General features: G+C 42.8%; 2 protein-coding genes across 5 annotated transcripts; one reads left to right on the plus strand and one right to left on the minus strand.

The window, feature by feature from the left end:
- Positions 1-16,259: 16,259 nt before the first annotated feature.
- SYNE2 (spectrin repeat containing nuclear envelope protein 2) lies at positions 16,260-194,108 on the plus strand. Its single transcript, XM_027895343.1, has 118 exons — positions 16,260-16,281; positions 35,039-35,154; positions 45,428-45,489; positions 46,453-46,548; positions 46,809-46,886; positions 46,979-47,071; positions 48,086-48,267; positions 49,917-50,113; positions 50,587-50,687; positions 51,435-51,536; positions 52,282-52,419; positions 53,247-53,411; positions 55,283-55,395; positions 56,066-56,222; positions 57,653-57,749; positions 57,909-58,096; positions 58,251-58,415; positions 59,617-59,790; positions 61,536-61,694; positions 61,966-62,139; positions 63,054-63,179; positions 63,337-63,492; positions 64,149-64,360; positions 64,639-64,714; positions 65,316-65,434; positions 66,026-66,149; positions 67,023-67,180; positions 67,616-67,763; positions 68,912-69,510; positions 70,147-70,326; positions 70,985-71,135; positions 72,860-73,018; positions 73,719-73,880; positions 76,463-76,564; positions 77,728-77,928; positions 78,908-79,073; positions 79,836-79,948; positions 80,699-80,901; positions 81,268-81,387; positions 81,501-81,789; positions 82,547-82,716; positions 84,070-84,382; positions 85,111-85,275; positions 85,888-86,244; positions 86,723-86,857; positions 87,822-87,983; positions 88,972-89,118; positions 91,916-92,071; positions 92,433-92,698; positions 93,802-95,908; positions 97,389-97,711; positions 98,705-98,849; positions 99,573-99,788; positions 100,154-100,419; positions 101,228-101,384; positions 103,561-103,716; positions 106,517-106,657; positions 106,995-107,177; positions 107,460-107,597; positions 107,837-108,022; positions 108,985-109,107; positions 110,384-110,566; positions 113,707-113,832; positions 116,184-116,378; positions 116,936-117,010; positions 118,018-118,137; positions 118,868-118,975; positions 121,779-121,994; positions 123,809-123,976; positions 124,968-125,093; positions 125,959-126,071; positions 126,717-126,858; positions 127,795-127,926; positions 128,356-128,508; positions 128,761-128,970; positions 130,095-130,196; positions 131,166-131,285; positions 131,455-131,655; positions 132,895-133,068; positions 133,667-133,798; positions 135,618-135,814; positions 136,020-136,152; positions 136,911-137,093; positions 137,530-137,676; positions 139,226-139,402; positions 141,147-141,302; positions 142,179-142,325; positions 144,587-144,763; positions 145,603-145,736; positions 146,208-146,412; positions 148,305-148,484; positions 149,930-150,058; positions 150,580-150,734; positions 151,074-151,221; positions 152,346-152,440; positions 153,713-153,947; positions 155,374-155,568; positions 156,321-156,446; positions 158,250-158,405; positions 162,027-162,185; positions 163,138-163,304; positions 175,014-175,176; positions 178,681-178,868; positions 179,019-179,169; positions 179,647-179,829; positions 181,101-181,238; positions 182,125-182,319; positions 183,155-183,437; positions 183,794-183,862; positions 184,673-184,809; positions 185,734-185,857; positions 187,143-187,354; positions 189,811-190,011; positions 190,375-190,503; positions 190,997-191,185; positions 191,841-191,930; positions 192,149-192,195; positions 192,979-194,108. The coding sequence occupies exons 2-118, from the start codon at positions 35,076-35,078 to the stop codon at positions 193,202-193,204; spliced, it is 21,018 nt and encodes a 7,005-aa protein (XP_027751144.1). The 5' UTR covers positions 16,260-16,281; positions 35,039-35,075; the 3' UTR covers positions 193,205-194,108.
- A 1,901-nt stretch (positions 194,109-196,009) lies between these two features.
- On the minus strand, positions 196,010-237,816 carry ESR2 (estrogen receptor 2). 4 transcript variants are annotated; one of them, XM_027895338.1, is made up of 11 exons: positions 237,602-237,816; positions 232,552-232,644; positions 231,556-231,646; positions 227,789-228,261; positions 223,299-223,474; positions 220,463-220,579; positions 210,670-210,969; positions 204,995-205,133; positions 202,319-202,452; positions 200,381-200,555; positions 196,010-198,485 (listed from the first exon to the last, which is right to left on the minus strand). In XM_027895338.1, exons 3-11 carry the CDS (start codon positions 231,556-231,558, stop codon positions 198,296-198,298), a joined length of 1,707 nt encoding a protein of 568 aa, XP_027751139.1. In that variant the 5' UTR covers positions 231,559-231,646; positions 232,552-232,644; positions 237,602-237,816; the 3' UTR covers positions 196,010-198,295. The 4 variants fall into 4 exon arrangements, with proteins under 4 accessions (XP_027751139.1, XP_027751142.1, XP_027751141.1 ...); XM_027895341.1 differs by lacking the exon at positions 232,552-232,644 and having other exon boundaries at positions 197,033-198,485; XM_027895340.1 differs by lacking the exons at positions 232,552-232,644; positions 237,602-237,816 and having other exon boundaries at positions 197,033-198,485; positions 231,556-231,696.
- Between the last annotated feature and the right edge of the window lie 26,217 nt (positions 237,817-264,033).

A 264,033-nucleotide genomic window follows, 5' to 3' on the forward strand; every position in this document is an offset into this window, starting at 1 on the left:
CCTATGTAATTCAAGGTAACCATGTACTTCAACCCAAAACCTCTTACATCAAGCTGTTACAACCTCACTGTCTGGCTTTTCAGGGAAGTTTCTTTGCTGCCCTTCCACAATCCAAGTTCTCTGACCATTGTTTAATGAATGAGTTAGTTTTAATTTTTTAAAAAAGTGTAAGTTCTGTGTATCAGCAAATTGCACCTGGTACTTCTGCATCATATCCCTCGTGTTTTGGGGGGAGTTTCAAAAGGTCACAAATGAGTCAGTTCAATTAAACTGAACCACGGTGGCAGAGTCACCACTGCTGGCAGTGTTCAAAAAAATGTGTGGATGTGGCATTTGAGGACATGGTGGTGGTGCTGGGTTGACAACTGGACTTACTGATCTTAAAGGTCTCTTCCAACCTTAACCATTCTATGATTCTAATCTTGTAGTAAAGTGCTGCTTCACCAGGATAGCAAGAAAACAAATACAGGCATAACCTGTATTTCCCTGCTTGAGCGGAGAGCCTGGACCAGGTGACCCACTGTAGTCCCTTCTAACCTTACCCATTCTGGGATTCTGTGAACCTGTGAGTTACTGATCCGTAAAAAACTACTGCAAACCTTGAGCAAGGATAGATTAAAGGGGGGCTTGTATTTTGGGAGCTGTGTGTCGGCCCTTCTCTGTATGGCCCTGGACACACCCCTGGGAAATGAACCCTTCTGCTTCCATTGCCTTCTGCTTCCTGGGCACTGACCTGTGCATTATGGGCACACGTTGGGGATGAAAACAAGCCACTGTTGGTAAATAAGTAAAAAAGGAGCACTGCTGCTCAGTCACCTTGAGTGGAGAGTAGAGATTTCCTGAGTCGTGGCAGTGAGTTCAGATGTCTGTGTGGGCGATAACCTTAATGGGAAAGAGTTAATGGGACTGGGAGGTGTTTGATCAGTAACATTCAAGGTTGCCTTCCAGCTACAGGGACCCGTGACGTGAGCTGGCACACGTAAGGTGGCAGCAGCTTTACCACCTCCATAGTGATGGTAGGCAGTGTTGTTGTCCATAGGTCCTAAGGTGGGTGCTGGTGTGCCTTGTCTGGGTGTCTGGAAAGAGAAAATAAATACATAAGCATGTATGGCGAGTCTGTGATACTGATACTGTTCTGGCCAAAGAGGCAATGCTGGGAATTGGTTTTCAGCCTCTAGATCTGGCGCTGCGGACTGGAAGGGAACACCAGCAGGCAGCCAAGTGCAGATGTGATTGCCTGTTCAATGCACATCGCTGTTTCCACATAGCCCACTTTACTGAGCAAACACAGCTCGGTGCTGGCAGGGATCACTGCTTGTCTTCTCCCAGCAGCTGCAGCTTTGCTTTGTCTGTGAGTAGCTTTGCCGAGTTTCAATTTAGGGTCCCAATAAGGCTTTAACAAAGATCCAAACTGCGAAGGCAAACAAAAGAGAGAAAAAAAATATAATGAAATGTAATGAGTAAAATACTGTTGTATGGCTGCAATAACTTGGGATTCTGGGAACTGCTCGTGAAGACAGTTTGCTTTAACAGAAGCTGCCACAGTGGAAACCACAGTGGAAATCACTTCGTAAAAGCAGTCCTGCTTTCCAGGTTTTCCACGGGCATCTACAGTGTGTTGAGAGGATTCAGCATCCCTCTTGCCATTCTTGCCAAGTCAGGCAGGGAGCCTTGCAGGGTCTGCAAGCTTTCTGCAGCAGCTGCAAGGGATACTGTGAGACACAAGACCCTTTATCTGGGGAGAAGCTTTGTTGTCTATTTAATACACTCCCAGAGCAGAAAACATGAGTCAAGTATTTACCTTGAGGTTTAGGCTGAGCACTACAGCAATCCTGAACAATAGGGAGTTCTCTATTAGAGTTAGGTTTTAATGAACAAGCCTAAACTGAGGAATGCTTTGGCTCTCTCTGTAACCAAACTCATTGTTTAAGGTTTTGATTAAATTTTTTCTTTGTGAAAAGGCAGGGTGTGTTTTGTAAATTTTGTTTGCAGCCATAGAAATCCCTTCATTTTAAGGAATTTCCGTAAATCAGTGAAAAGCAGGCATTCTTTTCTACATATTCCCTGAGAATATGCCCTGCTTGATTACAGGTCTTATAATTCAAGACTGTAAAAGTAGATTTTTTTCATAGGTTTCTCATCCATGCTCAAAACTAGTTTGTGGGCCCAGGCAGCCCTGCCAATACTGCCTTGCTGTCCTTCCCCTGGGGAAGCCCCTGCCTCCATGTTTCCTGTAGGAAAATTAGCTCTTGGAGGAATTTAACCTTTACAGTCTAAAGGCTTTGTCCTGACATGCAATAGCATATGGATAGACCTCATCCACTTTGAGCTGAGAAAGCAAAATAAACCTTAAATGCACAGCTCTCTCCTGGTTTTTCAGCCTCTCCTTGCTGGCTCTGGTGGTAGCAGGTTTTCCTGGTGGGCTCTCTCACCTTGGTCTCACAGTCGAGGCTTATCATTCCCTTCCATATCTTTCTTCTTATCAATCAGGACCATAAAACTGGCTATTGCCTTTTCAGGTTCCCAGGGAAACACCTCCTCCCTTAACTTCTCCTCTAATCCGGCTTGTTGGCACATTGTCCTTTGAAAGCACAGAGAGGCACGGACTGCAGGCAGAACAATTCTGATTTCTCAGGCTTTCACAGCTACTGTCAGACACGATTGCAGGGGAGCAATATCCAGCATCTGCCTCTGCTCAGTGTTTATGTAAGCATTCACCATTAATCTCTGTGGTACAAAACATAGAGTTAAGCTCAACAGCGAGATCCGATCCTTCTGCTGTTTCAACCCTTTGGTTTTAAGGCTGAAATGGGAAGATTTGATGCCGTGATGCTTAAAAAACAGAGTGAAAACCAGCAGGGCTGGCCTCAGTGCCGGGTAGCAGCTCTCCCCCAGACACTCGAGGTTACATAAGTCATTGATACAGAGTTTCAAAATGTTTGTTATTGATGCCTTTTCCAACCGTTCCCGACAGCGGTGGTAATTCCTCCTTGGAAAAATCCCTCCCCGCTCCTCGCTCGTTGCCCGCTGCCCGAGCAATGCGTTTCCCCACTAGATGTCAGCGTTGCTTCTGCGAATCACGGGGGGGGGGTTGATGAAAACCCTTTAATGCAGGTCCTTCATTTTTCCAGGCCTTCATCAGGCTGGTGGGAGACCCCCCTGCCAGCCCGCACCGAACCAAACGCTTTCTGGGGGAGATTTGCGCCAAAATCGGCTTTTGGCTTCATTAGGAGGATCTGTCCTGTTTCTGGGAACCCACCTACTAACCCAGTGCCTGGCACCACCCTCCAAACGGCCACTGAGATGTTTGGAGATGTTTAATTGCATTTACTCCGTTGGAAATAAGGCTGTTTATGATGAAATATGACCCACAGCAGTTTAACGTGGCTGTGAAGTCACTGGAGGTTGTGGTGTGATCTCCCCACGAAGTGCTCTGTCGGGTCGGAGGGTCCAGCAGCCAGGGCTGGCACGAGAGCCTGATCCGGCAGAAGATACTTCTTATTTCCAGTTTATGCAGCTACCTGGCTGAGGACAGCCCAAGAAACTAACTGGCAATAGAAAAAGTAGGAAAACTTGGTTTCTTCCTTTTACCTAAGAAAGGGAGACAGCTGAGGATGAGAGCTAGCACTTCTGACACCTTGAAATTCAGAAAAATCCCTCCCAGTCCAATTACAGAGAATGCTTGTTTATTTAATGAACCGGTTAACTTTAATCTTTTTTAAAAGAATAAGTTCTGTGTCATTTCCTTTGTGTATTTAGGATAGTTAAGATATTTTATAGGCTAAAATTAAGTTTTAAAGCACTTGTTTACTCATTTTTAATTGCAACCCAACTCCCATCCAGTTTGACCTAAGTGAAAAATAATTAAAAAAAAAACAAAGCATCATTCAAAGCACTTCTAATAGTTTTATTAAAATATAATTAGGAATCTGAATAAATGCATATAAGATACAGACTCACTTGAATAAGTACAAGCCACAGGTGCCCTCCTGGTTAGTCACGTCTAATTAATTCCAACAGTCACTTAACTTAATCTTTCTTTAAAAATTGAAATAACTGTGGAGAACCATAGTAAAATGAAATTTAAAATACCAGATGGATTTTTTTTTTAAATTAAGATTTCCTGATTGTTGAACTTTGTCGTTGTTAAAATTCATCATTCCAATCCATCCCTGGAATGTACAGTTAATCACCTCTTCTAAATACAAAGCACAGGAGGCGATTACCCTTCTGCAGCTGCATCTCTAGATTCAGCTTTTTCATTACATTATAATTAAAATGGATCTTCAAAGTTGTCACGAAAATAAAGGATTAGTGGCACAGAAAATGAAAGTGTAACGGAAGGAACTAAACATGAGCTATGAGCAACTTCAGCTCTGGCCTCTTACCCGATTCCCATTTCATTTTTGGACTTGTCTGAAGTGAATAAAGAGCACGGAGCCAAATTACACAGTGAACTTTGTTATTAAAACAGCATGGAGTAAGACTTTGAACTTCAGAGAGATTTACATCTTGTTTTGGTCCATGGTGGCAGTGGAATAACAGCATCTCTATGTCATGCAGGGCCTTCTTGGGGGCCCATCTGGCACTTGGAGATGAGTTGTTTCATTGCTGCAGCAAGCACGTGCTCTCCCACACCCAGCTTACCTTCCCTTGCACTAGCAAGAGTTGAGTTCTGTCCTGAAAGTTGTGTTCTTTTGTAGAAATGCAGTTTGCTCAGACACATCTGCCTGCAGTTTGTTTTACATTGCTGGAGAGACCTTGACCTGGCTCATTCTTGGGGGTTGGTGGAACATCTGGAGCCCTGTGCTGCATCTCGCTGCAGAGAGGTGTGCTGGGACAGTTCACCGAACATCTGCCTGGGAGCAGCCGTGTCTGCCTTCTGCTGGCACTGCAGCTCTTGCTGTGCTCTGACTCTGCTCCGAGGTCACACTGGAGGGGTGGCTCTGGGGCACAGTCCTGCGCATCAAACCAACAGCGCATCCACCTCCTCTCATCCCCCGCTTCGGTGCTCGCAGGCACAGCCTGCCAGGGTGCTCAGCCAGCCCAGACTGAGGCTATTTTTATTTCTTGCAGTGAGCTGTTGGTTGTTTCAGGTCCCTGAAGGGCAAGGTGGCTGCATGGTCAGGGGGTACCAGTGCCAGTGCCACAGCCCTGACCAGCCACAAGTGTGATGGGGAGGGAACAGGGACAGACTATGCCCCTCAGGGGCTGGGGGCAGGTGAACAGGCTCAGCCACATCACAAAACAACACATTTGAGATGATTCCCTTTGCATTGCATCTAGTGGTGACATATCCGTGGGACAAATTTGTTCAGTAAGCTGATCTGATCGACTGGAAGCATCCCAGGAAGTAACTCCATAACGGAGGAGAATAGAATAGAATCTTTCAGTTGGAAGGGACCTACAACAAACATCTCATCCAACTGCCTGACCACTTCAGGGCTGACCAAAAGTTACAGCATATTATTAAAGGCATTGTCCAAATGCCTCTTAAACACTGACAGGCTTGGGGTATCAACCACCCCTCTAGGAAGCCTGTTCCAGTGTTTGACCACGCTTGCTGTTAAAGGCTTCCTAGTTTTCTCTTGGACCTGATAGTTGAGCTGACTCATTCTGGAAACCTCTCATCACTGAACCTGGTGCAGGGCAGAAGGAGAGGGCACAGCTGGGGCAGCTCAGGATGGGATCACCCTACTGTGACTGCTCCACTTAGATCAGCTCAGACAAAATGCTGGCTCATGCTCACCCACATGGGCAGAGCTGCCAGAAGGTGGAGGGTCTGCCCTTCCTGCTCTCCCTTTCTTTGATCCATCAACCATGGCTCCCAGCACTGGCTCCAGCCAGACAGCTGAAAAACAACTACACACCTTTTTCCAGACTGTTTTGCAGCTCCATCAGCTCATTTAAACTGGGATTTATGGCTCTCACAAGAGCCAGTCCGATGGGAAGGAGATGTGAAGGCCACCTGGCTAGAGGTGGCGGGAAGGACAAAAATGCCTTCTGGAGCAGCAGCGAAGTCTTGCATCACCCTCCACCCGAGCCAGGACTTTGTCTCTCTTCACATCCCTGTTTTCTCCCTTTTTGGCCTTGTCCTCATCTGCATGAATGTCTGCCCTGCTGGGGCCTCTTGCTCCAGTCTTCCTCCAGATGCTCACTGGGACCATTTTGCTCCCTGCCTGACAACGCCTGAGGAGGCTCAAGCACCAGTTTGGCCAACTCGGGCTTGAACAGGTCCAACCTCCGCCTGCCTTCGTCAGGAAAAAGTTCCTGCACAGGTGCCCACAATGACTCCATTACCTCTGACACTGCAGGGCCGTGCACAGGCTCTCCTTATCCTTTTGCTGCTGGTGGCAGTGATGTGTCCCTTTGCCACATGAGAGTCCTGGACTGTATGCACTGCAAACCCTAGTAAGAACAACCCCTGGAAGAACTGCAACCACCACAAAATTCCTGCTGTGCCTGCAAGGTGTACTCATTTGACCTTGCTTTTTCCAAGACAAGCAGTGTGTGATACATGATAATGTATTGCACTAGTCTATGCATCAGTGGATGTTCTCTAGAAATTAAAATTTGGGAAAAGCTCTTAGTTTATTTCTGCAGAACAAGGGCCAGGGACTCACTGTACACCAACCAGGAGATGTCCAGCAGCTTCCTCTGGTGCTCAGGGCTGGAGGGAACAGCTCAACTCCTCGCTGCACCCAAACCGCCTGTCTTGGTAGGATATATCTGAGTAAGAGGTGTGGGGCTTGCACGGGACAAGCCCGTGTCAGAGGCATTTAGAAGTGATAATGAGAGGAGTAGCCCTGATCGGCAGAGGGGACGAGGGGTTATCGCTGCCCTGCGAGGTTGAGGAAGCCCAAATCCAGCTCAGGAGCTGTGAGTGGCTGCCTCTGAGCTGGGCTTGTCTCCAGGACTGGCAGCCAGGGCGGTGGGTGAACCCACCCTGACAGGTCAGCCGTGGGGTGTGACATTCCCAGGGTGGGGATGGAAGTTTGCAAAGTTGTGGAAAGATGTGGGGAGACTGGGCGTCTTGGGGTCCCACCTGTGGGGCCCTGCAGGGGCTGGGGGGGGGAGGTGACAGCAGCGTTGCCCTGGTCCTCATGATTTAAACCCATCTTTGTGCTGGTACAGGCTCTTCCTGTTGTCATTTTCCTTCCTTTTCTTTGAGATGTGAGGGTGACTGCTGATGTTTGGGCTAAACACAAAATAACATGTTTGGTTTTCCCACTGCAAATTGCAAGCAAGGTCTTGCTCTGTGGTGAGCCCCAGGCAGGGGATGAGCCAGCAAACCTGTGACTGGCACTAATGCTTGGCTGGTGGCTCCCTGCATGGAATGGGATTGTTGTTCCACGTGCTCCTGCAGAGCAGAAGGTCCCCCAGTGGCTGACACCGGCGCCTCGATGGCCAAAAATAGCTGGGCCTGTCACAGGAAGGATGATACCTCTGGGAGGCTGAGGCCACACTGGAAGGGACAGTTTGTCACACGGTCAGAAACACAGCAGTGTCTCATTTCACATGCATTTCCCTTGGTTTCAGGAAAACTGTTTACAAATAAATATCAAATTGTTTGCTCGGGAGAAGAGGACTTGGCTAAAACCCTGCACAAGCGTTTGGGAGCTCAAGATCCTCACGGTCGGTTTAAAGGAGAGGATGCGTCCACTCACACTGCTTTTAAAATAGACCAGTGTGTAAATGACAGAGCAATTTACGGACTCTGGGCAATGCAGGACAGCAAACGGCTCTCAAAATACGGGAGCTGTCCCCACACAAGTCGTAACAGATGACAGTTTACTAAATATATCCCCAGTGCCAAAACAAACAGCACTACATACCAAAACAAGAGGTCACTGCAGATTGCCTTCATGCCCAGATTGCCTTCATGCCCTGCTTTTCTGGCTGATCTGCAAGAGACTTTCACCAGGAGGACTGAGAGCTGAGGCTGAGTATATGTGAGTGTCTGCCAGGGAGATGGATTCCCATTTTGCCAAATGCTGTCAATTGTGCCTCTGAGGGTCGGTGCAGTATCTCATTACAGTCCCTACCTATCCCCTGTGACCAAAGATGTCTCAGTCACTCAGGAACTCCTACACTGAAGGCAACAGCAACTTTACAGGGCTGAGGACTGAATGAATGAGACTTTCAAGCTGGAGACCGGGATAAGTAATAAAGGTAATGAAAAATTAATTGTATCTCCTGCCCCGAAGTACATTTGAAATATCATCTGCTTTTCAGGCTTGTGCATAAATATGCATAATTCTGCATCTTTAATTGAAATATGTATTCAGCTTGGCTGTTTTTCTGCTGACAGCTCAATGGAGTTACACTGTTAATAATCATTACAATTATTTAGTGGTACTCAGATCCTGCTAAGAGGTCTGAACCATGCTATAAGATTATAGAAACCTGGAATGAAGATATATTCCCAGCCTAAGAGCTGAAATCCAATAATAAATTTTATAGTAAAAAAACCCTTTATAAAAAGAAACCCTTTTGTATGAAAATATCAATGTAAGGGAGTCAGGAATCCACATCAAACTGAAATTTTTAGAAACCATAAATATAATTCCCTCAGTCCTCCTTGAAAATCTCAGCCAACTGAGTCATCAGTGAAGGAATAATCATTTTAGTGGGATTCCTACATAACCCCCTGCATAGGTCTCATCCCAAGTGAGAGCTGTGCATGGAGCAGGGCAGTATCCAGGCAGGCTCATGTTTGCCTGAGCTTTAATCCCCTTGCAGGCAAAATCCCGAACTTGAATGCATGGAAAATTGCTGTTGATAATCTTATTTTGAGGGGGAAAATTATGTACTCCAACCAGCATCTGGCAAGGTAAAGGCTTTTAGCTTCTGACTTGGAAGAAACCTTGTACACATATGCACTTCAGTGGCTGCTAAAGTTTCTGGAATTATATTTTTGTCCTTTAAAATTCTGAAGACACAATAGCAGCCTGAATTCCCCTTTTCTGTGTTATGTATCACTGCACAGTGGCAGCAGGGCAGGAGACATTTCATAGGCCATAAAACCAGAATGGGCCTAATCCTCTTCTCACAGTAGATTTACATTTGTGTGACTGTTAGTAAAGTTGGCAGTAAAGATGTTGACAGAGCTGAGGGCTGGCTGGGGCCCAAGGGCACTGATTTTTAAAGGTGGCAATCGGGATTACTAAATCCTGCTTCCAAAGAAGCCTTAGCCCCACTTCCTACCCTCGAGAGTGTTTTTGTTCTCCACTGAATTATGGTTGAAAATGGGCTGTAGCCACCCAAGACATGTCAGGAGTGCCGGGGAAGCAGAGGCAAAGCAAAGTGCTGGTGCCTGAGAGCTGCCCAAGGGAGCCTTACCCTGACAAAGGAGGGGTCAGAAGGGTGCCTGGGATGTGCTGATATGATTCCTGCAGTCCTCAGCCCAGCTGTGTCCTAGAACCATCAATACCTACAACACAGAGGTTGCTGGTTTTTCTCTTGGTTTCCTTTTCATTGTTGGAGATGGCAAGGAAGGGAAATGCTCTCAAGAGATTAAAACAGTCACCATTTAAAGTGAAACTATTGCAGCTCTTGCCTGAGGCTCAGTGAAAGGGCTTCAGGGGTCAGAGGAGGCCAGCAAAAGGAAAATGCATAAGCCCTTGGGAACCTTCTGCTGCCCAGTTTTGCTCTACAATCACCTGGGCTTACAGGTGGCCTGTTGGACTGTTTTACAAAACAGCTGCTTGCCCAGCTGTTGTTATTTCCTTGTAAATCCTGCAGGTTCCTGAATCCAGACCCAGCATTTGACCTCCACGCTGTGTTTCTCCAGTTTCTGCTGTGGCCAGCTGAAATACAGTGTTTCTTGGCAGGTTCCTCTCACATTCTTCTCACAATCCTCTCTATTTCTTCTGAGAAACAGAGCCAAAACTGAGATGCCAAACTGCTGGTGTGGTGCAGCGTGTGTGGGAGGCACCAGCCAGCCTTGGAGCTGAGGGTGAAGATGACAGGACCCGTGGGGTCATCACAAACACTCTGCAGCACAAGGGTTGCAGCAGGGACAGTCCAAGGATAAAAGAGGCAATATTTTTTATTAGACTGACTAATACCATTGAAAAAAGTGGATAAACGTTTGGGTTTAAGATAAGGGGATTCTGAGCCCAAAACCTTGCCTGAGTTTATTGGTAAGATTGGGTCAAGGTCTTACAGGCTCCCAGAGGTCTGTAAGACCTTGACCAGATCTTATCAGGAGTTTAACACACTCCTAAAACACGGTCTGCTAAGCCCAGTAAGCCCATCAGTAATGCAAAGTTTCAAGTGGGATCCAATACCTGAAGCAGGACTTGGACAGGTCAGAAGTACCTCAGTAAAAAACCTGTGATCCAGGAGACTCCACTCAGCTGATATTGAGGGCTGGGGGTGCTCACCTTTGAATTTTAATTTTCATGGAGAAACCTGAAGTTACGTTTCCTTGTGTGAACAAAAAACCTTCCTACCCTGTAACTGAGGAGCTGGTGCACTTTGGGAGGTGGGAAGATGTAGAGTGGAAACCTTTATTTGTGCACAGAGCCTGCATTATAAACAGAGCAGAATGAACCCTGCTCAGTTCAGATGGCAGGTGCCTCTCCTCAGGAGACTAACCTGGGGTGTGCCTCTGCTATGAAAAAATGGGAGTTTGTACCAACCTGTGTGTTCAGCGTTGGTTACCACGAGACAGCCACCCCCTTGGAACACCTCCCTCATGCAGTGCTGTAGAGGAAGATGGAAGTGCATGGTACCAGCTCCTGGATGCTGCTATAAGGGTCAGGTACTACTTTCTAAGTGTAGAAGTCTTCAGTTTGTCCTGCTTTCAGCCAGGAACCACAGTCCCCAGGCAAAATCAGGGAGAAAAGAGAATTGAAAAAAAGCGGAGGATATCCTCTTAGAGCAGTGTTTTACTAATTATGGACCTGTTCCAGGAGATTTCCTACAGATTTGTTGCGACTTCAGTGTTATTAACCTATTTTTCTCCTCTGGAGCTGTGCTCCTCCATACTTAAATTAGCTTGTGACCTAACAAAGCATTTAAGCATGTGAAACTTTATCCATGGAAGGGTTTCCACTGACTTCAGCAGAACCACTCGGGTGTTGGAGGCAGCGCTGGTGCCTCAGTGATCTGCTGGAGCCGCCTTACACACCGGGGACGGTGTCATACATAACACTTGGATTGAATGGGAGGGGAAGAGGGAGCATTTCTAACATGATTACAGTCAGATTTCCTTTTATGTTCTGCAAAGGAAAATAGTATGCAAATGCTCCACGTGCCTACACAGATTCAAAATTCCTTTCCTCTTTTTTTTTTTTGATCTCCCTAATTCTGACAAACAAGTTGCCCACGGTTTCTGAAGAGAAACTCTCCCCGAGGCGCTGGGCCACAGGCATTTTTTGAGGGGCACAGTTGATTTAGGCAGACCCCTGTTTGCCTGCTTCAGGCTACACTTTCCCACTCCAGCACTCTTTCTCCCCTTGCACCTCGGTGGAGATGAGGTGAATTGTGTCTGGGAACTGAGCCAGGATAAAAATAACTGAGGTGGGGAGGGTGCTGGTTTTTTAAGCAGTTTCCTGGTCTGTTTGTCAACACAGCTGCACAAAGAGCTGCACCAGCACAGCAGAGGGAGAATAACCTGACTGGCCCATCAAAGTGGTGCCACCAAAAAGGATGTCTGCAGAACGCAGCTGTATCTCCTCGGTGTTGCTGCATCAGCACAGTGGAAGGTCCTTTGGGAAGTCCATAGGTGAGTTTCTATTCTCACCCCTTCCTCCCCTTTCCCTGTTCTTCTCTCTCCTGCAAGGGATGGAGTGAGCAGAGAGCAGCTGGGCACAGAGGCAGATGTTTCTGGCATGGTGCTGATTCCTTGTTTTCTTGCTGTTCCCAGCTCCAGCTTGTGCTGTGCGTTCCTGTTTCTGTGCTGGATCCTGCTGCCCCCTCTGCTGTGCTGACAATACCTCTTTGTGTGTTCCACATCTCAGGCAAATCCTGGGAGCAATCCAGACTGAGCCAAGGTGTTCTTCTTCTGGGCTAACTTTCACCTTGTTCCCAGCTCCAGCTCCAGCACACACAGACGTGCCAGCCTGGCACAGGGAGTTGCACACAAGGGAAAGAGGAGGGTCACCAGGCCAAACTTGTTCTGGCAGACTACAGAGCAGACATAACTGGGAGTATCCAAACAAAATTAGTTTGCACAGCCCTCACTACCCATCAGAGTTAACACTTTATCCAGCTTGGGTGTTACTGAGCGAGTTATGTTTCTTTAAAAAGGAGCCTGAGCAGCAGTGGGGTAAAATGTTAGGACTTAATCAACAAGAGAGGAGATTTAATCCATGAAATAGATAGCAGTTAACTAGCAAGCTCTAAGCTCTAAGCTTTCTAACACATGTCCATGTGTTAGAAAAAAACAAATTAAAGTTTAGGGCTCTCAGACGTGGGGGAGGAAGTATGGCTTGGGATGTACCATTGATAATGAACACGAAAGAATGCAGAATTTATGGCCAACCAGGACATTTGGCAGGACTCCCAAGACAAGGAGAAACTAATAAAACCAACTAAGTAATCGTGCTCAAATCAGCTCCAAGGAGGTAAAAGGTAATTCTGGTAGGGGGATCCACGACCACTGACTCAAGAAACCCCCCTGACCCAAAAGAAGAGATAAACTGAGCATGTGGACTAATTAGCATGAGAAGCAAGAGAATCATTAACTAATAGAAGACTAATTAATAAGAGAACTATGTAACTTGTAACCAGTGAACACTTAATTCCTTTGTTTACCAAAATGTATCAACAGTAAAAAGTTTTGATAACTGATGTACACATTTTGTGGAGCGATCCTCCTGTACCTCAGTGTTAAATAAAGTAATGCTAACTTTCTAATCTAACAAACTGGTTAGGGAGTTTATTTCCTGGTTTTTGATGACATGGGGGTAGGACTTGGGACACTCAATCTCCCTCCAGTGCTGGGATCTAAGACACACAAACTCTGAATTATACCATGAAGCTCATGCTGTTCATCCATGCGGGACCTGTGAGTGCCAGATCACAGACTCGTAGAATCATTAGGTTGGAAAAGAAGATCTTTGCAACCACTGAGTCCAACTGTTCAACCAGCATCACCACGTTCACCACTAAACCATGTCCCCATGTGCCACATCCACATGCCTTTTGATCACTTCCAGGGATGGTGATTCCACCACATCCCTATGGCAGTCTGTTGCAATGCCTGACGACCGTTTCAGTGAAGACATTTTCCCCTAAATCCAATCTAAATCTCCCCTGGTACAACTAAAGGCCATCTCCTCTTATCCTATTGCTGGTTGCCTGGGAGTAGAGACCGACCTCCACCTGGCCACAACCTCCTTTCAGGGAGTTGTAGAGAGCGAGAAGGTTCATCCAAGCCTTCTCTTCCCCAGGCCAAACACCCCCAGCTCCCTCAGCTGCTCCTCGTCAGACTTGTGTTCCAGCCACTTCCCCAGCTCCACTGCCCTTCTCTGCACATGCTCCAGCAGCTCAATGTCTTTCTTGAACTGAGGGGCCAAAACTGAACTGAGGGTTCGAGGTGTGGCCTCACCAGCGCCCAGCACAGGGCGCAGTCACTGCCCTGGTCCTGCTGGCCACACTGTTGCTGATACCAGCCGGGATGCCACTGGCCTTCTTGGTAACCTGGGCACACTCTGGCTCTTTTTCTGCCAGGCAGCTTCCCAGCCACTCTTCCAAGCCCGTAGCATTGCATGAGATATCTGGGTGCCTTGTACAAAAGACATCCAGCTCTCTGAGGGCTTCCCGTCCCCACTGCACTTACCTGCACCCCTGCCAGCTGTAGCCTGCAGTGCTGCTCTGCAGGTCTTTTCCCCAGTGCCCCATGGATCCCTCCATCATTTTGGACACCCAAAGGCAGCAGGAGAGAGCTGTGCTCACAGAGCTTCCACCTCTTCACCTTCCACAAAGGCTGATTAATGGCAGCCCCTTGCCCAGCTTGCTGGCAGCACCCTTATACCTGTCAAAGCAGGTGCAGTCTGAGCACAGGGCATTAGCAGTTCCTGGCTGCAAGGCTGTGTGGAAAAAGAGATGAAAGCTGAATTTCAGAGTATCAGTCTGTACTAAGTAATCAAAAGCCTGGAGATTTGTATACAACGTAGCCATATATGACTTCATTCTACCTTTGTGTCTCGGATCTGTTTTTTTATGGTATTACTATTTAATTGCTCGCATTAAGCCTGTCAAAAAATACCATTTAGCGTTAGTAACACTTAGTGTCGTGTCTTCAAAGTGCTTTACAAGCTAATTATGACATGTGTAATTTAAGTGGAAGGCAGCACCTTGGGCTGGGACCTGTGCTGTGTTTGACACAGCCTGGCAGGTGCCTGCAGTGCTGTGCACGCTGGGATGAGGAGCCGTGGGATTCATGGCAGGGTAAAACCAGTGAGAACACGGAGAGAATAATGAGGGATGGTGTTCTCTGAGGTACAAAAGATCAAGGCTCCATGAGAGGACTTCTGCTGAATTTGATGGCACGTGGAAGAGCCTCAAGTGATCAAGAGGGGAGTTGAAATAATTCTTTAAGTAGCAGAGTTTAGCTTTGATATTTATCTTCTTGTCTCCTTGCTTTAATGCAAGGCTGAAAACTGAGAGTCAAAAATCATAATTCAGTCAGAAATGCTTGTTCCACTCTGAGGATATGCATTACAGTAGCCATAACACAGGAATTAGGAAACTACAGCACATCCCCAAGGCAGCCCTTTGCCTTCAGCTGTGTCTGTGGAGTACCAGACAACTGTGTGACTATACAAACACTCATTAATCCTCATTAAAACAAGTAAAAAAAGTACACCAAGAGCATTCACAGGTTGATTTGTTGCCAGGATGGCATGAATTGGAGCAGGTGTTTGCCAAGGCAGGGCAGTCAAGTTGTAACCAGCTTTGACTGACACTTCTGCAAGTCACTGTGTTCTCAGGCTCCAGCTGAAACGACACTCAAAAAGATCTGGGGTTCACTTTTGTCTGGAAAAGAAAAATTTCCTTACAGACAATAAGGGCTCCAAATCTGGCATGGTTTCTCTAGACACACCTGTTGGTATAAAGAGAAGCTTTGAATAAGTAGGTCCATTTAGATTTCTAGCCTTCAAATATAAGACCTCACTTGCTTCCCCGTTTTAAGTTGGTTGATGTTTTATCAGCACAGATTGAGAAGCAACCCAATGTATCAGCACTGGCAGGAAGTGGCTTTTGGAAAGTTACATTTCACTCTGCATAGCTGGCTGACCTCTGGGTGTGTAAAGCCATGCTCAGTCTCAATATTTATATCTTCTCACTTTGTGAACTCTGCAGGCAAAAGCTATCCAGTATCAAATGGGAAAAATCTAAGGAATTCCTTCCTCTCTCCCCTTCCAAAAACCCTCTTCTGAAGTTTTAGGAGACCCCCAACTTGTCCCGCGTTCACATAACTGACCCCCATCTGCGCTTCCAGAGTTCTGGCTGAGCAAGGCCAGGTGATGCTGATATTAAAGCTGAGGACAGTCTGCATCTGGAAGAGAGGGTTCAAGCCTGGGATCTGTGCCTGAGGTGAGGGGAGCTTAACTTGAGGAGGGATATGGAGGCTGTGCAGAAACTGGAGAGGTCTCCGATGACCTAAGTTTGATTTGGGGGTGCTGCAATCTGCGACAACAATGAAGTATTTTAATTTTTTTGTATCACCTGTGACCCCAAATCCTCCCAGGCCAGAAAACGCTTCTTGGAACACGCAGGTTCTCTTACTTCCAGCACAATTCCTTCCTCAAAGCACATGGACGTACAGCGCCCAGTGGCCCTGACTGGCTGTCCGCGAGGGGCGGGACGAACAGCGCGGTCCCGGTAAGCGCTGGGAGGGAAAACACCGGGAAACCCCACGCGCGGCTGGTGAGGACAGGCGGGCGGGCGGGCGCGGGGAGCCGGGGACCGTCCCCTTCCTCTCTCCGGGGCATCCGCCAGGCGCGGCCGTGCCGGGGGTGTCCCGGCGGGGCGGGAGCGGCGGTGAGGACAGGGAGCAGCTGCCGGCGCGGGGGGCGGAGGCCGCCCCGGGAGCGCTCCCGGCGCGGCGGGGGAGGCGGGGCTGGGCCGGGCCGGGCCGGGCTGGGCTGCGGGGGCCGCGCCGCCCTCCGGCCCCGGGCGGGGAGCGCGCTGGCTCGCTCGCTGGCAGCGGCCGGGGCGGGGAGCGCCCGGTCCCTCCTCCTCCTCATCCTCCTCCCCCTCCTCCTCCCCCCTCCCTCGCCGCCGCCACCCGCGCCCGCCGCCGATGCCGGGACTGCGCCCGCGGTGAGTCTGCCCCGCCGGGACCCGCCCGCGGGAAGTTGCGGCGCGGCCCGGCTGCGCCTTTGTGCGGGGAGCGGCGGCGCTGCCGCCCCGGCCCGGCCCCATCCCATCCTATCGCCATCCCCGGCCCCTGCCCCGGCCCGCCGGTGCCGCCGCCCCGCCCGGCCCCGCTCCGGTACCTGCCGCTCTTTGTTCCCCGCCGCCGCCGCCTTTGTTCCCTCGGTGCCGGCGGCACCTTCGGCACCGCCCGCGCCCCCCGCGGGACTCCGGGGAGTGCGGGTGGGGACACCCCGCTCCCGCAATGGATCCCTCCTCTCCCAGCCCGGCAAAAGCCGGGAAAGGGAGGAAAACAGCGCGGCGGGAGTTCGCCGGGCGGCGCGGGGGGGAGCGCGGCGGGCTCGGCCGGCGGCGGGAGCTCGTTTGGAGCTCGCTTGGAGCTCTCTAGGAGCTCTCTCGGAGCTCTCTCGGAGCTCGCTCCCGCCCCCGCGGTCCTGCCCTGCCCTCCCCGGGGCTGCGCTGCCGGCGGAGCTCCGGCCGGAGCCGGCTCGTCCCGGGGCGGGGGAGCTCGCAGGGGACGCGGGCAGGTGACCGGCACTTCCCGCGGGAGCCGTGGGTACCACTTGGAACGGCGTTATCGCTCTGGCTGTGTGTTTGGGAACTGATGGTGGATACTTAGGCAAAGTTCCCGGGTAAAGGAGCAACTACTTTTCTGGGAGGGACGCGGGAGGCACTGGCATGCTCCCGGCGCTGTTTTAGTGCCGGGGCGCTGCTGCTGCCCTGGATGAAGCGCTGCCCGCTGAGGGCTCCCGCTCTCTGTGTTTCCCGCTGCACATGGGCTTCTTTCTCTTCTCCGCTACCAGCCTTCCTCCTGCCTTCCCTCCCTCCCTTCCATCTTTCCAGGGCTCCAGGCAGCCGCCTGTTTCCTCTCGGAGCAGTTGTTACGGATCTGTGTTAGTGCGGCCCAAGGGATGCCGCACGTGGAGATCCCGGTCTGTAACTTGACTTTGTGTCAGGCGCTGTGTGTGCGTGGATTTAAGAGAAGGCTCCTCGTCCTCCTTTCACCTCCACAACTAAAGCTGGGCTCAGTCCTACCCCTGTTCCCCCCAAAACAGAGTAGTGCTTATTCTCCGTTTTCCCTGCGATTTGCTGGAGGCATCGGGAAGCAGAGCAGGTGCACCTTCCTCAAGTTACTCGGAATCTACAGGGAGAAAACTTTGAGCAAGTGTTTTAGAGTTTCTCACAGCCCTTGTCGGGTCTGTGACTGTGCGTGCCTCGTGCCTCTGCTCCCCCCTTTCCGGGTGCCTCCTGTCCCGCCTGTCCTCTCCCGCCTCTTTCCATCATTCCCGCGTTTTCCTCCCTCTCGGCTCGCAGGGCGATCTCCCCTCTCGGGACAGGCGAGACAAAGACGTGAGTGCCACGTGCAGGGTCTTGGCTCGTTGCTGTCACTGCTGGCCAAGCGATCGCAGCCGTAGCTTGGCGGGCACGTCTGTTTATGTCTCTGTGTGAAGTGCAGTAGCTGCAGGAGGGACACACAGTGCCGCTGGCGCCTGCTGGGCTGTGTCATGGGCTTCGGCCGCTTCTGGGGAGGCTTCACAGCTCCGAGGAGGAGCCCGGTGGCGGCTGTTCGCGCTGCCCACAATAAGGGTATCCGCACACACGCTGCCACCTCTCGCTGAAATCAGGGCAGCCTAAATAATTGATTTCCAAAGGCAGAAGGCAGCGTGTCATAAGCCAGAGGAGATGGGGTGGTGTGCAGTGAGCTGGAGGTGGCAGGGGAGAGGAAGCCCTGGCATCTATCTTGAAGCAGTGGCAGTGGGGTTGAGTTGAGGCAGAGAGGGATGGGCAGTGACAGTGGAGTTTGGAGGGGTGGTGAAAAGCCAGCAGTGACCACAATAATATATTGCCCTGTACTGATAGGTACAGTGGCAATGTTTGGGCCCCCCTTGTGTGAGATGCTGTACAAACACGTATGCAGATGTGTATAAGTTATGTTTGTTCTTTCCTTCTTCATAATGAATGGTAATGAATGATAATTGCTTTTTTACCCTAGTTATCTTTAGGAACATATATTAAAGTTCCTTTATTAAAAAAGTTCTTTACAAATAACCTCAGGGAACTATTTGGAAGTGCTGCTGCTATCATACAGTGTTAAGATTTAAGCGTGGTGGTTTGAAGAGGGGCAAAGGAGCTGGACTTTGATGATCCTTGTGGATTCCTTCCAGCTCAGGATGTTCTATGATTCAGGATATTCTAAGAAAGGAACTAATTTAAATATGACTGAAAGTTCTTTAAAGTAACTGAGAACTTTGTTGGTGTCAGTAGCACTCAGCCAGTCCTGTAGTGTGCCAGCTATTTTTTATTTATTTGTCAGGCAAAGATTTTAAGCGCAGACACAATGAAGTAATTCAAGGAGCGGCATGCACTGCTGGCTAGTGATCTAATAGCTTGAAAATGCTTTATCTCCCTAGCTGTTAATTTTAAGTTTCATGGTATAAGGGGAAGTAACAAAAGAAAAAAAATGTTACTGTTTGTTCCTTTGAAGTTTTTGTTGGTGGGTCATATTTCTTCTGATATGTTTTTGGGAAAAGTTGCTTCATGTTTCAGGAAAAAATTGCTTTGTTTCGGGGGAAAAATGGGCCACTGTTTAGCCCTTTTTCTGGATTCGTTATACACACTGTAAAACCCCTTTACTGGTAATTATTCCATAGAGAGTGAGCTCAGCTCCACTTGGTTTTCTCAACATCTGAATGTAGAAAGGAAGTAAAGAGAAAGTCCCAAGGAGGGTATGAAGAAGCACAGCTTGGGAGATCAGGTATAAAGAGCCTCATTCATTTTGGTTTATCTGTAGTACAGGGATATGCCCTTACTCCATGAATCATCTCCTGACATCTGTTTGCAGCGCTGTTTTCTTAGCAACTGCAGCTCTGTTTCGGATCTAGACTCTCAATGGCCGGGTTTGTGCCGCAAGATGTGAAGGGACAATCCTAACCCTTCCTAGCGAAGCTGTGCCTTTCAGCCCATTTACCCAATTTATATTCTTCCCTGAGGCACATTAAATACAGGCTTTAAAATCTACCAGCTGAGATGCTTTTTCTGTGTGTGTGTGCAGAGATGCTTATCTGTTGCTTACCACAACTGAAGTGTTTCCCCAGCATGATGTGGCAGCGTGGGAGAGGATGGCCATGGGCTGTGTCCTTGCTCCTGTCGAAGGGATGAGCTGTGTGTGCTCCGCCTTTCCCGCAGTTTATTCTGGAGTATCGTGGCTCTCCTGGATGTGGGAGAGGACGTGGTCTTGGAGGAACGCTGACAATGTAGCCGGTGGTGGCAAGGACCCACTCTTAGCAACGTACCTGTTTGAACAAGTAGTTGGATTAGGCAGTGGGATTATACGTGTGGAGTGTGGAGCACTGTGTGAGTAACACTTCGGGACCGGATCCCTAAGCTGTGATTAAGGGGAAGGTGACATTTCATACACCTCTCACCTAATCTTTCTTTGCTGGAATTTCATCCCTGGCCAGTGTGGGTGGGAGACTCCTGTGGCTGAGACAGAGGTGGCCGTGGAGCCGCTGGGAGATCAGGTTGGTCTGATTTTTGCCATCTGTGCCCCCTGGACTTGGGTCAGGGGCAGGTTTTTACTTCAGCTGATGTGGATGAATTGGTTGGGAGTGTAAATATATGTCAGGGAGTACACGTGTATATCCATATTAAGGGACAGGTGATGTTTACCCCACTCCCTCCTATGCTGACATGCAGTTTCTGCAGAAGGAGCAGGAGATTATACCTGCAGTAGAACCTACAACTACTGGACTGTGAATCTAAAAATATAGTGTATGTTAGCCCACAGGACATGGATCTGACTGCTTTACCCTTCCTGGACTGACTTGCATTCTGTGGAGCATGAAGGGTGCCAGAAACAAGTAGTCAGCTGTGAAGGATGGACTGTATTTTGGCTTGGTATAATGCTGAGAGGGGAGAGACCCCTGGTGTTTGGAGCATTTTGATTGCAAAAAGATTAGAGAGTGGAGATGGGAAGAGTAAACAGTGTTGCTGAGTACTGGCCAGCTTCCCGTGACCTTCATGGATTGCACACGAGTCCCGGTGTTGGTGAGGGTACAGAGAAGACAACCTCTGTAGATCACTTAAATCACAGAGTTCTCAGCAGGAGGTGAAACAAGCTGCTGCTGTGGAGGTGTGTGGGGGCCGTGACAGGGACAGAAGAAAGGAGTGGGGATAACACTTCTGTTCAGCCCAGCTACGTGCGCAGGAGGGGCTCAGAAAGCTGTGTGGGGGAAAGGGCTGGAGCTGAACAGGCTGTTATCTCCCCACAGGAGGGGAAATGGGGCAGAGCTTTCACTCTGGGCACAACTTTGGTCTCTCATAGGGGAGGCATGTTTGCTTTCTAACCTTCCTGCAGCCTGCTGATAACTCCCTACACAATGCAGCTGCACAGATTGGCTCGAGAGGTTTTTAAGGAATTGCCAACCCTGATACAAGCAGTAAGGTTTGTGTCCGGGGAGGAGGAAGAAGAGAAAAGAATAGTGCTTAGTTATGTGAGCTTTAAGACTCAGGCTGCAAGTTCTATCAAAGGAAATGACAATTAAGATGCAAAACAAAACACTTGTAATTACTTTCATGGAAATGTAGGGAGGAGGCAGAAATGTGGGGTTTGCAGGGAAAAGTTTTGCTTTCTGGATCTTTTGGCCTGTTTGTTGCCAGGAGAAAGACCAGAAGTTGGTGAATGGTGGAGTGAAAGGGTGAAGCAGAGATGGATTAGAATACAGTGGATGTTCCTTGCTCTGAGGGACATAGGCTGTGCACAACTGGCCATGAAGCGGTTGCAAAGACACTTCAGAAATGGGTTCAGTTCAGTCTGCATTAGAGACACCTCTTTTTTATGTTGGGTTGTTCGTTGCTGTTAATAATCACCTAAATGATGCAGGGAGAGAAATAAAACCTGCTCCAAAAGCAGCATGCCCAGCTTTTTGGAGACTTTTGTATCGTGAACAACGTGCAGCTTTGCTTGCAGGAATATTTGGTGAAATATTCAAGTCCAATGACTGAATGAAAACTCTTCTAGCAAAGCCAAGCCCAAGGGTGAAGGTGGTTGTGTATCGTCTGGTTACAAGGTGTTTTTGGGGGAGGGAAGCACAGAGCACTTGCACAGTGTGTCTCTGCTGGAGATGCTCTTTCTCACTTCAGTGTAACTCGAGGGGATGCTGCTTTGTTTACCTCCTTTCCCCCATCTTAAAAAGGGTGAGATTCGTCTTGCCAGACCATATAACATAACTATCTGCACGAGAGAAAGTTCTCCAGACTCCTTTCATAGTCACTGCAGAGGAGCAGACACTTCTGAGCCGTGATTCATCCCCACTGAGCTGGACATCTAAAAATACATCGGCCAAACTGCCCTAAAAGTGCCTGTTTCTCTCCATTGTTTCTGCAGAGCTCAAACAATGAGCGCACACGGAGGCACCGCTCCTGGAGCTGCTCAGTGTCAGGAGAGCTGAATCTCGGCCAGAGTGTCTCATGTCCCAGCAGAGCACCGAGGAGGGCTCCTGGTGTCCTCATTTCCACCAGGCTCACTGTGGGTTGAGCAGTGTAAGGCTGGGGGGCTGACAGCGGTGTCCAGTTTAAATCCATCCTCCTCCTCAGGTCAGTCACTGCACTCTGACAAGCTTGGGGCTGGACCCGCAGGCCCAGATGATCTGCTGTAAATAAGAGGCCGGAGGGGATTTGCAGAGTGGCTTTTTCAAGGTCGCACATCAGGTTAGTGGCAGAGGTGGAAGCAGTGAGGGCACTGTGGGCTGCCAGGGTTGTGCTCCTTCCCCTGCTTGAGCTCCTTGCAGCTGCCTTGCAATCTGCTGCACTCCTGGGGGCGAGACTGGCTGCCTGGCTCTCGGTGGCAGACAGCACCTGGTAGGTACTCACTTCCTTCTGCAAAATTATACAGGCTCATCCTTTTTTCCCCTGTCCTTTCCCTCGCAAAAATCCATACAGCTGAATTGTTGTGCATCCACGAGACTGGCATGGACGACTGTGTGTGTGCTCCCAGTCACAAGCAGCTAAACTTTGGAGGGAATGGGTGGCAGTTCAGGCTTGTGGTGACCCAGGACAGCACGTGTGGTTATTCCGTGGTGGTCAAGTGGTGTGTGGAAGCTCTTTAAACAGACATGTCCAAACCATGCTTACTATCTATCTATCTATCTATCTATCTATTGGTCTATCTATCTATAAATGCAAAGCTTAGGCAGCCACATAGGAAGCTGTGCCCAGGTCTCCTCTGAAGTGTTGCTGCCATCGCTGTGTTATTCAGCAGCCTGGAAAAGGAATCACCATTTCTTCTGGAAAAAGCCTAACTTTTATCTGTGCACATAACCCAGGTAGGCTAAGGATAAAATTCCTCCTCCTGTGCAGAGAACTAGTTTACAGCAGAAAGACTTCTTTTGCTAAATGTGCTGAGTGTCTAGGGAGAAACTTTGCTGAAGGAATTTGCTTGTGTTAGCAGAGATATGAAGCACAGGCAGGTACCGAGTGTTAAATGGATCCTGTGCAAGTCTGATTTCAGACAAATGCCAGAACATTCTCCTGTCTTTCTTGATACATGAGGAAGAATGTGATAGCCATGAAATAGAAAGAAGGTGTTGTCTGAGCCAGGATTTGATTCCTGAAGTGCTTCTTAGGGGGTCTGTGGGTGAACTCCAGGAGGTGAAACATTGCAATTTGATCCCAGAGCGAACAACTGGGGAGAGGAGGGAAAGAGCAAACTATTAAATAAGAGCTGGGAGAAAAGCCAGTCTCCAAAAATAAACGTTGAAGATCAATTCCAGGTATTTCCTGGCATTGTCATTCTGCTTCATCCACCACTTGGACTGTAACAAACGGTTTCACAGTTAGCAGGCTGACAGGTTTAGGGTTGTTTGGTGGATTTTTTAATAGGAAAAAAGTGTGTGATAGACTGTTTGCAGCATTGTTTCTTACGCAGAACTGGGTGGGAAGTTGATGATGAAATACCCCTGGGATGGAGAAACCAGAGCTTGTTATTGTAAAAGGCAATCAAGAGCAGAGCTGGCTTCACTTTGGAAAAGTGAAAAATCTGGATTTTCTTCCCAGTTATATGCCCAGGGCACCTCAGGAGTTCCTAAATGGGAGGAAGTGGATATCTGTGCAATGTAGCGTGAGCAAACACGGTTCCTGCAGAGCAGTTGTGCATTAATAGTGCTGTAGGTAACCTCGGAATGGCTTTACAGATAATGCTGGTGAGTGAAGGCATCACCTTCGCAAAGCTTGGAGGTGACTGTGAACGTGTTTCTTCTTACAAAAATTCTGCAGAAAGCCCATCCAGGAGTTTACTGTACCGGGGTTGTGAGGAAATTGAAGCACATCCTGTTCCAAGGGCTTGCATGGGTGATCACACACCATCTCCCTGCCGGGCTTTCGTTCTGGACGGTGGCTCCGGGAGCTGCGTCCCTGCAAACTGTACAGGAACACCCCTCAGTGGGCTGGAGTTGGCTCGGGCAGGAGCTGTGGCTCGTGTCTTACCTCACCTGCTTGGCCCCGGCCCGGGAGAGGATGGTAGGGCAGCTCTGCTTACGCATGTTGCTTGACTGAACTTGTCTATAAGTAGCTTTTGTGTTAGTAATGCCGGTGCCTTTCAGCGAGGGAGATGCACGGGGCTCACGGGCATTCATCCTGCTTTGTCTCCGTTGTAAGAAATCCCGATTCTCAGAGAAAGCAGCCTGGACACTCCATGATTCAGACTCGGATGAGGAGACTCTGTCATCTGGCCCGTGCAGAAGGGGAATGAACGCGTGATACGAGTAAGGCGTCCTTTAGTTTAGGCTCTCTGATTTGGAGTACTCGGCTTTGCAATTGCAACTGTATTTTACTTTTTAAAATTTTATATAGCAAGATCAGTTTAATCTAGCAGGTTACTGCGTAGCACCGAGTTCTTTCTCTTGTGCTGTTTGGCTGTTTGGTCCTTTCTGGCATCAGCACTGGTAGAGAATAACAGCGTTTGGCCTGGTTTTCACCACACACAAAAAGTTACTCTACAGGCTTGAAACTGCGCTATAAATCAGAGATTTAGGTTTGTAGCTTGTGTTTCTTTTCTTTCCCCTAAAGGAACTAATTCTTTAAAAGCAAAAGGAAAGGCATTTTATTTGTCTGAAGAAAGTAAAGAAAGTGTTTTCCTTGGTGGAGAGGGTCCTGCACTGTCAGCGTGGGAGATGCCACTGTCGAGGGGCCCCTTTCATGTGTGCGAAACCAGCCCAGGCGCAGGAACGTGCAGGCTGTGCTTGTAGCAAGGCTGCTCTGCCCACAAACCTTGAAGTACGTGGGACAGAAGGCGTAAAACAAACAAACTAGACCCTGACTAGGGGAATTTTCAGCTGGAAGAATTACAGGGACATGAAAAACTTACTCCTGGGAGAGGCGGCCCCTCCGAATCAGAGCAGAGGTGTGCTGGGGGAAGAGCAGTATTTTGCATTGCTGTAGCCTCGACTGGACATGCTTGAGAGAGAAGCTGATGAATTCACAGCTGCCAGGATAGGACCTATCATTTAAATTGTAATTTGCCCTTCAAATTTGGCAAGCTGCACTTGCCGTTTGCTTGACAGATCTCTCTTTTGTGTTCTCCTCAGCCCGCGCAAAACAGCGAGCGGTGCCGGAGAGAGCTGCTTGCAGTGGATTCCATTTCTCTGCTATATTTAGTGATCAAAACATGTTCGTGATCTTTGCAGGAATACTGCCAAAGCAGATAGGTTTAGCATGAGACATGCCCTTTCTCTTTTGGCTCCCAGATCCACGTTTCATTTTGCTTTCCTCCCGTTTCCCGACGCCGTCAATGGCTCTGTCTGCTGCTCTGTTGTGCAAACATTGTGCTGCTGCTTCCAGGGAAAACTCCCGTGTTGAGATTGCCACTATCCCTAGCTTTCCCTTTTCTAAATTTCCTGAAAGAGCAGATTACTGCTCTTCAGGAGGATCTTTCTGAGCAGCCTTATGATTTAATTGAGAAACTCCAGGCTTTTTATTGCTTAGGTGAGCTTCACTCAACAGGGTAATGTTTGTTAATCGTCTGACTCTTTCATTTACTTGGGGGAAAAAGGGAAATGGGAAGCCAGTGGAAAGGAAACATTTGTATCCCTTCAAAGGCAGAATATTACTAGGAGCCTTATTCTTACTAATATAATGTCATTAATGCAAAGCAGGTGTAATTATTATATATTGCTGTTTTAAATTCCTTTTAAATACCTTTACCATGTAAAGTGGCTCCAGTGTTAATGGGAAGCTGGCTGTGAATCTCTTTTAAAACACTTACCGAAGAATTTCAGTCGCAATCCAGGGGAAGGAGAGAAACATTTGTAAATAAAAAGAACTTCTTGCAGTGCCTTTTGCTTGGTTAAAGCAGGCAGTGCTGTCCAGTTCATTCCGATGGGGCGTGAGAGCTAAACTTGCTCTGATTGCAGGCATTTCCCACCCCCTTCCCTTCCTGTCCCAACTGTAAAACCTGACTGAGGGCCAAGCAGGCCGAGGAAGGACCGTGACGAGCCGTGTGTGGCTTTTGTGATGGGAGCTGCCCGGCTGAAGGTCAGAGGTCTGTCTGTGCCCTGCGGCGCCGGCACTGCCGCGGCCACGCTGCCCCCCTCCCCCTGCCCAAAGGAGACCTGGCAGAGCGTGGCTACTCAGAGCTGTGCGTGGCTACAGGCCTTGCCTGAGCCCAGGTAGCCAGGGCAGGGGGTCAGGTAGGGGTGTCTGTCGTGTGAACACGGAGAAAGGCTTCCAGGACTGAAATGACAGCAATGACCACCTTGTTGCCCGCACTCCTGCTTAACCGAGTGTGTAGGAAGAGGTCGTGTTTATGCACTGGATGTGCTTCCGAGGTAGGGCACGGCTCTGGGGCCAGCCTGTGTTCCTCATGTTGTTTTTGTGATAACCCTTCCCCACAGCCCTGTTATCTGCGGGAAGCGGCCTTGGGGCTGCGGCGGCCGGCGCCGGGCGGCAGGGACTGTGGGACCGACCCCTGCTCTGGAAAAGCTTTTCCATCCTGGCCTCATCCTGGCAAACTTGGGGCTTTTTGCACATAATTGGAGGCTTCTGAGCATTGCACAGGTAGATTTGGGCTGGGATGTGCTCATGGGCTTTGTATTTTGGCAGTTGAATCGCTGCCCAAACCCTTGGTTTTGATGGAATTGTGAAGTTATTACAGTATTTTGGCTTCCTGCACACAGTGGACCTTGGGGTGATAGAGGGGCATGGCACCAGTTTCCCAAGCCTCCAGGCATTCATCATTCCCTTTTTACATTAACTGTGATTTTAAGTCCTGAGCAGTTCTTGTTTTTATTAACAATGTGGAAACTTTTGGAAGCCAGTTGAAAACTGAATGTTTTCTGCAACTTCAGTAAGTGTGCTTTGGCACTGCCTTTCCATTTGGGAACAGATAAATGTGAGATGGGCTCTTATTCTGAGGGCAAGTAAATGCATCATGCACCTCCTTCGTGGTTGTGTGAACAAGGCTTAGCTCTGTTAATAAAAGCATTTCTGTGTGTGTGTTAACAGCAACATGGAGTTAGTGCAGTTTTCAAACTGTGTAATTGTACCAGGATGACTGATATATTGTCACCCCCCCCAAAAAAAAAAAGAGAAAATGTCAAGAAAGACACTTTCCTAACTGTGTTTTTAAATTGATTAATGCAATGAGAAGATCCATTGTGCTTCTGTAACAGGAAGCATTACTGATGTGTAAATCAAAGACAAACCAGAAACTTCTGCTGGCCTTAAAAAGTGGCGTGGCTTTTGTATACTCATGTGCTTGTCCTGGCGGGTTTTCAGAAACTATAAATAGATCACTGGGAAGTCCCTGCATAACAAAAATGTACTGCTTCTGATTGTCATAAATAAACTAATAGGAGATGTCTTGGTCTTGCAGCTCTTGTTCTTTGGAGGAGTCCTTACTTGTCCATATGGTTCAAGAGCATCAGTTCCCATGAGACAAGACTATTTCTGTGGCAGTGGGTGCAGCTTTGTGTCCAGCACTGAATCTCCTGAAGATCTAATGCTCTCTGGGCTTGGTCTCTTGCAGGTCTGTCTGATGCTCTCTGGGCTTGGTTCTATCTCAGTAGAGTTATTCAGTCTTTTCCAAGCTTTTCTCTTTTCAATTCCTTCATCTCCAGCTACTGAGAGCATGGGAATACCCAAGGCCAGGCTTGTTTCAGCATCATCCCAGGCAGTGCAGAGTCTCTCTGATGCCACATGCACTAATACTACTTATTAGGAGACTGGCTGATACCCATCTGACTGCTGTGGGGTATTATGTAGGATCAGAAGGCTATAGCCTCTTTTCTGTATCACCTTCAAAGGGATGGAAACCTAATGGGAGCACTTTTCTTCCTCCAGGGAAGCACTGAGAATATGTCATTACTGCTTAGTGGATGGTGGCAAATAATTTTCTTTCTGCCAGACAGAGAGAAGGTGTCAGTTCCTCGAGTGGGGAAGTCAAGGTGGATCTGTCAGTGGTGCCGTCCTGATTTCTGCTTCCTGAGAATGTGGCTCTGAAGGGAAGGGGATCAGTGTGTTTGCTGTGTGATCCTGTTCCAGCTGTGGACATGATACAATCTGAGTTGGCCCACAAGAACGATGTTGGCAAGCACTTTAAATGTGGAAGGGATGAGCTTCGGTCTGGAGTAGGGCCTTAAGAAAAAAAAAAGAGTATTTAAATGCAAAGATCTTGGAAAGTGCATGCTTTAAGCAGACCTTTCTCCCCACCACTGACACTGGGTGAAAAAGTGGTGAAAACCTTGTAAATGAAGTGTTGAGGAGAAAGCAGGACCATCAAACTGAAGTGCTGTGTGAATTTGTCAGGCTTAACAGAGGTGTGAGTCCATTGGAAGTGAGGGGAGAAGAAAATGTTATAGAAAAAGCGAAACCCAAGCCAACTTGATGTAAGGGGTTTTCTGTGGTTTTTTTTTTAGGTCATACTGTTATGATTTGGATGCCAGCAATTTGCCTTTAGGGAGGCTATGACAGACTTACAGAAAGATCGTTTACCAAAAGGTGGCGGCTCAGCAGCACTTTGCAAGGCTCAAGACTTGCACCTCTGAATGTTACTGCTTCCTTCTCGGTGTAAAATAAATGGAGATCTTTGTTAATAGCCAAAAAGGAAAGGGTCTTCAGTCCATCAGCATTGTGGAGCTCCACTTCCTTTGGACTGGCTCACCAAAGATAAAAATCTGCCGTTTCTGTTCATGACGTTGTCTTGGCTGAGCACACGAGTAATAATAATCTGTTGCTAGGAACAGACTTCAGTTTACATGGAGAGGCCTCTCTGGAGGGAAAGTCTTTGAGTCCCCTAGTGGGTCATAAATAATCAGTGGCACTTCAAAGGAGGAAAAGTAAAAACAAGCGGTTGGAGATGCCATGCGAAGATGTCTGCAGTGCCTGTTGCAACACCAGTGGAAAGCATGTAGTGAACATAACTGGGAAAATATGGGGCATGTGTCTGCAGAGGCAAAACCAGTGGAGCCAGGATTTACTAACAGTGGGCTGTAATATTCAGCTCCCTCTAGCTGGGCTGGTTTGCGAGGTATCTGCTGCTTTCAGCTTTAAGGAGTGCATAACTGAGCTAATTTCATGCCGTGTGATTTTGCAGGATTGGCTCACGGGGAGGGCCGTGAGGGTCCATCTGTGCAGGGACATGCAAGAGTTACCTGTAAACTCCAGGGCTAAAAATGCTCTTACCGCATGGGACAGTACAGGAATCACATCAGCTAGTTTACCTTGCTTCCTAAATACTGTGCACACCTGTTTTGTGCAAGTAACTTTAAATAATTAATAAAATAATTTTTTTCCAATTTTAACTGTAGTTATGTACGTTTTAATTGTAGTTACATTGTTTTGAAAATGGCAGTGGTTTCACCCTAAGGAGTGTACTGTGTAACTGCTGGGATTTTTCATACAATGAAATCTTACCATCTGCAGTACTTGGAACAGCTGAAAGCCAAGGCTTGCAAACCACCCTGATCTGAACTGATGTTAAGGCTATGAAATCCTTTCTAATGAATCCTCTAAATCCATCTGAAACTTTTTTCCTCCCCTTTCTTCTGAGACAAGAATGTCCTTATAGAGACCATGCTTAAGGAGAGCATCTCTTAGGTCTCATTAGGACTTAAGCCTCACTGGAGACAAGGTATTTAAATCAGTGTTGTTGTCTATTCTTATGATAATGGAATGTAAAGCCTGGGTATGATTATTTTCAGGTTAATTCCTTGAGATTTCCAGTCCACTACCTGCTCTTAGGTTTCTCTCTTATCAATGTGCCTATTTGTATGTTAATGCCTGGGATTTTTGCCACTCTGCCAGCTGATTTCAGCTGAATTTGGGAAAGGAAGATAAATTCAAGTTGAACCAGTGTGATGCAACGGTGCTGATACAATTTCCACCGATGTTTTTAGGTGCCCATTGTGGAAACAGCTGGGGAGGTAAGGGAAGAAGGGGTTGAGTCTTACGAGTGCCTTTATCACAGGGAAAAGCTTTTGTTGATGGTTGAGCCATTAGAGCTGCAAGTTGAGCCCTGGTGGACAAGAATGTGCTCCTTTGGAGAACACAGTGGAAAGCTTTCCTCTCGAGGAGGAGATTTCTGATGCACCTTTCTTGTGTGATTTCACCTGTGCTGAGGAAAAGATGAGCTTGCACAGGAGCTCTGGTGCAATTCATATAAGTTAATCCACAGGAAACAAAGCCCCTGGAAATAAGGTCCCATTGTTCTTGCAACTGTCTTTGACCCTTTGATACTTCACAGGTTATCCCAAGGTGTAAGCAGTTAATGCTTTCCTGTGTTAATGCCAGACTCTCCAGAGAGGGAGAAAGACAAGGTCATTCTCTCCACCTTCCCTTTTATCCCCACTGGAAAGGTTGTCATTTGAAAGCCTTTGATTTATTTTCAGCACCAGGTGTGTTTGTTTCCTCGTTGTCCAGCATTTCGTGGAAGTGAAGGGTTTGGTTTAGCTCTGCAGTCCATTGCGTCGTTATGAAACAAAACAATTGACTTAAATATGAAGCAAAGAAGATGAACATTTCCTACTGCCTGTGAAAAGCATTGCTGAGCTGTCTTACCCATAGCTTGATGCTTTTAGACTCTTCAGAGGCTGCAGTGATACAGTGGTACTTCATATGCTTTATTTGAACGAAATTTGGGGCAGGGAGGAGGACAAAGTGACTGCCATACAAAGTGACTGCCATATTGTCCCTGTATAATCCCTTCTCAGACAATCTGTACTTTTAAAGACGATTAATCCTTGCAGGTGTGTCCTCCAAGGGGGGGTGTGTGTGTGTCCCTTTCAAAGCAGCTGTGGAGTCTTCTGTTGGGGCAGGGCAAAATGTATGTGCTGTGTTGGATGGTGAATTGAGGGTTTCAGGGACATGAAAGCTTTAGCATAAAATTTACCTGCTATTAGCTGTGTCTTTTCATAACCTGCGCTGTGGACTTGTTGAGGGGATGTCTGTGTTTAAAGAAAAAAGTTTTAAAATTCCCATCCTTTCGGGAAGGAGGCCATAAATTGACTTTAAAAGAAAATGGGAGCGTATGCATTTCTTCATTTATATGTGTTCTATGATCATGTGCTGTAATTTAAGTTAATTAATTAATAAATTAAGCACCTTAAGTTAATTCATGCTTTAGAACTCAACATCCTTTCTGCATTGAAATGCTGGAAGTTTTGTTGGCTTCACCCACTTTAATGCTTAGAGATGTGAGCTGAGATTGGGGTTCCATCACATGAAGTGCAGTGCAAGCACATGAAAGGAGACACTCTGTGCTCTGTGGTTGCTGGAGCTGGCACAGGATGGGGACAGAGGAAGAACAGGCACGGAAAGGTTAAAAATACACTTTATGTTGTTCATGAAACATCCATTGGTGTTGTTCGTGGCTCTTGCATATTTTTTAAAAGTGGAATTGTAATGCCAAATCCTGCTCCCTTTCTCTGATCTGTGGCACCAGTGACTTTAGCATCATGCAAGTTGGGTGAACGTGACTTGGCTCTGCCTGTGCCATCATCCCAAATTTGGATGCTTTGAAGTTGAACAGATACTTGTGTGTCTACTGTTTTAGAGTTCTGTGCTGCATTTGTGCCTTTAAAAGAAAATCCTTAAATAGTGCTTAGTTTAAAATAAAAATGAAAAAAACCCAGAATAAACACGTTAAAGAGGAAAAGAGCAAGCATTGCCACTGGTATTGAGTGTGTGCCCCAGAACCACAGGAACATACAAATGCACATGGTTTTGGGGATGTCCTGCCTGTGGGTTATGCCAGTGTGGCAGTGGTGGGTGCTTCTGGTCCTGCCACTCTTCCTTTACATGGATACCCAATTTGAGTTGTAACCTTAGGTCCGAATTCAGGCAGGTCCATTTATTTCATCTGCAGATTCACTGTTGCCCGCGATTTACTATTTCTTCAATATCTCTGAGGGTCTACAGTTGGCCACTGGAAAATTCAAGGTGGAGGGAATGCATCCCTGCATCCCAATTATCCCTGTGTCCTGGGAGAAAACAGCAACAGACCTAACGAGGTGATTTGGATTTTGCTTACACACTTCCCATTTGGGTTATTTGTCATCGCCTTCAAGGTGGTGATCAGAAAACAAAATTCAAGACTTAATGATACCCAAAAGACATTAAAGCCACCTGACATCTTGCATTTTCAGACTTTAGGTTTGTATTGCTTTATCTTGAGAGGAATTTAAAAAAAAAAAAAAGAGTTTCCCAGGAAAGATTGCATCGCCTTGGGCATGGGCAGCACTGCTGGGTTCTTGCTCAGTTCCTGTAAGAGCCCAGTGTTTATCACAGAATCATAGAAGGCCAGGTTGGAAGGGACCTCAAGGATTCTCTGGCCCAATGTTTTGTGATAAAAGCACAGTCCAGACAAGATGGCAGAGTACCTTGTCCATCCAAATCATAACAGTGCCAACGCTGGGGAATCCACCACTTCCCTGGGGAGATTAATCCGGTGGCTGATTGTTCTCACTGTGGAAAATTTTCCTCTTGCGTCTAATCGAAATCTCCACAGCAGTAACTTGTACTCATTACCCCTCATCTTTTCATTGTGACTCCTTGTAAAAAGGGAATCTCCATCCTCTTTGTGGGCACTCTTTTAAGTACTGGAACATGGTAATAAGGTCTCCTCTCGGCTTTCTTTCCTCAGGGCTGAACAAACCCAGTTTTCTCAGCCTTTCTTCACACACCAGGCCTCCCTGTCCTGGTCATTTTTGTGGCTCTTCTCTCTCCAGCCTGTCCACATAGTTTTTTGTACATTGGAGTCCCAAACTGAACCCAGTATTTCAGGTGTGGTCTGACAAGTTGTGATGGTTTGGATTTGGCTCCCTGCCAAATGCCTGAAAGCTAGGACAGCAGCCCCCTTCCCCCCTCTTTTTTTTCTTTAGGTTAAAGGAGAAAGAAATTATAAAAATTAAAGAACTTACAGTCAAGTTGTTTATATAAAAATATATTTATATTTACGTAAATTACAGTTATATACAGTTAAGATGTTATATACACTGTAAAAAGGGGGTCTACTCCCCGCAGGGATAGGGAAAGGGAAAAAGGGGATAAAAGGGAACAAAAGGGACACTGAACAGGTATATTAGATTAAATTATACTAATAATTAATAAAACAAATCTCACCACGTCTCTTAGAACAGCAGGATTGGCAGTCACAGTTAGTACTCTCTAAACTTCCACGTGGTAGGACGGTGGATTTTGTAGGCCTCAGCCTTAGATAAGCGAGACTAACGCAGGGACTCATTGTTTTTAAACTTCGTCGGAAGAGAAGAGAGAGAGGTTTCTAATTTTCGACTTATTTATACTCTGGTTTACGTAAAAATTGTGTGGAATACTGGGTACTTGGCTCCTTCCTTGGTTACAAATTGGTCACCAAGGAAGGCCTAGATTAAAACTATCACACAAGTGCTGAGCAGAGAGGGATAAGGACTTCTTTATCTCTGCTGCTGATGCCCCTGTTGATGCTGCCCAGCATCTTGTTGGCTTTCCTGGCTTTTTAGAAATCTTACCATTTCCATCCTAACCTCAGGGCTTGGCTTGTTTCTCCATCATGTTCTCGTGCCTGCCAAAGATCAAATTAGTCCTTTTCCTCCTATTTTTGCCAGGATAAGCAAGCCAAACTCTTATAAAATATGTTTTTCATTTTCTCTGATCACCTTGACAGGTCTCACCTTTACCTGTCCCAGCTAGAACTCTCGTTTCTTGAATCTGGTGCCTTGAGCTGTAGTTGTAAGTTGGTGGTGACTCGCAGAAGCGCTGCAATGCTCACTGCAGCAGTTGGAATCAGTGCTTCAGTCATGTGAGCTAATATGTATTTCTCTGGAAACCCAGGAACTTTTTTCCCCCCTTTATTCTCTCTGTGCCTTTGCTTGTCATCAGTGAAGGGATGCCCCGTGGTGGGGGGTTGGACTAGATGGGCCCTTCCAACTCAAACTGCTCCGTGAATTTAAACGTGGGCAACAACCCCTGGTCTCATGTAGGTGCTGCAGATGTGAATTGATTGATGTTTGTGAAGTGTTCAGAGTGCCATAGAAGAATCTTGTGAGGAACTCAATAATCCTGTCATCACAGCGGCTCTTGGATAAAGCACAAGGGCACACACTGTTCAGGGTGAGGAAAGCAAAATGTTGAATAGCTCCTCAAGAAATGCACATTGTCCTTTCAGTGCAGTGAAGGAGACAGGGAGTGAGGAAAAATAGTATAGAGTGGAGTAAACAAAGGCTGCCTCGTGATTCATGTGCACAAGGGAATGAATGTAAGAATTTCTCTGGCGTTCTTTAATGTTGTATTTCCTGACTCATCTATTCACGCCCTTTATTTTGACATATACTTGGTGGATGAGTTATTAATATATGGTGTGGAAATCCCTGTACTTCTGGTGAAAAGGTTACAGTTGTTTAGGTAACAAAGCTTGTTGAAGGGTGAGCCCTTACTTAATTTTCAGCTTAATTTCATTTTGAATTTGTTTAACTTTAAAATTCTTGATAAAAATGAGTCTGTATCTTAAATATCCAGTTTTTCCTACAGTGGCGAATTGAACAATGTAGCTCCTACACTACCAGGAACACTGTTAGGTTTTTAGGAAAGGTAAAGCATGTAATTTTCTAAAGTTGCAGTAGTGATTGGGGAGGTATCCATGGAGGAGAAAATGGAGGAGCTGGGAAAAGAAATTCCTTCATGGGTGTTGAGAAGTAGCAAAGGTATCAGACAGGGACAGCAGTTGTGTTGATTCTCACGTGACAACCGCTGCTTTTTCATTTCACCTCAGTCTTTGCAGATTCTGCCTAAATTGTCTCCAGTCTGCAACAATTATGCAGGCAGGCAGGGGGATCTGAAAAGTTCAAAGATTAAAAAGATGAGGTTTGGCAGCTAGTCTGTGGAAGGCACTGTGAGCCTTTGTCATCTTGGCTTTCTGAAAGAAAGCAACTCTGTTTGAAATTTTCCTAATCCTACTGCTTTTGTTTCATGGCAAGATCCAGTGGGATCCATGGTTTGTACTGGCTACTATTAAAAAGGAGTCAAAGGAGCAATGCTTGGATTCCTGCAGTAGGAAAAGTTGCTTTATTCTGTATAAACTGAGGAGACAGCTGACCAAGGGAAGAAAACCCCAAACAAAACACGTGTCTCGGTGCCACATCATCATTGAGCATCATCAATTTTTATGTAACACTGTACTGATTTTTGTTTTTTCTTTTTTTTTTTAATATAATTTCAGTTTAGAAATCGACTAAAGAATCTGCATAGAATTCAATATGGCATCAACACAGTCATCTGCCTCCACAGAGGAGCCGGCTTCCTCTGAGATAGATGATCTCCATCTGTCGCTGCAAGGTGAGTGACCGTAGTTTTCTGTGCCTTTGTAATTTAGATTTTTGTCAGAAATCTGTAACCATGTGTACAAGTTGAAGGAAATCCTGAGAAACCCGTATAAACTGGTGTTATGATGGGTATAGTTAGTCTTTGCAGATGTTTCTGTGTTTCATGAGAGATGCTTCAGCAGTGAAATGAAAGATGACACCTCTCCCAGTACTTCCTCGTGGTGTTTTCAGATCTGTTGCCTGGTTTTGGTACAGATGTGCTCGCTGGTTCTTATGATTCGTTACTTGGAATACGTGTTGCTGTGAACTTTTTTCAAAGGAACCAGCAGCATGAAAACAGTTAAGCCATTTCATTGGTTTCCTTGTTTTCAATTTGCTGACAATTGGCTGGTTGCATTAAGCTGTCTTAATGAAGCCATGAACTACAGTACTATTTTATTTTATTTGTTTTTCTGTTTTTACTGCTATATCCCCTGCAAGTGGAGATAATTTTTGTGGTATCTTATGGATCAGAGTCTTTCATCCTTTCTTGCCATGAGTTATAACTCGTTAAGGAAGTTCTCACTGGCTGTTTTTTAATTGTTCCAGTTTAATGGCCTCTACCTGGACAGTTTAGTGATGATGAGTGCATCCAAGCTGGCCTTTCAGATAGGCTTTTTGGGTTTTCCTTAATCACATGTTGAATTTCCTTCTATAAGAATTTTATAGGAAGGTTGACTTTCCTCTGAACATATTGAGGCTGTCAAGAAGGCTAGTCCAGGCAGCAGAGGACTAGCCCTGCTGGAAGGCAGGTTTTTAACGTGCTTAGAACCCGGTTATTCTACAGTGGATGGGCTAACTCATGTTTCCACAGAGATACTTCCTCTTAACTCACATGCAGTGAAATTTCTACGCTGCTTAGTTGAGGGAAAATATGTTTTAAAACAGATGGTGCAAAAGAATATTCTGCCAAGTCACTTCCAGGATCCGTATTTGCACTGATGTTGTCACTGGAGCCATGTGTTGTGACGAGTGGGTGTTAATGGTGGTCTAAAGCCAAGCCTCTTTAATGGTGAATTATCTCCCGTTTTGCCTTACTGTTACATTTTCAGAACAAGCAAAAACTCGTAGCAGACAGGAGCCAGTCCGACTGTTGCACCAAGCACAGCTTGTCAGACACACATTTGTTGTGCCAGTCAAACTCAGCCTTGGGTAGAAAGACTGAGGCGGCTGTTGTCGGGAAACAGATACGGAAAACACGCTGTAGCTTTAAGGCAGAATTAAAGTTACGTGCAATTTTAGGATAGGGGTTTGCTTTGAAATCCATGTGTGTTTCTGGAAAGTCAAACTGGTGTTTGTGTTGAATAAACAGTTGAGTTTTTTGGTCAATATCTCATTGAAGGAGCCCCGCTTAGTAGAACTGAAATGGCTATTTCTTTGCTGTAATAATTTCAGATGAACACACCTCAAATCTGGGGCCAAGATGTCTGTGCCTGGCTGTTGTAAAGCATCCAGAGACACCCCTTAGATGTGACATAAGCAGTTTCTGTGATGATTAAAGATACAGCAAATGGTACTGACACGTTTTTGTCGCTGGAGAGGTGGCTCTGCAGCATCTGCTCAGGGTCAAACCAGCAAATGGCGACACAGCCGTGAGGAAGCAGCAAAGACACACTGCCTGACATGACATGTAGGAACCATTAGCAGCTCTGCTCTCAGCTCTGTGGTAGCAAAGGTCAACTAAGAATAATAGGGTCACTCAGGGAAACAGGTTCTTCCATTAATAGGAATCTTGGGATGAGATTTGCAAAGCAGCCGGAGACTTTGATTGATTTAAATCTTCAGGTTCACCTGGAGAAATTTCAAGGAATAGCTGCTTATAATTTTCTGGAAAGCAGCTTACATTTGGTGTGACTGAAGATGGATGCAAAACTTGTTATGATCTGCTTTTCACAGTGCTAAGAAATAGCTTCAAAGAATATGCTCAGCCATGTATAGCAGTGTAACAGAAGACACACATAAATAGGGAAAAGCAGGAGTGAGATCTAGTCTGGATATAGTTTAGGTCTTGCTCATATTTCAATCTGCTTTTTAATTCTTTGTGATCCAATCTTCCATTATTCCTGAAAGGCATCCAGTGGGGATAGAGCAATTGTCTAGTCTGGTTAATTAGGACAAGATCAACTTAATGTGTCAATTTGTTTGGTTATATAACTGTGGAGTTCATTCCTAAAAATGTAAGAAAATGGTGAGCTTTCTTTTTTTTTCCCTTCTCTACCATGGGTAGGTCTATTATTTTAAGTATGTTTGACTTTGATTTTAGTTACAGTCTTGTGTGAGGAGGACAGCACTTTTGGGAAGAAAAAGAAGGAAAGGGGGAAAAACAACCTCCTTTACGTAATTAGTGAAGAGGTTACTTCTTAGTATCTCTCATTATTATAGAATTCCTATTAAATTATTGGTAGTGGCTTAATAGTATAAAAACTTCATTTAGTGGAATTTATGTTAGTGTATTTTTAGGTAGAAGAGTGTTTTAGGGTGAGCATTCATTTTCTTTAGTAGTGTTTGTCCTAGAAGATGCCATAAAGATATTCATTAGAAAATAAATAAAAATGTAACTTTGTCCTCAGTGCATCTTTCTTGTCAACTAATTATTTTAGGGATATTTAATGAAGCTTGGAAAACATGAAGAAAACAGGTAAAGAAATGAAAGCAATGTGTTTTCTAATGCTCCCATGTCCAGACATTTTCAAATGATGAAGCTAGTCACAAAATCATGAGGCTGAAGTAAAAAGCTGCCAGAATATAAACCCTCATATGTGTATCTTTTCAGATTTGTGTATTGCTCTTTAACCTTTACCAGTTTTCAAGCTGATCTGCAGCTCAGAGTAATAGTTACCTGCTCCCTCCAGCCAAGAAATGGGAATTGCTGTGAAAATGCGTCATGTCAGGACTTGAGAGGCTTCTTTTCTTTTCCTTTTTCGTTTCCTCTGCCCTAGATGTTATAATAAAATTAAATCAGATTATCCCTGCCCTTTCCTTCAGCACCTCTCTGCTTTCTCCCAGTTTTCTGACGCAGCACAACTTAAGAGCGGCTGCAAAGCTGCTTGTGTCCTTGCACAGCCAGGTAAAAGTGCAGGTGAAAAGCCTGGAGCTGGACTGGTTATGGATATATCCAGTCAGGAATACTAAAGACAAGGGTTTCTCTTGCCAGCCAGGCTGCAAACATTTTGGTGAAGAGAGGATGCTTGCCAGGGAGATGCTCTGTTGTGCCCCAGACCATCTTTGAAACCTGAAGTCACTTTGTGCAGGAAGGGGTAGGCAGGAGCTCAGGGCTTGGCTGGCACTGAGCATGGCAGGAATAAAGCAGATCCCTGTCCTGTGTCTCCTCCTCCCGTATTTCCCTCCCAGCACTGCGTTACAGGCTGGCCCCAGAGAGGGATCCAGCCTGGTGCTCAGTCTTCTGAAAACTGAACAGGCACAGTCAACATCCAAAATTGGTGTTGGCTATTTGAGATGAGGAGGCAGGTTGTCTCCTTGGTAAGAGAAGGGCTTCGTGGCAGTGCTTTAAGAGCTGTTGGAGATGGAAGTCCTCTTTGCTGATGAGCAGGAGTGCGGGATTGCAGCGAGGGGAATGCGCAGCTGCTCGTGGATGGATGGCAACAGCAGGAATTGAACGGGGTTTGTGGCACTCTGGAGCAGGATCATGCTTTGCTTTCAGAATGTAAATGTCTTTACCTGTGGAAGGATCCAGCCTTCACTTTCCCTTCCATGCACAATTCCTTCCTCTGTCTTCCCTAGAGTAGCAAACAGACCCTATGTGTGGCGCTTCCCACCAAGCCTGTGCAGAACTCTTTTCCCTTTTGCTTTTCATGCTTGCTGAGCTAATTCAAACACAAGAGTGTGTTTTAGCTCTTGGAGTTTGGGGCATGTACTTACTCTTTCACTGTTTAATTAACTGCAGGGATCCTAATTTTTGGCTCCGCTTATTAATCCTTGTGTGTGTTACCGTTTATTATTTTAACCCAAAGGATGATCGTATAGGAATGTGGCTGCTAAAACTGAAGAGAGTTTTTGAAGAAAACTGTTTTTTGAAGAGTTTAATGATATAAATGAATGATGCTATTTTCGTGCAGATAGGTCTAATCCTTTATGAATGATTTCTCCTCAAGTGAAATTGCAAATATGGAGATATGTATGGATAGGTTTTGTTGTGCAGCTTGTAGTAGATTGTACTCATCTCTGAACAAAGACAGATATATTTTTGAGACCCTCTTATTTCATCCAAAGGTCAGATAGACTACTAATTCTTACCCAGCATTTTTTTGTTCTAACTGTTTCTCTCATCTGTTGGGGCCACTCGCTTTTTCCCCTTTAACCAGAATGATCAAAAAAGTCCATTAAATGTTTAGGATGATTTTTCAAGGGTGACTTTTACAAATTGAAAAGCTCCCATAGGAGCTGCACAGAAATCTGTGCCTGGTTTATGCTGCCCGGAAGAGGGGCTGGTCTGCAGTTCCTGTAACTGCTCGGCCTCGTGGCATGTGATGGGGCTGATGGCACTGGGGAGGCAACTGACACATCACACTGCCTTAAAAGAAAATCAGTCATTGTTATTTTTGTCTGTTTCTCGTGCCAAATGTAAAAAATAGAGTTGCATAAATGCGTTCCCTGCTGGATAACTTTCAGTTTGTTAAAGGCATTATCGGGTGCATAGCTGGTTAAAAACTGGCATTAAAATGCCTGAGGAGTGGACAGCTTCTGAGGCACCTGCACTGGAGGCCCCTGCACTCAGGTCCCTGATCACTGTGGATTTAAAATCTTACAGAATCTTACAGACCCTTATCTTTAAAAAATTATGTTGATATCTAAATGGTGTGACTTAGTACCTTTAAGAATCTGACCTGCAGTCTCTGTCAGTGCCCCCAGTACTGCAGTGCTTCACTTCATGGGCTGTTGTGGAGTAAAGAGAGTGGTGATTCAAAGCAGAGCTGCTCCAGCATCCTGACAATAAGAAAAGCAAAAGGGTTGAAGAAAGCCAGGAGGGTAAAACTTGGTATGAACATGCAGCACTTTTGGTAAATTGGACAATTTGCTTTCAAAAGAAAAAAGAGGTTGAAAGGAATAGTGTAGAAAAGGAAGTTTCCACTTGCTGCACAGATGTGGTAATAGTGATTTAGTTAATATTTATACAATATTTGGATTTGAAAAGACCTATTCCTGTAGAAATACTTTCATCACCTTCACTGAGCTTTAGATAAACTTCTCAATCTCTACAAAAAATACTTGGTTTTTTAATTGCTTAACACGATGTTGCTGAACATAAATACTGGAAATAACTCTTTTGCCAGCTTTCTTGTCTGCAGAAAATTAAACTCTGTCGTTGGATGGAAGGGAAGGGACTACACAAAGGTCTCAAGGGTGAATTGCTCACTCTTTCCCTGGGGTTGGCAAGTAGTGAAGGTTTCTTCTGATAGTTCTGATCATTTACAGAACCTGCTTGGTGTGTTAGTTCAGATCAGCAGTGATGTCTTGAAGGAACTTTCGCAGTTATCCCTGCTGACCACGCTTCAGTTCATTTTTCTGAATTGTCAAGGAGTGTAAGAAAGGTTATTTTGGATGAAATTTAAATAAATGCCCCAGGAGGGTGCTGTGACTGTCCGTGGGCATTGAGGCTCGAGTTAGTCCAACACAACCTTTCTTTCCCACACACATGGTGGACACACTGCGTGGTGAGCACCGGCTCTTTTGATCTGTTGATCTGTTCCTGATGAGCTCCCCTGCTTGCTGCTGCAGACGTAGCCTCAGCTGACCCCGGTGGTGAAAGGAAGATATAAAAATATCGTACACAAGAGATAATTCCTTCTGGTGAAACAGAGATCGGAAGATGACAGAAAGGCTTGTGCTCATTAATTTCAAATAATTGGTTATATATATTTTTTTTTATTTTTTTTTTAAAGAAAAAAAGCCATACAGTTGTAAATTGATCACTGGCAGTGATGCACCAGTCCTTGTGATAGAAGAAAAACCTCTTTGCTCTTTGGTGACAGTGTTTGATGAGCGTGGACAGACGGCTACATCTGTTCTGTCATGATTTGCTTGCCTCAGCTCACTGCCAAGGGAGGAGGCGGTGCCTTCCCTGGAGCTGCCCTTCTCCTACCTCAGGAAGGGAGGCACAAAAGGCAACAGAGGAGAGGAGACTAATTTTTAAAGTCTGTTTTTTCTGTATCACTGTTAAAGGAAGGCTAAGAGTAAAACAGTGGCTGGCAATGCTTCTGCTGTCCTCTTCCTTCTGGGAGAGTTCAGCACTGACATGGTCCCTGCCGTTCCCTGTGCTCTTAATGATCAGTCTGGTTTGCAGCACTTGTTGATAGCTCATTACTGAATAAAACAGTCATTGTCCAGCAGTGCGTATTGATTTTTGAATAGCCTGCGTGACACGTTGCTTGTATGTGTTATTCCTCCCTGAAGAGCTGTTAACGCAGGGTGAAATATGATAGATTTTGGGTGCTTTCAGATTAATGGGTTCTTATTTTATTCTCTCAGATCCACTTTTTTGGGCTGGTGAGTTTTGACCCTAAGTGAAGGAATGATAAGAGTTTTTTTTTGTTAGCTTTCCTATTCTGGGTCAGTGACATTTTGAAAACTAGGGCAAGAGAAAAACCAAGGTCACTTCGAGTCCTACGAAAAGGCCTGACAAAGAATCCATTCACCCTCATAAAAATAAAAATCCGTATTAATTAACCACGTGGTAGAGATAAGAATTGGAGAGCTTGATTAAATCATTAGTGCCTCTGAGCAGTAGCATCAGAGGGGGAGCTGGGAGGGAAAACACACTCAGCCTGAAAATTGCAATACGACTGCCTGCCACGGTGCCAGAAGCACATCTGTATCGAGCTGTGTGTGGTGTGGCCTGCCTGGAAACAGTGACTGCTGCACTACAATCTGGGGAAATACTGGCGAGCGTGGAGTTTTGTTATTAATTCAGGGGGGAAAGTCTATTATTATTATTATTTATTTGGGTAGGAAAATAAGGCACATTGCAGCTGAGGCGGCAGCTGCTTGGAAGGCAGCCTGGTGGATTGCGTTAGGCAGTGGCTGTTGGGGAGGGTTTAAAGTGTTGGTAGGTGTGTCCGGTGAACTGACTGCCTTCTACTTTCACCTGGTGAGACAATTGCCTGAGAGCTGCCCATGTGAATCGACACTTGCAGTATCTGGCCCATATTGCATAATGAAGCATGTTAATATGGATGTCAACCAAAACAAGACCAAGTGTCTCATCCTAACCATCCTTGTGTCACTGATCCCAAATGCAAGTTCTCCAAAGCAGCAGCAGTAGTGTGTGTTTGGCGAGAGCTGTAGCTGCAAAAGTCACTGGCGTCAGGGACAGTAGTCAATATTTGCTTTCTGTCCCTTTTTAAGTGCCAGAGCAATGCCAGCCTTGCCTTGCTGCCTGATAAAATTGAGTGCAGCTACCCAATAATTGCTTGTTGAGTAATTGGAATGGCTCCCACATGGTGTTCAACCAAAGGGTGTGGTTGGGTCCTGTGCTAACATGAAGCCAGTATCTCCATGCTATTTTTGTCCTCCTCGTGAGCATGTTTGCACTTACGCTCTGTTTCCCGAACAAAACATGATTTTGTCATTGCATTTTTGTCTGCATCTTCAAGATTGCCCTTATCTTTCTGTTCAGCATGATCTCTGATGCTTATGAAGAATTGTAAAACAATGCAGTAAGCATTGAAATGAACTGCTTCATGCTCCAGCAGGATCATAGTGTTGCACATCAGAGGAGGACTGTTGAAAGACGCCTTAGCTACAGGATGCAAAACAGTCCTCGATGCACATGATGCATGAATGTTTTTGTTGCCACTCACCCTCCCAGTGAGGCAGGAGGACGCCTGTGGTGTTGGGAGCAGCAGGCTGGGTTATCCTCAAGAGGATTGCTGTGCTTCGTGAGCTGATGAAGCTCCTTCAGGCCATCTTGGATGATGAAAAGACAGTTACGACTGGGGTTTGTGTTTGCAAATTCCCAGAGTGTAGTAAAGTGTTTTTCCTTTTCCTCTGAGTGGCATTTTCATTTTCATGGGCAGAGGAGTCAACATTTTTTTTTTTTTTTTAATCCCCAAGGGCTTGATATTTTTTGTATCCTTCATCCTGCCCAGCCTACCAAAACATACATATGTATTGCTGAGTAGTCTTTCACTTGCCTTATGATGTCAAACTTGCATTGAGTTAATCTTTGGTGCAAGAGCTTGCTTTCAGAGGCAGTCGAGATGGTCTGTTCCCACCTAGGTGTGGTACTTTATGCAAGCCGATGGCCTGGGCAGTGTCCAGATACCTCTCCCATGCACTGGGAGGATTTATCCCAGCTGGGAAGGGTACAGGGAGTACCCTCAGCTGCCTTGCCCCCCCATCTCCCTCCATGGGCCATTGACCCTGCCGGACCACCCACAGCCCCTCAGGGAGCTGCCCTGAGGCCATGGAGCAGGACATGCACAGACCTCTCCTGTGCTCCCCTCAGGGCGCTGGATGGACATTCCCTGATCCATCTGCCTCTCTGTCCGTGGGAACTCCGATCCTCTCTCTGTTGCCATGGCCCCCCTGCTCCTGACGCAGCCCCTCCGGCCGCCCGGCACAGCGGGGAGAGGAGCTTGTTCTTGCTCTCCACCTTGCAGCTCTCCTGCCTCTCAGGCTTTGCTTCCCTGCTGCCTGCCATGAGCGTTGCAGGATGTCTCTCCCTGGGGCTCTGCCCTCAGCCCTCAGAGGGAAGGACGGGAAGGGCCCTGCAGCTGGCACAGGCCAAAGGTGATGGTTTGGGCGACCAAAACATCAGCTCTCCCAACTGTGTAGTCTCGCCCTCCTCAGCTAATAGTCCATTTGACCTGCTTTGTAATGCCTGGGCTGTTTACAGCCAGTGTAGCCTTTTGGGTGTTTATTCCAATGGGGAAGAAGGCAGGGATGACCACCTTCCCTCAGCTCCAGGCAGGCCGCTTTTGGGCGTGCTATTGCTTTTTGATCTGTTTTGGGAAGCTGGTCCCAACACTTGCAGTCAAGGCTGCTGTGGAAAGAGAGAGAAGAAGGAGTTTGTGTCCAGGCTGGTCCCCACGAGGCTTTGGAATGGCTGCTGGTGGAATGGGAGTCTGTATAATCTCAGGGGCCAACACCTCCGGCCGTCACCTCCGACTTGTGTACAGACATCCAACCTCTAGGGATGTATGGTTGGTTTTTGTGGTGCTTCTTGGGAGTGGGGTGGTTTTTTGGGAGGGAGCATGAGCTCTGGGGAGTCACAATCCACTGGCCATGACCAGGGCCAGGGAGCTGGTCTGGTCTGACCCTGCTGCTCACCCTCTGCTTCACCTTTCGGGGGAACTTGTCGTTTTTTCATCTCTGCTGCCTGCAGGCCATGGAGAAAGGCCTTCCCCTCTCTTGAGCTCTGCTCTGGTGAGAGAAACAGTTTAAATACTCTGATTTTTGAAACATGGGCTTAACTGACTCCCTGTCTCCCCTCACAGCTGGTGGTAGTTGCTCACCCTGTGCCACCGTGAGGGACCTGGGTGCAGAGCGGGATCTCTGTGTGTCCCTGGCTCACACTTTGAGTTCTGTTTCACTGGTTTTTTTGCTGTGATGCAACTTCAAACACTTCCTTCCACCTATTTTAAAACCCTACGAGCTCCTTTTTGGCTGGATTAATAATCTGTATACCTTGGGGAGGGCCCAGCTCTGAAGAGGTTGCTGTTAGAGGTTGTATTTGCCCCATGACAGCCAAATAACTCTCCAGTTGGCAGCCAAGACGTCTCAGTGTGTGGCTTCACCTACAGGTTTGCATTTATCACAGTCTGCATCCTGGTCCCATCACCCAATTAAGTGGGTGGCTTTTCCTGAATTTTGAGATGTGTCTTGTACTGATGATGGCCCAGAGTCTTTCAAGGAACATTAGGAATGAACAGAGTTATTGTAGACGTATTTCTTTATAGAGTTATGTGTTCACACCACTGTTTGTATTTGCTGAGCTGCTGAGAAAACCTTCATTAGTTGCTTTTTGCTGCATCCTGTAGAGCATGCTTGGTGGTTGTATAGGACTTTGCAGAATCAACTCTGCAAGCAAGAAAATACCATCTCTAAAATAAGACTTGGGAAAAACCAACATTAAATAATAGTTAATAGTAACGTAATATCTGGAAGAATGGACCTTAGGTTTGGGATGAATGCCATGTAACTTTTAAGAAAGAGAAATTAAACCAGATAATTTTTTCCATTAAAAGCTTTTTCTTTTTTTTTTCTTTTTTTTTTTTTTAATTTCCCAGTGCAGCGAGAGTTCACACAGAAGAAAACCTTCACTACTTGGATAAATTCAATATTGGCAAAGGTAGGAAGGGGATTCTTCGGCAAAGACATGCCTTCTACCTTTTTGATTTGGATGTGCTGTGTGGAGATTGATTTTTTAGGAATAAGCAAAATTAGTACCAGTTTTTTTCATCACTGGATAGAAGAAGTAGCACCTGGAAAGCATTTATTTAAGAAGTGCAACAGCATTGTACTGGTGAATGTCCAAGAACATTTGTGAGGGATGGTTTCTAAGTAGATGACACTCTTCCTTGCTCGTGGTAAATCTTGTGGTGAATTGTGGCATGTCTCAGGGTTTTATGGGTTTCTGTGTTTACAGTTAGATTTACTGTGATTAGGTAAGTGTTATTCTATTATGCAATCCAAGAACACGAGTTTAATGAGATGACCTGAGTGACTGGTAAGTATTAAGACAAACCACATAGTAGTGTAGTAAGTAAGTAAGCACTCCTTAAGCTTTCACAAAACAGCTCCAGCAGTTGTGCTGGGGCTCTGACTTGCTCAGGTAAGAAAAAATAATCCTATTTTGGTCCCTCCTTGAGCAGAAGCTGCTGAGCTCGTGATAAATTTGTGTTATGTTCGCTACAAGTAGGTGAAAAGAGGTTTAGTTATGCAGCTTTATATTCAAATTTGTACTTGGGGCATATTGATTAAGGTCTCAAAATATGAATTAACTGCTTTGTGTAGCTTTCCTTTTCTCAAAATTTTGGGGTCTTTTACAACATGCTTCCTTGAAACATGTAAATACTTAAAAGTGAGGCCTAAAATAACCCTTATAAAACACAAAGGCAGGGCAGAGGGGAATAAGACACAAACATAATAATGGGATAGAAGAAGCAGGATATGGCTGATTAGATGCAGGATTTTTATTCCAGCTTAAGGAAAAAATAAAGGATGCTAAACATTTTTTAACAGAGTAATCAGGGTGTGATGTTTTGTAGTGTGATGAATTCAAAATGACAAAAGATAAAAATTTCTTTTGCAGCATACGCCTCCTTCTGTTATCTCAGACCTGTATACAGACATACAGCAAGGACATTTGCTTCTTGATCTGTTGGAAGTGCTTTCAGGTCAACATCTGGTAAGACAGAGTAATAAAAATATTACCTCAATCCTTTGTCAAATCCAGCAAAGACTTCTGGATATGCTTAATTGTAACCATATGAATGATCCTTCTGCAGTCATAGAGCTAGTTGCGAGTTTACACCACTGACTCTGAATCACACCGAAATAAGTTGTTCCAAAGCAATTTGTGAATTTTTGCAGGACTTCCCTTATCAAAATGTAGAATAAAATTAATTTGTACCCTTGAGGATGTAACATGTTCTTTTTGCTTCGCAGCCACGGGAAAAAGGATTTAATACCTTCCAGTGTAGAAGTAATATAGAAAATGCTTTGACATTTTTAAAGAGCAGATCAGTGAGTATTAACTTCAAAATTCCCAACTAAAGCCAGTTTAACTGGTGGAACATTTTCTTTGTTAACAATGATCCCTTTTTTTTCCCTCTTAGCTGAAGCTCATAAATATTCATGTTGCTGACATTATCGAAGGAAAACCTTCCATTGTGCTTGGCCTAATCTGGACCATTATATTCCATTTTCATGTAAGTATTTCAGCCATGTAAGAGAGTTTTAGTAGGGGGGGAAAAAAAGCACAAAAATGTGTTATGTGATTGCCAAATGAGATGAATTAGAACAAAGCAAAAGATGATCTGCTGACATCTGGAAGTGACAGCTCAAGAGGAGATGCACCAGTGCTGCTTCACCGGTGTGGTGATGGCAGTGATGAGCAGTATGTGCTGCAAATGGTAGGAAGGAAAGACAGAGATTTTTCTTGAAGTAACAAATTAAAAAGTAGGCTGAACTTTGCCTGTCTAAGACCTGTATTGATTAAGCTCCAAATGGAGCAAATAGTGTGAAGTGTCTCATGTCCACCTCCCTCAGAGGCAGCCCTGCTCTTCCGTGATGACTGTGCTTACAATGTCCATTCTTGCTATTATTTTTTTCAGTACCAGGTGCCTGAAATAGCATGAAGGCTGCCATAGTAATGTTTCTTATACAATAAGAAGCTCAGAAGTAAAGGTTTTTAACAGTATTTAGCCCATATTTTTCACGGTAGAGGCACTTTGGTGCTGAAGATTGTTGTGCTGCACAAATCCTGTGTTACCTTTCTACCTAAACCAAGCTCCTCTAACCAAATACAGATCTCTGAGGTCTATCAAGTAGGTTTTCCTGCACCCTGAGTGAGCAGGCAAGCTCTGAGCCTGTTTAATACATGTCATTATTGACAGCAGAAAACACAGGTACCACAGGCTGCTGTCACTGGTAGAAGGAGAAACTGAGCGAGAAGAACCCTTGATGTCATTGCTGGTACCCACAGTATAACGTGCAAGTCTTTGGGTGAATATACCCTGCCAAAAAAAATTGCCTAAAGATGGCAATTCAGCATGAAATAGTTTGGATTGTACAGATTAAAAAACCTCATCTGATTTTGGGTGGGAGGGAAACTGCTATTACAGCTGTGATTGAGTCCTGTCTGATTCTCTGTGGTGTTCTGCCGTTGATGTCTTGGTAATTTTTCAGTGAAGCCTGATTAAGTCTCCCATCATCTCTGATAGATTGAAGAACTTGCCAGGACACTTGCTTGTACTTACAATCAGCCTTCACTTGATTGTTCAAGTGCTGTTGACTCCTCTGCAAAGCCAAGCAGATCAGCTAAAAAAAGTGCTAAAATTAAGGAGCGCTGGAAGATGTCTGCTACAAAGGCTCTTTTGTTGTGGGCTAAAGAACAGTGTTCACTGTAAGTTCCATCCAAGACCTATAAATAGTATGCTGCATTTTGTATTACTGCTTTTCTCTAAACGTGGTGATGTTTCCCCCTGTTTTTTAATATTGCTTTGTGACAGCTTAGCAGAAATTCCTGTAAGATGTGGCTCCCTGTCCTTTTAGCATCAATCAGGCCCTAAATGTTTTGACAAGAGTGAAGTGAAGCTCACCTAATTAATAAAATACAGCAATGTAATTTGAGTTGCTTTGCTGTTCCTTTTTGGGGCTTCTGTGTGATAGGTCTAGAGGAATATTTACATGATTTGCTAGGTTTAATCCTCATGTTTGGCACTGGTTCACAAAATTTCAATAATTAACTTTTTTTTTTTTTAAATGGAAAATGTAGGATTTCTGTGATTCCCACATCTCGTGTCTTTCTGTCAAAACAGTGCATGATCCCCAAGGAGGATCCTGATCCTGGAGGTCCCAGTCCCTAATTCTATTAAGATGTTTCCTTATGCTCGATGCACAGACAGCACTGTGGCTTTCAGTGGGAGTGTTCACAGCACACAGTCGACAGCAGATACAGATATTCCTTTCAAGGAGCAGACTTTCTGCCACTTACACTTTTTTCAAGGGCTGCTGCTTCACTCCAGCATCTTCCAAATATGTTTTACAGTAATGTCAGTCCTTTCTCTCCATCTCTTTGGTTGCTTTACGTTGTAATAACATCCTAATAATATTCCTTGTTATTAGTGGGAGATAAAGGCCTTCATCAGCACATCAGACACTTTCTTCTGGGAGAATGGCACTGAAGTTTGCCTTTTAGCTGTGTTTTATCAGAACAAGATTAACTGGCATGTAAAAACCATCTCTTTGTCCATTTAATCTTCCTCTTTCTTTTACTTGTTTTTCAGCAATATTGCTGTCTGGTTTGTAGTATCCTTTCTGAACTGTCATTATATTGAATTTTTCTGTTATCAGTGAATCCTGTAGTTTTTGATAAAGGAACAAATCTTGTCAATCCTGGCCAGTTGTTTTGTAACTAATCACCTGAAATCCCACATCTTTTCCATGCTGTAACATATAATATATAGGCTGGTTTTGGAAAGTTGTCCCAGAATTCACTGTGGCCTGGGCATCAGCACTGTCCAGGCACTGCTTAATAGAAGATGTTTTAAAGACACTAAACTAAATAAGAGAAAAATAAATATTTTTCTTTCAGTAATACATCACTTTTAAGGTCTGGACTGTGTAAAATGGCAGAGTTGGTTCCAATTCTCAGTGCCCTTACAGACAAATATTTCATGTTCTGCAGTGCTTTGCTTGTTGTTTTTCCATCCCATAGAATGCATAAATACTGAGCACAAAGGTGATGTTCAGAAAGGATACTGGATCAGCAAGGCTTCATCTTCAGAATGCAACATGAGACCAGAAAAAAAAAAAAAGTCATTTTTCAAGAATAATATAAAAATATGTAATTGTAGAAAAATACATAATTGAAGCAATTAGTGGTATTGGCTGTATTGTCTGTCTCAACTTCTGTAGGAGTTCAGTGATAGGGTTCTCTTGGCTTTGGTTCATACTCCATTTTACTCAATTTATATTCTCCTTCCCAATTTGTACTTCCAGCCTGTTTCCTCAGCAAGCCTAATATTTTGTTTCTGATAATTCCTGGGGTAGGCACGGCTCTATCAGCGTGACTGATTTCAAGTCCAGCTGGAGGAGCGGCCTGGCTTTTTTAGCCATCATCCAAACCTTACGGCCAGGGCTGGTTGATCTGGAGAAGGCAAAAGCCAGAAGCAATAAAGAAAACCTGAAAGAGGCTTTCAGAATTGCAGAACTGGAGCTGAATATCCCACGGCTTCTTGAGCCTGAAGGTAAATGATCAGCTTTTTTTTTTTTTTTTAATCTTCGTTATCAGGAGTAAGATGAATATAATCCTGTAGACCTTGAACACAGGGAAAAGTAAGACTGTGCTTAAGTCTGAAATGGAACATTGATCTGTACTGTAATGCTCAAACCTCAAGTTTTTTATAGAATCAGCTGTACTTAGGAATTGTATGATTTTTGATTTTGCAACAGTTGCAGGAACAATATGCATAAGAAAGGATATGAAACATTCCTGTTCATGGGAGAAACTTTTTCGTTAGTTAATCACGTTATATTAAAATATTCCCAAGGAAAAAAATGTTCATTACATATTAATTTCTGTCAATGGTATGTTAAGTGGGCTGTTGCAAAATAAACATGTTTATGGTAATGTGTTTTAATAACTGCAACATAGTGTGTAATTATGTGATCAGGCCTAGAAGGCTGCATAATTATGTAAATGCTGTATTGGCTCTTGTAGATGTTGACATTGTGAATCCAGATGAAAAATCAATCATGACTTATGTGGCTCAGTTTTTGCAATACTCCAGGAATTTGCCTGAGTCTGAGGAAGACATGCAGGTATGTCATGGGGCTTGTCACTGGGACATTTTTAAATGAATGTTCATCATGAATGCCAAGACTATCAGTTCTTCTTTGCCCAGTTTATAATTTGAGTCAGTGACAAATAGTGGAGCCTCTGATTCTGCTGCTGACAGGACTCACTTGGCTTGAACCCTGTGATGTTCCTGTGTGGTAGAAAAGACTCCATGTTACAGGTTTTTAGTGGAATTGCTGTGCAGGTTATCTTTTTTTTCATTGAACTGTTACAGAGGGCATTTTCAAGCTTGGCTGTCTTCCTCTGTGCTCTGAAGTCTTTGTAAATGTTGGGGTAGAGATGAACAGATTTGCCAATACACAGAACAACCAGCTTTGCATTTAATAGCTGACATGTAAAGTGGACAGAACTTGTCACTCACAGATGACACTGACTTGAAAACCACATTTTTCATTCTTTGTATTGTCCTACGAGAGGTTATGTATTAATTGGTTATTCACATATCCCCATACCAATAATCTCCTTTTAGGAGGACTGCAGTCAAGCACTTCTTTTGATGCATTCACATATCCAGTGGCAGGTTTAAAACTTTGGCCTTGCTGTCTTAGAATGCCTCACCCAAAAGTCATCAGAGTCCCCAGCAATTTGTTTTTCAGTAGCTCTGAACGGACTTTATCGTATGCTCCATGAGTGTTGCTTTATGGCACGATGTAAATTAAAAACAAGGCTTGCAAAATGGGAAAAATGAAGTTTTCTGCTCTAATTACCAGGAAAAAGTAAGAGAGGCCATGGGCTGGTTGGCTGCACAGGAGGAGAAGTTAGCAAAGCTGCTGATTGACACTGAGAATGAAACGTATTACCAGAAGTGCAAAGTAAGTGGCATTTCATATTTAACTGCTTCTGTGAAACAAAGCTGTTCCTGGGAATATTTTTAGTACTTTTCATCTTCATTGCCTAAACTGAAGTGCGATAAGCTTTCCAACAAAAGTTGGGAATCTGACGATGAATTTGGTAAATGCCCTCATGTAATTGAAGGAAAGGTAGGATAAAGTCCTTGCTATTACGGAAAAGATATATATTGTTTGGTTTCTGAGCAGAGCTCGTTTCTTTTGGAGAGAGTAAAGTAGTGTCTTAGTTGACGTAGTTGAAGGCTTGGACAAGATTCAAGCACGTAGGCCCTTTGCAGGGCCTTCACTGTTCTGTCATAATTACAACAGTGGGTTTTACCCAACTAATGGTGTAGAGGAGTAGTTGAAATGTTGGCTGTGGGTTGTGCTGATGTAAAATTTCCTTGAGTTTATATTGTTGCCAGAGTTTGTAATAAAATGGCCCACGGGGAACTGTGAGGAGAGGAATTTCCCCTTTCCCTTGCTGGGAGGGGAGAACCACGTTCTGACTGCACTGACATTATATTAAATACAGACTTAGGGAATGGCACCTGTAATTTCAGACCCAAATACTGCCTGGAGATAAGTGTGCCTCTTGCTATCTTGCCTTTGCATGCATCACAGCCTTTGAAGTTAATGGAAGTCATACCAGGGTGTTCAAAGGCAGTACTTGGCTCCATGAGCTTCCATCTGAAGATTTCTGTGAATTAATCTTCTGTTTTATCCCTAGGAAATGATGTCATTTATGGAAACATTTAACCAAGAAAAGAACGCCTTTCTGCCTGTGTTGTCATCAAAAAGAAGTGAAGCTGAGCCGAGTGAAGACCAGAAGCAGATGAGGGAAGAGTGGGATAAAGTGATCTCTCAGGTCAGAGGCATTTCTCGCTCACGTCGGTACCAGTGTGACCGTGTTTGGTGAAGAAGCCCAAGTCTGCCCAGGAATTCACACTGGGCAAAGTGGGGAGGTGACACTTTATTTGGAGTGATAAAAGAGATATTGACCCTGAACCTGAGGTCCAGACACTCTGTGTTACCCTTTTGCCTCCTGAGCCTCAGGACTGTGAGATGTCTGCAGAAAATGCCCTGCATCTGGTTATCTTCAAGCCCCCTTCTGATGGAAGTTTTTGGCCTATTTATGCTTAAAAGGTTATTTTGGGACGCAGTCACGGCTCAGACAGTGATGCAGCTGGGAAAAGTGTGTTAATATATTCTTTCCCATGGCACAGATCCTGATAGAGTGAGACCTGGTTGGTCAGTGCTTTGTGGTGAGGTTGGCTGTGTTAGATCCCTCTGCCACAAATAGGGCTGTGTTGGGCCATGCTACTAATTGCTCTTTTTGGAAGAGCTGTTTTGTCAACCCCCTGACAGAAAGCTGTTCATTTCTGTTTCCCCTCTATTTTTGCAAGTAGTTAACTGTAAAATTTCCAGTTGTTGGGCCTTGAGATGGTCACCAGGGAAGGATCAGTAACACCAAATCCTCTGTGGTGTTACAGAGGTGACAGGCTGGGAGCAAACTTGGCCTTCAGGTAAACATAACTGATTTGCAGCTGGAAGCTCCTTTCCTGAATGGTGACAGGCATGGGAAGTGGGGTTCTGGAATGTCTGGAGTGTCAGTTTATGCAGCTTTTATCAGTGTCTTGGGGATGGGGAAGAAAATAATAGTGAGAAATTTAATCACTTGTTTTCCTCTGAAAGATTAACGAGTGGAAAGCGAAGCTGGACCAGCTGTTGCCCTCCCCTCTGGGCAGCATTGAGGCTTGGCTTCAGGAGGTGGAACATCTGCAGGCGGAAGATTTGCCTGATTTGCAGGACCCGTTTAAAGCGATGTTTCTCTTCAGAGAAAAGATTGTAATATTTAAGGTATGCTGATCACAGAGGAACATTCTGCTTCAGTTTGACCCCACAGAGCACTTGCTGTGGAATTGCTGTTTGACATTTTGGGAAATGGGGTGCGTATGTTTATCTTCTGAAGATGAAAAGCTCTTCTGAACATACCTTTGAAGAGTGATGAGTTTAATTAAATAACTGCATGGGTCTATAAGGAAGGTTTCTGACTTCACTGGGGTGAGATTAAATTTGAGTACTACCTGAATGAGTAAATTATGATATTCTTTTTTATGTGGTTCCTGCAACTTATTTGTTAAGTAATAACACAGGGTAATTGCATCCTTATCTTTAAATCTGTGCTCAATGCATACCTATTCAGAAAAGCACTTGAGCTCAAGGTTACATTCCAATGAGTTCAACAAGTTTGTTGAAATATTTGCTGAATCACTGCAGTTCCGCTCAGGGCAGTGGGAGATACTTTGATACCTCGGTACTGTGCAAGTTATTTATTCTGATCTTGAAATCATTACACTGATAATAATTGAAACACCTTTTTGGGTTTGAAAACTCTGAAAGAGCGGATGTGGTGATGCCTGTTGGTCATCATAATGCCAATCTTTGGTTTTTTATGAACAAGTTCACTTTTTTTTTTTTTTTTTTGGCAAGTCCTTAAAGAGAATTGAAAGAATGGGCAGTGGAGGTTCTTGCAAGTGGCTTCATAACACCCCTTTTTTGTACTGTTGCTAGTCACTTCCTGATGAGAGATGGATTTTTAACTCCTAACAGCTTTGCCAGCCTTTAGCCATTTGATCCAAGATTTTTGTTGTGCAGCCTAAGAGTTAAAAGTGTTTTTAAGAATGAGATAAAGACAGATGTAATGTGTTAAGGGGTTTTATTTTGCCCATTGAGTATGTAGATAAAGATCATTACATTCCTTGAGAAGAAGAAACCCATAATGCTTGATTTCTGTCAAATCCACTCTTTCTGATGGGAAGACCATCTGCTGAGAATTTTTTCTCCTTCCTTCCTCTAGTCAGTCCTTTTAGTACACCTCATGTAGGGCTCATATTGCCAAGGTGGTGCCTTCTAATGGAAATTTTACTTTCTGTTAAGGTCTAGGGAAATACCCACCAGTGCTCCTAACTGTGTGACTTGTACAGTGTTATGGTTACAAAATCAAATATTTAAGATCTGTGCACTATTTTTGTGGTTGAGGGATGTCCCTGGATTTGGCCATTTCCATTAGCATGCTTTGTAGCAAATTTTATTACATAAAAATGAACTTTTAGCGTATTTCTTTATATGCCACTTACAAATATGCTCATATTCTGTGCAAAGCATTTCATGCTTTTTTTTTTTTTGTACACAGGGAATTCGGTGCTGAGACTGTAAAATATTCCCCAGTCATGTGATACTGGCCATCAAATGGTTAATTTGATGTGTTGTCATCATGGTGTTGGACAGAAATTTATTGAGCAGTCAGATGAGCTGTTAAGGGAGTGACATGACCGGTTCATTCAACAGGTTTTGCTGTCAGTCTTTGCTGACACATAACTAAGAACAGCTTAATGTCCTGAAACTGTTACAATGACACTTTTATGTCCTAAAAGTGATAGTGCAGAAAAAACTGATAGTAGGAGGAGTAGTGTAGGCTCATGTTCCTTTTATTTAACTAGATGCACAGTGATAAGAGAAATGCAGTGGTCCTGCACTAAATATGCACTTCAGAAGGTGAGGAGGTCAAATACTTTTATTGCCCTTTAATGAGTAAAGAAGATTGGAAGATTGTCTTGTGCTCACTGGTTCTTAATGGCTTTCACCCTAATGGTAGGTGCCTTGCAGGTTCCCAGATGAAATGCTTCTATACTAAAAAAAATTGCCTTACTATGTCTTTTTCTCCCCAGGGTTTGATGGATTGTTTTGATGCTCACTTGGACACCCTTCAGTCATTTAAGAACGAAGATGAGAGGAATATGCCACTGGTCTTGCCTGAAAAATTAGAGGAAATGAAAAGAAGGTGGTGATGCTCATATTTCCTCTATTTTGACTATGTTGTATTCTAGCTCTGCTGTTGACTTGTGCTGTTCCAAAAAGAGCACATAATTTATCCACACCTCGCAGAAAAAGAGCATTTTCCATTTAAACACAAACTGTCAGCTGGGGCAGGCAGGGATCTCATTGGTCCAAAGAGTGTTAATTATGTGTACAGAGTGGAGCTCATTAACAGGACCTTTTCAGATGCCCTTTGCTAGAGGGGATAGGAAACACCCACTAGGGATCGGAAACTTGAATATTTTGAATGTAAACATTTCCCTGGTGGGGGGGATTTCCGCCTTTTAAAATCACTGAGATTACAGCTTGTACAGTCCCAAAATATCTGTTGGGAGGATGTTTTCAAATATGTCCAGTGAATCTGTATCTATAACCTGAGATACTTTGACATTCAGGTGGCAGGTGCCCCTTTTCTGGGCATTTAAGGTTTTTCGTACATTTAACAGACAATATTGACTAAAATTATTGCTGCTTAAAAAAGTGAATGGTTGTTATCTTAAGATGTTATTCTTGTCGTAGCAAAATAATATTTACATGTATGTAATTCTGATTTTTTAGGGTTAAAACCTTGTACGTTAATGCCTTATGTATCTGATGGTTATGAGAAATCTTTTGGAACGTTTTTCTGTTTGTAGGTTCAGCAACATTCATTTCACAAACTGCAGCACTTTTCTTGAATACCACTATGGACTGTGCTCAGCTATTGCCAATGAGGTGACGTTAAAGCTGAATATCTGGGACATGAAATATGGATCAAAGGAGTCTGTGGAATCACTGCTGGAAAATTGGAATGTAAGTTGAAGATACATGTATCACACCCTGGCAGTAATTCTTCTGTGCCAGCTCTCTTTGATTCAGGCTTCTCTCTTCCTCATGAGAAGATACTGTGGTAGTTGGTAGAAGCACAGTGGACTGGTGAGATCTGGGATTTATGCAAAGAGGGGCAGATAGACTTCCACAGAAAGTTACTTCACCCCTTGCATCTTCTCATTTTGCTCTGGATGAGAGTTATTTCTTCAGTTTGGAGAAGTAATGCAAGCCGCAGCTGTAATTTTCTCTCTACCCTTTTTTATTTGTATTGTGAAGATTTCTTTCTTTCTAGACAATTTTTGACTTGGCAGTAGAGGCTCTTCCCTGTCTCCAATCCACAGAAACCTCTCTGGGGTAGTTTCAGGAATTGCTATCTTCAAAACTTCACTTTGCTGCCTAACACTGCCTTTTGCTGTTGCCTCTTCCTGTTCCTGCTGCTTTACCTCCTTGTGCTTAATGGTGAATATGAATCGTCCTGTTCTGTTAAATTTTGTGTTAGTTCAGCTTCTGGAGGCAAATCACTAAAATGAAGCCACAAGTATTTTTCTAGGAGGGGATGGATTACCTGACCCCAAATACTGACACAGAATACTGCATCAGGAATAAAGGCAGAGGTGAAAATGCTGAAGCCATCAGTTTTTCCCCATCTTCCAGTTAATGGGAATGTGAATTCCATCTTACTGGAGTTTCTAAAGAGTTTCTCAGAAGCTTTTCAGAGTGGCAAATCCCTAGTTGAATTAGTGGGAATTTCACCAGCCTGAGAACTGTGAAAGGAGGCAACAAGTTGTATAAAATAGTGGTTTACCTGAGCAGTGTCAACCTTACCCTGTGGTGACGTGGGAGTGCAGAGTTAATCTGAGCACAGTTTGTTGATTCAGTTGGTTTCATAAATACTTGTTATTTCTACAGTTGTGGTCCATGGTCTTGCTCAAGCTGATAGAATATAGTTTTTCTTCTCTCACCCTTTTCTTGCCCACTTTGGATCTTACTTCATCTGTGGCAGGAACTAAGCACATCAGTATTTCTGTGCACCTTTCACTTTCAGCACTTCTTTGACTTACATATGACTAAGTTGTGCCTGACTTGATCACCTGACCGATGTTATTTCTCAGTATTGCCCTAGGGCTGTAACTTTTTGAAACAAGCAGTCCTGACTCATGCAGGGCTGTGGCTCAGGCAGTGGCATTCAGGAATTAATATTCCCATTAACGTTACTCTCTGCACAAGGAAAACAAAAGAAACAGGTTTGTTTCAGACTGAAGGGGCAGCTGAGTTGCTGGATGGGCTTTGCTCAGTTAATGTTTAACCTGCAGGTTGTAGGCTCACGTTTGAAAACTGTCCCAAGCTGTATTTCTTACCCAGTTTTATGTGCTTCAGTGTCAGTTATACCAATTACTTTTCCCTTTGGGCAGAACTTCCTTGAAGAAAAGAAACTTGAAGCACAACTAGAAACTGCTACTCAAATCTGCGAAGATCTGAAAACCAAAAACATGTGCGGTCCTGATCTAGGTAAGCTTGTGCACATAAGTTGGTATGAAGACCTCTGTTTTGAGCTGATGTGCTGTCACCAGTTTTAATTCCATCTGCTGTTCTGTGTATATAGTGTTTCTGTTTAATTAACCTCTCTGTTTCCAAATTTATAACGATGACCCCTGTTTGATGTCCTAGGCGGAGACCCTCAAGAAATCAGCAGACTTTTTAAGATGGTGGAGTCCAAGATTTCCACGTGCAAAGACTATATTTCCAATGTAACTGCCACCCTGCAGAAAGTCCTGTCCTCCTGGAGTCATTACACAGAAAACAACCACTTGTTAAAGACGTGGCTGGAAGAAAACAGAAATGAGCACCCGAAAGAGGTACGTGGTTGGATTTCTGTCTGTGATGACAGATAGAGGTACTTGGAAAAGCCTCCTGGAAGGAAAGGGACAGTGGCTGTTTTTTGTTGCTTTTCTGTTCCTCATTTTGGAAATTTAGCTTTCTGCTTTAAATGATTTCAATGCCTCTGCCTAGATCCCTGCTGAGGTCCTGGCAAAGAGGAATTCAATTCACGGTTCCTTAAATGAAGCTGGAAATTATCTCATCGAAGTCAGCAAAGAGCAGGTTGGATCAAATATTGCCAAAGAGCTGAAGAAACTGAATAGGAGATGGGCAAAGTTCATCAAGAGGACACACTTTGTGAGTTACTGGTTTCGTATGACTCTTTTGCCATGCAGCCTTCAAAGTCATATTTTCTAGACTTATCAGCTTTCTAATCAGAGATTCATCAGTCTTTCAGTCAACTGAATATTCCTAGTTTTAAAACAGGAGGAGCAGAGAACACACAGAGACATCCCAAGCCTTTGTGACTCAGTTATTATGTGCTCTTTATAATACGATGGAAAATGTTCATTTCTAAATTGAAATCTTAAAACCTCTCACGAAGGGAAATCCTATTGCAGAATTTGATTGTCCTGTGGGCTTTTGCTAAATTTTACAATCTCTGTCTCAGATAGTAGAAAGTAATTATTGATGCACAGGTATTTCTGAGGTTGTACAACTTTTCACCAACTGGCTTGATAGGTTTTTAGGCTGCTATAAATTCCTAAACTACCTGCCTAATGCTTACATATATTACATTTCCTAGAATGCTTTCACAAGAATGACATTTTCACTCTGCCTGGGAATGCTAGAGCTCTTAATTTACTAAATTGAGCCTTTCATTGACATTTGTTAAAGGTACCGCTGTGACAGTAAACTGTGTTTTTATAGGAGATGAGCTTAGTGAGAATGCAATAAAATCAGAGGAAACACATTCCCAAGGGTGAGGGATGCTAAAAAAACCCTTAATAAGAGATGCTTTTAGGAAATACATTGAGGAATGAGTGAGAGAGAGGCTTCTTACACCTTAAAAGGTCTTAAGGACTTCAGAAGTTATTTTTCTGGCATTGCTTTGGACGTTATGCTCATCATATATATTACATTTTTTTTGTATATCAAAAGGCAAGGCTTGAGCTCTGGCTTGTAACTGCCAGAACCATAAAACTGTTAGCACAGTTCCTGGTCTTTATTTGGCCAACATCAGCTGTTGTTCTCTTGGACAATTCCCTGTTGTGACCTGGGAGATGCTGCAGCCCAGGAGTTTATTCTCCTCTGTAGTGTGGCTGTGGCTGCTTAGAGGGGAGGGGACAAATGGGTTCAAGTTGTACCGTCCCACCTGCCCTCAGGGTTGAGGAACTGAGCCTCACATTGTTAATTAACAATAAGTTTGGCATTTATCTCTCCTTTGATCCCTGCTGGGTGCTAAAGCTGGAAAGTGGTGACTGTGCTGGAGGAGGGTAATGGAGAGACCCATGAACTGGGATGGGAATGAACATCTTGTTTTGCTCTTCATTTATAGCTTGGAGAAGAGAGTATGAATGCTGCTGAGAAAAACAAGGAACTTCCAGGGAGCCTGGAGAAAATTGAGGAGCTCCTCGGAGAGGTGGAGAGGTGGGCAGCAGAGACTGGATGTCTGCTTGGCAAGATCAGTCACGAGGGGCCTGTGGAACCTGAGACAGAGGAACATTTGCAGGTGAAAAAATACTGCTTAAAATACTCTCTCATATTTCAGCACAGGTTTGTGGCTGGGGTGGAATGAGCCATCATCGGTGATGCAGGAATTGATGTGGTTTCTGTGCTGTAAGACTGGTGAAAAGTCAAGACAGTGCCAGTGCTTTGATGTTATTTCTCAGGACTGCTCCTAGATGAGCTGTAAATGAATCTTCCAATGTCAGCTTGTCCAGATGACAAACAGGTGCCAATGAAGTGCTTTAGGTGCCACTGATCAGCAGCTTGTTCTTCAGTGATATTAATTACTCCTGTCCAGCACAGCACTCGGGGCAGTTGACAATTTGAGAATTTCTCCTGGTCATACAGTGCTTTTATCATCTACCCTCCAGTGCAAGGAGGAGGTTTGGGACAACTTGGCTTTATTCAAGGCTTACCTGTCAAAACCTGGGATACTTGAAGTATTTTCAGCAGCATGTGGGGTAATTTGGGAATATCAGCTTATGGGCAATTGCTCTAAATATCCACAGCAAGCACAAATTAACTTCTAACAAGAAATTCCACTAGTCTCTTTTCCATATCTCTCTGCCAGGGATTACTCTCCCCAGCAGGTGGCAGGGGAAAATATGTGTATGTAACTCAGCAACTTCAATACAAAGTCTGATTTATTTTCTTCACCTGCCAGTGAAGGTGAGACTGAACAAAGACGCCAAGCTTTGCACTGGAGAAGCTGAAGCACTGTCTTATATTGTGTCTTATGTTGCCTTTAGAGTTTCTGCAGCAGGGCCTGTATAACCCAGTGGTGTGAAGGTGACCACCAGAAGGTGTTTCATTGAAGCTCCTTTGTCCAACTGCTCTGATTAAACAGAAATACTCTTCAGTTCACTAAATCTACCTACAATACCTGTGAACCAGAATCAGTGTTAGTTTACTGTTGGTTTGTGCCTTCTAGAACTGTGTTTAGTTGACAGATCTGGGTGTGTGAGGTGGTGAAAAGAATCTACTCATCTTTTTTGTAATCATGGGCATAGGTTTATAAAACAAGCCTCACTTTGCACTGTGACACTAGTCTGATAAAAACCACGAAGCAACAAAAAGACACCATGAAATAAAGCCTCCAAAAATGTGGCTGGTGTTGGATCTCCATGTCTGGGAGCAGGAGAGATCGTGTTGCTTGTTACCTGCAGTGCCAATAGGTCAGGAACCAGAATAAAGCACTGATTATCATTAGACGAATGCTAATTGACAACTTCAAACAGGAAAATGTGTTGAATATTCATAGATCAGAACAGCTCTAATAAGGACATTTCATGATAAATATTCAAACGTGGCACACTGCTCCTGCATGCAAAATACCCAGCTGCTTCCTGCCTTTTAGGACTGAATAGCACAAGAAAGGCTGAGCCTTGATATGTGCTTACTTTTGGATGACTTCATGATCAGACAATGCATATCCAAATGTGTGGTTTGTACACTCATTTGGAAAGCTGTTTGGATGGGAGGATGTTGGCTCTGAGGCAGAGACATGGGAGGTATCACACTGACAGAAAGAAATGGTTTCAGCAAACAGAATCCCCTGTGGATGGCAGCAGATTTCTTTCTCTCCTCACAGAGATTTTGCAGTGCAATACACTGACCATAATTGGAATATAAAGCTTTTCCTTGACCAAATATTTACCATCCATGATCAAGGCTGGCTTTGTCATTCAGTGCATTTAAACAAAGAGACATAAACACTCTAAAGGCTTCTGATGCTTTTTGTTCAACCAGAGCTTGGCTGCAAGAGGAGCCTTGTGCCAAGAACAAGTTGTGGCAGCAGAAGAGAGATTGCAATCCCTGATGCAAAACGTTCCAAGTCAGGTGTTTCAGCAGCACTCTCACACCACTGAGCTGGAGGCACGAATTAAAGAAGCCAGAGACAAACTAGAGGTACTCCTTTTTTGTTGTTACTGCACCTTGTACACGTGGAGATATCTCTGATTTTAGCATTATGTGATAAAGAACACTCCTTATCAGTCACATAAAATAGAAGAGGTTTTGTTCTGTTGGTATCAGTCTCCCAGACTTCTGCCAGGGCAAAATCTAGAACATTTCAAAGATCATATCTCAACTTGAAAAACTTGAGTGATGAGATGAAGCAATAACTTTATGTAATTACTGACACTCAGGCATGCTCTGAAAAGAGTCTCTTTCTTCCAAGGCTGTCATGGGTGACATGAACAACATCCTGTGCAAATCTGGGAACAGACCCTCAGAAAAGGAGGCTTTGCTCAATTTTGAAGAATCCCAGAAAGAGCTCGAGGCCTCCATTTCAAAGGCTGTGCAACTTGTCAGTCAAAAATTAAGCCCTGAAGAATGTATTTCAAGATATGAGGTGGGTTTGTTTTCTGAACCTGCTGAATTTGAGTGTTTCTGCAGTGCTATGTGGTTTCTAAAAGTCTTAAGGTACCACAGTGAGGAAAAGATGAGATTTTTTTTTTTTTTGGTAGCTATAAAGGCTTTTCTCAGCTTTCTGGTTTAGCACTGTCAGTGTTTATTAACTTGGCAGACAACTCGAATGAAGAAACATAAATCTGTGTGGCAGTTTATTTGGTGCCCTGTCTTAAATTACTCCGTCATTCTATCAGAACTCATCATATTCTGAACTACAACCATTTTTTTTTCCTTGATCAATAATTAAGATTCCCATCAAGAATCCCATGCCTGAATTCTTGGACAGGCCTTTAAAGCGTGATAATAAATACCGAATCTCCTCTTTTTCCCAGAAGGATAACTGGTAAATAAAGTGTCCAGTCTCAAAACATGGAACTCTAAAAGGGACATCAAAAATGGGAGTGCCCAAAATCTGTGTTGTCTCGTCTTGCAGAGCGAGGCCTGGGTGTGCTCAGAGCCTCACTCAGGCCACCTTGCAGAGTCCCGTCCTGCTGATGGAGACCTTTCACCCTCTTGCTGACGTGGGACGTGGCCACTTAGATTCCCTAGAGAAGAGGCAGAGTTCAGGGATCTTCATCTTCCTTCTTTTATGCCAAATTTGCCCCTAAAAGAGGAATTGCAAGATCAGCACCTGCTTTTCTCCATGAAGCACACACTGAAACTGTCTGCAGCCTTTTGCAGATGTGCAGGGGTGGAAAATGCTCTTGCAGTCACCCACACAAGGGCCACCACAGCCCATACATGCGATGTATACAGTCATTATGCATGGCCTTTGTATGCTGCTGATGTCATTTTGTTAGGTAAATAAGTTACATTTAGTTCTGGTTATTTTTCATTATGATGCCTTTTTTGCAGGAAGCTTTTAATGCTCTGGACAACAAAGTCCTTGAGAAATTTTTGAAAGCAGCTGAACGGCTAAAAAATGTTTCATCTGATCATGCAAAGCTGGTAGTGGAAGAAGATGTTCGTAGGAGATGGGAGGTGAGATAATCCAGGAAGAGGAATCCACTGTCTGTTCTCATTAGGCCTGTTATCTTAGAAAAAACACTTTTTTTGTCACATTATGTTCTGAGGTTTTTATTTGCTGTGTAATACTGTCTCACCATCTCACAGGAACAGTGTGTTTCGAATTTTGCAGGCTGTTCGTCAGGAAATTATATCCTCTGTCCAGCTCATGGTAGAAAGGGAGAAAAAGAAATTTAATGCAACTTTAAAAAAAATCAATAAGCAGTTAGGCAAAGAGAAGAAACTCCTAAGCATGGATAAAACCAAAGGGCTCATCAAGGAACATGAGGTACCTGCTACATTCCTTTTTTGCTCACTTCCCTCCCTTTGTGGATGCTTTGCTGTCCTTCTTCCTCCTTTTTAGGTACATTATGGCAGCCTGTTCTCGTGAAACGGGGCTCTTGTGCTCTATGTTATGTAGACCCAGAACAAAGAGGCCACCCAAATTATTTCTTTACCTTTTTTGACTGCACATATTAGTGTTCTTGCATATTTTTAGAATCAACTCCTCGTTAAGTAGATGGTATCTTTTTTCCATTTTTTTCCAGATTTTTACATATCTTGATTTTACCCTCGTAAGTATAGTTATTGATGAGGAATATTTTTTTAAAATTCTGATTTTTTTTCTGCTGTCATATCTGCAGCCTATCTGATGTCAGTCAGGGTGAAGAAGGCTTGGGACCAAAGTAGTTAAAATTGTAGTAACATAATGAATTTCAAAATCAAGCAGCAGTCAGTGTAGTCTTGTGAATACAGCTGGGAAAGATGTGGCCAGAAATCCTGATTTCTGTCCTGACTCTGTTTGAGAAAGAATTGAGGGAAAATAAGTGTTTCTTTCTTGGTTTGACAGCTTGCACTTTCAAGTGTAGGAAAAAAAATGTGTGTGAATAATTGCATATCCTCATGAATTAACATGAGTTTATTATATCATTATTCTTTGTTTAGGCCTTTTTTTCACATGAAGGTAGCCTGAGGGAACTTCAGAAGTCATTAGAAGACCTCAAAATCCTGGGAAGACTCTCAGAAGGAACTGTCCCAGGGCTACAGACACTCACTGCAGACTGTGAACAGAAGCTGGAGAAGGTTCAGCAGATTGTGGCAGATACTTCCACAGCACTGCTGGCTCGTGGTGGGAAAGGACAGGCACCTCACAAAGGGTGGGTGGCTGAGGGCATGATGTGCTGTGGCTTCAGAAAAATCATTTATACAGCTGGATTTTGTGATATTATAAATGTGCTACCAAGTACATTACTATGGACATTACTGTGGACAAACTGTACATTTAAATATTTAGTATTAAGTTTCATGAACTGGCAAGTACAGTGTTTGATTACCCTTCTTCACAGCTGCAATGTTTTTAATCTTTGGCTAGGGTTTCTTTTTTCCCTTTGTGTTTCTATTTTGTTCTTAAGCCGAAATTCCTTTTAAACTGTAGGAGCTCCATTATTGCTTCTGAGAATGGAGAAGAGCCTGGTTCTTCTCATGAAATCGATAACCTTTCGGTACAGGAGGTAAGAAATCCAGACTTATTGTTGAAAAACAGTGCTGGCGTCAAAGGGAGATGATTGCCAAAAGGAAAAAGTGGTTCTCCTACTGTTTTCATTGTGATGGGACCTCAGGCCCATCACAGAAATCAAAACCCCCCTATACTTGTGAATGTGGACTAGCTAAATATTAAAAATTAAAATGCAAGGGACAGCACTTGGCATCCCAAGGAGATTTGAGTCCCCAGCCTTGCACTATGTTGTGCTAAAAATGGTTTTCAGGTGAGAGCCACGTGAGAAGCTGAGTTCATTTTGCCGTCCCCCATAGTGTCCCAGTAATTTGAACAAGTTTCAGAGGATAGAAGGAGGAAAAATAATGAAGACTTAGAGGTATTTGTCTGTATCTGTGGAAAGAGTGAATGAGCTGGCTGCAAGGATTCAGAAATTTGGTCTTTGGGGTCATGATTGAGTTTAAACACATCTTCTATTCATGAATGGCATCTCCCATCTCCTTTGGGACACATCAAGCAATTCCTTCCTTCAGGAGTTCACAGATGGCTGTTGGGGTGCCCTGTGTTATTGCACAGCATGATGTGGAGGTCACCGTTAACCTTTTTATTTTCCTTAGCCCTCAAGAGCTACTGCAGATCTAGTTTTGGAACCAGATGTGAAACATCACAATGGAGAAAGCTGTGCAGAGAAATTTGAGGAAGACAGTGATTTGGCCATACCAGCTTTATTAGAGAGGTAATTTTTAGAAAATAAAATACAGGTATATCAGGAGACGATACTATGCTAGACATTCACATTTAATTAAATATACCAAACATATGGTGCACTTTTGCTGTGCAGAATTCTGTTCTCTTTCTACAGTTTACTTAATATTGCTCTGTAATTGATAAGGAAGCACTGCAGCAGCTAAATGCTTCAAACATCAGGATTTTATAGTAAAAACAGTTATAGCTGTAGAAGTTTTACTTCTGTTCTTTTCTTGGAGCCAGACAAATCTGTGCCCACCTTACTAATAACCTCAAATATTGCAAGGTAAAAAAAAAATGTGACAAGTTTTTAGAGAAACGACATTTTACCTTCACAAAACTGAATTTAGAGAATGCAGGCAGGCATTCATACTTTAAAATTAGCCAGGTGAGCAATATCTCATCTCTTTAATGTGGCCTCATCTGTGCCCATTCATTTGGGACTTAGTCAAAATATATATTTGCAACAGACTGTGCTTATTTTGCATGGTAATTTATTGGTCAGCAAGTCTCGTAGCCTGCCATGTTCCATTCAGTTAGAAGTAATGTTCTCTCTGAAAGTGATTGCCTCTTCCTTTAGCTATAACACACAAAGAAGTCACCTGGAGGAGCTTATTCAAATCAGCAGAGATAAAGTAGCATCTGGCTTTGCTGAAGAAATAAAGGGCACTTCATGCCTTCAGAATAAGCTGCTTGAACTACAGGTAAGTATTTGTCTTCTAAAAATGTAGTTGGTGCCTAAATTGTGACTTGCTCATGTGGAGTTCTCACCCCTCTGTGTTACACACAGTGCCAAGGGAAAAGGAGCATCCTTGTAACCAGGTTTAGTAGAAGTATAAGGGAAATCAAGGGTTTGGGTTTCAGCAGAACTGCATTCCTGCTTAGCAGTGCAGTTTTTCAAGTGTGGCTGCAAGAAGAAACTGGTGGCTCTTGGGTTGTTACCTGCAAGCTAAAATAGGTGTAATGGGGAAAAAAAGCAGCTTTTTCTGTGGGCAGGAATGGTAAGTGATGGAGATGGTCAGGCCTGGAGGAACTGGCACAGTTGAACCATCAAGTGGCAGTGGTGTATGTGTGGAATGGAACTTTTCCAGGACTTACAACTCGATTAGATTTGTGAGGTCCTTAAGGGGGTGACAAAAGGCACAGTATTGATGTTGGAGGGCTTATTACTGCAGTTTTTCAAGGCCTTGCTTGAAAGGAGTACAAAGCTTAACTGGCATCTCAGAACTTGGTTCAGTTCTACATTTGGTTGGGTTTTTTTTCTTTTGAACGTGGCTAAGTGGAGATATTTTCATTCTTGAGGTAAGAATGGCTGACCCACATTTATTGAACCCTTTATAAAATATAGCCAAGGCATACATCTGACATGGAAAATTTCATCTTAAGAAGTTGCTAGAGATTTGCATGCAGCTGAAAATGGAGTCTTAAAGGCAAAAAGAGACAATAGATAATCCTACTTTCAGGTGGTATTTTCACTGTTTTTGTAAGAGCCTCTTGTGACTGTAGTTTTATGAACTGTCCAGTCCACTGAGAAAGACAAGATCATATTAATGCAGTTAACACTGCTTATCTCTTAGGTGATAGAGAGTGAAATCAGTTCTGGTTGGACACAGTTGGAAAACATCTCATCTACCTTAGAAAATGTTGTGATTGAAGTGCAGCAGGCTGCTGTCTCTGAGACAAGAAACAAGCTACAAGGAGAGTGGAAGGAGCTTCAGGATATTATAAGTACCAGGTATAAAATAACACTTTATGATATTAGCTAAGGAATACTTCATTGTAACTAGTGTGTGTTCCAGAAAATACCTGCAAGATTTTAACCTTTTTTTAATTGCATAAAATTAGGCTTTTCTTGATTTGTCTTGGTTCATGTGCACGTGGCAGATAATGTGAATCTCCCTAAAAAGCACAGAGCCAGATCTTTCTAACATCACTCTGCAGTATTCCCATATATTGCTGTTATTTCCTTTCATCTTCTGGTTAAATTCACAGCAATTCACACTGCTCTTCTCATTAATGAAAGAAAAACTCCTTTGACCTCAGGAGGAGGAGGAGGATTAGATCTGTTAGACAGTCAATTACATTATTTTTGTGGCTTTTTGTGCTTTAAAACGTAGAGTGACTTTTCTTGCTTGCCTTCCCAGTCCATGCTTTGTTACCTTTCTTGCAGAATGAACTCTTTGAGGACTGCTTTGGAAATTGTTTTGCCAATAGAAAATGAATCCATTCTTCTCCGTGAATTGGATCAGCGGCTGAAGAAAAAGGACATCCAGCAGTTGAATCTGCTGAACAGTGATCTTGCTTACAGGGAACTGAAGGTAAGGGAGGATGCAGAGACCACACCCTAGCCAGAATAGGTTTTCATGTCTAGGAAGTAGAGAGCTTCGTGGGATTTTCATTCAGGAGTTTGGGACTGTTGACAAGACTTCCTAAACCTTCTAAAATCTGTAACAGCATTTTACTCCCTTTGCTTTAAATGTCATTGTTCCTGTAGAGGCAGCCAGGGACTCTCAGTAGGTTCTGCTGTAAAAACCAGCATTTTGTCTGATATTAGGACTTCCCTTTGATGCAGATTTACAGTGTTCCCACCTGCCTTATATCACTTTGTGGAACCATCTACGTAATGTGGTGTTAATTTGTGAGCTGATCTGAACCGTCTGTGTCACATCTGGTGCAGTGTCTGAGCACACCTTGGGATGGATTTGGAAGTTGTGCATGGATGCAGTAATTGTCCATTTGCTGTCAATACCTAATGCCGAGGCCCTGGTCCATTAGGCAGGGTGAATGTTGTTTTGTTCTTGGCTGAGCACACTGACAGCTCCACAGGACTGAAAGTTCGTGTTTGTGTGCCCTTGGCTCTCCAGTGCAGTAGGGTTTAGGTCTCTCAAGCTGTAGGGCAGAGTGCACTCTCTGCCTGACCATTTTAGGCTGGAAGGACACAGACTTTTTGCCCAGCTCACTGCACAGCTGGAGTTTCACAACACTGACACCCTGCTCTTTGAGGGCTGTAACCAGAGACCATGCAGACTGCACCAGGAGATTTTTAAACACATGGAAGTCTCCTGCAGAAGCAAAACACGAAGAACTGAAAAGATGGCAGAGTAACAAATATCACGTGCTTGCCTGTGCTCTGACTGATGTCCTGCTGTGAGAGCCTGCTGCTTTCAGTGCCAGGACTCTCATCATCTTTCTCTCCTTCATGTCTGATTACTGCAGAGATTGCTGGGCTTTCAGTAGCTCTGATCAAATTCCCTGTATGTGGAATACCATTTTATTTGCTTTTTTTTTGTTTTTCTTTTTCCTTCCCTCCACAGAAGTCCAGAATAGGTTTTATTTCTTAACCACCCTGTTTATGACACTTGTTTTGCTGCTACTGTAATTTGGTTTTCAGTCATAGGTTCATTTGAATGCAGAATATATATTTTCTTTCACTTGCTAACACTGTCGGTCATTCTCTGGATTTTAGGAGCTACAGAGATCCATATTAAATCAGATTGAAGTGTGCAAACAGTTGGAGCACCTGGATAGCTCAGCAAGGGATGAATTTAATCCAATTGACCTGCAAGCCGCAAGTAAAATTATGATTTACTATCAAAACCAGCTTGAAGAAATGAGCAATAAAATGCAGATCCGCGAGACAGTCCTTAAAGATCTGGAAGCTTTTATGGCCTCACTGAGGAAGATTCAGTCTTCCATCAAATGTCTCACAGATCCCCCAGGACATCCTGGAACACAGGGAAAAGCTTTGAGTGAGGCTGCACGAGAAGTTTCTCACATGGCAGGAGAGGCCAAACGTTTGGATGAACGCCTGAAAACTGTTGATATCTGTTTGGAAGATGCTGAATGTGGGACAAAGACTTGCTGTGAAAACCTTGTCCTGAGTTTGTCTGAAAAGCTAAATACGGTTTGCAATCCCCCAAGTGAGCAGGTGCTCACAGAAGAAAAAGACTTGTGTGAGATTTTTTCCAGAAAAAACTGTGAACTCCTTAAAAACATTCAGGATCTACGTGACAGAATTAACAAAATAGGCTTGAAGGATCCAACCATTCCAGCTATTCAGAAAAGGTGATTTCTTTTTTAAAGCTCTTTTAATTTCATAATTTCAGTCCAGCCTTTGGCCCCTTCTAGGGTTCCTTCAGAGCACTGAAATTTGAAGTATCTGTGGAGCATTGACAGGAGCTGTGGGCATAGTTTTATTTGCTCCATCACAGTCTAAGTAAGGAAGCCTTCTCCATTTTTCTTTTCTTTTTAATTACTCTCTATGTGTATGTTTGCAGCACCACTGAGGAAGAAAAAATAGGAGGAGGTTGATTGTTGTGATCTTAGTTTTCAGCAAGAAAACTGTCAAAGAGGGAGGTGCGTCCCCTTGTCAGGCAGTGATGCAGCTGATGTGAAACTCTGCAGTGTAAGATAGACAGAATGCACTTGCCTTTTAATACAGATTAATTCACTAAGTTCATACAGACCCAATTGCCTTTTAGGATTTTGGATTACCTTCTCAAAGAGCTGAGGTCAGCATGACTCATCTGAAGTCCTGTGTCAAATTACGTGAACTGAAGGTCAAATTAGACTTTTTATGATGTCATTTAATATAGCACGTGGAGCTCAGGATGAATTTTTAGGGAACTTAATAATTACATTGTGAACCATATCAAAGAATTACTTTAATATAAGGCTGTATTTCATTTTTTTCTAATAAAGGATAAAATCATTAACAGAATTGGAAAAGGAATTGGATTGTGCTGCTGTTGAAATGAAACCTCTGCAAGAAATTGCTAATAAGCTCCCACAGATCAATGAGGAAAAGGCAGAGGAAGCAAATGAGCTGTGCAGAGCTACAGAGAGGTTATGGGAGGATACAAAGCTCTTGCTTGCTGAATGGTAAGGAGAAAAGCTGTATTTTATAGTAGTGTATAAGTAAGAAGTTTGCTTTTAAAATCGAACAATAAAAAAGCCTTAGACTATTCTTTAAAGTAAATGAAATACTGATACAGTAGCGACTGTTTCCATTATGGTGATGTAAACTATCACTAAACCAAGAATTGCACAACAAAGTTTGCAACCAAAGCTCATGAATTTTGTATATTTTTAAGACATCTCAGTCTCATAATTTAGCAGGTATGCAATGAAGTGTGTTGGACTTAATTAGTATCCCAAATTAAAATGTGGCTGCTGCTGGGAATGAGGTATCTTCTGTATTTGCTGTGAGTTTCATGCCAGCACATTCCAAAAGAAAAGTCAGACTATAACAAGTAGAAGAGGATGGCTGGGAAAAGTCTCTCATGCAGGAAAAGACTGAAGGAGTTTGGTTTGATGAGTCTTTGCAAGTGGGGACTGGGAAAAGCTATGATTGATCAGCCAGGGCATCTGCCCTTCCATTGTGTTGGTTAAAGATGCCCAGAGGCTTTGCGTGGACTGACACAGTTCTGGTTAATTCTCCTGTCATGGACAGGGTCAGTGGGAATAATCTGTTTTCATTCAGGAGGTTCTGGCTGCAGTTTTATGCTCAGGACGTAAATAACAGGTCTGTTTTTAATAGCCAGGAGCAGTGTGCAAGGGTTCTGGAGCTCCTGAAGCAATACCAGAGCTGCAAAACGAATCTGACCAGCATCATCCAGAAACAGGAGATTGTGCTTTCACAGCAAACTTCTTACATGGGGAAGGAGAATTTGAACAGATTAATAACAAAGGTGAGTGACAAGAGCTTGGTGGAAAGAAAAGCCTTTCCTGGGAGTCCTTGTACCCTCAGCTTTTAGGGCAGACGTTCAGACCTTGCTTTCATTTTGGCTTCCAAAACACATTTAGGGACCCTATACCCTTATTTTGTTTTAAGTTGATTTAAGTCTGTTTTCACTTAATGAATCAAGGTTTTGTTAAATGAGAGGGATTTAAAAAACCACCAAACCTCCTGGAAGAACTATGATCTAGTATGAAAATGGGATGAAGTCTTGTTATTTTGCTCCAAGCTATCTTCTGTAGCAAACATTTGCAGTAGCTCTAACATTACTTGATGAGGTACTCATACTGAATGAGAATGTATTGCTGGACAGCCCCTCGTTTAGTTTAAAGTTTTCCACCTTTTCAGACAAAAATTTGACAACCAACCTCTTGGCTAAATGAATACAACCACTGGGTATAGTTGGATTAGGGGAACAGCAGCGTGTCCATCATGACCATGTTACTGTACAGGTTTCACATTTCCTGGCTGGGTTATATAACTGCTTGTTCAGATCCTATTTTTAGGCTTTCTGATGAGGTATCACCTGTGTCATTCAGGAAGATTTGCTCTCAGGCAGTGCCTGGGATGGTTAAATTTAAGAAGGACTGGAAGTGGTTTCTTCCCTCAGGCAATGGGATGGGGTGTGTGTGTTCCGCCCCCCTTTAGCTGAGGGTTTCTTCTTGGTTCCACCACTGAGACTTCTGGCCCCTCATACACCACATGGGCTGCAGCTGCAGGGGAGATGCCTGCACATCCCAGCCCCTGCTTGTATGGAGACCCCTCTCTGGTAACAGCCCTTTCCTTCTCACCCTGAGTTTTCCATTTCCCACTCTCAGAATCTCTGAATGCTCTGAAATTGCTGTGGCACGGTGCAGTCATGTCCCCAAGTGCTGGTGATTTGTTATTTAGGATTATATAAAATAATACCAGAGAAGGTCCTCTGCTTTGTTCTGGTTTGTGGGAGCTGCTCTGCCGTCCCTCTCTGAGCTCAGCAGCTGGCGGTGTCCGTGTGGGAAGATGTAATTTCCCAGAATGTCTCTGGGAAAGAAGGAGAGCTGCTGGCACTAGAGGTCAGTGTTTCCTTTCCAGGAAGCTTCCATGTTGTTTGTAAACACTGGCGTTCCGATTAAACACAAAGGAGCAGTTTAGTGTTTAAAGAGAAAAAAAAGGAAAAAGGGCTGTTTCAGTTTCTGGCAGTGACATATTTGATGATGGCTGTGTTTAAGTAGGATTTAAGCTTTTTTTTTTTTATTTTTTTAAATAGTTCAAAACCTGGGGATCAGAATGCTGGGTTGTATTTTTTTAGACTTGTAATAGTGTCTCAGATGATGACGCTGTGCATTGTTTATCTCTGTAACCGAGGTTCTGTGTGTGGATATGAAGTCCCCACGGATCTTGCACTTAAGATTTTTAAAGCAAACTGTGATTTTGGCTCTCTTAAAAATAAATTATATATAGTTCCCACTCAGCTGTTTTGCACCCAATAAAATAACAAAATGATATGGATTTCTAGCAGGGAAATACTCCAGTCTGCATGACAGGGATATAACAACACAGGATGTATTCCTAGTCTCACCACAGTGTACAAAACAGATGATTTTGTTTAATGTTGTTGTTTCTCTAAGCTGAAAAGAACTGCCCATCAGTTGTTGTAAGCAAACATGCTCTTAAATATCCATGTGGTCTGTTTCACAGATTGAGGAGGCAAAAGAAGAGTTTAATGATCACTCTGAAGATGTAGACAAAATCAATCAGATCTGCAAAAACCTGCAATTCCAGCTGAATAAAATGAGAAGCTTTGAGGAGCCCCCGTTCGAGAACGAGGCTAACGTTATTGTGGACAGATGGCTGGATGTATGTAAAAAGTAAATTATCAGGGTGGTCTTATCTGTTATGCATTATAGTAATTGATTCTGACACGGGTGTAATATTTGGAATAAATTAAGTCCAGCATGGCAGAGATTCTTAAGAGATAAATCCAAGTGTTTACCGGAGCAAAGCTTGCAGAGTGTCTACTGGTGTAATGTTTCTGATCTCTCAGGTGCCTAATATCGTGGGTACTCCTTGGCAGTAAATAATTCTAGGAAATGCAAAAAGGCAATATTTGTGCCTTCTGCATGAATCTGTGAGCTTCTATCACAACTTCTGTGGCTTTAGACTTGGGAGACAATCTGGAAAATCACACTGTTGGTGCTTTTGGCGAGACATGTTTGCCACTGCCGATGTAAGCAGTGCATCAATACTGAGATTAGATGGTATTTACTGGGGGTAGATAAACATTAATGAGCAAGGCTCCTTCCTAAACCTGCCTTAAAACTGACAAGCTGCTGTTGTGATTGGTATGTTTGGCGACATGTGTGGCAGGGATTTAAATATCTTTTCCATGACCAGTTTACTGTGAAGACACGAGATTTTCTTTTTTCTCCTCTTTGCTGCACTTGTTTTTGTGGGTGTTTTCATCTCGCTCCAATTTTTATTGTGCTGCTTTTGCTTTTAGGCAAGAATTCAGCATTTTTGAAATCTGTGTGTGTGTTTTCTATCAATCTCGTGCTAGATCAATGAAAAGACTGAAAACTACTGTGATAATTTGGGAAGAGCTCAGGCTTTGTGGGACAAACTTCTAAGTTTATCTGGCACGATCGAGGCTTGGGCAAATGCAGAGCTCAAGAATGCAGAAGACCGTTGCCTGACCGAAGAGGACCTCACGCAGTTGAAGGTAATTTGAATGCAGATGTTTTACCCTTCATTTATAAAACAATGATGCGGACTTCGGACTATAAACATGCACTAAAAATTTTGCCTAGGAATGTCAGCCCTGGAAAAGGAGAGGAAGTTGCAACATTTGCAGTTGTCTCGGCGTGGGTAGTTTCACTGAAGGTGTTGCCTGTCACTGGGGATACAGGTCTTGGTAACTAATGCATAGGTAGTGTATGGGTGTACTAAATTGTTTTCAGTCAATGCAGCATTGCAAATGCTGCTTTAGACTAGAAAAATCCCCTCGTTCATTTGTGCTGTACAAATATAGAGCAAAGAGAAGACCTGGAAAGCTTTGGAGCCCACGCTACCGTGGTGCACATATTTCCACAGAGAAGAAAGGGAAGAGGTCTAGGATAATGATTCGTTTTCTGGGTAGAAATTGCCAATCAGTGGAGTTGCTGGAGCCTCAGAAGCATCTGGGCAACACAGCTCAGGAAGAGGTTGCAGAGATGGTTTATTTTCACCTTGTCCCAGTGTGCTCCCCAGTGTAACTTAATGCAGCCTTAGCAGTGTCTGCCTGCTGGGGGTCTCCAGGGGCTGCAGCCGGGCAGACATCAGCAGAGCCTGGGCTGCCCATGCCCTTTCTGCACAGATTATAGCATTAATTCTTGCTATCAGAGTGCAGTTGGGTGTAAAAACACATGCACTGGGCCTGTGCCATTGAAGAGCTTCACATATGGAGGGTAAATATTTTAATTTCTGACTTTTTCCTGCTTGAGTGGGGTTGAGACATAAATCTAGCCTGTATCCACTTGTTTGAAAATATGCGAGCAGTTTTTTTCTCAGTGTTTACAAGCTACAGATGCCCTGGTTTTTATTATGCTTATTTGCAGTTTTCCTCCAACTGTTAGCACTGCTCATTTGTTTTAATTTGCAGAGCAGACAAATGCCAAGGTGTTCTCTGTGGATGGATCTTCCCAGGGAAACAGTGGTGTATCCACTCGGCAGCGGTGGACAGTTTGTCACATTATTAATGTGTTTACCAGTGTGTTGTTAGAATTTACCTGGGGTAGTTTAGGTCCCTGAAGGCTCCAGCAAAAAGGCACCAGCTGGAAACTGCATTTAAGAGCCATTTTGTAACCTGGAAGCTGCTTGAGACCGGCATGAGGTGACTGTGCCCCCGGTGTGACCCTTAGGAAGGGCTGTGCTGGAGGTGGCTGCGCTGAGGTTGCTGCACTGCATCTGTGAGGGGTCATTCTCAAAGGAGACAGGAGAAGAGGGCAAGGGACAGACAAACCATGTTCCCGTGATCTGCTGGAAAAGCAAAGTATGGGGGAAAATAAACCCAGTGCGTTGGTATTTTTGTAAAATGATTTCAATGCAGAGGGCATCAGGTTCCTTTATCATTTTAATATTATTCTTTTTACTGTTGATCCTGAAACATCTGTTAATTACAAAAACACCCCTCCCAACTGTGTCAATGTGTATTGTGTTACGTAGGGTTGAAACCCGGGGTCCTTTGTGACCGCCCAGCAGGGCACTGGTGCATGTGTGTTCAAGAAGCCTGGCACAGAAGAAGAGTAAGGAATCATTTGACTGTGTATTTAAAGATAATTTCGATATAAACAGGGTGAGAAAAGTGCTGCTTTTTCCTGTGGGCCTGCTTGCAAATGCAAACTCTTTTAAGGGCTGCAGCACGTTTTGATGGTTCCTTGTACAGAGACTGCAGAGGAATGCTTTGTCCTGAAGGAGTTTGGAATATTGGTCTGGGGATATGAGATAATCATAGAATCATAGAATTAACTGGGTTGGAAGAGATCTCTGAAATCATCAAGTCCAACCCTTGATCCAACCCCACTGTGATTACCAGATCATGGCACTCAGTGCCACATCCAGCCTCATCTTAAAAACTTCCAGGGACGGTGAATCCACCACCAGCCCATTCCAATGCCTGATCACTCTCTCTGTAAAGAACTTTCTAATATCCAACCTAAACCTCCCCTGGCAGAGCTTAAGCCTGTGCCCTCTTGTCCTACTGCTGATTGCCTGGGAGAATGTGATTACCCTGTTCATAAGTTGAAGTTGGGATTTTACCTGCACATTACTGACTTGTTCCAAAATCCACTCAAATGAGTAGAGGTCTTTTAATATAGAGAGGACTTATATTTAAAAAGTGCTTACAGTGTGTGTTATATTTTATCCCATCCATACTACAGTGTGATCTGTACCATCATTGGGATGCCAGTTCTTGACTTTGTCTGTAATGTCTGAGAATATCCCTGTAACAGAAGCAGCAAGAAATGAATGCAAAATTAAGATTCTTTTCCTGCAAATTTACTTGAAGCAAAATAATTGAGATTGTTAAATTTATGTTGAATTTGCATTAATGACTGTTTTGCCTGAGAAATACAGAATTTTTCTGACTCTAATACAAAAAAATGTCTAAGTTGCTAAAATGACAGTCAGGAAACGGGTGAGCTGTGACAGCTCTACATGCCAAAATGCAGAATCAGAATATTTTAATATAATTTTTCTAACAGAAACACGTAAATGTAATTTTTTTGGGGAGGGAAAACACAAATGTTGTTTCTCCACCTTTAGGCATGCCTACGAGTCCAAGAGCAGAAACTCCAGAAATTTGACAACACGGTGGCTGAGATAGAAGAACTTCTGAACAGTAATGAACCTCCACTGGAGCTGCAGGTATGAAGAAGCTTTTATAGCTGATATGTCATTACTGCAGCCCTGCTTCAGGATTGTCTTTGCCACACTATTTTCTTGGTTTGACTTAATTCTACCCAAAGAGTATTGGAGGCACTTTGTTGGCTCTGAGCAGTGACGTTTCATTTGTTGTCTGTCTCAAGCTGTTAGAACCAAAGCTGTCATTTTAAACACAAAGCCCTCTGTCGCTTCTGTGCCTCGTTGGGACCAAGGCCTGACCCGGGTGTTTTGCAGCCCTGCTGAAACAGGCCAATATCACTGATATCTGAGCTTCTGGCCAGCAACAAAGCCCAATGGATCTCATCATCCTTTTGTGTTTACTTCACAAAGCAAAGAATAAATCCTCCTGCACTAAGACCATGGCAGCCCTGCCTTGATCCTTCAGCAGTTCCCTAAGCATCCCATCGCAGTGTCTGTCAGATGCACCTTGAGCTTGACCCTGATGGGCTATTTCTGTGTTCATCCTCAGCAGGCAGTGAACTCAGAGGAGTTTCACTGGGTAAAGTGATCTAAGGAGCTTAGGAAAGGACTCAGCAACCTTGTGCTGTGCACACTGTGCTCCTTGGGAGCACCAGATGCCCTGAGTCCCTGGGGTGGTGTTTCAGCGTGTGGCCACAATCCCACCGAGTTCCTGCCTCATGCAAATCAGTGGGAGCCTTAAGGATGAGGTTAAGGACCTGTAGCTCCTTAGTCAGTTGTCTCCATCCAGAACTCCCCACCTCTCTGCTGCCCTTGCCTGTTTTTTGGGTCACTGTGGGGAATTTGCCCTGATGGAATCCCTGCAGGGAGGTGTGTTACAGAGAAAGCTGCCACCCTCCTTCTCGTGGCAGCTGAAGAGCATGTAAGGCTTTAATCCAGCTCAGAGTAGACACTGGAGTAGACTGACAAATAAATTTGTTAATAAAGCAACACTGGTACATATGCTAATAAAGACAGACTGAGATTATTTGTCCTCAGAAAAGCAGGGCTTAAATACTATTATTTTTCAGTCTGTGGAGTGGGAGGGGGAACAAATTGGAACAAACTGTGATTGAAATGTCTGGGTTTCGGATAATTTAATTTCTTTTTATGTCTATCATGGATTTTTGTAATACTCTAGGAGTTTAATCCAGTATAATTTATGCATGTTTATTTCCAATTTTCAGGTCATCAGGTCATCTGTTGTGCAAAAAATGGAGCTAATAAAAGAGCTCTTGTCACCAAAGCAAGGGACCAGTGAACTCACCGTGAACACAACAGAACTGAAAGGAGACCTTGATCTGGCCAAGACACAGATTGGAATGACTGAATCACTTCTAAAAGCTTTATCTCCTTCAGACACCTTAGAGATCTTTACTAAATTAGAGGTAACATACTAGAAATTATGTATGTTTGATAAATTTGTTGGTTATTTCTCTCTTGGGCAAGTCTTCAGAAGTGTTTGTGCTGTCTAAGTTGTAAACTGCTGGAATAACTCAAGTGATGAACCTGGCTTGAATATTTCCTTAAACTGCCAGAAACATGAAAGAAAAGCATGTTTTCACTGGCATTACCATACGTAGTTAGTTAACCCTTGGAGCCGTTGGAAATAGTTAATCCTAGGCACAACAACAATATTCCATCCAGGATATGTTCAAGCAGCAGTGGGGGCACTGGGCTGTGTATTTTCCAAGACTGGCTAATATATAGAGGATGTCTTTGTGCCACCTGAGCCTGCCTGCAAGGGGACCTCCCAGTAAACAACTTCAGCCAAATATTTGCTCAAACTCAAGGTCCCTGCTTGGAGGTTTAGGCTGGCAAGATTTAACCCTCCTGTGGAGCAGTGAGTGGATATGGACTCCCTGGGTGTCAGACTGCTAGTGTTTGGGGGCAGTGAAATCACAGGCACTGGAAGAAAGAGCTTTTAATTAATTCTCCTGGCTCCCTTTAAGTTATCTTTCAGCTCTCAGGGACTTGACATAGAGAGTAAGGCATTTAGGGGTGGAATTAATGCTTGTGGCAGCTAAGCACTGTAACTTCTAGGTATTTACATGCTCTGGAACATACTGTGTCACTGTGCACATATTGTATTCTGTGTGGTGCCATACTGAGCCTGAGTGAATGCCTGGGTGATTATGTGTGCATACAGGGGTGTGCACACTGCTTAAGGAGAGTTTTGTGCTTGTATCTACCACCTGATTGCCTTGTTAATGCCAGTGTAATTGAAGAGATTATTTTGACACATTGGCAGAGCTAAACCCTTTTGCCAAACTCTAGCTTGTCCTAAAGCATCTCTGTGCAGTGAACTTCTGCTCACCCTTCAAAATTTTCTTTTTAAAAATGGTCCTCTGTTTTTTTCAACCTTAGGAGATACACCAGAAAATTCTGCAACAAGAACACCATGTGGCTTTGCTCCAAGAAGAGACGGATTGTCCTGATGTGGATGAATTAAATAAGCAGCTTCAATGTGTCACTGACTTATTTAATAACAAGAAACATGTGCTTCAGGATCACTTTATTGATGTTTTGAACCGTAAGCGAACACATTTCACATTTGTGTGCCTTTATAGCTTTGCATTGACCACCAGAATGACTTAAAGGTTAGGCAGTTAATTGGTTTGATGTCTGAAACTGCTTCGATACCTCAAACTGCTTCGGGGTTCTGAACCAGATAAAGATTTGGGGGAAAATGGCTTTTGATCCCAACAAACCACTCGGTCTGGAAGAAAGTATTTTGTTTCTTATTTTTACATTTAAAAAAATAGATAAAATAAGTGTAAAGCATAATTCAGGAACAAATGTCAGAATATTTGATTTAAAAATGCAGAAATCCAATGTTTTTATTTTTTCCAGTCATTTTTTACTTAAACTTAGTTTAAGTTTAGTTTAAGAATGAACAGTGTTATTGCTTTTTGTTTTAAGCAGACACAGAATTGTGCAGTTGGGGAATTTGGCCTAAAGGTGGTCTCATATCTTTACATATTTTTAAAGTGATATTAATTTGTGTGGAAATGAGAAAAGTTACCAATAAGCTATTGCAGGTCTTGTTTACCCAAACTGCTGAGTGTAACAGACTGTCCCTTCCCAGTGAACAGATAGGTTTATTGTCAGTTAATGTTGGGTAAAAAAAATGTGAGCTGCAGCATTTTCAATCACACTCTCTGCAGTAAAAAGCAACCTTTGACAGTAGCACTGATAAATACAGTTGTAAATTGTCTGAAATCTTCATGTTAAATAGGATTTTCTTTTACAGGATACAGTTAATGAAGAAAATTGGAATGTATCTTTTTTTCAGGTCAGTGCAAGAATTTTAATGACTGGTTCAGCAGCACTCAGCTGTCTTTGAAGGACTGCTTTGACTCCTCAGAAACAAAACCGATACTGGAAGAAAGACTACAGAGGCTAAAGGTAAAGAATTAAAATGTTCTAATTTCTAAAGCTGATTGTTCTTGAAGTTTGACTCTTTACACAGGAGACTATTCCTGGGAGCGAATTCACCAGCAGTGGCTTTGTAACTTGAGGCAGAAAGAACATTTCATGTAACTTAAAGCATTAGGACAATAAGGGGAATGAAAATAAACCTTAGTTCAAATGAAGTATCGGTGTTCAAGTTCAGACATACTTGGGCAAGTGAGAGACAGAACAGTAGTTAGTGAAAGTCAGTGGACCTTGACCAAGTCCTTCAGTGTTCAAAGACGCAGAAAGTCAAATATGTACAGAGTAACATGAAATTCTGACCCTCCCAATGGACTCAAATGTGAAAAATATGCATTCATTTCATTGTAGCCAGATTTTCTCATTGAGTCAGACAGAATCAACAGAAAACAGATGGAAAAGCCACAACGTCTGCAAGAAGTAATCACAGTTAAGCAGCAGCAGGAGATGCCAGTGCTGGATTTGAATGCTGCTTGCCTGTTTCTTCTGTGTATATTTGTGCTGTAGAGAAGAAAAAACAAGTCATCTACTTCACTTTGTCCTTATTTTACAAACAGCAACTTTTCCATTTGCAAATGGAATTGTCAGCAAACTGTGAATTAACATATATTACTTTTCATGGACAAAAAATGTTGGTGAAGATAACAGGAGCTGAAAAACTCTTGTAACATAAATATCCATTATACTGCAGCAAACACATCTCGTGTTTGTGTTCTTTCTCAGCACTTCCTGACGTCTGAAGGCAAAGAGAGAGATATCCAAGAGGTTAAAACTTTATTGAATAAAGTGAAGCCTTACTTGCCCAAAGCAAGCATTAACCACCTGAACAGCCGTGTGAGAGATCAAGAAGCAGAACTGCAAAGGTTGATCTCCAAATGTCAGAAACGGGAAAAGGAACTTGGTGCTTCTCTCCAGCAGCTCAGTAGGTAAGAAGCTCCTTTAGTTTCTGGCATTTTAATCACAAGTGGTATAACATGATTCATTATTAAACACCCATAGTGAATGGCAAACAACCCTGCTTTTATAAAAAATGGTATTTATTTAAAGGATAAGGAGTGTTTTGTTATATGCTTCATGTGGTTTTTCTCATTTCATGGCATACCTGTATGGAAACTATGGATAGTTTCAGGGACATGAACTGATATCCTTAAAATAAAGCTTGTGCTCTAAGTGTTGCTTGATCTGACATGTGATATTTATGTTACTTGTTCAGCAAAACACTGCTGTCAGCAGATTTTAGCTGTGTAATGCCTCTCATTCTGACCTGACTCTGTATTTATACACACTTTTAGCCTTGAAGAAAGCAGCTTGGCCTTGGAAGAATGGCTCACTGCTCAGGAGGAAAAACTAAGAGAGATCAATAAAGATGAGACTAAACTTGAAAACTTCTATAAAACACTGTTAATGCAGAGGTATTGGTTTTTTTTGGTCTCTGTCTAAGAACTGTCTTCTAAACAAGATTGTTCCATGTTGTTACAACAAGTAGATGTTTATTAATTTTTTTTTTTTTATTATTATTTTTCAGAAAACCATTTGACTCCCTGGCTCAGCTAGCAAATTCCTTGAGGGAGGCTGGGCTGACAGAGTACGAAACCATTTCAGAAGCCAGTAATCTTATTAGCAGGTACCACACATTGGTAACACATGTAAGTGGAATGGTAGGCAATACTGAGAGACTTCCAGTGGAGGAACAAAATTTTGAAGAGCTCGCCCAGGATGTCTCTTGCTGGATCAAAAAGCTTGAAGAGGCTGTTGATAAAATGACTTCCCAGGAAAGTGAGTTGCCATCAGAGCAAAGGATTAATCAGATAAAGGTATTGTGTTAAGTGTATTCCTTTTTCACCTCACAGCTTGAGCTAATACCGGGGGAATGCTTGATGAGTCAATACCCCCTGAAAGACACTGTCACTGCTCATGACCTGTAGTTTCGTGGCTTATTTGAGGAAGGGCAGGGGATGTCTGGTGTTTTTTGTTTGGATTTTGCATAGTTTATTTCCCACTGAAGATGAGATTCATTGCTGCATCTCTGGGTGAAGCAGCACTGAACTTATAAGGTGCTGGTGGCCATGTCCTTCCCACTGTAGCCTATTCCAGGGGTGGAGAGGGAGGTCAGAAACGTAGCTGGGGTGTCTGGAGAGCCTCTGCAGAGTGTGTGGCTTCTGAGGTGTCCTGCCTGGCCACTGTGCTGGGCTGCTCCACTGCCTGGCTGGGTGTCTCAGGCCCCAGTGCCCTCTGCAGTGTCTCCTTTCTCTGACTACACAGGATGAGAATGCTGGGATTTCCAAGTTTCATTCTGAGGAAATGAGTAGTATTGTGACATGAGATTTGGAGCAGTTCTTTTTATTTGTGGGCACATAGGTAGAGAATAATTAATAAATCAGCTTCATTATTCCAGACTTTCAAAATTAGATCATCTATCTGTTGATGTAACTGTTATGTAATATATTGGAAGAAGAATTCTGTTGTCTTGAACAGCAGTGTGCAAAGTATGAAAGAACAATGGTAATACTTTTTATTTTGTAACCAAAGAATAATTGTACATGTACTGCTTCTGCATCTTGTTTAATACAGGAAATCATGGCCCTCAGAGAAGAAGGAGAGGCCAAAATACAGAGTATGTTAGCTGTAGGAGAAACTTTACTGAAAAATGAGGAAAATAAGAAGCCAGAGGTTCAGCAGACCATTTCTGAGCTCCAGGAAAAGTGGGAAAGCATCTGTCAGGTGGCCACTGAATATAGCAGGTAATGTGGAATTTGCCAAGAGGCAGTACAGATCATTTACTGCTATATTGACTTTTTTCTCTTCCTCCTGCACCAGTATCACTGAATTTCTGCTCCTCGGGAGCAGAACGAGGTACCTACAAAAGTACTTGTGTTACTGCAATGTTGTGGAGGGACAGGTCACAGTTTGGACTGAATAGTCAAGCAGGGAATAGCCAGAGATATTTTCTGGTGTAGCCATAAATATACAGAGAATATTCTGTTGCCTTGTGCTCCTACTGAGCACTCAGTAAAAACAGTACAAGTAGCGCTCAGGAGGATGGAGCGTTGGCTGTTTTGGATCCAACCCAGCAGAACGCAAAGCATCCTCTCCACAGGGTGGTGAAGACAGGAGAGGAGGTGCTCAGCAGGTCTGAAAAGATGCTCAGGACCTGCAGGATCAGGCTTGTGAATAACAGATGCACCAGGGTAACAACAACAGGGAGAAACTGCAACAGGAGAGTTGGTGCAAGAGCACTTCACGTGTGCGAGGTTCTGCTTTGTTTGGCATTCGCTAAAAAATACTGATCTTGAGGGGCAAAATCAAAACACTTAAGCCTTCTTTTTGTCCTCATTTATCTTGCTGTACTTTACAGAATTATAACCAGGTTTTATTTATTTGGATTTGTTTGTGTGGGTTCATATTTTCAAATGTTGGCATTTAAGTTCCATCTGGAAGCTATCTAAGCTTCATCGCTAAGTGTGAACGTGCAAATGTTACCAGTGTCTCATTGCATATTTCCTGTGGACAAATGCAACCTGTTGACCTGCAGCAGATCAGCAGGCATGCTTATAGAGCACACAAATCAAAAATCCTCTGTAAAGGTCAGAAAGTAATCATTGGAGTGTACTAAAATAACCCCTATTGCATATGCTGGTTTTGTTGTCTGTACCTCTAAACCACTCCCCCACCCCCATCTCAACCGATGGGATGTGTACAGAACATTCACTTTCAGGAGACTGTCATGAGAAGTCAAAGAAAACAGATTCATAACCATATTGTAGTTTTGAAACAGAACTTCTGCTTCAATGAAAAGCAGAAAAATACAGAGCATGAGCATCACATCTCAGATGCTTGAAACTGTGGGCTTATATGTTAAGGTTCAAGAGGCTTAGTCATTTGTCTCACATTTAAGTCCAGTTCATCTGCAATAACTTCAGTGCATTTCATCACCTTGAGAATTCTAGTCTGATTAGTTATTTAAAACCTGAAGAAAAGCGTTCAGTACACTCAAGTTCATCCTGATGGTTGCCTTGTTCACAATTTGACGTTTTCTGGGTTATCAATAAATTTGGTTGCTTTATACTGTTAAACACAGTGTTTTTTTTTCTCAGCCCTCAAGAGCAGCTTCAATGCAGCAGGGAGCACTATGAGCAAATCAAAGAAGATCTGAAACGGGCTCTGATGGACCTGGAGAAACAGCAACAGGAGATGGGCTTTGCCCTTCAGCCTGGTTTGCAGGAGAAGCAAGCTCAGCTGGCAAACTATGCCGACCTCCTGCAGAAAGTAGAAGGCTTAACTTCCCAATTCAGTGAATTGAAAAGCCAGAAGGATCATCCACAGGGTCACACTGGGGATCCCTGCTTCACACAGGTGGAATGGTCAGACTTAAAGCACCAACATGAAAATCTGCTCAGCCAGCTCCAGGTTGGAACCTCAATCTCTTTGCTTACAAGATTCTTGGTATTCCTACTGGTTGCAGTTCTCACTGTTTACCTGTAGTGTCATTCAGATGGGAAGTTTATAGGTAAAGCTGGGAGTGGAGGAAATTCCTCTGCAAAAAGGGCAGGGAATTCCTCTCCCTCTCTCTCTGTGAGCACCAGGAGCTCACAGTCACTGCCTTGTGCTTTGTAGAGGGATAAATGTTTATACAAATGAGACCAAAGTAAGTGTGAAGAACATTTTGTACCTGTGTAAACAGCTTTGGATAGTTGGTTTTTGAAGCATTTGTTTTTATATTCTCCAAGCCATGTAGGTTGGAGAATATAAGGAAATGAATGAATTTGGAAAATATCTCAAAGATGCTTTTCCAGCATCTTGTTTGTACTGGTGTCACCCAGTATAGTTGCACTTGCACCCTGTGTGGCATCCTGCCTGTATCATCCCTTCTGAATAGAAAACATCCTTTTTACAAGTACATTCTTACGGAATACCAACCTTTCTGCTTCCTGCTACTAATAAAAGTTTTGTTTGTGATGGACTCCCTGATGTGCTGAGAAGAGTGCAGGATGTTTATGTGGTTAACTGGGTATTTTATGGAAAGCAAGCAAGTTTGTTGTGCTGGTGAGGTCCTGGAAAAGCTGTGACAGTCTGTGGCTGAGTTATGTTTGTTTGAGATAACAGTGGACTAATCCTAGAATCTCCTTGGTTTCTAGACCATCGTGCAGACGTTAGAGAGTCGTGTTCAAGAGCACCAGCAATTTCAGGATATGGTAACAGCCCTGAGCACTGAGCTAAAAACCATCTCTGAGAAGCTTGCTGGTTGTGAAGGTCCAGCACTGGAACAACCATCAACTGAGCAAAACCAGTTGGAGTCACAGGTACGTTGCAGGTTCTGCATCATGGAAAAAGGGTCTGTGCCCTGGAGACCATCACATTTATAAAAGATGGTGCCAAACTGAAAAACTAAGAAGCCTTTCTAAAACAAAAAATAGTATATATGGTGTTCCTTTTATCAAGATAAAGTTCAGTTGTAAGAAGTGTCCTTCATGCATGAGTGGACATTCTTTTGCTCTTTGGCAGAATGGATAATAATCCATGAGTGTAGAGAGCTACTGCAAGCTGAGACCATAGCTCAGATATGGGTCACTGCAATTCTGCTTCCTCCAGAATTTGCTCTACCTCTAACAACTAAAATGGAACAGGAGAGATGTGGGGGGGATTATCTGTTAAGAAACTTGGAAGGATCATCATGTGCCACACAGGGTGCTATCGAATTGTTTTGTCATTGTATTGCTTATAGCTCCAGGTGATCTCTGTACATAAAAATGGCTGACGAAATTACTGGTTTAGTGTTTGACTTCCTGCAGCAAATAGGTCTGCATGTACTTTTCAACACAGTTTGTTGTTGACAGCAAATATTTGTGATTTTGGAGACTGACTTTAGACTGAGTGAAAACACTTCAAATAAAATGTTTTTTTCGTGTCCAAAGGAACAACAAGGACCTCTTAGTCGATATGAAGATGCTTTAAAGAAGATTTTGGTTTTAGCAGAAACTGTTAAACAAAACACCTCTTCAGCAGGACAGAAGTTTATTAAGGATGAGATTGAAACACTTCAGAGTGAACACAGGAATCTGGAAGAAAGACTTGAAAATGTCAAGCAAAAGAAGGAAAGTATTTTCAGTGAAGCCCTTGAGTTAAAAGATGAGTTTGGTAATGAAGTACAAATGGAAGATAAGGCAGATGCAATGTTGGAGAGAGAGAGACGGATCACTTGTGACAGTGGTGTGGCTGCAGGAGAGAGCCCCACAGCAGGGGAGCTGAAGGAGCCTTTGGAAATGCATGATGTGAGTTATTTGTTGACAGTAGAGAGGCACCTGTCTCACAAATATATTCTGTATATTGTGTCCTTAATTCCATGGAAATGAAGCCTTTTGTAAATATATGTGTATAATTCAAAGATGTGGAGAAGAACTCCCTTTAACTTGTCATAACAAGTTTGTAACAAGCCAGTAACGTGTATTCAGAACTGCAGTTCTCCATTTAAATATGATATGCATATAGCTTTGTCTTGCCAGAAATTAGAGCAGGTACCCTTGGTCAGGACACGGGGGAGAGGTTGTATAGATGAGAAAATTGCAGATAAGCCTCTGCCAAAGAGCTTAGAGAGCTTCTCTTAAACCAGTAAAACTTGTTTAGAACTGCAACACAGTATTTGTCCTGTTTGTTTGCAACGATAATAATTTTTGCCATTCAGAGATTTAATGTTAAACTACAACGTTTATGGTCACACAAGCAAATGTTCTTTTCTATCATTTCTCTTAGGGTCAAGATGTAAATGGAAATATGTCAGAGAAAGAGAAGCAGAATGATCCAGTTTTGGAGGAAAGCAGTCTCTTGTCAGACAGCCCGTTAAAGGATATCAATCTCAGCAAGGACATATCAGGGCAGGCTGTTCAGGTACCTGACAAATGCCTTCTAACACGTGGCAGTGTGTATAACTGTATGTGTGACTGTGTGTTCATTAGAAATGCACGTGAAATTCCTTAAAATTTGTAGTTTTACAGAGTCATATTTTCCTTATCTGATGGAAGGAATGATAAATTATACTCTCCAGATCACCCCTCAGCCTTGCCCACATGAAGTGTGCAAGAGGTCAGTGTGATTGTCTCTACAAGCCCCCAGGGCTTGGACGTGCTTTTTCCATGATGCAAAACCTGCCACATACTTGTGATTTTATAAAATCATGGCATGACACAGTGGTTTGGGTTGGAAGGGACCTTAAAGATCTCCTTCCCATCCTCCTGCCATGGGCAGGGACACTTTCCACCAGACCAGGTTTCTCAAAGCCCCATCCAGCCTGGCCTCGAACACTTCCAGAGGTGGGGATTCAGCAGGTTTTGTCACTGCAGGTAGTCAGAGGTTACTAACCTGGAATTGCTGGTCTTTAGGGGACCTCAGGGCATTCATACTGTAAATGACTTCATGTGTGTAGGGCTGAGGGAATGATTTGGACCTCACTGACCTGACCATTGAATAATAACCGTGTGTGGGGGGAGATGACCATCAAAATACCAGAGTGGAAACTATCCATGCTGGGATTTCTGGAGAAGGTGCAAGATCAGTAGTTACCAAATGTATCTAAGCAGAAACTTCTATAACCATATTAAAAATCATATGAGCACTTACTGCTGTTTGTTTTGTCTTGTAACTGTTTGAGTGGTCAAGGTCCTGATCTGTTAAACTGATCTGAGCAGGAGTTTCCAAGATACTCTGGATTTGAGTGACCCCAGCCTTTTCCTTTATTCATTAAGCTAAACTGAAAGTAGAGTAGACAGATTGTGGAGTGGGAAGATTCTTAGGAAACTTAAATTTTGTCCTGTGACTTTTACTGATTGTAAACATCTTGTGTTTTGCAAATCAGGGGGAGGCTGGCAAGGAGAGCCCAGGCATGGACAAACAGGACAGGCTCCAAGAGGATGTGCTGGACAGTGCAGTTCTGGGTGCTGAAGCAGGACTGAAAAGACATAAGGATGGTGTTTGTTCTGAAGGTGATGAAACAAGAAAGGAAACCCATCCAGCAGAGGTAACTGGACATGAGAGTACACCAGAGTGTGGAATTTGGGGTTCATGCATAAGCTTAGTTGCAATGGGGATGATACCACTAATAAATAACTAATAATAATCTCAAGTTACCCTGAGCTAATTTTGTCTGATGTGTTGTATACTTAGTATGTGTTAACTCACTTTATCCTTTCCTGTACATTTAAAATTAGGATATAGGGAAATTTTTTTAATAGTTTGCTGAGGATACTGCATTCCAAGGGATATTGCATTCCAAGTCGCCTGGATGTATTTTGTGAAGTCGTTTGACCACTTTGTTTGAATACTATTATATACTTACACTTGAGTCTCTTCCATTTATGTAGATTTCTTATTTACGTATTTCCTTTGCATGTGTGAGGCTGTACTTGACATGCTGTGTCCTGTTTGGTGCTCACCAGTCCAAGGGGAATTTTGATACTAGAGCAGTGTTTAGGAGCTGCAGCTATAATGAGTGGGAATGGCCCAGTTCCCATTGGAGATTAAAAGGCTGACAGGGGTCTCACTGCTGTCATCTCCTCCCTGAGGGGGTGTTGCAGAGCCAAACTCTTCTCAGAACTTCAATTTCAGCAACTGTATGAGATGCTGAAAGCTACATCCAACAAATCCCCAGGTTGCCCACAGGACTGTTCTGGGCTGGGTGTGTAACCACAGACTCTCTGTGTACAGCACAAGTGCAGGGAGCCTCAGGAAAACGCTAAACCTTTCCAAAAATGCACTCAGGACTGAGTTTTTTTAATTTAACTAAATTTTTCTAAAAGTTTATAGCAGAATTACAGCACTTCTTCTAAGTGCTTTCCTCTGCCATAACCCTACCCCCAGTAAATTACGAGATGTAATTGTGGTTTTGCTCATCTACCTGTAATTATGGGCTTCATAACTTTGTCATCTCAAGCACTGTAATCACTACGCAGCAAGTTTGATTAGGGCTTTTTGATTACTCGTTTCTTTTATTTTTCCTACATCAAAAGGAGAAACCTGCTGATGTCAAGAATCACTCATACAGAGAAGATGTGGAAGAGACTCAACAGAAGATATGCCAGAAGAGCCAAGCCCTGAAATCTGCAGCAGCTGAGAAAGGTGGTCTGGGATCTGATCCCCCAGTTTGTGCACGTGAGGTAACCCATGGTTTGTTATTCCAAGCAAAGTTTGCCAGCCATTGAAATTTTATTTCCATATGGGCTTCAGCTAAAGTTGTTTTAAAAGAGACAATTACTGTCACATCAAAATCAAGAGCATTGTGTATAGTTCTTATTTATGTCCATGATAGTTTTGAACTTTATCCAAAGTGCAAGCCACGTCATGTTTTTCAGTGGATCTGTTCAAAAGAGAGTTCAAACTGGTTTTTAGAGCCATCATAATCAGTCTTTATTTTATGATATTTACAGTTTCTCTTTTAATTGTTAATCAATACAACTTCTTTCCATGTTATTATAGTTAGTTGTGATAGTTTTGCCATTGTAAGGAAGGCAGATCAGAAAACTCAAATCCAAGGGTGATCCAGTGTAAGAAAATAAATGAAATAAAATAGGGAAAGGAGAATGGATTCAAGCTGAATTAGTGACAAGGTTATTACTAAAGGACTTTACTAAGTCTGTTCTTCTTTAAGAGTAAGGGGGTTACATCCCACGTGACTGCTGATCTTGGACACCACATTCTTAAACTGAAGGTAGGGCCAGATCTAATCTTCAGATTAAACCTACAGGTAGATCCACAGCTGACCCATCCATTGGCAGGTCTTATGTGAGACTTGCACATCTGCTCTAACTGGAAACCCCAACCAAATATCCCAGAGGTTTTAGGAGTCTGGAGAGGTTCATGCTGACTGGAAACTAGCCAGTGATATTCCAATTTACAAGAAGGGTGTGAGGGAAGACCCAGAAAACTATAGACCTGTTAAACTAACCTCAGCTCCTGGAAAAATTATGGAGATAATCCTGGGTTCTATTGAAAAACGTTTAAAGAACAAAGCAATTATCAGAGAATCATTTAGGTAGGAAAAGACTTCTTAGACCATCAAGTCCAACCGTTTACCCAGCACTGCCAAGTCCACCACTAAACAATGTCCCCGAGTGCCACATCTGCAAGTCTTTTAGATAAATTCAGGGATGGTGACCCACCACTTGGCTGGGCAGCCTGTTCCAGTGCCTGACCACCCTTTTCATGAAGAAATCTTACCTAATATCCAATCTAAACCTCCCATGACACACCTTGAGGCCATTCCCTCTTGTCCTATCACTTGCTACCTGGGAGAAGAGACTGACGCCCACCTCGCTTTCAGAGAGTTGTAGAGAGTGATAAGGTCACCCCTCAGCCTCTTTTTCTCCAGGCTGAGCCTCCCTCATCTCTCTCATCTGCTCCTCATCAGATTTGTGCTCCAGACCCTTCCCCAGCTCCACTGTCCTTCTGGACATGCTCCAGCACCTCAATGTCTTTTTTGTTGTGAGGGGTCCAAAAAAAGGATGCAGGATTTGAGGTGTGGCCCCACCGGTCTGTATCCAGGGAGGCAGTGCCACAATGTGCAATGAGAACATCATCCAGACAAGCAAAACATGTACACTGCAATCCTGAGGTTTTTCTTAAAGTCAGGACACATACTTTTTTGTGTGTTTTGATGCGTTGATGTTTCAGTCTTGTAAAGTGGATTTCTTCCTCGCTCTTTGATAGCTTAGCTGAGTTGTTCTGCTTGCTTCAGCTCTATGGCACTCCAGAGTCTCTTGAGATAAAATGTTATGTCTGAATTGATACAACTGTTATGGATGTGTACACAGAGAAATTGAAAAGCTCTCTGATTGACTATTTCAACAGTCGTCCCCTTCAGTTTTGACTGAAAACAACCAAAAGAGTTCAAACAAATAGCACTATTCTTTTCTGGTAATGTGTACTGTGTGCTGTTTGTTTCCCATACTTGGAAGCAGGTATATTGTGTATAGCTCATGACCACCAAAGGGACAGATAGCTGGCTGCTTCCTAGTCAAATAGTATCTAAAGTATCAATACAGTAAGTTTATCAAGCAAGAATTTTTTTACTGTTTTTCATTTCTGATGTTAGTACCGTGGAGAAGCTCAACACTGCAGTTATATCTGTGTATTTGTATGCATTGACTCATATAAAGTATATATGGAACAGATCTGCAGATGCAGAGAGGCACTGGGGGAAGGGAAATGCAGAAAGATTTTTGAGGTATTGCCACATGACCCAGTTAGCCTGTGACATTTCATTTATATTCTTGTCTGCAACAGCTGAAGGTGATGTTAAACATGGCCCCACCTCAAGTGACTTGTACTTCTGTCGTGGGAATCAGAGACAGTGCCAGGGACTGGCTCTGGAGCCTCCTAATCCCTTCCTCCCCACCCTGATTGAGACACAACTCCTTAACACTCTCATCTTACCCCAGTTTTTGGATAGCACTTGTGCCAGTGGCAGTCATGGCTTTGTGTCACAGCCAAGCTGCTTCATGCACGAGTTGCCCTGTGAAGAACAGCTGAAATAATGCCCTGGTGAAGGACACAGCGGGAAGTCAAGGCAGGTGCTGAGCAGAAGGAATGTGGGTGTGAAGAGAGGAAGAAGTTGCATGGATATGTAAGGAAGAGAGGGAGAAGACATAACAAACATGTGAATTCATCTGTAGCAGATGTGGGTGCAGGGAGGATGTTATTTGAAGGTGGGGATATCAGAGTTTCAGACTTAAAATGATGGGCAGAGGTTTCACAGCTCTCTGAGAAGTGCTGGCAAGCCGGAGTGACTGCAGAGGGGGCAGCTTCCAGTTTCTGGGTCCTGGCTGACCCAGAGAGGTTGTGGGAGAAACAAGAGCAGAATTTAGGCATGGCTTAAACATGTGAAGCCAAGTGCTGCAGTCGGAAAACTTGCTGGTTTAGGACCTTCAGAAATAAGAATCCTGTTTTGCATTGTAGGACACAGGTGCAGAAGTGGCTGTCCAGAAGGAACTATTTCCTGGAGTGCAAGTAAACACTGAATATTTTGAAGAGGAACAAAAGGTCAATGAGCTGAAAAAGGAAGTGGCTGAGCTGGATATGGTGCTTATAAATGAACAACTAAAAGAGCTGGAGGTATGGAAACTGCAAAGCCATTCTCCTTGTTAAGGCAGTGATACACTTACAGAATTCTGATTCACCTGGGCAAACCGAAATTGTTGCACATAGTCCTATCTGAGGTTTATCTACAGACACTGTGCCTTACTGCAAGTATGGCCACGTAAATCCCATAGTTTGTGCTGCCCCTCTGGGGTGCAGCAGTAGATCCCTGGGACTGCACCTGGGTGTGCTCCCAGGATGTGCACAGGCACCCTGCATGTGGAGGAGCAGGCATATGTTTGTAGGTGAATCACTATTTAAATGTATTTTGTGTTGAAAGCTGAGAGTGTTCTAAGATCATCCTTTAATCCCCTCTCTGGGGTGGGCTCAATTGTAGGATTTGCAGAATGAGCTGGAAAGGTGGAAAGCGAAATCTCAGTGCCGTAGTGAAGAAGCGATTCCCGACGCTGCAGGATCAACCGGAGCAGAGCTGCAAACCATGGAGCCTGCGGTGTCCTGCTGGGACAGGCTGCTCCAAGAGATAGATGCTGTTAAGGCAGTGAAGGAACAACAGTACTGTTTAATCAATGAATACCAGAAAAATCTGTCTGCTGCGCAGTCCTCCATGAAAAATTTGTCAACAGAAAAAGATAACATAAAAATGTAAGTAGAGTTGAAGGTTTTGGTTAAGAGGTTGCAGAACAAATATGGTCCTAGACTGAACTTTGTGCCATGCTCAGAGAAGGATATGGTGTTTTATCCACTTCATTAATATTGGGTAGCAAGAGAAAGCTTACAGGTTTGTGTGTTTGTAAACAGCCCTAAAGAGAAGCATTTCTGGTAGTTCTCTGCTATCCTTAAGCAACATCTGCTCTCTTTATTCTTTAGGCAAAACAAAGAAATGGTTGCTGGGCTAAAAACGTCCTAAAATATTCTTGCAAAAGTATGGCAGATGTGAAATACTCATTTGTCTTTAAGGACCCACTAGTTCTAATTTCTTTTCTGAGGGATATATGTCTTTACTCTGAAAACCAACCTTATCTGATAGGAGGAATTCTGTGGCAGTAAATGAGTCCACAGTGCCAATTCAGATATGATGCACATGAAATATACTATGTTTTGTGAATTAGTCTTCAAAACACAATTAGTTTGTGCCAATAATGTATCAACATAATTTGAAAATGTTTAAAATTTATGAAATTGTTAATTTACAGCAAAGAGATTGGGGGAAAATGGAATAAAAATCTAGCTGCTAAATGCATTTTAGATGGGCCTTTCAGAATAGTCCTGGAAATAAAAGATGAGTAAGTAAACTCCTCCAAATTAATCTTGAATGAATGGGAATTTAAAAATATTTTTATAACTAAGGTATATCTTCATTGTCAACCAGAAATTGCCATAAACTGTTGTTAATTCACAAAGAGATGACAACACTATTGTTGATTTTAAAAACTTTATTTGTTGTAACATTAAATGGGGGCTACATTCTGTATTAGCATGTACTGAAATTTTAGGGAATATACAGTAGAATATATCTTTTCTGCAGAGATATCTAGGAATAACAAATTCTGTAAAGATAAGCGAGAAATAATGATATTGCAAGGGTGATTAGGAAATTTGTGAGAGAACATTGAGGGATATGTGTGATTAAGTGAATAAAGTGAGTGAATTATATCTTAAATAGTGAAATTAGTTTTTAAAAGCATCTAACCTATGTTTGAGGAGAATTTATTTTTTTTTTAAAACACTACTCATATTTTTTGCAGGGGTCCTACAAACAACACAGTTCTCCTGGAGAAAATTAAGGCATGCATAGAGTCCTTAAGGAGAGAGAGAGATGTCTTAAACCAGCTGCAAAGTCAGCAGGAAATTTTATCTCAGCATTTGACGTGCATGGATAAAGTGCTGACCGAAAGCCAGATGAGGCAACTGGAGCACTGGTGGCAACACGTGGAGCAAACAGTGCAAAAGAAACACGATCAGGTGGTGGCAGAAATCGATGAATTTAACCTGCTTATGAATAAAGCCCAGGATATTCAGAGGCTGATCCAGGAACAGTATTTACAAGCAGAGTTACATTCCTCAGCTGCAGGAAAAGCCAAAGACCCTCTGATGTGGACCACAGGGTTACAGGACATTAAACATGGACTTTCTCTGTTAAAAAGAAGGATTGAACTGCAGATGAAAAGAATTTGGAGTGATCAGGAGAAGGTGGCTTTGGAGAACTCTCTACATGATTTGCAGAGCAAACTGGAAGCATTATCAGCACAACAAGCTCCAGGGGATACTCAGATCACTGGTCCCGCTCTCATGAAACACGAAATGATGAAGAGGCTGAAAGAAAATATTTCGTGGGTCAAAGATTCACTGTCCCACCTTGATCAGAAAGCAGCACTTTTCCCCAGTGATGTCAAATCCCAGATCAGAACTTGTCAGCTCATGAGCACGGAAGTTGTAAACAGAGAGCCCGCGATCGTGTCGCTGGATTATGGGCTCCAACACATCCTTCCCAGCCTGGAGCCAGAGGAGGTCTCTGATATGACCTTCCTTTTACAAACGCTGCAGAATTCATACAAGGCTCTCGTTTTAAAATCTGCTCAAAGATTGCAGCACCTAGAGCTGCAGCTGGCGGAGAGACAGAGACTCATTGCAGAGATAGACAAAGTTCACTGTCAGCTTCGAAAGGCTGAGCTGCTTGCCAGGCCCGACATGAACCAGAGCAGCTCGTGCTCGGAGTTAGTGAGCCAACAAAACATCCTGCAGGAGATGTTAAAGGACATCCAGGAAATAGAGGGGCTTATCTCATCTCACTGCAGAGAGAGTCAGGTGACAGCTGGGGAGCTGAGCCTGTCCGAACAACTGTTTTTGATTGATCAGTTAAGAAGTCTGAAGAACAGAACGAGGAAGACCCAGAGGCAAATTCAGAGGAAAATTCATGAAGTGGAAAAAAAGATCGCTGTCTACAGAGAGTTTGCTGAAGGAATAGCTGCACTGCAGCAGGGTCTTAACGATCTACAGAATGGTGAAATGAACCTGAAAGAGGAGGAATTAGTAGGTGCCAAGCAGGGAGTGAAGGAGAAATGCAAAGCACTTAAAGAAAAAGTATTAGCTCTTCAGGCAAATTTGTCACAAATAATGAAGTACAAAGAAATCTTTGAATGTGTAGGTCTGAAATGGGACTCACTGCAGCTGGCTGAATTGCAAAATGAATTTTCTAAAATAAGAAGTAAAATTAAAGGAAAGATAATGCACTTTGAGAATGTTGTTAGGGAATGGGATAAGATTCAAGAATTGCTAAATGAAATCCAGACTGTAACATCCACTGTAAGGAAAGAAGCTAACATCCTAAATGACAGCACTGGCTCTTCTCCTGCTGAGAGTGTCATCTCTGCACAGATTCTGCTGCAGACAGTTCAACAAATCTTGTTCTTAACTCAGGAGGCAGCAAATCAAATAAACAAAAATGAGTTATTTGATACACCATTCAAAGAATCGAAGACAAAAGAAATAAAGAGCCTGAAGAAAGATGTTGAAGAATTGAATAAGTTTCTTCAAAACTTGGTCTCTGGGCTCCAGAGTGTTCACAAGGAAGATACCCAGAATGAAGTAGAAAATATATTCCACATCATAAAGCACATTCAGTCAGAGCTCCAGCAGCCACTTGTGATAGATGTGAAAACAATGCAGGATGACAAGCTGCGATGGGAAGCAATTCAGAATATGGTGCAAGCAAATTTTTCTGCTATTAAACGTATCATGGAAAAGGAGAGGGAAAATCAAGAAGAAAAATCTCTTGCTGCTGATATAGAAACAAAATTAGAGATGCTGCAAGGTCATGAAGCACAACTGAAGACAGACATCGCTGCCCGTGTTGTGAGTATATTCAGTGAAAGTGAGGTATTGACATATGTCTTTCCCCAGTTATTAGATCAGGTGTCTGTGACTGCAGCATTTGTATTCTCATGACTTATATCCTCATTTATTGCAATAGCTGAATTGGCCTGTGATTATTTCTGCATTGGCAGATATGATGGGAATCAGAACTAAGGATACAAAGAAATCAATTGTATTTGGTTTGATTATAACCAGTCAGTGGAGATGAACACAAGAAAACAATGGTAAAGAAGAGGGAGGAAAAGGTTGTGTTGAAATATTCACCTGAAGAGAGACTGAGTGCAGTTGTTCTGCAGTTATTCTTGGATCTGATTTTAGGTAATGTTTTCAGTAGTAACAATGATAAAAAAAAACCCCAAGTTCCTTTTTTCTACTATAAAGAAAAGTTTTACCAGTTGGGAATGATCAAGAAGAGTAAAAGCACAGGTCAAACCAATGTGATGAGGCCTCAGGAAGGTTGAGCAAAGGAAAGGCAGCTGGGCTCCAAGGCTTTAACACAGCTGAATAAGGCATTGATAAGGCATTGCTGGAGCATTAACTCGATTCTCAGTGCTTTTGTCAGGAAAGGTTCACTCAAACTGGAACAGACTGTCAGAGGGATGAGGAACGTTAAGGGCAGTCAATAAAACTGATTTTGTTCAATCTGTTAGGTGAGGAAAAGTGGGAAATCTATCTGAGAGGGGTAATTAGTGTGGAGGCAGACTTTGTGAGTGGAAAAGGACTGCTTAAGGTAAAGTGCAGTGTTAATACGAGGATCAAGAATCAGTGAATAAGTTTGTTGGAAACCAGGAGACCGATAGCAGAGAGGTTCTGAAACTGTGTCCTGGTCAAGGAGACCTGTGCCCTGCCTGCCCAAGAGATCAGTGGATACAAATGAGGTGGTAATTAGTAACAGGAAGAGGCACTCAGCATCCCTGGTGGACTTACGATCCTGCTGCCAGATTTCCCAGTTTGCTGTTATTCACAGCTTAGGTATTGTGTGGGGAGCACAGTGCCAAAGTTTCTGTGCCCTGCAGGAATCCAAGAGCTGACAAAGTCACACATTCTGTGTAGAAATACCTACGAGAAGAGGGTTTAGCAAGAAGCAGTTTGGCAAGTCATAGTGGAGATATCCCCCGGAGGAGAATAAAGCATCAACATGTGGGCTTGCCTTGTCTGAACAGGAATGTATAGTGCCATGTCCATGATGGAATCTTGGGCCTCTCCTGACCTCCCATCCTTCTCTCTGGGCTTTTCCAGTATTAGCAGTTCCCTCCTAACCCCTGTCCTATGTTTGAGGGCTCTGGGACTCCCTTAGGTAGCAGAGTGCATTTGTCACGTGTCCTCCCTTACCCACTCAGGCCAGCTCTGGGAGCATTGGTCTCAAAGACAGCCAAGTGTGAAATTCTAAGATCAGCTGGTGATGCAGAGGAGTACAGCAGCCTTTCTTGATTGTTCTTCATCTTTTTAATGCTTTCAGAGTGCTCTGGAGGAGGCATGCAGGATTGCTGATCTTCACACCAAGGCCCTTCAGAGGGCTGCCAGATTGCTCGAGGACTACGAAACTCAAATCCAGGCTGGGGCAGCTGAGCTCTGGAGCTCAGAGGAGACCTGTCAGACCCCACAATGGCAAGAGGAAGAGTTCAACTCTGCAAGGGCTGATGTAGAAAACCTGCACTCCAAGCTGAAAAGCCTTTTGAAACCAGAAGATAAAGCATGTCTGGAAAATACTTTAACAGAACTGGTCGATAAGAGTTTGGCATTAAGGAGGAAGGCTCAGAGAAAGGAAGCTGATGAACATAGGTAAGTTTAAGAGATCTTCCAAGATAATGTACCTTATGATGAGAAACATGGCTGAAAATAAATGTGGTGGTGTTCCTGTTCTGATAGAACCAGGTAATTTAGCAGAAAAAGGTGTAAGCATTCCTGCTGTTCCCAGGTGTGATTTTAGTGTAAGGAAAATTACACATAGTTAGCATATTGCTATGAATTTACAATGCAGAGAATTGCTATGAATTTGCAATGCAGTCATTTGTTGCACAGTCCAAAAAGTATATGAGGGTCGTATACACCCTTCACTGAGGGTCACGGGGTGCCAGAATCAGAAGAAAACACATTTCCTCAGTCTCTAGTCCAGTGCTGGTGGAGGTTAGAATAGTTTTCAGCAGGGTCCTAATTCATGTCTTTGGATGGCTTGAGAAAGTAAAGATCAAACAATACACAGGCTTTATTTTCCTTCCTTCAGGTACAAAAGAAATTTGAAGGGACTTCAGATACATGTACAGAAAAGGTTTGGGAGATAAAGTGAAGGAATTTTAAACTGCTTGCTTGTGATCCAGTGCTTTTGGATCCACTTTTATAGTCAAAGAATTGAATGGAAAAATGCTTTGGTAATAGGAAAGAGATTATAAAATATGGAAAAAAAATTGGGATTATACAGACCACACACCATAGGAACAATGGAATGTGTGTTACAAACTGGGAACTAATTTTTGGGTGTGTCTGAGGAGGATGGAAACTTAGATCAAGACACACAATTCCTTTGAGCAGCTCCCTGGCTGATACATGGACATACATACCTATATTTGCCTCTGGGACATTTGTACCTTCACCTCTGAAATATCTTAGGTATCGAACCTGAAGTGTGTGACAAATGCCAGTTGATGACAACTTGCAAAACAGTAAGGACTACTAGTTAAGAAGATGTTTTTATATTAATTTTTATTCTTGTGGGTGTTATGTTTGGAGAGAGGAGCAACAATAAATTTTAATTTGTCAATTAATTATATCTTACAGGTATTCTGAAAAATACAAAAGCTACACAGAAGCCAAAGATAAAGTGTGTGATAATCTTAAGAAACTGGAAAAGATGCTTAGACAGTCTTTGTCTAAAATTCCAATGTCTTATAAGGAAGCTTTGGAGCACTTAGAAGAAAGCAAAGTAAGAGAGGCTCTGAACAACTTGAAGAGCTTGTGCAAAACTAATGCAACTGTGCATACCAAATGGTACCATAGTGGAAAGAAATTAACTTCTTTATCCTGTATTTATATATGTATATATATAAAACCACAGAATATATTTATGTACCCAGCAAAAAGACTAGATTGTAATAGGCTGTGTGAAGTGAGTGCATCTCACTGCTGTAGGAATCAAACATTATCTGTGCTTAAGCTCACGTTGCATTTCTGTTCAGATCCCTTCCTGCTTCTTTGCAGGACCAGGACTGATCAGATTTCTGACATTGCTGGTGTTTTCCCTCAGAACCAAAAATCAGAATTTCCGCTTTCCCCACTCACGACTGTCTTGCTGCCTCCCCACCAGACCTGTGTTATAAGCAGCTTCTTTGCTGTCTCCTCCTTTAGTACTCAATACCACAGGCTTGTAATTTTATATGTCTCTAAATCCATCACATTTCCCTTCCAAACAACCAGGAAGAAGTAAGAAGAACCTAATTACCCAGGCACACTATTCTTCTGTTTGTTTTATTTACCCCATCTTTCTCTGTAGTCTTAGCCAACAGAATTCTCTCATCATGACTGTATTTAACCAGCTTAGTGGAGTGATTGTCCTTTTATTAGAGGATCCTAATCATGTTACTGAATAGTTCACTAATACTTCTGACTGTAGCATTTTATTTATTTACCTATTTGTTTCTCCTGTAAGGTTTTAGTCTCCAACATTGACTCGGCTGAAGAGGATCTTGTGAAGCTGAGACAGATCTCTGGAGAGCTGATGAGATTATGCAGAGGAAGTGACAAGGCCCTGGGCAGGATTGTGACAGTGCTGTGGGAAAACTGGCTGGGTTTGCTCGAGGCAGCGAAAGGGCTGGAAATCAACTGTGAAGAACTAAAGCAGGAATGGAAATTCATCCATGAAGAGGTGAGTTTGGGGAAATGTGGTAGGGATGTGGGTGTCAGTAAAATGACCTGTAAAGGGCTGAGATCAGTGCAAAACATCATTTATCTACCCACTGGTCAGCCAGTTATCTCCACCCTTTCTTGAACCCAAAGTCAAAAATGGTATGGATATTTATACTGCGAATTCCCTGAACCCAGAACAACTCTGCGCGGGGGTTATTTGCTTTGTTAAAGCAAACCCAAATATTTTGGCACCCTGCAGAGGTTCAAGCTCTGGCTGTGTAATTCCCACTACTCAGTCACCCGTATGAGTAAATGAATAATGTAACTTAAGGTGATGGAATAAAAAAATACTTTATCTAATGCTTTGACGTGGTGTTTACTTAGCTGGAACGAGAAACAATAATTCTCGATAAGCTCCAGGAAGAACAGCCAGAGAGCCTTAAAGAGAAAGAAAAGGCCACCAGAGAGGAACTGGTAGAGTTACTAGATTTTGTGAACTCCTTTGAAGAAAACATCAACCAGCAACAGCTCCTCTTGCTCTTGCTTCTTCACCGAATAAGAAACATCCTGAATACATCTGAAGACGCTGAAGCAGAAGCTGCCCTGCCTGCCTTGTGTGAGATAAAGGCAATGCAGGATCGCTGCAAAAAGTAAGTGGGGTGGAATTTCTGTTGAAGATATGACATAGGATTATTTATAAGCATGGCTATTGTTTGTTTTTTTTTTTGATATTAAAGAATATAAAAGCTGTAATGCAGTTAAAAAGACAGTGAATGCTCTACTGGGTCAGACCAGTGCTCCATCCAACACGTCTGCTGTCTGCAGCGTGGGTGCTGGAGATATTATTTAGGGAGAAGACCTGAGCCTGGCCATGTGGGCTGCAGTTTGTGTTCAGGTGCAGCAGGAATCAGAAAGAATGAGTCAGTTTTGTTGGTTCCAAGCTCTTGTGACCTTGAATGAGACATGTGGGTCTGCCACTCCCAGAAAAATCAAACCTTGTGCTTTTTGCAGCAGTGGCAACTTTTGTCTTACTGAATGCCACTGTCTAAAATTCTCCCCAAATATTTGCAAATTTGTGATTTTAGTCACCCTTCTCTATGCCTGCTTTTGGACATGGGAATCTTTGTGAACATCGTCTGCTCTGCCAGCATCTTCTGATGCTGGCTCTGAGAGCAGACTCTGAGACTCTGAGAGCCTCACCTCTCTTTGCTGTTTACATATGCCTGCTATCTGGTTCGGTCTACCAAAAATACTTTGTTTAGTAATATGTGAAGAATAAATTTGAAGAAACTGAGACAATAAATGACATAAACTCAAAGATTTTACAGAAAATATTACTAAAGTACAGACAAATGTGGTTCTGGATATATATCTATAAAATACCTATTAAGCATGCTCTTTGCTCTACTTCTTGTAGAGTCTAAAACTGAATGCATTCTTTCTGGCAATCTTTCATAGGCTGTATGAAAAGGCTCAAGACCATAAGGATTCTGTGAAAGCTGAGATTCAAGAGAGGAACAAGGTCACTGAAGAAATAAGTGCTGTGACAAATGCATTACAGAATGCTGCATCTGTGTTATTGCAGGATGCTGATGGAAAGGCAGAACAACTGGAGGTTGGTAACAGCTTTGTTACTGTGTAGGGACATTTGGGATATCTCCTGGTTTGTGCTGGTGCTTGAACTTGCTCCAAATAAAATTAGTGGCAAGGTGTATGCACATGGACTTAAGGAGAATGAACCTGTCAGAATATGACAGGTCCTGCCATGTCCTTGGTTTGCCTCCCTTTCCCTCTGTGTGGGTCAATGAGGAGGCACAGAAGTGTTTCCAAATTGCACGAAATTCAACTCAGTTTGCAATCCTTTTAGGAAGGATCACTTAGGAAGGATCCTTCACCCTTCCGCCCTCTCCATATCTTATCCAGGGCAGCTTCAAGTGCTCTGGCTTTGATGTCTCATATTGGGGGTTAACCTGGCAAATGCATTTCTGTCATTTCTTGACTTCATGAAAAGCTGTTATTCCTTACACCCCCTGAATGTGTGTTTATTATTTTAATTATATTTGTTTCAGTTTGGTCGTATTGTGTTTATATTGCTATCATATTTTTTTTTTAATCTTGATCAAAAAATTTATTTTTAACTGTATTTAATCGAGTGATCTTTGAACTAAAGAACCTTATCATTTATTTATTTTAGCCAACAAGGTCTATTACAAATTTGGGCTATCTTTGCTGAGTCTTGTACAAAAACTAATTGGGTGCCCCACAGTTTATTCTCTTTAGAAGGTGGATGCTTAAAGCTGGCAAAGGGTTAGGAAGAGTACAGAAGCCAAAGACCATGGTGACAGATGGGAGTGTTTTCCTAAGGGTTAGCATAGGAAAGAAATGTTAGCTACACCTGTAAGAGAAAGTTCAGAAAACCCATGGACACCATTACTGTGGTGAAAACTGTGGATTTGTCTGAAAGGACTGGCTTTCTGTTTAAAGTTATTTAGAATACAGAGTTGTGTCTGCTTTTTTTGCTGAGTTCTTTGTATCGAGGAGTAAATGTTACTTCTGTAGGTGTTTGCCTGCTCTTTTCCCTCACATTCGAACTGTGCTACTCTGAGCACCTAAAACTCGTCTATAGCATCTGCTTTGCAGCTAAATAACCTGTGAAATGTGAACATGCATTAATATCCAGAAACCAGTTTGCAGAGACGTGCTTTGTTTTGGAGACCAGCGTTGTAACTGATTCTTTCAAATTCAGGTCAGGGAATCCATAAACTGCTGTAAATGTTGGCACGGTCTTACTTGGGCCATTTGACAACAGCAGCCTTCTCTGGGAGGAGACTGAGACACACAGCTGTTTCATGGCTTTGGGGATGTTGTTTAATATCACACCCAGTTGTTGTGGGATGACAGGAAATAAATCAGTCTCAGTGTCTTAAATGTTTCTTCTGTGCATTGTATTTGTGTGAGGGAAAAGACAAAGTGAAGACTGGGAGCTAATGGATTATCATTACTGCTGATTGAAGAAGAAAAGGCAGTTAAATTTAATGTCTTTCACTGCCTAGTAGGAGCTTTAGACAATTTTTCCCAATAACTTGGGTTAACATTTGAGTTTCTCAGACAGGTGGGCATTGGAAAGGAACCGTAAAGCAAACAAACAGAACCTTCCAACTTGAAATTCTAGAAAACCTCCAAAACAAATGAGTTTCTTCATTCTTCCTGCAAGAGGACTTAGATGGGATTTTCTTTCTAGGCCACAGGCTGTAGACAGTTGTTCAGCTTTCTTTTATCTCATCAAACCCACATTCTTCGTGCAGAACTGGAAACTGCTGCCTTGAAAGGAGCCCACTGTGCTGCTCTGTGTAATTGCCTGAAAGCAGACACTTCAGCCTGAAACCTGTTGCTTTTTGTGGCCTTTGTGTTGTTTATAATAATGAAGGAGTGGACGTTGGCTGTTAAAGGTCTTTGAAAGAGAAAATGCACTTTTGGCAAAAGGGGGAGCACGGAGGTTCACATTTAATCATGGGGGCACCTCAAATGGGTCCTTTGCTCTACCTGTCAATGAGCATCAGTGCGTCAGTCGCCCCATGTGGGGTAGTATCAAGTTTGTTTAATTCTTACAGATTGAAAAGCATCATTTGATCAAATGAGTGAGTATTTAGAGGTAGTCAAATTAGGTTTGCTGTCCCCAAAACAACTTTTCCAAACCACAGTCACTGTAGGAAATATAAAACACACTGTGTATATGTGTTTACCTGAGTAAAAACTGGGCAAAACTGCTGAAGGTATTCTTAATTTTGTAGGAGCTTCAGAGTGTGATTGGTAAAGAAAGTCAAGCTCTACAGGAGATCATGGAGAAACTCCGGATCAAGTACTCTGAAATGTACACGATAGTTCCTGCAGAGATCGAAACACAGCTGGAGGACTGCAAGAAAGTCCTGCAGGACCTAGAAGAGAAGGTAACTGGTGATGTAATTTTCATACTTACCTTTTAGCAACTCACAAAGAAATACAGCAATGTTTGATAAATGTTGTAACTATAAATTTCAACTTGAAACACTGATTATTTTTTTTAGCGTTTCCTCCTCAGTGAAAATCTATGCATGAGGAAAGATTCATCCTGCCAATTGTCTCTTTTTAGAATATCCTTACAGTAAGCTGTGTGATTATATTCTTTTTCTTCTCTATTAAAATTGGACATGGCAGAACCTCTAGCAATGAAGTTTTAATACAATATGGATTCTGTCTTCTATCCAATCTGATTCTTCAACTGTGAACGAGTAGCCAAAGTTGATTGGGAAGTTTTCAGAGCTTAACTGAGAATGGATTTTCAAAACTGGGTTAAAAAAGGACTTGGAAACAGAATTTTTTAATGTAATTTGCACACGCAGTAGGGTATCGTGGCACAGTTCTTTTTACCATCCCTTGGGATGTGGTTGCCTTCTTTTTAAAAATAGGTAGGGAATTTAAATAAATAAATAACATTGCATCAGGTTTGGTTGGTTGGTTGGTTGGTTTGTGGGGTTTTTTTGTTTGTTTGGGTTTTTTGTGGGTTTTTTTGTGTTTTTTTCTTCATTTTTTTCTATCTATAGAGGATATAAACAGTTAAATGTGAGCAAAAATAAGGAAAAATGGGGTAATACTGTAAGTCTGGGGTCAAATTTCAAACTTGTATTACCACCAATTTTAAAAATTAATTTGTATTACTTTTTAAAAGAATATATTTCACTTCTTTTATTTCAGAAATAACTGTTTCATGCAAATTTTAAGGGCTAAATTTCAGTTAATTTGATAAAAATTGAAGCTTTAATGAAACAATTTTGAAATCCAGTTACTTGTTATTGTCTATCAGATTATTCATTCATTCTATGTGGCATTAAATTAGTGGCATATTAGCTACAGCTTATTAGTTTTAATTTGGTTAACTTTATAGTATCAAAATGGAACTGTCTTTTCAGAAGTAACATAGGATTGGAGAAGTAACAATTGGATAGGAGAGAGAAGTAAAACAGTATTTATGTTTTGGGGAGGTTTTTTGTTGTTTATCATTTCATTTACGGAGCTAAAAGATGATCCCAGTGCACACACATGGCACACATTACATGTTGAAGTGAAAGAACTGGTCCTGGAAGCTGGATAACATTTGCTTTTCACATTTAGATATTGGAAAACAATATAAACTATCTTGGAATATTTTCAAAATGTATTTAGGAAACAAAAGAAATCCTAGTGGAACTGGAGGTCAGTTTAGTTACGTACTAGAAGAGCCACATGTGTTAAATTGAGTTGTCATATTTTAATGGCATTCTGCTTTCTTCTAACTCTGCTAACCAAACAGTGTAAAGAAATTGTACTTCTGATGTCAGAAATAATGAATTTATCCCAGTAAGAAGTTTTGAAATTAAAAGCCTGCCCTGCTGATGACCAGAGCACTGACAGATGCAGTATTTTATTCTGAGGAAATATTTAAGTCAGTGCTTGATCTGCTTTCTCATTTCCAGCTGTGTCACATCACTCATCCAGGATTCTCTTCTATTTTGGAAACTGGCACTGCAACCATTGATAATTTGGCACGTTTGGTCAGGATAATGGTCAAGTGTTTAGTGATTACAGACTGAATTCCTTTTTCCAAGGAGTCTTAGGCACTAACTACAGACTGGACTTCAGAGCTTCTTTTGTATCAGCATGAGTGTTTGAGAGGAGCACTGTAGTTCTTTTTGCTATATACTCATTCTGATTAATGCAGTTTTATCAATACAACGTCTTACTATGGCTGCTTTTATAGTGGTCTTACGTTGGCACCTATAAATAATGTTAATAAAATTGAGAAAGAAAAATGGATCATAGATTTATTAGCTAAAAATTATTTCAATCCCTCTTCCCACAACATGGGGTAAAGTAAACTAGAATAACTACTGAACTAAAAATCTTTTCCATCAAGGCAGCATTAAACTGTTCACTGTGCATACGCCTCCTAAATCCCAGGGTGGCAGCACACAAAGAATTTACCACAATTGACCAGTTTCCTGGTGCTTGGGTGACCCTAGCAGCTAGCAGGGTTTAGTAAGGAAAGGTGTCACTCTGGGCTAAAAGCAAGGACTTTCTCACTTCCTGCACTTCATCCAACCCACAGTAACCTGGTATCTTACTAAGGAGAGTTTTTCTCTTTACATAGAAAATCAGGCCCTCCAGCGCACCAATTTCTCATTTCTGTGGAGTTCTGCAGAGTGAAATCACGTTCCATAGACTTGATGGTGCTCAGAGCTTTTTATTTTAGTGATAAATCTCCAAGTCTATATTTAGGAATTCACTGGACGTTGATGCACTTTCCTATTCCCTTACTTGTTACGTGGAAGTCACAGCAGTCAGCTGAGACATAAAGGTGTCATTCTAATTTCTTAGAGCATAAATCTAAATGTGACCCTTTCCACAGTGCAGCATCATCAGCCTCTGTTAGGGGTGGGAACGGGGGCAGCTGAAGCAAAGCAGCCAGGGAGCTGCAGTGTCTCATTGCTTGTTTCCTCAGGGACTGCCTTTGTGAGGCAGTCGTTTTTGAATGAGAAGGAATTATTGAGCACCGTGTAAACGTTGAACCTGCTCATGCTGGTGCTTCTCCCTGCGAATGTAATTCCACTCCCGTGTTTTTAAGTGATTTGTCAAGAGAAACATAAAAAGAATTTGAATATTTTTGGTGAGGTGGTGCACAGAAACAAGCAGATCTTTGTAATCACTCCTATTGTTTTCTCTTTGCTCTGGCAGGTTAGCTCTGAAATCTTGCAGAGCTCTCCTCAGTACGTGCTGAAAAGCAAAGCAGAAACTATTAACAATGGCCTGCAAGCTATTGAAAAGATGTTGCAACAGAAGAGTGAAAACATTGCCAAAGCCAAAGAAGTTCAGAAGGTAATCTTGCCCAAAAAAAAAAAAGTCTGTGTTAAAAGATTTTTGGTTGTTTCTACAGAGCCTGGTTTAGCAAAAAGTGGTTTTCCATTCGTTTTGTGTCTGTGAAAGGAGAAGTATAAGCAAACATTTAGCTGGTGAATATTTGCCAGTTCTTTCTCACAGGAAAAGACGGCGTTTTTTCAACTGTGCATTGGTCCAGTAGATGCAGAGTGTTCTGTTCTCAGCATATCAGCTCTGAAATCTTTGCCATTCCACATGCCCCCCGTGAAGAACAAATAACACTGCTGTTACCTTTGAATCTGACCTTACATTTCACTGCCTTTTCCTCCACATGCAGCAAATCTGGGATATGCTGGACCTCTGGCATTACAAACTCAATGAGCTGGATGCAGAAGTGCAAGATATAGTGGAGCAGAATTCCTGCCAAGCACAGGAGCTGATGGATATCTTGGTGACCCCCCTTCAGCGTTACCAGCAGGTCTCGCAGCTTGCCGAGCGCAGAACTGCCATTTTAAACAAGGTAGATGCAACTGTAAAACATCTTTAAAAGAGAAGGCTTTGCATAAAACATCATCAGAGGCTGTTAAATGAGTAAAGAGTCACAAGCCTGCTGTAAGTGCATTGACATATTACAGCTAGAGTTTTTGGAGTGGCAAACTTGCCTCCAAGCCGCTACCCCAAAGGACCGGTGGGTCTGCACCGTGGTTGGGGAGGGTTGGTGTGGGGAATTCAGATGCATTTATCCCACACAGTGAACAGCAATTCATTTTGTGCCTTCCTGTTAAATCCTGTCATTTCCTAGGCTGCCAACAAGGTGGAAGAATATGATGAACTCTTGAAGAGTGTTAAAGATTGGATAGAAAGCACCAACTGTTTGCTAAGAACAGATGCTCAGGGTGACTCTGCAAAAAGCTTACGCAAGCACACTGATGACCTGCAGGTAAGTGTTGATGCAGATATGTGGCCCTGTCAGAACTGGCTGCTCTGTACAGATGCAATTTTCCATTCTTAATGTCTTGCTGACGTAAATAATTTACCATTTTCAGTAAATCCTTTGAGTGAAAGATAGTTACAGTTGACACTCATGGATACTTTTAGATGTTGGACATTAGATCTGTGTTGTCAAAGTGCTAATGTTGACCATTGATGGATCAAACTAAGCTCTTATTTTGTCTCCAGATGGCTTTGGAAGACTCAGAGCAGAAGCAGAATGTTCTGCATGGTGTTTACGTGGAGCTGGAGGAGCTGGCACCAGTCTTTGAAACCAGCAGTGTAATGCAACAGCTGCAGGAAGTAGATGACCAAGTAGCAGCTTTACAGCACGAGATAGCAGAGGTTCTTCCACAGATCCTGCATGTGGCTGATGTAAGTCTGGGTGACCCGTCAGTGCCTTTTGTCAGAGCTTCATCACATGTTATGAAATACGGATTGTATTACCTGCATAGGGAAGAGAGGTGCTGGTTTTAGTAGCTGTGCCAAGCAAGGACATTAATTGTCTGGAAACAAACCATCAGAAGGTGTTAACTAATTAAGCTGTAAAGTTCAGGATTAGCACAAGATGTAGGAGGAAAGGGTGGGAACCTTGGATGGTTCAGCCCAGAGAAGAGGCAACTTGGGGGTGGGGTGTGGATATTACTGGTGTCTGCTGCTGCATGGTGGGAGACTGGATAGGACTAGGCCAGACCATTCTTGGGGGTGCAGAGAAAAGATGAGCAGACCTAAAGTATAACAAAGGAAATTACATCTAGGAAGGATTTTTTCTGCAGTGAGATTGGTCAGACATTTAATCGAGGCCCAAAGGTGGGGTAACATCTCCACCTGAGGAGATGCTCAAATCTGAACAGGATCAGGCCCCAAGTGACCTGCTTTGACAGGCAGCAGGGACCTCCTGAGGTCCCTTCCAACCTAATCTATTCTGTGACTCTGTGAGAATTCACAAGCAGCTGTACTGTATGTGATTCATTTTCCATAAGACTCTGCAAAGGAAACTGCAACAGTGTCATTAGAATAGTTTCCTTTGCTGCTGTCTGTCACCACTGTCTTCACACTACTGGTAATTTATAATGTGACTTTTCAAGGCTCTGTCAGTTCTGTATTCAGGATTTAAAACAGACCAGGTGATCTTGAATACTTAATTCCTTCAGAAGTTATGATGATAAGTGATTTATGGTAACTAACCTTTAGATTGAGAGCATCCATTAACATATCCTGCATAGGCTGCACTTGTTTTTCAGTGTTTCTTTTTAAATGTAAGTGAAAGGCAGAAATGCAAGCTGGCTGTGGTATTTGTACTGTCTACAAATACTCCCTCTATTCCCAAAATCTAGGAACTGGATGCCATTGAATCTCATGTGAAAGTCTTTGAGAAGGATGTTGCAGAAATGAAGACAATCCTGTCATCGGAAGATCTGTTAGAATTTTCTCCTAAAGACCAACTTAAACATGGACAGGTCTGTGAAAACTCCTGTATGGGCTTTGTTCCCCTGTAAATGTATGCAGAAGTTAGTGTGAGTGTGCTTTCAGAAGCATTAGGGTGCTTAGTGACTGAAACCACCAGGAACAATTTTCAGATAGCCTTGCTGCAAGAACCGCTCATACCTCTCGTAGCTTTGTAACTCTCACAACAAAGCTTTGCAGCTTTATTATCCAGAGAACAATTGTGTAATGACTGCACTGTGTGGAGAAATTAAGGTGATATTTCTTCTGGAAATTAATGTTCACTTCCTCCTTTTAAATCAAAGCCAGGATAATATGCTAATAACAAAAAATTTCTGATGCAGACTGCTTATGAAAGAGAGAATAAGCATCTTTATTCCAACTGAGGCATTTTAAAATTAAATCTTCTTGAGAGGGAATTTAACAAAAATGTCAGTAAGTAAAAAGCCTATAAGTGGTTTGGTTTTGGTTGTTTTTTTTTTTAATTCTGAAGTTCCCAGCTGAACGAGGTCTCAGTAGGATTTTGTACTCCTTTAGGAGAACCAAGAGGTTATGTGTTGGTATTACCATTCTGTCTTTCTGAAGCTGATCACTGAGCATTCCATTAAGAATTGTGGTATGAAACTGCATATTTCTGTTCATCCAAAACTGATAAAGGTGGTTGTAAACTGTGCATTCACATGAGGTATTGTGATACAAAATGCTGTCTTTGGCAGGAAAGCCTTTGCAGGTTTTCCGACTTCCATCCCGATTCATCATCTCAGCTGTGTTGATACACTGTTTATAGGACCATCATAAAACCACTGGTGTACAGGACAAACAACACACCCCAGAATTTGCTAGAGTGACATCAAAGGGTTTGCACCAGGTTTTTAGCTGTTTTCACTGACAATAATACTCTACTTTGAAATGACCCGCTTAGGAAACAGTGCCTAATCTGAATGTAAATGTCTTTTTGTCACTGTGCAAACTTCATGTATGTATACACTGAAAAAAGAAGAATTGTAAATGAAAGATGTATCTTTGTCTTGCTTTAGACAACCTCACTGTGGATTTTTCTGCTCTTTGTTCCGAGATTCAAAGAATCACAGAGTACCGAGAATTGGAAGGACCCAAAGGGATCACTGAGTCCAGCTCTTAAGTGAATGACCCATATGGGGATTAAAATATTCTTCTTTAATGGAAAACTGATCAAAGAGAGCTTTTGCACATCATGAGAGTGCTATAAATTTTCAGTGTTGATTTTTCTAACTCGGTATCACATCCATCATCTGTCTTGTACCCTGATAGGTTATACTGGAGCATGTTGGTCCCATGCAGAAGACTATTGTTCATATACAGTCCTATGAAGAAGCACTTCAGCTACCAGGGATGAAAATGCAACCTTTCTCAGTCTTCAAAAGAGCAAGAAAACTCTTGAGAGAACTGAAGAAATTAGAAAAAATTACTAAGGAACAAAATGACCTACTGGAGGTAATTGCTTTCTTTTTTTTATTGTCACCTAAATCACCTTTATTTTATAGTAATTTTGATCCTTAAATAATATCGCTTTTATTGCTTTAGTTATGACTATTATATCTTCTGCATAGTGTTTTGGGGATTTTTTTTTGTTCTTTTTTTTCTTTCCTGTTTAATTTGATATTGCAACAAAGCACACTGAGTAGTCTTGAAATACATTTCAGTTTTCCAACTCAGTCCCAGCTGACAACCTGGAGTTGATTTATGCACGTTCCCACCTCAGCAGAGGTACGAAAATTCTCAGGTGGCCCATCCATTTCTTGGCAGGATGATGACAGCACCTAGAAGAAGGTTACATTGTCTTTGCTGATATGGTTTTCCTAACCCATTACAGTAAAGCAGAATGCTTTAGAACATCTAACTGGGCATAAGAAAGGCCAGGCAGACACCAGTGACAGCGAAAATGTGAATGTACATCTTTGATTTCCAGTTTGTGAAATTAAGAGCACCACACAAAGAAAAATAGTGAAAACATGCCACATGATTAGTGCATACTTGGAGTTCAGAAAAAAAGCAATAACTATATGAGATCTGGATGATCCTTGTGATCCCCCCTTTTTTTTTTTTTCTAATCCATACAGCTTCTTAGGTCTGAAAATAGGGATGTGGTAAAATGTACCTTTCCCAGAGTTACCAGATCAAATGCTTGAAAATTTTCAAAACACTTTAAAACCATCAGAAACAGAGTGCTTTGCAATTGAATTGTTATCATGACGCGTGTAACTGGTTTGTGTGGAGCATTGGGTCAAGTTCTTTATTTTTCTCCTTTTTGTAAAGCTGTAACCTTTTTTTGCTCAGCATTTGCCTTTACCTTGTAGGCATCCATCAATCTGGAGCTGAGTGAAATTTCTCTGTGAGAAAACAGATTGGAAAAATTGCAATTCTTGGCAGCTGGTGTATGAAACTGTGCAAAAGAGATTTTCCAGTGCAGTTAAATGGTTTGAAAGCAGCAGTTATACAATACAAGTGTAGTACCAGCTGGAAGTAACAAAGGATAAAGCCATTACAAGATGGCATTTTTGAATGCTGCATCAAAAAGCTTCCTGCAGAATTATATACCTGGGGTTTCTTTCCCTGGGGATCAGTGTGTGTGGATGAGTTTGCCCATATTTTATTGTGGATGACGCAATGGGATAGTGCACTGGGAACTTTTGTGTAATTAAATTGCATTGTAACACCTGAAAGAATATAACAGAAACAAAAACCTGTACCAGGTATTGCAGGTGCTGTGGGGCAGGATTTTCGGTGGCTTAGATGATTGCTGAATGTTGCCCTCTGATTTTTATTATGGCTTGTTAAGTGCCACACCTAAATAGCGTCATCAGGAAGAGGAGCTGGAAGCCACATCTGCTTCTGCTGGTTTTCTGTGTAAGAGAGTGGCACTATTTGCATATCTGTTGGCTTACTGAGCTCATTTTCACTCAGCTCTTCCAAGACAAACACACTGCAGGCAGGTGGGCCTTTTCCATGGGTAGGTCTTCTGGTGTTACCACAAAATGAAAAGTCAAGAGCAAATGTTAAGAAGGAAGTAACTCAAAAGAGAGGCAACACTTGCAGGAAGAGATTAAGTCCGACAGATATGGTATAATTTGGTCTATTGGATAAAGGATAAAATCAGATTTTCTTGGTCCCGAGTGGAAGGCAGGGAACAGGTGAGTTATCTTCAGGCAAATGACTTTATCACATATTGACCTATGATGAAAGTCTGTATACAAAATATTCATATTCGAAGTTAGCCAAGGAAATTTGAGGTAGTACTCACTTAACCTAATACTAAACACTCCTATTCATATGGAAGTGAAGCTGTGGGTAAGAGAATCTCCCTTTTAGAACGACTTGAAAACTTGGCAGGAGAAGACCTATTCTGGTTTTTTTCCTCCTCTGATTCTTTAGCTGTGGCACAAAGATTATAGGCCACAAATAAATATTTTTCTCTTCAATTTGGCTTTCTTTTATTAACTGAGGAAAATAGGTTTTTCTTTCTTTTAAAAGCTATAAGTAAGATAATAATGATTCCTTAGAATCTTATTTGTCTGTGTTTTCTTGAGAGGGAGTGTTTTTTGAAGAAGTGGCTCTGTTCTGTTCATAGCTCAAGGAGAGACTCTTTGCTCTGAAAGTCAGAGTCTGAGCATACTTTGCAGTGAGATTTTGACCTGCCAGGTTGTTCAGGTGCTGTTGTCAGCAGGGTTAAGTTCAAGCCTGTTGACTTCATTGTTTCTTCATTACCTTTTGCGGACACCTGAGGAACAGTCCTTGGATAGTCTTTGTTTCTCAGCCTGTGGGTCAGAAAACACAGAACCACCAAGGGCTGTGCCTATCCAGCGTTTTCACAAAATATTTTGATTTGTGACAATACCTAATTACCAGAGACACCATGACAGGCTGTGACTGACAATAGGAGTGTGTGGGGATTGCCCTCAACAGTCAAGCTGGGGGTCGATGAGATTTTGCTGTTCCTGTCAAGCGAGTAAAAGTGAATGTAGCTGTTTGTAACATGTGATATGCTTTCCTATAAGCCATGTAAGAAGTGGAAGTTCACATGGTGGGACTGCTTATCATTTTTAGGGGAAGTATTCAAATTGTCAGATACTGTAGTTGGCTTATCCCCTGAGCTGCAGTGTCTGCCTGGTGCACAGCACACATCAATTTTGGTCAGTGCAGAACTAGCTGGCAGTAAGGAATGCAACACCAGTAAAAAACAGGTAGGCTTTCTAACATGATATGAAACACTGTAATTTCTCTTTTCCCCCCTCCCAACCTTTTCTAAATTGTAATGAATGTGATGAAATATACTTTATTTCCATTTTGGAGCCAAATTTGTAGTTCTACTCTGGAGTAAGCAAAGATGTGATTCTAGGAAGAATAATCCACCGTACTTCGACTTGTGAGTAGAGCAGTTTGTTTGTCCTTAGCAAGTGAATAATAAACTTTGTGAGTTTGTGCAAAGTTAGCAGAACAAACACAGTTTCTGTTACACGGAACTAGAGGTGCAGAGGAGGCTGCACTGCTCTTCAGTTCACCTTTGCTGTGTCACTGACTAGTTTGTTTCTGTGCTCCTTAATTCAAAATGATTTATGAAGATTACTATTTCACAGGAAACTGTAAAGAAAACAGAAGAATGTGAGCAAGAAATTGAGAAGTTGAAACAGCTCTTGAAGAACCACTTGGTTGAAGTATCACATGAAGATCAACCACAGGCTCAGAAAACTCACTGTCCAGAGGTGGGTTTCATTGTTTTGTCTCTCATGTGTGCTACTTGTCCTGACTAACACTAATCATGATGATGCAGAGCACTGAGAAATAGCAGTGTTCTTGCCTTCCCCACCAGAGTCAAGCAGACAATTGAATGCCACAGTGTGACCATGCAGTTAATTACAGTTAATATTAGTGTGAAAGTTGGGTATGTCTTTCATAATATACTCCTTATTGATTTTGATGTGTCATTTGTACCTGTATCAATTTCTAAGAGGAACTGAGTGCTGTTTTCATGACAGCTGACAGCTGTTTTGGTGAAACAATATGCAGCACTGATACCTCACCTGTGCTCAGCATCCCACCAATTTTCCTGAGGTAGCAGCTTGGGACAGTGCATAAGGAGAGGACTGAGTCCATTTCTGATTACTGATCATGTAATGGTACTTTTGGGAATTCTGATTAGGGTTAGATTCATTAGACTCCTTTCCTTCCTCACCACCGCACTGTGTTTTCATCAGCTGATAAGCATGTGTTGCTTTTCTCCGTGCACTTTCTGTAATGGATGAATTAATTTGTTAATGCAAAAATAAGATGTGTTTTAAGGGCAGCACTGCAGAAGTCAGGAAATTACTGATTAAATGTAATAACTATTTATAAAGTGCCTCTGAAATGCTCAGCTTTTTCCAGTCAGTCACAGTAAAGTCAATACACTTCCATTGTACTTGCCTAATAACTATAATCACTCAGTAGGCTCCTGAGTACGTCTGCTCTGCTGTCAGCTGGTTGGGTGCTGAAGGCCTGATGTAGTACTAAGCATGACTCATTTCCCGGTTCTTACTTGTTTTTGTCTTTGAGTGTAGGATCTTCTGTTTAATAGCTCTTGTTTTAGCAGAAAACCCCTTTCAGAATTGCAGCACTGTGTGTGTAGAAGTGGGCGATGGAACTGCCCATCCTGTTGAGACGTTTTGGATAAAGAAGTGATGTTAATAAAGATTTGGTTTCTGAGGAAGTCATGGCTAATTAAGCTGGAAAAACAGTAGGTGGTAAATGTATGCTGGAGAGTCTCCTGCTGCAATGAAACAAACAGATATGTTATTCTTAGTGGGCATTTATAAAAATATGCCAAATTGTCGTAGATGGCTGTTTCTTCATTCCAGTGACATTTTCTTGCCTCTACCTTTGCAAGATTTTATCTTGTGGTTTTGAGTGTACAAAAGGACAAAAACATCCTTATCTAAGCAGAGTTCCCGTGTCCTTTGAAACTCTGCTGGAGTTTCTGCCTCCCCCTTCCCTGTCATGCCACCAGGTTTGAGTTATTAACAGAATAAGCTGTAGTCAAGAGAGAGCCAGCAGTCTTACTGCTTTTATCTGTCACAGATTATTACTTGCATAACATCATTAATGATAGGGCATGGTGTGGAGTCACTGCTGTTCTGATTTCAAGCCCAGCATCAAAGCTTGCTCTGATCAACTGAGCCCAGAGTGTCATGGGATATTTAGCCAGGTTTTGGTTTTCCAAGCAAGCAACAGTGCTTCAAAGAGCTTTAGCACTTTCAGTAATTAAGAGAGGAGAGCAATTTATTCCTTGCCCTGTCTTACTCTGTTATTTGCTGTGCTTTCTTTGCTCACCTGGGGGCTGGGTGGCAAGGAAAGCCATAACAGAAAACTCTAAGGGCAGAACACTGGCTAGAGCAATTGTCATGGCCAGGGTGGAGAACAAGACAGGTTTATTCCCCCCTTTGTTAGTGCAGAGTTACTTGGATTATTGTTTAGTCTCTGCAGAACATTCAGTATTTTTCCTTGCACTTTATTGGGGACCATTTCTCCCAGTATCACATTCAAAGACATGGGGTAGTTTTGTCCCTAGACATGTCCCTAAAACCATCAAATGGGTTTGTTTCCTTTCTTTAACTTCAGCACAGACTCAGCCCTGAGCTACCATTTGCCCTCATCAAGGCTATCCTAAGTGCTTAGTGTCAGGTTTTTCCAGGGAAGGTAGCTGGAAGTTAACATCACCTGCCGTGACACACAGAGTAATGTAACCCATCTGCATTCCCTTTGTCCTGAAGGAAACATGTGTTCCCATGGGTATGCAGGACCCAGTTGGAATTAGTTCCAGCCTGCCACAGTTTCCTTCCAGACTGCTGACTGGTGCACTGCAAGTGGCAAGTGCTGCCCTGAGCTCGACCTGTTGCTGCTGTTTTGCATGAATCTGGACACCTCCTGCAGTGGCAATGGGGAACTGTCCCAATGCCCTGAAAAAGGAAAAGGGGGAAATAGCCCCAGCCCCAGTAAGAGGCATCACTGGTGTCATCTGTTACCTTCCTGTTTGGCTAAGTGAGAATAATGGATGCTTACAGGTGTTGTTGCTCCTTAGGGAGAAATGGAAGCTGTGAAAGAAGAGATCATAAAGCTGTGCCAGAGGAAGGAAGATGTCCTTACCGGGATGAAGAATTCCATGGCTGAGCTTCACCAGCGCTTACAGCAAGACGTGCCTGAATCAGCAGATGAATCTACAACCTCTGTGTTAGTGCAGAGTAACTCCATTGGGACTGATGTTTCTGGTCAGCAGGTAAGTGATCATTTACCTGAGAGCTGGAGAGGAAAGGTAAAAACCTTCTTCCTCCTGGAGGAGTGGCGTGTGAGAGAGGAGCACCCCTCAGCTGTGAACCAATACTGGCTCTCCTCCCCTTTGTGCTTCTGAGTGGCCCCAAAACGATTGAGTGTGGTGCATTTCTAGGAGAAGGCAGGAGAAAGGTGCCCGTGGTTATTTTTTATCAGCAGCAGATTCAACATGAAGTTTGTACCAAACAATCAATAGTGAAATGCTCGATGTGTGGTTTCGTGGATCAGTTGTTCTGGGATTTTTCAATAAATTATTTTCATGGAGTGAAAATAAATGTGTCCCTGTTATACCTGGGATGTTGAAGTTTAACAGCATCAAGTCCCAGTTTTCAGGGGTGCTGAGTACCTGCAACTTTCAGTTATTAATGTAGGGGCCAGATGTTCAGTGGATCCCCAAAAGTGGACCCCAAGTGGTAACTTTCTTTTCATTTACAGGCAGAAGGGAAGAGGCTTTTACTATTCTTGTCATAGTTAATTGGGTTGTCTCTCTGTGTATTTTTGTAGTTGAAAAAAAGAGGAGTGGTATCTCTTCTGCCTTCTTTAGATGAAGAATCAGAAGACTGTTCTTTCCACAGCAAGGTGAGTTCAGTATATATCTTACATATACAGCTGTGTATGTGAGATAGAAGATTTTGGTAGAGGATGAACTGTGAAAAATGTGTAAATATGAAATAATTTCAGAACAAATTGAAATATCTGTTATCACTCCGGGATACGAAGATATTGCACTCAAGGCAGCCTACCAATATTCCAATGCCAGTACTATTGGAATATTACACAGCACCTCGTTCTGTGATGTGTGATTCTGCTTTTGGTGGGATTTCTTATACAGTAAAAATCCCCTTATGGAAATGTTAGTGACAAAATATGGGCCTACAGACCAATGTTCATATGTGGGGGTGGGCTTCAGACAGAATTAGGCAGCCTCTGAATGGCTAAAACATAAACAAAACCACAAAAATTATTTGTGTGTTTGAGCTGAAGAAAAAAGGGTATGATCAAGCTATTGGGAATGAGGTTAAAATAGGAGAGATTTGTGGGAAAATGGGAGAAACTGGGAGATACTGTCCAACAGCCTGCTCTGAATCTGGGGAGTCTGAGTGCCCAGGTGAACTGCAGAGGAGCAAAGCTGAGAATAAAGATTCATGATGAAGTTAACTGCTTTTGGGAAAAAAATTCCATGGCTAGACAGTGCAAAGAAGTCCAGACAGCTTGGATAGAGCTGGTGCCTCACTACTCTGATCCAAGCACTTCAGTGTCAAGCTTTCTGATTCTGCACCTTCACTGATGCAGGTTTTTTTACATGTAGGACTTTTTAGGGGACAGGACAGGAGAAAGATTATTTCTTGTTTGGATATTTCTATTTATTTTTTAAATAATGTAAAAAAAATGGGAATACTCTGAGGTCTCTAGAGAAAACTCTCAGTGTCATTCATCTTGTAGCAGAGCTATAGAGCAAGGGAAGAGGGGAGAAAGGCAGAAATAGAGCAAAGTGTTACTGGAAGTTTGCAGTATTTTACACTGCCTGAAGGCATATCTGAGCTTCCTGTTCAAAAACTAAAGCTGAGCTGTTACTACTTTCAAAGGGAAGTCCAGCCACAGAGCAAGATGCCAGCTTTTGGCCTTCAGAAAGAGATGATGAAAGGCACAAGGAAGACAGTGCAACCTCTTGGTCTTCTGGTACCTTGTCAGATGGCGTTGTTCAGGTAATGCACTCAGGTTCATCTCCATGGGGATGGGAACTCATCTTTGTGGAAAGGATCTGGGTACTGCTGAAGTCTGCAAAGGGAGAGAACTGTAGGAATGCAGGACAAGATTGCCTTATTCATAAATCTTGCCATTTAAAATCTCTTTTTCTGTTGCACATGTTGGTTGGACCAGTGACCTAAAGGGTCTTTTCCAGGCTAAATGATTCTTTGATTCTAATTCCTTTTAGCCATACAAACCCCACAAAGATAAAAATGCATGTTTAGTAGCAGCAATTTGTTTCACTAATTCCTGGAAAGTCCCTAAAATGTGGGGGATGATTTGTGGAAGAGATTCTCTTGGTATGTGAGAAAATCAGCATCTAAGACACCCAGTCAGCTACAAGTTTGGTTCCACTCTGCTCTATTCTTCTTGGTGTCTCAATAATGTTGTGATAGGTTTGATTGTTCTCTACACCAGTGTTATGGGCATAAAAAAACTGTCTGTGAATACTCTTGGGCCAAGACCAGGATAGGTTGAGTGGCTGCTGCTCTTTGAGGCTTCTCTAGCACAACAAGGCAACAGATCACAGAATCACAGGATCATTTAGGTTAGAAAAGACCTTCAAGATGAGTGAGTCCCAGCTGTAAACCTCATGCTAACAGGTCCACGACTAACCCACGTCCTGAGGTGCCCACATCTCCACTAAGAACGATAGAAATATTTCCACTGTTGCCTCTGTCTCTGCAGGATGAGGATGTAATAATTGAATCGCCCAGTAAACAGGGTGAAGAGACATCTCTGCCAGCTTTGGAGAGCACCGAAGGCCCTGGCACAGGTGATGGCAGTCTGGCTATGGTGAGTTTGGAGGCCTGAAGCAGCTGAACAAGGTCACCTTCTGAGACTGTTGTATGACCCATCTCGTGGGTAGAGGCTCTGTTCTGTTATGGTGATGCTGCTGGAGTTTGTTGCAGTATGATATGGTAGGATACCTGCAACCTTTTTTGGGGCTTTTTCATATTTTGATGCTTTGGGTGATGATAAATTCTGATTTTCTCCTTGAAAATGCGATTTGCTAAGGAGCAAAAGGAAATATTTTCAGGAAGTAAGCTGCTGGCATTCACACAGGCACGAATGGAGGGGTTCAAGAAATATAAACATATGTCAATTATGGGATTTTTAAATGTGAATCAAAGGAGAAATCAAGGACATTGACACTCATACATATTGCTGCTTTGTGTAATAAGTCATGCAGAGGCTAAGGCAGGAGTGTGCAGCAGCCTACAGGTTATATACAAAAGAGTGGATGGAGACAGGGATGCTCCAAGAAGGCCAGGACAAACAGACTGGTGGCAGAGCGGCCTCAGCTCTTGGAATCTTAGAATCCTGGAATTGTTAAAGTTGGAAGAGACCTCTAAGATTATCAAGTCCAACTGTTAACCCAGCACCACCATGTTCACCACTAACCCGTATCCCTAAGTGCCACATCTACGCGTTTTTTGAACACTTGGAGTAATGCTGATTCCACCACTTCCCTGGGCAGGCTGTTCCAATGCCTGACCACACTTTCAGTGAAGAAATTTTTTCCAATATCCAGCCTAAACCTCCCCTTGGGCAACTTTGAGGCCATTTTCTCTGGTTCTATCCCTTGTCTGGGAGAAAGGACCAACTCCCACCTCACTGCAACCTCCTTTCAGGTAGCTTAGAGAGCAGTAAGGTCCCCCCTGAGCCACTCTGGTTATCCAGGACTCCTGGTAAATGATTGTAGATGGTTTGATAGCTCTTCCACCAGCTCCCTCAGTACCCCTGCGTGGATGCCATCTGACCCCACAGACTTGTGCATGTCTGAGTGGCACAGCAGATCAGTGACCATTCTCCCTTGGATTATGAGGATTTTGTTCTTCTCCCTGTCTCTGTCTCCCAGCTCAGAGGGTTGGGTACCCAGAGAAAAACATTGGTCTTGCTATTAAAGACTGAGGCAAAGAAGCCATTAAGTACCTCAGTCTTTTCCTCATCTTCTGCTGCTGTGTTTCCCCTGCATCCAGTGGATGGAGATTCTCCTTAGCCGTCCTTTTGTTGCTGATGTATTTGTAACATTTTCTGTTACCTTTTACAGCAGTAACCAGATTAAGTTCTGGTTGGGCTTTGGCCCTTCTAATTTTGTCCTCACATAACCTCACAGCATCCCTGTGGTCCTTGTGAGTTGCCTGTCCCTTCTTCCAGTGGTGATCTACCCTATTTCTGTGCGAGTTCCAGGAAAAGCTCTCTGTTCAGCCAGGCCAGTCTTCTTCCAGTTTGCTTCCACTGGTGAATCTCCTCCTCAGAGTCCCTAATGCTTCCTGACCTTTCAACTTCCTCTCACAGCTCCCCCACCAGGCTGAGCAGATGGTCCAGCTGCTCACCTTACATAGCTGGTGTCCCTACTGCCTCCCAGTGCCAGTGCCAGGCTCTGGCACTCCCTGCAGCCCCAGACCTGGATGGCTACATTTTTTGTGGGAGCTCTGCCTGGATCACCACATCCTTCCTGGCACATGCTGAGGATGTGGCTTTTGGCCAGGAGTGATGGGACAAGGAGTAATGGTTCTAAACATGGACAGTGAACTTAGATTGGTTATTATTGAAGAATTATTGAAGAATTACTTTACTGTGAGAGTGGTGAGGCACTGGAACAGGTTTCTCAGAGAAGATCTCTTGTGGATGCCCCATCCCTGGAAACATTCAACGTCAGATTGGACAGGGCTCTGAGCTGATCCTAATGGAAGGTGTCCCTGCTCACAGCAAAGGGCTTGAACTAGTTGGCTGTTAAAGGCCCCTTCCCACCCAAAGTATTCTAGGATGACACTGATAGCTGAAACAATGCATTTTTGCCCCCCTTTTTTTCAGCCAAATCTCATTTTAACATGGACCTTGTACACTACCTCTGACCATGTCAGCTGCCTGAATGGATGTTCTAGAGCCACAGGAGCACACAAGTATTTTTTTTCTTGTGGTGTCATGCTTTATTTACTTACCAACTTCCAGTGTTTGCATGTGTGGGGGCATATACAGACCTGTGCAGCCTCCCAAGCAGCTGCTGATTATCTCCAAGCACTTTGGACTTCTTATTACAGAAGCGTGCAATGCAATATTGCTTCCTAAAGGAGGGCAAATAAGAAGAATTACCCAACATTTAATACTTAAAATACACCATTTTTTAACTAGGGTGACCTAGAACCTGAATAAAGCCCATTTGACAGTTGGAACACCCGCAAGTAGCTTCTAAGCATTGCCCAACAGCATGCTTTGCAGCTCCAAACTGCACTGCTTTTACATATAACTCCCACAGAAAAACATCTCTCCTCGGGGGAGAGCTGGTTAATGGTGAGTCATCCACTTCCTGTGCACTCAGGAATTACCTGGTGCTCAGGTATAGCCCTGCAAATGCAAATCGCTGCCTGGAAACCTGTTACACCAGATCCTGGATCTCCGGGCTGTTGAGTTTCCCTTTCTTTTTGCCTTCTTTTTTTTTTTTTTCTTTTTTCCCAAGTCTGGGAACAAGGTGACACAGTTGTTTCGGAGCTCTTGTGAGTGTGAAAGTTAATCATTTCTCACCGGGGAGGGGAGGGGAAAGGAATTACAAACCGGAGGGTTAACCATGTTCCTTTCATGTGCTTTGCTTCAGAGCCAGCAGCTGCCTCCAGTCCCCAGCGTCGCCCTGGGCTCTCGAGGGAAAGCCCTGGATGGCGGGAAGCCCGAGCCAGAATCCGTCCTGCTGGTGTGCCAGGCCCAGGTTGCCGAGCTGGAACAATGGCTAGACAAAACTAAAATGTCCCTGAGGTCAGACCCTCAGACCCCCCGCGCGCAGCAGATGGTGGAGCCGCAGCTTGCGGATTGCCAGGTAAGGCGGAGGAGTGGGAGCAGTGGATTTGCAGCTACCACCCAAAGCAGGCACCCTTCCCTGGGGGGTGTGTCTGCAGAAAAGCTGTGCTTGCTCCTCTCTCCCTGCTGCACGAGCCTCATCACACCGTGCAGAGAGCAGGTGACTGCTTGGCTTCAGGTTCAGGTGCAGCTTTGTAAGGCCTTAGGTAAAATACCTATTTTTAGAGTTGGGATCTGTATGCATCCAGGGGATTTAGGTGGAATTCTGGAGTATTTGTAAAGCTTTGGGGTTTTTTGGATTGTTTTCAAAAACATGACTCATCATAGTTTTAATCCTCTATTAAAAGGCAATTTTTCATTGGTCTTAATCATTATAAATCAGCTAGAAACAAAAGAGTATTTTTTTTCTTTTGACAGTTTCACTCTGTTTCTGTCAGAGTAATTTAAAAGACTGGTATAAAAGAGCTTCCAAGATGGTAAAATTCTACTTTTGCACTTTTTGCATAGGTAGAGAGATGGGTCTTTTCCCCTGCCCTCAGTGGTGATATTTGGACCTACTACATCACTACATCACATTCACTGCCTCTTGCCCGTGGCAGTGAAACAAAGGGAGTGGGTGGTACCTGTTGGTGAAAATGGGAGGAGGAAAACACGACTGGCATGAGGGGCTGGGTGGGAGGCAGTCCTGGCATGCAGCAAGTGCAGATTTAAACGAAGAATGCAGGCAAGCCACTCTGAAGCTCCCTGTGGTGCCAGTCTGGTGTGCCAGTTTGCTTCAAGCACTGAGTCTACCTAGAGCAACAAAATTCACTCACCATAAAGGAGCCAATACCAAAATGTCCCCATTTTAAATTACCAGGAGACATTTCCACCTGTTTTGTCGCTGGTTTGGGTGTTGTTTTTATTTTTTAATAAGAACTGAGTCCCTGCCAAGAGGTGCCCCTGTGATTTAGCCAAGTGCTCAAGTGCTGAACTCTGTGGGAATTAGGATGTTGAATGCACCTAAATATCTGGATGCATCTGGATCCCGTTCAGGGTTTGTGTCAGCACAGGCCTCAGCAGGGCAGTTGCAGCTGGTGAGAACAAGCAGGCTTTGGACAGCTCTAAGAGCTGCTCAGTTCCCGTTGGCTTGAGCTGTCTGGCTCAATGTAAAGATGAGAACTCAGGGGAGGAAGAGAATTTTCTAACCTAATCAAGACCTACACGAAAAAGTACACACTAAAACAAAGAGAAATATTCTCTAGATACGGGCATGTGATGTAAAGCAGTTAATTTATTACAGTTAGTTACTTTGAAGTTGAGCCACGATACCTGTCTCCACATTCACCTTAAAAACATGAGTTTAAAGTATGCAGAGGTGCACTTTGATTCAAAGCAGCTTGAATCAAAAACCACATCCCAGCAGTTTACAGTGGCCTGGCTGACACATGGGAACATTGCAATGTGTTGGTAGTTCAGCATGGTTCCTCCCAGAGGGTGATGTGAGCAGTCTGTGCACTGCCTTTCTCCCCCACTGAGGTGTGTTGTCTTCTTGGTTCACATTCAAATGAAGTCTGTAATTTCTGCTCTCCTCCATATCTGAATTAATATAACTTCCTGCAGATGCTCTTGTTTGAAACAGTGTTAAGACTAACTGTGTATAAAATGTAATTAATTGTTCAGAATAGAAAGGGTCTATATTGGAGGAAATCTAGGGGAGGCTACAGCTATTTCTCTTGTCTATACATTTCTGTTCTTTTAGGACAGGGACAGTGTGAGCATTGCCTTCAGAATGTTGTCAGGAGAGGAGTGTTGTACTTCTAAGAATGAATAATGATCTGCTGTCCCTTCTAGGTGAGGTTATCAGAGATTGAACAAAAGGTCCTCTCTTTACTGGAAGATTGTGGAGATAGTGCAGATTACCAACAAAAGACAGAGGCTCTTTCCATGAAGCTGAAGGAAGTGAAGCGCAATTTGGAAAATGTCCAGATGATGCTTCAGGACAAGTACAATGAAGAGCAGGTAAAGCAGATGAATGCTGTGCAGGGTAAGAGTGAGAGTCATGGTGCTTTGATGGTCTGTAGTTGCAGAAAAACAGTTAGAGCTCACCATGTGAAGCAAGGAAGGGAGAGAAGTCAAACAGAAGTCAAACAGAAATGCCAATTCTACTTTATAGTGCTGTATAATTACTTGCAGTTTGTAGCAAGTAGTGGATTTTTAATGAGTCTCTGAACAGCATCTTTTCGGCTTTAAGTGCTCATTGACAGACGTCAATGTTTTGCAAGGAATGTAGGAAAAGGACTGAGGTTTTGGTTTGGTTTTATATACCTTTAAAATGCCATGGTGTTTGTCTGGGTTAGTATCACAGCAGAGAGGCCTTTCAATTACTTTTTCTTTGCAGAATGCATAAACAGCAAGGACAGTGACTCTGGCACAGCTGCACAGTCTTTGCTAAGTTTCCCAGTGGGTGGGACAGTAACTCCTGATTTCAGAGCTCATTCCCTCTCTGTTGTACAAGGGATCAAGAAGCCCACCTGATGTGTTTGTGTAAGAGTAGCCTCAGTCTCTCCAGTGCTGGAGGAGCACAGGGAGCTTGCATGGCCCAGGAGAGAATTAGTGCTGGCAAAGGCTCCTGTTGAAATACCTCTGTGAGCACAGACAGATGGAGAATCCAGGCACATGACCAAAGTTATAAGTAAAAATTTCACATCCCTATAATTTGGTCAAACAATAAGAATGGAAGATTAGTATCACCTTATCTGGTAACTGGCAAAGGCAACCAACTGTAACTGTTGGGGGAGAAATGTGAGGACCTTGGCAGCGGGTTAGAACGGATTAAACTTTCAGTAAATAGAACTGGACAAAAATCTTTGCAAAAGTAGCAATTGCTGCCGATTCTGTGTATGGTAAGTCCGAGACAGCTCCTCTTTTGCCCTTTCCCCAAACTGCACCTGAGGGGTTCTGCTCTCTTGTTAAGTCTGGAAGCTTTTCCCCACTGAGTCTCTCTTTACAGGTTAACAACAGGGAGAGGATGGACCCAGAGCCCCTTGAGATCCTGCACTCAGATAGTTTCAGCGTGGCCCAGCCGGCCCTTTCCGAACAGCCACTCGGTTGGCACAATGGCCTCCAGCACCCTCAGGTAATTCTCCTCCCATCCAGGAGCCAGGCTGCTCCACACCCCTGTGGGTGGGGGAAACAGCTGCATTTACAGCTTCTGCAAAAGTTTGTCAGGATGCAGAAAGGTCTCACTCCTAAAATCCCTTATCCAGAAGGTTTAGTAATATTGCAAAGCAGGTGGGACCCTGACATTTGCCTTGTTTCATAATGATTCAGATGGCATCACCATCCCTCCAGTCTCCTATCCTTGAAGCACTGATGTGTTATGAAATCTGAATCCATGTATTGACATTACTTTTGAAGATGAATTTGAAGTTAAAGCTTTGTTTATGTTTTCCCACGTGCTAACTCACAAGGACTTTGTGGTTGTTAGTACAATAAAAAAATCCTGTGATGTTCTGTGCTCTGCAAACTATCTTCTAACTATCTGAAAAATTAGCTTTTGCCATTTTGATGCTATTAGAATAGAGTTGGAGAAAATTATCTAGCTTGAGCTGCTAGAATTGCTCACTTTTCACTCAGCACTCTCCTTTTGACTGGTGGAAATCATATTTGAGCAAATCCCCATTTTCCCTTGCCAGTCTTTCTGTCTAAGGATTGCAGCAAGTGGCCCTTAAATTTCCAAGTCTGCATAATTTGTTTCTGATTGATGGGTTTTGCTTTTAAATCTTCAGCTCAGGCAGAAATACATTCCATAAAAATACATGTTTGCAGAAAACTGTTTGTTTTGTGAAGTCATGTTTACACATAAACTGCACTTTATTCTGACAGATGTATTCTTATTTTCATCGCTAAACGATTTCACTTAAAATGTGATTGGAAAAGCACAATCATCATTTCAGATTATTACAGCTCAAATAACTGTTCATGCTATTCTCTCTGCACAGGATCTGAAAGTAAAAGCAGCTGAGCAGAAAAGCCTCATTGACTTTATTGAATCGTGCGTGGAAAAAATGCAGCCACAGCTTGAGGACGGCGTGACTCAGAAATCAGAATCCAGGTACAGAATAAGAAACTCAGTTACCAGATTTGGTGATGGGAAACTGCCTAAACCTGCTGAAGGTTTGCGGTGGTGCCATTGGTTCTGTGTGCCTTTAGAGAAAAAATGGCACAAACTGGGGATTCCTGCCATCAACAGTCTAGAGAAATGGAGGCTCATTCATGTGACACCCTCCTTGATCCTGGGCTGACTCCAGTGTTCAGAGTCAGTCTGGCTGTCAGGCACGACTGACACCTGCTGTAAATTAAAACAGGCCCCCCTGGAGGTGAGCTGGGTATGTCTGTTCACAGCCATTGCTGTACAAATGCACAGACACACCCAGCCACGTTCAAAGGCAGCATGAAAAGGGGACATGGGGATCGTGCACCTTCCACTGTGGAACTGAGACTTGCTACAGGACTGTGCTCCTCATGTTGTCATTCACAGATGTGGAGGCTGCCAGCAGGCCTCTAGGATGTTCCATGGGAAGGGAAAAGCCCAAAGAAATGTATAAAAGCTTGGGTTAAAGATCACCCATGCACTTGTTTCCAGGCTGGTTTTTAGGCAGGATAAAGAGAAATTAATTTTATACAAGAAGCCTTACAAACCTGGTTTTACTTATTCTGTTTCAGTATTTGCCATTCTAACAATGTTTTCTCAATACAGCAGTGGAGAATCTGATTCAAAGAGCAAGCAGGCTGATCCCACCTTGGCTCCAAAGGATCAAATGGGAAATAAATGGCAATATTTACAACAAGAGCTGTCATCAAAGGTGAAATCTCCTCTCTGCCAGCTTGTGGAACCTCAGGTTTGTTTAAGTTCAGTAAAACACTCTTTCTGTGGGCTGTTGTTTGTGGTAAAGATAGCAATTAGTGTATCTTCCTGTGTCACCTTAGCATGGCTCTTCATCAGGTAACTGAAATCTGTGCAAGCTTTCTCCAGAGGAGATTGTTACTGGCATAGTGTTTTCATAATTGCCTTTTAATTTTACTTTGAGGTAAATCACGTCTCTGAAGTAGTGACTACTAAGCACAGTGTGGGAGCACCTGGCAAGTCTTTGTAGTTAACATTCAGACTAGATGTTACCTGCTTCATTCTTTCAACAGAACTAAGAGAGTCAGCCAGCAAGCTCCCAGCTGATTTTTTTGGACGTGGGTTAAGTCAGTGAAGTGGTTTAAGTTCCCCCAAGTGAGAACGTTTTGGTCAGAGCAAATCTCTGGCTGAAATTGTGTTCTGCCATTCACCGTTGTGTTCTCTCGTTCTCACATGTCAAAAGCAGAGTTTGGGCTGCAACAAGAGCGCGTTGTGTTTATGTTCTGAACTGACTGCAGAATTTTACTGCTTGGACAAAACTGCAATTCCTGTTATTAACAGTTTTGTTCACATTAAATTGGAATAATTAGATTTCTTGTTCTCTGATATTGCTGCTATACATATCAGCAAATGAATGTCAGCTCTTTTGCAGGCAAGACTTAACCTTGCAGTGGGGTTGCCTTAACCCAAACTACAGCTGTAGCCCTTACAGCTGGGAATCAGAGGCTCCTTTTTCAGTCAGTCTCCCATCAGGGCATAGCCTGCCCAACTTCTGCCAGTAAAAAGGGATCCCTACTATCCAGGTGCTTTATATTAGTGCCTTAAAAGTTTCATGTTAATGCTTTTTGAGAGGAGTGTTATTTCCTTGCCCATAGCCCTGTCTTCAGTTGAGCTGTTCACCCAATTTCAATCTTCTTTCTCCAAATGTTAGATTACAACAAAGATGAACATGTTGCCCCGAGGGACATTCACAGGGGCAGGAACCCCAACTGTGGAAGAACTGAAAACTTACACTGTCCAGCTGGGAGACCTGAGCCAGGAAGCAAATGTGGTGCATGCACAGGTAAAAATGGCATGTCCTGGCATTGCAAAAAAATACCAGATTCTGGAAACAAGACATTGCTTGGACACTGAGGAACAGTCAATAATCATATTATTGCAAGCAGCAATCCTCGAGCTATATAGAGCAAGGAAAATGATTTTAATAAATCTGCAGGATCGGAGCTGACAAGACAAATTTCTTATGCTCATTCCTGAGATTAGAGACCTGAAAAACCACAGCCCACTCCCCAATAAATAAAGGGTTATTGTCTCAGCTTTGTCCTTGACAGCTCTGAATGTTACATGCATATAATTGTCTCATGAGTCTGTCTCTCAGTAATTAATTCCATTTTATTATTAACTGACCGAACCTCTAAGCTTACATGAATGACTAAATCTTAGCCATGCCTTGGGTGAAAGTACTGAAAACTTCTGGCTTGCATTTACTCAGGATAACGTGGCAGAGGAAGTCTCTTCCAATTTGGACAGAAAATTGTTTGAGTTGCTTCTGGCCATCAGCCGATGTTTGAATAACATGGAGGAGATGTTGAACACCTCAGTCCTCTCCACGGAAGAGGCAGCCGTGCAGCAGGCTCTTTATGAGGTAACTGTCCCAAGCCATTCTGGGAAGGAGAAATCCCAGGGGATTTCTGTTACAACAGAATATATATGGCCTTAGATTTCCCCTCTGTTTTGCTGGCATTGGTCAGGAATAACGGCACCAAACTGTTTGGTATTGCACAGATTTGGGCTTGTTGCTTTTAACAATCAACAGCTTGAGTCCTGCTGCCTTTTGCAGGTGAGAGTCCTCGGATAGACCATTTTCACTCATCTTACTTTTCTTTCAACCCTTTAGACTCTGTCTGTCGAGCTGCAAAAACTTCACGCTGATCTGAGTGATAAAAAGGATGATCTCCTGAAGTCCATTAGCTGTGCTGGTGGGAGCACAGATGTGTTCTGCGAGTGCTTTAACAACCTGCAGGCACGGCTGGAACAAACTCAAGCTGCCACTGCTTCAAGGAGCAACTCAATGAAAGCTGGGCTGGATCATAATAGCAATTATCTGGTACTCCACTGCCAAATGCACATCTTGTTTCACAGCATCTGTTAGACTTGTCGGTGTTAATGCATTTGGGTTACAGATGAGCAACCTCTAATGGACTTCTTTTTTTTTTTTTTTTTTTTTTTGCTACTAAACAAACTTTTCTTGGCCTCTCCAGAAGCAAATTAATTTTGCTGGTTACAGTGCTGACTGCTGTAGAGGCCGGATCACAGTAGAAAATGTGCATGCAGAAAGTATGGAAGTAACCTGGTACCCCACACAGGCTGAGCTACAAACTAAAGCAAGTTTGTGTGCACAGGGATTAGGCCAAGGAGAGTTTCATGTATTTTTCTGCTGCTGTGTCCTCAGGACAGGCAGCCCTTCTTCCCTTTGGTGCCATGTCTGACACTGGGCTACTTTTAGCAATGTATTGGAGGTTGTTTTGACCCCACTGTATTTACTGTTCCTTTAGATTTTGTGCCTCAGTAGCACAAGACATAGTTTGGAAAATTTGCCCTTTTTTTGTTCTTTGTCAGAAAAGCAGATAATGAGAAGCTTTTCTTTAGATTCTGGTGATGTGCTGTATCAGTTAACTGTTGCTGGAAAACACTCAGATCAGGTATTTAGTCTGAAGTAAGGAAAGAGCCTGGTCTTTGAAATACAGTTTGCAGTGTCCAGCAAAACTTCAGTGTGCTCATCATCTGCAAGATGGCCTGGCTCTTTACTGCTGAATAATAAAGCAGTTCCTTTGAAGAACACTGGGATGTTGTCTCCAAACAGCAGCAGAACTAGTCTAGCAATGTTTATTTATGCAGAACCCATGGAGCTCCATCAGTCAGCCAGTAATGGGCTCATTTTCTTATTTTCAGAAGAGAACAATTTGATAAGTTTCACAGATTTTTTACAGCCATAGAGGATCACTGGGACAGAGTAATCTGCCTTCTTACATTACACAGACTCCAGAATTTCCCTCTCTAAATTACTGCTTTAAGCCAATAATGCACATGCTTTATTTTGTCGGGTTTTTTTAAAGAAGAAAAACGTGCTTTTGCTGTAAGGGGTAACCATGTTGTTTGCTGTGTAATTTTGTCTGGTCATTACTCTATTCCTGATGTGTGATATATTTCTGATGTTTGCTTCTTTTGCAGAATCAAACCAGGCTGCTCTATGATCAGTTAAGTGAGAAAAAAGCTGCTCTGCAACAATGCTTGAATGAACTGCATGGACATAATGTTTCTGAACAGCTTCAGGTAATTTTATTCGAAGGAAAGGAGAGTTTTTACAGCATCAGTTATTATTTCCAGTTTTCTGCAATCTATTAAGTTTCGTATTTTCTAAAGTTTGAGTCTCACCTAGGTTTCAAAAAATTGAGAAAGGAGAGAGTTCAGTATTTGCCACCCTTTTTTTTTTTTTTTCCCCACTACACCCCAATCTGTAGACAGACCTTTTTCAGCTCTTTTAGTTGTTGGAGTGGAGAAACCAGTCTCTCCACGACCTCACAGAGCAAATACACCCCATGATAATAAAGGGGGGAAAAAAAAGAGGTATACAGAGTACAGCACTTCATACATTTGGCCTTCTTATATGCAAAACTAGCTTTTTTTATGTGGGAATAGGACTCTAGTATTTGTATCTACTCATTTATGCATTTATGAGCACTTTGTCATATGGAATTTGACCAGTTAAGCTATTTTCTTTGACCTTTATAGGGATTAGCAGAGAATTAAAAATTAACAGGCTGCATATCCTTCCTAGAATGGTCATTGGCCATCTACCTACTTGTTGCTGAAGCAAAGAGGGTATCTGGAAACTTTTTTATTGCAGGCTCATAACCTTGTTTGGGATTGCTGCCTTGGGTATATTCTGTCAGGTAACCACTCTTGGAAAAGGAATGCCAGATGTACAGAGCTTTCCTTCCTTCAGAGAGGACTTGTCTCAGTTCATTCCTAATTGAGTATTTCTGGTTCATTAAAAAAAACCAAACGGTGTTTTCTGAGTCCATGATTCCTTTTAGTGGCTGCTCTTGAATTAGTCAACTGAAATGCATGGTGAATGTTGTCCTGTGTCATGAACAGTCTTATCCATTTAGTTTATAAAATTGTTGGATCTTCCAAAGTGCTGGCACAGATCCAGCCTCTGGATCCACTGCTCTACCACTGATAACAGAAAGTGTAATGGAATGGAACTCTTCCTAGTACCTTATTTTGTCCTTCTTTCAGAAAGTTGATGCCTGTGCTTTGGAGCTGCAAAACTTTGAAAACCAAGTGGCAAAACTGAGAGGCCATGGAGAAAGGATGCAGTTACCTGTCACCTTAATCCAGGAAGCTTATAAATTAGAGGTGAGAGGACAGCACAGTCTCCACTTACTCAGCAAGGTTTGATTTTACGAAGCAAGGGATTTTCAGCATCAAAAGGCTGAGGGTTATTTTGTATTCTGGGAATGTATGTGTGGGGTTGTGGGATTTACTTCTGTCCTTCGTGAATGGCTTAATTATGTTTACATTATAGGATGTTTTGGATGACATGTGGGGGATTCTGAAAGCAAAGTATGTGGAGCTGAACTGCCCTTCCATCAGTGAAAGCCACTATGAGGACTTACTGCGAGGGTTTGCAGAGCTGGTGGCTATTGGAAGAGAGAGGGTGGCACAAGATCCCAAGCACCTGGCAAAAAGCAGAGCAACTCTACAGTCTCACCTGAAAAATCACAAGGTATAAGATTGTTATCACAGCACTACTTAGATCAGCAGAGCAGGAACAAACACTGCTTGCTGTGAGTGGTTTCTCTCCAGTGAAATGGAGAAGAATAACTGGCTCAGGCATGGGGGAGGGACTGGAATATGTGCAGAAAACAGAGCCGAGGTTTTCAGTAGACCAAAACAGGACCCACTAAAACTATAAAAGAGAGGTTGTTATTACAAATGCAGTTTTGGTGATAAATTACTGCTTTTGCTTACCTCAGAACACGCTGGTGTGTAAGGAAAACACGTCCTTCTGAGTACTGATAGTAAATCAGTAGTGAGGGTCCTGAAACTGGGAGTTGAACCTTTGTTTTCAGCATTCTGCACCTGCATCCTCCCTGTCCTGCTCTTGGCAAGCAGCCCTGGCCAGCACTAGTCACTGGAAGGTGTCTCTGCCATGTCAATGCCTTGATGTAACTGCTCCATGTAGCTTAAAATCCTTAAAAATTCCCTCAAGGTGCTGAGCTCTGCAAACCACTACTCCAAAGTCATAGGAGTCAGCCATAGGTGGTTGTCACTCACAGCTTGCCCTTAGCAAAGCCAAATGTTAGGAATTTGTTTACAAAGCAAAAGAAAACTGCAAAAGCCATTATCTCTACCCTGGTAGGAATGCTCAGGTTGCTCACACAGCCTGTGCCTGGAGTATGGTCCTTGAGTGAAACTCTTGTACTAGTTATTAGTTCTTAATGAAGAATGTCTTGATTGAAGACCCTGAAACCTTTTTTTTTTTTTTGGGGGGGGGGAATATGCTGTGGTGAGATTCAGACATTTACCAAGAGCCATAACTAAATCAAACTGTTACCTTATAGTTGTACAAAAAGATTATTGTTCTCTGCCTACTACTTATTGCTTGAAGCCACCTGGAATCCAGATGAAACAAACTGGATAATGACTGTATGGTGATAACTACCTCATGCTAAACTATAAATTTATCATCTTCCTACAGCATCTCTGAATTTCATACAAACTGAAGGTATAAATGTAGATCTTTCTCTTTAGAAATGCATAAATGAGAGCAGTGGATTCAGCTCATCACTTGTTTCTGACTAACTGCAACATGATCAGTGACTGCCCATCTTGGGGCGGTGCAGAATTTGGGCAGTAGGCTCCTGATTCCAGCTGTGCCCTCAAACTGGCCTCTCAGTGAGTCCCCTCCTGCTGTGGGGGTGTGATCTCTCTTCAAGAGCAAACCTTACCTTGTATTTTTCAGGACTTCTTCCGCAGCCTGATGACCCGCATGGCTCACATGCAGGCGTTTTCCAGGAGAGTGAGTCCTTCCGTCCTGCAAAAGAGAGAGGAATTCTGGAAGGAGCTGGTGAATAAAGTCAGGTTGCTTGAGCAGAAGGCCTGCCAGTATGGTATCCACTTAGAGAGCCTGTTAAAGGTAATAAGTCAAAAGAAACCCAGAGTAAAAGCTGGAGGGAAGAAGAAAAGTTTCATCTAAGGCAACTCTTTTTCCACCACTGATTCCTTGGCTAGTGGTTGTCCTTTCCTGGCTCCACTGGACAGCAACAGTCTATTAGTTATTCTGTGTGTCAGTAAACCAACTTTATCCTTGAAAATCTCTGAAAGTGGACATTTCAACTTATTATTCTGATGTCAGTGGAACTTTATGACTTCTTTCAATAACTTTTGAGTGCCTGGACTGACAGAAGAGCCTTTTAAAGCACAAAAATACCAGCAGCACTCTAAAATAAAGCCTAATCTTAAAACACACCTAGGGGATAAAAAATTATGTACACCACTTTAAAATAAGAACCCTTGAAGGTATTGGAGAATGAATAATCAATTCATCCCTGGTGACATCATGTCTCACTTTAATATTTCCATATTATTCATATTATCCATATTATCCATATTCTCATGTTATGTTTCATTAAAGCAAGAGCTGCTGATGCTAGAATGAGCAGTAAGGCCCGAGTCTGGTGTAGCAAAAACACAGGTGGATGTGGGCTGTGTTAATGATTCATTGTGTTTTTTAGGAATGGATGGTGTTTGACGAGGAATGCCTGGTTTTCAATAAGGAGTTAGAGGCACTTGCCTCTACGTTGCCTTCTGTCAATTTGGTTGAAGAAACCGAAGAAAGATTAATGGAAAGGATTGCACTTCTCGAGGTATTTATGTGTTTTCTTCGTAGATCTGTAGAGTTGGCCAGAAGATTAGTTAGAATATGAGATGATGATGATGATTTTTAGGACCCTGTTTCCTTTGTCTCCTTGCCTGGGTGTGGATGCAAGCTGACAACTTCATTTTAAAAAGTATCAGGGGACCAGGCTGCTGATTTCAGCCACAGGCTACAAGTTCATCCTAGTGGGAATAATGACTATAGCTGCTTTAGAAATTGGTCTGCAAATGCAAATATCTGGGCTAAGATGGTGTGCAGGCTCCATGGATCCCAAATACAGCAAGGAGCTTTGGAGTGAACACAGAGCCACTTCTCTGTAATTCAGGAATGATTTTCATGCCATGATGTCAAAACTATGGAAGAGGAGAATCAACCTAGTGCCTTCAAACACCTAAAAATATGAAGTATTTGAACCCCTATTGCAACCCTGGTTGCAGCTGCATCTCTGATGGCAGAGCTACATCTTTTTATTTAGAACCTAAACTGCAGTTGGAAATATTTTATCCATGTTTTAAACACATTTAAATATAAGGATATGAAAGCAGCCTTCGTGGTTGTTTTATAAAATTAAGAAGAAATAGTATTCAATAACCTTAGTGATGTATTTTCAGAGAGTGCTCTGCATTCCTCAGAGGTTTGACCTTTCTCAGTCTTCAGAGGACCCACTCCATTAGAAATTTTTGAATTAATGAGTGTTTGGGTCCATATTGAGTCCAGTTTGATATTTAGCTTCATAGGCTATAAAGGCAGAAAGGATTATAGTGATTTAATCTAGCTGACTGCATGAAAGAGATCACTGGATATTCCCAGAAAATTCTGAGCTACCTTGAAGCTTTTGTAATTTATCAACAGTAGATATTTAAGATCACAGTGGCCCTCTGGTGTTTTTGATCCCAGCTGCACTGAGACAGCAGACATGCAATATTTGCATAGCCAGTAAGGGTGAACTTGCCTCGTTTTCCTTGGCTTTTTAACTGGCTCTGCACTCTTTTTTTGTCTTTAAAGAAATCAGAAACAAAGTAGTCAAGCTTTAGAAGATGTTTTTGGGTGGAATCTCAGCACTGGACCTTCACAGTTTCAAGGACAGGGCAGAATAAAATTCTCTGAGGCTTAATTCCTGTGAGAGAAATATCTTTATTAACAATACTGTACATGTCTGGATAGAAGTGAGAGGCACATCACACAATTGCTACTTTCTGTTTTCTCCCTGGGATTGATCTGCTTCCTGTTTTTTTTTTTTTTCTTTCTTATCCTTTCCTGATTTTGACCTTCCAGTGAAGTGTAGTAATGGTAAAATGCTGACTAAGCAAACCAGACCACTCCTATTTTCTTTTTCCTTAATGAACTTCGCTACTCACTCTTTGTTCCTCTCTGCCACCATTATTCAATAATTATCCCAACAGTTTCCTTCAAAACGCTGGTAACATTTCTTTTTAAATAGGATAGAACCTGAAGGAAGCACAATGACTTTCAGGGGAACAGGAGGGCGATAACTTTCTGGTGGGAACAGCCATTTGTTTACACAATGCAGCCAGATCTGATAGTGTTTGTCCACTGCCTGAGGTTTGCATGGGTCAGAAAAGCCCATCAAATCATAACACGTTCTGATTACGGATGAAAGTATGTTGGGATCTGTCTTGATCTATCCAGGGGAAACAAAAAAACCCCACCCACTCTTATTTGGAAAATAAAATACGTGACAGAGTAAGTGTGAGATTAAAAAGTCAGAACAAATGGTATGTGCTTTCCTAGCTGTGTTTTCTGTTTTTAAAATATTATTGTTTTGCAAACTTCCCATACTCTGACAGCAAATCAAAATCACTGTTGATGGAAAGCATGCCAGGCTGTACCAGATGGTGAAAGAAGGGAAGAAACTGCTGACTGCTGTGAGCTGTCCAGAAATAAGGAGCCAGATTGGGAAGCTGGAAGAGCAGTGGTTGTCTTTAACCAAAAAAGTTGGCCACGAACTACACCGACTTCAAACGTTACTGAAGCTCTTGATCAGGTGGGTGTAATTCAAAAAGCAATTAGAGACAGATACCAGTTAGACATCAGTTTGTGATTTTCTGTAGGTGATAACTGTAGTCAAGCTTCTGCAGGGTCCTGTAGCAGCACAGGTGCCTCCTCACAGAGAGGAGGACAATTGGGAGGGTGAGAAATCTATCCAAGCCTCAGCTAGATGTCATTTTCTGTGTTTGGTTTCCTTGTAGCTACAACAGAGACTCTGAGACGTTAATGAAATGGCTGGACTCTGCTCAGCAGAGGATGAATTTTTGGAAGGAGCAGTCTCTCAACGTGTCACAAGATCTTCCCACCATCAGGGACAACATCAGCAGCTTGTTTGTAAGTCATTTCTGCTGCCAGGTTTAGATAAGGCATTGTGACATGGTGAAAGGGACAATTCTGAGAGGTTTCTGTATTTGCCATGAGGTGTAAACTGCCCACAAAATACAGCACTGAATGGGCGTGTGCCCCAAAGACCTTCCTTCAGATGCTGAGGCTGGCCAGATACTGGAAATCAGAATGGAATCCTCTGTGATGAGCTCACAGCCCAGCCAGGATCTCTTTCCTATGCAAGTACAGCATGTTGGCACTGTTCCTGTCCTGTTCCTGATGCCAAACCCCAGACACAGCAGTTCTGCCAAGCTGATGGGCCACTTCACAGCTGAACCTGGAGCGTGGGCTCAGGGTACAGGAGGGGTGAAGATGCTCAGCCAAAGTCAGGAAAGGGAAATTTGCTGAACTGCATTTCATGTCTTTGCCTGCCCCCCTGTGCTGTGCTCCCTTAGCATGACCAGCCAGGGGTTCAGCCCCAGGGTGAGGTCAGACAGAAGGAACAGTGCACAGAGGGAAAGCAGAGCATTGTGAAGGTTGGACTGGTAGGTGTGAGCTGGCTGGAGACCTGAGGACTGGGGTTCCTCCCTGAACCTCTCTGTGAAGTGAGAATCAGAGTATTCCCATCCCCATGGATGGAGCAAAAAGTAACTTGCTAAAATCTGTTAGAAGCATTTCATCCTATGACTGAAAACGAGGTTTGTCTGATTCATTTAAATAGATATATAACTATTTATCATCTCTTAAATTTCTCCTGTGCACCTCAGATGTTCTCTAAGGAAGTTGATGAAAAATCTTCCCTGAAGTCATCAGTGGTGAGCACTGCCAACCAGCTCTTCCACGTGAAGCAAGCTGATACTGCAGCACTTAGGTCATCTTTGGCAAAGTTTGAGCAAAAATGGGCAGAACTGATTACACAGCTCCCAGCCATCCAAGAAAAGCTTCACCAGGTGAGGAGACACTCTGCTGCCCTCTCTCAGTTCAAGCTAAATAATTACATTAAAATGTTGCTGCTGGGATTCAGTTGGCTGCTCCCCAAAACTACCTTTATTCAAGTTAACTGTCTGTCTTGCTTTCAGAATAACCCTAATATTGTACTGCAGTTTAAATATTGCAGTGTTCTTCCTGGGCTGTTTTGCATGTTATTTATTATCTTTACAGTTTTACATGAAAGTCTGTTACAAAAAGAAGTATTTTTATTTGACATTTATGAATTCCTGAACCTTTCTGAAGCCACTTACCCCTCTGGGGCACAGGGCTCACTATCAAGTTCATGCCCCTATAATGCGATTACAGTGCCTGAGCCTTTCTAAAAATAGAAATGTCATTTTCCTTGATATTTCTAACAAGCAGAGTGGGGAGGATTCATTATATGCTTTATCCCAGCTCCAGATGGAAAAACTTTCATCACGGGAAGCTATTGCTGAACTAATGACCTGGCTGGACCGTGTGGAACAGCAGCAGGAACACGAGGAGCCAGTCAATTCCCAACGCAGCGTTGCCCAAGTCAAGAGCCTCCTTCACAAGTACAAGGTAAATGGGAAGCTGGAAGTCCAGGCCTTCTGCAAGGTGTTTGGCTGTAAAAAGGATGGAAGCAGCCTACAGGCATTGTCATATCCTTCCCCTTGCTCTCAAGAGGGTTCCTCGGTCGCAAAGGTGTCTTAAAATCTTCCTCTTTAAAACCTTGTGCTTCCATGACACAGAAAACACTGCCTGTCCTGCAATACAGCTACTGCCTGCTGTGCTGTAATCTCCTTTTCCCCAGGCTGTCCCATCTGTCTTGCTTGTTCTCTCTCTGGCATTTAGATTATAAAGTGGGATGAGCAGGAAAGCCTTGCTTCCCTGGGAAGAGAGACTGTGTTTGTGCTGTGTTCTAGCCTGTCTTTTTAAGAAGGAATGTATCTCCATAGCCAGGATCCATTTAATAGAGAACAGAGGTTCTGAATATTACGTGTCATCAAAAGAAATAACCTGCTAGGAAAGAGGGACAAGATGAACATCCCTGCAGAGAGAGAGAAAGGCTGCAGCAGAGTCCTGGTGCTGTTCAGATGCCAAAGCATCAGTGATTGCCCCAGCCACAGGAAAGATTCAAGCTGTGTACCTCCATGGGTGCCAGGGAGCCCAACCTCAGGGCATGTTTGAGCTCCCTGCAGAGCCATATTTTGCTCTGCCCTTACAGAGCTGCCGAGCTCTGCTCTGGCTCACACAGTCTGACAGCTCTCAGTCTGCAGCTGCAATTCGCAGGCACTTCAGCACTGCACACAAGGTAAACATTTCTTTCCACGTGCCTTGGTATAGCACATAGGTAACATTTTGGTCTATAGCAGGTGGATTTAGCAACTGGGACATGTAGGTGAGGTGCTGTTTTTAATCCCCTGGAAACGTAGAGGTCAGTTTGTAGGTTTCTTCCACGCTTGTCAGCAATATGGGGATGTGTATGCTGAGGACAAAGCTGGGATGAGGGACACAAATTCCTTCAGGTAATCAGCTATGGCTTTAGTACCTCTACTGTGTATTCCCTGGTGACTTTTTTCTGGTATTAGATATACGAGAAACCCTTTCCTCCTCTCTTCTCCTAAGACCTTCTAAAATAAAGACATTCCCTTATGTTTTCACTTGGCGTGTAGTTTCTCACTCATCTCAGTGGGCGAGGATGGTCTTTTTCCTCCCAGGTACTCTGATACTCTGTTCTGATACCAGATACTTTGGTAAAGGAGCAGAAACTCTCGCTCCATTTGCCTGAGAGTTGCAGGAGTGTGGGAAAACCTTGGGTTTAGCCTAATCTGGGCCCGTGGTAGTGTGATGATATTGTCCTGTAGATTAAGTAGAGGGTCTGGTACCCTTGGATTTCCTTCCCTGTTCTTACCTTGAACTACCCATGTAATGATATTGAGGATTATTCCTACAGCCAGGTCTCCTCCAGAAAAATATTTTAGGTGGTGGTTCAGACTCAGCCAGGAGTGTCCCATAGCTAAACCTTGAAGCATCATTGAACTGATCAGACTAAAACTACCAAACTAACTCGCTTACGTTTCTGGTTTGTTTGTTTGTTTTTTTTGTTTTCCTTCTTTTTTCCTTGCAGGAATACATGATGGAAATGAACTTCAAACAGTGGATGGTGGATTTTGTTAACCAGTCGCTGCTGCAGATGAGCACTTGCGACGTGGAGAGCAAGCGCTACGAAAGGACAGAATTTGCTGAGTGCCTCGGCGAGATGAACCTGCGGTGGCACAGGCTGCAGGCCACCCTCAACAGAAAGGTGGGGCTGAGTTCTCGTGGCTTTCTCCCTCATAACTCTGATCCTGCCTGTGCCACTGCTTTGTATTTTGCAAGCATTTTTTCTCCCTGAGTCTGAACGTGCTGTTGAACGTGGTGAGACTCCCTGTGCTCTTCTCTCTGTCCATCCTGCTGTCTCAGGGGGCACCTACGGAGTGGTCTTGTAGCACATCAGCTACCAGGTGGTGGGTAGGCAACCAAACCTCAGCAAGGTGTGTAGGAGGGTAAACTCTTCTAACTCGTAGGGAGAGAAAATAGACAAAATCTGCTCTTCACGACAGCCTGGGGTTTACCCAGGTTGACTGTATTAGCTGGAAATACAAGATTCCTCATATGAAGAAGGTACAGTCAGTGACATGTCAACAAAGAAGTCCTATACTGAGAAAACTATGGAAAAGAAAGAATTCAGGGTAGTGTCTGCAGGGGAACCTCTTAGTGAAATCTGTTGAATCTTTGGGCTGCTGTGAAAGTCGGGGCATTGAAAACTTCATGGGAGGAAACACTGGGTGGTTTTTGGAAAGCAGAGGTGCTGCACTGCTTGGACAGACAGGCCTTGCTCAGCAACCAGCACCAAAAGAAACCAAGCAACCCCTCCACATGCCATATGATGGCAATGAGAAATAGAGATATATTAAGCTACCCCCAGTTTTCCTGTCGTAGCTGTTGGATTTGCCAAAAAAAGTAGTTATTAAGTTAGTAGTGTTGACAGCCGTGGGGGAACATATGACCCTGCTAGAAAAGGCATAGCAGGGATTAGTTCCCAGGCCTGCTCCAGCCCTCCTGGGTCCCTTGAAATGAGTTATTCTGGATCTGTGTCCTCCTCCTGAAGTAATTAAATGCTTTGCCAGTGGAGTGCTTCAAAGACCAGCAGCTGATAGGTAAATTCTTTATCTAGGCTGAGTGTACCAGCATATCTTCTGTTTCTCTGGAGAAAATCTGTTTCAGGCAGTGCCTCAGCATTGCTCTATTCTAGTGAGGCTAGAAATAATCCATGCATCCAGAATTAGATGCTGCTGTTTGTGTGCCCAGAAAAGCTAGTGTGACTCATGATAGGGAAAAGACATGGGGAAGGTTAGAATCCCAAATTCAACCATGAGGCTTGCTGGAATGATTCCCTCTACTAACATATTCCTCTTTCATCTCTGTTTCTCAATTTGCACAGCTTTGGGAGAAGCTGCCCTCTCTCAATCCAGATACAAAGATCACTGATCAAATGGGAAAATTCACAATTTTTTTATAGCTCAGAAGGTCTCCCAAAGTAATTTTCAAGCGGAAAATTCAGTTCCATGATGAAATCTCACTTTTGTAAGAGAAAAAGTTATCTTCTCTAACCCTTTTCAGGAAGCTGCATTCTAGGATTTAACGCATCCTCAGGGCCAAGATTGAAGATAGGAGATCTTCAAACAAGAAAAGTCCTTTTCTTATCAGTAACTTTGGTGGGGTTTAGTGAGAGTGAAGTTTTCAGACTCTGCATGAATGTGTCCATGTAGCCCAGGGTCCCCCAGCTTGTTAGGTCTGCATGTTCCCAGCTCCAGCACACACACTGCCCAAGGAGAAGGTCAGTTCCTAAAGAGCCTGCAAAACTTTTTAGCTTTTCCTTTCACAATATTTTCTCTAAATACTATTTTCCGGGTAGATTTTGTACTCTCAGATTTTGTCACGGAAGGCGAAGCCCTTTCTGCCCACCCATAGGTTTAAATAAATTAAAATAGTTCTGTAACTTTCAGATACAAGACCTGGAACACATTTTGGAGGATATTTCTGAAAACGAGAACAAAGCACAGACTCTTCGCAACTGGCTGGAAGCTCAGAGTGATCGACTGAGATCCCTGCAAACCCCAGCAAGTCTGATCTCTGCACAGAACACGCTGGATGATTGCAAGGTAAAGCATTACATGAGTGATATTGTTGTCAAAACCCTGCTTAGCACTTTGATGAATCCAGACTGAAGAACTGCACAGATTTTAACAGAAAAAAAAACACAAAGGAAGTTACCATTTCCTAGCAGAATACTACAGTGTCATTTTAATTAAAGCACGTTACATTCAGGTGATAGAGCCAGATGCACTTCTAATGTGAATTGCTATTCTGTGGGTTTTACCTCCAGTTGAAGATGCCACCTGCTGTGGCTCCATGGTATTTGGAGTGTTGTGTAGCAATATTGCAGATCGTGTTCTGAGTTTCAAAATTGTTCTCAGCTCAGCACAGCCATGGCAAAAGCCAACAATTCCATTAGTTTGAAGAGTTCTGTGGTTCAAGTGTCAGGGAAACTACACAGTCCTATTTGGAAAAACATCAATTCTCTCTACTTCTGCCCTAGAATAAAGTCTCTTTGCACCAGCCTCAAGAATCTTGGGTGTCCTTTGGTTTTGTTGTGTTTTTCTAGGTATCAGATCCCTCAAAGTTAATACAGGTGATCAGCTGCATTAATAGAAAAACATTTTCCATCTCGAGTACTGCTTGGTAACTGAGGAATTAGCTCCTGATGATTTCCATCCCAAGCATGATGTCCAGTGCTCAGGCTGACGCTAAAGGGACTGATTATAGTTGTACCTGCAGGAGATCCTCTGAGGCAGCCACTGTCACTTGGAATTCTGTGAAGCAGTTGTGTATCAGAGTTGAAATGATGGTGGTATGGCTGAAGAATTACGCAAAATTGGATTTAAAGAAGAAACATTTATCTAAGCTCCTCACACAGCAGATTTTTTCCTATGGTCTCATTAAAAAATCTTATTTATCTTCCTTTTTTTTTCAATTAGGAGCTAGAAAATCAACTCACAGCTAAATCCAAAACTCTCGACGATCTCAAACAGAGTTCGGCTTCGAGTAGTGCGGAACAAACCCCAGAAGCTCAGTCTCTCAGGCTTGCTGAGCTGTGTGAAATGAAGGACAGGATTGTAAACCAGGTAAAAGCTTTGCTTATGTTCAGGTTTCCTCCACTACCTGTTGTGACCACCAGCGTTATTAATCTTCTTCATGGGATGGCAGGAGCTGGTACAAAAAAAGGTGCAAAGTATTCCTTACTCTTAACCTTCCTAAGAAACAGTTTGAATACAGAGGGTGAAGGAACAGACTTCCATCTGCAGTTTAAGAAAATAAAGAAATAGCTATTTTCCTGTAAAGGTGAAAACTTGACTCTCTCGCTTGATCTGCTTCTCTTTTGTGCCCTGTTGTTTCTCCCCTATTATATGCTGGTGGAAACTGTCTGTTCCTACCTCATTAACTGCAGCTTTACCATCTCCAAGTGACTCTTCCATCCAGTCACTGGGATGGCTGCTGCTATCTTCAAATCCTGTGCAGTTTCCAGTTGCTTCAAGGATAGTCTGGCAGGTTGGTTTCCCATGCGAATTTACTCCCCGGCAGTTTGTATTTATAGTTGTATTATCTTTATACTTGGAACTGATCTTTTCTTATGTGGATGTAATTGATAGGTGCAGGAAATAAAATAATGAGTACATTTATAGATTTAAGTGTGTGATAATAAATAACCAAATACTGTAGAGAATTATACATGATGTAGTGCTTATGTTTATAGTTAAGATTCCTTTACACTTTCTATTATAAATGCCTTGCCTTTATTCCTCAAAGCTGTGAAACCTGAACCCTTTTGCTTGAACTCCTCCACATAAGGTGTCAATACAGGATGGATCTGCTGCTTCTTGGTTTAGGTTTCAACAAAAATGATGTGGCTGTTTCTTACCAAGAAAGCAGGGAAATTTATTTCTGTGTACATGAAGAAAGATTTTCCTTCTGCCTTATAGCTGGGGATGGGAATTGGCAGGATTGCAGCCTAGTGCTTTTTTCTTCTTACAGTCACCAATGGGTCATGTTAATTTTAGGAATTTTATGACTTAATTATCAAACTTCTAAACTGCAGAACGTTCCTGCAGCCGAGTTGTCTGTGTGTGCAAAGAAACACTGAGTGCAGGTTCCTTCCCACGGGTGACTGCTCTGAGCAGAGCCAGGCTGGGATTTCAAATATAGGGCTGAGGAGATGTGATCCCTTGATTACATTGTCTGTAGGCTGAGCTCAAGACTGGGAGTCTGTGGCCCCAGAGACATTTCCTGAGAATGATGTCTTTCCATCTTCCTTGTGTGGGCAGTAATTAGCTACAGGCTACAAAAAGCAATTACAGATTCCTCCCACCTATACCATGATTCAAAAGAGAATAGGGATGATTAATCTGCCAGCCTGTGCGTGCCTGAAACTGGGATAGTGGGATAAAATGATCTAAGCAGTCTATTTAGGGTGAACTGTAATGCAGAAAATTTTTCATCTCCCATTGTGTGGATGCAAAGCTAGAACTGAAATCTGCCTTGTGGCTTTGCAAGGTCTCATGGAGACAAGGTTGCTTTTTTTGCTCTGTTTTCAAGCTTTTCTCAAAACATCTGGTCCTGGCATGGCTGAAAGTGAGTACTGAACTAGATGAATGCTTTGTCTAAGCAGGGCAATGCCTTATGTAGGTCCCTGATACCAGAGGATAAAAATGACAAATCACACGGCAGGAGGACTGTGGTTTTGTGTTTGCAAAGTCTAGGAGAACGTGGCAAATGGAGGCTGTGCTTGCCCCATATAGATTAGATAACTGTAAAAGTGACTGAGAAAACAGAGGATATCCATCATTTAATTGTGTATGAGAACCCTGAAGTTGCTAGCCTGGGATTTTCAGGTGGGCCTGCATTATTAGAGCACGATGGCATAAGAGGGATGACAGCTCTCCAGAGCGTTGCAGTGGCGTCTTCTTCCATACAAACCAATTTCTGTTCAAATTGTCTCTGAAAGGAAACTTGATCTCTGGATCAAACTATTTGCTTCCTAAGAAGATGAAGGCTCTCATCTTCTTCCCACTTCAGGTTGATTTTGGCAGAAAGGAAGAAGCAGTTCATTATTTCAGTACTTGCTACTTTTCGGCTTGTTCTGAAGTTGTGGCTGAAAGAATAGGGCTGCCTTGAACTCCAGCTAAATTTTAATTGCCAGCACAATCTTGTACTTTGCTCTAAATACAGTTTAATGCTTTGTTTGAGGCCTACACAATTCCTTATCAAGTAGGAAAATACTCCAACTAGTGAAATTCTTGTGAGCAGCAATCTTAGATTTCTGAGTAAATTTACGGGTGATTTATTGTCAAGATCCCAAGAAGTAGTCACAAAAGTGTTTTGTTTGCAGGTTGCACAGTTAAAGGCCTCAATGCAGTCAATACTGGAGCAGTGGAGAGCATATGATGAAATTTATGCAGAAGTCAGCCTGATGACAACAAGATATTTGTACTGCATAGACCAGTGCAAACCTTCTGGGGAAGAAGCTTCATTGGAAGCTTTGAAAAAACAGGTCAAAACTCTCCAGGTAAATCTACTGAAGTTGTCTTATTTCTGTACTTCCTTCTATGCCTTTAGGCAAACAAACAAACACTGAAAAACACGACAGAAAAATTTATCTGAACAACTTATTATAATGACATTCAAGTGAACGTAATATTATTATGTGGGTTTTTTACCTCCAGAGGCACTGAGGACTATTTTGACACTTCTTACTTTATTTAGAACCTAAATTCAGCTTTGGTGCAATTTAGGTACCAAGGTTCAAGGAGGAAGTACAAGTCAGTCTGCCTCATTGTGGGCCAGCACTGCCTCCATTCTGGGTTGCAGGGATCCCTTGTTCAGTCTCCTGCACGTGCTGGAAGGGTCCAGATGGATCTGTGCTCTCCACCACCATCCCTCATGCTCATATCTGCTCAGTCCAAATCTAACTGACACAGATGGCAGGAAGTCTGGCAAAGGAAAACCTTGGACACTGCTGCCTGTGTTTGCGTAAATGTTACTCACCCTTCCTGTAAAAGGTGTTGGTTCTCGGTTCATTCGTTGAAAGCAAATTTGTCCCTTCACTTGTGCCTGCCAGGGAGATGCTCTGCCATACCTGGAAGGAGGTGCCTGGGTGTTCATGCAGGGACTCAATGCAGAAACAAAGGGAACCCAAGGTCTCCTGAATGACATTTTTTTTAGCTTGGACAATGTTACCTCTCTTAGCTTCTTAATTTTTAGAAAAAGCTGTTACATTTTTTGCAAACATTTTAATCTGCGCTGCAGAAGCGTGGTATTATTGCTCCCCTATCCCTACCAATCTATAGGGGAGGTTATACTTAGGTTGTTTATCTCCACAATTAATTGCCATAATCCATTCTGCAGTCTCTTCAAGATGAATCAGAGAATGGTGAAGAAAGCTGGGCCAAGCTCCAGGCTGCTGCCACTAACCTGAAGAAGAGCTGCTCCCCATCCTTTGCAGAGATTATTGACCAGAAGTGCACAGAGGCACACACTAGGTAAGCCTGCAAAATAAGACCCCAGTTATTAGTATTTAAAAAAAGAAAAAAAAAAGAAAAGCTGGTCAGGTAGGACTTGAAGGTCTGTCAGATTTTTAAATCTATGTTAATGAAACTCATCTGTCTAAGGGTGCCTGTGTGAGGAACAGAATCACAGAATGGTTTGGGTTGGAAGGGACCTTAAAGATCATCCTGTTCCAACCCACCTTCCATGGCCAAGGACACCTTCCACTAGTCCAGGTTGCTCAAAGCCCCATCCAGGCTGGCCTTGAACACCTCCAAGGATGGGGATACCTTTTAACTGGATACCTTTCTCATGATGGGGTCCCATAGCACAAACTGAGCTGTATCATCAGGCTTCCAGTAACATGGGTGTGAAAGCAAAGAAACTGCCACGGGAATTCTATGCCAGATCATAATCTGGAGGAGAACCCACTAGGAAAATGCTCTTGTCCTTGGATATGTTGACAGGTGGAACTCAGTGAATGAAGAGATCGCAGATCAACTGCGGGCAGCGCAGGCCACCCTGCAGCTGTGGGAGCCCTTCGATGCTTTGTGCACTGAGACAGCAGCCAAGTTACAGCAGTACAATGAGCAGTGCACTCAGCTCCTGGATGCCCACGTGCCTGAGGAGAACATGATAGAAACCCTGGAGCAGAGGATACAGGATATGAAGGTATATTAATGCGTTTCTGCTACCTGGCACAGACCAAGATTTGTCCTTGAGAAACAGATCAAAAGAACACCACCAGTTCAGTCAGTGGAAAAGATAAAATCTCTGGGTTCTGTGCATTAACAGGCACCTTGTGTTTCTTTCAAACACTTTGCCCAAATCCTTGGACCAAACCACAGTTAGCATATGATGAGAAGAGAGCAGAAGGGAGTAATTATATTCCAGCTCTGCCCATTTCTGCTCTACACAAAGAATCAGGTCTGTGTTGGAAGGAATCATTAAAAGAAAAATCATTTACTTTGTGGGGCATTGCTTGGGAGAAGAGATAATAGAACAACAGCTAGGGAGAAAAATTTTACAGAGCACGGGACCATCCTTAGGTTTCCCACAGTCTTCAGATTGGTTTTAATTGTATTTGGTATTGTGTTTTGGCCTGGTCTCATGAGTTCACAGATTTATGAGCTCATTAGATTATTCTAAATGCTTTTGACTTCAGGTGAATGAGGTCTCATGCTGAGACCACAAAGTACATTGGACTGTCTCAGACAGCAAAGCTGTCATTAGGTTCTGACATTTTTGGTTTCTTCAGACTGCAATAAAGAAATGTAATAATCCTTATTTCAGGACAGAGCAATGATTCATCACGCTTTATGAATCTCCAGCCATGTATTGGAAGAAGTCCAGAGTACTCCACTTTGCATATGGTCAAATAAGAGACATTATAGGAAAGAGAACTCACGTATTTCTTTCTGCATCATAAACAACTGACAGCAGCAAAGCTTAGACCAAAACATTTTCACTTTCTTCTGATCTGTTAATGGCTGTGACATAAATTCATCAACATGTCGGCAAAAAGCATTGTGTTTTCTGGAAATTTGTGGGAAGAGTGTTGCACCTGCTAAGCAAGGCATGACCACCTGAATGCCATTAGCACTGGGGTGTGTGGGTAGAGCACATGGAATTTATCGTGGTTTTTTGGAAGTGGTGAGTTAGAAGAATGGGGATCAGCGATGTGGCATGCAGGTTACATGTACTTGAAAATACATGTACATTAAAAAGTTGTATTTTAATCCATCTAATATTTTCCTCTAAAGTATCCTAGGAAAGATTACGTTTCTGTGGAATTTTGTCACCACAAAGTCCTGTATAAAGAGTAAGAAATCAAAATGGGTTATTTATTCAGTGGCTGAAGTGGTACTTTACAATATGATCCTTTCCAAACATAGGGGTCAGGAAGCAGGAACCATTTTGCTTTTTAGGGAAATGTGTCTGCTCTTTGCTATCAATCAGAAGGCTTTGTTACTCTCAGAAAAGACACTAACAAGACAGTGGCAAATTTCAGGGGATTTCATGATTAAAAGTAAATTTCAGTTGTCTTGGTAAAAAAAAAATCAAGTACATTGAATGAGCCTAAAATTACACCCTTTGCTCTTGTATTGCCTGTAGAGTTTAATTTTATAGGATCATTTCTGTAGTAAAGGGAAACAATTAAAACCAAACCCATAGTCCCCAGTCCCTAAGGGATCCAAAATACTGGTATGTTTGTAACTAAATAGCATTTCTCATCTGCATCATGGGCCAGTTCTTCCATCTGCTAGCATACACCCCTTTTGGAGAAAGGGATATTCTGATTTCCCTCCCTAATTTCCTTTGGAAAATCGTGGTATCCCGCTGCCTGAAGTCACTGGTGTTCCACTGAACTAGACTCAAAGGATGCAATTCCCATTATCCTCTGGGTAAAAGACTGAGCCTTTCACCAGAGCTGAAATTGGCTCTCAGATGAGTTCCACAAAAAGAGTTTAGTTACAGCAACAAAAGATACTAAATGAAAGTGGCACGTGAATGATGTTCTGATTAATTTACTGACTTCTTTTTCTTTCCTTTTCTCTCATCAGAATTTACAGCATGGCCTTCAGAACATAGCAGGATGCCGTGCCCAGATTTATTTGCAGGCTGATAGGATAAAACAGCAGGCTGGGGCAGCTGCTGAAGACATTCTGGTGGAGAAGCTGCAGCCCTTCCAGAGAGCCACCTATTTGGAAAAGATGCTGCAGAGGAAGCTGGATGAACTTCAGGTGTTTTATTTTCAATATTAAATTAGCTGTCAGTGTGGGGTAACTTCTTACCTAGAGCCCTGTGTGAGCTACTTTCTTCATTAGAGCCCTGTAGTTCTAGAATTGAAATTTCAGTAAAATAAAAAAAACTTGACAGTACGATCAACTATGTTAAGGAGTAATACATGAAGCCAGAGGGACAGGTGAAGGAAGGATTTCACCCTTGCCTGCTTGTGTTGCTCTGACAACCTTTGTAAGGGGGCCTGTTACCCCCAAGCAATGCAGAGCCCTCAGATGATTAAAGTTTAGGAAACGTATTTTTATTCTATGAACATTGGAGTAAGTTGTGAACTTCCTTAGCTCTGCCTTGGAAAAAAACTAAGGGCTTCAGTTTGCTTTGATAACAGTGCATGTAATGAACCTAAAACCAAACAGAAAACTGGGGCCATTTGATGTGATTTGGAAGACCAGATTCACATCCCTGTTCAGGAAGAATGGGGAGGAACCTGAATCCAGGTTTGCCCATATGATGTCTGTTCTCAGAAGTGCAGGACTGACTTCTCCTCTGTGCAGGTATTCCTGGGAAAACTTCCAAGCAAACGTACTGCTGGATGTTTGCTGATGTAAAACTGCTCTGTTCCTGTAAAAAAGTCTGATTTCAATAATTGTTCACTTCTAAAGTAAACCCAAATTCATCATGAAATTTTAAGCCAACTCTATTTATGACTCCATCTACCAGCACAGTTCAATGGCTGGAAGCCAGATATCTTTGTGAAGATAACAGATTTCTCATATTCCCTGTGAACTTCTCACTGCATGAAAAATTTCATTTCTGGGTAGTCATTTTCTTTGATGTAACCCTGTAGTATTACCACAAAAATCTCTCCCTGCACTGATTTTTGCCATTCATTTCTTATAAAAGTGTTGCTGTCTAAGTGTTCTCAGAGATGTGAAGTTTAATTCTTGCAAGAAAAAAAAAAATTACCAGTGGTCTTCTCTCTGATGCAAAGAAACCAAACTAGAGAATAAAATTGAATTCCAGCCCTAGTTATTTCACCACAGAGCTCGTGGAAGATGCACAGTCTTGGCTGCAGGCACATGGGAGCAGGCCCTGTGTGTGGCTCACTTTCACAAGTTTCTCCTCTTTGATGAGTTTTTACTTTCCAATTTCCCAATAAATCAAACAGCCCAAAGCTACAAAAGATATCTCCAAAGCCCTGTTCCTTCCAGATAGTTATGAATCTCTCGGGACTGAGATTCAGTTTCTCCTTCTCTGCTTTGGCTTACATTTTCCATTTACCCAGTGGAAAAAAATTGAATAAAGCTCAATAAGAGAGTTATAAATACATTAGAATTTGACTTAAACATCTGTTTGTTTTCCTGATAATACTGCTTATTGCTCCTTTTTGTATTCTGAATAAGTGTATGAAATAGTAATTAACGTAGATTTGCAATATTCACCCTAGTTCAATCTTCTACAACTGGAGGATTTCAACAACTGCCTTGAGACGCTGGAGGGTCGTGTCAAGAATTGCACAGATGCCTTTGACAGCCTCTGCCTTGAGGAAGGGACAGACAACTCAGAATTGCTCATGGTATGTTGCATTCCCAAGTACAAAAGGATATTTCTACTTCAGGGTTCTCTCTGTGACCTGAGCATCACAGGTACAGCACTTCCATCACAGGAACTGTCCTTTACCCAGAACACAAAAAGCAGTGATTTAAGTTTAAAAACTCAAGATCTGCGGTGTAGGCCCAATGCCTTCATGGAAGGGAGGAAAATTACATAGATTTGGGGTGGACAGAAGATCTTTTCCCCCAGGTTTGTTCTGGACTTGCCCTGTTGGCCTCGATGTAGGGTACAAAGTAAATCTGCAAGCACCAGCTCTTGATCTGTTTGGTGCTGTTGGAAAAGCGAGCCCTGTGTAAAAGAATTATGACTTTTTTTATTTGCTGTATTCTTTGAAGTTGACACAGAAATTCTGGGGTTTTTTGGGTTAGTGTTTTGGATGTATAACACTCAGATCTTTCTTACAGAAGAGGTTAGGCTTCTATATTTCTTTGAAATGAAAGAAAGACAGTATTTTTTGCAATTAATTTGTTTTTTTACTTCCAGAATCACACTCTGGAGCTCGCTGCACTTTCTCCAAGCATAGAGAGTTTGAATGAAGCAAGCATTAAGCTGCCACTCAGTGACTTCACCCTGAAGAAAATGCAAAGCCTGACTCGGCTCTGGAGTCAGAAAACAGCAGCTGCTCTGGAATGTTGCAGGTCTGAAATGCAAGCAAAAAAATCACTGCTAACAATTTCCTTTTCTGTGAGGAAAATCAAAACTGAGAGAATGGGAAATCTGTTCTCAGCTTTCTCTGGGGCTTTCCAAGTTGAATTCTGCCCTTGCAATTTACTCAATTATTCAGTGGCTATTTGTGTTGTATTCCAAGTCACTTCCAGCAAAAATCTGAATTATCACAGAGAAAGAAGGTAGCAAAGTGCCAAGTGAACCCCCCCACTATTTTAGCATGATCAGCCACTACATTAGACCATCTGCAAACATACCCAGAAAAACAGCCACCAACACAACAGTTTCTGATTATTCATCTTGTTTTACAGTATGCTTGAGGGAACCCAAAATGATGAAAAGAAATTCTTTCAGAAATGTGAAAAATGGATGAAATTCCTGGAAAAAATGAAAGAGGCCTTAAAAACAGATATCCCAGGCCGGTTTGAGGAACTGCAAGAGCAACAGAGAGTATATGAGGTAAAGCTAACTCTAAAAATGGAAGCAGCATCTTGAGTGGTAAAGATGGGGGGAAATCACTAGAAAACTCTATGCTTTTTGAAATTAGACCTGGGCAGAGTTTTACAGAGCATTTCACTCTCGAAATGCTTATTCAGAGGAAACCTCTGAGACGTGAAAATCCTTTTCCAAAAGGGATGGATCCCTTTTTGCAGAGATCAGACTTTTAGGAGTGCGTGCTTTGTGGAAGTCCTAGATTTCTCCAGCCCCGAGGTGTAATTGTCTGTCTGACCTGTCCAGAGCACTGAAGCCTGGACTAGGCAGTGTGCTGGAGATCTGGCAGGAGTCCTACCAGTTTCAGAAAGAGCTGCATTTTAAACCAAATGTTTTCACAGCATATTTCCATTTTGAGCAGTTGTTAGGTTTTGGTGGAAATCGGTTTCACTGGCATCTTCCCAAACACTTGCTATTTGTTACAAAGGGAGGGTGATTCACATGTGTATGACGTGTAAAGGATCTGCTCAGAGGAGGAAGTACACTGCATGATGCTAGCAATGGAAAAATAACCAAAATAGAGACGAGAAAGTAATTTGGTAAATGCTAAACATCATGAGCCATTAGGGTGAGGCTTGTTCTGCCAGAGTGGGCCGCAGCCTCATGTTATCCTGAGTGCTGGGGCTCTTTCCACAGGGTGTTAAGTCTCTGCATGTTCATTGGGGTCCACAGAAAGTTATTTTCCCTTTTACTTAGACCTCTCCAAACCAATTCATTCGTTGCAACGAAATAATTTATAGAACAGACTTTTTCTCTTTGTGATAAAGAGTAAATTCACCCTTAGGTGTATTATACCTTTTCTATGGGCTTCTGTCTAGATTGCATTTCTCATTAATGAGTCCAAAAAACTTAAGGTTTCAGTTTATCTGTGTCATACAGCTTGTGGTGGGTTCTGCTATCACATATATGCAAATTCCTCCTGGTATCCAAAGAGTGTGAAATCTTTTAGGGTGCATTTGACACTAGCACTTGAAAATAACATTTTTGCTGCACTTGCAATGAAATAAATCCCGTCACTCTAGAGGAGCCAGCTTTCATAGCAAAGGTTGTTAAGTGAATAGTTAAAACTGCTGTTTTCATGGTATTTTTAGATGCTGCAAACCGAGATTTCCATAAATCAGCAGACATTTAATTCCATCATAGAAAAAGTTCTACTCTCCTTGGAGTCTGGAGAAGCAGAGAAAAGGTAATCCATTTGTTTTACTCCCTGAGATCTTGGTAATTCAGTGAATGTGCTGTCTTCCTTGGAGTTGCTATTGAATCTTTGCTCTCCTGAGGACATAAACCCAAATTCTTGGCTGGGTTCGCTCTTTAAATAACCTCCTGACATATTTTGCAAAAGTGTGAGGAGGTGCAATGAGAAGGAAACACAAGTGACCTGGCCAGACTAGGATACTGGTATTTGGGATACTAACAGGCTGTTCTGCCTAACAAACATAATTGCTCCTGAACAGGAGGCTTTTGTTGTGTAATTGTGGTTGAGAAGCTGCCTTCATACACAAGGTAATGAGGGTGCTACATATGAAGGATCCTTTCCTTCTTCCTAGACCTCTGTAATTCTCAAAGTGCAGAGGTGTGGACTCTCCACTCTGCCCCTGGCACACATGAGGAGTCATTGGCCCTGAAACCCAAAACATACGGTAGCTAAACCTGTTTTTTATCACTATGATCTTACACTTCCCTCTTCATCAACGTGGCATGAGAAGCAGCGAGTAATACTTGTGAGCAGAGGTTCAGCTGCCTCGGGTGTTTGCTGTGAACACATTCCCCTCTCTGCCAGAGCTTGCTGCTCCCAGGGAGTTGGCAGGACAGTGTGTGTGCTCCCCTCAGCCACTTGTGAAGTCCACAGCTTGGCTTAAAGCTGCCAGGGAAGGGAGGGCTCGGCTAAGCCAAGCCAAGCTGCTGGATTGTTGTGTTGGAGCTACCCCTCCAAACGCAGGGGTTTGTGTGAGAGGCAGGCAGGGGTCACGGCCTCCTGCAGAGGAACAGAGTTGATGGATGGGGTTGTCTTAATCAACCAGCTAGATCTGCTGGATCATTTAGCCACGTTGTATAAGAGGACCAAAAAACTGTTTAAATGGGTTCCATAACACCACAATTTGCAACTGTGCAGATCAATTTTGCGGCATAATCGGCGACCTTGTCTCACTTGCATTGACCTTCTTGTTCTGCAGAGAAGTGTTTCATTCATATTGTGTCTGATTGCTGTACTGTGTATGTTGCTATACCACAACTGCAAGATTGACTTGCCTTATCCATTTTTTGTATCACTTTAAAAGGGTTTTTTTGGGGATTGCTTAAAAGATGGAATACAAAGAGCAGGGCTGAGCTCAGGCATAGAGGTTTTTGCATTGTTGGGTATTGGAAAACAACTTTGCAAATGGAAACCCATCACCAGTATTGTAATGTCCAGCCTTGGGATCAAAATAAATTAACCCTCAGCACTTGTAATCTTCAGGACAGAGTTTATTTCCAAGCTGACCTTGCTGAAAGAGCAGTGGCAGAACGTTATCCGGATGGTTCAGCAGAGGAAGAAAGATATCGATGGACTCGTGAGCCAGTGGCAGCTCTTCAGGAGTTCCCTTCAGAGTCTCAACAGATTCCTTGATGACACCAACAGCTTCCTCACAGCTGTGAAGAGCCAGGACTGTTATAGCCTTTACCAGCTTAGAAATGTAATTCATGATTTCAAGGTACTGTATTTATTTCTTGTGAATCTAAAATACATGGGTTTTTTCCTCAGCCTCTAACAACTTCTGCCCAGTAATGTAAAAAGCTTTAAAATCACATGCCTTTTTTGGGGGAAAAAGGGTTGCTGACACTTTTTCTCAAAGCTGAGCAAAGTTGAGAAAATACTGACATTGTGAAAGGCTCATCATATTCGGAAACTTCTTCATCAACATTGACATTTAGTAGCCTTGTATGCTGAAATCTTACTGATATGAAAAGGGAAATGCAGGATGCCAGAAGATTAGACAAACCCTGCTCAGTGGGTAACCTCGGGGTCTGTGTGTACCTTACTGACATGGCTGCTGAATTCAGGCCCTTTAGTTTGCCTGAAGGAAGAAGGCACATCTGTGGTCCTGTGTGTGCAGGGATGGGCAGGAGATGCCAGGAGCAGAGGATAAAGCACTTACAAGAGGGTCTGTCCTTAGAACCATCAGTTCAGGATGCACAGACCTGGGCAGCAGTTCTTCAGGGTGATGAGTTCTGCATTTCACGTGCAGTGGAAAAAGAACACTTTCCTTTGTTAATTTTGGATATTTTGGTTTTCCGTTTAACTGTGCACCTCTTTGTTTTATAGGAAAGTAAAAACAAGCAGTGGTTGGTCAAAGTTGCTTCAGGCAATCGAAAACCTTTCAAAAACAAATTACTGAACGCTATTTGCACAGTCCAAGATTTATATTGTGTACCCACACACCTAATGTTGATGGATTAACACATTACCAATATTCCATTTGGTGCTTGCCTTGTTTATTTCATCTTTATTTTTACCTGCTGTGTACAGATGATTTCCAGTAGATTTTACAAGTTAATGCTCATGCTTTTCCTTAGTGAGAAAAGCCAGAAAGTCTTCTCCCTCCTACTCCAAATTGCCCTTTCCCTCCTGCTGCTGTTCTACAGAAAGAAACAATGATCATATCTCCTTGTGTTACCACTTATTTATAGGCAAATTTTTTATAGGCAAATTACTATTATTATTGCTGGCTTGCTTCACTTGGATATGTCATGATTAACAGAGCTGTTATTTCTGAAAAAAACTTGTCTAAGTTGTTGATGGTAGAGGTGCTAACAGAACTTACTCTGGCTTTTTGTTCTGAGTAACTCAGACATCTGAATGTCCATCTTTTTGCAACTGCTGCACTTTTACTCTATAGATTCAGTCTGGGAAAAGCTACTGTAGAGTTTTATAAATCAAAATATCAGAGAGAGTATGATTTTTCTGAAATTAAAAAAGCAGATAGGAGAAGATCTATTTGCTACTCTCTCATGACTACGAACAAAGTAGTACCTTGAAACTCCTTTTGTGTGAGGCATCTTCCCTAGTGAAATATCAGGAACATGCTTCTGTAACTTCCTAAGAACACCTTAGAAACGTAATTTTTTTTTCTTTTAAAGAGTAAGACGGTGATTCTTCAGAGGTGGCAGGCCATGTACACCTTAGCCATCGACGTCGGGGAGAAGCTGCGCGCTGTCTCCAATCCCGAGGCCAGCGCTGCTCTCCAGGAGGAGCTCAGCCAGTTGCAGCAGAGTTGGGGGAAAACCCAGGCCCTGCTGGAGAAGAAGAAGATGCAGTTCAGCGGCACCCTACAGGTACATGATGCCCTCCCCACCTGCTCCTCTGGTTGGTGTTGGATCTCGAGAACTTCCCTGTCCAACCATGTCCAGGGCTGAGCTCTGCAGCAACAAGGCACATGCTGAGCTGCTGCTCACCCAGAGGGGCTCTGAGGGAAGTGCCTGGCTGTGCCATCAGAGCTTGTGGGAAGCCAAAACTATGGTCCCCTGATTCTCCAAAGAAAACTGAGTGGGCATCCATTTGTTGCTACAGTGGATGTTCCTGCTCTGATTGTTCTCATGATCCCCATGGCCTGGAGCTTGTTCCTGCTTTGGGCTGCGAAGCCTGAGCTAAAATTTAGCTTAGAGAGAGTTAATTTGACTTGCTCCTCATGTTGCATCTCTAAACAGAAGGGTCAGTCATATTTATCTCCTTAGAGCAATGAATTCGCTTTCATGGTTAGGTAGCACATGGGTATGTCTGAAAATTGAATACTGTCATCGATCCAATCCCCAGTCCAAAAACTATGCTGGGGTTGAACAAAACAAAATGAGTAGAAAGGCTCTGTAAGGCAAGCCTTAAATACCAGAGGCTTCAAGTTCTCTAAGTCCAAGCACCAAATCCTTGTGGGTGGTACTATGGATCAAGAAAGAAAATTCAGAAAGAACAGAGCACGTGACTCATTACTCCGGTGTTGAAGATGTTATTTTGTAACATATCCACATGGTTCAATATGTCAGGATAAAGTATCCTCACCCTTTATACTTCTTCCTTGGGTCTCCTTGAGCAGACTTGTGACCGCTTTGAAAAGCAAACCAAGGAACTGGAAAGCAGATTGCGAGAGCTAAAGGAGAAAGTAAAAGATCCACTCCCTGTTGAACACGAAGAGCTCCACAAAGCCAAGGAACACGTTAAGGTATGAACAGCCATATTGTATTTAAATAGACACAGTCTTTGCACCCCACCTGCTCCCTTGTAGTAGTAGTGTTTGGATTTTTTTTTCCTGATTCTGCTCCCTTGACAGTCTGAATTTATAAAATGAGTAGTTTCTGAAACAAAAGGGGAAAAACTTCCTTGTCTTAGCTGAACTGGCTGCCATCCCCATGACTGAATCTCCCTTTTTTGTTTTCCAATCCGTTTTGGACAGGGAGCTCCTCAGGCGAGAGACCTTGTAAGTCTGCAAAGCACCACACACACCTGCAGGATCTGGGAATAATTAGAGAGAAGGAAAATTAAGAGTAAGGGAGTGGCAAAATCCCTTGCAGCCCATAGTGCACCATGAGAGTTAAATGGAGTGAAAAGCTTTTCCAAGGGATAGGAGACATAGGACTGGTCAGTCTTTCATCATCCTTTTATGAAGTGAATTGTTGACCTATGTAGTGGGAACAAATAAGCTTATTAACGAGCCAAGGCTTTGAACTCATTATCAGCTGTCTGAAATCTTCTTTGTGAGTGCTGGCTGCCTTTCCCACGGCAGCCCTGAATTATCTGTGAGGTGGCAGCACACAACTCCTGCCTCTTGTTCCAGTAAGAGAAATTCAGCTGCAGAGGCATCAGGGTCAGAGGGTGCCAGTGCAGATGCTGCTCTCAGGTGTCACAGCTGAATAAAGTAAAGGACCAAAATGGCACAGGGGAGAAGGTGGCCCCCCTTTCCTCTCCCTGCTTTTCACTTTTATATGGAATAAAGCTATTTTTCTGTCAGTGCTGGACCTTATATGAGGCTAGCAAAGTCCCATGACATTCCATAGCTCCATTAATTCAGGGATTCACCCCTTGTTAGGATATATATATGTGCACATTTGTAGGGAGTAATTTATTGTGAGACCAGGTAAATTTTAGTCTCAGGTTGGTTTGTTTGTTTGTTTTCTCTAGTGCTGAAGCTGGGTCCAAGACCTGTGAAAATCCTCACTGGGCTTAGAGCCAGCACACTTCTGATACAAACACTCACAGGGGTTTTTTCCCTTTAAAATGAGACAGACTGAATTCTCTGTAAGAGGTTTTTTTGTTAGATGAGCCAGTGACACTTCCTAACAACCTCTTTCCAAACTGGTACCCAGGACCTTGTCTCATGCTTCCCAGCTGCAGGCAGTGGTGCCTCTGCTTTTTAGGTGACAATTTTAACACTGCTAAGGAAAATGTGTAACTTCATTATAAAGAGGAAGGAAAGCTGGGGGAGCAAAGCAGGAGAGGCAGCATGTCTGTGTGAATGAGCAGTTTAAAAGCTCCACGTTCCTGACAAATCTGAGGAAGTGCCTGTGAAATCATTCATTAGAGAAGGGAACTGATTTTCTTTTTTTAGCGTTTAAATAAATAACCTGAAATTGGAGCAAATGCAGGTGGAAAGCGACTTGCCCAAAATAACTCTAATTGAAACAAACAAACAAAAAGAAACCCCAAAGAAGTGGGCATGTTTCAGCCTGGGTGTGAAGTGCCAAAGGCTGCCCTGGAGCGTGGGGAGTCGCAGGGGCCAGGCTGCGCTCTGGCACTTTGGGATTCAGCGGTGGTACCAGTGGATCAGCCGGAGCACATCCCAAAGCTCCGGTGGGGTTCCAGCGGGCTCAGGGAGACCCCAACCAGCCCAGCCCTGCTGGAGAGCACGGCACAGGCAGCTGCACATTCCCTGCTCTCCTCCCCCACAGGCCAGGCAAGGGATTAGCGAGCAGGTTTGGAAAGCCGAGGAGCTTAGTGCCAAGGCTTGTGCTGGTGCGTTTCCATGCAGGAGCTGGAGCAGTCGCTGACAGACTGGGCCCACGACATGAAGGAGCTGCAGGCCATGAAGGCGGAGCTGGCACACCTCATCCTCACCGAGGACATGATGGTGCTCAAGGAGCAAGTGGAACATTTGCACAGGCAGTGGGAAGAGCTCTGCTTGCGGGTGAGTCTTCACCTCCTCTGGGGGTTTATAGCGGGATGTGTATCCGTGGGGCCTGGCAGGAACGGGGGAGCAGGTCAGCAGATGGGGTTTCCCTTGGGTTTGGCTCACTTTTGCAGTTTTGGGTGGGAATGGGGCTTCTCCTGGTGCAGCTGACCCGGGCTGGAGTTTGCCCTTTGTGTCCTGGACACAGACTGCTGAGATTTTTGTTGCAAACCCTTTGTAAGCAGTGAGTGCCGAGCTGCACGGAGCCCAGATGCAGCTGTTTACTGGAGTAGGTGCCTTTGTTCTGGGCTGCCAAAGGGAGGGAGGGAGGGCTGTGGGGAGGGATGAGCACAGGAATTGCCTGAGGGCATGGAGCAGGGAAAGGAAGGGGGAAGTTAAAACAAAATGCCAGGAGACTTGATAAAGAAAACTTATATGTGTTGAAATAACGACTCCTTGGGTTTAAACCCATTAAGAACGGACTTGTCTTTGCTGTAGCAGTAAAATACTGCGAAATATTTGCATTCTTTGTGGTTTGCTGCTGTATTACACTTAATTTAGTGTTGCGTGTAAAATTGCTGGGGAGCATTTACAGCAAAGTCACATGGACTTGATTCATTAGGTTATTATGCAGTTTGAATGTGTTTACTTTGCCCTCTTAACAGGATTGGAAGAAGTAAAATAATTCGGAGTCTTACATTACTCTGAGTGGTTCTACACACCAGCCAGCTAAACTCTTGCCTCTCTTTACTCACAACTTAATAGCTTTTATTTTACAGTTTGTAAAGAAGTATCAAAGCAAGTTAGTATTTTGCTTCTAACTCTTACTCAGGCAAAGGTAAAGCAATCTTGGTGGGGATATTGCCAGAGTAATGAACAGCTGTGCTTATTTCACAAACTGTGCTGTGATGAAATAGTTATTTGGGTTAATTTTTTGCATTGCAATGAGAAAGAAGAATTGAGTACCTTTACCTTAAACAGGACAGTTAGTCTACAACCAGCATTTTCTCTGTTATTGCTTCTGAACTCTGAAAATAATTTCAGAGGCATCCTCCCTCTTCCCGAGAAGTAAGGGCCATTATTTTTAAATCAAAATGCCTGAACCATTTTCCTAATGGGAATCTGTAGTTAAGCCTATAAATGCAAGAACTTTTATGTTTTTCATTTTTTGGTGAGCTGCTGAAGCCTACTGTCCCCACTGTGGTGAACAGCCCTGAAAATTAAGCTATTTTTTTTTTATGTACCTCTCCTCAGTCTATCCAAGTAGTAATTTCCTGCAGTAATTTAAGTTCAGCTTTTATTCGAAATTTCCATTTTAATTTCCTGAGGGAACAATGTTTAGCTCACCCCCGTCTTGGAGCGAGGAAAGAGGTGACATTAATGTGACTGTGTTAAGCACACAGAATCCTTAGTGGGAGGAATCTGTTGGGGGCTGTAGTGGAGGGAGGCACTGAAATGTTTGCACAGCCCTGATGAGCCTCCCCAGGGCCAGCACTGATGCTCAGCGCTGGACACCAGGGCAGGAGAGCAGACTGCCGGCTGTGCTGTGAGCACAACTGCTTTGTTTTGGCTTACAAATGAGAGTCAGGATGTATTGTGTGAAGAAAAGTCTCTGCAGAATAAATGCAGAGAGGTGAAAGAGCCGCAGCTGTCACGGCCAGGGCAGCGGGACAGCCAGATGCCTGTGCTCGGCTGGGCAGGGCCACAGCGCTGGGAGGGAGCAGATGCACCCGAGGGATTAGCGTTTGCAGAGCTGCCCTTGCAAGGTGCATGTAGGTCACTGATTTAACTATTCACATCAGCGAGCAGAACATCCCAGCCTGATGAACGCCAGAGCACGGAATGGGCCTCGGCCTTGATGTTCTTTTAGCCTCCCTTGGGAATCATATCATGCTGTGGGTGTAAAATGGGGATGGTACCAGGGCAGCTGGTCTAAGGAGAAAGTGCTCAAAGCAGTGGATTGAAGGGTTCATGTTCCTAGAAGCTTGTCTGGGATTTTTTGGGTCATTCCTGTTTTACCCCTGGCCTGTATTGCTTAGGCAGCTCAAAGCTGCTTCTTGTTCTCAAAATCCTGCCTTGCCCCTGTGCTTAGCAGGCAAAACTGGAGTCGGATTCATGTCAGGGTTTAATGATGTCTTTACACACGTGCATAGTGCGTTCTTACACTGGCCAAGTTAACTCTCATCTCCACACAAGAGATGTTGCAAGTCGTAGAGGAGGGATGAGGGGTTTACCCTTCACACCTCTGAGGCTATCAGTGCAAGGGAGCATCCCAGAGCAGAGACCCCTTAGAGAGTTTCTGAGGTCCCTGGCATCTCCAGACTTCTTCCAGTGGAGAACTTTGGAGACTGTTTCCCTGTGTCCCAAGGCAGTGCTTTCAGCCTCATCTCTTTGCTTAGATCATCATGAAGGATTCAGAAATCGCTTTCATCTCTCCACCCCCTCCTTAAAAAAAGTCAGAATTTGAAGGACAAAAGCAATATGTTGGAGATGGCTTGCTGCCTTCTCTTTTTTTGATCCTGGTGTTACATGGAGCTGGTCTTGCTTCCACACTGAACACTTAAACTTCCCTCTGGGGTACAAAATAGTGTTAGAGATTACTCTGTAAGAATCAATAATGGAATTCTGAGGAGTCATGCTGTACAAGGTGCATGTGAGATGTGAAGAGGGAGTGCTTCCTGCCATGGGGTGATATTTAGAGTGGCCATTCGCAGCCAAGACTATCTAATGTGATGTTCAGTCTTTAGACAAAATTGATTGGTGAGGGTGAGGGGTTGTTTCTCTTGTTTCAGTAGAACCTGTACTTTTTTCCCTTCCTTTTTTCCATATATCTTAGTATAGGAATCTACAGAAGTAGATAAATGAATACAAATACATACTTAAGATCCCTAGGCTAGAAAAAGGGACCATTAGCTAGAATGAGAGTGACCCTGCTTCTTTCTGAGATACTGCAGCAGTGTTAATAGCTCTGCTGGTTCAGGCAGTATCAGACGTTAATTTCCCTGTCTAGACAATTTGTTTATCAGTCTTGACAAATGTAATTTCGATGGGGGAAAAAAATCCATATTTTTTAATGAAAAGGATAGATTCTTGATGCTGATTTTTTTGGAAGTTCTCCAAGAACTGGTGAGCAAGTGGAAAGAAAAGAGGGAGGCTTTTATAGAGATAAAATGATTGCACTCAGGAGTTGCAAAGTTTCTCTTACAGTGGCAGAAAAACAAGAACTTACCAAGGTGTTATTTCTTTTGTGTTATATATAAAGCCATACTAAACAGCATGTAGTAATTATGTATTTTATATTCCTTCTTTGTTTGGCATTTTCGTGTTTTCACCGAGTAACATTTTAAATTATTATATAAGCACATTATTTACAAAGCTGTCACTCAGTTTCATTCTTCTGAGGGAGAGAATCTGGTATTTGCTTGTCGACTTCATACCCTGCTATCCAAAATAAGATGTAATTCAAAATAAGATGTAATAGCAACCTGCTTGCTGGCTTTGAAAAGAAGAGATACTTGATAACTGCTCCTGCAAAATGGAATATGATCAAATGCAGTGCAGAAATTAGAAGGCTCATAATTGCTGGTTTCCTCCCTGAGGAGGCTGTCACTGGGAGTTAATAGGTGTGCTTTTCCGTAGGTGTCCCTGAGGAAGCAGGAGATCGAGGACAGGCTCAATGCCTGGATCGTGTTCAATGAGAAGAACAAGGAGCTGTGCTCCTGGCTGGTGCAAATGGAAAGTAAAGTGTTGCAGACTGCAGATGTCAGCATTGAAGACATGATAGACAAACTGCAGAAGGTAAGTAGCAGTGCCACTTTTCTTCGATTGCAGTTCTGGTAGCTCGTTACGGAGACACCATTCCTCGTGTACTTCCTGCTTCTTGGAAGTGACAGGTGATATAAAGCCAACAGGTACGGGCTGTTGTGAGAGGATGAGCTTTTCTGGCATCATCTCTTATCTTCTTGATGTTCAGACTTGGAGCATAATGCAAACAGAAAAGCCAGAGAGGCATGGAGTGTCAGCTGTGTCAGCAGCGTTGTTGGAGTTTTGGGGTACAGGTGCACACACAGCACTGCTCAGAGCTTTCCCTGCTGGGGTCAGGGGTGTCCTGGGAGCAGCTCACTGTTCTCACCACCTCTGTCATCTACACAGCTGGTAGTCAGAGGGGCAAAGAAGATTGAAGGACAGGGTAGGTCTCATGCCCGGCGAACAAAAAGTCTCCGCAGCCAAAAATAAAACTTAATTTTGCCCCCTCCCCGTGGTAGTCAGTGCTTTCTAATACTTTTGTACTAACTTGGTTTTAAAAAGGACCATTATTTTTCTGCTGAATTTCTCCCTATGGCTAAAAGGTCTCAATATCTAATCCTAGATCTCCTCTGCATAAGAATACCAGCAAAATAAAGCCATCCTAGACTTGAATTTGGGTTTCTTTGAGGTAACTTCATTGAAAAATTACTTTAAATCAGGAAAACAGATAAAATTAGAACATTCAGTTGCTATTTTTAGGAGTACTTACTCCTGGCACTTGCAAGTCTTTAAGCTGCTTATTTTTTCATAGTGGCTCAGTGTGAGAGGGCTTCTTCATTGAGATTTTCTTCTTTTAAGTGAAAGAGTTGTACGTGCTCATGTAGAAACCCCAGACAAACCTGACTTCACATCGCACGTGTGGGAAAAGAAACAGATAGTTTTGGTTTGGTTTTAGTGTTTTGTTTTGCCCTGTAATTAAGCAATGTTTGTGTATATTTGTCAGGACTGCATGGAAGAAATAAACCTGTTCAGTGAAAATAAGCTTCATTTGAAACAAATGGGCGATCAGCTCATCAAGGCCAGCAACAAGAGCAGAGTTGCAGAAATAGATGACAAACTCAACAAAATCAATGATCGCTGGCAGCACCTCTTTGATGTCATTGGGGCACGGTAAGAGAATGATTTTCAATGTTTTGTGTCAGATAAAAGTCAGAGGCTTGTGTCCTTGACCATCAATACCAGACTGACACGATTTTTCCATTCTGCTGAAATTTATTAGTGAGAGTCAAGCTGAAGTGAATGCTTTCTTCGTAATGACTTGTTGCTGTATTATGACACCAGATGTCTTAATTTATTTAATGGTAGAGGGCAGGGTGTAAGAATTCATGTAAAATATAATTTTAATTGTGGGAGCTTTTTAAAAAGAAGAGTCAAAATGATCTCTCTGCTGCATGTGATGAATTGCAAGTTGATTTTAAGGCAGTCTGGTAGGAGTTCATTTGGGCTTTTCAGGAGAGCCTCCTGTTTTAACAAAAGCCTCTGTTTCACCCTATGTCTGAAAGCACAGAATTTAGGAATAGATTCTATTCTGTCTCTGCAGACAGTCAGATTTATAAAATGATAACGTTCCTTCTTTACATTCAAAAGTGTCTGAAATTTCATTTAATCTCAGTGCTGTTTCTTCACTCAGTCTCTCTCCCAGAAAAAACTTAAAGACCATATGAGTTTCTTTTAAATTTAGGTTCTTTTGTATGATGGTGAAATGGAAAATACTATCAGTTGAAATTAAAACAAAAACCTGCATAGTCTAGGGAACAACCTCTTCTTAAAGGATTAAACATCTTTATTATACTTGACAGAGTTAAGAACATCATGATCATTTTAGTATTAGCCTTACTGAGACGATCCCATTTCATTATTATCTCTGAGTTTCTACCACAGCTTGGCAGGAGGAGGATGCTGGGCTGGTCTCACCCCCTGCTGAGTTTATTAGTAATCCAGAAATAATAAGGCTAACACCAAATTAGTATTGGTCTAAACTTCTCTCCCATGGTTTTGTTTTGCCAGGAATCCCCCTCTGTGGGCCCTCAGAAGCTCTGCTGCTGAGTTTGGGACAGATAAGGCGGGTAGTTGTGCTGTGACAATGCAGTGCTAAGTGTGCTGGGCCTTAATCAGGAATGAGATCTGAATTAATGGTGACACATGAGCCGTGAATGATTAAGCAGAAGGTGCCTTCTTAAGGTCCTACACTTTGCAGATAGTCTTGCAATGCTTGTCTCAGGGTGTCTCTGTGTTTGATCCGGTGCAGGAAAGGAAGCTCCACTTTTATAACAGCACTTTTCCCGTTCTCCTCTGATGGTAATGTGTCACTTTTAAAGCAGTTTTATGATCTTTTGTGTTCTGCTGTGTGTTAATTTTGAATTGTAGCAATTTTTGAATGCAGGTTAAAACTGAGGTAAACATGGCACATTTCTACCATTCTTTAGCAAAATATTCTGGTGGGGTATTTAGAGAGACTTGGACATCTTATTCCAGTCCTCTGACAACAGAGCATTTGTTTGTCTACCTGGGATGTCTTAAATCTTTACCTTCAGACAAGTGTGCAGTGGTGCTTGGGGTACATTAGTGTGGATTTGCCTAGAGCATCAACAAGGCTGCCAGTATTTGATGTCTAAGTGGATATTGCAGCTTCTGGAGAATTGGTGTGATGCTTTATGATTGTTCCTGTGTTAATCCCAAAATGCCTGTCATATGCCAACTTCTACTTGCGATTTCCACCAATTTTCTGCTCAGCACCAGGGTAATGAACTGAAAGAACCTGGCAAAATGTGATTCCAAGCAGCTCCCTCGGTGGTCCAAGATTATCGGGCAGCCCCGTGGGCTCTGCTGGTCCTCCTGGACTCAGTACTAGTGGAGGTTCAGTGAATGGCAGCGTTTTGCAGCCTGGGTGCACATCTCCTCCCTCACCTAACCCCCTTGCTTGGGCTTGGCTCCCAGCTCTGCGGTTCTCAATCATAAATTACCACCAGACCTGTGAGTGTGGGTTGGGATGCCCTGTGCTGATAGACTGTCTCCTTCCTTTCCAGTAAAAAAAAGGTAGTTATGCTGTGTTGAAAGAGCACGTGAAAAGAGCACGGGGGCAGAATATTTTGGCCCTGCTGGTTGAGCCCTCACAATCCAGACATCCTCTCACATCCCAAACATCTGCCACCACCGGTTTCATTCAATGGACAGTGGGATGGGTTGGCTCCAGGGAGCCCTTAGGGAGTGGTACAGGGGCTGTACACCCACTGTGGCTCTTAGGGAGAGAGACAACGGCATTGCACAACTGCTGCCATGTCAGCACAGCTGTGCAAAGCCCTTCTTATTGGGCACTGCTTCATGTCTTGGGCAAGAGAAGGGGAATGGGGGAGATGCCTCAGGGGAGGAATGCCAGAGGGCCTTGGAGGGTTTGAGGGTAGGGGAATTCTGCCTGGAGAGATGTGATAAGTTTAACTGTGATGGGGAGAAAATCTTATCTTTCTCCCGAAATAATGAAATTAGAAGGTGGTTTTGTTCCTGTCTTTTCAGATCAGTAACTGTGGCAAATAAATTGAAGTCTAAATTTTCTGAGTTTTTTGAGTGCTGAATCTGTGACCGTTTGAAGCTTTTTTTTGACAAGTATTACAACTTCAGCAATTTCTGTTTAAACACACAGTGAGCTGCTCTCTATATTCATACTTGTGGGTGTACCACAACCTACTGCACCTAAGCCCTCAGTGGCTCACCCACCATCACAAGGGCAAGGACCAAATCAGCAACCAAGGTCCTACTATGTCTTCATAGCAGGCCAAGATTTGGGCTGGAAGTGAACTACAGAGCCATCGAGGAGGGGAAGAAAATATATATTGAGTAGCTGTGTGTTCAAAGCCAGTTCTTCATTTCGGGCACTGAATCTTTCTTGTAGAAAAACACTTTTTAATCGTGTGGTTCAAGAGTATGAAATAACCTGTATCCACAAAGGAATCTAATTGAGATTAGATTCAGTTCTGTGGCTGCTAATACTCCATGGCTGACCCTGCAACCTGAGTAGCATTTTACCTTTTCTGTAGAGCAGTGTATGGCTGTGTGATACCCACATGAAACCAAAGCAGCCTGGAGAGCCAGTGTATCGATGCAGAGCATTCCTCCTGATAGCTTATTTCACCTTTTAAAACCAATAAACGTCCTGGGACAGATGGACAAATTAGGTGAGCTCCCCATTTAGTCCTTGAAGTGATTCTCTTAGTTCGTGGTGACAAGCTCAGATTTGCCATATGGCTGCACTCGCAGGACTTAACACTTTCATTATGTGCCCGTGCTTGGCTTGTGCAGTGACAAAAGCTTTGCCGCGTGTGTTGCACCAAGCCACGCTCTGGCTGCAAACTTGGAAAAGGCTCAAAATGTTAATTTTCGTGGGATAAAGTAACCATCAGGGCATTAGCATGCCTGCAAAGGAGAACAAATGAATTCCTGTTCAGCTCAGAGGATACTCTTACTAGGGGAGTTTCTCCTGCTGAAGTCTTATTTGACGGATGGGGAATGCAAACACACTGACAGGCAGAAAGGGAGCCTTGTGCTGACTGGAGAAATGGGCACAGAAAGGCTCTTGCTTTTGTTACTGAAGCAGTAGGAGAAGGAGTGCCCAGGCTGTACACGGGTGATAGACAAGCAAAAACCTGCAGATCAGTCTCTACAGTAGCTGATGTTGCATTTCTGTACCTCTGGGCATCCTGCAGCTCTTGTCACTGCTGCTAAGCTGTGGAAGGCGGATGCCATTTCTCAGCTGCTCTGGCTGGGGGCACACTGGGATGTGTTTTCTTACTTGGTGAGTCTGGTCCTTGTTTTCAGCCTTGTGGAGAAAGGCAAAGTTTTTGTATATGTAGCAGGAATGGGTTCAAATGACTGCGACCTTTTATGCAAGCATGAAAATGCAGGGAAGCTGGAAAGGTCAAATGTGCCTTCTCATTCTTTTAAATGGGAATCCTTGGCAACTGGGTGTTTTCCCTGTGTTTGCAAGCTGCCAGCTGTCACTGCAGGGTCCAGGAATCTTATACTGCCACAACCCAAGTCAGCCCTTCCTTCCCACAAAGAACGTGGGAAAGTTGAGGTGTTTTCAGATGGTTTCCTGCATACCCTCGGGGGCTGAAATTCCTAAACATCCTGAAGCTGCTCAGGTTGCAGAAAAACTGGGAAGAAGTTGAAGCTCTCCAGTGACATTACTTTGTGCTGTGCTGGGTGTCCATGGAGGTTTTACTGGGGAGCTCCAGTGAGCCGCTGCTCTGTGATTCCCTCTCCTCCCTGCACCCTCACTGTGGCTGGGTTGTCCCAAAAGCTGCTCGGGCAGCAGTGGGCCTGGTAGGTTTGGGGACTGAGTTCAAACTACCCCTCAGCTGGTTTCTATTTATTTTCCACTGCCTTGCTTGCCCTTTGGCAGGACAGACTATCAGGCACCACATGTTGCTGTGTTGTCACAGCCCACATTCAGTGTGGGTGCACTCCAGGTTCAAAGGTGTCTTTGAATTGCTGCAGATCAATATTGCATTAATGCAAGGGAAGCAAAATATGCTGCAGAGAGGCCCCCAGGTAAATGATAACAGCACTGTCCAGCAGAATCAGACTGACTTGTGTCAGTGCCACTGTAAAATCCTATTCTTGTATTTATTCTGGTTAAAAAAAAAAAATCTGGATAATTGAAATCTCGCGCACAAAGTGCCTGCTTTCTCTCCGTGTTCCCTCTGTCCTTTGAGGATTACGCTTTGCTTTGGTGCAGAGGCTGTGACAGAATTCATTATTGTATCAGCCCTGATGGTTGGGCTTATTTTGGTTATGCAATGTGTGCCGGGAGCAGGGGGAGCTGGCAGCGCAGTCAGAGTCCTTGTTTCCTGCACGCTGTCGCCATTCCCAGTGTCTGCCTGTAAAGCTGGGGGAATTATTCCCCCATTTTCTCAGACCTGCCATTTCAAATACGGTTTTGAACCACCCTGGACCGTGATGTTAAACCATGGAGGGCATGATTTACCTGTGCAAATGCCCAAAGCCCTCTCCCTCTGTGCCATGTCTTCCCAGGCACTGTGTCCCCTTACCGTGTGAGCGATCAACAAGCCAATACAGGTCTTCAGGAGATTATCTGAATACTGAAAAACCTTTGATTTCAAAACCATTCTTTGCATTTTTTGTGGGATTATCCTAACTTCTTTTTTCCTGATATTGGCTGGATGGGGAGTGACTTGTAATCTAAGGTTCTCTGACTTCCGCCTTGTTTTCCCACCCCGTGATCTCTGGCAGTCATAACACAGAGGAAACATGACAGCGTGTTTTTCCACAAACGAATGATATCATAAATGAAGATTAGGGGTTATTTTGTCCTCTGGCATAACAGGCTATTTGCACTGGAGGCCTTCTGCCTGGTCTGGAAGGTTAAAGAGAGGACAGGTTAGTGTGTGGGAGATTTAATTCGTGCTTAAATACCTGGGACATAATGGTAAAGGCAGGAGAGCAGAACGCAGGGGAAGTAAGGATACATCTTTGTGCGTGGTGCCTGTGCGTGGATGTACGTGCTCTCGTTTTTTTGGGTTTGCTTCAAATTGACTCTGCTGTAAATCATCCGGGGCTGAGGCTCCAGTCCCTCTTTTGCCCAAGAAATGAGCACTGCATCCACCTTTCCTGGTGCCGAAGGCTCCAGCTTGCAGCCTTTCTGTCGCCAGCCGCAGGCAGCCGCCCGGCGTGCGCTGCCTCATGTGCTAATTCTCTTGTGTCAGAATAAAGCTCTCGTGGTTGTGTTCTGAGGAGGGATGCGGCCGTTCGCCAGGTAAAAAAAAATACCAAGGCAAAACGGAGGGGTTAAAATGGGGGAGAGGGGGGGGAGAGCTACGGTGTCTCCCCAGCTCGGGGTCGGGGAGGAGGAGGGCGAGTCTCCCCCCCGCCACGCGGGATGCTAAAGCGGCGGATAAATAGGGCATCTGTGGAGGAGGGGTTTCCTCTTCCATGCCTGCCTGGTCGCACAGACGGTCCCCCTTGCAGCTTGGGATCTGCAAGCTGAGGAATGGTTTTCTCGTGCGAACAGTAAGTGCGGTGTTGCCGAGCGGTGGCGGGTGCGGTGGGGTCTGTGGGAGCAGCGGGACCCTCTGGCCCCGGGCGGCGGCGGGGGGCGGGGGGGGAAGCGACGGGATGCGATGCGCCCGTGGCTCCCCGCAGTTCTCCCTGGACAAGTGGATGAGTGGGAGATGCGGCGTGATAGCAGCAGGAATAGCGCTCAGGGGCCTTCTCGCTTGAAATCAGCCGCGTTCGGGGGTTGGCACCCAAAGCGGTGCAGATCCGTAACAACAACCTTTGGACTCGCCGGAGGGTGACGCGAGAAAAGCCTCCTCCGCCTTCAGCCGCTGCTCGCTCCCGGTGCGCACACGGCCCACGGACACGGGGCTCCTGCCATTCATTGTACCAGGACCGAGTAATGTCCCTGCATTTTATAATAAGGCCTAAAATTTGCCTCTGGCGTCACCTCAACAAATCGCGTCTTTTGTCCCTCACCACGGTTAGGCTCTCCCTGCAACTCACGGAACAAAGGTTTCCTGGGTTGTGCATCTCATTTGCTTTACCGGCTGGTAAACAATCCCGTCAGCTGGCAGGGCAGTTTCAGCCCCTCCTCCGAAAGAAACATACCCAGTCTCTTTTTCTGATGACATTTGTGCTCGTGAAGGAGGGTTTGGAATATATGTCAGAACGTGGTTCATTCCTTCAAACACTAGAATTTGAATGTTACTGTTTACCTTATTTGAGGTTGCCCCTACCTCTCCTTGTAGCATTTTGACATCTAAGGCAATGCAGTTGGCAGGCATTTTGTAATTCTTTTTGCTTGTGTGAATACATTTCAATCAACCTGTAAGCTCCTTCTACTGATATATACTTCCTGAGTAGTTCCTACAAATAAATATTCTGTTTATTTCTGTGGCTGTACAATGATTCAACCTGAGACAGCTTAATGGGTTTCTCTTGTAACCCAATGCGGGCAACTTCACTGAGGGTATTAAGACCCAAATCCAGTCTGTAGTCAGGTCAGTTAGTCCTTCTGTTCACTTTTGCAGCCAGCTTTTAGTTATAATCTTCCAGTTTTGTTCTTTTTCTGCCACTGCTATTCTGGTGTGAAGATTAAGACATTTAGAAACTGGCTTTGTTTGGCTTATCCCAGGCGTCTCATGCATTTGTCTCAGTGCTTTTATGAATCAGGATGTTATTTTAGCTGGGCCTCTTGTAAATGACAAGTCTGAGTTTGTTGGTTGTTTTGGTTTGTGGGGTTTTTTTTAGACTGGTGGTGATATTTATTGGATTTTTTAAATTACTACTAATTCTTTTGCTTCTGGAGGCATGGTGAATGGTGGCAGGTGAGCTCTCACTGGGAAGTGAACAATGGATAAGTAGACCTTTTCTCAGTAAACACAGTAACTCTTTTCTGTTTGACCAAATAACCTGAAATCAAACTTGGTAGAGGAAGAACTCAATCAACAGTGGTGCCACCTTCCATCCTATGGCTAGCTGGGAGGAGCTGGTTTCCTCTGCTGCAGTTGAACTTCTATTGCTGTTAATTCCCCGTGTGTTGGGTGATTGTCCCCTGGACCTGGGGGGAAGCTTTTGTCCCTAAGCTTGGAGGTTTGCAATGTGCACCTCCACCCAGCTCCCAGCAACACTGTCTTTCCCTACAAATGGTCCCTTCAGGATGCATCTCAAAACAGGTGATTCGCAAGAGTACTTGCAGTGTGCAGATATGCATCTGAGAATGCTGGTTGCAAATGTAAGACTTTTATGGTTATAATTAGTCTGTTTTCCTCTGAGGTGTAGCCAGAGAAATGGCAGTTCCCTGTGACTTCTGGGGAAGCTGAGGGTGCTCAAGGAAGATGCTCAAGGTTTTCATCATTTTTGCTTGTTGCTTCAGTGCAGAACTCTTGCCCTTTACCTTGGGCCCTGTGTGTGCTGACCAGAACATCTGGACAAGGCTGCCCTCCCACTTACCCCCTGCACTAGTGTGAACTTCTGTTAGGTTTTTATTCCTCTTTGTCTGCTTAGCTCAAGTTTGAGATTAATGATTTAGAGCATTAAGGGTGGTCAAATCACAGACAAATGCCATGTTCTATCCAGATTAAATTACTTAATTACAATTGTGTATGTCATGAAAATTGCTAAAAAGTAAGCGTAAGCTCCTAGTACCACGGTGATGCTGTTTGAGACTGTTGCTTCTAGTAACACTGGAAGATAAAGACCTACATATTTATGGTGGTATCCATAACTTGAAATTTAGAGTGGTTTCTAAACCAAAATAATATTGGAATGGTGGTGCAAGACACCACACCTGGCTTCTAAACTGTTGTTTTTTAAGTTTACCGAGTGTGCTTTCAGTCATAGAGACATTTATTTATGATCTCCTATCCCTTGGTTTTGCTTTGGGCTCCCTTGGCTGTGTATACCTGCCTATTTCCCAAGGTGCAGACTGAAGAAAGGTGTTTTGCGACCTGTGAATTTTTCTGTAATGCAGCTTAGGAATGAGAAGCAGGTGGATAACGGGCAGAGAAGGGGGTACAGGGAAGCAGAGATGATCCTGAGCAGGACAGCAGGCTGTGGTCTCAGCAGCTCAGCTGTGGCATCAGATGCTCCCAGTGTGGGCATCTCTTGGGAGTCACCAGAGGGACATTTCCAGAGCACTAGTGGGAAACGTCATAGATTATGCAGAGAATAAATTCCCACGGGATACAGTCAGGACCAGTGCAGCAATTAAAGCTTGTTTTCCTCCCAACTGGCCTGAAATCATGCAGAGTTAACAATGCAACAGTGTAGATGTTTGGCTCAGACTCTTCCTCTGGCCTGGCTTTTCTTCTGGCTCTCCCCTTTGGTGCTCAACACAGAGCTTGTTGTCCCATCTCTCCAGGGAGAAGCGTTCCTGAGTCACCTGTCTTTGGTGGGCCACACTCCCTGAGGAGTCACAGGCCCTGCTGAGCATCACAACCATCACATCCAAACTGACTGATTGGGAGTAGGGTGAAGGAAGAATTAGTTCTCCTGGGTAAATTACTGCCAGCCCATGATAGCACAAGAAAACGCTGCAATGACATGTTTATTGAGTACCTCTTAATAGAAGCAGAACCAGGAGCAGGAAGATTTATATGGCAGCTGTTTGCTTGGGAGCCAGATGCTGTTTGCATACAGGGTTGAACTTGGGAGCAGAGTTCTGCAAAGAGCTTGTTAAGGAAAGTGAGAGCAGCTCAGTGCTTTTGTCATCCATTGGCTTCCTCTCTATCAGCTGCAGCAGTGGAAAGCACAGGCAGTGCTAAGGGGTAGGGGCATTTGCTTTGCACTTTATACCAGTATTAGTGGCTTTGTGGGTGCAAGGCAGGAACAAGGTGGACCATGGACTTGGGCCAAGTCCTTCAGACTGGCTTGCAGGGTTACGTCAGTCAGACAATATTAATTTTTTGAGAGTACAGAGTTGCTAAATCCCTTCCAGAGTCCCAGTGGAGGACTGTGCTCTTCTCACCCTCCTTGTAAAACAACTGAAAGTACCGCCTGGTCCTTTTGGGACAAGAGGTAGGGGAAGGTGCTTTTCATGCTGCTAATCAATATGAGATCCCAGATATGCTGGCCATGCTCTGTACCTTCACAGTAACCAGCAGGACTGAATAAATCCAGCAGGATCATTCCCACATCTCGTCCACAAGTGCTTTACCTTAAATCAAGTGTCTAGCTGACGTATGTATCCTCTTTGATTACCTTAAGGTTGCTAATGAGATCACTTGTTGCTTACAGAGTGGCATATTCTTTATGGATTAGCTCTCCTGCATGTCTCCTGTCATTGTATCAGCAGGCAACTGCAAAAGCTGCTTGATTACAGGCAGTTTGGACCCCTCTCATGTAAAACTTGCTGGATAGTTTGGCAGCAGGCAGGACAGTGGGCCAGGAACCTTCCTGTTTTCCTCTCAAGAGAGAGATAGGTCCTTTGCATGAAGCCACCATGCAGGTACCCTCACTCCTGTCTTGGGCTCTGTCCCCTCCTGCACTACATGAGATCACATCCCTCTGTCCTGCCCCAGACTTGCACAACACTGGTGTTGCCAAGTACATCAGGGTTCATCTCAGACTGCTCAGCACTCCCCTGCATTTTGGGACATGCAGTGATCCCCTTGTCCAAGCTGCCCTTGCAGTCCCACTGCTGGTTTTGTTTAGCTGGTGACAGTTCCCAGCCACAGTGGCCAATGAATGGGAAATGTCTCAGCCTTTTCACACTACATACTTTTACCTTTTTGCACTGCACCTGACTTAAATGAAGAGTCTCTTCTGGGTAGTTGCTAGAGCAGGCAGTGGCTAAAGGTTTAATTTGTAAATTTGCCTTTTCAAAATCCCATACAGGGTCCAAAAATCCAACCCAAGGCAGAGGGACCATAACTAGAGATCAGAGGGACGCAAGCAGCCAGGAGAACAGCACAGGGAAGCAGTGGGTTTTCCCTGGGACACGGGTGGAATGAATTCACCTGACTTTAGCATCTGCAGGGTTGATGTTTATAGTACTGCAGGGTAGAGCATTGGAGTTCATGAGGAGAAACACGTGCTTTTTGGTACAGCTCATCTCGTCTTGTGATCTGGATGTTTAAGACAGGTCTGATAGAAATCGTTATCTTTTTTTTCTCCATTAACTACCAAGGTCTAGATGGCAAGCTCTGAAATAAGTCTGAAGTCAGAAGAGATAAGTGTCCCCCTGGTGTTGCCTCTTCAGTAACTTTTTGGGGGAATTGCAATAAATAAGAATTTCAAGGAAATATTTGAGAGCAGTGAGGTAGTTGAGCAAATATTCCTCCAACACATGGGAACAAATTTTCCAAAATATAAAAATGTGCTACTTGGATAATTTGAGGGGCTTATAAGGGGATTTGACATGTTAATATGCTGTCAAGGCTGGAAATAAAGAAAAGTTTCCAGTTTTAAAGCTATGCTACAAATAGTGTAAGAAAAGTAAATAGTGTCAATGGTTCATTGCTTGCCCACTGCACAAGTCTCTATACCCATTGGATATTCTCCTCCTTCAGTATTTTTTTTTAAATTCTTCACCCATCAGGAGAGTCTGGCACATCTCTGCATGTTCCAGTGTGGTGTTTAGGAGAGCTTTTAATGTTGTGGTGCTACAGACTCTGTAGTGATCGTTGTTCAGGCCTTCTCCTCTCCTGCCATCATCCAGAGGGTAGTGAGGCACTGGAGCAGGTTGTCCTGAGAAGCTGGGGATGCCTCATCCCTGGAAGTGTTCGAGGCCAGGTTGGATGGGGCTCTGAGCAACCTGGTCTGGTGAAAGGTGTCCCTGCCCATGATGGGGGTTGGAACAGGGTGATCTTTCACCTTTCCAACTCAAACCAGTCTATGATTCTGTGATTTGCCTGGAGTGTTGGACTGCTGGTTTTGGCAGATCCTGCCTCTGTTGACACAGTGGTGCCTTTTGCTGATTAGCGTGGGCCTGTTGATTGCTGAAGAAGACACCCATAATTCACTGCAGGACAATCAGACCATAGATACCCATTTTAGTTTAACTGTGGTGTGTTATGGTACAAATTCCCACTTAGACAAATGTCCAGTGCTCACTAGCAGATGAAAATTCACCTTGCTCATGTAGTTTCATTAAAGCATTCACACAAGACCACCTTGCAGCTGCAGAGCAGGGACCTGCTGAGCCAATTTAGGTAGGTTTTGACTGAAACATGGCTCTGATTTCCAGGCAGCAGCTTGGTGCGACAGTAAGTGCTTCATGAAGCCGTGCCTGTCATCACCTTTTGCGAACACCCTTGCCGCTGATCGCCGACCTTTGTAACAAAATATTCTTCCTGATTTGCTTAGGGTGAAGAAACTGAAGGAAACATTTGCTTTTATACAACTTTTGGACAAAAACATGAGTAACCTTCGCACGTGGTTGGCCCGGATTGAGTCTGAGCTTTCCAAGCCTGTTGTTTATGACATCTGTGATGACCAAGAAATCCAGAAGAGACTGGCAGAACAGCAGGTGGGAAATACCAGCAGCCAGAGTAAATGAGTTAAAAAATGCTGCTGATTAGTCCTGGTTTAAAATCATCTGTTTCTTTTCTTTAGCTAGCCCTTCTAACTCTTTGCTTTTCATGGCATGTTCCTGCCAAGATGCGTTACATGGAAAATTTTTATTTGCTTGCAGTAACTCCAGTATTGTGTTGAGCTACCCTCGCTTCACCTTCCCCGCTTCACCCGAGGAAAACATGCAAAACACAAACCAAAGCATTTTAAATTTGCTCAGTTGAGTACAGCAGACTTCCTAAGGGCTAGGCAGGGCACAGACAGCGGGCAGAATACATGAGGCTGACTTGGACTGACAAGGCGTGAACGCTGCTCTCCTGCGAAGTGGCTGTGACTGATTCAAGTGCTGTGATTTGATCCATTGCCTCACTAGCTCAGTTCTCATCCCCTCCTTGCAGACAGCAGAGCAAGCTTGGCAGAGAAGGGTGCTTGAGCTTTAGGGGGTGGACTTGTGCAGACACACCTTTGGCTGAGGCCTGATCCAGTGGGCAGGCCCTGAAGATCCCTCAGGGTTGGGTGAGATGGTGCATGAATCCTGCTCGGGCGATAGGTGTGAGCCAGCCTCGCACCGCTGGGTGTTGGGTGAGTGGAGTGGGCATTTATCCAAGGCAGTGGCTCACCAGGGGGATCTTAAGAGCTAAGCTGGATACTCCTGGACTAAATTTCTCCTACCAGCAGCCAAGGAACAAAAAGGAACTTCTCCAAAGCACAGACATGCTGGTGGAGTCAGCCTTTGCTCAGGGCTGGGCTATAAGTCTGCCCAGGTTCAAAGAGCTCGGCTGTCATCTGGCCTTTGTGTTAAACAAGAATATTTGCCCTAAAACTAAGTATCACAAATAAATCTGTCAAGCTTGGAAGCTTTATAGCATCTGCCTTTAAGAACACCTATTGGTGTCCTTCTCATCCTTCCCATCTTTTCTCTCTGGCTTCTGCAATCCCTGAGTGACCCAGGCCTGAGGGCTGTGTTCTCTCCTGGTTCATAGGGCTGTCCTTGCACTCACGTCCCACACATCACAGGAAGGCTCAGCTCCTCTGTGACAGGAGTGGAAGTGGCTCCCTCCACTGCCAGAGCTGGTCAAACACCAGAAGCTTTGGCCCAGTGCCTCTGATGGTTTCATCTTTGTTGTGCATGATCATGTAAACAACAAGGAAATGTTTTCTACCCATCCAAACCTTTTGCATTTTCAAAAGCGGTGAAAAACTGCCAGGCAGAGCAGAGTGTTGGGCACAAGGGAGTTGTGTCCAAACTAATTTATTTTTATTATGAGCATTCAAGCTTCAGGTGGCTGTAAGAGCCGTCATTTCCTTCTCAGAGCTACTTACTGCTTTGTTGTTTGGATTCTGTTTCAAACACAGACCCCTGGGCACCTCCAGACCTCTTGTACTGTAACTTTTTAAGAGGCTGAGTATGAGAAGATTGTGCTGACTAAAAAAGACCACAGAAAAAATAAAAAAGCCTCTTTTGCTCTGCATTAGAGAAACATTTATCTGAATGCAACAAGTAAAAAGATCTTTCCTGGTTTTATCTGAACCATTATTTCAGCAAGAGCAGAGTGTGGTGAGAAATATGCCCTACAGGCTTCTTTGATTTGCCATCCATGACTGGAAAAGCGTTACCTGTTCAGTCTTGAATAATGACATTTAAAAGTGTTGTGCATCCACAGAGATGTTGTATGGCGTGTTTGTTCAATTAAAGGATAAAGATTACAACATAAGTCATAACAATTTTAGGAGTGAAAAGGTGTTTCTCTAATGCAGAGATCTAGCAGTGTGTAGTTCTGTTTAAGCTCTCTGGGCAACACTGTGCAGAGTTGAGGGAAAACTACCTTTTGGGGCTCAGTGGATGTTCCTGGCCCCCTTACTTAGGTTGTGTTTGTGTCACTTAATACAGTTGTCCAATTATTGTCCAGTTGTTGTCCAATAATTTGGAATACAGCAAGGGTTCTGACTAGGGTTATTCCATGAACCCAGGCATAACCTAAAGGGATGAGCAACATTACCATAGCGCAGCTTAGAATTAATTTCTAATCTGTGGTCAAAATTCTCATTTTCATTAATGCATCTGCAAATCCAGTGGAATTTAATAATTCAGAAGAGACTCTCCAGGTAGCAGTAGCAGGGTAGAGCCTGCTCCCAGCTGTAGAGCCTGTATTGAAAAAACCCTGATGCATCTTGCTCAGAAAACAGCTGTGAGTCCTTAATAACCTGTAAAAAATTCTGTTTAGCTCCTTCTGGCAGTCTCTCATCCATGTAAAGATTTTTGCTTCTACATTCCTTAAAGCTGTTCATTACTACAAATGCCACAAGCCATTTTATGACCATTTATGGCTCAGCTCTTCCTTCAGGTACCCATGTAACCACTGCAGATTGCCACTGGGTGATACTCAGCTCCTTGCAGCTTGTTGACTTCTGGGAATATCTTCCTTCAATTCCTTCTGTATTTACCATAAGCTGTGTCTGGGTTTGTTTGTTTTATTCTGGGTTTGGTGTTTTTGTGGTGGTTTGTTTTTTGTGTTTTTTTTTTTTTTTAGGTCCAGAGCAAAACCAATTCTGCTTCATATGTTAACTGAAATCAATAATATCATTTAGTGGCAGTTCCAGTTCGCTGTTGTCAGAAATATATTCATTTCTGTTTGTTATTCTAGTGTTATTTGAGCAAAAGTCTCTGTATCCTTCATTAGAAAGGCCAGAAATGGATTCAAAAAATGGAAATGTAATGGGCATTGTCATTTTATTAATATTTATAGTTGGTAGCATTGTGCAGAGCTGCCTTTTCAATAAGAAATGTTTAGATAAGGCTTGTTTTTCCTCCCTGTCATTCAGTCACATTGACATTAGTAGTGCTGATGGGTGCAGAATGAGAGGACAGACTTCCATGGCTCTGGAGAAGAAAACTGTAGTGTAGATTAGACAAAAGGTCTTTGCCAGACCCTTTAGCACAGTCTGTCAAAATAGGAGCTCTACAAGAGGGAATAAGAAAAGTGGTGTAACACCAGGTACTTGTGTGCTGTGTTTCTGTGTTTCATGCCAACAGTCTGTGATCACACAGTCACTAAAATACACATGCTGTGCTAGGAGTTCTCTGACAAGTCTTAGAGTGCAGTAAGCTGATATGAGACAGTCACCTTGTGCTGTCAAAATTAGTAAGAATTTATTTACGGCATATGTAAGGTTTGGATTTGGAATGCACATTGAAATTGTCCAGACTGTTAATGAGAAGATTGAGTTTAGACTGAGAAACCAAAGCTGGACAATCCCTTTTTGCGTGGCAGTCGTGTCCTGTCCTGTTGGCCTGTCATCTGCACAGCTCGTGCTGCACGTCTGCTTTCTGATGCTAAATCAGCTCCTCCTGACACCCAAATTGCTCCTTCCCTGTCCTCTACAGCATTTTGAAAGGGCATGTCTGCAATGTGGCCGCCCGTGTTTCCTTCCACTCAAGCTGTTCTTTTGCCAATGGCAGGATCTGCAGCGGGACATAGAGCAGCACACGGCAGGCGTGGAGTCCGTGTTCAATATTTGTGAAGTGCTGCTGCACGACTCAGATGCTTGTGCTAATGAGACGGAGTGTGACTCCATCCAGCAGACTACCAGGAGTTTGGACAGACGGTGGAGGAACATCTGTGCCATGTCTATGGAAAGGCGAATGAAGTAAGTCCCTTTTCCTGACCCCTCCTGAAGAAGCCTGGGGCAGCGTTTTGGAGAAACGCTTTTGCCAAAAGCTGAATTTTGAAAAGGAAAAAGATAATTCAGAATTAATAGTTGGCTTGTGATAGAACCTTTCCATTTCTGCTCTCTCAGAATCGAAGAAACTTGGCGTCTATGGCAGAGGTTTCTGGACGACTATTCTCGCTTTGAAGATTGGCTGAAATCATCTGAAACGATAGCAGCGAGGCCGAATTCTTCAGAGGTTTTGTACACGCATGCAAAGGAGGAGCTGAAGAAGTTTGAGGTGAATTTTCTAACTTCTTCTTTTATGCTCAGCAGCAGGCTGAATGATCAGGCTGTTGAGTACTTCTTGTCTCTGCCAAATGCCTGGATCACTGGAGAACACCAGTTTGGCACTGGTGATATAGAGAACATAAATAACGTGCCCAGTGTGTGGCTGCTGGATATCTGACTGATGTATTTGTCTCCAGATTTGTTTTTTAACGTGGAGAATCCAGTGCTCTGAACTGACAAGATCCTGCTTATAAGTTAAAAGATTTGCTTTTTATAGGCAAGAGACCTTTGTGGGTGGTTTTTTTCTTTCTTTTCCTAGTGAGCTCAGCCTGAGCAGATGATTTAAAATACGGGTCCTCCTCTGGATATAAATTTGCAGTTGGAAGGTCTGTTTTTAAGGGGAGGGCATCATCTCTCTTGATGGATAGTATCATCCGCATCCTTTCTCTTGTCAGCAGGGGAATGAATTCACTGCTTTGCCTTGCAGGCGTTCCAGCGGCAGATCCATGAGCGCCTCACGCAGCTGGAGCTGATCAACAAGCAGTACCGGCGCCTGGCCCGCGAGAACCGCACCGACTCGGCCAGCAAGCTGAAGCAGATGGTGCACGAAGGAAACCAGCGCTGGGATAACCTCCAGAAACGAGTCGCTTCCATTCTGAGGAGACTCAAGGTAACGGCACAGTGGGATGAGAGAGCGAGGAGCACTGGCTGTAGGAGTTTTTCAAGAGCAAAACATGCACGTGTCTTGTGTTGGTTTGTGTCTTGAGCTGTCAGTGTAGGAGAGCAGCTCTGGAAAGGTCACCAAGGACATGGCATAAACCTGTCCTTGGTAGATGGGCTCTTGGTAGCTGAAGAAGAGCATAAGGATGCAAATTTGGATGATGAGTTGCCAGTCTCACTGCTCCTATAACACTTATCCTCTTATTCTTGTAAAGTGTTCATGCACTGGCTTCTTTCCACAGCTAAGAGGAAAAGAGACAAAAGGGCCCCAGTGGTGCAGATATGGTTTGGAGTTTGCAGCTCAGCTCTCCTTCGTGCCAAGTTCTGATTCACCTACAAGGCTTTAAATGTGGAGATGTGATGGGGAGGCACAGCTCCTGCTGTACTGCCTGCCTGACAAGGAATGTTGTCCGAGGGTGTATTTGTGGCACTTCAAAGAAGTATCTTGTCAATTAAACTGATCTCTGGGCAGATGTTCTGTGCTGTGCCTTGGGGCAAACTTACCACTGCCTGATTTTTAAATATAACAAGTGCAGCAAGCAGCTGACAGTGGATGAGGCTGTGGGAGCAATGATGGTGTTTGATCTGTGCAGTTATGAGTTGTTGTGTTTGGGATGTTATATGATCCCCTTCCTGAACAGTAAATCCACCCAGGAGAACAGGCAAGCTTCGTGTCTGTTGGCAGCTTCTGTGGGGGATGGCAGCAGGGAGAGTTCCTCCTGGCTACCACCCCAAATGGTGCATTAATTACACTGGCATGGGCATCCATGATCCAGCTTCTCCATTGTAAAATCAGTAAAAACTGATTTCAATCTCATAGTTTGAATGACTTTAATTAGGGATGGGCTTTACTTCCTTTTTCTGTTTTAAATTAAGAACAAATTAAATGTCAAGCCTGAGTCCAAATGACTGTTACACTGGTCTGATGATGTGGGAGAAGGCCTGCAGTGTGGAATCAAGACTATAACTTTATAGAAGCATCTTGCACTGCTGAAGTTTGATTCCCTCTTTCGTACAAATAGTGTACTATCATAGGGCACTGTTCTAGCATCACTACAGGAAGGGAACAGGTTTTATTCATGGCCTGCTGCCATTTGTACCCTGAAGGCTTTTAAAGTAAACAGGAGTTTTGAAAAAAACCCACTGTTTTCAGAAGAGTCCTGTGACCATCTCTTTTAGTAGCTGCAGTCTTATAACACTGGCTCTTTTCTTCCCATCCAGCACTTCACCAATCGGAGAGATGAGTTTGAGGGGACAAGGGAAAGCATCCTTGTTTGGCTCACAGAGATGGACCTCCAGCTGACAAACGTGGAGCACTTCTCCAAAAGTAACTTTGATGACAAGATGCGACAGTTAAATGTACGTATCCTTATAGAACAGTTGTTTAATGTAGCCCAGCTGATTCTGCTGGGCTGCCCTCTCCTGACAGAATCGTCTCCTCTCCTGGAACTTCACAATAGCCACCAGACCTCTGTAGGGCTATATTTGTTTTAAGACACCAGTGAATTGTTAAGACCTATTGTCTGAATCAAGATTAGTCTGTACAGTATTTAATTCAGATTCAGTCTTAAAGCTCAGTTCTGTCCTGCCATTTTCTCCTGACCCTGCATGTCAGTGGCAGCGATACCTGGGCTGGAAAGTAGCAGATGCTGGTTAACAGTAAAAGCTACATTCCTAAATTCAGGTGTTTCTTTTTATGGTGAGAATTTTTTTTGAATTGGCATCCTCTGAGCACACTGTTTGTAGCTGGGACTTTCAACAGAAATAAGAGAACAGGAATGTGCAATGATTCTAAAGAATATACGAGGTCTTTGCTACCTGTTCATATGCTCATTTCTCCATTCTCCCTGCACTGTTAATTGTTTTGAGATGTAGATTTATTGTTGTGTAGGCTGGAGGCCCAAGCAGCCAAACAGACTTCTTTGCTACTGAGACAAAGATTGTGTGTACCCAACAGAAAAATAAACTCTGATTAGCTGAGCTCTTGTGTCGTGATCGTCTGCAGGCTCAGGCACTGCAGTCAAATTCATGTACACATCGGTGGAAAATGCCACTTCATTTGGAACTGTAATTCTGCTAATAAAGCAAACACTTGCACCTTTTAAGTAAAAAGATATTTGCCAAATTAAATTAGACAACAGTGTCAATCTTGTCTTTTACTGCAGTGAGCCAGAAGAAAGGGACAAAGCTTAGGCTAGAAAGGGCTGATGCAGAAGTAATTATTTTTCTTGTATTTTCCAAATAGGGTTTCCAGCAGGAAATAACACTGAACACCAATAAGATTGATCAGCTAATCGTTTTTGGGGAGCAGTTGATTCAGAAGAGCGAGCCTTTGGATGCCACTCTGATTGAAGATGAATTGGAAGAACTTCATCGATACTGTCAGGAGGTGTTTGGGCGAGTTGCCCGGTTCCATCAAAGACTGACCTCAAGGGATCCTGTAAGAACCAACAGTTGTTTTGATTGCTGGGACAAGATTTTGGTGTTTGAATTGCAATGCTCACTGCTTACCCCTAGCAGCTTCACTGAATGGTTTGAGATGGAAGGAGTCAGGAGCTCCAACAATAGATGTGTCAGCTTTGTTAAGTCTTTGTTGCCAGTCTTGTCTCCTCACTCCTCTCCTGGTGGGACTCCCATCTGCAGAACCTGGATAATAGCATGGAAGGAGTTCACATGGTTCATGTTTATATAGTAGTGGCTTGAGGGCTTCAGAAGCTTCTTTGGTGTTTCTTAGTTTTCTGTAATTTCAGTAATGTGCTTAGAATATCTCCTTATATGTTTATGAGGCTCCACCTGTCCACTTTGTTGTGAGAACCCTGAATGGGGAGCAACACACACTCTGCTTTTACCCTGGGAACATTCAGATGATTTTCAGTTTGCTTTGGCTCAAAAAGAAAGAACATCTGTTCGAAAGGCAGGTGAAGGAAGTAATAGGAACAACTACAAGTTGTGCTGGGGGTTGTTCACCCCTGCCTGAGCTTCGTTTCCTTGCTGACCTTTGAAGTCCATCTGGAGCTGGGTACCCCTCCCTGCAAACTAAAGACAGATGTTGTGGTGGTTGAGGGTCTTGAAAGAAAGGAGGGAGCTGCTGCTGACGATTGTTTTGGGAAAAGAGGAGAAGGCAGAGATGATGTCTCCTTTAATTTTAGGCACGTGGTCTTTGATTGCTGCAGCTGACCACAAAACCATCCTGTGTGGCTCAACCATTAGCTCATTAAGCAGTGTGGATCTCTTGTAAATCTCACTAACATGCAATAATTGTTACTTATTTGTAGGGATTGGATGATGAAAAAGATAACTCTGAAAATGAGACAGATCAAGAAGACTCCAGAGAAATCCAGAACGATCCCTGGCATAAGAAGGCCATCAGCGAGGGGCCTTCATCAGCACAGTCCCTTTGCCACCTTGTGCCCCCCACTCAAGGCCACGAGAGATCCGGCTGTGAAACCCCTGTCAGCGTTGACTCCATCCCACTTGAGTGGGATCACACAGGTGATGTGGGAGGGTCTTCCTCTCATGAAGATGATGAAGAAGCCACATACTACAGTGCTCTGTCAGGTGAGAACCAACGTCCAGCAGTTTGGTTTGACGTGGACAACTGCAGGATGTCCCTCTGTGGGAAGGGAGGGGGATTGAAGTCTTGCTCCCACATGGTTGGTTGGTTTTCAAGTACCATTAATAGATGTGAGCAGTCTCATCTTTTAGATCTCTTGATGAAGGGAATGGTATTGTCTAAACCAAGCTTTTGTCTTCAGGAACATCAGGTTTTTAGAAACGTTACTTTTTCAGAATGTTTGAAAATAGTACCAACCACTTATTTTGTTCTTTGTCTTTGCTGTCCCTGATTGTTTCAGTTGCTTTTAATAGTTGGAAAATATTGAATAGTGAGGAAAATGACATTATTCTTTTTTCAGATGTAGAAATCACTGAAAACCCTGAGGCATATCTTAAAATGACCACAAAAACTTTGAAAGCATCTTCTGGTAGGCACCTGCTAATGCATGTGTCTGAACATGGCAATCTCCCTGTGCTGCACGCTATATTCCTCAACCTCTCTCATACGTAATGTCTGACTTCCTGCCTTGTGTGGACACCATGTCTCATCCTGTCATGGTGTTCTGACGCTGCAGTATCCACATGTACATTACAAAGCAGTCCAGAACACACCATTTAGATTTTGCCTGGTAAATGCCAAGGTGGTTAACGTGCATTTCGTTGCAATGATCCAAAGTCTTCTGGTACTTTCTCGGTGGTTTGCTCTGGGTAGTATCACTTTTTTGGTCGTTTCTAATTTTGGTTGCGTAATTACTGAAGGCAGCAGCTCCAACTCTGCAAGTACTTTTTGTGGTGCATGACAGAGCCGTGTGTGTCCTGTCTGTTAAATCCAGAACACACATTCTCCAGTTCAGGACATGTCTATACTTGTACCTACTGACATGCATTGCAGATGTGTGATGGTATTGTTGGGATGCAAACTTTCCAAAACCACGGTGCAGCCTTTTTCTTTTGTTTTTTTTTTTTTTTTGACTACTCATACCTGTATTCAAGCATTTTCCAGAAGAAAACAGAATGTCCCATAACTGCATGGCTCTCATCTCATTACCTTTGAAACACTGTTGATGTTTTGCAAATGTGCATGCTTTGCAAGGAAAGCTGCAAAACTGTCATTTTTATGCCATAACTTGATGCCATTTTATTCAAAGCGCTTTTCTAACTTTAAACAAAGCAACAGCTTCCTCGTGGAGATGGCATTTTGCACTCACGGTGTATGGTTTTGTTTTTATTTCTTGCAGGAAAGTCTGTTTCAGAAGCTCATCCTTGGCATTCTCCAGGTAGCCCAGTCTGCAGGAAACACAGATATAACCAGGCAGAGATGGTTGGAAATGTATTGTCTGGTCCAGAGACAAGCACTCCCTATAAGCCAGACTATGTGAGTTGGAGGCTCTGTGAGCACTGAACCTGTTCCACACAGTCTGCTTGTTGTTCTGTGTAACTCCATCCTCCTCCCTTCTCCAGCATCAAGGAAAAGATTAGCTATGGGGGATTATGTTCCCTTAATGCAAACTTAGACATTATTTCTGGTGGCTCAGGTAACCAGTGAGAGTCTCTATCCACTTGTTAGAAAAGCTTCTTTAAAGCAATGCAGAACTATCACGTTGGGCTCCTGTCAGAGTCAGTGTCCAGAGGAACTTCCTTCCTCAATTGTCACAGGACAAGTCTAGGAGAATTTAACCCCCACAGAGGAAAGAGTGTGAATACCCTCTCTTGCTACTTACTGACAGATCTTCCTTTCCTAAGCAGACAGATTTGAAGGGTCCTTTTCTAGCATGCAACACACCATTTAATCTTCTAGGCACTAAAAAATATGCCAGAATGGCTTATTGTTCATGGGTACCTCAGCCTTGGTGGCTGTTTGCCAGCCATGGCTTTGCCAGCAGCTGCCAGCCTCAGTGGAGGTGGACTGATTGTCAGCACTCTTCCAGACAGGATGGTACTGGTATCTGGCTGCTTTTGTCATCATTAATCCACTCTTGGAGCCTTAGAGTCAATATTGCCAAGACCCAGAATCCAACAGAGAGTGTCAGCAAATGTACATTGTCTGGTACCACGCAGTGCAAAAGGAATTAATTTACCATGTCCAGTCTTGCAATAATTAGCACCACTATGGAGTGTGCTTGTTTACTGGAGAGGCACAGAGAGCCCCTGTCACCTGTTAGTAGAGACACAGAAGCCTAGTGCTAAATGTGACATGCAAGAGCTCCAGCAGCCCAGCCACCCCAAAGTAATACAAACTAAGTTTAACCTTTGACAACTTGTTAACCTGCAGGGCTCACCCTCCAAAATGTCCTTCCAGGTGAAGCAGCTCAGCTCTGCAAGCAGCAGCAGCAAAGAGAAAACTCCCTCTGCTAGTATGAGTGATGAAGAACCCCAAGATGACCAAGAGCTCATGAACATAGCAGCAGCAGAGAAGCAGTCAGGTATGGGGATGGCTTTGGGGCTGGGGTGTTTGTCCTCTGACTGTGGGGACACAAACGCAGCACATTTGCCTTGGGAACAAAATCAAAATAAACTGCTATCATCTAAATTAATGTCTTTTGCCAAGTTTCACTGAGCTGCCTTCTCACCCAGTTCTGTCCAACCCACGTGTGCTGTTCTAAGCTTTTACATTTTCTGCCAGAATTAAGACTTTTCTCTCATAATATGCTTCTATCTCTTTGCTAGTTGTAATGAATGGGAACAATTTCACTTTTGTGTGATACTGATTAGAGACTCTTAATCAGATTTCAAAACGAAGAAGTGTGTCTGTCTAAAATAAGATTGCTATGTTGAGCTATTGGTACTCCATATAACGAGATGCTACAGCACCCATTTGCAGAAATGTTTTGCCAAAGCTGGTAATATATTCTCTTCTTCCCTGTCTTCACTGTGGTCCTTTTGTCCAAATAGACCAGCAAGCTGGTTCTTAACCTTTTAGGACCTCGTTCCTGGTTTCAGGTGCTTGAGATTGTAGTAACACGTTGTACTGCAGTCACAAAAGCGAGCTGCGGTACAGATGCTGCAGCTCCATGCACCAGCTCACTTTGTTTGTGTCTCTGGTCTCACAGATGGCCCAGGGTTGTGGCCTATACATGGGATAAATAGGAAAAGCTCTGAGGAGGGCTTGGATGTGCTTCCAGAAATATTGTTAGTGATTGCAGAGGTGGCATCTCCACTGAATTGATGAAACACAGAACCATAGAATGGTTTGGGTTGGAAGAGACCTTAAAGGTCATCTGGATCCACACCCTCTGCCATGCCAGGGACACCTTCCACTAGACAAGGTTGGTCAGAGCCCCATTCAGCCTGGCCTTCGACACTTCCAGGGATGGGGCAGCCACAACTCCTCTTGGCAACTTTTCCAAGTGCCTCACCACCTTCAGAGTAAAGAATTCCTTCCTAATATCTGTCCCATGATGAATTTTGATGTCCACCAAATCACAGCTGCCCTCACTGAATTCCATCTCCTTAGATTTTTCTCTGCTCATCCAAGTGCATTAATGTGATTCAAATCCTTTGTGGCATTGGTGTGTGGATAACTTGACCAGTAACATGAAACTTAACAGGCTGCAGAACCTCAAGAGAAAAATGTGTCTGGATAACAGTAATACATGACAGCAATTATTTGGCCTTGAGTAGATTTGAGAATAATTTACTTTTTGCATCAGTTTTACACACTCTGCACATCACTGAAGATTTACATGTATCTTATTCTATGATTTGCAGGCATTATTGATAGGTGGGAGCTCATCCAAGCTCAAGACCTCAGAAATAAACTTAGGATGAAACAGAAATTGCAGCAGTGGCAGCAGCTGGACTCAGATCTCAGCGACATCTCTGCTTGGCTTGATAAAACCGAGGAAGAGCTGGAAGAGCTGCAAAAAGGGAAAACTCCAACGAGCATGCAGGCATTGGAACAAAGGGTCAAGAAGTTGAAAGTAAGTTATGGCCTACTGAGAAGTGGGATTTCAAGATGCTGATGCTCTTTATCACTGCGTTTGTGCTCCTGGGATCTGTTGGGCAGCACAGATGCCAATAGGAATGTGCCAGTGGCACAGGGAAACTGAATTCTCTCAGCTGATAGGACTAAAGAGGGTTGTTAGGTAAGGTGTTTCTGTCTTCATCTGCAGAGATTTGCAGACAGTAGGCCTGGGTACAGCAGGCAGTCAGGCTGAAATAAAACCCTCTCCCTTTGTTTTCCTGCAGAGTGATACCAACATCTTTTCCTTGTGCCATGTTCCTCTATGCAATCCAGAAACAGACTGAAAATTAGCCAGGTCAACAGGCTGCAAAGTCTAGGCTGATTTTTTTTTTTAAATTGAATTAAAGGCATAGCTCCAACAGGGAGGCTGAGAAAGATCTGCTCTAAAGCTGTGGGTTTTAGCAATATGGTGTTTGCAAAAACTGTTAGCTCTAAATAGCACCTTTGCCCAATAGTTGAAAGATTGATCCTTTTAAAATATGCAGTTTTTTGTTAGGCAAAAGCAGATTTCTCCTTGGATAGAATGTATCAGTTATAAACAAGAAACAAAATAAATTCAGTCTCTGCTGATCTTCAGCCAAGTAATAGAGCAGTTAGCGAAACAATAACAGGAGCATTTGACAGCATGTGTGGTTATAATATGTTGCCTCCTATGACTCATCTTCCATAAACCAGGGCTACATCAGGTCTGCAGGTTGAACCAGCAGGTCACCAGGGCACATGTAAGTGCTGGTCCCTGGGACTGGGGTAACAAAATGCCTCAGGTTGAACCCTGAGAGAGCTGAGTGTTCCTGAGCTGTGGAAGTGCAAGATCCTTCTGTGCTCACCTTTCTGCCAGTAGCCTGCTCTGGAGCCACCCAAATCCTGAGGTTACTGGTCAGTTTGGCATCACACTTGGGATGATGCTCACACACAAAACACCCTGCTTAAGTATGCTTAAGCCTGTGTGTCCTGGAGTAGTCCATAGGCCAGGGAGAATAAATGCACTCCAGTAAGACTGATTCCATCAGCCAATCTGGCTTAGGCACCAAGTGCTAGGAAAGGTTTGGTGGTGCCTCTTGGGTGGAGGGTCATGCTCTCCTTCAGCCTGGTGTTGGGTGTGTGACCTCTGCAGGGAGCAGAGCTTCACTTCTCTCTCCTGCATCTGCTTAAGAGGAGTCCAGCTGGCTGTAAATCCCCTTTTCAGACAGCTTGGCTTTACAGGGGTGTCTAAAAGAGCAAGCAGACTCTAAGAGGTGAATTCCATGAGATGTCAGGACATCCCAATTGCCCTGGATAAGGATAAGGCCAGTCTGCCTGCAGACTGGTTTGCTGGTGTTCAGGAGTCTGTGAGGGACCATTTGCTTTGTCTGTTATTTTTTAAAAAAATAAATTGTTGCTTGGAGGAGGGAGACGAGATTCTTTGTTGGGTAAAATGTGATTTAGACAAGCAGTTTTCAGCAAGTGGGATGTAGATCTTGAGAATATCTGGATTGACACTCTTGTTAGAAAGGCTGCTAAGAGAAGCAGTGTGAGCTGTGTGCTTTGCAGGATTCATCCTGCAGCTCTTATTTTCCTACTGCAAGAGCAACTTGAAAAAGACTGAGTACCCTTGATTCAAACTGTAAACCTGAGGGTGTGGGGTATTGTTCAGCATTCAAAACCTTCAGAAATACAGGCTCTACCCTAACATAAAGGTGATTAGATGATACAGCCAGGACTTTGCAAATTCCATATTATTTCCCCTGCAATTCTAAGAGAGAGGAGGGAAACGGGCAGGACTGCTTTTTGGGGGGACCTCCACGAGTCAGAGAAATGGGCTGACAGAAATTCTGATAGAGAGAAGAAAAAGAATTTCTCACAATGTTGAGGCCTGGTGTGGGACCAGGGGCCCAGATGGGACAAGGAATCTCCATCCTGCAAGATACTCAAAATTTGACCAGATGAGGCCCTGAGCAGCCTGCTGAGTTTGAAGTTGGCCCTACTTGGAGCAGGAGGATGGAGTACAGACCTCCAGATGTCCCCTTCAGCATTATTCTAGGATTCTGAGGTGCCAAAACCTTTATAAATTAAGAGGAAATACCCTGTGATGACCTATGGGAATACATGTCCAAGTGTCAGGGAAAGAGGCAGCTCAGAGTAATGAAGGGCAGATGTGGATTAAGCCATAATGCCTGTGACTTAGGAAGAAGCACAAGCCCAGACAGATTAATTTTTTTCAAAGTGAAGGTTTTGGCTTTAAAAAAAAAAAAAAACAACAAAACATAAAGCAGGCCTCCTACCTTAATGTGTTTCTTAGCAGTATTGAAAAGCCACCAGGTTCAAACAGCTTTCCCCCATACCTGTGATTCTTCTGAGTGCACAGTTGTATTGTAAATAAACAACGTGTTTTTCAACATTCATGAACGTTCCTAATCCTCTTTTTTCTGCCAGGACGTGCTTAAAGCATTTGATAACTACAAAGCAGTGTTGCTTTCTGCTAACCTGAGCAGCAAGGAATTCCAGAAGGCGGATAGCACTGAGTTCAAGGAGCTTCAGAACAGGCTCCGGAAAGTGAACTTGCACTGGGAGAAGGCAACTCGTGCACTGGACAGCTGGAGGAAAGGTTTACAACAAGCCTTACTGAACTGCCAGGTGCATCCCACGTGCCAGCTTACAAGGGACAACTCTCTTTGGGATGCTACTGTGGGGGGTGGATAAGGGGAAGAGGGCAGGTGGGTAATTCCTGCGCATCAGTGGAACAGCCACTCACAGTCCAAGACACTTTGTTTTCTTATAAAGTTGACTCTGTTGGGTTTAAAGGGTTTGGTAAAAGTATCTTTCACCTGGATAATAAATATCCTTTTATTACATAGGTGGAATAGTTTAGAAACCTATCCTGTAGCCTCCCTAATGGTGAATTTTATGGTGACTTTCTAACTGGGCTGGGCATTTTGTTTGAAGGCAAAGCCTACAAAGGTGTTTTTTCTCTTATGTGCAAATCTTTTGTTTCTCTAGGACTTCCACGACCAGAGCCAGAAACTAATCCTATGGTTAGCAAGTGCTGAGAGCCGAAGGAATGAGGCACAAGTCACAGATCCAAATGCTGACCTCAATACAACATTGGAATGCCAAAAGGAGCTAATGGTAAGTGTGGTCTTAACTGCAGCACCTCAGCTCTTCCACTGAGTCAGTAGCTGTCATCACAAAATAAGAGCAGGATGTTCATGTCTCAAGATGCCTGCAGTCTGTCCTTGAACCTGTTGTAGTCAGCATGTGGATGTTTCTGAAATGGACCAAGATATTGCTTATATGGGGCAATTTTTCCATTACACATCATAATTAAGTTGCTTATGAACAGTCTTTATGCTGGAGTAAGACTTCCAAAATTTAATGTGTTCTCTATATGACTTACCCACTGCTAGAACTATTTTTAAATGTTTTCAAGGAGGTACAACCAGTCTCTTCAAGAGATCTTCTTTTCCTATGTAGCTGTAATAGCCATTCCTATGTAGTGTGGATTCTCAGGCAGGTTGAGTTGTTCTTTAAAGCCTTCAGAATTCTTCCTTTTGTGACAACATCTTTAAAGTTGAGGCTTACAGTCTGTTGTACTGGTTTTTGTTTGTTTGTTTATTCTAAGCAACTGGAGAAAGAGCTGCTGGAGCAACAGCTTAATGTAAACTCCCTTCAAGAACTCACTGCTTACCTGCTGCTTAAATCAGATGGTGACTACATTGAAGAGGAAGAGAAGGTCCATGTAATTGGAACAAAACTGAAACAGCTTATTGAACAAGTCTCTCATGACTTAAAAACAATACAAGGAAATCTGGTGAGTCAGAATTTAAAAACTTGCTCCTGGATCTTCCTTAATGAAAAGTAATAACGTACTAAGAGTAAAGGTATTTGTAAAAGGCTGACTTAAAACTTAAGTTCTTCCACCTTCAAAAGCTGAAAAAAGAACAGTTAAGTCTGGTGGCTGTAGGAAAAACTTCAGTAAGAGATTGCTCAGGCAGGTTGTGCTGCTTCCACCCTTGAGGGGTTTGAAGAGCAGAGAGGATAAAGCTTTCAGTGAGGCTTTTGGTCAGGTCTCTGGCTTTGAGCAAGAGATTGAAGTAGCTGAGCTTCCTGAAGTCCCTTCCAACTTCAGTTTCTGTGATCCAGACCAAGTATCAGGCTGGGAGTGTGTGATGAACACACAGGGCTTGTGGTTCATAGCAAAGGGTTGCTTACCCTGAGAGCTGTCAGATAGAGATATTTTCAAGTTAATACCTTTATACACGTGTTCCTTTGTAATTCCTTGGGCTGGGCATAATAAAACATTTCTTTATGCCAGAGAACTGGAGCATCAGTTCACCAATGGTTATTTACATGGGAAGGGGCAGTGGGCTGTGCACCTACAGAGGCAGTGAAAGGTGGCTCTTAACACTTCATTTGTTGTTATTTTGAATGTGCATTTTAAAGAGGAAAGTGTCCTTATCTTTTAGGATACAAAAACATTCCTGCTAGTTCCAGAGGACTTGGACTCAGCAGACTATAATCCAGAAGCAGAGAAATCCAGCCCTGCTGTGAAGAAGGCAAGTATATTTTTCTAATATTTTGCTATCAGCATATAGCATATTTTGACAGATTTAATGCAGAAATTCCTCAAGTGTAATCATTTTACCTTTTAGATCCATGTACCTTATTACAGCATTTACAGCCAGGCTTTAAAGCCTACAGCTGTCTCTTCTGAGAAAGATAAATTCATTGTAGTTTCTGAAAGCTGAATACTAAAAGCTGTTTCTCCCAACAGATTGTGGCAAGGAGAACTGCTGATGGCAGAAACGGCAGCAGCACAAGGTATCATTTTATATTCACCTGTAACTTGAAGGATAGTGAATATGGCAGAGATGAGCTGAGTGCCAGCACAAACCTGGGCAGCTGTTCCTCACAGGCTGACACACGGGTGGAGGGGATTTCTGCCTCCCTGGAGCGTCTCCTCTGCCTCCCCTCTCCGGGCTGCACCTTGGTGAATGGATCCCTTCAGCACTCCTGCTCCAGGAGCTCTGCAGTGATTGTGCAGCCTTGGCTTGTCTTTATTTTTGAGAAAATACTATTTCGTGCCAAATGGGGGATATTTTAGGTTTTAATCCTCCTTTCATTCCACCTGCATACCTGAAAAAAGAGATTTGCCCACTGAGAGCTACTTAGGACAAACAGACCATGCGGGATAAAGGGAGAACTTAAACCCCCAGTGCATTTGGGACTCAGATCTCAGTAATGCCAAGGCAGACAAGAGCCTCATCAGTGTGAATGGTTCTTTCCTTCGTAGTTCACCACCTATTTGGAGTGGTTTGTTTGCCTCCTGGGAGAAGTTAAGTTTGCATCTGAAAATAGGGTAAAAACTCACTGCTCTAAGCTATTGCAAGTAAATGTTTCTTCTTCAGCAGCAAGGACAGGAAACCCAAACCAGCAGCTGGCTTGCCATTGAGCAGTCCTGCACGCTTCCAAATTACAGTTAAAAGTGTTTAATGTCTTCTGTTCTCCTGTAGATGCACAGCCCTGCATCTCAGAAGGGTCGTGTGGACCCTGGAGAGGACTCAAATTCTAAAGTGCCTGTTTTTCCTTTCTTCTCCTTTTCAGGAGTGAAAGCCACCCCCAAGCCGCGCAAACCAGCCCTCGCTCTCCCTCCTTCTTCTACCGAGTGTTACGAGCAGCTTTACCTCTCCAGTTGTTCTTCCTGCTGCTTTTGCTCCTGGCTTGCATGATCCCATCTTCTGAGGAGGATTACAGCTGCACCCAGGCAAACAACTTCGCCCGCTCCTTCTACCCCATGCTGCGCTACACCAACGGGCCTCCCCCCACCTGAACTCACCCTCACTCACTCACTCACTCACTCACACCAAAACACTCTGAGAGGTGCTTTTTTTTTTTTTTTTTTCCCATGCTGCCAGCATCAATCAAGCAGCGAATTTCACATCTCAAAATGTATATCTTGACGAAACTTCAGCATTTTTGTACGGAAAACAGACTTTTTGGGGTTTTTTTCTATAGATTTTTAAACTGTAAGCAGCACACTTTCTACTTGGGTGCAATAGATACACTATTTTGTTAGGGGCAGTGCTCTTAAGCTTGCAAGGTGTTTGAATACGGAGTTATTAGATGCAGAAACGGCATCACAGTAATCTTAAACATAGCAGTCTGTCTTGGGTTAGCATGACAGACAAGCAGCTGAAGAGGGACTTGGCTTAACATGATTACTGCACACACTTCACGTTACCTGTATCTTTTGGTACTGTAGTCACTTTGTGGAAACAACAAAAAAGAAATTACATATTTTTGAATCTTTGTTACTGTATTTTGTTCACCTAACACAGTCAATAACACGATGCACATTTGTTTTGTTTGACATAAAGTGTTGTAGTGGTTAGGACTGCTGTGTTGTCTTTTTATACCACTTTTGAAATAAGAAATTGCTGCATTGCATGGAAATGGTTTATAATGCACATATTTTCTAGATGAACATGATTATGTAGACTATCCCTGATGTATACAAATAGTGTAATGACTTTTTTAATGAAAGAATTTTTTCAGTTTTTAACCTGCTGAATAGTGTACAGTATTTCAGAGAGAATTGTGCATTTTTATAAGCTTTGTTTTCGAAATGAGACTGACACTTGGGCAGTGGCTGGAGAAACACTGTGTACAGTCAGCATTGCCGCTGCTCCTCAGTTGTACAGTTTGAGTACTGTCATTAAACTTCTGCCAATGTCTGCAGGACTGTGGGTGTGTCTGGTGGGGGGAACAGCTTTATGTTCCAGCAGTGCTGACCCTTCCCCTCCTGTGTGAGTCGACTTAGCCTGCTAATGGAGCAGTGCTGGGAGAAGCACCACCACTCTCTTGCTTATCAGAGCAAGGCATTACAAATCCACAAGTGGAGCCTGTGTTTGGTGGCTCAGATCCTTTCCTTTGCAATTGTTGGTGATTTCCTGGAAGAATATGAAGCTGAACCAACTAACACTTATTACTAGTTTGAAATGCTGAACTGGAACTGGTTTTCTGTACTGGGAGTTATGGCAGTGCTGGAGAAGGGGAAGTGCAGGTTGAAGAGAGCTCAGTGTGGTATAAGGGCTTTGGATGAATGCTTTTTGTGTTTGGTTGCAGTGAAAATCACCCAGGAATTAGCCAGTTTATGTAATGCTTACCCAGAGAAAATGACATCTGTGATTAGCCCGTGGGAATTCTCCCACCCTTTCTACACCCGTCTCCACTGGTGGTTGCCGATTCCCCATCTTCTGGCAGGGGCATTTTTGAATCTGCTTTGTTGTTCTGATGTTCAGAGAAAGACCAAACCAACAGGTTTTTCCCAGCCCTGGTGGCAAACCCACCCTGGTTGATTTCCAGGATATTAAACTAAACTCATACAGCTGTGTTGAGGTGCCAGACTTGTGCTCCAAGGTACCAATTTCCCAGCTCTCACACTAGTGCTGTATCCAAGGTAAATGATGGATCCTCCCCACCCCTCACACAGGCTCTCCTCTCTCCCTCTGCCATCATTATTTGATCTTTTCAAAGCAAGTACTTTCAGATGGAGCTCATTTAAGTTTCTGTCTCTGTAGAAGTCATCCAACTCTAAACCATTATTGCATTGCCAGGTTGTCACAAATGCCCATGCAAACCTTTCTGCCAAGAGCTAATAGTCAGTTGCTGACATGATATTCAGTTCCTCTGCCATTAAAGAACCTGTGCAGGGGGGAAAAAAATTGAACAGTGTTAAAAGGTCTAAAGAAAATTTCATAGCCTACAATTTCCTTTCATTATGTACAGTTATATCAAATTGTTGAGCTGATGTAATATATAAAAAGAGGAGCTTTCAAGAAATTATCTCAAAATGTCACCAAAAAAAAAAAAAAAGTCTGGGAAATAACTTAAATCTTTTTTTTTCCCCAAAACTTATTTTAAATAATTTTATTTCCAGTTGATTACAATCACTGCTCCATAGGCTGACACTGAAGTCTACTTTAAACAAGACATTCTGTATTACCCACCAATTTGTCATCATCTTGCCCGGGAGTGGGTTGTTAGTGGTCAGGGAAGGGAAAAAAAGATGAAAAAAGATTAAAAAGAGAGGACAGATGCAATAGTTAGAGCAAGCAGGACCTGTGCACGTGCCTTGGAGGAGTGAAACCAGCCCCAAACTAGTTTTGAGTTGAAGTCTTTATTTCTTTGGCAGGGAGATGATTATGGAAATATGCATATTTATTGGAAAAAAAAAATCTTCAAGTGCCACCTGTCTTAGTTTGCTACACATTTTGGAAGGACCCACCCTGTTGGGCACTGTCTCAAGGGAGATTGTTTCAACACATCTACACATCTCTCCACCACACTGTCCTCCCTGACTGGCAGAGTGACAGCAGTAAAGGTAATAGGTAGTTTGCAGGAAGACAGAGATGTGGAAAAGGTCACCCATTCTTGGAGACAAAGCTCCACATTTCTTTAAAAACAAACACAATCCAAGGTGGTTTTATCATTTGGCTCTAGTTCCAGATTTGAGAGGAACCTCAGCATGTTTTTAAACAGCATGCACAAGGAAAAGTTTGAACCTTTCCTTCTTCCTTTCTTCTCTCCCTACCTGAATTTGAACACAGTTACATGAACCCAGACTCGACAGCTGTTGACTCTGGACCATTTGAAAACACTGGTGGTAACTTTTAATAAAAGTTGTGTTCAGCAAGACAAAAAGCAGGTTAAAATCACGTCATTTTCCTATTTGCACTGTGTTAGCAGCAGCATATATGAATAATGACATGGGGCACAAATCTGCAGCACTGCCCTTTTACAGAGTCAGTCCACAGCAAATTTCCATTTAGAAGCCAATTTCATGATTCGTACCCAGTCCTTCCCATTTTCTTTTAAAGAGGTTTGTTCCAAGATGGTACATTAATTCAACACTTTAAAAGCAAAACAAACCAACCAACCACTTAAACATTTCTGTGAAAAACTGTATTAAACAAAGAAATTATACAGGATAAGGAAAATCACAGATCAATACAACAGACACTGAGGCCAGAATGCAATCAAGCCCAAGAAACACTGAGACAGGTTTGTTTCACAGCAAAACGTCCCTCAAAATGAAAGTACCAATGACTTCTAGACTCTACTCACATTTTTTTTCCTTTTGTTTTTTGTAGTAGATATTACACCTCTTTAGAAGGGCACTGCTATATTACAGTTTCTTAAAAACAATAAAAAGGTAGCAAGTAAAAATTTGGATCAGCAGCAGTATCTGGTATAGTACAAGATCAGAACAAGACAATAGATTTGTGTGCCTCACTGAAAAGTCTTTATGCTCCTCCTATAAAAAATACTGTCCTTGGCTTTAAAAAACCATCAAGATTAGGTTTGGCCAATATTCCAAATATGCAAATGGCATATTTTACTAATATAATACTAATACATACTCATCAATACTAATAATACTATTACATACTAATCCAAGTCCTAATCCAAAAGACTTATTGGCTCAAAATAGACATTTGGTGTGATCCTAATTTAATTTCACCATACCTGAAATGCCCAGAACATGCATGTGTTACATTTAAACATACCCATTTAGAGTGACAATTGCCAGAATGAATGATGCCACCCTGCTGATCACTGGGGCCGTCAGCCAGGCTATTCCACCTGGATGGTTTTGCTCAGTGCAGCTTAAACACACGCAGAAATCAGCACGATATGGGAGTTCAAACCCACTACATCCTCAGTGAAAATCAAACAAGTCATCACACTTGCAAAGCAAAGTAGTGCCAGGACCATTATCCCCATCCCCACTCTTTGAGGGCTCCTACGCGAGTTATGAAACCACAGCATAAGGTGCCATGCGAGTTGAAAACAAGCAAGCAGCAAACCTCAGGGCAGCAGGCAAAAACAGGTCCCCCTTTACATTCCCATCCACTTCCTCATCCCCTACAAGAGCTTTTGGGTGGGCAGGGCAGAATTCCACACACCAGTCGAAAGGGAAGGGATGGTTTGTTTCTAATGGATTTCACAAGGCCTGATTAGCGGATCATATACAAATGCAAACAATATTCACAGAGCAACCTCTTGAAACTAATCATTAGAACAGATTTAACATCATTAATAAATATATAAAACAACATGTTAATCTCACAGACAAAACACATTTCAAAGGTAGGCATTGACTGAAATATCCAGACGGTTTGGTCATTGTTTAAAGCATTGAAGAATTATACACAGATAATACTGTGAGTGTAAAGAACAGGCTCACAAAATACGAACTTAAGCTCAGTTTAAACTTTCTGAAGAGGCTCTGAACTGGCCCTAGAAGCTATTTCAAATGACCCTCAAACAAAGGCCGTTACAGCCATTGCATATTTAAGAACAGAATAAACTCCTTTACACTGTTCATATCTCGGCACTTTAGATCAGCTGCAGAGCAGGCATTCCCCAGGGACCAGCACACACAGGTAAACACATCTGTCCCAAATAATAATGCTCTACATTTCATACCATCCCATGCCGAAAGAAGAGATTGTCCAGTCAGCGCTTAAAAAGCCTTGCTGTGGGAGACAGAGATCTTGGGGCTCACCCCAAGCTCTGGCACAGGCTTCTTCTGCCACCTCAAAACACTCCCTTATCTCCTGTCTCAGCTCACCTGCCCCTGAGAAGGAGAGGCAGTGACTCCCTGTCCCACAGTGCTGTTCTGAGGCTTGATTTCGTAAGGTGCTTTTGAAGAGTCTCAGAAAAGGCACTGTAAAAGTGCAGCTGTTACAGAAGCGTGGAGAGAGGTGTGCACCCCACAGCTGATCCCGAGACACCGCTGTGCAGACCCAGCAGACGTGGGAACTCACACCAGGTCACACTTCAGCAGCCCCATCACAGCAGTTCTGTTTTCTCCCCCAGTTTTGAAAAGGCTTCACATTTGCAGGTCTCGGCACAGTTACTGGGCTGCCCCGTTTCTCAGGCTGTCTCCAGGCTCCATTTGCTCCAAGGAGCCAAACTCGGGGTGTGTGGTTGGGGACTTCCTTTGCCCTCGGAAAGTGTGTGCATTCAGCATCTCCAGCAGCAAGTCATACACTGGCACCACGTTTTTACACTTCATGCTCAGGAGGTGCTCCATTCCCTTGTTACTGTGCAGGAGAACAGAAAGTAAGTCAGAGATCTGCATCCAACAGTGCAGAGAAGAAAAACACGCTCATGGCTTCAAGAGAGTCCCTTTTTTGTTTGGAGCTAGGAGGATTGAGCTGCTGTGATCCCTGAGATCACTCACCACTATCAACAGTAACAACAACCCAACGCTTTAAGGGTGTTTTAATATTTAGAGAACCAAGATTTGTTTTACACCACGCAAACTGACTTCAGGAAATAATTCAGATGTACCACCCTATTGAAATGAAAGATAAAACCTCTTGGATGCTGTAAAGGTGGGAGGCCACACACTGAATCTTTGTATAAAAGGGGAATTTACTACATGCATTTACTGACTACCTACCTCTCCTGCCCGGCTGAGGATGAAGAACTACCCTGGCTAACTCCAAGCACTTTGTTTACTCTCTGCATGTCCAGTGTCAGATTTTGCAGATGGCTACAGAGCTTAAAAGTAATCTTTTTATTATTCATGGAGATACAACGCTACCTTGTTAACTTGAACACCCAGTGCTGCCTCACGGCTGGGACTAACAGTGTCACTGCAGTCACGCATATTTATGCAACAGATGCACTCAAGGGGTTGAAATCTATGGGCATTTGCTCAACACCAAATTTATCCCCGTGGAAGTAGCAGAAGACAGCTGACCTGGTGGGTTGGATTGGGAGGGGGGCCAATGCTTCCAGATAAACAAGGTTCTGCTACAATTCAAGACTTAAGAATATGTTAATGGTAAAGAAGAAATTGCAGCCTCTCTCCTACACCCAGCTCTCAAGACTCCTACGTCATTTGGTAATTAAGACTGAGTGCATCAATTAGTGCAACAAAGTCTAATTGACCAGCACTAAGGAACATAAAAGAGACATGACACAAGAAGTAGCCTCCAGATTTTGGCTGAGGGAGACACAGCACAAAAAAAATCTTGGCTTAATGAGAAAACATACAAAATTTTGCAAAGATTCACAGTGTTTATTCACAGAATGCCAGAACACCTCCTGCAAAGCTGTGACGTGGAGTCACACCACAGAGGGCAATCCAGGTGATGGCACTGCATCCCAGACATGAGGCAGGTTCAGCTCTGCCTGGTGCTGGAGGGTCTGCAAGGCCAGCTCTCAAACTTTTCCAGTGTCCCTACAGATATGCCCAGCTCTCCTCTGAGTGTCCTGGTCCCAGGACCTCTTCCCCGGACACACAGTCCAAAGCCAAGCCAGCTTAGTGACTAGCTGGCCTCTGGGTAATAATTTAAATTACAAACAGCCCCAAAATTAAAGCATCTATTTGTAGGATCCCGCGCTTCAGTCTGTTGTACCACAAACAAAGATAAAGAGCTGAAGGAGGTCCAGGGTGAGGCAGGGAGAAGAGGAACTGCTTCCCAAGAGGAAAGCAAGAGTCTGGCATTGCTGTAGCATAAGTCACTTGGCAAAAATGCTGTGGTGCCAAACAAAAGAGAAAAAATTCGGTCTGGGAAAAACATGGCACCCCAAGTCCACTTTGCTCCACCAAAGCCCACAGCAGACCAGTTTTGGAGATTTTTATTTTACATAGAAGAGTTTTGATAGCTGGGTGTTGTTTTGTTGTTGGGTTTTTTTGAAAGGCTGAATTTGTGTTTTTATTGTTCTATATTGTTATATCAGGCAGATACATAAAGAACAATTGAATGTGATAAGCTTAAGAAAGCCTTTTAATATCACATCACTTTTGAGTGCCAGCAAGCACTTGAGCATCCTGCCTGTTTTGCTGTGCTAGGAAGGAAAAGCCCCACAGTGACAGAGGTGAAAAGGATCCCCTCAGGAGTGCTCTGGAGTTCTGCCCTTCCTTTTTTGCTGTAATAAACAACCACCAGTGCCTTACATGTTACCCACACTCTGTAAAATGTACCTTGCGTGCCTGACGTGAGAGAGGAGCATCAGCAAGTTGGCCAGACGAGTTGTTTGCTGCTGGGAGGGGATCCCACTCTTCGCAATAACCCACACCAAAGCATCTGTCACCACGTTAAGCAGGTGATGCAGCTTCCTGTTGCTTTCAGGTTCTTCTGCTGACAAGGGAAACATGCCTAACCAGAGAAGAGAAAGAAGTATTTGCTGCTCATGAGGAAGGAAAAAAAAACAGTGACTGTGGATTTTTTTCTGATGTGTCTGCACTGAAAAATCTTAAAAGTCGGCAAAAACAAAAACAAAACAACAAAAAAAAGAGATTGGGGATATGGAAAAGGAAGAAAAGAAATCAGCACTAGGAAGATTTGGAAACACACAACAACATTATTGATAAAGCAGAAGACAACCTGGGACAAAAAACAAACAAACAAACAAACAAACAACAACAAAAAACCACAAACCAACCAACCAAAAAATCCTTCCAGAGACACTTACAGAAGGACAGTGTTCCATAACACCTTGAAAATTAGGAGCAAAAGATTTTGACAAGAAAGCAGAGCAAGGAAAGGTAAAAGGAGAGACTTTTTGAGAAGTGAGCCTCTCAAGAAAACAAGGCTGATTACAGGTGGGGTTTCTGTTGGGTTTTTTGGCTGCTTGGTTGTGGTGGGTATTTTAGGAAAAAAAAAGAAGTAATGGCATCCATAGAATTATAGAACCATTTGGGTTGGAAAAGACCTCTAAGATCACTGAGTCAAACCTTTAACATCAGCGCCGCCAAGCCCACCACTGAACCACGTCCCCAGGTGCCACATCCAGACCTCTTTTAAGTCACTCCAGAGATGGTGACTCCACCACTTCCCTGGGCAGCCTCTTCCAATGCCTGACCACCCTTTTGGTGAAGAAATTGTTCCTCATATCCAATCTAAACCTCCCCTGGTGCAGCTTAAGGCCATTTCCTCTCATCCTCATCATCACTGAAATCTCATTTCCTATCATCATCATCATCATCATCATCATGGCTTTCCAACCACTCTGCCCTCAACCTGTAGCACTGAATGAGCTTATTGTGGCAAAAGTGCAGGACCCAGCACTTGGTCTTGTTGAACCTCACACCACTGGTCTCTGCCCACGAATCCAGCCTGTCTGACCCCTCTGCAGAGCCTTCCTGCCCTGCAGCAGATCAACACCCCCACCCAAACAAGTAGGCAGAGAAGTGGGATAAGTGGGCAGCTGGACTTTAGTACTGGACTAAGATTTATGCAGCAGCTTCTTGCTGAAAGCAGTAGATGTAAATAGTTTAGCTGTTATTCTGTTGTTGGATTATTCTGACAGCATTAGCTACAAAATGTTTTGGGGCCAAAAATCATTTTTACTGCTTTAGACTACCCTAAAATAGCAAACACACACTACTCCTTGCCCTTTGTAAGAGCCTGCAAAACAAAGCTACTGTCCTGAAATTCACCTTGCAGAGCTGTTGAGTACTTTCAATCATTTCTACCAACTAACTACCGTTAAATAGGAATATTTAAGCCCAATTAATCATGACTCAGTTGAGTAACTAGCTTTACTAGAAACAGGAATTCAGGACGGGTTTGTAGAGTTGTACAACAACTTCCCAGAGGAGCAGGATCCAGAGAGAGAGGAGCAAAAGTTCCCACTGAAAAGGACAGACTCACAGCCTGGGCCACGGGCCCCACCTCGTGTGGTCTGTTGTGCAACTCTTACAACAAGACACAGCCCCTAAACCCAACAAATGAGACAGCCTGGAAGTTTATCAAGCAACAATCTTCACAATCCACCAGAGAGTCGAAGTCCTTTTCTATTATCCTCTTTCAACAGTTTTATCTCACGTGGTATTTCAGTGGTTTTGGGGCTGATTTCCCAGACACCCTGAAAATAAAAAGTACAGTTTGGGGAGTATTAAACCCGACCACACACTCACTGGAATTGAGGAGGATCATTGCCTTGACACACAGATACTCCTTGTGCTGCAGCTTCAGCTCTCGGAACCTCGAGGTCATGGCCAGGAGCATGTCAAAGATCTCCAAAATTCCTTCTACGCATTTCCCCTCGTCCCTATGGAAACACATACAAAATGTTACTGGAAAGGCAGAATTAAGGTACTCTGACTCAGGCAGATAAAATTCAAAGCACAAAAGAAGCTGCAAAAGGCCCATCTATCTCATCTTTGGGAGAATTTAAAACGTTCTCTCATGAAATCCAAATTGAAAATTACACTGATATAAAAGGTCAGCACTTATAAGAAACTGATTTTCTCTCCAAAGTGCAAGCAGGATTGATCATAAGTATGATCATATTTCTGTAAGAGGCTTTATCCTCTCAGCCAGTGTAAGTCTGGGTAATCAGTTTGAAACCCCGCAGTGAAGGGCACAGGACTGCCTTGAATCATTCTCCAGATTTGTTTCACAAGGAGTTATCATAACCAATAACATCGTGGTTTCACCTGATGGAGGCCTCAGGACTTGGTGAAAAAAAGAAAAAAATCCCCTTAAATAAGTGTCTTGGAATAATAAGACATTTTTAAAGAATAAAACAACCCCTTGTCCCTATCCCCTAGCACCTTTCTCTTTGAAGTTATTGAAATATAAACAGATTTTGGGGGGTTTGGTGGTTTTGTAGTTTGTTTGTTCGTTTGTTTTTACTTTTGCAAGTGTTTAAAAAATACAACTTTCTCCATTTTGGTACCGGAATTGGTCTCATTTCTTGATCTGAAAAAAAAAAACCAAACCCAAACAAACCTAAGACATTCTAATAGGTCTAAAATTAAGTAGCAGCACATTTCAAATCACTGAAGTTACTACTCCAGTTTTTGATTTTTTTTTTTTTTACATGTACTCTACTTAAAAAGCAGTTAAGCTCTGCAATGCAATATCCGAAAGGAGGCTTCTTATACTATTTGTAACAGTTTGGGGTTTTTTTTTCTCTGTAATATTTTAAGATGAGACAGATTTAAGCACAGCAGTGCAGGAGAACTAAAGACATTTACTGTTTCTCCTGAATATCACCCAGTTTCCTGTGTTCCTCACAGCAAAGGAGAATTTTCAGCTTTGGAGAAGGACAGACAGCTGCCAGATTCCAAACAAGGACACGAGAATCAGAGAAGTCCTTGTCTGCAAAGGTTAGGTAGGAAATGCATCTGAAGGCTCTGGGGAGATCCTGGAGCCTTTTGCAGAGCCTCAGGGGGCTCCATGGGAGCTGGAGAAGAACTTTGGACAAGGGCATGGAGTGACAGGACAAGGGGAAATGGCTTCAAAGTGACAGAGAGGGGGTTTAGATTGGATATCAGGAAGAAATTCTTTGCTCTGAGGGTGCTGAGGCCCTGGCACAGGTTGCCCAGAGAAGCTGTGGCTGCCCCATCCCTGGAAGTGTCCAAGGCCAGGTTGGATGGGGCTCTGAGCAACCTGGGATAGTGGAAGGTGGCCCTGCCCAAGGCAGGGGGGTTGGAACGGGATGATCTTTAAAGTCCCTTCCAGCCCAAACCATTCTGGGATTCTAAGTTCAGCTAAGATGAAAAGATCAAGTTACAGACCAGGTTTGTCTAAGGACATCTTAAATAAAATGACAGCACATCCAGATGCTTGTAAGCTCCCACTCTGCCAAGTCTTGAGGAAATGAAGGAACACATCAAATAACATCACTCTATTCAGCACATATTAGCTTCTGAGAAATTCCAGGTATCATACATTTTCATCAATTTCTTATCATTGCGCTGAACAATGCAGCTTGGCCTTGCACTGAATTTTATACAAGTAAATTACAATTTATTGCCTGTATTTAATAAATTAAATTTATTTCTCTTATTAGCCCATTCTGCCTTCTGTATCTGTGATGATAATTACTAACTGGTGCAAATCTGAATTTCCCCGGATTGAAAGGGCTAAGAGACATTTTAAGACAACCCAAGAGAGTAGATTGTTTCCCTGACTTTTTACCAGTGTGAAGCTCAGGTCAAATTCCTCTAAAGTTCTGTAGAAAAACACGCTTAGTAACCCATAATCAACCCTCTTGGTACATGATGCTATGGGGAAATAATCTATAAACTTGAAAACACCCTTCTTTGTCTTGAAAAAAATATTCTCAGTATTCAACAGCAAGCTAGGAGTTTCAAATCCCTTTGGGCTAATGCTGCAATGTTCATTATTATGGATAGCTATGAAGTCTGCAGTAACAGGAGGAAGGAAAACAGGTAGGAAACCCACCTAAAATAATTCAAATACTGCCTGACACTATATCTGCTTTTTAAGGAGGAGTGTAGGGACAAATGGACAAGGATGTATCTATAGTTTCACCACCTAGAGACACAGAACAAAAGAAACAAAACCAGCAGTAGGTGTGAAAAATGCAGAGAAACTTCACACAGTCACAGCCACATGAATCCAGGAATTTGCACGTTCAACAATACTGTTTATGCTCAGCATTCCTTAAACCCCCATAAGGACGTGGAACCTCAGGGCATCATTGTTACAAATATCAGTAAATTATAGTGTCAGATAAAATGTTAATAGCATCTCCCATACTTAATCCTCTTCCTCTTACCATTCACTCCAGTTCCAAACATGCTGATATGAAGTGATCTCAAGAAATTTATTTCTTTTACCTGTCTAATACAAGGTCTGGTGCAAAAATCAGTTTCCCTGGATGGTCAATTGATCTCCACATCAAACCAATCATTAGAACCTCCATCCAGCAGCTCTCCAAGAGCCTCACTTGGTCATAGAGGCTGAGATCAATGAAGCCTAAAGTGATGAAAACAGCATAAAATAAATCAATTTGTTTCTTCCTCTGTTTTGATTAGGAAGAATGAGCATATGAGAAACAAAGAGAACAGTGGGTTGGGAAGAAAGGCAGACAAGGGAGCACTGACACCCCAAGCACCATCCTGCCATTTGAAACAGGAATAAAAATATTTGTTATTGTCAAATCTTCCACAAAACATTTGGAATAAAGCAGAGTGGTTTTCCAGTGCATTTACCCCCACAGAGCTGGTGAAACTCAAGTGACTGCAGAGGACCTGCTTTGTGCTTGGCCACCTTGGCCTTCTGGGAGGCACCAGGGAATCCCTCGGGAAACTCACACTTGTCAGAGGTGGCTGCAGAAGACTCCTAGGAAAATAATCTGTTCTTTCCCCAGAACATATAAGGTTGCTGCCTGCAGGGTGTTTTTTATCTCATGGCAGGCACATTCTTTGGTTTGTTGGGTAACTGTGAAAGAACACACATCTTGTGGCCTCTGTGCTTTCATCCCCATTGTAAATGAAATGTGTTGATCCCATCCACTTTCTGCTCTGTCCTTCCCCAAAATTTCAGTAAACCAGGAAAAAAAGTAGGCAAGGACAGTCAGTGGAAGCAGCAGCGTCCTCATTGCCTCCATCCATGGAATTGCAGAAGCAAGAACAGAATTAATGCCGTTGTGCATAAACCTGATCTGCATCCTGGGCTGCACCAAAATCAGCGTGGCCAGCAATTCAGGGGGGGGTGATTGTGCCCCTCTGCTCTGCTGTGCTGAGTCTCCACCTGGAGTGCTGTCTCCTGCTCTGGGGTCCCCAGCACAAGAATGATGTGGATTTGTTAAAGCAGGTCCAGAGGAAGGCACAAAGATGATCCAAAGGCTGGAACACCTCTGTTATGGAGACAGGCTGAGAGAGCTGCCGTTGCTCTCTCTTTGGAGAAAGAGAAGGCTCTGGGAAGACCTCACTGTGGCCTTCCAAAACTTATAGGGGGGTTATAAAAAAGTGGGAGAGTGATTTTTAAAACAGGCAGATAAGTGATAGGATAAGAGAGAAATGGTTTTAAACTAAAAGAGGAGAAATGCTAGAAAGAAATTCTTGACTGTGAGGGTGGGGAGACCCTGGCACAGGTTGCCCAGAGAAGCTGTGGCTGCCCCATCCCTGGATGTGTTCAAGGCCAGGCTGGATGGGGCTTTAAACAACTTGCTCTGGTGGCAGGTGTCCTTGCCTGTGGGGACAAGACAGTCTTTAAGGTCCCTTCCAATCCAAACCATTCTGTTATTCTATGATTCTGATCCCATGATTTATTTCTCTCCAGAACTTATAGCAAGGCCTTAGATAGCACTGCAGCATGGCCAGAAGGGAGAGACAGTCATTACCTTCCCTTTCCCTGCAAAAAACAACGGGGGGAAAAATAATGCCTAGAAGAAAAAAAAAAAAAAAAAAGTGGAGTAAAATTTACACACTCCAAACCAAAAGAGCAGAAGTGTAGATTATCAAAACACGAGTGGGAAAGCAGACTGCTCAGTCAGGGAGTAAAACACAGATATGATGAAGTGCCAGTCAGAGGTCAAAACCAAGATGAGGCCACAGTTTCAAAGCTGAGCTCCTTTGTCTTGTCCCTTAGCAAAGGTGCTCCATTTTCGGACGAGCTGACGCCTACAACTCTGCATGGTGAGAAATCCTTACAGCCTGGCCATGGGAGACAGGCTTCCTGTAATTCCTCCAAGTTGTCTGAGGTCTTAAAATGCACACGGGACTTTTGTGCTGCCAAAGAATCCGCTGTCAGTAATTTATACAAGCACTCCTTGTATTTTAACCTTATTAAACTGCCAGGCTGGAAGACAATCAGTGAGAGCCTCAGGCTGACATTAACTGGGTAATGCTCACTCTCTCCTATCATCACTAAACTTCTGCCTTTTGACATTGGTGCAGCCTTGCTTCTGATTTCATGGGAAGGGTAAACAGCAGCCTGTGAGCGGTACCTTCCCTCCTGTCTCCCCCGTCACTGAATTCACTGCAGGATGCACAGACAATATCAGATTTGCTGCCACACACACATTCATCATTTAAAAGTGCTTTTGGGAAAACAACCATGGAAGTGTGAATAGTATAAACTGACAGTGGCAGTTTGCTGGGAAACAACAACAGCTGAAAGACATGTCAGAGTTTATTTAAATAAACATTTACACCGCAGTGTACTGATTTCTCTGGCATAAACAACGAGTTATCAGGGTTAAAAACTCTCTCAGTGGAGTGAGGTGTCAGACCAAGTCCCAGTGTTCAATCTACAGGTAGTTAAAGATCCAGATTTATCACGGATGTCATCTGCTAAACTCACATTATCAGTAGTAGCAGTAGGATTTATGACCATTGAGCACAGTTCTTAGAAGGACTTATACTTTCCCTTTTCCTAACAACTTCATGCTCTAAGGATTGAGGACAGCACATCTTCCACTGCAGTGTCAGAAGTCTCATTTCCTGCAGACTAATTTTTCTGTGGCTGTAGTACACATCCTTTAAATTGTGTGCTCCATGCCTTATCATTTAATTACAAATTGCTAAGATAGCTGAGGAAAAAAACTTGGGCTGGATGTGTAATGACTAGAAAAAGGCACACTGCTCTGGTCAGCAACACACTAGGTTGCATAATCAATCCAAATTTCAATATTGTGACAACATCTTACTGATTTGCAATACAGGTTCAGCGATGAACCGTGTTGAACTCTTTTAGACCAGGTCAACAAAGCAAAAGGCAGTTACAGAAGCTGTGTTCTGCTGCCTGACAACTGAGAATTAAAATACTTGGAATTCAGAAGGAAAAAAAAAAATCCAAATGTCAGCTTCTATTTTACTGAGCAACAACAAAAATACAATCCATTAGGCTGAAAGTACAGACAAAAATACAGCCACAGAGCAAAATTCTTAACAAAAGACTGTTATTAAATACTAAAGATGAAAAAACCATAAAATATAAATGTGTATTTCTCCTATTTAGGAAAATTGTTACTATTAATATAAGCATAAGGAGATTAATATATATATTAATATAAGGAGAAATAAAAACATTTTCTTTCACTTTCAGTATGTGTCAAAATAATATCCAGTAATAACTTAGAGGTGAAAATGGGCTTCTAACCCAGGTACTCAAAAGAAAATATTCAGCTTTTCAGAAAGGAAAATTACTCACTGGGCCTTCACTCAAGAAGTCTGTATTTTTTTTTCTAAGCCTTTACCTCCAGGAACCAGGCATGGATTGGCATCAGGCAAGAGTTTCAATGAAATGAAATTCTGTGTCCTAAAATTTAGTCATCACAGCTTTTTAATTAAAAAAAAAAATTAACCTATATTGAAATAAAAGCTCCAACTGCCATGTAACATGACAATATTTCTTATAATTAGGTGTATATTAAACATCACGTCTATTTTTGGCATTATTCTAAAATGCTGTTTATTTCTGCTCTGTGTGACATGAGTGATCAGAAAAAACACACACGTGATAAAGTGTCAACATTCACAGGAACTGTTTTGAAGGGGTTTGATTGCTTCAGTGGATTTTCTTCATACAGTTCTCTTACTGCCAACAGAAAGTTATTATTTCTGACATATGTGGAAAATAAACTAAAAGTGATTGATGTCAAAATTGGGGTCGATTTGGAAACTAATTTTAAAAAAAATAATAAAACAATTAATCTCAACTGTCTGAGGTTTGGGGCTTGTGGTTGTTTTTTTGGGGGTTTTTTTGGTTTTTTTTGTTTTTTTTTTTTTTTTTTTAAAGAGGTAACAGAGGTAAAAAAGTTATTAACAATCAAAAAAATGGAAAAGGTTGAGGTTTTTTCTCATTGAAATACTGCTTAAAATGAGGTCATTTTCTAAGACTGGTTTTCCTACATAATTCACTTCCTAGCAGATAAATGTAACTATGTGGAGTCCACTGCATTGTACCTTTTAATCAAGTTTTTGTGATCAGACAAGCAGTTATAACAATGGAAACCATTTAACCCCTTATGATTACTTACTTCACAATTATTTTTAGAGTTTCTTAAACCACTAAAAATAAGGATAAAGGCTTGGGGTTTAAAACATCCCACACTAACAGCAAAAGCCGCTGTCACCTTGCAAATGTCTAGCGTGCCTTGAGATGCTCTTGTGGTGCAAACATCTCCTCCCAGCAGCTCAGCAGCTGACCAGGGATTTGCACACCCTAAAACCATCACACCCTCCAGCACAGTGGCTGAGCCTGGACATTAATCTGCTCCAGCAGCTGGATCTGGTTGCACCATCAGCCACTCCACTGAGACCTGAAATAGGATATGCTTCCCTTACTCTAAATTCTTAATTCAAGGATTATATGAAATATTCTCCTCCAAGTTTGTTTCTTGCACTGTGCACACAGTTTGCTTCTAGAGAGAAGGGTTGCTGTCATGTTTTCCCAAGTGTGTATTCAAGCAGCAGCAGCTCTTTGCAGTGCACACAATGGCCAGGGCAGAGCTCACACAAGGACATTCCGAGCACCTCCGGCACAAAATCCAAGAGAGGAGCCACGGTGTGCTGGCTCCTCAGTCCTGATGGTCATGGGGTCAGGAATATCAGTCAAACTGCAGGACACATTAGCCATGCAAGGTAAACACAGCTGTGGGGATCACTCTGTCTGCAGCTCAGGATCAAGCCCCACACTGCTACACCTCCACCGATTATTCCGTGTTTTCAGCTCACTGTTCTTGTCCGGTCACCTTAGGTCTCGTTAAAGGGCCACAGGCTGTGGTTTAGTCTATGCCAGCCACCAAGTTTTTCTGCACAGCTTAACCAGCTATCATCTCTGCATGGTGGCTGCTTTTATTCTGGCTTTTATTCTTTATTCTGACTCTTTTAATCATGGGTACTTCAGGGAGAAGGAACTGAAAATGCTCACCACTTCTGGTTTGTAAGAAGATAAACGGTGCATTGCCAATGTGGACACATTCAAGACATTCCAGGCACTAACACATATTGTTGTACTTCAGTGCATGTTCTTTGTGTTGCCAACAACCAAAAGCATCTTATCGAATTTTGTTTTGAAGGAGTGCACACGATAATTCTGAGGTCAACACTATGCTCCACTGGTGCTTTTGTGCAGCAGCTCTGACAAATGAAGTAATTGCAAACACCCAGAACTTGGACACATTTCAGTTCTCATCAGCTGTATTAGGAGCTTTCTATCAGGATTCAAGGAAAGAATCTGGTGTTAAATGGACCTTCTAAATCAGCTTTGTCAGGTATTTTATAGCTAATGAGGTAGAAATCACATACAACACCAGCTATGCTTTTTAGTAAAATGAGCTACTCTATGACTAACCACAGACAGAAAATTATGGGCTAGGTTGTTGTCTAAATCAAAAGACATCCGGGCCAATTACTGAGACCCATAAATTGTGCATTAATTTAAAGGATAAAAAGATTGACTTTCACACCACGCACTTACTGTGCTGTTCTTTCAGAGCAGAGAACGACGCGCCGATGGTAAAAGCACTGACTAAAACAAATAAGAACAAGACTGAAACTCTTACCAGGAATTTTTTTGGCCCAGCCAATCATGTGAACCAGCTCTTTGTCTGCCAGTTTTGTCAGGGACATCATCATGGAGGCCTCGGTGAAGGGTTTGCTGGGGCGGCTCACCAGCACGTTGGGAGGCTCCGCTTCCAGCAGCGTCAGGACGAACTGCTCGGGGCTGACCGTGCTGAGCAGGATCTCCTTCACACGGGTGGCAGCCTCGTTGTACTTCTTCGCTTTGCCCACGCAGTGCACCCGATCTTCGGAATTCCGATGGCTGCGCAGGATCCGGTACCCGCAGCGCTCCCTCCTGGAGCCTGGCACGGGAGAGAGGCACGCTGTTACACTGGAGGAGTTTTCGTGCAGGTAATTGTGTAAATTATGTAAATCCAAATTTTTGCAGGGAAGGGGGGGAAACCCTTTAATATTGGGTGTTCTAATATTGAACATCAAGTTTTTAGGACATTCAGCACTGACATAACTTTGTTCCCACTGACTTCAGCTGAGGGTTTCTCGTTTATTCTGCTTAACAGAAACGAAGTTTAAAAAGGTTTATTTTTGAACTTCAGTTAACTCACTTTAGAATTCCAATGGAAAACTCCCGCTGACATCAAAAAGATATAAATCAGGTCTTTAAAGGCAAACGAAGATAGCTGATTCTAAATTCTGCTTTAGGTGTAAACTGGGGGAATAAAAGACTTTTGGAAGTCTGGGCCATTTTACAGATTAAATACCCCAGGAAAAAGCACAGCTGGGCCTCAGTGTTACCTGGGTGTTCAGCCAGGGACTTACAAGTAGCAGCCCATTTTCTCCCGATGTCCCATTAAGCCAGCAGGAGTTTCTCCAAAGGGAATTCAGATATCTACAACCAGGAGCGAACACCCTGTTTGGAGTTCTGCCTGCAGAACGCTGTTTCTGTTGCTAAGAACAGTCCCTTAAATTCCTATATTTAATTTATGGTTCATTCTGACAGCAACAAACATTCTCCAATTCCCTGTCAGTGTTATTGGTGGCATAACTATTACCTGTTCTTGCATAACTGCCAAGGAAAGAGTCTAAAAAACTTCTCCAAACACGTCATACGGGGATTTGCTTAATTATTCAGCTCTCTGAATTCATTCATCCCTTCAGCTCCTCTCTAACAAGGATCACGTTCACTCATTTACAACTATTCTTTGGCAGTAACTGATGTGCAGGATTGTACCATATTATTAAATGTCAAGATATTTAAAAACATGATAAAGGGATCCTTAAACTGGAATCCTCCAACACTTCACAAGTCTAATATCACAGCTAAATTGTCCTCTAAATCTTTTAGAAGTTAATTTTTTATGCTGGTCATCAGCAGTTTTACTGACATATGATTCTCACAGGTTCAGTTTTCATAGATATGAAAATGTCTGTGCTACCATAAATCTATTTCAGACCAACATTTATTATTGCATACATAGAGACCATGGAGTCTTAAAGCACAATAAGCTGTATCATAGGGATTCACTCCCACAACAAATTTGACAGAAGCATCCTTTCTGCTACTGCTACTATCTTGACATTACTATTATTATTTCTGTCTTTCTGATGTGTAGCCTAAAGACTTCTTGCCCTGGTCACAGACTCTGGTTCTTCTTCATTAGGATATGGGATTAAAGGCTTCTTAAAATGCATGAAGACAAAGAAGCAAAAGAGCAATGGAAATGGAAGAACCTCAAGAACCTAAACAGAGACAAGAAGCACAGGTTACTCAGGTCTGTCAAAGGAGAACGATCAGCCTGCTGTCTGGCCATGACACACGGCATGTAAATCAACACAAAAGGCTTTTCAGTTCACCTGGAGGGACCAGGCATTCCAAGAAAACCGGCTAGGAAGTCAAGAGGATCTGGGTGGCAGCTACTGGTAGGGTGATACCTTTGGACCAGCTGCCAGAGACCTCTGTGTGTGTGTGTGTGTGTGTGTGTATGCACACACGAGAGACTGTGCACAAGGTACCTGGAAGAACAGAGGATCCATGGATCAGCTTCTGGATAACATGGAATGACTGTCTAAAGCCATGCACTTGTGTTTCTGTGACTGCTTTTGGGGAAGAAGGGCTGAGTATCAGTGACAGGGGTGGGGCTGCAGACCCACAGCCATCAGCTGGGGAGAGATGGGGATTCACATATCGACTGTTTGACAGACTGAGTGCCGAAACCCAGCCACTGGAAGGATCCATAACATTTAAATACACATATTTTCCACTGCTGTGTTCGCGTGACTGCTGTATTTTCTATCTGTTTTGGTCTGCATGATTGGCTGTAGACGCAGGTATTGTGGGTGTGTTTGCCTAATAACAATACTTACTCAGACTTTATACTGGACCTGGGGACATGCAATGTGGCAGCTTCCCTCGTCAAGCTGCTGGTGTCAGCTATTCCTATAATTCTTCATCCCTGTCCATCAGTTATATAGACCATGACTTGCCCAACCAGGCAATGCAGTTCTGGTCCTGGGTTTCAGTTAGCAAAGAGGTCCAAACATAAGCCAAATTAAAAATAAGGGCAGTGGGGACACAAAAAAATTAATTTCAGATATTGTTGACAAGGCTTTGCTCAATAAAATGTTGGGTGAATACAGACCCTCAGTGTGGAGGTTCCTGACGAGATAGTTTTTCAGGTTATGTCATGTCTTCAGCAGCTGTTAAATAGCATTTGAGTCAATCTGTGAGAGAGGTGAGATGCTAAGGCCACTCAGGTACAACCTAAAGGTACTGAAAATACTGGACAAGGACCAACAGAGTGTGCCAGGACTTTTGGCATGTGGGCCTTTCAACTTCACGTGGCTACCACTCTCACTTGCTGCTTGTTCAGTAAACCATGTCAGAGGTAAAAGAAAGCAGGATGACCATTAAAGAAGTTCTCAGCATTGGAGAACACACTTTGCCCAGGAATCCAAGAGACTGGATAAGACAAATAGGAAAAGTTGGTTCAAGGAGCAGACCCTCAGGTATAGAGGTATGCAAGTGGAACAGGACATTTGGAACTGGAAGTATTTTTCAGCTGGAAGTCCAGCTTAAAGCCTGTCCCATTGGGAGCATGAATGATTTTGCATCCTTGAGAGGTACATGGGTCCACTGAAATGGGGTGAATGCAGACAGGATATTTGAACAAATAATGGTAGAACAAAGTGCTTACCCTAATAACAACTACCTAGAAGTTGCCAGAGGAGCTGAATAGCAGTTAAGGAAAGATAATATACCAGCAGAGACAATTGGAGCTTGAGACATTATCTTATGGTAGATTCATGAAATGACACTTGATGATGATACCCAAAAAGAGGTTATCTGCAGAACTACAGAAGTCACAGAGCAATTTCTTCAACCACCTGTCTGTGCAAATCTTTTTCTTCCTGAAAGAGTCACAGGCCAGTGAGGCATAGACTAATTTCTACAAAGACACCTGGATGATGTAGTGAACTCTGTGCTAAGCCTCATTTTTGGACTAATGCACCAAGGTCAAGAGGAAAATCTTGAAGTGATTTGTCAGCTTCCAAAAAACATTAGAATGGCACAGGGGGCTGCAGACTGTTCTGAAGTAATGTAATGCACAGAAATTATGTATTTTCCATCAGGGAAGACAAAGAGGAAAGGTCAAGAGTGAGCTAAGCAACTGGAATGAAAGAACAGGTGGAGACAGATGAGGAAATGCCCAGATATCAGGCTGCTCTGCCTAGGGAGACCCATGGCTCTGATTTCCATAGTAATCTGCATGGGAGAGGCTGCAACCAAGAGGAAATATGGCACATTGTTTGCACTGTTTAGAAATCTGAAACACATTGAACATGGGCATCTTGAAGGATAGAACAAGAAAAACAACAGAGGGACTAAAAGCCATCGACAGAGCAGAGAAGAAATTTCTTTGGGCTATGAAAAAATACAAAGTGCTGTGTGACATGTATAGTTTTTGTTCTCCAGTACCTGGTGGAGCTGTGAAACCCCCCAAAAGAAGATGCAAGAATATCAGTCTATTGATTAAACACATGGAAATTTGTTCAGTTTGGGACTGTAACTAAAGTGATAACTGGTTGAAGAGGGAACTGGAGAGAGGAGCAGATGCCTGATGACACAGTCAGGAAGAAGTTCCAGCAGTTTGGACAGACCCACCCGAAGAAACAAGAGGTCAAGAAAGCACTTCCAACCAGCTTACTGACCCTAGATGAGTTCCTGGCTCTGAAGTGAACCAAGTGGGCTCTTCTGGGATTCCACAACCTCTGATCAGCTCTGCTATGCTGTCACCCACACTCCTCTGTGTGAATATCAGGCCTTTGGTGCCATAATTTCAGTTACCCTTTCCAATTCAGTGTTGTGAAGATCTTTAAATAACATTTTGTAGCCTATCTAAAATGTAAGCACGCAGGTGCTTTATGAAGATTAAAGAAAACAATTAAATTTGAAAAAAAAAAAAAAAGAAATTAAAAAGTAGTCCAGTATCCTGTTCTAATTGACAGTATTGTACAATTTCCATCTGCACAGCTGCACTCCATGCTCCATATGAAGACAATTCAGTCAGTTTATGATATTGAGACATTTAAAGGTCTCAGTACTTGTGGAGGGGTTCTTAGTGGGAACTAGCAATCCTCTTCAAGTAATCCAACTAAATCAAGTTTCGTACACTACCAGTACTTATTATAAAAATAGTGCTCCATGTAAAACATAAACCCATCTTCTGTTATCGCACACATTATCAGTGCAGAAAGCCAAACTAGGGGTGTTATGACATATCTGCATAAAAAACTTGGTACTAAAGAAAATATAGTCACTGATAAAAAAAAGGGGGGGGGAGGGGAACCCAACCAAAGCAGATTCTGATTTATTGTTTGTATTTTTTAATCAACATATATTTCCAAAGCAGATGGAGGCTGCTACATTGAACAGTGTGCATAAAACACAGCTCACTTATTTCCACTTTAATTTTTTTTTCTGCTTGCATTTAAAGGAAAAGAAAACAACATTCAAGCTTGCTAGTCAACCTACACAGCAGAGAACAGCAGTCCTTCCAATTAATACAGTGCATTTCAACAATATAAAGGAACTTCCTTGATTTCTATTCAAATTCAAAGTTTAGGCAAGATTGAGAAATTTTACCTGTACATCTACTAGTGTCCAATAGACATAAGTGATTAGAAAACTATATATTATAACTACTTATCAACCAGGTTAGTGTTTGGCTTAACTAGAGATGGGGATCAATGTGTGTAAAGGCAAAGCAATAAAATTCAGCTTCCCATACCAGGGACTATCTCTGACTTCACCACCAACTCCCTAGCAGTACTTAATAGCTGATATTCATTCCAACCAAGGTAATTCAGGCAATTGCAGAAGTGCAGAATGATCAAATCCCTCATTCTTCCTACAGCACTCTCCTTATTTAGAGCTATTTTGTGCAAGAAAATAGCTGTATTCAGCTGAGAATGCTGGACCAAGGGCAAGACCTTGAGCTACAGCACCACAGACCACACTAATAAATGATCAAAAGAATCTAAGAAATAAGGCACATTGAAAAAAAAAAAATCATTAAAATGAGACTGTTGTTCACTTACCCATGAACAAGCTCCAACATGTATTACTGGCAATCAAACACACTATTTTTCAAGCAACTTCTGCTTTACAAATTCTCTGAAAATCATAAAAGCTGTCTGATATGGTGGGCAACCACGTGGCATGTTGCTCTTCATTCTGATTTTGGTCCCTGGCAGTTGCTTATGTAACTAACCAGTTCAGCAGCAACTGCAGATCCTACCACTGAATATGTTATAATCAGTTTTTGGAAGTGTTTGAGCTCAAAACTGGCTCCAGTGCACATTAGTAAATCATTATCTCTCCAGTCACCTTTGAAAGCAAATGCAAATGTTCTGGTGAATGCCTGTGCCAGAGCAGAGCTGCTGACAAAGAAGCTGCTGGCTGCCGTGTGCACATGAGAACATGAGCTGAAATTACAGTAATTTCTATAATAGCTAAAACGCAATTAATACACCTGATGTCCGGACAACGCCGTGAAACATTTTTTCCCCCACTTATTTTCTGTGTGGAAAGTACCTTACAGAATTTCAACTGCACACAGCAGCCACCCGCGGCAGAAAGAGCCGAATCCTGAACTGCACCAGCCCCCGGGGAAATCTGTTTTTCTTTCTGCAGACTTGTCAAATGATGCCGGTATTCAAGGGCAGCATCTTTCCAGCACTCCTGAGTGTGGCCCCTCCGCATCCCCGCTTGGGGCGGGGTGGGGTCTGAGAGGAGCCTTATCTTGGGAACATTTTCAACACGTGAGAGCAGACACATGGGGAAAAAAAGATACAGGAGTAGGGGAGAGGAGGGAAATGAAAGGTAAGTTTAGGTCAACAGGGGAACTGAAAACTCCGTATGGAAGAAGGTCTATTTGAGACTCAGGAAGCAAAAAAGCAGAGGAGAGCAGAGCTCTCTAAGAGTGGCCACAGCAAAATGATGAAGCAAATCCCCTCTCCTTCACTGCACTTTGTGCATTTCAGCTCCCCAAGTGAAGACCAGGAAGTTCCAGGAGAAGATCAGTTTTATCCTGATCTGTTTTATTCAAGTTTGCTGGGCAGAGTTTACTGCAGTATTTCTGTTCTCGTTGTTCTTGGTGACGGTGCAATTTTTCATAATTATTTTTTCCTACCATTGTTAGCAGTCCCAGTGCCAAAATTTAGCAGTAGCTTTCTTGTTTGGAACAGCAGGGAACATGGACTTCCTGCAGAGAGATTTGCAGGTGCAGCGTCTAAGGCCCTCATTGTGCTTTTGGCAATGATGGTGTATTTTGTAAGAAAATCCATTATCACCTCAGTGCAAGGCCCTCCCAAGCTGGCCTCTGCCGAAATACCTGCAGCTTGTTGGGTTCACTTCTCAACATTTATGAAGGTGACAACATTCAAGAGAATTTCAGACCTGGAAACTCGAAAAACTCCAAACTTTTCTGCTGCCTCCTGCTGTATTAAAGATGGCATGTACTGCCTAATCACATTTAGACACAGAAAGTTATGTTATGTACACACACATACCTAAGTGTGTATTTTTTCCTCAAAGTGTCTCAATAATATGCAAAATGAGGATTTAAAGATTTGATATAAACGGCGAGGAGTTTTTATGAAGAGCTTTCATAAACTGTAAAGTGGTAATTGAGATCCTTTTATCACTTCTGCTGGACAACAAGTCTCCACCGAGCAAAAATGCACTTACAGACCATTCTATCCTATCCAGGGTTTTAGCAGATGTGAACCGAGGCATTCACTAAGTGATCTGGGGAAGGAGCAGAGATGGGGAAAAGCGTTCATTAAAGAAAAGAAAGCGTACTCTTTTGTGGTTGTCTATGGTTAAAGAGTGGTATTAAAGCATGGCTCTAACAAGAAAACCTTTGAAAGATAATCGCTCTGGTCTGCAGGAAATGGCATTTACAATCCAGCCAATCTTAAAATCTCTCTGGTTTAAATGTCTGTCACTATGTGTCCATACATCAGCAATACTCACAGGTGCCCCTTAACTCATCAGGCAACCCAGACAATTCTGAGTAATTTCTATGGGTTTTTTTCTGAAATTAAATTGTTCAGACTCTCAAAGGAAATTCTTAAGAGTCTCAAATTTCAGTGCCACTATTTAAAATTTTTTTTTTTTTTTAAATATAATTCCTGTTATTTTCCTGTTATAGTTTCAATCTGCCATTCTTTATCTGGCACACTCATTAATGTCCTTTAAATATTCATTATTGTAGGAAAACACGTTTGTGAATATGTGGCAAGATTAAAAGGAACGCAGGCAACATGAGTGCAATCTATAACTGATTACTTGTAATACCATAGTGCCTGTGAGGTCTAATCACAAACAGGACTTTCTGGACAACTAGAATAAAAGAATTAATTTAAGGCAAGCATTGTGGAGGTCCACCTTATGACATCATTCTCGGATCAATCTTTACAAAACCTCCATTGGAAAACTCTGAGTAAAATTCCCAGTCATGAAGACGAACAAAAGACAGTGGCACCATTCAGAAAGTAAGGTTTTGAGGGCAGTCTTATTTGCAAGCTTTCCTTTCTGGAGGTAAGACCATTTTAATGAAAAACACCAGTGAAGTTGAGATGCATCATCACTGCAGGAGAAGACAGGAGCTTCACACAGAAAGAACCGTCTGACTTGAGCAAGAGAAACTAAATGTACTTCAGGAGTACAAAAAGAATACAAGGAGCAAGTGAAAATGCAGTTCGACGCTGGGAGTTATCAGCAAGAAATGAACAGGGAGGCTGCAATCTTAACAGCCCATGGTGTGATTAAGAACTGCCAGCATGGTGTCACTGTGAAAAAGGCAAAGAGGATCCTGGGCTGTGCACAGAGAAAAGTTCCTACAGAAACAGAAATGTTTTAATGCAACTGCAGGGAGGAGAGTTCACAGGAACACTGTCCATGATTCTGGTCATCCAAGTGCAAATTGGGTTATCTCCACCTGGAGCAGACTGAGGGACAAGCTACTCTGAAGACTTCCAGATTCTGTCTACTTCCCTATTTTGCAAGAAGGTTGTGTGGGAATATGATGTAGTCCCTAAATACAATCAGGTCATTGGCAATAAAAAGAAGAGGAGCCTCGAAGTTAAAAGACAATATTGCCACAAGAACAAAAGGGCAATCATTGTCCAGCAGTAAATGCAGGCTGGAATTCTGAAGAATGCTCCTAATGAAAGGAATTATATTCTTCGAGCAGCCTTCAGATCAAAGCAGTGGAAGGATGAAAACAGTGCCTAGCCTTGAAATAGAAGTAGGTGTATTTACATTAAATGGGATTAAATGAGATGCATTCATGAAGGGCCAAGCACAGTGACCTTCTCCTTTCCACTCCATTGTTCCTTCGTGATGTTTTCCCAGCCTGTTTCTATCATGTATATTGGGGAACCTGTAAGAAACAGCAAACCTTCACCGTGAACATACACTAGATATTGAAACATCTTTCCAATTATTTTCTTCTTAAAAATAACCTTTAAAATATCATCCATAAATGTACAACTACATTGAGGTCACATCACTCTAAATACAAGAAAAGAATAACAGAAAAGGCTGGATAATTGTGAGTGGTGCAGTGATAAAAATTGGTTGTTGACTATTTCTGCCCCAGCAAAAAGCCTGGCAACCAGAGAGCTGGTTCTTCACATGATGGGTGGTCAAGCTGCTGAGGGATGTTGTAGATGCTAAGAATTCATGGGATTAAATAGAGGGACAGTGGAAAAGTTACCATGTCCCCAAGTGAGAGCTGTCAGCAGTGCTTTCACATAGGTGTGCTCTCATTCTTACACTCCTCGCAAGGCACCCACTCTTGCCACTGCAGGAGGCAGAAAACTGAGTTAATTAACTACTGCTTTGATGTGACACTGCTGTTCCTGCAGTACCTTCAACAGCAGAGCACAGCACAGGCTGTTTTATCTCGTATTAGCAGGGATTTCAGTTTGGCTTGAGGCTCAGGGAGCAGCAGGTCTTGGGTTCCCATCCTGCAGAACACAGCAGGAAAGCAGCCTGCCTTCCTGAGCTCTGCAGAGGTTATATGGTTTTCACATGCTTAACCTGTACCTTGCCCTTTCCCCTGGGTTTTCTTCTGAAAGTCTTCTCCTGCTTTAAAATCAGTGCATTCCCTCCTATAAAACCAGCCTAAGCCTTGCCTTAATTCCCTGTTGTGCTTTTTCAGTATATCAAGAAAACAAAGCGGGGGAAAAAAGCATATTGGCTGAAGGGAAGGGGGAAAAAAAGAGCCAGCAAACCCCAAGGAAATAGCAGAGACACGCAAAACTCACCACATTTCATCATCCCCACTTCGTAGCATTTCCGTAGCCGGCATGCCTGGCAGCTTTTGCGCCTGTTTTTATCTATTGTGCATTGATTGGTGGCTGGGCAGATGTAATCGTTGTGTCCTGCAGCAGAACAAGAAGAGAAAGTTCAGCATTTCCAACCATCTCTCTTCCTCATTTCCCGAATCAGGAACGTTCCTGATTTTAAGCATCTCAACTTTTTTTATATGCATATACCTAAGCTCCATTGATTTAACTGATGAAAAAATGCATATTATGCTGTATTAAAAACATCAATTTGTGGCCTCAAGATTAACCAGACAACATAGCCCAGCTTTATAGTGATGACTTATAGATAATCAAGCACCTTCTAAAACTAACTCATTTTTGAAAATGGAACATACACTCTTGTGGAAATTTGCTCCCAACCTGCAATTTCTTACTGTATATTGGGACTCTACAGATGGCAGATACTAGATTTTAGGTTTTTTTCCTCAGCAGAGTTGAAAAGAGCAGTGCAGACAGCTTCAGTCTTGAAGAGATTTAAGTAAACTACAGCTCTATTTACTGAACTCTGAAGTGGTGAGTTCCAGGAATGAAGAAGCCTTTGAAGGATTGACCCTGGACCAAAGTTAATTGAAAAAAAAAAAAAAAAAAAAAAAGGCAAAAGAAAGAAAAAAAACCCAAGATAGAAAGACTGGTATGAAATAATGTATACTGTAAGCACAAAGAAAAGCACAAGTAGAAGGCATAACTTTTAGATATTCTGGAAAAGTGTTTCTCTTATTTTATTCTCTTCTTCTCTCCCATCTCACCTCATTCCTACCCGAACCCCTTTACGTTGTTGTATTTCATTAATCAATAATCTGGTCCAAAGTTTATTACTGTGAACTTGACTTGGGTACGCTCCTGCTGTAAATACAGTCGAATCATTCACTATCAAATATCGGAACTGCCTCTTGCAGCAATTACCAAAGGATTCAAAAATTATTCAGTCATTTACGTATCTTAATGTCTTCTCTCCCAGGTTGTTTTCTAAGTTATTTTTTTTTTCCAAACTGTAAGAATAGATCAGGTAAAAATACAACTACTACAGTGGGGTTTTTTTCATTTGATGTGAGTCCAGGAGTTCAGGTCCCCAAGAGTAATTATTTAACTGAACCATTGTGACTATTTCCTTGCAAAATTAAAATTATTTTAACCTTGAATTTTTGAACTGACAATTTTAGAAAGGAGCGATCAGGTTACAGTTTGTCCCATTTCCTACTGGCAGATATGACTGAAAAACAAATTACTGTTTATCTCTCTTCACACAACATGGGGGGAAAGGAGGAGGAAGCTCTCTGTTGCACTGTAACCCAAGCACAGAGGAATATAAAGTGATTTAAAAGTCTCATGGCCTTGGGATAATTTAGCTTGCAGGCAGATGTTCAGCAATGGGGGACAAACAGACTACATATACTACAAACCTGGACAAGAGGAGGAGACCACACACAATTGCTCAGCCATCCCATCTAATTTTAGTTAGACATTAGCCCAACATTTTGGTCTATGGTAGGCCCAGAAGTTCTTTATTTTAATATGGAATATTCTGCCTAACAACAGTTTTAGCTGAGTGCTTGGTAGTGTATTATGCCAAGAACTGACTTTCTCTTATTTGAATTACAAACACCATTTCCTGACAGGGTACACTGAGGTGTACAAAGGACCACAGTGGGTAACTTGTTGATGGCCCAAGCACATGTGAGCAACACAGAGCAGGCAAATCATTTACTTGACAGAAAATACTTAGAGATCAAATTCAGTCTCCGTTTGTGACAAACTGGAGACAAAGTTCTCTTCAATTATTTTAGAAGTCTAAAGCACTTGCACCAGCTTACAGAACTTGCACAATAAATTGAAAAGGCAAAACAAGTTTTGAATTAAATTTGATTCTCATGGTGACGCCAATTCTGCCTTATTGAGCCAAAAGAAAATATCTGAACATTGCTGAAGGCTTTGCAGGCAGAAGAAGAAGGGCAACATTGGAGACCAAAAAATGGTAGGATTCTCTGTGTTTGTATCCACATGCAGTGTCCAACGTCAGTAAAATTAATTTTCCACCCAGAGGCCCCAGATGAGGCCAAAGAACATGATAAATAGACCAAGATTAGGGAAACACAGTGCTCCAAAGCTGCAATACAATGCCTGAGTGACTTCCACTGGCTGTGATAGCAAACATGGAGCCCTGCATTCACACTGCAGCCACTCAGCAAAATTGAACTAAATACTACATATTTAAGAACTTAAACAGGGAAGTGGAAGTCGTAGATAGAGAGATCTGGCAGAATAAGACATATTGCAGCCTAGGCTCTAGGGGATGGAGGTCTGAGTATTAACAATAATTAGGTTTGTGCCTAATATGTGCTACATGTATTTTTATATCCTACGTAGTGTATAGATATTATATGCTCTGGGCAATATCTCTTGTCAAGAGTATAGTTGTCTACTTTGGGTCTGACAACAAATTCACAATTACTACTTCTGTATTGGCACACAGACTGCCATCAGACTCACAGGTCTGTTGTGCCACCCACCCAGGACTTTGCTGTGGGGCCTTTCTGTGCTGTGTATTCCACCTCCTCTCTAAAGAAATCAATTGCTCCCTCTGTAATGTTTCCAGATCTTGATAACATCAGAGCCAAAAGACAGAGCAGCCAGTTCACATGTTGCTCTATTTTCAGAGTGCAGCGTCATGCACCAGGATTTCAGATCAGTTCATTGCTACTCGATCCTCTGCTGCAGCCCCTGGTCGTATGAAACAACCTGTTTGAGCAAAATTGTCAAAAGCTGATTGTCCTACCTTGAATGCTTCTTTTAAAGAATGCTTTGCAGCCTTCGCAGGACCAGACCCCATAGTGGTACCCTGAAGCGTAGTCACTGCAGACTGCACAGAAATGGGCATCCTTCTTTGAGCCAGGATTGTTTGCAATTGGGCTGGTACAGTCATTGCCATTAGTTTTTCTTTTTAATGTTTCCCTGATAGAAAAGAGAAACAACTGTTAGAAAACAGGAGAAATTAAATCTGCACTGCAAAGAGTTTCATAGTTTTCCATTGTCTTCTATCTTCTCTCTATAGAGTCTTCTTATTTTCTGAACACGGAAGGGTGTAAACCACTGTTAAGTCTTTTCTGACATGGGAATTTAAAGCGTGTAGTCTGATCCCCAAACTTCCAGTGATGACCGACTATAAAGTTCTAAAATACTCAAAGGCATAAAACTGGACTGCTGATTCATGTGTCAATCACATGAACCCTGGGAAAATCATATGGAATGCTGATGGATCTTGAAGAATTCTTGAAAATGTACAAGTCCATGAATTTGTGAACCAAGGGGACTTTGCCTTTCGGAAGCTTCACAGGGAAAATGAGAACTCAGACTGACATGATAAATGCTACAATGAACAGAGCTGCAGTTTGTACTGTTAGAATGGCAAAATTACATTGCACATCTGTTCTCAAGCATTTCATCCTTTACGTGAGGTTTTATTCATTCAGTGACATTCTGGAGACAAATAACTTGAGATGTGAATCTCAGCCCACAAGACTGACTCATGATGTTAGTCAAAATTTTCTGTTCAAGGGGATGAACCACACTGGTCACCCAAATGCTAAACAAAAGGAAGTCTGAATACAAGAATAATGGAGAAAGACAATTAATAAACTACTTTAATTCATAAAAAAAAAAAATTGCTCTCTATAGATTAGTAAGATATACACATTCCTGAAGTGTTGCAAATGATTCCAACATACAGTAACTATTCTTAGTGACAGAATTAAAATGAAAACAGGATAAAAACATGAAATAACAGCCAATTCCTGTCACCAGAGTCCTGTAAACAAAAAGCAAGAGGAAAGGAACTTAGATTATCAGTAATGTGGGGTTTAGGCATAGGAAGTACATCCATTGTATCCTTTTTATCTGGATGTCATTTTCTTGGTGGTTTTAGCATGTTGTGCCTTCAAATACTGTCATAGACAAACTCTCAGCAGCAGTTTGAGACAAGGAAAGGTGTATTGTCAATTTATAGGTGTAAACTTAATCACAGAGACAGAATTTAGAAACTCTAGAATTTTCATCAGCCCATCTTCCAGCAGGATTAGGGAGGAGAAATAAAATCAGTTGGGATAAGACAGCAGTTAGCGCAGTTTATGACTTCTACAGAACAAGGGCAAGTTTAAACAGAACATTGGAAACATGCTGCAAGTGCTGTCAGAGGCTTTAACTAATACATTAAAGGTAGACTTTGTGCTGGTTTCATGACAGGAGGTAAGGACAAACACACCCACATAACAACTATCAAGTTCATAAGTATTTGAGGAGAACATGCTCCAATTTCCTAGTAGAAAATTTGAAAAGGAAAGAAAAAAAGGTGTTTCTTGGAAAAATTTCAGAACGGAAAAATTAAGGTATTTTTTGTACAATTAAGTTACTGACTTTTTAAACACGTTAATTCATTCAGATATTGCAGGGCAGAAGGGTGTTTAGATGTTTAACAAGCTTAGTCTCCAATGACACACACTCCCCTGTTAATGGATTGGTGAATCACTGAGTTTTTCCCCCGTTCTGCCATGCTGGGAAGACAGAGGGGGAACTCTCCTTGAGAGTAAAGGGACTGTACACGTGCCTAATATTCTGCTAATGCGAGGAGGGAAAAGCATTGCTATTCCTTCCCGTTTCCCTCCATCTGGAAGCAAAAGTAATTTTTCATTTCACATTAGTAAAAGAGGTATATTTTTAAGCTTTACTTGGGAATCGTGATCCAATTGCGAGGGTCAGAAGAGACTCCAAATCAGCCGGAGAGCATCTCTGTGACTGATTGATACGCCGTGGAGAGCGGTGTTTATTGCCCTCGTTAAGGCACCGAGATGTTATGGATGAAAATAAAGAAAAAGCACAGACTGTAACATCTCGGTGAGGAGCATTGTTTTTTTACCTTCCAGTTATGACAAGTGTTTCTTCAAAACCACTTTTTCTTTCCCTATTTAAAAGTGCAGTGATAGCCACCCTGCACACATGCAGGTTGGAAGGCTTCCACGGGCTGTGGCAAACAGCTTGCACACAGAGGAACCATCTGGAACAAATTCCTCCTGTGGGCCAAACAGGCATCAGAGCCACCCGTCTGTGACAGCTGCAGCGGCACAGCAGGAGGCTCAAACCCTATCAGTTTGCTACCAATGTCTTTAAAGGCAACAGAACCAGCAAACAGTTGAGTCTCCTTACACTGAGACACTCAGGCTCAGGCAGGGTGTCCACACCAACAGCAATCCCCATGCATGGGGGAGAGACCACCTCCCAGCACCCTTGGGACTGGAGCACCCTGGAATTCTCAGCAGATAAACGAGCTGCCAGGTCCCCCAGATGAGCTGGCAGGAGCTGGCTGGATGCCCACAATGCTCCTGCACCAAAGGATGCAGGAAAATGGGGGATTTACGCTGGCTGCTACCGAGGAACCACGTGGAAAAAGGATTTCTCTCTTTATGCCTGCTTGTATTCCTTTCCATGGTTCCTATACAGAGATATTAAGTTTTTCATAAAAAGAATTAAGATTTTTAAAAAATTAACTAATAACTGATTTTCTACTAGTCATCCTACTACTATGAGCAATCTGGTTTAGTGAAAGGTGTCTCTGCCCATGGCAGGGGGGTTGGAACTAGATGGTCTTTAAGGTTCCTTTCAATTCAAAGCATTCTGTGAAAAAAAAAAAAAATTATACTCCAAGTTTTCTTGATTTCTCTTTAAGTTAGGTCATGAGCTATATGAGTAATAGTCCTTATAAATCTATACAAATAGCAGAAGAATTATTTATTTAAACTCCAGGTGGCAGGTTTGGCTTCCCTTCTGTCAATGTAGAGAGGCCACTGAAGAGCATCAGACAGGAGCTCTTGGATTATTCTGACTGCTGTCCTATCATCTGGACAGCTTCAAACACTAATCTACAGCAGCCTTCCCAGGGCTGTCAGAGTTCTGGAACCCTAACCAAAGTGGGAAGAGTTTGGATGTTAGCCCTTTTCACATCAAGGCTGCTCAGGGAATTCTTCTGTACGTAAGTGCTACCCAAACAGCCTCTCCCAATCCACACACCTACACCGAGAGCAGATGAGCACTCCAGAGCTGCCAACTCCAAGTAGTGACTAGCCAGGTGTCTGGGATGAAGGTCTGTGCAGCCTGCAAGTCAGAAGCAGATGTGGATCCCGTGCCTTAGTCCTGTGCAGACAGCTTCAAGCTCACCCACTGCAGAAGGAATGTGGGTGATCTCCAAATAGCACAAATGCTTTATTAACAATTGAGTTAACACTGTTGCCAGGACACGCTGTTTTTCAGACTCAAGATGACTGCTGAAGTTAAATAAGGAACCCTATGAATAAAAATAAAAATACAGCTGCTAAAGCAGGCACAGCACCTGCAACAGCCTGAGCTTTTATCCATCCAACAAATGTGCCCATGAATGGAGTAATTTCATCAGCTGATGATTTACGCACTGCTTAGGGTTTGCAATATGAGTAAATGTGTGGAAAGAGAACATATTTTTGCAAACAGAGTTTCTTGTCAGCTGAAAATTTAGCCCATGACTCTGCTGTTCCCAACATCTTTACGAAGTCTGTTGAGAACAACAACAAGAAACAAAGAGTTTTTTGGTAGCAGCCCTGTTTTAACATGATGCATGCTGCCATGTGACTGTTCATACTAAAACCAAAGAGCAAAGAAAACATTTCCCTTGAATTTCAAGTTATTGAAAAGCCTTCACAGCTATTACATGCAGTAAAAAAAAAAAACCAAAAAAAACCCAACACCAAAACAAAACCAAACAAAAACCCAAAACCAACCAACCAAAACAAACAAACAAAAAACCCACAAAAAAAACCCCACCACAAACTGGATAAAAAGGAATTCAAACAACACTGTATGAAAAGGAAAAAAAGAATGAACTTTTACTTCTTTCACTCAAAGGACTTGATTTGCCAGAGCAAAATTAATTTTTTTTACACAAAGTAGTACCTAGCAGTCTTGAACTTGTGTTTACACAGAGTAAACTGTTTCCACACTGAAGGTGTTTGTACTGCTTTGTGTTGGTGTGTAGTTCTCCATGGAGAAATTGGAAAAAAATCTCATTTCAGAGGTTACATAAAAGAAACCCCACAAAACTCAGGGCTGATTTGGTGTCCGGTGGAGGTTTTTCGGCTTTGTTTTGTTTCTCAGAGGGACCAAGAGAGAAGTTAAACGTAAAAGACTTGAGCTAAAGAAGCTATAAATAACTTCCAGCAAAGTTTTAAAGCAGCAGATAGCACTGACCTGCTCACAGGCAGCACTGGCTCCATCGGTCTTGCTTCGCACCACAGGCTTTTGGGCTGCTCTGCATAGAGCAGTGACGACTGACAGTGCAGTGTCAGAGGGGAGAGGTGGCCGGGAGGAGACCACAGCGCACTGGGGCTCGAGGTTTGCCTCGCAGACACACTCTCTGAATCCCCAAAGTTGCTGGCAATGTTGTAATTCATCATTGCAGGGTTGCAGAATGCCATGGCGGAATACTCGTGTCGGTTTTCCATGTAGGATGAGGGAATATAGACTGGACTATGCTCTGCTGTCAGCGTGGACTGATTGCAGCTGTAGGGGACTGGAGAGATGACACCGGCAGGTGAGTTCTTAATTTCTGTTTTATTGCATCCAATATCCTGAAGAGGCAGCAACTGAGAAAAGTCCTTGTGGGAAGATGCACACAGGGACATTTTGAAGCAAGGTTGAAGGATGCTGTTTAAATATTCATCCTAAGAAAATAAGGTATGGAAAAACAACAACAAAAAAGAATTTAAAAAGTAAGAAATCTCTGTATTAAGTATTTTATATAAAAGAAAAAAAGGAACTACTAAACCAGAAAATATAAAAATGTCTTGTTAAAACAGATTAAACTGCACTTAAACAATCAACGTACAAATTTACTAACTTTAAGAAAAAGAAAGCTTTCTAGAAGATCCTTAGGAAATAAAGGCTTAGACACATGTTGAGTTCAGACTCCCTTAAAAAAAAATAATAACAATACTTCAAAAAAGGAAATTATTTAAGCCCGAAACAAAGATGAAGGTGACAACTCCAATCTTAGCAGGAGTAACTTGTTACAACCAGGATAAAACTACTCTGCATCAGACAAAATTACCCCGTGGTCCACAGTTATGAAGGAGAAATGAATTCTGTTTACAGCAACTCACCATCTCCTGCTGTAACTGTACCACAGTCTTCAGCCTTGTACTACAGGGTACTTCCCTTTTCCCATCACAAACATGTAACAGCAGATATTTTGAAAACAAGCACCCACACTTATATCCCCTGTACTTTCCAAACCCAGAACTCCACCGCACATCCCTCTCCACAGAGGGAGACACGCAATGGATGTCAGCAAGCAACACAACTTCATCACTGAGAGGTCCCTCTTTGCAGCACCTCTGAACAGAGCCATTAGGAAAGCAGAGGACACACAATGCAGATATTTCCAACACAACAGAAAGTTTTTTAATTCCCTGCCACTCTCCATCCCTAAGTACTCCCCATCCTTCCTCTCATCTGGCTCAGCTATTGAAACAGAGACCTTAAAATTTCTACAGTAAATACAATTTCCCAGATTTAGGTGTATCCAATTTATTTAAGAGAGAAAAACATTTTAAGAAGAAAAAAAAAAAAAACACAACACACCAATAGCATCCTCCAAAGGCATAACTCCTGTCCTGGAAGCATTACTTCACAACAGCATTTAAAAATATTTTTTTCTTTATTCTTCACTGAAAGTTTCATCTGCAATTCATTCCAGCTCTAAAGACATAGTTTGCAATCCAAAACAATTTTGTATCCAAAATAACAAGTTCCAGCCCCCTGAACCAATATTGCAGTATACTTTTACAGATGGTAATAAGACCTTAACACAAAAAAAATCACAGGATAATTAAACAGTCACCCACGGCTTTGCTATTTCACAGGTGGCCAAGGTAGAGATGCTAAACGGTCTTACCTTTTTCACCTCACATCACCAAAAAGCAAGATGATGAAGATTCAAACACAAGTTTGCTGAAGTACAATAACCTCCCTGTCCCCAAAATTCTCAGCCAGACGATATTTCTAGTATGCCATCTTGGGCAGTTGACACATTTTTCTCCTCTAAGGCAAGAACTGAGAGTAGAAGCATTAACAAAAAATGTAAGAAATAGTCTTTAGACTAAAATGGATAGTTGAGAGTTCATCCTCCTCTCTCACTTTGCACTGTCGATGAAACCGAAGATATATGTAGAAATATCCAGGAACTCATTTAAATCAGCTCAGGCACTTCAGATCCAGCTGCTGTTTTTTTCCTTTGTGGGAAACAGGAAAATGAGATATTTCAGCAGCTGTTTGTGTCTAGCAGTTCTTGGACTGGAACTCCAGTGCAGTCAAAGGAGGAGAATCTGACCTCACTCCTCACACAACCTACGGGCTTCATCTGCCCCCACCAGATGCTTCACAGCCTCCTCCAAGAGAAACCAAGCATCCTGCAAATTTCACTGCAAAAAGCACTGACAATCCCAAAGGTGCTTTCACTCCCAGATTATAGGGTGGGTAAACCAGGATAATTTTTTAGCAGCAAGTGATGGAACCAAGAAATTATCTAAAGAGTATTTGCAGTGATTACTACAAGCGGGCCCAGTGAGCACACTGGATTCGACATGCATTTGAAACTTCTGTGTAGGCAAAGCTGCATGTGTGCATGGAAACTCTGCCAGAACACCCAGAATGTCCAGCAAAAGCTGTCTGTGCTAACTGGGTCCCTCTGCCCCCTTTGGAAGGGCACAGAGTGCAGGGGAACCGCAAACCCTTTGCAGAGAAGGACCCGAGGAGCATTTACAGCAACATCTCTTTGAGGGGTCAGCTAGAGACATTCTGCTGTGACATTCCAATAGATTTTGCAGCAGGCAACTGTTTGTATAGTTTTCCTCAGCATTTGGGAATATACATGCTGTAGAAGCAGAGAGAACACAGAGTTGCTACTACACAATTTTATGAACTGAAATCAGCTGAGATTTAAGTCGTGGTTTTCTGCAGAGGGAATCCACTGCGTGCGAATGTAGAGCAACTGCCTGCTTAGCAGAAGGACACATTGTTTCCAAAGGGCAACACACAGTATTTAGAAACACACAGAAAAGTTACCAGAAGCAAGAGTGAGGTTTATTTCAGGGGTGGGAGTTCACACAAGCGTGTGATGGCAGTGCAGCCATCCTGAAAAACACCCTGCTTATGACTTATTTACAAGAGAAGGGACTCCAGGGTCCAGGAGGTTAAAGAAAACTGTACTCATGTTCTTCAGCAGGCTGTAATATGGTGAAAAAATAACAGCATTGGCCTGAGATAATTAACTTGGGTGGCAGAAATAGTTTAGCCACAGTAGACTATGGATCTACATGAGATCACGTAGTTCACGCTTCCTTACACCCAGAGGTTTAAAATGGGAAGCCCAGAGACTCACAAAGAAAATGAAACTGATAAAGTTGTCCATTATTGCTCAGAAGGTCTTAAAAATTTACTGCTGGACTGTGAAGTTATGTGTCCTAAAGAAGGATTGAAGACTGAGGAGCCAGATCTCAAGATCTGAGGCCAGACAAAACAAACTCCACTAATACCAGTAACTCAGAAGGAAGCAGAACCCCATTTAAGACAAGGACTACAATAAATAGTGCAACAGGCAAATAAATTTGTTCCATCCTGTTATAATGTCCTCATTCCTTAGGTACTATTCATTAAACAGAAATTACCTGTTTCTTAAAGTGAAGTCCTGTCCCAACACTCCCCCTTACTCTGAAGAAGGAAAAGCAAGATTCAACTATAAAGCATGTTATTTAGACCCAGTCTATCAGCACTGCACTAGATCTGTACCAAACACAGAAAAAAAAACCAGATGTCCATTATTTTTATACTCCAGTCTTCTGGGAGTCTGAGAATGTTTCAACCCACCTAAGTCAGTTTAGCTTAGCAAGATGTTCAACAAGAGAAATGCCACTATTAAGTAAAGAGCCGCTCTGGCCAGTCCCTTGAGTAACACTTACCATTCACAGAGCTAAGACACTACGGGCAGCATTCACATCTGACATGAGAGGAAACAACTCCATCGTCTCCAGCACTCAGAGGACGATACCGCTATCTGGGAGGATGTAGGGAAAAAAAGGGATGTTGTTATCCATGTTCTCCAACAAAAAAAAAAAAAAAAAAAAAGGTTTCTTGTTTTTAAACAACTCTGCAACAATGGAATGTATCTTGAGAGTCACCGTGCAAGACACACCAGATGAGGGATACGAACTGGTTTAGATGTCATAGTCAAACAGACACATGGGTAAATAATTAAGCCATCTGACCTACTTGAACAAACTCAAAAGCCACTTATTGCACATTACCTATACCAAGTATCCCTTTAAAAGCCTTGTGTGAAAAAATTTATGTCATTTTTTTGGTTGGTTGGTTTTCAGTGGGTTTTTTTTGTTTGGTTGGTTGGGGTTTTTTTTAGTTTTTGAAAGGGGAAAAATAAGTAGAGAGGGCAGGGTGCCATGTTTTAGAGCCTGCTTGGGTACATAATACAATAGCTTTTCCTAGAAAAATGCAACACTGCAAAAAGCAAGAGAGTGATGGATGTTCTCAGGCACCCTTCCATCAACATACGTTACAACACGCTTAGAATTTTATATATATTGTAAAGACTTCTTGCAATAGGGAATCAAGATGACCTTTTTCCTCTGCTGGGTTTAAATTAAAGTGCAATCATTCTCTTTAATAGAGGTGATTCAGCAAGTGTCTGTTCCACTACCCCACAGTCAAAGCCCCTCAGTCATCTCGTGGAGCATTCTATTAATATTCTGTTACGTTACATTTTACACAATTCGCTGCAACAATAAACTGAATCATTTTCTGAAAAAGTGATCATTACAGGAAAGTCGTTCCACAAAATGACACTTGTGCTTCAGGTTTTGTGAAAAACTTATTACTCATTAAACACAGCAGTGCCAGACATTGCCAACAGAAGGCAGGCAAGGAAAAAAGTTTATTATTACCTGAGAAGGACTAGATGCAACAAGTAGGAGACAGAGAGGGAAGCAAAATGAAAACACAGCTATCTGTCCAGACCTCAGATGTTGTGCTCATGCCTGCAAAATTAATAAATCACCTGTTCTCAGTGACCTCAAGACCTTCTCTTAAGAAAATACTGCAAATCAAAAGCAGACAGGAAAGAATACTTCGAAACACTTTAGCAAAATGAGCACCCTTTGGCCTGCGTTAGCCCTTGAGTTACTGAGGACACTGACAACTTCTAGATTATTATAAATATTTATAAATGGATTTCAGGGCTCAGTACATATGACATGGAGGCAACAAAGGAACTGGGTTTGTCCCTCTAGGGGAATACAAGACTGCAGTCTTCTCTCCCCTGGAGTTACAAAGACAAGGAATCCAGACTCTTTTCAGAAGAAATGCACAAGTCAGAACAAGAGATCAGAGTGACAAGGCAGTGCAAGGGAAATCTCAGTAGCACATATGAAAAATTCTCCACGGTGAAAGTTAAACACAGGAATGGGATCTCCAGAAAAGCTGTGAAATCTCTATCTTGTAGCCCCTTCAGATACCAGAAGGTGCTGTAAGGTCTACCCTTTTTACCACGCTGAAAACCCCAAAGGTGTTAAATAATACTGGTCCTAATATGGACTCTTGAGGGACCCCACTTGTTGCTGGGAAATCTTTAATTTGTATGAGTCTGCTGAGGCGCATCTGCCATCAAAAAGGGCAAAAGCATGTGGACAAAATGCCTCATTTTTCCCAGTAGGACTTTTACACAGATTGGGGGATTACTGGATAACTGTCTCTAAGTTATTGGCACGATGGAGACATGAGCTGGCACAGGGGCTGAGAGTCTTTGACTCAAGTTCTTTCTGTTTACTCTTTCAGCAATTCAAGATCTCTTGTATTATAAATAAATTGGGGGCTGAAAATTCTCCTGCATTTATTCCCTTTTCCCACAGCAGTTCCCACACACAGGTCTGTGAGGATGTACAGCAGCACAGTGAGCAGAGCCGGCAGCAATGCACTCATGCCAGCCAGAAATTTGAGAGGAAAGGGAGGGTGTCTAAAAAAGTCAATATGTGAAGAAAAACAAGTAAATGAGGTAATAGGGATAGAGTAGGAATTGAAACTTCCTGCTTTCTCTGGGGAGATACTATCCATCTTGCCTTCTGATGAAAGCAAAGGTGAGAGATCTTCCCTGGCAGCAACTGCCCATCACTAGGCATAAAGACCTGTGATATGATTAAGAGTCCCCTGGCCAATGGACAAAAGAGTAAAGTCATAATTGCCCCTAAAACCTGACCCCCTGGCAATCTATTGGCAACAACATTAGAGAGATGGATAGATAAGTGGAACGTATCCCCAAATTATGTGAACTAATTTATTTCTGCAGCTCAGGCTATACCACCCTGGCAGATCTGGCTCGCCATAGCTATAAAAGACAGAATGGGAGTTTCTGTTTGGCATGTGTGTCAGCAAATGTAGGATTTAATTTCTCCTGGCCAAGCAGACACGATGCACTGGCTGTTCCCTGTACCGTGCCATTCCTCAGGCTTCTCAAACGACCTCTTGCTTTATGAGGCTGAGAAGCAATGGGCATAACCATGGCTGTCTTTGGCAAAAGAAAACCTTCCTTGCAGAAATGCTCTCAGGGAATCTTTTTTTTTTTTTTTTTTCTGACCTAGATGACCTGAAGAAAAAGAAGTGGGTTTTTTTTTTTTCCTGCCAGATCAATGTGCAATATCCCTTATTCCACCTTCTCCTACCCCAAATAAAATGATATTATTTACTATGGTTTTTTTCCAGATGGCCCCTTTACTATGCAAAGGATTTCTGCTATAGGATTAATTTAGGTAGTCAAACAGTCTGTTTCACTAGTGGTCTTATTAAGCAATGACCCCAAAGCCTTTTCAGCTACAGCACTGGACAGCATTGATTTCAAGACAGTCAGCTGTAACAGAAGAAAAACATGCCACGTGCATGTGCCACTGTGGGACTCTGACAGCAAAGAGAGTCCTGTTTAATCATAGAATCGTGGAATGGCAGGTGTTGGAAGGGACCTCCATCATCCAGTTCCATCCCCTCTGCCATAGGCAGAGTCACTTCCACTAGACCATGTTGCTCAAAGCCCCATCCAGCCTGGCCGTGAACACTTCCAGGGGTGGGGTTTACAACTTGCTTTGCTCCAGACAAGATGCTTTGGAAATCCATGGCTGCCTTACATAATATGTGGTTGCCTTACCTTTACACAGTAAAAGCATAAAACTTTTGTCCTTTTAGTCATGAAATGTGAATAAACAGTATTTTCTATAATGGTCTAGAAATGAAATATATGTATGAAATGCAGAACAACTTTAGCTGCTTTTCTGGTTTTAGGTACAGTAAATTAGTTTTCTTATTGGAATTTCTGTAAAATACTATGCCAATTTTATTCATTTTGTCGTGCATCTTCACATTTACAGCAAATTCAAGACTAAATATTTTCCCCTGAAATTTTATTCTAACTTCTTTAAAAAAAAAAAAAAAAGGAGTATTTTTCAACAGTTTTTTGATACCTGATTTTTGATGACTTTAAAGACTTAAAAGCACCTAACAAAGTAGTAATCACACTGTAACTTTTCCCCCATCATCACTAATTCACTGAAATAACACAGAAACCAAGGCATTGCTTATTCTTGTCTTTCAAACTATGAAACACAGTTATAAAATATGAAATCCCAGGTCAGATGTGCTTGACAGCATCCACAAGTAACAAAAGTTTGTTTATATGTCCTTTAAACAAAAAAAAGGTTGTTCTAGATTTGTCTCATCTAGAGACAAAACCCTGCCTTTTACTGTGAATTAAACCCTGTCTCAACTGAGTCAGTCAGAATTTTGTTGATATTCCCACCAATAAGTTGTCTAACTTATTAATTAAGACATATTAATTAAGACAAAACTGTAATGTCTCCTCCTAGTCTTATTAAATGAAAACTGAGAAATTATTCTGGCATTTCTGTTTTCTGAGCTTCTTATGTTCTGTCTCTCAAGGAATGGTTCAGCAAACTCTTCTGTGTGCTTATTTCTTGCTGCTGGCAAAAGCAGGTTGCAGGTAACTGAAGAAGGGCACAGCAAAGTAAGGAGTGTAAAATCTGTTCAGCCCCCTGGATCACCACCCCTTCTCACTGTAAGCTCTTTGCTACTTGTACCTTAAAGTCTATATTCAAGAACCTGAACTAAAACTATGAGTATTTAAAGAGCTCATATACTAACATGGATTTATAGTGGTTTTAATTAACATATTTTAATCCATTCTTTATCAGAACATCACACTGCCTGACTTATTGAAGACAATTCTGCAACTGTAACATTTTAAGAACACCTCTAAAACTATGGGTATTTTCTTCCTGTGATATTTTAAGTTTTCCAGGTTATCAACAAACAAATTCACCAGGATATGAAATAGTTTTTGTGTTTCCACTTTCTCCAGCAATACTTCATGCTCCGTTCACTGATTCTCATTTGTAGCACTAAAGAGATCAACTGCAAAGAAACATCAGATTTATTCCATCCCTTCAGGTCTCAGATATTTATTGTTATTTCTCCTTTGAAAGCCTGAGGAAGCTGAGCTGTTCACTTACACACAGAGTGACCAGCCTGAGAATGAAGACACTACAGCCATCTCCTTCTAACACTGTGTTACAGTCTCTGTGTCTGCAAAATTGAAGTTACATCTTATTTAAAAAGCTATAGGTAAGTTGAGAAAGGAAAGTAAAAATGAGGGTTTTACACAGAGGGGTTGTACTGTGCTTGAACTTTGTTCACAAACAAAAAGAAGAATCTCGATAGACTTCTCAATGCCAAATAAAAGTTCTAAAGCTTTTAATTAGAAATACAAAATGTACTTGTTGCTTCAGTAAAAGCACTGGTCTTAAAATTCTCCCTCTCTTAAGGGGACAAAAGATGAAAAAGGAATTTCAAGGATATAGATGAGGAAACAGATTGCTGGTAACATTGAGTACATCAAATAGTAAATGACTTTATGTTCAAAAGTGGTTTCTCATGCATCCCATAACCATATCAAAACTTCCTCTGCACATAAATGGTAATTGTGCATCACTCTCCCTATGACAAGTCTGCACCCTTTCACAAATAGCACATTCATCAGCCATTTCAAGGTCTAAACTGCACAATTTTCTTTTTATCCCATTCTCTCTCCAGACTGAATTTTATTTTCCCTAATAAAACCTTGGTTATAAAACATCCAAGATTAGAGACCAGATCATTCTTGCCGTTGCTAGCCAAAAGTCTTTACGAGCATTCAGGCAGAGGTTCTGATAGGTTTGATGAAGATTTACACACGTGCTGTACAATCTTTAGTTAGTGTTAAATAAACCTTTTAGCAGTGCCAAAAACAAAGTTAAGAAACAGGCTTAAGAAACGTTGCCTAATTAGGAAGATCCTTCTCAAAAACTCAAGATCTTATTAAAAGACTGTAAATCTGTGTCATCAACTTCAATGGGAAAGCTACACAGTAAGAACAAAACCTAAGATATTTATCAGTCTGAAACCTGGAAATTGAAAAGTCAAGTCAAGTCAGTGAGGAGACTTCCAGTAACTCCAATTTGCTTTGAATCAGGTCCTGCCTAATACTGTGATGTTAAGAAAAAGGCATTTATCCCTTGCTAGCATATTCATCTGTGGAGTTTTCCAAAAGCCTTAAAAAACCAATCCTCTAATGTATGTTCCAAAATACTCCTGCTCTCAGTGCAGCAATCCTATTCTAATTGGATTCTTAAGTCAAAGTCCTGAAATACAACAAACTTCCATAATTTTCTCTGTATCCACAAATATTAAAAAAAAAAAAAAACTATTGAAAGACCATTTAATCTGCATAAACTGTTAGACTTTAAGAACAAATTTACACTGGAACCAAAACAAAAACTCTGATAATTTAACTCTCTCATTTAACTTACAGAGGCTATTGTATAAAAATCCAGAGACTATCAATTGCAGATCTTTGGCAACATTTACAATAATAAATATTTCATTCAATATAGCACGTACCTGATTGACACTGAATAGGATTTCTGCTCTTTATAAGTGCTGTGACAGCATCACATGTCAGCAAGATTTTCACATAGCAATTCTGGATTTGTTTTCCTTCTTTCCTTTATCTGTGATTCTAAAGCAGCTGTGCCCACCATCACTTAGTCATCAGATCTCAAATACGAATCTTTCCAAAGCAATGTGATGCCTGCTCCTCAGTGCAAGGTTACACGGATACTATCAGTGTATCCTTTCCCTGGGAAGGCAAGACCTAAACAGAAGTTCCTCCTCCTCCTTTCTGACATAACAAGCTTCTGAATTTGTCGTTCACTGCAGTTAAAGCTCTTACATGATGGAATCGTTTCACAAGCCAAGCATTCTCAAGTGTAGCACAGAAATCTGAAGATTAACTAACCAGCAATTCTGGCAGCAAATACTGAGATTTTAAAAAGCTAAATCAAACTTTTTATATCTTTGTCACAGGAAAACCTGAAACATAATTAACATTTGCTCTGAAGCAAAAATGTTCTCATCTTGGACATTCTGGGCAGCAAAATGAATAAACTCCTTTGGCATTGTTTTTAAACACCAGATGTATAAACACAGATAATGTAACTACATTCATTTTCCAAAAAAGCAAATTAATTAGAAGCCATTTAGGGTGATATCTTTGTTTTACTGAGTGTCATGGTTTAACCCCAGCTGTCAATTAAGCACCACACAGTCACACACACACTTCCCATTGGTGAGATAGGGGGGAGAATTAGAGGAGTAGAAGTGAGAAAACTCGTGAGCTGAGATAAAGACAGTTTAATAGGTAAAGCAAAAGTCACCCACACAAACAAATCAAAACAAGGAATTCATTCACTGCTTCCCACAGGCAGGCAGGAAGGGAGGGATACATCATCTAGAATAGTGACTGGCAAAGACAAACACCATCACTCTGAATGTCCCCCCTTTTTCTTCCCTCAGCTTTATATGCTAAGCATGATGCCACATGATATGGGATAACCCATGGGTGAGCTGGGCTTCGCTTTCCTGGCTGTGTCCCCTCTCAGTTTATTGGGCACCCCCAGTCTCCTTGCTGGTGGGGTGTTGAGAAGCTTGGACTCTGTGTAAGGGTTCTTCAACAATAATAAGAACATCCCTTAGTTATCAACACTGTTTACAGCACAAATCCAAAACACAGCCCCATACCAGCTACTGTGAAGAAAATGGGCTCCATCTGTCACCGTGGCCACTCAGGGCAGGAGAGGTACCGTGTTGTGTGGAATTACTGGGGACCAAAGCCAGCTCAGGTCAGGTCACTGCTGCACTTGTAAAGCCTGTCCTCCACTGCTTCTGGTAGCTCCTGCTATCCTAATTCCAGAACACACAACTCAAGTCCCAGGTTAAACAATTTAAAGATATTTCCATTACAATCTCCACCCCTGGTCCATTTGAGACAGTTTATATGGTTTAACATTGTAATGAACTCCTCCATTTGTTCCTGATTCAACTTGGATTTATCCACAGGGTTGTACCTGCTCCAAGTGGAGCCTTCTCCATGAGCCACAGTCACTTTGAGCAGCACCTGCTCCAGCGTGGCCTTAGCCACAGCCACAGTCCCTTCAGAACTGAACCTGCTCCACTATGGCCTGGCCCTGCCTGCAGTCCCTCCAGGGATCTACCTCCTCTGTCTTGGGTTTATCCACGGACACAAGTTTTGAGGTGCTCCAGCACGGCCTCATGCACAGCCACTGATGCCTCCAGGTGTACCTTCTCCACTGTGGGGATGCATCCTTGGGCCACAGTCCCTTCACAGGCTCAGCTGCTGCACTCCAGACATAACAATGGCCACATGTTCTTTGAGATGTACCTGCTCTGCCAAGGGCTCCTCCACAGCCACAAACATTTTGGGGTGTCCTGCTCCCGTGTGGATTCATCCAGAGGTCACCATCCCTTTGACTTGAATTCACCCTGGAATTCCAGCCTGTCTGGTGCAGCACAGGATCAATAGTGTTGCTCCTGTCAGTCCAATGCACTGCCATGGCCATTCCCAAGATGTTCCCAGGCAGCACAGCAAAAAACAGCCACTAACGAGCACCAGACTCTCCAATATGGTCAGGCAAGCGAGCCCCATGCCAAGCACAGGAGCTGCCAATTAATAGCTAAACGACCCTGCCCTTGATTTAGCACATTCCAATCAAATATGTCATTATCTTAAACCCTTCAGTCCCCATGTGGGGCAAAACACTGTCGTGGTTTAACCCCACCCAGCAACTAACACCACCCAGCTGCTCACTCACTGCCTCCAGGTGGGATGGGGTAGAGAATCAGAAGGGTAAAACCAAGAAAACTCATGGTTTGAGATAAAGACAGTTTAATAGGGAAAGCAAAACAAGGAATTCATTTAACACTTCCCGTGGGCAGGCAGGTGTTTATCATGTGTAATGGTGACTGGGGAAGACAAATGCATCACTCCAAACATCCCCTCTTCCCTTCTTCTTCCCCTGCTGTATATGCTGAGCATGACCCCATATGGTATGGAATATCCCCTTGGTCACTTGGGATCAGCTGTCCCTGCTCTGTCTCCCTCCCAGCTTCTCCTGCACCCCCAGGCCACTGGGAAGCAGGAGAGGCCTTGATGCTGTGCAATAAAAAACCCTCTTCTGAGCAATAACCAAAACATCCCTGAATTATCAACACTGTTTCCAACACAAATCCAAAACATAGCCCATGCTAGCTACTATGAAGAAAAATAACTCTACCCCAGCCAAAGCTAGCATAGTGTGTTAACATTTATAAAAAAAAAAACCCCACACAAACCCAAAACCAAACCAAAAAACCCCCAAAAACTAAAAACTGAAGACAGGCAGCAAGGTCCAGTTCTCAATTATACATTGGGATTGCTTTGAAAAGGCTTGATTAGTTGCAGAGCATAAATCTAATTTACCAGGGAAGCTGACATGCTTCATAATTTGCTTGGATAAAGCCTCATGTAATTCATCATTGGTGTTTTGACCCCAAAATACCTCCAAGTCTACACAACTTTCTGAAATCACTTGTTGGAATTAGGAGCTGAAATAGCTCTGCCCCCTTTGCTATCAACACCTTCTGTGCAAGCATAGCCAGGACCAGATCAAGGTAATATCACTGCCCACTCAGACAGCCCTCCCTATAATTATTTTATGCTAATGTAACTTTTCTCAGTATCAGATATGCCTTTCCACCTTGTTTCTCTGTGCTTTTCCTTGATCCTTCTCGCCTCCTCTCATTACTATTTTGCAGGTCCAAACACAGCTGCTTTTAATTTGAATTTCCTTTGTTTCAACAGATAAAGCTTTTTCCAAGCGACGGGAGATTTAACTGCCAGTGCTTTTTGATGATTAATTGTTATATGGAGTGTGATCTGTGTCTATCCAATCCTATTTATGTCTGTGACAATCCTTTAACACTCTACCATCTCTACCATCCTCAGTGCTAAAGGGGTAGATGGTATTTTTTGCTAAATACCATAGAAGTGCACCTCAGTTTTTTGCACGTGTAAGGGCTGCTTTCCCCTCACATCCTGGCATAGCCCCTAAACAACCTGTACCAGGCGCTGGTCCTGTAAATCCCTTACTCTAAATACCTGGATACCAAATGAGCACTGGGAGCAGCATGAATCAGTTACCTGTGCATTGTATCTTTCCTCTCCATTTGGATCTTCTCTCATTTAGGAGCCCCAGCTATTTTGGGTAATATAAACAAAACCCTTCAGTCAAGTCTAATTAGGATTGTATGAAGGATTTTATGTCTTAGATAACCAGATGGAATAAAGAGTAACCAGATAAATGATCAGGGACAGGTTGGCAGTAGACAAAGAAAAATAAGTCAAGTTCTCTCTCTTTTATACATATAATGTAAATTAATATTTCTTAAAATAATATAAAATGAAGGCCTTTAATGTATTTTCCTCAGAGTTTTTGTTTGGGTGTTTGTTTTATTTTTTTTTTTGGGGGGGGGTGAGTGTCAATACAGGAGTTTCCTTACATAGAAAGGGATGATTAGACTCTTGAGCTACAGCAGTTTGTAAGTGGAGCAGCACCTGCTTACCAGACATGGAGCCTTGAAACAATACACAAGAACAAAAATGATCCAAATCAAATGTATCTCAGGCTGTTACACTACCCTGTGTGTGCAAATGCACGAAGGAGAATACATTAGTGCCAATAGACTGAAAAAGCAGTTCCTTTAGGCAAAGGTGGTGTAGTGAATAAAATGTGTAGATTTAACTACTTGACAATTCAGGCCCATCCCTGATGAGTGTCTTGTGTCAGACTCAAAGAGTTACTTACATCATTATCACATAAAATTACTCAAGGCTGAGCAGCTCCTGGGACCAGAGGATTCCCAGTGCCCATACTGTCCAAATACTTCCCAAGTAAAGCACCAGCTTCTCTCCTCAGCACTCCCACTATATTTAGCACCCCAAGTCTCAGAGTCATGACTTGGCTTTCTAGCACATTCACGCTCTAAAAGCAATTTGAAGAGTGGCTTGACTCGAGGATTCACCTAACAAAGAACATTTTGTCCACCGCCCACAAGCTTTAGAGGTGTTACAGTGAAAGGATCACACTGAAGGAGGAGCGAAGAAAAAGGTCAAGACAGAACTGCAGAAGGAATCCTTCTGCACAATGTTTATCAGTGGTTATATGTTCTTACATACTTATTACTGAACTGTTGTAGCATTCTCATTGAGGACACTCAGAGATAGCTGTAAAAAACCCTACATATTTATCCCACATATCCATAAAAAGATGTAGTTTTTAAAGGAAAGAAGGATGCAATAATAAATTTGTAGAAATAAATAACATAATTATGCCTAAAAGAATTTGAAGGAAACTACTCACCCTTGTGTTATCTTAGGCAAAGGTATATTCTCATCATCTATGAGTATCCAGTGAGTGAATACTTTGCTTTGCTACCATAGGTCTTCCACCCCATACAGAAGAAAACAACTATCTAAGGTTTTAATTTTTTTTAATATTAAATTATTGCAACATACAATTGGATTCAAGATTGCTGTCATATTTTATTCTATTTTCAATTAGATTCAGTCTTGGCAGCAGACAACTGAAGTCAAAGGCTAAAAGTCAGTGGCTGAGAATGTGGAACTTGTGTTTCTTGATTCTGTGCAAGAGACAATTCTCTCTTCCTCCAATTTACCTCATCCAACAGAGATTCAACAGAGGTCATTTTGAATTAGAAAACCTGGTTTTCCAGAGACTCAACAGGGATCCAAAACTTCCATATAAATCATACATGAAAAAAACCAGCAGTCTCCATATCACACATACAGTGTAGCATATTCCTAAAAAAGGATTTCCCCTCCTGCCACAGTTCAAACTCCCTTCTACCCTCATTTAAGCCTTTCCATATACAGCTCCCAGCCATGGCTCATGGTTTTACAGCAGACTCCTTCAGCTTCCCTTGGACCTCTTGGCCTTGAATAAGCTCCTAGAATAGAACCTGTCTGTTAGGACATGAATGTCCTGAAGTAGCAATTAAGCTATTACAAATAAATAAATATAATTTTTCTTCTGAGGTCCTGGCTTACTGGTTGCTGTTACGAAGGAGGCAACCCCACTCCCTCCAAACCAAAACCAGACTTTGTTTCTCCAGCCTTTCTGCTTGCAGGGAAGTTGGCCTCTGGAGATAACAGAAACAAAGTCCTTTCCATAGCATGAGCTATTTCTTGAGGGTACACATCTATGGTGAGATCTTGCAGAAGGAGTTTGTTTCTTGCTCTCCAGGAAATAAATGCATGTTCTTTGACCAATGCAGAGACTTTAAAATAACTTGCCACCTCAAAGAGCATGGTAGTGAAACTCCTGTATCTCCTTTCAATGTCACCACAAAGAGATAGATAACGAAACTGGTGACTCTACCCACATATCTCTTTTTTTACAGTTTTCTAAATCAGATCTCATTTTGCAACAAGTTTAGTTCAATTTCCCCTCAAAAACAGTCTTCAGTGGCAGCAGCTACTGGCTCAGGTCGGATTGGGTATCATCTCCTCGTCTGACAGCTCACTGCCATCACCAGCACCATTGTCCCTCTCTCTCTCTCCTTCTCAGGACCATGCACTCCCTCCCTTCCCCTTATGCTGGCCCTGGAGCTCACCTGACCCAGGAGAAGTCACTGCAGCTTGGGAACTTCACAGGAATCTATCCCAGCAAAAGGAGAAGGAGGGAGAGAGAGGTGGGGGTTTTTTTCTTTCTTTTTCATCTCAGTACTCAGCTAAGAAAAGGAATCCGATCATTGAGAGGTCAGACAAATGGCAAACCAAGAGAAAGGCAGGGCTGCACAAGCAGGAATGGGTGAGGAAAGATTGCTCCTTTGACTGCAAACTGTTAGATCACTTCCTTTATTCCTGCAAGGAAAACTTCTAGCTGCAGCTGAGGCACAGACTGGATAAAATTAGAGGCCACGCGTTCTGTAGACACCCCTCTTCCCCCATCAACCCAAATAGTGGAGGAGTCAACCCCCTGCCCAAACTCATTAAGAACCACTGGGAATCCCTCTTTTCCTTGCCCTCCAAGAAAACTCTCCTTTTCCACCCAGGGAAGTAAAGCTACAAATAAGATCCAGCAAAAGAACAGGATGATGGGCAGCAGGAGCCAGCACCAGGTGTTGCAAAAACAACATTAGGGTATTCATTGCAGGAGGGCTAGACTAGATATCCTTTAAATGTCCTTTCTAACCCAAACTATTCTATCATTCTTTTCTCTGGAGCTTGAAAAGTCCTGTTGCCACACTGTGCTGGTGATTTGTTCTCCCACAGCACAAATTCCTGTGCTGACTTCAGTTTTACTCTATACCAGCCTTCTCCCACTTCTCAAACCACATCCCTTTCCTATTTTTCTATCCAGCAGATCCATGACCAACATACACCCTCCCCAAAGAAGTGCCTTCATCCTTCTGTTCTCATTGCCTCATAGCACAGAAAAGGGATCCAGACTAAAATTTACCAAAACCCCAAAAAACCCTATCACTTTCTCAAGGAAACCAACAAATAGAAGGATTCTAACCTAAAACAGTTCTCCATAATAAAGGCAATAATGAAAGGTAAGCTTCACATTCAAAGGAGCCTCTGATGTACATTGCTGGTTTACTGAGATGTTTTAGAGCTGAAGTTCTCTGATACAAAGAATGTTTTGGAAGCAGTTAAATTCCTACAGTAGGGACATGACTTCTGCATCCTCCCAGGAGAGCAGCTCTAGATTTTCAACCAGGCTAACTCTTGAGAGATAGTATATTCCTTGACTAAACAGGTTTGCCCTTCCTCCAGAATCACTAGGAATTTAGGTAAAGTCTTAAATGCAAATAGGCTTTAAATGTAATAGAAGTTCAGAGAAAATATGCTGCCAGTGTATTAGCATAGAACATGTTCTTCTCACCTATTACCTTGCTAAAGGAAATGTAATGGGGCAAGGGAAGTAGCAGAGTCTGACTTGTTTGAACTCTTGAAAAAATAAATCTTCAAGAAAAAGAAAAAAAAAAGCAGCTACAGTCTCAAAGAAGTCTGGCTATCCAGTTGAGAGGATCAACAAGAATAATCAGCTGGGTGACTGGCTGTGGCTGCACACTTGCTGTGTTGAAATCTCTGCTGTCTGTTGTCTGGTTTCTCAAAACTAGAAGAGCCAGACCTAGATTCCTGACTACACGGGGAATAGCAACAGGGAAAGAGTAGCACCAGATAAGCACCTGAACCACTCAATTTTAAAAACTCACCTAGTGCTATATAATGTATTGGCATAATAAAAAAACAGGGTTCAGCGTAATTTATCTTGACTAGTTTATCCTTTTTTTTTTTTTCTTTTCCTGAAGGAGCTTGGTTTTTATGCTTTGGCATGTCAATAAATTATGAAGCCAGACAGTCAAAGGCCCTGCATCTTTCAGCACTCCACGTATTCATTCCTGGAGCAGAGTTCAGGGAGGGGACTATGTGACCTACTACAGCATTAGGAAGTTAAATACAGAAGATACACAGCATGTCAGTGAAGACTGTCCTGGTGAGCTCAGTTATAGGACTTCCAAACTATCATGCACCTGATGTTTTTAATCCAAGTGCTCATTAAACCACGTTGTTGTGTTTATGGTCGAGCTCTGTTCTAAGCCTGTGTTGTTATACCATATAAGGTCTGCAGTCGTATCTCTCAGAGGTTATTGTATTATTTGCAGAATACAGGTAAACCACTTCTTCTCTGATCAGGGTAGCAATCATTCAGAGATTCATTTTTTTTTCTTTCAGAAATATTTTGCACAAAAAGCTCCAAGCAATTTTTGTTTTTCTCTCAAGTTCAAACTAGACGCAGTCCTCTTTTTAGTTTGCTTTTTCCTTGCTTATTTTAATCACACACCCACCCACAAGGAGATCAACACTTCCAGCTTGTACTTGCACTCAGAGTGGTCTCTGAAGTAGCTTCCCATGTTCCAATTATTATTAAACAAAGAGGCACATCATTGTTCCCACTCTCTGCTAGAATGAAAAGCAACTAGAACACCCTTCAGTTTATAGAGATTTTTAACAAGAAGGATGTGGAAAGCAAGAAGCAACAATGGTTAGTTTTCAAAGGGCAGCTTCCATCTGAAAGTCCAATAATGCAGAGTGCACTTGAAAGGATCAGGACCTGGACACATGAAATCAACGCCTAAAATTGAGAGAAACCTGACATTTTAACCTTAATCTCTTTCTGCCATTTTCCTCATCTACAAGATGAAGGGGAAAACTCTGAGGGATCCTCACATGAAACCAGGAGGCAGGAAGAAAGACAGAAAAGGACATTCACAGAATCCACAGGATTGTGAATACTGAACACAGCAGAGACCGCAGTCATTTACTTCTGCTGCATCAGTCACGAATGTAATAAAAAAGGTGTCAGAGACTAGAAACAGTGGCTGCAGTTGAGTGCAAGCATCATTCTGATTTACCTCTCAAAGCTATTTTATCTTGAATAGCCAAAAAAAACATAAACATGAGAGACTTTTCATTAATTATTTTCCTATTTTGTCAATCTCTGCCTGGGCAGCATTGTGAAGAGATGTAGTAATAATGATGGTAGGAATCAGGAAGGAATAGAACAGGCCTCTCAATAGAAGTCCATTCCTGAACAAATTTTACACATAAAATAAGGTCTCTATTCAATTATCCCATACAGACAAAACCTTTGTAACATGCAAACTAAAACCATCTGGCTAATATATCTCTTTTGAAAAATTCAGAGAAAAAAAAAAAAACACAAAAGAGCAAACAAAAAGCAAAACCAGAAGTGTACCTATAGGAAGACAAAGTCAAAAGAAACAAGATATAAAAATACATCCAGTCCAGGGCTAATGGGGAAATAGCCAAGAAGACAATACATGAGTCCAATGCCTGAAGAAATATAAGGATGAAAGAGCAAAATATTCACTAGATTGCCTTTTTTTTTTTTATTCTGTCCATGAACTAGAAAATAAAACTCTCTTTACTTCTCCTGTCTCTCCCATCCCTACCTGTAGCATCCTTAAATTTATTCCAAACGTAGTTATAGATATATATGAATTTTAAATTGTTTCTGGTAACATTTCAATCTAGTGGGCATTAAGCACACTTAAAAGAGCCCCACAACCATTTACTGTTCAAACATATTTAGAATTCACCATGCAGTGCCAGCTTCTTTAATTTTAAAAAAGATCTTTGGGCTTCTGCACAGCCCACCCCACTTCCTTACCTCACTGACAGTGATGTCAGAGTGCAATTACAGAATCCATCACCAACCAGAAGAAAATTTCAACCAATTCCCACAAGGGTGGTCCATGTGAGATGAGACCAAAGAAGAAGTTTTATCTTCCTGGCAAGAAGGAAAAGGCATGCCAAGATCAGCATTCCATGACCTTCCACCTTAGTTTCTCATCACATCTCTCATGGGACGACACTAGAGGGGCAGCCTGTAACTACACTGAGCTAGGAACAATGTTTACAAGCATTCAGTAGTTTTTTTTTGAGAAGTTAAGCTTGGACACACTAGGTCCTTTAACTATTGGAAATATATACAGCATTTAGCACAACTGAAATAGTTTTATAGGGAAGAAGGAGGCTGGAGGAAACTATTCTCTCAATATTCTGCAGCATGTTTCAGGTTATAGAAATGAAGAGGAACTGCAGCTGCCTCTACATCTCTGACTAAGTGAAAGTCACTCATCTCCCGGGACCACAAATGAAATCTAGAAATAACAGTAGTCTGTGAGCTGCTGTATATTTACCATGCTGACTTCTCCTTTCAGCAAACACTGTGTTGGAAGATCATGGCACTTAGCCAGTTCCTGAGAGGCAAACATGAGAAGGGCTTTATTTCATTTTAATTTTGCCTCTGTGCTCAATATTTAGCTTTGCTTGCATGCCTGGCTTTTGCTTTCCCTATTAAACAGTCTTTATTTCAACCCACGAGTTTTCTCACTCTTACCCTTCTGATTCTCTCCCCCATCTCACATGGGGAGAGTGAGCAACAGGCTGGGATATGTTTGGTTACCATCTGGGGTTAAACCATGTCAGACCTCTTTGGCACCCAGTGTGGGGCTTAAAGGGTTCAATATAATGATAGAATTGATTGGAATGTGCTAAAACGAATTTATAGCTGTCAGGGTTGTTTAGTTATTAATTGGCAGCTCCTGTGCCTGCCATGGGGCTCGCTTGCCTGACCATATAGGAGAGTCTGGTGCTCGTTAATGGCTGTTTTTCACTGTGCTGCCAATGGCCTCACCCTGCCATGCCTGGGAACGTTCTGGGAATGGCCATGGCAGTGCACTGGACTGACAGGAGCAGCACTGCTGATCCTGTGCTGCACCAGACAGGCTGGAATTCCAGGGTGAATTCAAGTCAAAGGGATGGTGACCTCTGGATGAATCCACAAGGGAACAGGACACCCCAAAATGTTTGTGGCTGTGGAGGAGCCCTTGGCAGAGCAGGTACATCTCAAAGAACGTGTGGCCATTGTTATGTCTGGAGTGCAGCAGCTGAGCCTGTGAAGGGACTGTGGCCCAAGGATGCATCCCCACAGTGGAGAAGGTACACCTGGAGGCATCAGTGGCTGTGCATGAGGCCGTGCTGGAGCACCTCAAAACTTGTGTCCCTGGATAAACCCAAGACAGAGGAGGTAGATCCCTGGAGGGACTGCAGGCAGGGCCAGGCCATAGTGGAGCAGGTTCAGTTCTGAAGGGACTGTGGCTGTGGGTAAGGCCACGCTGGAGCAGGTGCTGCTCAAAGTGACTGTGGCTGTGGATAAGTCTGTGCTGCAGCAGGCACAGCCCTGGAGAGACTGTGGCTCATGGAGAAGGCTCCACTTGGAGCAGGTACAACCCTGTGGATAAATCCAAGTTGAATCAGGAACAAATGGAGGAGTTTATTACAATGTTAAACCATATAAACTGTCTCAAATGGACCAGGGGTGGAGATTGTAATGGAAATATCTTTAAATTGTTTAACCTGGGACTTGAGTTGTGTGTTCTGGAATTAGGATAGCAGGAGCTACCAAAAGCAATGGAGGACAGGCTTTCCAAGTGCAGCAGTGACCTGACCTGAGCTGGCTTTGGTCCCCAGTAACTCCACACAACAGAGTACCTCTCCTGTCCCGAGTGGCCACCGTGACAGATGGAGCACAAAATCATGAACTAATAATTGAACTCACTGGGCATTTTGTGGACATTTATGGATGTTTTATGGCCATTTGGCTGGAGTGTTCCATAGACTAAGGGAATGTTTTTTCTGTATTGTATCAAGGAATGGGAAGGGGGATGGTGGGTAATGAGGATGTGTTCTGATTCTCTCCCCATCCCACTGAGGGGGAAGGAGTGAGTGAGTGGCTGTGTGGGGATGTGCTGGCTGGAGTTAAACCACAACTCTACTGAAACTTCAGCAGGTGCAAGAACTGGGAGATCTTTCTTTGTCACCTGCTGAACTGCTGCTGTTGCTGTGCACTGCTCACAAATCCAAACAAGGCCCCACATGAGGACTGGGGTTCCCCAGGGACACTTTCACAGGCCAAGTTGGCAGAACTTCCTTGCGAATGCTTTGAAGGATATCAGCCTGTCTTTGGCAGATGCCCCTCAAGGCTGATGACTCTTTTATAAGAACCAGAGGGAACCAAATGAATACTGCTGGTTAATCCACTCTCCTTCAAATCTTAAACTCTATTTTTTTTAAAGTGTGCTCAGCACTGAAAGGAGAGCCTGTAATTCTGGAGCAGACACATTTTTATATAATTTATTTGCAATGTTCATATTATTTCTGCCAGTGTCTTCTGCAGTCTCGGAAGAAAGAGAAAGCCAGCACAATGCAGGATTCTTTTGTGTAATTTACATAAGTAGCTTCTAGTTGATATTTAAACTATTTTTTGCACATGGATTGTATATTCTGCATTGCTGACCAGAAAATTGTATTCAGCATCTAATTTGTTAAATGATCTCTTCTGTCAAGAGAATGTTCCCACTATAATAGTGATATTTTAACCTGTCAAAAAAATGATTAGACTAAAACATCTTAGTAAATACCATAAACTACCCAATAACATCAAAAATTGAAGATGTACAAAGGCTATCCAATTACTCAGGAAACTCAAAAATTTTCAGGTAAAAGGACTCATCTTCTACTTGAATGAGTAATCAAGGAAACATCATTTTCTTTTATATTGATCATGGTATAAGGCACAGGCTAAGGACAGGAGCATAAAATGGTCTATTACATTTTCTTTATTAGTGTTGGAAAAATCATTTTCAAAACTATTTCAGTTATTTTTTCTGGGAAAGTAACCTCCTTTCTAGCTATGTCTCCAAATTCTTAGCTTCATGAAGCTGTTACTGATGGAAGGGCATGGTCTCTCTGAGAAGTTCTGTCCTAGTCAGTGGAAGTCTTGCTGTTAAATTCACCAGGGACAAAATCACTACTTCCATATGGGATTAAATGTTAAGAAAACTAGCATCCAGAATCATCCCAAGACTCCACTGACTAGGCTTTACTTGCATTCTGTGCCAAAGAAGAGCACAGACAAACAGCATGTTCAGGTTCTCAGCACCTAAATGTCCTGAAGCCAGTTATCTGAGCCCACCAAAACAGCAGAAGTTTTGTATCACCATAAGGGGTTTTGCTTTGAAGGCTGTTTACAGACTATTTCTGTGTCTCAGGGAAACTAAACCCCCCCTGGGATGCTCGAGGGCTGCCAAGAGCAGCCCCAGCAGTGCCAACTATCTTTTCCCTGGACTGCACCTATTGCCAAGACCCACCTGTGTCACAGGGTGAGTGCTTCACCAGCACTGTTATGCTCAACTCCACTTCCATGAGTGAAACAACCTTGATTAAATATATTTTCCAGAGCTGGAATACACCTCTACGATATATAACCTGAAATATGTCAATTTGAAGGTGGTCCAAAGGTAGCAAAAAGTAGTTTTCCCTAGAAGTCACAGTCCATAGCTGTGGGGAAACAGACTAGTTTACCATGATGTAGCATGCAGTAGGACTGGACTTGCCTACTATTTCTTCAGTTACATTTTTGGGAAGAAAAAATACTTGTATTAGATCTACATGTAATGGACTTCACTATCTCCTGACTACAACTTGCACTCCTTTTGATTTTTAATTCATTTTAGTTCCTTCCAATTTCCCATCCACTGAAAAGCGGAGTAGACAATTTACAAGACTGTAATTGGAAAAGCACGTGGTAAATACTTTCCATGTACTGGAACATGAGATGTCCATCTGTATACAAGTTTGTTTAAAGGACTTTCTAAACTGTGAGTCTTTGCTTGCCTCCGTGTAAATGACCCTAAAATATTCCATATAGTTTGTAATCCCTAGGTTTCTCTCGTGAAAAGCAACTTTTGCATCTCTTACAATCATCATTATCCAGCTGCACCTGGCGATGTAACCAATTTAACAAAAAGGCTGCTTGAAACATAAAATTAAGCATAATATGCATACACACATATGTATGTATTATTTACTTGCTCCCAGATATATGTTAATATCTAATTCTAAGTATAGTTCTGCAAAAACAAAACAAAAGACACTCACCTAGGTGTTCCTCTGAGTTTTTGGATCAGCAGCTGGTCACTCGTGATAATTTTTTCTTCTTCTACCAGTTGTTCAGTCATGAAAATGTACCAGTAAATAGGCAAGAGGAGGAGGGCTTCTTTTGGAATACTGCTGGTTTTTCTAGCATTCAGTGTAAGAACTCAATTAGGGGACCAAGCAAGTAAAATGAGTGTACTTCAAAATAAATCTGCGAATCCACATCTAGGTGAGATTAGCATTGCAATTCTGGAAGTGCTATCAAGCAAACAACATTCCCTCTCACATTTTGTACTTTAAATGGCTAAGGAAAATAAATGTTCTCATTTTTTAATATACTTTGAATAAGATATTTCTTTGTTTGCCACACATGGAAAGAATGCAGCTAATAATGAAGGCATTACATTAAGCTGGGCTACTGTCTGCCATGAACTGCTAGAAGTACAAAAGCTATCCATTCATTAAATTATAGCATGAGAAAAATGCATGTCTTTCTTCAAAAGTTACATGACATAAAGTTTACCAAGCATATGTTATGTTCTCTCAGGAAGCATGACATTCCCTTGCTTGTACTACCCTGCAGCAAAATAATCCAGTCACAAAAATACACAAGAACAGCTAACAAATAGTTCCTTTACTATGATTTATGTTAACCACCATTGCAGATATTAAAGGCATGTATTCTTGAGGCCCCAGAAATGCCTAATTTGGTCCAAATATTTGAGGCAGAGACTACAGAGCTGAAAGCAGCATGAATTCTATCTAAAGTAAGTGTCTAAAATGGATGTGCAGCAGAATTGTAGGATTCAAGACAAGTGGTCAGTAAAGGATAATGTCAGAAAGATGGTTTTAGAATGTAGTTTACAATTCAGAGTTCCTGGTGTTAATTTCTCTGTTTAGGGCTTATGCATATTCTTTGACAGCTTAAAACAATAAGAACATTTGGGATGAAATCAAGAATTTCGAGAATTTTTAAATACTTTTTTTTTTTTCATAGCAATGGGGGTTGGTATTGAAAAATTATAGGATAGAACTGTGGTAGAACAGTGAGAAGAAGAGTAAAGATAAACATAACTATAGAGGCATTCCAGTAATTCTTCTCCTGAGGTGTACCTATTTACTGAACATTTGTTCTGCGTTCATCTCTCTGTCTTCCATAGGAAAAGAACCTGTTTTGTCTTTAGCTTAAAATGTCCAAAATATTTTGAACACCTGCAGTCTTGATATAAATAAATACAAAGGCAAAGGGAAAGAGAACTGTTCGTGTATTGCAAATAAGAGCAGAGCCAGGCATAAATATGGTCTCACATCTTGATCACTTGAAACTAGTGCCCTCGTCATCCCAGCTCTGATTTTACTGAATGTATTTTCTGACGTCCTAGTTGCTCTGATGCTAAAGAACCCAACAGCTGAAAGTTCTGATTACTTCTTTAGGTGACTGCAACAATTACTCTAAGCATCTAATGTTTAAAACCAATGCATTTCTATTAAAGCACATAATCTTCACAGCATATTCAGTGAAGCCAGCATGTTGTAGTGAACCACTGAATGTGGTTACTTTCAGAGAAATGTGCTAATAATAGTTTCCCCAGAAAAATATGAAAGCAGTGACACTGTTACTAGAATGATTTTTAATAAAAGATCAAGATTGTTTTTAATTAAAACTCTAAAACTGTTCTTTGTTCCCCTTCTTTTTTTTTTTTTTTAAACTCTGAATAAACCGGCTCCTGATTGCCTTTTAAAGGAACAATGAGGTTCTTGAGACTCCTCTATTGCAAACAGTACTTCTGCAATGTATTCTATCTCTCCTTGTGACAAAACTCATTCTTTCAGGTTGCTGAAGAAGTCTCTTAAAAAATCCTTAAGCTACCATCATTTGAACAGAGAGCCAACTTGCATTAGCTAGAGCATCCAAAAACTATTTAATAAGGTTTTAAAGAGTGACTTAAGAGACCTTAATGATTCACTGTAATAGCAATACAGAGAAAAAAAGTACCTGGCTCTTTTTTTTCCCCATCTTGCTATTTCTTCAAGTGCTCTTTTGGCCGAGTGCAGCTCATCAGTGACTGCTTCCAACATATGCTGTCTTCATCTTCTTCTATTTCACAGCCTGTGGAAACTTGATCTGTTTTCAAACTGACCACCTTTCCAGATACTTCTTTTTCTCTTGTCCTCTAAAATCATTCCAAAAGACTTGGGGTTCTGCTGTGGGTCTTTTTCCTGAGAAAAATATGTCATAAATACAGGACATAAATCAGAAATTACATTCAAACATTCAAATTGTGAATAAGAAGCTAAGTTCCCCAAACTAGTGGCTTTGTCAGACACATCTGTAGTGTAATCCATCCAATAAGCTGTTTAAATTGGAAAGAGTAAGATGGGGCAAATTTTCAAATCATTATCTAAATTTTGTGAAGTATGTGAAGAAACTGATGTACCTACTGATTTGCTTGAAGCAGTCTATGATCAGATGGAGACATCTTGTTCCAGTTGATACAGATTTGGGTTAAAATGTTAGAACTTCACCAGCTGAGAACTTTTGCTCACTGCTGTAACTTGGGTAATGTGCTCAGTCATCTGACTTGAGAAGAACTTTCAAAAACTGCCTTGGTGCTGCTGTGTTAGCAATCTGCAGCAATGCCCTGTACCTGGTCAGTAAAATAGGATTGCTGTACTTACTGTTCAGATTGTGAATTGAGGCTGTGGCTGTTGATTTGATATCGTCCTTTCACTGAGCTATTCCTGAAGTTTCCCAGCACCGTTGTGAGTTTTGAGGTTCTGAGAAACTTTCAGCCTTGAAACAACCTTGTTGGCCTTCACCTCTCAGGCTGATTTATTGTCCTCTGGTGTTTATGTGCTGTTCTGCACATTTATTTCCCCTCCCTCAAAGGAAACCTTACCCATACTACAAGAATTAATTTTATAGAGCATGTGCCATGAAAAACTTGAATTCCTCAATTTGACATCCCTTCCCTGAAACAAAGATAACCTGATGAACAGGTTTGAATGAAAAGGCAAGAGGACACAGTCACTTCTCAACATACATGCCAAAGTGCCTTCATGAATTTATGAATTTACTCTCTCAGTAACAGTTAATGGCTTACATGATGCCTGGAAAGTAAACTAGAATTGTTTCTAAGCACTGAAAATGTCCTAGAGCTCCAGCAATCTCTGAGGGAGAAAAGCAGTGTGTTCTTCTAAACAGTAGGAAGACCCAAATTTCTCCCATGATGAGGCTTCACCAGGAAAATATTGCCAAAGATGAGGTGAGCTTCAGGTGTTATATGCTCCCTTTCTACTTTCAGATAAGATCAGCAAAGATGGATTTTTTTTCGACTCTGCTGATTCGATTTTTCATCTGAAATTTGCTTCAAGAAAATTTGCCTTAACATATGGAAAGTATTGTTGCCTTTAGTAGTACTGTGCAACCAATATTGTGTCTGAAGTACTTGCAGATTAAAGTTACAGATTTCCGTACCCTGTAGGAAGACTTTGTTGTAGAAAGGGGAATATTTTTGTATTTTTAGTGTTGACTAGTTAGTATTCATTAGATCAATAATCCATCTCTCAATATATTACGTTTCTGCTCATCCAGTTATTACGCAGTTTCCCATGGAATCACAGAAATGGACACAAGGCTACAACCTCCTGGTAAGATAGATTTGCCATCCTAAGATAGCAGGAATCACACTGGATTTTGCATATGAAATTGGAAACTTACACTGACTTTCCCTGCAGGTTAAATGTGCAACAATTCATAGGAGCACAGGTAGTTAGGTCTCATTCTTCAAACTGCTCCACTTTTTCCAAGAACACCTTGTAGCCAAGGTTATTATGAAATCAGCTAATAGTCTCTGTCTTTTAGAAATCTGTTTAGAATTCCCTTCTTTGAGGCACATTATCTCAGATGCCATGTACAAAGACATGAATGGTGTCTACTGTATAGGAAATGTCATCAAATCTCTAATCCCAAAGCATCTCATGAGAAACAGAAATACCTCAGTTCTATTTGATTATTCATCTGAATTGAGTTAAGATGTACCTGGGCATAAAGAATATAATCAGATGTTCCTTCATACTCTGTGCAACAGCAAAGGGAACAGAGAAGATGGATGCTGCCAGAAGGACCCTGAAATCATTGTCTTCTCACAGACCCATGTATAAACTTCTAGAAGAAAGGGATGTATTTGATTGGAAGCATTAGAGAAATTGATAGGAAAGAGAAATAAGAAGAGCCATGAATAATAATGAAAAAAAAAACCTGAGGGAAAAAACATAATGAAAGGAAAGAGTAACAGAGTTTCCAGTTTGTTTGCTCACTGGGCTCATCTTCTGCCTTGTTAAAATCTACCCCTTCCCCCTAGAGGAGTTCCACTCCCTGGAAGTGTTGAGTGTTTTTAAACCCCTAGGAAACCTGAGAGTTACCAGTGCCTTAAGAGATGGTTCCTTCCTGCTTTGTACTCAGTGTCACTGCCTCATCAAGGCTAAATAGTTTGAATTAGTCAGTGGGATGTCAGAACTGCTAATTGCCAGAATCAGACTGTGCATTTAACAAGGTCCACTATTCTTTCTTTTTAATCTTGTTCTCTCATTTTTATCTTGTTCTCTCTGTATGTCAACTTTCTTCCTCAAGCTTTCTTTTTCCCAGTGTTTCAAACCTTTGAAGTACTTCTCTGGCTTCCCTGAGTTGTCCTCAGTGCCCTGTGGTAGGGATCTCACTGCTATCCAACATATCAGGTTAGTGATGATTTTTTTTTTTTTTTTAGGTCATCTGGTCCAACTCCACTGCTTAAAGCAGAGTCCTCTGTAGTCACATTAGGTTTCCCAGCACAGTCAAATTTTGACTATCTCCGAAGGCTGAGGTTCCAGAACCCCTCTGGGCTGTTTGTAACAGTGCTGGGTTTGGTCTCATGCTGAAGAATTTTTTTCTTTCTATCTGATTGGAATTTTCCTTGCTGAAATTTATTTCTGTTGCTTCTTGTCCTTTCAGTGTTCACATGAACGGAAACTCTGGGTGTGTTTTCCAGTGGGTGTTCATAGACATATTTGAATTAGATTAATTAGACCATTCCTTTCTCCAGGCTGAAAATAAACCTGCTCAGTTGGCTTCTCCTTGTGCTTCAAGGCTGGGCTGGATGGGACTTGGAGCAGCCTGGTCTAGTGGCAGGTGTCTATGCCCATGGCAGGGGGTTGTAACTAGATGATCATGGAAGGTTTTTGCTGCCACTGATAATGTTTCAGCAGGGTAGTGCAGAGGGTGCTCTGCAGAAGGGCAAGCCCATGTGGTCCTGCATCCAGCTTTCGCTTACAGTACTCAATGACAAAGGAATTGCAACACTTGCCAGTTAACTAATAATTCCTCACTTAGGACTGTATTTCATGAGGCAGTTTGGTAGAATTTGCTTCCAGACTCTCATTAACCACGAAATGAGAATGATACCCCACAAAAACACTGGACAAAAGAGCTGTGCTCTGCCTTTATTAATCTGCATTTGCAGTGTGGGGAAGGGAACATCCAAAGTACTCCTACATTCCTCCAGAAGCCAAGGAGTTCAGGAACAGTGGACTGCAGTAGCCAGGGAAATCAATTACCCATTTTGTTACTTATTCTGTCTCGAAACCAGGTGTCACTATATCAAATAGTTTGCGTGTACTATAGAGACATCCAAAATAGCTTTAGTAAGTGCAAGTCCCAGGAGCATCTAACTGTGACAACTTGGTATTTCACACAGCCTTTATTGCCAAGAAGTGGTAACCTCTCTGATGCCACGGCTAGTTGGCTTCTAGTAGGTCCATATGAGGCTGCCACCTGCAATACAGACCCAAGGAAAATAATACCATTCAAATGTTTCAGACTGGGTGTCTAATATTAAACAGCATAGCCACTATCTTCCTGCTTACCAGCAGCTTGCATTGTGAATTCTGAAGACTGCATACTTATCTTTAATTAAGTGACAGCAGACGTTATGTCAATTTGTGTAGGAGGGCATTTTACTCTAAAATTTCACGGAGAACTGGCCATGAGTTTGTTTTTAATTTGAAATCTTTGAGAACAGAAGCAAATCCAATAGATTAAATGCCAAAAATATTGCTAAATGTCTTATTATCTCTAGTATGGTTTCATCAAAATTATATTACACAATTACTCATCTGTTTCTTTTACAATACAACAGGGAAGAAGAGGAAAAGAATTTCAAAAAAATCATTGAGAAAAATTATTTAAGTACTTTCCGGAACAATATAATTAATGAAGGGATCTTTCCACAAGCTGATAGAACTAAAATTTAATCAATGACATTTCACCAACTGTGATTGTTATTATTCTAGAGTCACAAAATTTTTTTTTTTTTAAATATTTGTCATTTAAAGTGAATCCATTACTTGCTTATCACTATGCCTTCCCTTATGTAAAGAATATGTTATTTGAGAGCAAACAGTATCTGAACTGATATTACAATTGCATTCCACCAGCTGTCTTTAATCCAAAAACTACAAAGAAAGGGAATAAGGTATTTTTTTGAGGGGACTACAGGAAAGCAGCAGAATGGGGTAAACTGAGGGTGAGAAGGGAAAGGATACTTCCTGACTTCTGGGGAAAAAAAAGAAGACAAAATGGTTTCCTATGAAAAGATCTAATTCTCTGTAAAAATTTTAGCAAGAGTTTTCAGGAAGAATTCATGCATCTTACCTTTTTTTCATAATCTGTGAAATTTCACTATATATGAAATTAGCCCACTGTGACTCAGGTGGCAAAACTAATAGGGCAGACATTTGGAGACTAAGCAGTTTTCAACACAGTCATATTTCATGCAGGATATATTGCTTTCAGATTTATCAGAAAGGCTGAAAAGCAGCAGGGGTGTCTGCCACATCAATGAAAAGTGATTATATTCAATCCAAATCTCATATGTGGAGAAAAAGCAAATAACAGAACTGCTGTAGCAGGTATAAAGGAAGCCTGAAAAGGAAGAAAGCTTCACTGAAGTAAACCTCACATATTCTACTAAAATCCTGCCTTCAGTTTTTCTTGGAAGCACAGGGCTACAAAGCAGACTACGTGTGCCCACTGCTCATACACTGATTCTTTAAACAGCTGGAAGTTTGTTCCTGCAAAGTTCAGGGTCCTGACCCTGCTCCTCACCAGGCCCATTCCTTGAGATCACAAACTCCCCTAGTCACTACAACCCAGGCTGCTCTGGTCTCAACTTCTCTGATAAGTTTATTTGTGTATGTGAGCACCAGGTGCAGTAATGCTTCTCCTCTGGCTGTTTGTCCAATACCTGGGCCAGGACGTTGTTGTTAGCGCTCTCCAGGAGTTTCCCAGACTGCTCACAGCCAGCTGTGCTGCTTTCTCAGCAGAAAATTCAGGAGATTGAAACCCTCATCAGGCTAAGAGCTTGGGGACATGATGCTTCTGTAGCTGAAGCAAGAGGCCTCACCAACAGTCTCCTCTGGTCAGGTCCCTGTAGCAGCCTCTGAACACAAAGTCCCTTTGTTGGTCTTGTCCTCAGATTTTGTCCACAGGCTCTCAACCTGTTTGTGGCTGTTCCTCACACACAGCTCTTCATAATCAATCCATTCCTTAACACAGACATGCAGATGTGGCAGTTGGGGACATGATTTAGTAGTGGTTCTTTTCCACTTGCACCAGGGAGATGACTGGCATTTTGTTTCAGTCACAGCTCTGGGGAGTCTGCCTGCTTTGCCCAGGGAGCCCCTGGGACGGGTTTGTACTCAGTGTGATGATGCCCAGGACTGGGCTTCCAGCTGGGTGATGAATCTCTGGTGGCTGTGACATCACGGAGGGTGGGTCACAGTGGGAGCTGTCACCAGGGCCATCACCAGCTTGTTGCACAAGTAGCTGTGCATCACTAGCTGTCACCAGGGGCATCCACAGAGAGCCCCAGCCCCACTGCAGTCAGAGTCGGACAAATGGCAAGTACAGTTGCAGGTGGAAGCCTGGGCTGGATGGGGGATGGCAGATGCCCAGGGGAGTTTCTAACTCAGAGAGAGAGCTGAGCCCCTCGGGGCAGGGCACAGTACTGCCCTCAGGGCTGGGGGCAGAGGGACTTGCAGCTCCTGGTGGTTGCAGGTGCCCACTTTGGAGATGTGCCGGGTGCCCTCAGCTCCCCTACTCACTCCCACCCAGACCTGATGAACCCACTTTCTCACACCTTCTCAGGACCATGTCTGCAGCAACCATGCTCTTCCTTTTCGTGCTGGCCCTCCAGCCCGGTCTGAAGCAGGATCACCAGATAGATGTGGCTGCAGCCAAGGACATGCTGGAGCGTGAAGTGCATCTGCGTCAGGAGATGATCCGTCTGCTGCAGGAGATTGAGGAGAGGAAGAAGGAAGCCACACTCCTTTCTACATTGCAGCAGCAGTGGCCATTTTGGACCACTGCAATAGCCCTGGCCCTGCTCACCGTGGTCTGGTGGCAGACCAGGCAAAGGAAGCCTCAGGAGTCTCCTCAGTCATTCAGAGCTTACTGCTCTGATCTCCCACCAGACGTCTCTGAGATTGAAATCAGGCTGATACTTGGTGATCCCGATGATTCAGGAAGCTGAAGCAAGAAGGCCTCATCAACAGTCTCTAGTCTATGAGTGTTTGAATCATTTGTGCACCTTTACAAGATCAAATAGATCTCTGCAGATCCAGAAGGCTCTGATAATCTGCCAATAGACTCCTCTCTTTGGAATAATATAAAATATTCAAATATAATGTAATGTAGTATCAGGCTGGTGTCCGGTCACTAGTGGGGTTCCAGAGGGCTCCATCCTCGGCCCAGTTCTCTTCAACACTTTCATTAATGACTTGGATGCAGAACTTGAAGGAATACAAAGTAAATTTGCTGATGACACTAAATTGGGAGAAGCTGTTGACTCAGGGCAGAGAGGCCCTGCAAAGAGACCTTGACAAATCAGAGACATGGGCGACCCCCAGCCATAGGAAGTTTAACAAGGGCAAGTGCTGGATTCTGCACCTGGGATCCTGTGTGTGTGTATATAGACTGAGGAATGAGAGGCTGCAGAGAAACCCTGAGCAAAGGGACCTGGGGGGTGCCTGGTCAATGGCAACCTGAACATGAGTCAGCAGTGCCCTGGCAGCCAGGTGGGCCAACCGTGTCCTGGGGGCATCAGGAAAAGCATCACCAGCCAGGCGAGGGAGGGGATTGTCCCGCTCTGCTCTGCACTGGGGCGGCCTCACCTTGAATATTGTGGGCAGTTCTGGGCACCACAATATAACAAAGATATAAAGCTATTAGAGAGTGTCCAAAGAGGGGCAACAAAGATGGTGAGGGGTCTGGAGGGGAAGCCATATGAGGAAGAGCTGAGGTCACTTGGTTTGTTTGGTCTGTAGAGGAGGACACTGAGGGGAGACCTCATTGTGGTCTTCAGCATCCTCATGAGGGGAAGCAGAGGGGCAGGCACTGATCTCTTCACTCTTATGACCAGTGAAGGGACTCAAGAAAAGGGCATGAAGCTGTGTCAGAGGAGATTTAGGATGGATATCAGGAAAAGGTTTTTTACCCAGAGGGTGATCGGGCACTGGAACAGGCTCCCCAAGGCAGTGGTCACAGCACCACGCCTGACAGAGTTCAAGAAGTGTTTGGACAACACTCCCAGGCACACGGGGTGATTCTTGGGGTGTCCTGTGCAGGGCCAGGAGTTGGACTTGGTGATCCTGATGGATCGCTTCCAACTCAGCATACTCTGTGATTCTATGATGCCTATGGATTGCTCTCTGTTTTGCAAGTGTCATCATATTTTCATCTCTTTTTCAGCCAGTCTGGTCTCCCCATCTCCATTGTCATAATGGATGTGTTGAATCAAGAGATTCACACTTTTCCAGGAGTATCGTTATATTAGAAACGACACTTGGTGTGAAACCCGGGGGTGGGCACTTGGGCACACAGAAAAATCAGCACTGCAGACTATGAGCAATGCAGATCTGAGGCTCCTGTGTGGCCTTTTTTCTGGTTTTTGGAACACATGGCTCTGCAGGCATAGCATTGCCTCTTCCAGCAAAGCCAGAATGACTCCAGTGGGATCAATGTGGAGACTTGTGGAGCTACAGCTCCTGATTACAGCAATGTTTTTGGGTAAAGCAAAGCAGGAGATGAACTGCAGGAGGTGCACAGCAAGGATGGAGCCATGCCTCACACAAGACTGCTCCCTTGCTGGCTCGTGTCAGGATGCCCTCGTGGTTTCCACCCATCACTTCAGGGTGATGCCTTGAGAGAGCTGCCCCCAGTTCCTCTCTCAGGCCTAAGAAGGTGCTGTCAGGATCAAGAGAGTGTGGGGGATTGCTCTTCTCTTGCATCTTCTCTTTCCTCAGGCCCTCGGGTGGATGACTCCTAAAGGCAATGAAAGGAAAGGGTTTGGGCTACTCATGTGAATAAAGAGCAACATATTGGAAACCTTAAGTAAAGGTTTTCATTAAGAAATCTTCATGAAAATATTTTCACTAAGGGAAGGTGATGAGAATGAGAATATATCTTAAAGGACAGCCCAACTAGTGCAGGGTATAACAAATGTCTGCAATAACAAGAAACAGCAAGAAGCCCAAGAGCAAAATCCCAGGCTGCTTGACTCCATCCCTTTAAAGCCTTTAACCTTGCTGCTGGAGAAGGATCAGATTCCTTTTTCACCTCATAATACGCTTCTCAATGGAGAGTTGTATTTTTTTTTTGAGACAGACAAAATGTGCGCTGTAGTACAGGGCTGTTTGTGACAGCAGCAAACACAAATGTTGGTAACAGCCTTTCCAAAGAAAACAGACCCATTCCCCTGCTCAGATTTGAAGTGGAGTCTCATCCAGCATCTCCACACCCCTGGTGTAGATGTGGGAGCAGCCCATGAAGGGATGCTGTGGCTCACGAAGGGACGCTGCCTGCTCCTGGCAGCAAGTTGCCATGGCTACAAGGTGAGGTGTTTTGGGGGGAAAAAGGAAAAGATGAACTCTGGCAGGCCTGCCCTGGGAGCCACAGCAATGCCTGGGGAGCCACAGCAATGTGCAGGGCAAACAAGGGCAGGAGAAGCTCCATGATCTCAAAAAGCCACTGCCCGCTCCAGGGCTCCCAGCTTTGCTGTCAAATGTGAATCTCAGAAAAGGAAAAATTATTAATTCAAATCTGACTAGTTCCTTTTCCCATTCCTCACATGCACTCCTTAGCCCTTCAAGCTTAGTTAAGAGGGGGCATAAAGGTTATGCTGGCAAAGAGAGCTCACAGTATCCTCCTCACAGCAAACACCACATTTTGTGCTACAAACACGGGAAAACAGCCTGTGTGTCATGAGGCAGCAAAATGCCTGGTCCTTCCTTATGCTGGGTGTCTAAACCTCGTGCTGCTGATCTTCAGTGATGTATATGTTCAAGATTGTCATGCTTTGATTTCTGGGTTTTTTTGGGTTTTTTTCTAAATATTACATTTTTAAATATTTTGAGTATTGTGGAAGCTGCTCCAGGGGAGTTGGATATTAAAAAATAATTGACTGAAAGAGTGGTTAAGCATTAGAACAGACTCCTCAGGGAAGTGGTGCAGTCACCATCTTTGGAAGTGTTCAAAAAGTGAGTAGACATGGCACTTCACAACATGGTTTAGTGGCCATAGTAGTATTTAGCTGAAGGCTGGACTTCATGATCTTGGGGTCCTTTCCAACCTTAATGAATCTATGATTGTGTGATTGGCTCGAGCTTGCACTAGGTGACAGTTCATCTGGCCATTTCTTGGCTTGTTTGCTCCTGAAAATCCTTTGGCCCTGCCTTCACTGCAGGACAGGTCGTAGCTACTCCTCCTCCCTAGAAGTCCTTCCTGGGGGCAGGTCCTGGGGATGTCCAGCGTTCCCCCAAACCATGATAAAGAATGAGGGAGAAAATCTGATTATTGCACCACAAATTGCCCAGGAGAATGTAAGCCCAGAAATTCTCCAGGCACATGAAAGGAAGGACAAGGTGATCCGAGGGTTTCCAGGTCCGCTGGTCACCTTGGGAAGATGCTCAAAATGGGCTGCAAATAACATCAAAAGGCATTGAAAAAATATTCCCTATTGCCAGGCTGAGTAGGAATTCACACATCTAAAGCAGTCTATGATCTGTATGTATTTTTAAATAAAGTGAAAATATTTTTTTGTCAGGTTTAGGCTTTTAATAACAATTTTACCTTTAAGGATATGTTGCAAACACAGCCTCTTCAGAAAAGAGCACACTCCATATTAATGCTCACCTGAATATCAACTGGTAAGGCTCATGTCCAGCTTTCCATATACCAGAACTCCTAAGTCCTTTTCTGTAGGGCTGCTCACAATGCTTGTGGATTTTCACGATGCTCAAGTGAAGCAAAAAACAGAAATAAAGACTTTTAAAAAAAGGCATATAGTTC

The sequence above is a fragment of the Empidonax traillii genome, unplaced genomic scaffold, assembly GCF_003031625.1.
Source record: "Empidonax traillii isolate 1590-97213 ecotype Southwest subspecies unplaced genomic scaffold, ASM303162v1 scaffold457:size789790, whole genome shotgun sequence".
Classification (NCBI taxonomy): Eukaryota; Metazoa; Chordata; class Aves; order Passeriformes; family Tyrannidae; genus Empidonax; species Empidonax traillii.

What these genes read in the sequence shown, in the direction of transcription:
- SYNE2 (XM_027895343.1), top strand. Translation starts at nt 35,076, where the DNA reads ATGGCATCAACACAGTCATCTGCCTCCACAGAGGAGCCGGCTTCCTCT. An exon ending in AACCTCCACTGGAGCTGCAG is followed by an intron (nt 76,565 to 77,727) that starts GTATGAAGAAGC and finishes TCCAATTTTCAG; the next exon opens with GTCATCAGGTCATCTGTTGT. An exon ending in AGCAACAGAGAGTATATGAG is followed by an intron (nt 151,222 to 152,345) that starts GTAAAGCTAACT and finishes TGGTATTTTTAG; the next exon opens with ATGCTGCAAACCGAGATTTC.
- ESR2 (XM_027895338.1), bottom strand. An exon ending in AGTGGGGATGATGAAATGTG is followed by an intron (nt 210,970 to 220,462) that starts GTGAGTTTTGCG and finishes CTCCCGTGCCAG; the next exon opens with GCTCCAGGAGGGAGCGCTGC. An exon ending in CTGGGCCAAAAAAATTCCTG is followed by an intron (nt 205,134 to 210,669) that starts GTAAGAGTTTCA and finishes TCATCACTTTAG; the next exon opens with GCTTCATTGATCTCAGCCTC.